This window comes from Zootoca vivipara, chromosome 6 (assembly GCF_963506605.1).
Source record: "Zootoca vivipara chromosome 6, rZooViv1.1, whole genome shotgun sequence".
In the NCBI taxonomy this organism is placed as follows: domain Eukaryota; kingdom Metazoa; phylum Chordata; class Lepidosauria; order Squamata; family Lacertidae; genus Zootoca; species Zootoca vivipara.
In genome coordinates, this window is record NC_083281.1 from 67,617,950 (window position 1) to 67,840,879 (window position 222,930).

At 44.1% G+C, this 222,930-nt stretch overlaps 3 protein-coding genes and 1 non-coding gene across 7 annotated transcripts; 2 read left to right on the forward strand and 2 right to left on the reverse strand.

Annotated features, from left to right (window-relative positions):
- Positions 1 to 400: 400 nt before the first annotated feature.
- TRNAT-UGU (transfer RNA threonine (anticodon UGU)) lies at positions 401 to 471 on the reverse strand. The gene has a single exon. It is a non-coding gene; the product is annotated as a tRNA-Thr (tRNA).
- Positions 472 to 70,703: 70,232 nt separating this feature from the next.
- N4BP1 (NEDD4 binding protein 1) lies at positions 70,704 to 103,744 on the forward strand. The gene is made up of 7 exons (XM_035118789.2): positions 70,704 to 71,190; positions 83,353 to 85,043; positions 93,456 to 93,586; positions 94,118 to 94,214; positions 95,263 to 95,370; positions 96,866 to 96,973; positions 99,551 to 103,744. The coding sequence occupies exons 1-7, from the start codon at positions 70,882 to 70,884 to the stop codon at positions 99,882 to 99,884; spliced, it is 2,778 nt and encodes a 925-aa protein (XP_034974680.1). The 5' UTR covers positions 70,704 to 70,881; the 3' UTR covers positions 99,885 to 103,744.
- Positions 103,745 to 127,645: 23,901 nt separating this feature from the next.
- Positions 127,646 to 153,733, forward strand: SIAH1 (siah E3 ubiquitin protein ligase 1). 4 transcript variants are annotated; one of them, XM_035119777.2, is made up of 2 exons: positions 127,646 to 128,035; positions 150,256 to 153,733. In XM_035119777.2, exon 2 carries the CDS (start codon positions 150,258 to 150,260, stop codon positions 151,104 to 151,106), a length of 849 nt encoding a protein of 282 aa, XP_034975668.1. In that variant the 5' UTR covers positions 127,646 to 128,035; positions 150,256 to 150,257; the 3' UTR covers positions 151,107 to 153,733. The 4 variants fall into 4 exon arrangements, with proteins under 4 accessions (XP_034975668.1, XP_034975666.1, XP_034975667.1 ...); XM_035119775.2 differs by lacking the exon at positions 127,646 to 128,035 and adding an exon at positions 139,885 to 142,964; XM_035119776.2 differs by lacking the exon at positions 127,646 to 128,035 and adding an exon at positions 139,886 to 147,854.
- A 7,742-nt stretch (positions 153,734 to 161,475) lies between these two features.
- LONP2 (lon peptidase 2, peroxisomal) lies at positions 161,476 to 207,738 on the reverse strand. Its single transcript, XM_035117610.2, has 15 exons — positions 207,431 to 207,738; positions 205,719 to 205,953; positions 203,717 to 203,848; positions 201,958 to 202,080; positions 201,305 to 201,468; positions 200,687 to 200,781; positions 200,258 to 200,516; positions 193,577 to 193,718; positions 182,923 to 183,073; positions 182,549 to 182,675; positions 181,696 to 181,829; positions 171,171 to 171,313; positions 167,443 to 167,650; positions 165,184 to 165,374; positions 161,476 to 162,145 (listed from the first exon to the last, which is right to left on the reverse strand). Exons 1-15 carry the CDS (start codon positions 207,676 to 207,678, stop codon positions 161,924 to 161,926), a joined length of 2,574 nt encoding a protein of 857 aa, XP_034973501.1. The 5' UTR covers positions 207,679 to 207,738; the 3' UTR covers positions 161,476 to 161,923.
- Positions 207,739 to 222,930: the final 15,192 nt, after the last annotated feature.

A 222,930-nucleotide genomic window follows, 5' to 3' on the forward strand; every position in this document is an offset into this window, starting at 1 on the left:
AAAGTGGAAATTTCAGGAGGGACTAGAATTAAGAAAGATGGCACCATGCGAATGTTGATGGAGGCAGTGGAGGCACAAAGAGCAGGAAGGGTAGAGTTGCTTGAAGAAGCAGAAGACTCCCATTTTGTGGAATTCCCTCCCAAGAGAGGTTAGACTGGCTCCCTCTTTGCTATCCTTCCACCATCAGGATAAGACCTTCCTAATCAGACAGGTCCTACTCAGACAGCATGTGCTCAGAATGGCTTCAATAACCTAGCATTAATAAACCTGACTTTTCTTACATCCTTTCAACAATGAGTCTTACCAGGCTATTTATTCCTGCACCCTGATTCAATACTTACTAAACTCCAACAAGTTGTAAGTTGGGTCTCAGGCAGAGTTCTCTCTCCCAGTCCTTACCTGGAGATGCCAGGGATTGAACCTGGGACCTTCTGCATACAAAGCAGATGCTCTACCACTGAGCTAAGGGCCTTTCTCCTGAAAAGTCCATCAAAGGCTCTGAAAGTAAGGACAAGGGTTTCCTTAAAGCAGGCAGGAAGCCACTGAATTGATAACTAGGAACACAAATGAAAAGTAACTTCTAAGAGACTGATATGTAAGGTCAGAGACAACCAGGGGGCAGTTGGGGGTGGGGGGAATAATTAGCCCAGTTAAAAGAGAGATGGGGGGAATCACTGAAGTGAAACCAGCTATGACTAAGGGCCATAAAGCAAACTGTGAGATGCAATGGGCTGATTATGCTTTTTTGACCTCTGTGGACCATCAAGACATTTACAATGTCAAGCAAACCAGGATGAACAAGCACAAATTTGCATAAGATGCCCAACTGGCAATTTATCCATGGAAGTTGCTTACCCAGGGAGCAGTGTTGAGAGGGTCAGATCTGCAGGCACTCAACAATATCTTCTTTTCATTTCCTTTACGAAAGGAAAAAAGACCTTTCGGACCTATGAACAGCAGCCTAAGGCTGTGTGCAAATTTGAAACACATTCTTTCCCTCAAAGAATTCTGGGCACTGTAGTTTATCTCTCACAGGGTTACAATTCCCAGTAGCCCTTAACAAACTACAGTGCCCAGAATTCTTTCAGGCAAAGTGTGTGCTTTATACCGTGCCTTCAGCCTCAGTTAGCTCCATCTCCTCCAAAATAGGAAGCTGCTTGAGGCTAGTGTTGAGTCCTTGTTGCTTGGAGTCTACTGGAGAAGATGGCTCCACACAACTGGGAATTCTTATTCTCCTGTTACCTCAAATGACCCTCACCAATGAGCAAGTAAATCAATGGAACCACAAGGGTAGAGAATGTCAACTCTGGACGCCACGAGAAGCCCAGCCAGCAAGCAGAAACAATTCCAAGTGTTACTTCAGGCAGGCATCAGGACAGAAGTCAAGAAGGCAGCGATGGAAGCCAAGGAAAACCTGTAAAAAAAAGTAGCTCAAGACTTAGCACCACCAAGATAGACAGATGAAAATTCTAGCCAGTCAGAAACTGGGGAAGCTCTGTTGACACACAAAGGCACCTGGGATTAAAGAAGGTTTCATGATAAGAGCCAGGAATCTTGATTTCAGCCCAGAGGATGTATTCTGCATGGAGGCAACCTTCTGAGGACTCCAAACCAGTAGTGTGACCAGTCAGAGGCCAAAATGGGCAGATCAATGGGTTTGCCTCTTAACTTTTTTTATTGGGGAACATTTCAGCCATGCAAACATCACCTCCCCCCAATTGCTTACGTCTCTCTATTCTCCATGCAGACAAGCTAGAGACATGGTAACAGTCCAAGGATACATTGCAATCAGACAGAAGCACTCCAGGTGAGGGTGGAGCAATGCTGTTGAGGGATGTGGTGTGGCCTGAGGAGCATTGGGGGGGGGTAGAGAGACTGGGGATACTGCATTCAGCTCCTGTGCTTGAGCTTCCCCAGCCTTGTTCTCCAGCTTCTTCTCTGTCATCCACTTAGCGCTAAATGAGAATCAGCATGGTGTAGTGGTTAGACTGCTGGACTAGGCCCTGGGAGACCAGGGTTCAAATCCCCACTGTGCCATGAAACTCACTGGGTGACCTTGGGCACAGTCACTGCCTCTCAGCCCAACCACCTCACAGGGTTGTTGTGGGGATTGATCGAGGAGCGTGGGAAGCACATATGCCGCCTTGAGCTCCTTGGCCAAAAGAAAAATGGTTCGTTATAAATGCAATGAATCAGTCAATAAGAACAAGATACACTCGTCAACTGACACACACACACACCAGGCGATAGCTTGGACAGACACATAATATATAGGGATTAATCAGGGAATACCAGTACTCCGTATTGGGAGGCAATATGGTGGAATTTATAGTCCAATGCTGTTTCACTTTTAAAAATTTATTTAACTAGGGTCCAAATTCTATGGACATTGTTCGAGTCCTTCTAAAAAAAAATGACTGCTCATCTCTTTTCCACCAGTCATTCAGTTTGGCTGACAAGCATGAAGGATGCTGAATACAGTGATCTCCCGAATATCCAACTGAAGAATTAATCAGCCATGACTTCTTAATAGTCTGCATTTTCTGGGAGGTTCTGCGGATGTGTGTGAAACACACAACAACCAGCTTTACTTCCGTTCCTCTTTGCTGTATGGCTTTGATTGAATAATGGACCCAAGAACCCTCTCTTTTGAGTGCTGCTTGCTAATATTAAAATAACTGGAATAATAATAATAATAATAATAATAATCAGTGTTTATAGACACTTTAGGCTGTATTTCTATGCACACTCACGTTTGAGTAAGTTCCAGATGTTGTCGGACTCCCAACTCCCATCAGCCCCAGGCAGTGTGGCCAATGTCCAAGGATGATGGGAGTTGTAGTTCAGCAGCACCTGCAGAAGCCACTGGTTCTGCATTCTGGCTGTAAAGAGAATGATGAACAGGCCTTTCTATATGCAAGATAGGGATGAGTTAAATTATTGCAAGATCGAAGCATGAGTATGAATCCCACCGTTTTGACAACTCATTCCCAAATGTATGCCTTTTCTTCCTAGGTTTAGGAACATAAGGAGAGCCTAGCTGGATCAGGCCAATGACCCATCTAGTCCAGCATCCTGTTCTCAAGTTTCCCAACAGCTGCTTGTGAGAAACCTGCAAGCAGGGCCCGAGTTCAAGATGTGCTTTCCCCACTTGTGATTCTCAACAAGAATCGAGGTATTCAGATACATACTATCTACAACACTGGAGGTGGAACACTGGAGGTGGAACACAGCCATTGTGGCCTTATCCTCCATAGTGGATGCGCTAGGTGAGTATCTAGGGGGACATATTCAGAGTTGGGGCACCACCACTGAAAAGGCCCTGTTCGTTGTAGCATCCTCCACACCTCATTTGGCAAGGAACCTGCTTTCTTCCTTCTGGAAATTCCGCTTTGGTTAGCTACATCCTGGTTGTAGCCCTCTGCCAAAGGCCACATCCACACCATACATTTAAAAGCACAAATAATCCTGGGAACTGTAGTTAGTTAAGGGTGATAGGAGCTGTAGCTCTGTGAGGGATCCCCTACCAACTCTCTGGAATTCAACTTGAGACTGCCTGCATCCAAAAACAGATGCTTACAGTACTACTCAGCCAGAGCCCTTTCCCATCATTGAATATTTAAATCTTCTGAGACTGTTTTCCATTCTGTGGTGTTGGTTTTGTATTCTTTTCAATGGGTTGTTTTATTCTTGTAAGCTGTACTGAGTGTTGCAAATGCGTTGGAAAGGTGGGATCAGGCACATACAAAATAAAGAAATAAAGAAATACTCAGATTGGAAATGCCAACAGTGAGGACAGGATGAGAATCTAACGAGACCACATAATAAGTGTTCTCTAGCTTAGGGTCGGCCCAACCATTAGGCAGAGCAAGGCCACTGCCTCAGGTGACATATGCTGGGAAGTGCTGGTGACCCTGAGCTTCCTGACCATACCCTTCTGTGGGAAAAGAGAGCTGTGTGTCATGCATCTTGTTCTCTGACCTTACAAGTCCTACCGACCCCCTTCAGGGGCAGTGTGGTGCCCCACTGCTAGCACTGAAGTAGAATTCACTACTGTGTGTTTGTGTGTGTGTGTGTGTGTGTGCCTGTCTCCATGCGCTATTTTGTCTTTTGCCTCAGGCAGGAAAATGTATTGGACTGACCTTGTTTTGGCTCTCAGACTTTTGTTACCATTTTTCCATTCCTCACCGAGGACTAGAAACTTGTTCCCTCTCCTTGCCCTTCTCCTCTGCACTAGCCGCCCTGTGTGAGCAGCTGCAGGATAATGATACAAAGGAGGAAGCCCTTAACACTTTTCATTCTTCCCCTCCGTTTGCGGTTTTTTTGGAGACAGTCCTTGACTTCTGTCCTCTGGGTGTTTTCTCTAATTAGTTATGATGGAGAATTAGGAGGTGCAAGGGCAAGAGATTGCGGGAGGAGAGTGGCTCCTTAATAAGCATGAGTCATTGGCCATCCCTCCCTGCCTCCCATTCCGGCCCTCGCCCAGCCTTCTCCATCACAAGCTGCTTGCTGCTTGTTATGAAATAAGAGGAGGCGGAGGGGGCGAAACCATCCTAAAAAGGAATGAGATAGAAGGGGCTTTGTGCCAGCCTGACACCCGGTGGGCCTTCTGTCTTGCCAAAACCACTCATTAGATCCGCTCGAGCAAAGTGTGAGGAGCATGCTGATTCTGCAGCTGCCGCCGAATTTGTCATGTCCTGCAATGGTGGAACCGCAATCAGGATCCCTTCCCACACGGTGCTGCTTAGCTCACCATGCAAGCACAACAAAACTCCCACTTCAGGACCAGTTTCCAAAAATTGATGGCCATCTCATCGTAAAAACAAACGGGCAGGAACGCTGGGAGCTGCCTTGTACCAAGGTCTCGTTTGCACCGTGCACTGAAAGCACACTACCGCTTTGAATAGTCATGGCTTCCCCCAAAAGAATCTTGGGCACCATAGTCTGTTAAAAGCGCCACTGACTTTGCAGAGCTACAGATCCCAGCATCCTTAATAAACTACAGTTTCCAGGCCTCTCCATAGCCACATTCACACCACATATTTAAAGCACTGTGGTACAACTTTAAACAGTCACACCTCCCTGCACCAAGGATTTGGGGAACTGTAGTTTTTTAGGGGTGCTGAGAGTGGTTAGGAAGAGACCCCTGTTTCAGATATTTACGATCCCCAGAGGTTCCTGAGAAGATAAATTGATGGTTAAATCACTCCGCAGACTGTAGCTTTGTGAAGGCAATAGGGGGGGGTCTTCTAACAACTCTAAGCACCCATAATATACTACAGCTCCCAGAATACTTGGGGGGGGGAGACCATGGCTGTTTAAAGTTTATGTGGCCCTCAAAAGATTGCCTAGATGGGGAAATGGCCCTTGGGCTTAAAGAAGTGTCCTCCCCCACCTCTGGAACAAATTACCACCTATGTAGTCTTATGTGGTTTAGTCAATTTTGTTTAGACAAGAATCCTAAAATTCTATTATCACTTTAGTCACCGACAGAATTACAAGGTGATATTGTAAGAACTTCAGAAGATAAGAAGAGCCCTCCTGGACCAACCAAGCCAACGGCCCATCTAGTTCAGCATCCTGTTCTCACACCCAGATGCCCGTGGGAAACAGGCAAGCACGACCCAAGCACAAGAGCTTTCTGCTTCCCTGTGGTCTCCTGCAAGTGGTATTCAGAAGCAATGCTGCCTCTGACTTTGGAGGGAAAGTGGCTAGTGGCCATTGATAGACTTGTCTGCCACTAATTCGTCCAATCCTCTTTTAAAGGCTTCCAAGTTGGGGGCCATCAATGCCTCCTTTGGGAGTAAGTTCCATAGTTTAACTATGACTGGATCTACTCTGATCTGTAAAAACGCTTTTTAAAAAAACCCATGATATAGCTCTCAATGCAATTTTCCATTAATGATGTATCATTGCTCTATAGCGCCCTCTTGTGTCACATTTTTATAACGTATTTTTAACATTATAACTGACCAGTGTAGATTAGTCCTATGTGCTGTAAAATCTAGCAAGATGTACAAGTGATTGTTACATACTATGGTCCATGGGGTCACGAAGAGTCGGACACGACTAAACGACTAAACAACAACAGCCTAGAGAGCCAATAGGGTGTGGTGGTTAGATTACTGGATTTGGACCTGGGCAACCAGGGTTTGAATCCCCATTCAGCCATGAAGCTCAATGGGTGACCTTGGGCCTGTCACTGTTTCTCAGCCTTACCTACCTACCTACCTACCTACCTACCTACCTACCTACCTACCAGGGTTGTTGTGAGTCTAAAATGGGGGAGGATGAAAACCATTTATACCATGATTCCTGTGATTCCTGCATTGCAGGGGGTTGGGTTAAATGTCTGCTTGGGGCCCTTCCAGCTTCTGCAATTCTACGATTCTACAACCACCTTAAACTCCTTGAGGGAAAATGTGGCATATAAATGTAACAAATAAACAGAACAAAAATAAGTAAACCTGCCAATTGGAACCTTGCTCTGTTCACTGCCTCTGATAAACAAAGATTCATTTCTTAAGAGTTCTCCTCACTTTGGATTTTACAGCTGCAGCACTTTTCTCAGCTCCAGCCCAGACGAGAGTGGGTTTTGCTTTGTGAAATCAAATGAAGCAAAACAGGCAGCTCTTTCTCTAAATTCATTCATGCAGCTGCTGATCCCTGATCTGTGGCGTAGCTTGGAGTTTGGTATGGTAAGAAGAGGGTGTAACTCATTTAGGCTGAATAATTTATGCGTATTTAGAGTGCTCAGAAGCCAGAAATAGGCCCCCCGGCCAAACTACCGGTGGTTAATAAAAATTGCTTTCCTTGTGCAGATCTCCAGTTTGCCAATTAACCATTAACATGTTGGCAGGGGGTAGGGTTAGATGCCGTTTTTTTACACCCCTAAGTTATTGTAGTAGCTGCACAGCGCTCTTAGGTTTACTCTTTTCCTGAGCATTAAAATGGAACAGAGTCAAAAATCGTAACTTGGTGTAGTTGTGGGAGAAGCTTTTTCATGTGAGCCTTTCCCAATTTCTTCTAACACTGTGGGAGAAGGAGACCTTGTAGGGTGTTGCAGGGAACGAATGAATGGAAGATGCTGGTAAAAGCCACATCTATTGCTCTGTCCAGTTTTGCTTCTGGCCCCTCCCACCTCTGGCATGTGGCCCCCAGAAGGAATGTGGCCCTCAGCTGATAAAGCCCACCCCTACCCCTGTTCTGAAGAATTGCAGCGTCCTTAAGCATCTGCAATGAGTGCCATGCATTGGAGTCATCATCTACCAAGAAACAACTGGATGGGGCTGAACCTCCATGTTGGCTTTTTGTAAGCAAATCAGGGCAAATGCTCATAAAAAATGAGTAAGTTGGAGTGGCCCTGAGTTTGCTAGCAGCATATACTAGATTGCATCATCCGGATAGCTCCCACCAGAGGACACAAGTCAGGACATGGAAAGAAGCAGCATAGGACATATCCCGTGGTGCCCAGAATCGGAAGCCTACACAATGGGGGAGAAATTGCAACTCTAACTCACATTCTGGCTCCATCTCACATCATGAAGCCCACCTGAAGGTCCTGTACTGAGGAGTTGCATCCAAGATCTCACTAGCATCCCTTGGCACAAACCCATCTCTGAAAAACAGCCTTTCCTCCCAACCTGGTTCCTTACTTTCTTCCTTTTTCTTTCCCTTTTAAGCAAGCATTACCTCACTCACTTCTGATCCAGGAAACATTTTGTTGTTTAGTCGTTTAGTCGTGTCCGACTCTTCATGACCCCATGGACCATAGCACGCCAGGCACTCCTGTCTTGCACTGCCTCCCGCAGTTTGGTCAAACTCATGTTCGTAGCTTCGAGAACACTGTCCAACCATCTTGTCCTCTGTCGTCCCCTTCACCTAGTGCCCTCAATCTTTCCCAACATCAGGGTCTTTTCCAAGGATTCTTCTCTTCTCATGAGGTGGCCAAAGTATTGGAGCCTCAGCTTCACGATCTGTCCTTCCAGGGAGCACTCAGGGCTGATTTCCACAAGAATGGATAGGTTTGATCTTCTTGCAGTCCATGGGACTCTCAAGAGTCTCCTCCAGCACCATAATTCAAAAGCATCAATTCTTCGGCGATCAGCCTTCTTTATGGTCCAGCTCTCACTTCCATACATCACTACTGGGAAAACCATAGCTTTAACTATACGGACCTTTGTCGGCAAGGTGATGTCTCTGCTTTTTAAGATGCTGTCTAGGTTTGTCATTGCTTTTCTCCCAAGAAGCAGGCGTCTTTTAATTTCGTGACTGCTGTCACCATCTGCAGTGATCAAGGAGCCCAAGAAAGTAAAATCTCTCACTGCCTCCATTTCTTCCCCTTCTATTTGCCAGGAGGTGATGGGACCAGTGGCCATGATCTTGGTTTTTTTGATGTTGAGCTTCAGACAATATTTTGCGCTCTCCTCTTTCACCCTCATTAAAAGGTTCTTTAATTCCTCCTCGCTTTCTGCCATCATGGTTGTGTCATCTGCATATCTGAGGTTGTTGATATTTCTTCCGGTAATCTTAATTCTGGCTTGGGATTCATCTAGTCCAGCTTTTCGCATGATGAATTCTGCATATAAGTTAAATAAGCAGGGAGACAATATACAACCTTGTCGTACTCCTTTCCCAATTTTGAACCAATCAGTTGTTCCATATCCAGTTCTAACTGTAGCTTCTTGTCCCACGTAGAGATTTCTCAGGAGACAGATTAGGTGATCAGGCACTCCCATTTCTTTAAGAACTTGCCAAAGTTTGCTGTGGTCGACACAGTCAAAGATGGATCAATGCCTTGTCGTGGCGAAGGGGCTTGAATAACTCAGAGAAGCTATGAGCTATGCCATGCAGGGCCACCCAAGATGCACAGGTCATAGTGGAGAGTTTTGACTAAACGTGATCCACCTGGAGAAGGAACTGGCAAGCCACTCCAGTATCCCTGCCAAGAAAACTCCATGGACAAAGACAACAGGCATATATAAGTTATGATGCTGGAAGATGAGCCCCCAGGAAACATAGGAAGCTGCCTTTTACCCTCAAGTGTTTGTGTCTGGTTGCAATATGGCCTTGAACTCAGATAATGCCTTTTGTTCTCTGGGTGGATAGAGGGTGGCTATGAGCAGCTATAGAAGCAGGTCTACAAAGGTAGACGTCACACTTGTTGCTCCACCCACTTTTGCCTCTGGCCCCGCCCAGCATTGGCATGCAGCCCCCAGAAGGCTGTCCCAAAGGGAATGTCACCCTGGAGATGAAAAACATTCTCACAGCCATGCAGTTGAAACTCTTCCCCATTATTAATACATACACACCCCAAACCACGCAACCCATTGGTTCCTCCTGATTCTGGACCTCTGACACCTTGGCCTTGCTCCAGGTGCCTCTTCTGATCAGTCAGAACTTCCCTGACTCTTCTAGCTTCCCTATTTGCTCTCAGATGATTCTGCCTGTTCCTCCCTCTGCTGGTATCCAACCCTTCCGGAAAGGCATTGGTTCCCTCTGACCTAGCCCTAGATGTCTCTGGGTCAGTCCAACTTTTTTCCAGGGTAGCATTCAGACTCTGTCCCTGACAACCTTTCTGTGGGCTGGTTAAAAACAATAATTAAAATACATCAAAACACATTGGGAACCAGCAATTAAAATGCAGCTTGCCCTGACAACAGCCCAGCGGGCAGCATTATCTGCACCTTCTTTTTCAAGGGCCTGTTTGAACAGAAAGGTCTCGACTTGCTGGCAGAAGGATAACAAGGAGAGAGCCAGTCTAACCTCCCTTGGGAGGGAATTCCGCAATATGAGAGCAGTCACTGAAAAGGCTCTTTCTTTGTCACTTCCAACCATGCCTCTGATGCTGGTGGGACCAAAAGAAGGTGCTCGCCTGTGGATCTTAGCACCTTAGCGGGTTCATAAATGGAGATATAATCTTTCAAGTATCCTGGGCCCAAGCCATATCATTCTGCCCTTTGATTGCTGACATCTTCATTCCAGCTATACTCTGGATAGATTTCTCAGCTCAGACTCTAGGTGATCTCTCTCTCTCTCTCTCTCTCTCTCTCTCTCTCTCTCTCTCTCTCTCTCTCTCTCGTTCTGTTCATGCCAGGATTCTCACATCAGCCCAGTGCTAACTAGTAGACAGCAGAAAAACCAAAACAAAGTGTCTTCTTAAATCCAGGAGCACCTAAGGTGCTTTAAAAAAAATGCCTCTATTGATCCTCCTGCTGCTGTCCACGGTTCTAATCAGTGCTTCCATCTTATATCTTCTCTCGTTACTCCCTGACAATTAGTGAAGTCTAAGAAAGAAATATGCAAGCACAGTGCCGTTGCAGTAATTGCAAGGTGTAAATTCAGCAGTGAAAACTCACCAAGGATCCTTCTCCAGGTGTGATGTGCATCTTGATCACATGGCTTCATGGTTCATTTTCATGCACCCAATAATTCCAAGGAGGCTGCAACAATGTATTATATACCTTGGGCTCATCCCTGAACAGCATACACAGAAAGGTGCAAGGAGTTTGATGGGGGGACGGACAATCAGGAGGGCCTTGCAGGCATTCGCTACTATATACCGTAGCTAATCTGCCAGGCATACCATCTAATGTTCCCTACAGGTGAGTCCAAGTGTTCCCTTGAAGAGGATTCATATTTGGACAAATGACAGATGACTCCTCTTGGAGGGGCAGGAAAGCCCTCAGCACTCTCTTCTGTACCCTCCCATCGTCCTCACACTACAGGAATTACTCCTTTGTAGCTTCTTCTGCTCCAGAGTCACAAAGCAGCATGGCTTTACATCATCAGCTCTACGCCCTTCAAGGTTTGCAAACACCTCCACTGGAAGGTGGAGGTCACTGTAAAAGGAGGTTCTACCAGCATTTTTAAGCCTCCAGATGACTCTGACCCTTTCCTGAGACAACATTTCTCATAGCTCGCTCAGCAGGATTCACAGAGAGCTGTCCAGGGTCCTGACCTGCATTGTCTGGACCTGCTTGAAAGAGACTACGGTACAGTAAAAGTACAGTAAAAGGGTCACCAAACTAAGGCACAATCACCTCCTAAATCCGGCCCTCGGACGGTCCGGGAATCAGCATGTTTTTACATGAGTAGAATGTGTCCTTTTATTTAAAATGCATCTCTGGGTTATTTGTGGGGCATAGGAATTCGTTCATTATTTTTTTTTCAAAATATAGTCTGGCCCCCCACAAGGTCTGAGGGACAGTGGACCGGCCCCCTGCTGAAAAAGTTTGCTGACCCCTGTTACTTTCCACTTTCCCTGTGAACCCCAAGCCCCAGCAGCCTATGTTTGTATGCAGGCACTCTGTTTCGACACATCGCATTGGGAGCTGTTGTACTACTTGACAGAGTAAGGTAGGGCAAAAGTGAGTGGAAATTTTGGCGCAAAGCTAATCATATATTTCAACTTATAATAAAAGAATCCAACATGCCAATAAATCAAAATACCTGTTTTAAAACCAACAGTGTTTTTTTTATATAAAAGAGTAACATTTCAGATGGAAAACTAAGCTTTCATCTGCAACTCTTACAGCTGCATTTCACTTCTGTATCAAGAGTAACAGTTTGGAAGCTAATGAGTACATGTATTGCATTAGTGTGTCTGCTGTTTACAGCGGGGGCAACTTTCATGTGATGGACAAAGCCTGACAAGTTGAACTGCACGTTCCAATAAAGAAAGGTATTAAGGAGATCCAACTGATGTGCCTTACATGAAGCTTTTCTGGGCTTTTATGTACTTGAGTGGGTGTCACTTTCGGTGTCGGTGGTCTTTTATTTCTCTGTGTGCAGTTAGAATGGAACTTTCCCAATGCAATTTCAGCTGAATGCCTTGAAAGAACATTTAGTCCATAATGGATAGGTGTCCAAAAGAGAGAAAGACATAAAGTATATGATGATGGTTGTTGTTGTTGTTTAGTCGTTTAGTCATGTCCGACTCTTCGTGACCCCATGGACCAGAGCACACCAGGCACTCCTGTCTTCCACTGCCTCTCGCAGCTTGGTCAGACTCATGTTGGTAGCTTCAAGAACACTGTCCAACCAGTATGATGGTACAATTGCACAAAGGCATGTTGAGATGTGTGGGGGATGTCCTTCTCAATGAGATGCATCTGCCTCCCTCATTATTAACTTTCAAGAATTTAAAAAGATTCCTGTTTGCCGAAGCAACCTTGAAATTACAACCTGTGGAGATTTGTGACTTGTTTTACATCCTTTACATGTTATTAGATTATCTTAATGCTTTTAGAACTTTTGATTGTTTTAGATATATTTTAATATATATTTATTGTTTTTAATAATACAATATATCTATTTTATTTTCAATAGTATTATTTCACCTCTTCCATGTTAGAATAATGTTGTTGTTGTTGAACATCATCAGTGGATAAACTAGACAGAGAAAAGTCACACACACACACACTTTTATATCACTAGAACTCATGGACATCCAGTGAAACAGAATGTCGGAAGATTCGGGACCAATAAAAGAAAGTGCATCTTCACACGGCACATAGTTTAAACTATGGAAATCACTCTCACAGGAAACAGTGATGGTCACAGTGATGGCTTTAAAAGAGGATAGCACAAATTATTGGAGATGGGTAAAAAAAAAAAATCATATAGGCCATGATGGCTACACTCTGCCTCCATGGTTGAAGGCAGCAATGCTTCTGAATACCAGTTGCTGAAAACCACAGGAGGGGAGAGGGCTCTTGTGCTCAAATCCTTCTTACCAGGTTCCTCCAGGCATCTGATTGGCCACTGTGAGAAGAGGATGTTGAACTAGTTGGACCATTGGCCTGATCCAGCAGGCCCTTCTTATGTTTGTGTGTTATCATGATCATCATCATCATAGAGGCACCTATAATGTTGGCCAAGCATGGTCTGAAGATAAATGATGCAGCTACTTTGCTGAAGCTAAGCAGGTCCAGGTCTGGTCAGTGCCTAGATGAGAGACCTCATGGGAACATCCCAAAGTGCATGGTGGAAGAGAGGCAAGATATGAATACAGTAAATGAGATGTAGATATACATACACATAAACATGTTGAAGGGGGAGATCAGTTTTGGAATGCCAGAGTGAAGAAATGAATTGCCATTTGAACTCACCAACACAGTCTCCCACAACCTGGTGCCCTCCAGATGTTTTGGACTAAAACTCCCATCAGCCCCAGCCAAGATGACCAAGATTCAGGAACAGTGGGAGTTAACAATGGGGAGGATTCATGATAGATTGAAGATGTCACTGCTGTAAGAGATCACTGCTGCTTCACCACTGCAGTTTTCAGTACTATTAAGTGGCAAGCTCACAACCTCATCAGAGACACTGAGCAATCCGCTCTCCGTCTTAACAAGCTCCGAGGATGCACTGGGTTTTACACAGTGGAACAAAATGATTGGTTTCACTGGGTTAATTCCAGTCTGACAAGCTGAGCTGCAGTTACACACTGGAAGAGGGAGGGAAACTTATCATGTCTTCCAGAATGACACAGTCTATTAACTTTTTGTCTTTCACCATAATGAAAGACTGCAAAGAAATTTAGGAAGAGTTTCTCTGGATTCAAAACACAATCAATGTTAATTTGATCTTGATGATTAATTTGTGCAAAACTCATCATTCTACAAGAGTTAGAGCTGGAAATTAAATAATGTAAGGTGATCAAAACAGCAAAGTGTAATGAGTGCCGAATCAATACAAATTTCTTTATAAGCAATTCTGAATTCCGATCCATTGATTGCCATCATAATTCCACTGCTCGCTGCTATTCATGGCAAGAAAGGGGGGAAAGGAAGGAGATAACTCTTAATCAGTGCCATTTTCCTCTGAAATCTTTTTTTAACTAAGAACATGCTGCTTCTAATGTGACTTTGGTGGAGAATAGGTGTAAATACTAATGCTGGATTGATATTTCAGTCAACTTATTTCTGGCCATTCAGGGAGAAATGAAAAGAAACTGTACCCCAAAATTGTGAAGTGTCATGAAATGCACAACCAGCTTAAGAACTTTAGTTCTGGAAAAATTATGGTTCCCCCCCCCCATAGTGGACGAGGCAGCTGAGCTATGTTCCCCCTTTAAACTTTTTTTAAAAAAACGAAAGTGTCATTCCACTCTCTAGCATCAGCCAGATGCTTTACTTCAGGAGTAGGAAACCTCTGGTCCACAGGCCAAGTTTGGCTCACCAGACCTATTCATTTGGCCGGTGAGGTTGTTTCTCCCAAACCATGTCCACCTGCCTTATAGGACCAGGCAAAGAATAGGTCTCATTCCCGGCACCCTTCCAGCCTTGCTAGGTGGTCCCTACTATCCCTCCTGAATAGCTGCTAAGAGCATTAGCACAGGTTTGGAACTCCCACAAGCTATGGGCTTTGTTCCTCCAGAAGAGAAGGAAATATCCCTGTTCCTTCATGCCCTGTTACTCCTCTTGCCCTATGATCCTCTGATCCCACTGATCCTCCAGGATTCCTTTCTCTTTCCTCTGATCCCACTGATCCTCCAGGATTCCTTCCTCTTTCCAAATGAGTCCGATCTAATAGTGTCCACTGATGATGAATTCACTGCTGGGAATCATGCTCTACCACATAGCTGACCGGGCCAGAACCAGGGGATAGGGCAGGGCAGATACTAGCCCTGGCCTAATAGCTCTTCAACTAACTTTTTGCTTCTTTCTCAACATCCCTGGCCCTAGGGATGCTCCTCTAAACCAGCCTCCTCCCAACCTGCGTCTTCTAGATCAGGTATAGGCAAACTCGGCCCTCCAGATGTTTTGGGACTACAACTCCAATCATCCCTAGCTAACAGGACCAGTGGTCAGGGATGATGGGAATTGTAGTCTCAAAACATCTGGAGGGCTGAGTTTGCCTCTGCCTGCTCTAGACGTTGAACTGCAACTCTCATCCACCTTGACCACTGGCAACGCTGGCTGGAGCTGATGGGAGTTGTTGTCCAGAACCTCTAGAAGGCACTGCAGAGGCAATGGTTTGAAAAAGACCAGAGTGTGTTCTTTCTGCTTAGTCCCTTCTTTACCGTTTACCAAATATCCAGCCCTCCTTGCAGTGCCTTGAGCTTCCACGTCCTTCCAGCACTTCCACTTTTTCTTTCTTCCTGGTAGTTGCAGAAGTTAATGAAGGACAACAAGCAAGACTTATCACATAGCCAAGAAGAAGACACAGTGCATTTAGATGCCCCCCTCCCCAGCCTCTCCCTAGCATACTCATTAGGGCTAAGAATGCACGATCAGACCAGCAACCTGAGCAAAGCTTCTTTAATTGTGCATCCTATTTGCCCCTGATCTGTGCATTCAACCTGCAGAGAAGAAAGACATTTAAAGATTACTGAGGCAAGTTTGTAATGAAGCGGATACCTCTTTGTCTGTCCCTGTGCCAACAGTGGCAGAAGGGATACTAATTAGACGGTGAATTATTAGTTTCCCATGGTGCACTGCAGGGGCATTAAAAAATGAGCATAGTTTGTGGCTTGCCTTTTTTCCGATGGTAGTCCCAGTTTAATATATTCCTGTTTCTAGGTGAGCAGCAGGGGAGAGAGGTTTTTTATGATTATAATTGTTGCATAATTACTGGCCTAAGGTTGCCTATTGTTAAATAAAAATGCTGAGATACTAATGTTTTATTGAACAGTACAAGTAGATAAAACTGTAATTTTTTTAAAAAAAAATTCCTGAACAATATATGCTTGTTATCTGGGAGCTCAGTGACAAGCAAAGTCGTCTTGCAGAGAGAGGCTCATCTTTCTCTTGGCCTTTTTTATTATTATTTTAAAAAGGGAAACAAAAGATATCATTATAATGCAAAATATTGTTCTTGGAATTACAGTAAATACATGTGTTTTTCGGTAAAGGTTAGACATCCGTCTGATCAGGGTGTTGCCGGGTTGTTGTTGTTTTTACTAAGAACATAAGAAATGTCTTGCCGGATCAGGCCAGTAGCCCATCTAATCCAGCATCCTGTTCTCACAGTGGCCAACCAGGTGCCTCAATAGGAAGCTCCCAAGCAGGACACAAGCACAACACCAACTCTCCCAATTAGCATTTAGTGGTTTGCACTGTCTGTATCAGTGGAGGTAAAACATAGCCATCCTGGCCAGCAGCTTTTGATAGCCTTGTCCTCCACAGATTTGTCTAATCTTCTTTTAAAGCCATCCAAGTTGGTGACCATCGCTACATCTCGCAGAAGCAGATTCCATAATTACACTGTGCTATGTGTGGAGTAGTTTCTTTTGTCTCTCTTGAAACACAAAGTGAAAGTCTCTGGTTGTAAGCCGATATTTCTCCTGCTATCCAGTGGAAAGCCAGTGGTGGTTAGCATAATGGGGAGATCAAGGGTTTAAATTCCCCTTGTCCATAAAGCTCACTTGGTAACCTTGGGGGGGGGGGCAATCTCTCTCTCTCTCTCTCTCTCTCTCTCTCTCTCTCTCTCTCTCTCTCTCTCTCTCTCTTTTCAAGCACATTTGAATTCTGGGCAATGTATTTGTCACGGTCCGGTCGGCGGGAGGTAGCAGTCCCGACTGAAGACGTCAGGACTGGGGGCAAGATGGCAGTGTGGAAGCAGGAACGAGAGTCTGGGTGGCGTGGGGGCTGAGGGTCAAGCAGCAGGGAGTCGTGAAGCCGAAGGTCGGGAAGCAGGGTGTCATGAAGGTGAGGGTCCAGAGGTCGAAGAGCAAGGCATCACGAAGGCGAAGGTCTGAGGGTCGTGGAGCAAGGCGTCTCAAAGGCGAAGGTCAGAGGGTCGAGGAGCAAGAGGCCAGACGCAACTAGGCAGGGATCACGTTGCTGTGGGAAAGAGCTGAAGGGAAATGCTGAGCTTATATCCCTCCCCGGCTCCTGCCACCAGGTGCAGTGAGTTACCAAGTGGCCTCACCTGAGTGGCCGCTCCTTGCTTTGCTAGAACAAGCTTAGGAGGGCCCCAGTCCTGCAAAGCCCTACGAGTCCCAGGGCCTGGCTCCTGCCCATACTCCTGACAATAGTTGACCCAGGGCTGTCTTAAGCATATGCGGTTATGGGGTGCAAAAATCCGCCCGGAGGCCCCCCCTCAGGTTGCCCAGTCCCAGGTGCGCAGGAGGGTGGAGCCGGCTGGCCGCCTCAGCCTCTCACTGGCTCAGTCTCCCCTCCCAAACTCACAGCACAGAGCTGCCCGCAGCAGAAGAGCCCACCACAGCGCTCCGACCAATGAGCGGGCTCTTCCCCCAGACTCAACTCTCGGGCCACAGACTCTCGGCCTGGCGCCCCTGAGAGCCCGTGCCTGGGTGCCCCACACCCCTAGCACCTATGGGTAAGTTGGCCCTCATAGAGTTACAATTCCCAGTTGAATGTTGAAAGATTTGGGACGGATAAAAGAAAGTACTTCTTACTGTGGTGCATAAATGATGGAACTGGCTGCTTTATGCAGCAGTAATGGCCACCAGCCTACATGGCTTTAAACAAGGATAAGACAGATTCATGGAGGATAAGGCTATCTCTAAACAGCTACCAGCCATGATGGCTCTGCTCTGCCTCCACAGTTGGAGGCAGCAATGCTTCTGAATGCCATTTGCTGGAAACTGCAGGAGGGGAGAGGGCTCTTGTGCTCGGGTCCTGCCTGCAGGTTTCCCACGAGCTTCTGGTCAGCCACTGTAAGAACAGAGTGGTGGACTAGATGGGCCGTGGGCCTGATCCAGCAACGCTCTTCTTATGTTCTTGTGTAAAACAGCCCAAAGTGAAACAAAGGTGAATTCTTCCCAAGTTGCTTCCATCTGCACCTGGCTTGACAGTCAGTCATCCTCATTGCTTTCTGCTTCCTTCCCCTCCCAAACTCATCAGCATCCTTATCTGCCAAGCTCCTTCCACCTTGACCTGAAAAAGCTAGGTAATAAGATCAGAGTCATTTGCTATTTTTGTAATGAAATGCTGATCTATGCAAGCCGATCCGTCCAGGCTGGCACGTCTTCCCCCCGCCCACGCAAGATGCTGCCAGTTGCCAATCTCAGGAAATCCATGTTATTGTCAGACAATGGGAGACTGCTGACCTTTCCTTCCTTTCCAGTGAATAGGCATTTTCAAGAGGAAGGTGGCCGGAGACAGATGGTGGCAGGTGTCACACATTAAAAAGCGGAGGTGCCACTTTGTGCTTTGAGAGCCCCACTTTGCAAATGACACTAGCACATTTCAACTTATTTGTCTGCTGGGATATTTGGCTGGTGTGTGTCTTTGTGTGCGTGCATGCATGCACGCACACACCACACACACACTTCTTGTTTGTAGTTCTGAATCAGGGATGGGAAAACTCAGGCCTATAGGTCAGATTCAGCCCTTTAGACTTCTCTATCTGCCTTCCTTGGGACTCTTCTGAGGTTACACCCTTCATTGGCCATGATTCACACTGGACATGCGAGAACTGGAAAAGATGTTTAAATATACCTTTCCCAAAAAGCGAGAAGCATTTTTGCTAGGCTTGATGGGAGAGGAAATTGCGAATAGAGACTATTTATGTATGCAACGACTGCAGCGAGGACTTTACTAGCCCAAAATTACAGGAGATACCGACGGTTGAGGAGTGGCAAACGAAGGTGATGGACTATGCTGAACTGGCAAGGCTGACCTGCGGGATCCAAAATCAGGGCGCAAGACAAAGTTCCAGAGAGACTGGAGTAAATTTATTGACTACATCAATAATAACTGTAGAAGTTTGAAAACACTTGCGGGATCGAAATAAATCTTACGATGTGAACTTGATTTATAAGAGGGAACTGTGAGACTCAGATTGAGAAACAAAGCCGAATGGAGGGAGGGAAGTCACAAGCTTGGCAGAGCAAATGGTAACGAGAAGGGTGAATATATGTTGGAATGTAATTTGTTTTGTTTATTTCGAAAAAATTACGATAAGGAGAAAATTATCGTTGTATTTATATCATGCATATGTTCTACTTTGTATTATTTTAAACAATAAAGTCTTTTTTTAAAAAAAAAAGATTCATACACCTCCTTGGGTGTTTTTGCCCGGCTGGAATGTGTCCTGGAACTCTAATCATGCTCCTGGCATACCGGTATCTGGATGGAGGATGAAGAGGAACACATATAGAAACAACCCTACTGTACAAAGGTAAAATTTATTGCCCATGTGGTTCCCTGTGTATCTTATGGTGGGGGAGGGAATATATGCACACCCTCCCGAATTTCTCCGCTGAAAATAGGGACGTCCTATTCCATGATGGTGATGATATTATTATGATTGTGATTATTATTATTACCCCACCCATCTGACTGGGTTGCCCCAACCACTCTGGCTGGTGTCCAACATATATAAAAACATAACAAAACTATACAGGGCTGCCTTCAGATGTCCTCTAAAGGTTATATAGTTCCTTATCTCCTTGGTTCAGGGGTCGCATAACTCCACACCCTCCAACATTTCTCTGATGAAAATAGGGACGTCCTAAGGAAAAGTGGGACATTCTGGGATCAAATCAGAAACCAGGGTGGCTTCTATAAATCCAGGACTGTCCCTGGAAAGTAGGAATGCTTGGAGGGTCTGTACGTGTAAGTACCTGCCTGGATCTGGGTAGGGCTAAGAGCCAGGAATGGGCGGAGACCCAGTCTAAGCTTCTTCACTGCTGCAGCAAGAGCTCCCTTTTGAATTCCATGCTCTTCTAGGCTTTGTGAACTGGTGAAAACAGAGTAGGCCCCATATGCTCCATTCATCCCTGGAACCCCTTTGCAGAAGGCACAAACTCAAACCACAGGTTGCAAAAAGAAATCATTTTGTAGCAAGCAGATGTTCAGAGTGCTTTAATTCAGGCTGTAATGTTTGGTCCTAATGAGCTTAGATTTTCGTAGGAACAATAAGAGGATGCCTTGTACTTACTCAGTATTGCCCACACTGTGTGGCAGCACCGCAGGTCTCTCGGGTTTTAGACTGGGGTTATTTCGCAGTCCTACTTGGAGATGCCAGGGATAAAACCAGGGACTTCTTGCATGCAAAGCAAAGGCTCTACCTCTAGGCATGGAGGAGAAATTGGATTTCGTTCACATTTAAATGCAAACTTACTTAATCTGACTTTCTGAAACTACATGCAAACAATATGCACACATTGCAAAAATGTGTTTATTAGGCAAAATTGCATATCAAAATGTTTATTGCAGGACAAATCCACACAAAAATCCTGACACATTTTCAGCAGAACCTTTAAAAACAAAAATGTAAACCTGATGTGGAAATGTAAAGAACTGAAGATAGGAAAAATGAGGTATTGAAACTGATGAATTTGCCCTTCCCCATCTACCACTGATCCAAGGCCTCTCCTCCAATGTGTTTCAAACATGAGAATCACCCAGAATAGTGTCCCTGATTTATTTTCTGGAATGTACCTATAACAACAGCTGGCAAAGGCTGTGTTAAAAGAGGGATTCCCTTCCATACAAGAGAGATGAAAGAATGTCCCTTCTATGGCGGTGTTTGCTATAGCATATGCAAAATAATCTTAAAAATTTCTAACGCAAGATTTTACTCTTTGAAACAATTGCATATGCAAATATAGTAGGTTTAATCAATTGACTCAAACTCACTTGATTAATCTGCTAAAACTAATTTCTTTTATTGGGTGACAGCCCTAATTTCCACATACAAATACTTCTTCAGGGCACGTCAGTGAGTTCGAGCTGCAGCAATTAAAAACAGCAAAAATAGAAAATCTCTAAGCATCATGATCCCAATCCAAGCTACTTGTTAGGAGACTTTTCCCTGCTGACCACAGAGCTACAATTTTCAAAGTGGATTAACAATCAATCAACCCAAAAGGGAACTCTGGGAGTGGAATAGGGGTCGCCTAACAACTCTCAGGACCCTACAGGTCCCAGAATTCTTTGGAAGAAGCCTGACTGTTTACAGCGGTATGGTATTGCTATAAATGTATAGTGCAGATAGAGCCCAATATATAAACTGAAATGGAGCTCTCTTTTGAAATTGGCATGCCTTCTAATTTTGAGATATTCTCCAAGCAAAACATGTGTACAAAAATGAGTATATCAGTTTTGAAGGCATCACCATATTTGAGGAAGCTGCTTGCAAAAATATGTGCATCAGGTAAAACATACATGGAAATGTCTAAGAACCTTTGTTCAGGCTTTAAAATATAAAGTGCAAACCGATGCAGAAATGAGGGTGAATGAACTGAATATTGCAAAAATGAGATGCAGAGAAAGAAACAGTATCATTCATGTCTACTGCACAACTGCATTTACTTATGAAGAAAATAAGAACATAAGAGCCTGCTGGACCAGGCCAGTGACTCAGCTAGTCCAGCATTTTTTTTCCTTCAAAAATCATAGAATCATAGAGTTGGAAGAGACCACATGGGCCATCCAGTCCAACCCCCTGCCAAGCAGGAAACACCATCAAAGCATTCCTGACATATGGCTGTCAAGCCTCTGCTGAAAGACCTCCAAAGAAGGAGACTCCACCCACACCCCTTGGCAGCAAATTCCACTGTTGAACAGCTCTTACTGTCAGGAACTCCTTCCTAATGTTTAGGTGAAATCTTCTTTCTTATAGCTTGAATCCATTGCTCCATGTCTGCTTCTCTGGAGCAGCAGAAAACAACCTTTCACCCTCTTCTATATGACATCCTTTTATATATTTGAACATAGCTATCGTATCACCCCTTAACCTTCTTTTCTCCAGGCTAAACATACCCAGCTCCCTAAGCCGTTCCTCATAAGGCATTGTTTCCAGGACTTTGACCATTTTGGTTGCCCTCCTCTGGACACGGTCCAGCTTGTCAATATCCTTCTTGAACTGTGGTGCCCAGAACTGGACACAGTACTCCAGGTGAGGTCTGACCAGAGCGGAATACAGTGGTACTATTACTTCCTTTGATCTAGATGCTATACTCCTATTGATGCAGCCCAGAAATGCATTGACTTTTTAGCTGCTGCATCACACTGTTGACTCATGTCAAGTTTGTGGTCTACCAAGACTCCTAGATCCTTTTCCCATGTACTGCTCTCAAGCCAGGTGTCACCCATCCTGTATTTGTGCCTTTCATTTTATTCATTTTGAGTATAAACACAGAACATACACATAAAAACAGAACAATAATAAACAACAAAATGCAACAAAAATGCAACAAAAAGAAAAACACCAAAAAAAATCATACTTGTAATTCTTATTTCTTCACATTCTGGTGACTTCCTCAAGTCCCCCCTATCTGTAAATCATTGTAAATCAGCATTGGGTGTTCTCACAGTGGCCAACCAGATGTGTATGGGAAGAAGCACTCCAGCACTCTCCCATCCTGCAGGTGGTATTCAGAAGCATCACTGCCCTCCAACTGTGGAAGAAGTGCATAACCATCAGGACTAGTAGCCATTGATAGCCTTCTCCTCCATGAATCTGTCTGATCATCATTTAAAGTCATACGTGCTGTTGGTCATCGCTGCTTATTGTGGGAGCAAATTTCACAGTTTACCGGTAACTGTGTGCTATGTGTTGAAGTGCTTTATTTTGTCTGTCCTTCTTGCAGACCCTCCCCCATGCCATCTTTAGTTCAGCCTTGGAGCAGTTTAATATCGCATCTTTTGTTGCCCGTTAATAGGGAAGGTGGGGGGGGGGAATCAATTCCGTTCACATTGAAAGGCAAGCCTCCCCAAGCTGCGCTTTTCTAAACAATATGTGGACCAAAATGCAGCCACTCTTCAAGAGTTGCACTGCTCTTAATTTTTGCAGTGTAGTTCTCCAGTGAATGCCTACCAAAATGCATATACTAGGATAAAGTGTGCAGGTATCTAACTAGCTAGAAATAGGTATACGTATAGGTATAGGTGATATAGATATGGGAATAGATGGATGATAATAGCATACAAATGCATTATATTAGGAAAATTTGCTTTGCAAAATTATGTCAATTAGGGGAAATTGCTTTGCAGAAATGTGCATCATAGCTGCCAAGTTATCCCTTTTTTAAGGGATTTTCCCTTATGCTGAATAGGCTTCCTCGCGAGAAAAGGGAAAACTTGGCAGCTATGATGTGCATATTATGGAAAACTGCATAAAAATGGTGTGTATATTAGGACTACACAGTGTTGTATTTTGGCGCACTAAATTTTGCTGAGTTTCCATGAGGACTTTTTTTTTTTAAGAATTGTAAACTGATGCAGAAGTGTGGAGAACCAAACAGAAAAAATTAGAAAGGAAGAGAAACTGAAATTGACAGATTAACCCATCCTACCCATCATTGCCAGCCTATCTTCAAGGAGATACTTTGCATCTGAGAACAGCACAGCTAAGGTGGAACAATATATCTTTGCCCTCTACCCCTCATGCACTCATACCCACAATCCTGAAAACACAGTCCATTTTCTGCCATAAAGAATGAGAAACCTTTCAGTATCTCACAGCCATGCCTTTTCTATAGCTTAGTAAAAACAAAGCAATCTGAATTGTGCATCAATATGGTTAATCATTCTTTAATGGCATGCAGTCTCTGGCAAATATTATGACAACCCAGGCTGGTGATCATTGCTTCCGCAAAGGGAAAAAACCAATATCTGCCTCAACTAGACTAAGTAAGATTGAGCAGCAGCCTGAAAGGTCTTGTTGTGCAAGCCTGACTGCTTCTGCTTTTCCTCGTACTATCCCAAAGCGATGGGCTTGCCCAGAGCAAGGCTAATCAAGGCCTAAAGAACGATCGCTTAAGCAGAATGACAGATGAAAGCAACCGTTGAGAAGCTGTCCAGTGCTCGAAAATAGCCCATTAAAACAGGGAAGGGAAGGGAACTCCTCAGTTCGTGATTTGTAGTGTCCTTTTCACTACCACCCCATTTCAACAAACAGCCTTATGAAGGCAGCCCATGGAGAGTATATCTGAGAAGTGTATTTGTGGAAAGTGGCGAGGGGAAGCAATTGAAAAAAATGTAGAACAAAACTGTGGAGCTTATTTCCAAGTACCATTCCTCACTTGGGTTATTTCATTGTAACTTTTGAAAGGGTCTTGTTTTCTGCTGCTCCAGAGGGTACAGCCCAAGCCAATAGACTCAAATGACAAGAAAGGAGATTCTGACTTACAATTATGAAGAATTTCCTGGGGGTAGAACAAGTTGACCTCAGAACATGGCGGGCTCTCCTTCATTGGAGGTGTTTAAACAGAGGTTGGGTGGCCATCTGAAGGGGATTCTTTAGCTTTGATTCCAGAATTGCAGGGGGTTGGACCAGATGGCTCTATGGGTCCCATCCGACACAACATTTCTATGATTCTATGCAGAGCCAGAGTAATCCACTAATAGATACTAGGGTTAAGAGATCAATGGAGTTCTAACAGATGCTCAATCGAGAGATCTCTTTGGCATGAAAAGTGTTTTGTTTGTTTTTTTTTACTTTTGCTTTAGCATTAGGTTAATCCAGTCTTTGAAAATAACAAATGCCGTTTACAAACCCACTCAGATTAAGAGTTGAAAAACACACACAAAAATAATAACAAATACCACTTTCCCAAAATGCAATGTAAGTTCAACACTGTCAATAAAGGGGCAGTTGCCAAAAAAAAAGGCCTTGCTGGCAGCTACTGCTCTGGATGTGAGTGGCACTATGGTCTAAACCACTGAGCCTCTTGGGCTTGCCAATCAGAAGGTCGGCGGTTCGAATCCCCGTGATGGGGTGAGCTCCCGTTGCTCTGTCCCAGCTCCTGCCAACCTAGCAGTTCGAAAACACACCAGTGCAAGTAGCTAAATTGGTACTGCTGTGGCAGTAAGGTAAACTGCGTTTCCGTGCACTCTGGTTTCTGTCACGGTGTCCCGTTGCACCAGAAGCGATTTAGTCATGCTGGCTGCATAACCTGGAAAGCTGTCTGTGGACAAATACTGGCTCCCTCAGCCTGAAGCAAGATGAGCGCCACAACCCCATAGTCACCTTTGACAGGCCTTAACCGACCAGGGGTCCTTTACCTTTACATTTTACTGCTCTGTGTTACTAGTGCACCCAAGTCAAACGCTGCAAAAAATCCATGCTAGTGAAGCTTGTTGTTGTTGTTGTTTAGTCGTTTAGTCGTGTCCGACTCTTCGTGATCCCATGGACCAGAGCATGCCAGGCACTCCTGTCTTGCACTGCCTCCCGCAGTTTGGTCAGACTCATGTTGGTAGCTTCGAGAACACTGTCCAACCATCTCGTCCTCTGTCATCCCCTTCTGCTTGTGCCCTCCATCTTTATTTTTCTTTACAGCATTGGACTTTCCTTTGGCTTCCAGGCATATCCGCAACTGAGCGACCTTCCGGCTTTGGCCCAGCCGCTTCATCAGCTCTGAATCTACTTGTACTTGTCCCCTGCTCTTCCTCAGTAGCATGTTGGACGCCTTCCGACCTGAGGGGCTCATCTTCCAGCGTCATAACTTCTATCTGCCTGTTGTCTTTGTCCATGGAGTTTTCTTAGCAAGGGATACTGGAGTGGCTTGCCAGTTCCTGCTCCAGGTGGATCACGTTTAGTCAAAACTCTCCACTATGACCTGTCCATCTTGGGTGGCCCTGCACGGCATAGCTCATAGCTTCTCCGAGTTATTCAAGCCCCTTCGCCGTGGCAAGGCAGTGATCCGTGAAAGGGTAGTGAAGCTTATGTATGATTATTTTCTAGCCATGATGGCTATGCTCTGCCTCCATGTTCAAAAGTAGCAATGGTTCTGAACACCAGTTGCTGAAAACTGCAAGTGAGGAGAGGGATCTTGTGCTCCCACAAGCATCTGGGTGGTCACTGTGATAATAGGATGCTGGATTAGATGGGCCGTTGAGCTGATCAAGCAAGTTATTCTCTGCTTCCGCTTTCACGTTTCTGCTTGTTGAATTATTTTTCTTTTTTTTCTGTTCAATTTTTTTTCTGTTGAACTGAAAACATTTCAGATATTAATAATACTCTTGGCCTCCTTTCCTCTTCTCTCCTGACTCCCAACCCAACTTATGGATCAGTAATGATGGCATTTTCATCAAATGGAAAGGACAAGTCACATTAGCCCATCGCCTTTTGGCAATTTTTTTTTAAAGTGAGTATTAGCTCTGGAAGGAGACAATGCAATTGATAAGAGGGGTATGTCCCAAAGTGGGGGGGGGCATGGGGAATAATAAGCTGTAGAAGAAGGAAATGAGTACTGACTTTGTAAGAAAAAATAAAATCCAAAATACTTTCAATGGAAGCTGCTAAAACATGACAAAGATAAAGAAAAGATGCAGAAATATAAAAGGCAAACAGAAAACAAGCATTTCTCACTACATGCAGAAAATGTCAGGGAGTTTTAATGCTTAATGAGCCCATCACGCTTCAAATGCATCCACTGTAACATTTTCACTAATTGGCTAAAATATTTACCCTATTTGAATTTTCCCCCTCCTCTAAAAGTGGGGAGTGGAAGACTATAGAAGGACACTGAAGATTGCCATTGAATTAGATAGCTACTCTTCAATTTTACTGGTTATCTAGAGCAAGGGAAGGGGTCTTTGACCCTCCCACATGCTGCTGGCCATGACTCCTATCATTCCAGACCATTGGCCATGACAGTTGGGGATGATGGGAGGTGGAAGTCCAAGAACCCCTGAAAAGCCACCAGCTCCCCATCTATGGTCCAGTGTTTTGAAAACTAGCTCCCTTCTCACATTACAGTATATCAGGAGGGCAGGAGCCATGTGAGTGGGGGCACATGGGAAACTGACATGGGGAAAGGACCCCTTAGAAAACAAATGTCAAAAGGTTGTGAAGACAATTGCATTTATATTTACACATGATTTCACTTATTATTAATTATTATTTGTAATAAATGTTGGCTGATCTTCAAGATGGCTTTCAATAAACTGCAATGCCACATCCCTATATATGCACTCAAAACCACACAATCCAACACTGTTAAGGGAGGGGGACACACCATGCTCCTTTTTGGGTAGTTTGTGTCTCCCCCCGCCCACATCCCCGTACTCAGCTCTCACCTGTGGCTCTCAGAAGCTGTCGGCATGCAACAGCGGCCACACGCCAGGAACAGCTTTGACTGGCTGGCTAAACAAGGTGAGGGTAGCCAATGGATCCCTAAGGCAGTTGGATGGTGTCTTGTACGCCTCCTTCCGGCAACTCCTGCAGCCAAGCAAGTGCCAAATGTGTTGCTTTGCTTTCCTTTGGACCACATCAGCAAGGCTGAGAGGAGTTTTTGTCATCTGATCAGCCCAGGACCTCCATACACACTGCCCGGGCTTGATGGTACACTGTCTACACCAGGCATGACCAAACTTGGCCCTCCAGCTGTTTTGGAACTACAACTCCCATCATCCCTAGCTAACAGGACCAGTGGTCAGGGATGGTGGGAACTGTAGTTCCAAAACAGCTGGAGGGCCTAGTTTGGCCATGCCTGGTCTATACCGACCAACAGTGGCTTTCCAGGAATTCAGGGAGGTGCCTTTTCTGGTGATTCAACCTGAGACCTCCTGCATGGAAGGCAGATGTTCCACCACTGAGCTACCCCACTTCCCTGTACAGGCAGAGGCCAGAGTGTGTTGTCTTTTGACTCGGCAGTCAAGGAGTTCAAGGTGGCATACATAGTCCCCCCTTCCTCATTTAATCCCCCACAACAACCCTGTGAGGTAGGTCAGACTGAGCGACCACGCCTGGCCCAAAGTCGCCAAGTGTGCTTCATGACTGAGCAGCGATTTGAGCCCTGGTCTCCCAGGTCCTGTTCTGACATTCTAACCAACTGCATCACAGAGGCTCCCCCATTTAAATGTTAAAGGTGAGGCATAATCACCTGTCTGGCTGGAGCCAGGAATTAAGAGCCAACGCCCAGATTCAGAGCCAAGCAGGAATCAAAACACATCAGGAAGAAAATTATTACTCAGGTCTCGTATTCCTCCTCCTCCTTTCTGCCTCCTAGCTCAGTCCTTTTTGGTCCTGGATTCCTGATTTCTCCCACAGTTCTCAACTTCCTGGATCACTCCAGACTGATGCCTTGCAGCGCAGTCTTGACATCACTCCTCAGTTTGAAATAATACAGCCTAGCTGCCCTGTCTTATTCGGCCTCAGACATTAATATCAGAAAGAATCCCACTTGCCACTTACAAGACTGACGCTCCTTTTGACAGACACCAGCAGAACCAAAGAGAAAAGGGAACAAGCAACGGTACTTTGGGAATGCTTGATTTCTGCCCACAGAACCATTTTGCCACCCTGAAACAAGACAACCAGCCAGTCAGCAAAGATGGCAATACGGTAGAGCTCCAGCCCTCGCCTGAGACGAAAGTCAGATTGGTTATCCCTGACAAACCGCTAGAGCACTATTATAAATAACTACATGAGTACAGTTCAATTGCTTAATGCAACAGAGGCATGACTGCTGTCACAGCGGTTTCCGATTCAGAGGAACCACACGGACCTGTACTGTTTTTCTGCCACATTCTGATATGGCGAGTCTGCCACATGCCATTTCAGGGGTGGGGAAAAGATAGTATGTTCAGTGGGAATATTTGAAGGCTGTCGCATGCGGGACAGAGCAAACCCAATTTCCATTCCTCTAGATCAGGCATGCCCAACCTGCGGCCCTCCAGATGTTTTGGCCTACAACTCCCATGATCCCTAGCTAACAGGACCAGTGGTCAGGGATGGTGAGAATTGTAGTCCAAAACATCTGGAGGGCCGAAGGTTGGGCATGCCTGCTCTAGATGATAGGACCAGAGTCAACAAGGTCAAATTGTGAGGAAAGGGGGTTCAGGTGTTCCCAAGTGTGGCAGGGGACTCTTTTAGGCGGGAAAATGACTGGAAAGAGAAGGCTAACAAGTGGGGAAAGACGCATTTGGTCCTGTTATTGGTTTGGTTTGTTCTTGTTCTGATTGTGTATTTTGTGTTTCTATCTTGTATTTTTAGGTTGTGACACACGCTGAGACCTGCAGGTGAAGGGGCAGTATACAAATTTAATACATACAGTAATAATATTACTTTTATTGAGTATACAAGTCAAAGTCAGAAGGCTAGCTGTATTCTCGGCTTATGCTCACATCTGGTTGGTATGAGTGTAGGAAAATTCTTAGGATGGTAGAAACACATCAAATACTCCACAGGGTTGTTGGTTTGGTTTCAGTAGAAGGGGGACATTTTCCTACTCATGGCAGGAATGCCCTCTGGCACCCAAATATTGAACTGGTGTTTTTGAATAAATAGCAAAAAGTGGTAAATGCCCCCATCCAAACATCCCCACAACTGGCACTTTTGAATTCGTGGGATGGGATGATTAAACAGCAATTTTATGAACTTCTTTTGTGAGTGCTGGATCCAATGAGAACTTCTTTGGCCCAGAAATGGAAATGGACACTACAGGGCTTAAAACCTCTCATTGTGCTACAAGAATGTGAGGACTCTGACTACTGCAAGGAAAATAACTCATAAATTACACATTTCTAAGGGTAAGGAAAACCCAGAGCATTTCAATGTCATTTGGTAGGATTTCATTTCTTATGTGTTAAATTCAGATAAACAAAAACCTTTTCCTCCAGCAAATCATGAAATTTGGCTTCCATGATGTGATTTGCTGGTTTTATTCTATCTGCTTGGAAAATACAACTTCTGTACTGCTCCTATGTTTTGTAACTTTGATTGTGGATGTTTTTGTTTATTTTGTCTGTGCTTTTGATTTTACATTAATAAAAACCATAGAAACACAGGATGAGCCAGAACGAAGTACCATATCACCCAAGGACGCAAATGGCACTGTGGTCTAAACCACTGAGCTCCTTGGGCTTGCCAGTTGTAAGGTTGGCGGTTCGAATGGGGTGAGCTCCCATTGCTCTGTCCCAGCTCCTGCCAACCTAGCAGTTCAAAAACATACCAGCATGAGTAGATAAATAGGTACTGCTGTTGTGGGGAAGTAAATGGTGTTCCCGTGCACTCTTGCATTCTGCATAGCATCCTATTGTTCCAGAAGTGGTTTAGTCATGCTGGCCACATGACTCGGAAAGCTGCGGACAAATGGCAGCTCCCTTGGCCTGAAATGAGATGGGCGGCGTATCCCATAGTCACCTTTGACTGGACTCACCTTTTTACCTTTACCTTGATGGCCACCTATCAGGGATGCTTTGGATTTCCTGCATCAGTAGAGGGGTTGACTAGATGATCGTCGAAATCCCTTCCAACTCTGTCGTTCTACATTAGACTGCATAATTAAAAGAGGCTGCAGCTCATCACATCAATTTGCGCTGCTTTCCAAGGATGGTTCATCTCGCTCCCAAGTCTAAAATCTCCACTGGGGAGACACTGAACCTTCCACTTTTCAGCTTAGTAAAAACACATCCACCAAAGTAAATCCTATAGTAGGAACCTGTGAGTGATATTAAGAATTAGCAGGCTGAAATCCCATTCTTGTTCCCTCTTGAGGCACCTAAGAATTGCAAATGTCTCCTAGGAGTGGCTGATCCAAGTCTCTCTCTCCAGTAATACCTAGCACATTACATACGAGATACTAAGAATGGAATTTCAATTTTTCACTCACATTTGCTGCTTTTGAAGGTCAGACCGTGGCTGTCATTTGAGCACACATGGATCCTATAAAGATTCTGGAATAGCCTTGGAGAGGTCACCACTGGCCTAGGTGGGCTATCCATCTAAAACCTGTAGATCTTGAAAATGCACCTCTTAACCCTGTGGTTTGACATCTGAAATGTGCTCTAAGGAGCCACCCAATCCCTGTGATTGTTTTACTACTCTTTTCAATACTGAGTTTTAAATTGTTATATCCCACCCAGAGACCTGCAGATGAAGGGTGGATAATAATTATTAGCTGCATCTAATGAGGCAGTAGCACCTCCTCCATCACTTAGGTCATTGAGACACCAATGCAGGCTTCAACAACCGGGGTTGGTTCAGCCTTCTTGGAGAAGTACTAGTGTCAGGCTGCTGTAAGCAACTCCCACGGACAGTTGCCAGGAACATTCAAAGACAAGGAAAAGTTTCTTACCACCCGCTTTTTATTCAATATTTACAGAGAGAGGCTTGGAAGACTCTTGGATAGTGGCATTGTCCTGAGTGCATCTCCACCCCTTTCTCTCCCATTTCCTCATTCATCATCATCACCTCCTGTACAGGTGCTGCTTAGTGCTCTGTCTCCAAGCTCTTTGCTCTCCTACTTTCAAGGCTCATCAGGTTCTGGGAAAGGGGGAGGGGTCTGGAATGCTTTCTAGAGACACTGTGTCCATTAGCTGCCACCCCCCTCCCCGGTGCTTCCTTTTCCTCCTTCTCCTCTCCCATTATTTCCCAGCTTTTCCCCTCATCTGCCTCTGAGCTTTGACTTCCCTCAAACCCCTGTTGTAATTCTGAACTGCCTTCCTCTTCTCTGGAAGGGTCAGGCTGGCGAGGTGGTCTCCACCATTCCTCCTCTGCCCAGTCCCTGACAACTAGGTTGTGTGCCCAGTTAGAGGGTCAGAAGCACTTACAGCGCTGAGCTCTGCCTTTTCATTATGACAGTGTTGCAGGGGGCATGTCGTTGCTGGATCACCGCCTTCACTTGAGTAGCCACATCACCTGCCATGTCTGTGTGTAGCTGTGCCTGTGTGTACCTGCGTGCATCACCTGCTGGGCCTTTGAACAGTGGTTTGCATATGTATCACACTGATCTGAGCATTGTTTGGGAGAAACCATCACCTGAGTTTGCGTTGGCTAACAGGCAGGAGCCAGGACAAACTGCAGCTCCCAGAATTCTTTAGAGGAAGCCATGACTGATTCAAGTGATATTATACTGCTTTAAATGTACGTGGCCCAGATCCAATCAGGTGAGTTCGCACTGGAATCGGAGCTGAGCAGACTATACATTCATTAAAACAAGCATGGCCAAAGCCTCTCCGAATTGCGATGGCACACCTTTTTTTCTTGGTGTTTGACACTTGAGAGGTATATATTTTCAGAACCCGCCTTATTTCTGTGAAGGCAAGTTGTTTTAATATTGTATTTTAAAGTTGTAAACTGCCCTGGGAACCTTGTTATGAAGGGAGGAAAAGTAAAAACAAAATCCTAATTATGGTAACGGCTTTCTTCACCCTTCATTACTGCTTTAATAAACGTTCTGGAACATCCTTTTCTTCCACAAGGTTTTTCTTTTAAAGGGCTGCCTCTTTAAAACACACTGAACCTGATTTTATTGGATGGAAGCATTAGATACACACACACACACCTCACACCAAAAAGTCCCACGCTGAGTGATTGATACACATTATTGTAGTTAGAGGCAGCTGATACCAGCTGGCCTCCTCCTTCATCCAACTTCCCCATTAAACCCGCCTCACTGCTCCGAATGTGTTTTATACATACCAGGGTCTTTGGCAGAGACCAAGGAAGGCCATCAAGCGACAGCATCGTAACCGCGCTCGATATATTGTGCATAATTTGATCACCGGGGGTGGGGTGGGGGGTTTGAGGCCAAATATGGTGATCACATTACTTTCTCCCCCCCCCTGCTCCTTCTTTTAATAACTGATTAGCTAAATCAGGCACAGGAGCCTGAGTGTGTTGTTTTTAGTCCTCTGGTTAGATTGAAAGAAAAACTGTGCCTTTCTGAGGCTGGGCAATATTGATCCATCTATCTCCGCAGCTGCTAAATCTCGGCAGATAGCAGAATGACAAGTGTTGAGAGGAAGGTGGGGGAGAACCTGGCGAGAGTGCCACTGCGGAACGTGTGCAATTGATGATTAAGTGGTTGCAGGCTCCATGCGTGTATTATAGATCGATTCTCACACTTGCAATGGCTCCCTCTTCCCCCCTTCCTTTTCCTTTCCGTGTGTGTGTGTGTGTGTGTGTGTTTGATTGACGACAATGGTGTTTCATGTCAGCCGAAGCCGCGATAATATTTTAGAGGCGTGTTTGTGAGGACTTGGTCTAAATGAGAACAATTGGATCGGGAGGCCTTCAGTCACATTTCCTTGATTTAGGGAAGCAGCAGGTCCGCCTTTACTGCAACAGCAGATAAAAGGAGAGGTAATTAACGGAGAGTGTTTAAATCGCCCAAAGTTCATCAAAGACCATGCCCAATGTGCTTGTTTATGGATCAAAGATGTGTTCAGCCAGCCTGGTGAAGACAGTCTTTTGAAGACCGCAGGAGGCGGGTGAGCCTTATTCGGTGACAATAATGCCAAAGAGGAAAGGGGAGACATGCTTTTCCCCTCCTCCCCTACCCCGTTTTAAAATGCTAGCCTTCAAAAGCAATGGGTTTACTGGTGTTTTCCTCCTGGGAAGCGATATCCTGGCTGAAATATCAAGGATATAGAGGGATGCAGGAGAACATGAATTCGGTCCACCTTGAAAGGTGAACCTACCAAATTTGCCATTCCCGAAACCATACCTGAACCAAAAGCCATGGCTGTATTTTTCACAATCTGCTGACTTCGACATTTTGAAATGCGTTTCTCCAGCCTAAGGTGGAAAAAGCAAAGAAATAAACAAATGATTGATAACTTTGTGGAAATGGTATGCAAATAATGCATTACATTAGTTGTTGTTGTTTAGTCATTTAGTCGTGTCCGACTCTTCGTGACCCCATGGACCATAGCACGCCAGGCACTCCTGTCTTGCACTGCCTCCCGCAGTTTGGTCAGACTCATGTTGCTGGCTTCGAGAACACTGTCCAACCATCTCATCCTCTGTTGTCCCCTTCTCCTTGTGCCCTCAATCTTTCCCAACATCAGGGTCTTTTCCAGGGAGTCTTCTCTTCTCATGATGTGGAGCCTCAGCTTCAGGATTTGTCCTTCCAGTGAGCACTCAGGGAGAGGAAATGGCATAAATAATGTGAAAGCTGAAACACAGCCGTCTGTTGAAATTTGCATTTCTCTGCATATTTCAATACAGTCATCCAGCCAAGTCATGTCTACAGCAATGCATGTACTGAGATATAATGTGCATACTGATATATAATGTGCATAAAGGTAAAGGACCCCTGACAGTTAAGTCCAGTCACAAACGACTTTGGGGTTGTGGTGCTCATCTCGCTTTACTGGCCGAGGGAGCCGACGTTTGTCCGCAGACAGTTTTTCCAGGTCATGTGGCCAGCATGACTATGCCGCTTCTGGCGAAACCAGAGCAGCACATGGAAATACCGTTTACCTTCCCGCCAGAGTGGTACCTATTTATCTACTTGCACTTTGACGTGCTTTTGAACTGCTAGGTTGGCAGGAGCTGGAACAGAGCAACAGGAGCTCACCCCGTCACAGGGATTCAAACCGCCAACCTTCCGATCGGCAAGCCCTAGGCTCAGTGGTTTAACCCACAGCGCCACCTGTGTCCCATATAATGTGCATACGGGAGCATATATTTGTGGAAACAGCACATACAGAATAGCATTGCGGAAGGGAAGGCGGCTTTGCAAAAATAAGCATATTAGGCAAAATTGTATACAGAAATGAGTACGGTACATCAGGCAAAATTCCATAGAAACCGGTGTATATTGGCTGAAACCCACAGGTGCACTTCCATGATGAGCACTTTTCTTGGTGGGGCACCATGGGGGGGGGGGGAGGACATGAAATGAGAATGCAGAGAGTTTAATTCAAGATTAGGGGAGCGGAATGAGAAATGGAGGGAAACAGAAATTGACTAAATTCGCCCATCCCTAATAACACTGTGTACGGAGTTCATAGCATGGCAGCATTTGAATCCATTCCTTTCCGGATCACACCCTTAGCCAGCTCGAGATATTTCATGCCTTTTCCCAGGCAACTCTCCGTATTGCCACATAGAAAGAAATCTCCCTGTAGCACGTGATACGGATGGCCAGCAATCGTGCAAAAAAGAAATAAGCTAAAGGTATGGACAGGCTAAAGCTGCAGATGAGCTGCCTTTGTATACAAACAACGCTCCCCAATAACTGCACCGTGCCACAGGGCAGCTGTGCTGGAAGGGAAACAGTATTTTAATAAGTCACTCTTTAAAAAATTATAATTGGATTAACATGAAGTGAACCATCTAAATGGCCACAGTATAATTAACTGTGCGTCTTACAGCTTGAGACAATAAAAACAAGTTTTATCCGCCACATGTTAGTTGAGCATGTTTTCTCTCCCATCCTTTAACCAGACCCAAGTCAGTTGGTTTAAAAAAAAAATTCAATTTTTAGACCAGCTGGTACTTTTCTCGAGTTGGAGGGAGCAGATAATGCAAGGGGTAGAGGGAAGGACTTTGTTCTCCCTCACCTGTCACAGCCTGTGCAAAAAGACAAAGAAACACACTCCTGTAACCGCTGATGGTTAATTCTGACATAAGGATGAATAAGCGGCCACGGAATTTAGATTTTCAAAAGACTACCTACATCTTTCTGTGCAAGGACTTTCTAACAAAGCATTTCGTTTTGCTCTGATATCTCCCCACTCTCCTGATGACCCCGAAGCTTTATCACTACAAATGGCCCCCACAACAGCTTGCAGAAAAGCATCTCAAGGCCAATGATATATAATAGGAGGCACTCTCCTCCTCCCTGCCCCCAATATAAAATGGGGAGCGGGGGAGCGAGACAAGACCATTTGCTGAAGAATTGCCAATATGGCTGCAGCGTTAAGCTCTGCTCCACTCCTTCAAAACGTGTAAATTAACTAACTGAAGATGCAACCACAATGCCTTTTCCGAGGGTTCTTTTCACGCTTTTCCCTACATCATATTGTCACGTCACTGATTTCTTAAGCTTTGCAGGCAAAAAGTGCCTCTCGTTCACCCGTCATTCTTTCCATTTTGCAGATCAGAAAGTGAGGCGGGACGAATCTGAAGACTGACTAGGGATTATTTAAGCATAACAGATGGGACCAGCAACTCAAAGCTGCAGCGTCGAGAAGAATATAAAGTTTACCGCGTGTAATGCTTTAAGAGAAAATATGATGAAAATGATGTATAGATGGTATCTCACACCGGTAAAACTAGCTAAGATATATCATAAACATGATAACAAATGCTGGAAATGTAAGAAAGCAGAAGGAACCTTTAACCATATGTGGTGGACTTGCCCCCAAGTAAAGAACTTATGGGAAAAGATTTACAATGAAATGAAAAAAGTGTTGAAAAACACCTTTGTTAAGAAACCAGAAGCTTTTTTACTTGGGATAGTTAGAGAGGAAATACCTAAAAAAGATACCACGTTTTTTCTGTATGCCACAACAGCAGCGAGAATTTTATTGGCTAAGAATTGGCAGAGTGAAGATCTACCTACAGTGGATGAATGGCAGATGAAGATGATTGAATATATGGAACTGGCCGAGCTGACCGGGAGACTTCGTGACCAGAGGGAAGAGTCGGTAGAAGAAGATTGGAAGAAATTTAAAGTTTATTTAAGAAATAATTGCAATATTGGAAATGTTTAATATAAGATTTGGAAGTACATGGAGGTTGTAGAGGAGGATTTGTAGAGGTATTATAGTATATTAAGATTTAGAGATAAGTGTTAAATAAGAATTGAAATGTTTGTTAAGGAAGTAATAAGAGGTGAAATATGTTAGTCAAAGTAAAAATAAGATGATTTGAAGTATGATATAGAAATTACTAAGGATGATATACAATGAAACGCAGTTAGGAGGGACATGAGGAAGTCAACAATGTCAGAACACATGGAATGATAAATATGGTCTGCTTTTGCTTTTTTTATTTTTGTGTTTTATGTGATCCTTTGTATTTTTGTGTTTTATATGTTTTATAAAATCAATAAATATATTTAAAAAGAAAAAAAAGCTGCAGCGTCGTGTGCTGCTGTTCAATGCGCTTCTCCATCAGCGATCCCTTCTTCTGCAAAACATCCCATGCTGTTCCCCCACCCACCCACCCAGTTTTCTTTTATGGCTTTCACTTTCTCTTCAAGAAGCAACGATCAGTATTCAACAATCCCACCCGACCCACAGAAGCACCAAATGTATGTTGAATTACATTAAACAGTGTTAGTTTTTGAACAAAGGTCTCATTCCATAAGTTGTCATGTGTCAGGGGCCTTTAATCACATTCTATTGAGGTTGCCTGTGTCACAAAAGTATGCCAGTTTGATTGAAAAGTAGTGATTTCCTGTCCATACAGCTCTCTTGGACAAGGATTGTCCGTTTACCCATTAATATTAAGACTCAAAGTTGTGAGATTCAGATCCCAGGAAGGTCTGCTTACCCAGTTTCCTCTATCACTGCTCCCATCACTCAACCAGTATTCTGTGATAACAGAGCAAGCGGGGCTGTTTCGAGGGATCCCACCCACCGCTGCTTTTCCCCCCTAATGGTGGGGCTGTACTTCTGTAAAATGTGAGATTGCATTGGTGCTGAATCAACTATGTTTGAATCGACACTCACTTCTGAACTTCAGGTATAGAAGGGATGCTGGCTGTAACACTATGAAGCCACGTGCAAACCTCCTAATTCATCTAAATTCTCACAGGGATGGAAGATCTCTGGTTTGCGGGAGTCTCATCAGGTATCTGTTTTATTAAAAATAAAAAGTTTTCCTTGCAGGTAGAGGCATGGGCGTAGCCAGGATTTTTGTTGGGGGGCGGGCATCCCAAGTTGCTGAGCCTCTTTTAGGAAATCAAGTTGTTGAGCTTTCCTATGGAAATCACAGGTAAAAATACCCCATAATTAGGACATTGCAGGGAACGGGCTTCTGAGCGGGGTGGGGTGGGGAGGGGAGGGGGTTGCAGAACCTCAGAAAATTGAGTAGTTTGAATGATTTTCAATATGCTTCACTCCAAGTCCTTATCTAGTTTGGAATGAGTGCCACGCCCCCACCTCTGCCAGGGAAGCGATGACGGTATAGGTGTCAGGCATCAAGGAATCCGATTCCCACCCCACCCACCCCCCACGGTAGGCTGCCAGGGATAGACAAGGAAAGCTCTTACCAATGTCTTTTATTCAATATTCACAGAGAGAAGCTTAGAAATGTAGCCTCTTGGAGTAATGGCATTGCTCTGAGTAATCTCCACCCTGCTTCTCTCCTCAATCTTCAACAGCACCACCCACCTTATGGTGGACGCTTAGGGCCATTTGCTCCCAGTCACCAGTCTAGCTGCCACATTCTAGATTAGTTACAGCTTCCTGGTCACCTTCAAAGGTAGTCCCCCGTAGAGCGCATTGCAGTAGTCCAAGCAAGAGATAACCAGAGCATGTACCACTCTGGCGAGACAGTCTGCAGAGGGCTCGGAGGCAAGGAAGAAGCAGAAAGAAGCGTGAGACATCGTAGAGCTAATCTACATATTTATTTACACACTATGTACAGACAAAGAATTATGCACACCACCTTGAACTCCTTGGAAGAAAAGGAGGTATATAAATGTAATAAACAGAATACATGCAAAATACATTCTTCTTCTTCTTCTTTCCATGTAAATCAGGCTGTTGTTTCCTCCCCAATTTTTGTCTTTTTGGGGGAACAAGAGATGTTGACAACATCTTCCCATAGAATCCCCACCCTGCTTTTGGAAATAAACAAATAACTGAAGAACAGACAATTTCATTATTAAGGCTAAAGCTGCAAGTGCGAATGAGAGAGAGAGAAATCCTTTCTCCTTTCTTTTTCCCCTAACAAGTGTATAACAGCTGCTAAATCAAGCATTCCTAATTGGTGATTTAGCTAAAGACTGCTGCAGCAGTTCTCTGACCCTGCATTGTTCCTCCCATTATCACTTCTGGAAAAGGTGTCATTTTCCTTTTATAGCATCTTTGTTTTGCACAGTGTCACAAAACACAAGACGCACCAAATACTTCCATTGCCATAGCAGTGATAAGCTTGGAGCGAATGAGAAAAAAAATCCTTCTCCTCTTGTTCTCTTTGTAACTTTCTGGGGGGGGAGGGGTGCGGGAAGAGACCTAAAGGCTAAATTGGTTTCATTTAAAAAGCATTTCTTCAATTATCCAATTAAAAATTCCCCATGGAATGCCAATATCAAATTAGTCACCATTTTTCTAAGTAACCATAAGTGTTTGTTCCTTCCTTTCTGCAAAAAGCAAGCTTGCATGAGAGTGTGTAGGAGCAGATCAAGTGCTAGATTTTTACCAGCAAGACCTGACTTTGTATCCCTGTTCGGGTACAGACCTTAAATCGTCACTAATTCTCAGCCTAACCAGCCTTGCAGGACTGTTGAGAGCATAAAATAACATAGCTTTTTTGTGTTTATGTGGGTTCTTTTGTTTAAAGGGGGGGACCCAGTTCTGCCATATTTGACATTCAATGGAGCTTAATGGAATATCGAAATCACATCAATATAAACAAACAAGGTCAGAGAGCATGCCTTTATAAAATAAGGACACTAAAGCCACAACTAGATGGCTCAGCAACTGATAGACCACTGTGAGACTAAAGGTAAAAAAAACCCAGCAGAAATATTTGCCCACCTAAAGCTCAGTCCTAAATGGAATATTGTGCTCAGTTACACATTCAGCCCGTGCTCTGGCTGGTGCCCATTGAGATGGATGGGATGGAAGGCAGGGAGACCCACAGAGCTAAGACATTCTAGTTCCACCCCCGTCCTCCTTTGCGTTGAGTTCTACAAGGGCAGCAACACCAAGACTAAGGAGGAGGAAGATGACGGGTCCATGCTGCCTGCCTGCTAGTTACAAGTAAGAAGGGAGGTAGGTGCAGGCTGACTGGGTGGGGTCAGACTGAGGTTGGTGGGGCAGTAATCTGTGCTGGAATGTAAACAGACATATGACATGCAACAATCCCATGTCTGCAGCAAAGGGTGGAATGGAATTCCCAACAGGCTTCTTCTTCTTCTTCTTTGGCGATCACTCGTAGCCGAGCAAGATTGTCTTCCATAAACACGATTTTAACAATGGGTCCGTAAGTGACTGTGGAGGCTAATTCTGGATCCACACGTCCTTCCACAGTGGGGACATTGGTTTCCAGGCGGGAGCTGATCACGGTGTGGATTTGCCAAGCGTGCCTTCCTCTTAGCACGTTTCTCCCTTCTGTCCTGAGATCGAGTTTCTTCAAAGCCCGTGACACCGTTGGTAAAGGCTGTTCTCCAACTGGAGCGCTCACAGGCCAGTGTTTCCCTGTTGTCAGTGTTTATACACTGCATTTTTTAAAGATTTGCCTTGAGACAGTCTTTAAACCTCTTTTGTTGACCACCAGTGTCACGCTTTCCATTTTTAAGTTCGGAATAGAGTACTTGCTTTGGAAGACAATCACCAGGCAGACGATCCCAACAGACAGTACCCCATTTGCCCTAATGGACCAGCCACCATTGCTTCATCAGAACCAAGAGAAATCTTCCCTGCAGGGGCAGTTCCAGGTAACCTCTGGTAGGACCCCTCCTCTCTTGATAGCCCCCGTAAGGCTTACTTGGCAGATAAAGAAAGCCATCATGCCAGGGAGAAGGCTATGCTGATGCCTTCTGCCTGAGATGCTAACTTTCTGCCCCCAGGGAATTTCCTATTACCCTCCTCCAACCTTAGGGGGCACAATTCAGGATAGCTTTCATCAAGTGATTCTGCTGATTGCTTTGGATTAAATACGTACACTATGTGTGCATATCATATGTAACATGTATGACAAAAAAGTGGAAAGACCTGCCGTGTTAGCAGGTTGTCTCACTTTTTTCCACATCTGTTAGCAGATCCAACCATGTTAGGAAAAAGGTAGAATTTCTGGATGTTGACACTGGACATAAACACCACCTGACCTGAAACTGGAGGGCAGTCCCAGCATCACTCTGCTTCAGCAAATGAAGCCATTCTGAACATTCCAGCCTCAAACCTCTAGGATCTGCCACCTTGGAAACAGCACTGGTTTTATCAGAGCAACTGATGAAGGCAGAAGATTAAACGTTTTTCTATAGAAATGTAAAATTTCAGTTTTGTCTGACCCTGTAATAAATATATAACAAAGCACATATATTTCACAGCAAATCTCACAGCTCCTTCTTCTTTCATTTCAGGCTCAACATTCTCTAAAACTAATAAACTGTACAAGCGTTAGGCACGGGATTCACTAATTTTGTTCCCCTGTGCTGCAGCAGCAGCACCGAAATAACTACGCTATCGAATGAAACACTTGCTGCGTTGTAAACTAGCCATGGGAAATAATGATTCCAACCTGCCCTCCTCCTCTCCCCCCACCCCCGGTTTTCTGTGGTTCCTTCACCAGCTCTGCTGAGGTAGCATAATTAAAATTCAGGGCTATAAAAATTCTAATGCAACCACTAAAATTTCAGTGCACTGTTTTCGAGTGAGTTCTTGCTTTGAATTCCAAATGCATCTGGTGTAAATCAATTATGGCGGCGGAGTAGACCTTCAACGCAGGCATGGTGGCTACCTCACCTGCCGCCTGGGCCATAGCAAAAACTGTACCGTTGGAAGGAACTGGTGGAAAACTCCAAAGGCATGTTTACTCAGAAACAAACTACACTGGTGGCCACCACATTCCTCGGTGTGCAAAGAAGTACTTCCTTTTGTCTGTTCTGAACATCTCACTATTCAGTATTATTGCATGACCCCTGGTTCTTGTATTATGATAGAGGAAGTTCTGTATTACCAATACTACCAATTCCAATATCAATACCAATCCAGAATGCAGCAGCTAGACTGGTGATTGGGAGCGGCCGCCAAGACCACGTAACACCGGTCTTGAAAGATCTACATTGGCTCCCAGTACATTTCCGAGCACAAATTCAAAGTGTTGGTGCTGACCTTTAAAGCCCTAAACGGCCTTGGTCTAGTATACCTGAAGGAGCATCTCCACTGAGGTCCAGTGCCGAGGGCCTTCTGACGGTTCCCTCGCTGTGAGAAGCCAAGTTACAGGGAACCAGGCAGAGGGCCTTCTCGGTAGTGGCGCCCGCCCTGTGGAACGTCCTCCCACCAGATGTCAAAGAAAAAACAACTACCAGACTTTTAGGAGACATCTGAAGGCAGCCCTGTTTAGGGAAGCTTTTATTGTTTAATAGATTATTGTATTTTAATGTTCTGTTGGCAGCCACCCAGAGTGCCTGGGGAAACCCAGCCAAATGGGCGGGGGTATAAAAAATAAATTATTATTATTATTTCATTTATATTCCATCTTTACTCCAAGGAGCTTTTCCTCATCTCCATTCTTATCCTCACAACCACCCTGAGAAGGAGGTTAGGCTGAGAATCGGTGACTGGCCCAAGTCACCCACTGAGCTTCATGGCTGAGTGGGGATTTGAACCCTGGTCTCCCAGGTCCTAGTCCATCACTCTAACCACTACACCACACTGGCTCTCATACACCTGATGAGAAGATAGCCTCAAATGGATGTGGAAAGGCTGAATTATTAACAAGGGTTGTAAATTGATTTTAAAATCTAAACGTAACAATAGAATAAATGATGGTCTGTTTATCAATCAAATCCAATATAATATGAGCAGAAGCAGGATTGTTTTTCATCTCATTCAGGCCCTTTTCGGGGGGGGGGGTATAATCTGTTTAGAATTCAGCACCTTTTAGCCCGACATCAAAATTGCATTTTAAAATATGTACATTTGTTCTAGCCATCAAACCACCAAGCAAAGATGCTTTTGTCTTTAGAGACAGGGAAGGAGAGGCTGTGTGCGCGCTCATTTCTAAAAACATGACACAGAAAAATACGAAGACGTGTTTAAAAACAAGTGGAAATCCCTATCCAAGCAAAATCTTTGCTTCAAAGATTCGCACATAAACACAGCTTGGCACAGTAGTGGCTTCACATTAATTTCTTTATGTCGACTGCTATTTTAGGAAGTGTCAGAAGCTTTTGCTACTCTGAAATGAATGTTGGGAGGCCTGTGTAAGTAGAAAAAGATGGGATATCCTGATCTCATTGATATCCCAAGTCATAACAAGTGTACCATGCAGCAAACTGGCAATGGCATTCCCTGAAAGTAACATTGGGGATGTTAGTTTAGATGATTGCAGCAACAACTGACTGAAAAAGAATCATCTCCTTAACTAACAACTACAGAGAGATGGGTCCAGAGTCCAGACTTGTAGAAAGTTCTACCGGTGTTAGAAACTCAGGTATATAAGCTAGGCCCCCAAATAGCTCCTTAAACCAGGGTTACAGTCATCAAAATGGAATGCCTACTTGCCATTTTGGGGACCCAACGGCTCGAAAGTCGGATTTTTCAATGCGACTTTTTGGTTCTTGAAATCCATTCTGATTGTGCAGATAAAGTATAATGATTGGATGAAATTCTACAGGATGTGTTGCTAATGTGCGAAAACAGTCCAGATCCTAGGATCTCCAGGCATGCACCTCCAGATGGTGGAGGCGGCAGGTGCCATCCTGGCGCCCAGGCATCTTCACTTGGTTGCAAGTGGCTGATAGCTGGTGCAAAATGTGCAGGCACCTGGCCAGCACTGAATTCTGCATATGAGGAGCCACCACTGAGAAGGCCGTTTCCCAGGCCTCCACACCATGTGCCTCACACATGGCAATTCTTATGTTCTTAACTTAAGAATCTTAGTAGTGCTATGGTGTCCCCTCTGAGTCTTCCCTTCTCAGGCTATACGTACCCATAAGAGCACAAGAATAAAGCAGGTTCTACCCTTAAAGTAGAACATGGGTTGCGGAAGGGTTAACAAGATATCCCAGGGTTGGAGAGGCGGGTCAGTTTGGATGGCCACATGGTTGATTGGTGGGTTGAGCTGTTGCTGGGGAATTTAGCATGTAGCAAATGATTGATTGACAGCTTCTGCATTTAAATAGGTTGAGCAAGCAGCTTCCCCCCACTTTTGCTGCTTGCATCGAATCTCCTGCCCGCCTTCCTCTTATTTTAGGTGTTTTCGCTTGACCTTGCTGCGCCTGTCATGGGGTCGCCTGTTTTGCCACTTGGCTGATTGGCTTGTGCCAGGTGGTTTTTGCCTACTACGCTGCAACAAGTCACAACTTGTAAGGTTGGCGGTTAGGCTTTGGTTCAAATTAATTGGTGGAGGGGTACGGGTGTTGGCTGGGCCTGCCCCTCATGGTTGCTGCTGCCTTCAGGGGTATTCCGTTAAAGGAATCCTGGGGCTCTACATGTTTGTCCATTTATCCCCGTTAGGGGCCAGGACCGCGCATGAGCCTCGGGGAGCATTGGCTTGGGCCCCTGCCCCGATCTCTCCCAGAGGGTGCTCCCCTACTGGCTCCCCTACTAGGCTAGTGGGAGTCAGATCTGTCCCGGGGGGGGGGCAGATGGCAAGAACCAATGCCTAAGCAACCACGCACATTCAGTTGTATTTAAATAAAGTGGTGGCCAAAATTAATGCCAAAAACCTCAAACTTAAATATCGTGTGATGTGTGAGTTATTGGGGGGGGATATCTTGGTACCTCGGCATGCAACCCTGGGGGGATCCAGCAAATGCCCATCTAGTCAAGCATCCTGCTATCACAGTGGCCGACCAGGAGACTCTTTGGGGAAGCCCACAAGCAGGTCCTGAGCACAACACCAACTTTCCTCACTTTTGAATCCCAGAAACTGGCACTCAGAGGCATGCTACCTCTAACCCTGGAAGTAGAATGCAGCCATGGATAGCCTTCTCTTTCACAAATTGGTTCCTTCAGCATTTCCTCTTTGGAAAGAGATGCGTTCCCCATTCGCTGCTCCTCTGTGAGGTGGCACGAGGCTGATAGGATTCTGATTAGAATGGCCCTCTCTCACTAATACAGATGACTTGTCTCCTACCATTTCCAAAGACCTTGAGGGCACTTCTGCAAAGACTACTCCGTGCTCCAAAGGTCACTCTCCACAGAACTTCCTTTACTGAGAGATGCAGCTATTATTTATATCTGGCATTCAGCATTCCATGCAAACAAAACGATGCCAGATTCTCATGTTAATGCTTTTTTTAAAAAAAACAACTTTGAGAGAGAACTGGAAAGGTTCTTTAAATAAATAAACAAACAGTGCAATCATTCAAGCCATCCTTCCTATTGCTGGGTTCAGATCCTGCATTTACTGCAAGCAGTAAAAGATCTCCCCATGCTTTTCCATTACGATTTGCTGTTCCATTCCAGTTGGACATTCTGCACACAGACCCATTTTGGACATCCGGTGGATGCATGCTAGAGGGGTGCAGCACTGGTCATAGCACACATTTAAGCAGGGGGTGTGGAATCTCAGCCCCAGGGGCAAAATGCAGCCCCCCACAGCTCCCTGGCCCTTGAGCCACTCCCCCAGGCCCCACCCCTCACTGCTTCACATTCTCCTTGAGTGTTTTTGCCCGGCTGGGATTTGTCCTTGAGATTTCATGATGACTTTTTTCTTGCCTGGATGGAGGATAGAAAGGGGTGCATGTGTGTGGAATCTAGAATCATAGAGTTGGACAAGACCCCAAGAGTCATCTAGCCCAACCCCCATACAATGCAGGAATCTCAGCTAAAGCATCCATGACAGATGGCCATCCAACCTCTGCTTTAAAACTTCCAAGGAAGGAGAGTCCACCACCTCCCAAGGGAAGTGGCCAACTGTACAAAGTTTACACACATTGTTCTGCCCACCCATGATTGGCATGTGGCCCCTGGAAGGTTGCCCAGAATCAGGGCTGGCCCAAGATGTTTTGCTGCTTGAGGCAAAACAGAAAATGTTGCCCTGCTGCAGCTACCACCTGCTCCTCTCCAGCCTCCTTCAGTGCCCGCCTCCAGCCACTTCAGGTAGTGGCAGAGAAGGAGGTTGGGGTTGCTCTGAGAAGTCCTGGGGTGCTGATGGAGGCCAGAGTGGAGAGGGTGGCAGTGGAGGGGGAGCAGCGGAGTAAAAGGAGGAGGACAAGTGCAGGAGGTGGCGAGCAGCGTGCTCCTCAGGGTGTGGGTCTGCCACCCTTCCCAGCGTCCACAGCTCTGCTACCTGAGGCAACTGCCTCATTGAGCCACATGGGTGGGGTGGTCCTGTGCAGAAGGGGATGTGACCCTTGACCTGGAAAAAAATCTTTCCTACAGAGGAAATCAGTGTTTGGATCCAACCTAATATCTATCTATCTATCTATCATCATCATTATCTATCTATCTATCTATCTATCTATCTATCTATCTATCTAATATCAAATATTCCTAGGAAGACCAGTGAAATAAAATACACATTAACATTATAAAACAACATTCTTTCCTTTCTTTAAGGGGGAGGGGAACCCTTAAATAGTATGGTCTTAGGCTAGCTCTTTAGCTCCGGGTATTAAACTCCAGCCCTAAAATGTTGTTGCTGACCACATCTACAGATAAACAAGGAAGCCATTGGTTCTATACCAATGGCAATATTAACAGGGATGCGGGAAATGACCTACTTCTCCTTTGTGTTCGAAATGTGAAATATGCTGGAGTGATTTGCTCGGTGTGGGTCCGGAGACAATGAGAAGTTGAGTGTGTAGCTGCTGCCATGCAGGGGTGTGTGCTCCCAGTGGAAAGCAAGAGGAGAGGGGTACCTTGGAAACGTCAAGGATTCGAGGGCAGGAGATCCAAGGCAACAGCTTGTGGTGTTTGACGCGGTACCGATGAACAATAGCACATCAATAAGCAACATCCACAGCATGCGAAGCACTTATCTCATACCAACGACATCTCGCCATGTTCTTCCTCCTTGCACAAAGCTTTTGTTTCGACAAGGACGTTGTCAGGCTCGGCTTCCATGCCCAAGCTCAGCTGCTTAAAGACATGAGGTTCCTTCAAGACTCGTTTGATCCCTTTGAAACTAAGGAAGTGCCCTTCCATTCATTTAAATGAAGAGTTCATGGAAGACGTGTGTGTGTGTTTAATACAGCCAGCAGGTGTGGAGAAATTATTATTAAGGACAAACAACAAAATTCTCCCTCTCTCCTAACACGAGAACTATTGGACATCCGATGAATTTGAGCACTGGAAGGTTCAGGGTGGATTTTTTTAAAAGCTAAACTATAAAACTCACTCCCACGGGAGGCAGATATGGCCACCAACCTAGATGGCTTTAAAAGAGCAGTGGAAATCAATGGCTACTAGGCGTGGTGGCTATCCTGCACCTCCACAATTGGAGGCAGCAATGGCTCTGAATACCAGTTGCTGAAAACTGCAGGAGGGGAGAGGGCTCCTATGCTCAAATCCTGCATGCTGGTTTCTCAGAGGCAACCATTCAGCCACTGTGAGAACAGGATACTGGACTAGATGGGCCACTGGCTTGATCCAGCAGACTCTTCTTAAGTTCTTATGACTTACAGAGGGAGGCACGTGCTCAAAGGCAAGCCAAGATCTTTACATGGGGATCTGAACCTCTCATCTCCAAGCCCAGCATTGTATCTGTATTATACCCCTAAACGCCCCTAATAAATAGTCTGTTCAGTTTCCAATGACAGTATAGAAGAAATGGAGCAGAAGGGATTGAACTTATGAAAAAGAGAGAGAATTTGACGCCCACATAACATGTGGACGAGGTTCAAATAAGACCGGTTGGTTGCCTTTGAAATCATCGCAGAGCAGAGAAGAAAAATGGAATCCTTCTCTAGCTGGCTGGCTAGATGCAAATTAACTTGTTTACTTGTCAAAATGCTATCAAGATTCTAGAGGAAGGAACAGTCTAATTCTTCCCCCCCTCCCCACTTTAAACAAGACAGATAGCTTTGATGCAAAATGTTAAAAAACAGACAGCGAGCACCAAAGGATAGGTTTTCATTAAATGGGGGGACCTTGGTATACTTTGTGGTTCAGTTCATGAATTAATCATGGAGAAACCTTAAGTGCAAAAATAAACAGAGCTCTTTTCGGTGCTGACATGACAAAAAGAGGGTCACAAATGGTTATTAATAGTCAGCATTCTGAAAGGTCTTGCATGTGGATCAGAAAACTGAGATGTTTCATGGCACTGAGGACTAAATGTCTCGCTGTGGTATGAGGTTCCCTTGGACTAAAGAGTCCTTTATCCAATGACTGAAGAGGAGTGCAAAGGTGTGGTTTCTGAACGCACAGAATCTTGCAGTGTGAAGTGCTCCTGTTCAGAGTTCCAGTCAGCCAATCATGCTATCTTAGGAACATAGGAAGATGCCTTGTACGGTGGTACCTCGGGTTAAGAACTTATTTCGTTTTGGAGGTCCGTTCTTAACCTGAAACTGTTCTTTCTTTCTTTCTTTCTTTCTTTCTTTCTTTCTTTCTTTCTTTCTTTCTTTCTTTCTTATTAACCTGAGGTACTACTTTAGCTAATGGGGCCTCCCGCTGCTACTGCATCGCCGCCGCACAATTTCTGTTCTCATCCTGAAGCAAAGTTCTTAACCCGAGGTACTATTTCTGGGTTAGCGGAGTCTGTAACCTGAAGCATCTGTAACCTGAAGCGTCTGTAACCTGAGGTACCACTGTACTTAAACTGATGATTAATCCATCTAGCTCAGCATTGTCCACACTGACAAGCAGAGGCTCTTCAGGATTTCAACCAGGGGTCTCTCCCAGCCGTTCCTGTAGATGCCATGGAGGAGAGGGCTATTGATCTTTATGTTCTTATGCCACTGACGATTGAACCTGGGACCGTCTGCATGTGAAGCAGATGCTCTACTGCTGAGCTACAGCCATTCCCATCTTCCATGGCATTGTTCCATTCTCCTCCCTCCTAGTTTTTCCACCACCATCCTGTTCACACCCAGTCTTGCGACTATTGAGCATCAGCAGTCCTCATTAGTGGGTGGGTCCCCCTCCCCCCAAAAAACTTGGGTTTCTTTTTTTTTGTACTTCTGCAAAACTTGGAGTTCCCTTGAACCTGTTGAGAACCTCCCTTTTTTGCATGTGTGGTGCTTTTTGACAATATAAGTGATGGGACTCACAGCCTGAACATTAGAATTAGAAGGAAATGGGATTGAATGGAGAGGGAGCAGGATTACATGTACTTTCCCCTCTCCTGATAGGTCCATTTACGATCTACATAGATGACTGCATAATTACATGCATGCTGGACAAGGGATGGGATAAAGTAGCAATATCTATTCTGGCCTGCATTCCTCACAATCGGCGCTGCTTCCGCTCTTCTGCAGTTCGGTTTCCACCAAATACTACGCTATTTCTCTCACCGTCTGCAATTAATGTGTAAGTTGTCGAACTATTTATGTAACTTACATTCATGTCAACGAAAATGAAACATCAAAGCAATGCAAAAAAGGAATAATCACACAAAAGTTGCAAACTTACAATAAAAACCCAACAATAATGCCAATTGTTTTCCTTTGACTGATTCCCATTGCTGACATCCACAGACAAACATGCAAACTGCGGCAATTTCCGCTTCCTTTCCCAGTTCCATCAGAATTCTCCGACATCCCTAGGTAGGGCTGCCTTTTGGTCACCTGCAGAAAGAATATGAGAAGATCCCTGTTGGATCAGGTCAGTGGCCCATCTAGTCCATGGGAAGCCTGCAAGTGGAACCTGAATGCAATAGCCCTCTTACTGCTTGCAATTCCCACCCACTGTTTTTTAGGGTTATACTGCCTCTGTCAGTGGAGGTAGAACATAGCCCTCATGGCTGGTAGGCACCACTAGCCCTATTCCCTATGCTGACAGCCTTATCATTCATCTTGCATCGGAGTCTGTGCATAGGGTACAGTGCAGATATGGAAACGAACCCCTGGAGCCCAATCGCACAAGCAGTGCAGGCAATCCTGTTCCTCTGCCCTCCTCACACATTGAGCAATATCGGGTTTTCAACATCACCAGCTAAACATCACAATATATATATATATATATATATATATATATATATATATATATATAGACACTGCGTGCGCAGATGTAACAACCTTGCACCGTAACCGCAGGACTTTAGGGCAGAAGTCCAGGGCGCCACTCAACAAAGCAAGCAGAGCTGACTTAGCACATTGTGGAATAAGTGAGGTCATATGCCATTGGCTGAAGAGAGGGGACCACACACAAAAAACTTTTGGAGTAAGTGAAGTAATGCACATTACTATCTAAAGAGGACGGTTGTACAGAGAGCATTAAGTCTACAGTCTAAAATTACCTAAAGTGCACTATTGCGTATTATAGCTGAGGGAAACGAGAAACAGCTAAATATCCAGAAAACAATACGGCAAATTAAACTGGTCAAGCAGCTCAGCCTAAAAACATGTCCTACACGTGTCTCCTCAGAAGCAAATCCCATTGAGTTCAATGGGGTTTGCGCCCAGGAAAGGAGGGTAAAACTTCTTAGTGGTTTGGTCAATAAAGTGGTATATAGATCCTGTCGAGTAAATACCGGTAAATAAAATGCAGGGCTTTAAAGGTCAAAATCGGCCCTTTGAACTGTGTCCAAAATGCACTGCTGACCTATGTGATAGATATACAGGTAAGAAGCCCTTTGTTGGACTATCTGCGCCCAACCCTTAAGATTTCCTTTGGATGCTTGCCTGGTGTGCCCAACCCCTAGTTCAACAAGGTGGGTGGCCCATTGTTATTAATACCCTGGCATCTGAGGATGGAGTTGAATGGCAAAGATGGAGCGCCATCTACATATTGATGACATTGTCTCCCAAGCTTTCAGATGAATTATTCCATGGGTTTCATGTAAACGCTGAACATCATGAGGAAGAACACAGATCCCTGTGGAACTGCACAGCAGAAGACCATGGAGGAGAGCAAACGTCGTCGTCCCCCCCCCAGCTCCACCTCTGGGTGCAACCCTCCAGGAAGCACCAGAACGACTGCAGCTAGGTGCCTCCAGGGCTGCATTCACACAACATTGTATTCAATTCCCCCATTTCCCTAAGTGTTAGTTTCCACATTTTGTTTGAGCTTTCACATGACATAAAATCCACTTCCAGAAAACTAATGGAATATGGTGCAATGGTGCATGGTTAGCATCCGTTTCCATGTCATTGGATCCCAGGAAGAAATCCGTTTGCAGTTCCCTTAACCTGGGAAATCGTGGGAGTAAAGTAATGAACTTTGGGGCAGTATGCTGGCATATGGTTCTTGCCTGCTGCTTTCATGCGGGAACAGTAGCATCCATGTGCAGAAAGGGAGAGGAAGTAGTAATGCTGTCCAATGACATTGACGCTGTTGTGTCACACCATGCCCACCGGTGTGAATGAAATGTAGCGTGATATGCCAGTATATTGGTCAACGAACCACACTTGCCTTGAGCAACAGGTCCTGCTGTGTGAAAGATTAGAAAATGGGACAGAGGTGCTAGCACTATAATAAGGAAAAAGAACTCAATATCCCCCATGCCCTAACCTGATAAAGTCCCATAGGAGAGGTTACCTAAAGTTATCTTCCCTTGAGCTTTAACTGGAGCACAGGCACCCGGGGAGGCTGCAGAGTTCCAGCAACCATTGTGATAATTTTGTTAATGAAAGGAAGGACACCCACAAACACCCCTCTGTTGCCTCAAAAGCAGACTGGGCACAACAAACTCCCTGAGCCCCAACCCATGTTGTCTCTCTGCTTTGATGATGTTTTACTCCACTTTTGTTCACGTGGCTTGATGTGAGAACAGTTGAGGGAGGAAAGCAGGAATATTCGATATGGCCCTCTCCCGATTTGGTGGCAGTGGTGGTGCTCCTGGGGATGACGAAGGTGGCTAGTTGTGAACAGTACATCACCCCAATACAGGGGCACTTTAGATCCATTAATGAAACGGGAATATGTATAGCAAGCAGCAGGAGCTAGGGATTGATGTGCAGCTTTTAAATCATTTGCGCTAATTAGCCAGATCAACAACAACAAGAAGACGACCAGCAAATGTGTTGTGGAGGAAGCTAACCGCCTTCATAGCTGCGTCTTGCTCAGCATTTCCAAACAACCAATTAATACGGACAACCTTTCAGCCCTTTTCCCCCTCCAGCACACGAGGAGTGGGTGAGCGCCATTTTACACGGCGCCCTAATTAAAACATAAAAGGCTGCCGATCGCTGCATAATTAAACAGTGCATCAGGTGGCTTCATCTGGCCGCCGCAAGAGTTGCTAGTCCTGAGTGTGTTGTTGCCTTCAATGGGGCTTAATTGAGGCCCGAGACAGCAGAACTGCATTCTCTCCAAACGGGGAAAAAGGGCCTTATGGTCATTACAGAGATAATATCCTCCAAAGGGGCTGTTAATGCAGGAAAATATTACAGACCTTCGCTCCCCCCCCTTCACCCTCCCCATCTTGAAATAGCTGCAGATTTCTTTATATTCACTTTTCTTCCTAATTAGCCTGAAAGGAAAAGGCAAGTTAGGATAATTAACTCCTAGCTACTGTAATCTAAATATAAAGCAACAGAAGCAAAAAGAGGAGAGATGAGCTTATTCCCCCTTCCTCTCTGTGGTGATTCTTATTTAATATATATATTTTTAACGAGCCATAAGCTCTGTGTTTGGCGGGGGGGGGGTTTAACTGCCCTTAACGGATGCAAAAACCCTGCAACAGAGCGCATGGTTTGCAAGCATAAAGTTTCTGGTTCAGCCCAAGCACCTCCAGTTAAAAGGATCAGCGGAACTGGGGAAGAGCCACAGCCAGTCAGGCAGTTCTTGGGGACATGGACCAATGGTCTGTTTCAGCAGAAGGCAAGGTGATGTCATAAACATATAACCAAGAAGAATGTATTTAGAATCTCATGCTTATTCAAGCATGGATGCATTCTCACTTGAAATAGTAGATCTCACTCAGGTCTTTAAAAGGTTTTTACTTTCACTTCAGCAGTGTTCTCTCTGTTCTTTATAGAGAGCTTCTACACAGGTTTCTCCCTATTAACGTTTAGGGATCTTCCTCTGTCTGTTTCACTTCAGACAGATCACACTGACACATACTGTCCTCCACAGCTGTATCCTGAGAAGCCTCTCTCAGCAGCCATTCTCTCTCTCTCTCTCTCTCTCTCTCTCACACACACACACACACACACAGAGAGAGAGAGAGAGAGAGAGAGAGAGAGAGAGAGAGAGAGAGAGAACAGAAAGCAGTTAAAAACAACAGTTACTGGAATAACAATCACAACAGAATGAAATGCTTCTCTTATGTGATTCAAAGTCAGCCAATCACATGAGAGCTTCTGCCAAAGGAAAAAACCCCGTGTTAAAAAATACACAGTAATTTAACATAAGTAAAAAGGTAAAGGGACCCCTGACAGTTAAGTCCAGTCGCGAACGACTCTGGGGTTGCAGCGCTCATCTCGCTTTACAGGCCGAGGGAGCCGGCGTTTGTAAGTAAACATTCCCATTTCAGGAAATTAAACCATTATCCTTAACAACAACTTAGCACAGGCCACAGGTCCAATCCTTAGACTGGGCAAGCAACTTGACACTTCTCCGAGAAAGCTAAACCTTTCCCATTTGCTCACACCTGCATTAACATCTCTGTAAACCAGGTTACAGAAGAGGCATTACTGCCTCCTCAGAGACAGCTGGGAAGGGCAGGATAGCAACACACACACACCCCACACCACCATCAACATCACCACCACCACCAAGGCGGGACTGGATATGGGTTCTGACAAAGGGGACTTTTAAGCATGTTTTGCATGTATGACATTCTGTGTTTCCCTCCATTTAATACAGACCATATCCAAAAGCAAGCAGCTGAAATTTCCTGTGAATCCCCGATCTCACACTGTTGACAATTTTTCTCTTCTATTCCTATCATTGGGGGGGGGGGGGAGTTTCCGACTTCAATGAATCCCCAGTTGAAACAGCAAACCTGCGCTTTCCCTCTCCAGTAAGATTTACAGCAAGACTTTCTGCCCACACGCCGCAGAACAAGCCGCGCTCTTCAGCTATTTATGAAAACACAAGTAATATTTAGCAAACCATCCTTTTGAAAAGTCACACCGACGAGAGGCTTCGTGGGATGCCAAGAAGAAGCATCTGTTCAGCATCCAATCAATATCTGACAGCGGCGTCTTGGCACCCCTCCCTCCCCAATATCCCTGGTGAATCTCCTCCATCCCTTCCCTTAATTAGCTAGAGGTGTCAGATCCTGCCTTTTGATCGCTCCTGAGGCTACCACACACCCATGGCCTTTGTCCTTTCGAAAGTAAATAAAGACAGATCTAAGCAAACTTAGAGGAAACCAGCTTGGCAGACAAAAAAGTGTGTGAGAGAGTGAATATATATATATATATATATATATACACACACACACACACACACAGACACACACACACTTAGCATTTGCCAGTTTCGCAATCCAGGGAGAACCTAATTGAGCCAGGGAAAATAAACAAAGATGTGCCATAATAAGTACTTGAAAATGTGGAACTGGCAATAATATGAAGATGGAGAGGTGACATGGGGGAATTTTTGGATCTCTGCTCCAGCATGGTCTATACTGTTCGTGTGTGTGTGTGTGTGTGTGTGTGTGTGTGAACGCTTTATAGTGTTGAAATCTGTTGTTTCAAAGCCTGATCCCTATTTTGAAATTGTTTTTTGTAACATAAGCAAATAATCAGCTTATATGCCTTGAACATAAAAGAAATAAACGTGGGATTTGAACCAATGTGGTCCAAAGTCTACTCCAAGCATCAACATTGTTTGGGCTTGAGAAATCTAGGCCCCATTTGTGCTGTACATTTTAAAAGTGTTATTGTACCACTTCATAGCCAGCAAACAGGATGTGAGAACAAGCTGACCCTTAGCTAAAGATTATTTAGGTCACATCTGCACCTGACATTTAAAACACTCTTATACTGTACCACTTTAATAGTCATGGCTTCCCCCAAAGAATCCTGGGAGCTGTAGTTCATTAAGGATGCTGAGAGTTGTTAGGAGACCCCTTTTCCCCCTCACAGAGCTACAATTCCCAGGGTTCCCTGGGAAGAAGGATTGATTGCTAAACCACTCTGGGAAATGTAGGCCTTTTTTGTGTTAGCTATGGCTTTTCATTGGTGAAGTGGGTGGCATTGAGCACACACACACACATGCATACAAACGCACACAATATATAGTACACACACACAAGTTGTTAGTTGTTGGTAGTTGTGTATAGAACCGGCAAACTGATCAGAAATATAGGTGGCCACAGATATAATTAATATATGGTTGGACAGCAAAAGAAAATGACTACAGCTGCCCCTAACTGTCTTTAATAACCCATTTCTCACCTGGCCACAATTACATGTGGAATTTTGACCACAGATAACAAACAGAGCACCGTGAAGCCCCCAATACCTCCATGAGAACACAAACAGAAAGCATATTGGTGCATCACTTAACACACATGGGAATATTGTGCATGATACAGGTTGCATTTCCTTGAAAGCCAAAAGAAAAAGAAATGCAGATGGAGAAATCTTGGAGAGGCTGTTCTGTGTCAGTCGCTTCTCGTACATTTATAGAACTGGGGAAAGCAGCAGCCAGTTTTCCCACCACCAACATTGCGAGGAGCAAATCACACCTCTGGCAGGCTTTCAGGATCACATGCAGTGTGCCACACTGCCATCCTGACCGGCTCAGGATTCATTTACAGAAGAATCTAAAAAAAAAAGGAGGAGGAGGAGGAGGAGCTGGCCATATTTCATCCCTAAAAGCTTCCTGCAGCAGCTGTGGTTTTGCATTGTTCTTCCGAATGTTCCTGTCCTTGGAATCTTGTGGAGTGGGATATTTTCATCGCTCTAACCACACCCACCCCTTTCAAATGATATGCACTTGACTGTTGGAAATGGAGCACTGTGATTGATGGGTACTTCAAACGCCCAAAAGGTTAGAACACCCCTGCATTTATTTGGGGGGGGGGGTGTATTCTAAAAATAATTTTGCATATTTGGTGGTGGGATGTCATAGCAAGCAAGCCTCTCAAGCCAGCTGTTTGGGGAAGGGCTGTTTTTTATTGAAATAACAGGTTATGGATGGCAAGTACTGTATAGAGATGAACCAATCTGTTATGTAAAAACTGGAAGCCAATGGGAGGGGGTATCAAGACACTTTCTGCAGCCTGAGGGGCAACACAGACATGGAGATGAAAGAAAAAATGGCCCTTAATTAAAGGAGCACTCCAGATAAATTTATTGATGATTAGGATGGTGGTTATTATTTACAGCATGTATTTACTACTTTTTATCAATAATGGCTCTCATAGTTGTATCTAAGGCCACATTCACACTATACATTTAAAACACTCTGATGCCGTTTTAAACAGCAATGGCTCCACTCAAAGTGTTCTGGGAGCTGTAGTTTGTTAAGGGTGCTGAGAGAGTTGTTAGGGGGCACCTATTCCCCTCACAGAGCTACGATTCCCAGAGTTCCCCAGAAAGAGGGATTGACTGTTAAACCGCTCCGTGAACTCTAGCCCTGTGAGGGAATAGGGGGTCTCCTAACAACATAGCTGCCAAGTTTTCCCTTTTCTCGCGAGGAAGCCTATTCAGCATAAGGGAATTTCCCTTTAAAAAAGGGAGAACTTGGCAGCTATGCCTAACAACTCTCAGCACTCTTAACAAACTACAGTTCCCAGAATAATTTTGGGGAAGCTGTGATGGTTTAAAGTGGGATCATGGTATCACAGTAGATCAATGAAATTAATGAAGCTGTAAGTCTGATCTGAATAGGACCATTGCTAGTCAGATACAACCCTTTATTTGAGATGACTAAACAGGCCTCAGTAAACCCTAGGGCTGTACATCGCCTTTGCACTCTTCCCAAATTACATACAGATCTAGGTGTTCACATGCTGGAGTCAGAGCACACCTTTAACTAAGTATCTCAGTTGGCCAAGGGACTTCATGAAGTTCTGAGCCACTCTGTCAACTCACTGCCTCTCAATCCTGCATTTTTTAGGGAACTGCTGCAATAGCTATTTATTTTTAAATATAAAAACACACAGGCTGACTTGGGAAACGCCCTGAACTCAAGTGCAGAGGGGCTAAAGAGGTGCAGAGAAACTTTCAATTTGACGACAAGTCCAGGTTTTAATTGCAGTTCATTATTTTCCTAGGTTACTCCAATCTTCCAGTACTACCAATGATAGATTAGATAGATAGATAGATAGATAGATAGATAGATAGATAGATAGATAGATAGATAGATAGATATCCCTCTGGGAGAAAAAGCTATTATCTTTTAAAAAAAACAGCATAGTGGAGGTAGAAGTCCAGTCCATCCTTGATGCTTGGGATAGCAGGTCCTTGCTGGGTCCTTGACATTTTCTCCACGCCAGTCTTTCCTGGGTATCTGTTGCAGCTTTCCCCACCATTATCCAACCCCTCTATGATTCCTCTTTTACCCACCCTAAAGCAGTATGGCCTCCCTTTGCAAGAGAACTGGCAAAGCTATCATTCTGAAATCTGTCAGGATTTGACCATGCTGGCAAATCACATCCAATTCTGATACGAAATGAAATACACTTTTAAAAAAATCAAAAATCAAATTTTAAATGTTCCTTGCACGAAAACCCCAGGGTGTATCGGCCCACATTTTTGTATGCTTATCCACATCTGCACCTGCAAATTTCATCCACTTCTGTGAAAAAGCAGGGGGGGGAGCTATGGCTATTTTTAGATTCACCATTCTATTGAATCTCATTTGGTCCTGAATGACCAGCTGGGCTGGAGCATCTCCTAAGGAGAGTGGACTGCTTCCCAAAACTACAGATAGATTTATGTTAGATCTTGTGGCTATAGTATGCACTCCCTCCGATGCTATCGTCCCACTAGCCTACCCAGCAATTTCAGGACATCTCAAGAAAGGGTAATCGCTGAGAGTTAATAATTTATTCTGAGCAGTCTGCTTCTTCATGGTGTGCATCAAGGTGATATTAGCCTCAATATAAATGTAAAATGTCAGCTTTAAACACACACACACAACACACACACGAGGCAAAGCTGCTTTTGTTTTAGGTGTGAGCCTCTGAATAATTTATTCACGGCACAGCCGTATGCTGTCAGCTCTATTGACAGCTGAGAAAGAGATGGGCTGTGTTCCTGGCAAATATCAAGATGGGATTTTTTAAATCCATATATATATGGAGGGAGGGAGGGAGGGAGAGAGTCTACTAGGCAATAAAGTAGGAACATCAAAAGCTGCCTTCTCCCAAGCCAGACCATTGGTCCATCGAGCTCAATATTGTTAACACTGACTTACAGATGCTCTCCAGGGTTTGAGGCAGGGGATGTTCCCAATTCTACCTGGAGATGCCACCAGGGATTGAACCATGTACTCTGTCACTGAGCTATGACCCTCCTCCTCTCCTCCAACACACCCTTCCTATGCCTTTTATAGGTGGCTCCACCGTCACACCTATTCTGTAAGCACCTTGCCTTAGGATAGTTATCTCAGGTAGCTAGGCTGTTGTTCCATCTAGTTTGGTATTGTCTCACTGACCAGCAACGTCTTTCCAGGGTTTCAGGAATGGGACATTCCCATCCTTACATGACGGGGATTCCCCATCATTCCTCTACTTCTGTCTTGCTTTTACCACTTTTAAGGGGTCGTTTTGTTTTACTCTTGCAATCCGTCTTGAACTCTGCAAAATGCATCGGAAGGGTGGGGTTTGAGTGTACCATTCCCCAAGAACGGAAAGAGAGACTAGGACAGCGTGATCAGAATCTCCCCGACTCTTGAAGTCATCAGAGTTACCCTCAAATGACGCCAGAGTGGCTTAAAACACCCAGCTGTCATTCGGACACCCACAAATTCTTAAAGGAAGGATACAGGATCTTTGAAAAGAAAGACAGCACGGCTGCAGGGTTGGATTCTGTAAGGACTTAAGAACTGCCATAAGAAGTTGGAATGATGGTTCGTTTAGCTGACGTATCCTTGAAAAACTTAAAGAGCAAATGACCAATGACCACCTACCTTTGAAAAATCCTATTGGTATCATGAAGGAATATCCAAACTTTTGTGATATTTGTTATGGTGTACACTTCCTGGCAGTACACTTCCTAGCAGTTCGAAAGCACGTCAAAGTGCAAGTAGATAAATAGGTAGGTAAATGGCGTTTCTGTGTGTTGCTCTGGTTCGCCAGAAGCGGCTTTGTCGTGCTGGCTACATGACCTGAAAGCTGTATGCTGGCTCCCTCGGCCAATAACGTGAGATGAGCGCCGCAACCCCAGAGTCGGTCACGACTGGACCTAATGGTTAGGGGTCCCTTTACCTTTACCTTTACACTTCCTGGAGCTTGCATTAATCTGCATCTTATGTAATGACTTGGCCGTTTTCATCTGAGCTCCCATTCCTTGTCAACACCCCACCTCCAGGAGACATATTTTCTTCCTCAAAAGAAGAGAGGCTTAAATTTGAAAAACAATTAACACAGAAGAAAATGGCGGGGACGATGACAGGACAGGGTATTATTGAGGTTGAAGGGGGTGGCATCTTCTGTCAGTAAGGGTTAATATCTATTATGGGTTGCAGCCAATTCACATTTACCATGTATGTACACCACTCTGAGCTCCTTGGAGAAAAAGGTGGGATGCAAATGCAATAGACGAAGTGAATAGAGAAGAGATCGGCTGGATCTCTGAAGGCACTTGGGATCCCCAAGGAGGAAAGGTAAGGATCCTCACAGTCACGTTGGTCTCATCTCTTGGCCAGACCGACCTCACAGGGCTGTTGTGAAAACCAAATTGAGGGCAGGGAACTTATGCTGCCTAGAGTTCTTTAGAGGAAAGGTAGGATACAAGTATAAATAAATATTTATCTAAGGTGCACCATCTTTTTTTAAAAAGATAAAAAGACTAAAGTTTTCTTGCTCTTTCCTGCTTTTCTGGTACCTAGCCAAAAATGCTGATCTAGTTGCCTCGTGTTTTTGACAAACTTATCTCTAAACTGAATTCTTATTTTAATATCCATTTGATTGCTGACATCCTAGGAGGAAGGGCTACGTTTCTTACCGAACTAGTGCATTGTATTTTAATCTGTATTTTAATTAATTGTTTTTATGTTTTATTGTAATTCTGTTGGTGTCAGCCGCCCTGAGCCCGGTTTTTGACTGGGGAGGGCAGGGTATAAATAAAAAATTATTATTATTATTATTATTGTTGTTGTTGTTGTTTCATTTTTGTAGCAAAAGCAGAATGTTTGGATATCTTAAAATACGTAGGGATTTTTAAGAGTCTTCTCAATCTAGATTTTGTTTTGCACGCACACACACGAACACACACACACACTGCTCCAAATATCACGTGATCCTGTCCCTTTATTTATCGTAAGTGGAGTTGAGGGTAGCAACACACTTACAAAAGAACCAAGAAATGATAAATTACGTCTTATTGTATTAAGTCAAAGGTTAAACTTATTATTGCCCACCGCAGGCCAACCTTAACCTCAGAATTAATGCCGTAAACAAAAAAAGAAATGCAGGTTGCAGCCACAATACAAAATGTCTCCAAAGGATTACAAAAGTGAAAGGATGCCCCCTAATGGTATTTTTTCTTCTTTACACTCTATCAGTCCGATTGATCTTTTAAAAAACATAAATCCATGCATCAAAACACCCAAACCATTTCCTAATTTGTCCATGTTTATTATTTGTCCCAAAGACGGTCTATTTCTCCATCCCTTTTTCTAAACAAAATGTGATTTTGCAAAGTTATCTGAAGCAGGAATATGTGAAGCAGAGCACGCTTTCCCTCCTTCAATGCTTTGAAAGGTTCTGCACTTTCGCTAATGTGGGATTAAGAGGACTTGTCATTTTGAAAGCAACGCTCGCCTTTTCTAAACCATAGATGTTGTGAACTCCTGCCTTAATTACAGGAACGTCGCTAATCATAGTGTGAACAAAGAGATTATGTCAACCGCTGCGAATCCCAATTAGGGGGGAGGACAGCCGCTCAGTGGTAAAGAATCTGCTTTGCATGCAGAAGGTCCCAGGTTCAATCCCTGGCATCTCCAGTCAGGACAGGGCTGGGAAGGGGGAAAGTCTCTGTCTGAAACACTGGAGAGCTGCTGCCAGTCTGTGCAGACAATACTGAGCTAGATACCGGAACTTCCTCCATTCTGATCAGCACTCTGGGTGATGTCGTCTTAAATGTAAGGAAAGGCTGCAGCTCAGTGGCTGGCAGAGCATCAGTTTTGCATGAGGCAGGTCTCAGGTTCCCCGGCATTTCCAGGTAGGGCTGGGAATGTTCTCTGCCTCAAACCCTAGAAATCGCTGCCAGTCAGTGTATGCAATACTGAGCTAGATTCAGGCATAGGCAAACTCGGCCCTCCAGATGTTTTGGGACTACAACTCCCATGATCCCTAGCTAACAGGACCAGTGGTCAGGAATGATGGGAATTGTAGTCCCAAAACATCTGGAGGGCCGAGTTTGCCTATGCCTGAGCTAGATGGACCAATAATCTGGGTCAGTATAAGACAGCTTTCTGTGGGCTATGCTTGCTGAGTCTTAGAACTTAGCATAGGCCAGAAGAAGACAAGGAAGTGCCTTATTCTAGGTTTTTATTTACTTAATGTTATCCTGTTTTTGAGGTTCCTCATAAAGTCACACAGGAATTTGGAGACACAGGAGTCAGACTGTTGGCCCACTTAGCTCAGTATTGTCTACACTGACCGGTAGTGGCTCTACAGGGTTTCAAACAGGGTTCTCTCCCAGCCCTGCTTTGAGATGCGAGGGACTGAGCCTAGGACCTTCTTCATTCAAAGCAGATGTTCTACCATTGAATTACCTCCCAGCTCTTGCTGAGGGATGACTTCCCCGAAATTACCAGAATTATGGCCCACTACTTGTCCAGAATTTATGTAATTAAAATCAATACATCTAGCCTTCAACAATGATAGCTAAGGATCCCTTGTTTGCCTCTTCCTCCTCCTGCTCACCATTATTTCTGTACGATGTAGAGTTACTATTTATACTAATGACCTATATGTTTTATATGTTTTGTCTTTGTTTTTATATTTTATATATATGCCAATAAAGGTGTTGAATTGAATTGAATTACCTCCCAGTGGTACAGTTCTCCAAGTGCTGTGCAAGTTGTTGACAAAGAAAAGAATAAAACATAGCAGCTATGCAGCAGCTATAAAAGCCAATGCAATTCTGGGCTGCATCAATAGGAATATAGCATCTAGATCAAGGGAAGTAATAGTACCACTGTATTCCGCTCTGGTCAGACCTCATGTGGAATACTGTGTCCAGTTCTGGGCACCACAGTTCAAGAAGGATACTGACAAGCTGGAACGTGTCCAGAAGAGGGCAACCAAAATGGTCAAGGCCTGGAAGCGATGCCTTATGAGGAATGGCTTAGGGAGCTGGGTATGTTTAGCCTGGAGAAGAGAAGGTTAAGGGGTGATATGATAGCCATGTTCAAATATATTAAAGGATGCTATATAGAGGAGGGAGAAAGGTTTGTTTCTACTGCTCCAGAGAAGCAGACATGGAGCAATGGATTCAAACTACAAGAAAGAAGATTCTACCTAAACATTAGGAAGAACTTCCTGACAGTAAGAGCTGTTCGACAGTGGAATTTGCTGCCAAGGAGTGTGGTGGAGTCTCCTTCTTTGGAGGTCTTTAAGCAGAGGCTTGACAGCCATCTGTCAGGAATGCTTTGATGGTGTTTCCTGCTTGGCAGGGGGTTGGACTGGATGGCCCTTGTGGTCTCTTCCAACTCTATGATTCTATGATTATATAGCAATAATGCCACTCTACACAAAAGCCACAATGAGCCTCACAAAAAAGCCAGAGGTTTCTACACACCTACAGTCGTACCTTGGTTGTTGAACGCCTTGAAAATACTTGTCCATTTTGGCTCCCAAATGCCGCAAACCCAGAAGTGAGTGTCCCAGTTTGCAAACATTCTTTGGAAGCCGAATGTCCGACGCAGCTTCCGATTGAGTGCAGGAAGCTCCTACAGCCAATCGGAAGGCGCACCTTGGTTGTCAAACGTTTTCAGAAGTCGAACGGACTTCCTGAACAGATTCCATTCGAGAACCAAGGTACAACTGTATCCCTAACATCCTCCAGCCACACAAGCGAGAGGTCTTATCAACAAGCATACATTCGCCTCTCCGTTTGGCCAGTGGCCAGGGGCAGAGGAAGGGGGCGGTGGGGGCAGTCCGCACCGGGTGTCACCACTGAGGAGGGGTAACAAAATGCCGGGCAGCACTCACCGCGGGGCCTGCAGCGCGCCCGAGCCATGCATCTCTCCTGGGAGTGACGCGGTGGCTTAGGCGCCCGCAGGCTCTGCACTACCCCAAACGGTCTGTCCGCCACCTTCCCCTCAGCTGTAGGGTGGCTGAGTGGGAGGAGGCAAGCAGATTCCTCGGAGGCCCTGCGTAGCATCCTATCCCAGCTGGCCCCGCCCCTGGGAGCAAGGCACGCGTGACGCCCCAGGCACCTGATTGGCTTGCTCCGCTGCTGCCAGTGGCTCCATTTGGGTAATGATGTATGCCAGTGATGGTGAACCTATGACATGCGTGTCAGACGTGACATGCAGAGCCCTCACTGCTGGCACGTGCCCCATCGGCCCATTCGCGCTGTTGTTGTTGTCCCTCCCCCCCATTTGTTCTCCCGCTCTTCCTCACACTACAGCTTGTCTCCGCTGTTAAAACCCGGATCCATTTTTGTTGTTGTTGTTGCTGCTGCTGGTAGCTAGAGATTGGTTTTTTAACCCTTTCTGTGCTGTTTTTTCTGGCGCTTTGGCTGACTATGTCAGTGCTGCATGTTAGTTCCAATGAAGGTATTATTCGTCATTTATTTCTGTTCTCTTTCCCCCCCAAAAAAGTGCAGCAGCTTTGGGGCATCCCCTCCAAAAAAACCTCCAAAACTTTGGTCAACAGCTCCCCCCGAAAGCTCAGCAACTCTGGGCACTTTGTGATAAATAAGGTTTTTGGTTTGGTTAAATAATTAGTTTTTGGTTATATATGTAATATATACAGTTATATATTACAATTATACATTTTTGTTATTTAAACTATAAATATCACGAAATTATGGTTTTTTTCTTGATGTGATACACCACCCAAGTTATGCTCGGTTTTTTGGCAAATTTTGACACACCAAGCTCAAAAGGTTGCCCATCACTGATGTATGCACTGAACCTCTCCCTATATAATCTCCTTTTTTAAAAAAAGTAATGTGACAAGCTTATTATATTATTATTATTATTATTATTATTAAGAAGTTTGGAAACCCATTTGCAATGAATAGGAGAGGGAGCTTAGCTGTTCGAAAGGACAAAAGTAAAAAAATTCTCCCTCAAGTCCCTTGGAGAAGTCTAAACATCTCTTTGGATCCCAGCCAACATTTCCTCCACCATCCACACATCCAAGGCTATTTCCTTTCCTGGCAGAGTTTCTGAACCATGCAACTCTCTTTTCATCTCTGTTTGGAGTGCAGCAATTAAGATCCCGGCACATTTTGCATGCAATGCTTCAGCTGTATTTGGGGCAATGGTTTCTAAATGACATCTGCTTTACAATGGCACCACCAGTTGTCATTCATGCTAGTACTCTATGCTAGTACTCTAACAGTGTTTAACACACACACTCTCTCCTAATGGAAGCAATCCCCTTTCTGTGTCTTCGTTCCATTTGGAAGCAAATATGATCGCCGGGAAATTGAATACAACTCATTATCATACAACAAAATATTGATAAAAAAAATCGCTGCTTGACTCTCTCACAGCCAAACAAACCCATGCCAGTACACCTGCGGGTTTTTTGGAACTAATTAAGGAATTCTAGCAAACACTCAAAACGGGGGCTTCAAAAACAAATGCAAAACCCATTAATTAAAATTCCAAACACCCAGCTTCTGTGGCCACTGAGACTGTAATTGAGAAATGTCTGGCTTCTGTCTTGTTTTGTACTTTTTTTTTTTTAAAGAAGGCTTTATTAGCAATGGGGTAGCAGCAAAGGGAGTCCTGCCAGACGGGATGGGGGTGAAAGATTCTGCCAAGGATCAAGTTCATACCTTGGGAGGATTTCTGGACTCCAACTTGTCCAACTGGAGTCCCAGGTTGCATCTGTGGCTAGGAGTGCTTATGCCTAGCTTAGGCAGGTTCACCAGTTACGACCATTCCTGGAGCAAGTTAGCCTAGCCTCAGTTATCCACAATCTAGTGACCTTCTGCTTGGACTATTCTCTATGTGGGGCTGCCCTTGAAGATGCTCTGGAGGCTGCAGTTAGTGCAGAACATGGCTGCTAGGTTGATAAGTGGGGCAACCCAATGGGACCATGTGACACTGCTCCTGAAAGCACTGCTTTGGCTACCAGTCAGCTACGGGCCCACATTCCAAGTGTTAGTACTAGCATATAAAAGCCAAGTACTAAAAAGAGCACCTTCTTCATTGCCAACCATCTTGATGAGGGCTTGGTGGTGTCTCCACTGGTTGGCACATGGCTTTTCAGTGGTAGGTTCCCCGGTTGTGGAATGCCCTCCCTGGTGAGATGCACCTGCAAAGGAGGAATCTGAAAACATTCCTGGTTACCTAAGCATTTGGTGGCTGGAGAATACCGTTCTCTACTCTCAGTTGTTTGGATAGAGCATAGAGAAGGGTGTCTGTGTGTGCGCAGAAACTAGCCCCAGTGCCAGATTAAACCCTGTGGAGGCCCCTTGGCAGGCAAAATCTCTCCCAAAGTATCTCCCAATATGTTTTTTATTTTACCAACCAACAATTTTAATACTTTATGCTCAGGGCTGCTCTTCTGAGCACATGAAAAAGGTGCATGTCCCACTGGGTTCGGTGGTCTTTTATATATACTGTATATATATTTGTTGTTGTTGTTTAGTCGTTTAGTCGCGTCCGGCTCTTTGTGACCCCATGGACCAGAGCACGCCAGGCACTCCTGTCTTGCACTGCCTCCCACAGTTTGGTCAGACTCACGTTGGTACCTTCGAGAACACTGTCCAACCATCTCGTCCTCTGTCGTCCCCTTCTCCTAGTGCCCTCAATCTTTCCCAACATCAGGGTCTTTTCCAGGGAGTCTTCTCTTCTCATGAGGTGGCCAAAGTATTGGAGCCTCAGCTTCAGGATCTGTCCTTCCAGTGAGCACTCAGGGCTGATTTCCTTCTGAATGGATAGGTTTGATCTTCTTGTAGTCCATGGGACTCTCAAGAGTCTCCTCCAGCACCATAATTCAAAAGCATCAATTCTTCGACGATCAGCCTTCTTTATAGTCCAGCTCTCACTTCCATACATCACTACTGGGAAAGCCATAGCTTTAACTGTACGGACCTTTGTCGGCAAGGTCATGTCTCTGCTTTTTAAGATGCTGTCTAGGTTTGTCATTGCTTTTCTCCCAAGAAGCAGGCATATATTACATATATTATTAAACAAATTTAGTGAAACAAGTTATCAATCAATATAATCAATTACATTTCCCCCCTTTTTTTATTCCCTCCCCTCCCTCCCTCCCTCCCTCTCCCACCCCCTTGGGACTTCCCTCAACTCCCCTTTCTGATTTGTTAATACATATTTTCTGCATGTTATAAATTTGTACATATTTGTACATATTTTATCAGTCATGTGTTCTACCAATAAATTTGTGAATGTTTATTCAAAACCTGCCAAGGAGTCCAAGTCCTTTTGTTGTCGGGTTCGGTGGTCTTAAGCCGCCTTGAGCTCCTCCTTATGAGGAAAATATGGTCTATAAATCTAATAATAAATGAAGCACTGCCACTAAATTTATCGGGGTGTGGGTTCTACTGTTAGGCTGCACTCCATCTCGCCTATTTTAGTCCAGCAAAGTTAGGTGCATCTGTCAGCCATAAGCCAATCATGCTTTTGAGATCTTGTGGATAGGTGAGTGCAGAGGAATGCAGGCATCAAAAGGTTAAAGCACGTTGTCCTTCCCTGCTTCTCCAATCCAAAATTAACCCACCCAGCCCCAAGAAAAAGTTGTTCCTTTTATAAAAAAAATTCTACACCAGCCAATTGCTATAAAATAGTCTTAGGGCAATAAAGCACAATAAAATCGGATAAATGCAGTGTGATAAATTGGAAGTATAATATTGGAAAATCAGAGCATAAAAGTATCTCATCACCCCCCCACACACCCCATTTTTTCACTTAGATCAGCATCAACCCTACTATTAGGCAGTGTGACTCAGCCACCACCCTTTTTATACTTTCTGCACGTGGTATAGCCTGAAGAGGGCTCATGCTGTACTAAGTGAATCAGAGCACAAGCTGAGCAAAGATTCAAACCGCAGGATGAGAAACTACAACCCTGCAAGGTTTTTTAGTTCCATATCGCTTTTAAATTGTACACACAAATGTTACACATATGTGATGCTCCAAAAGAGTTCAGTTTTCTGAAATATCTAAGTATCGGCTTTACTGTACAGCATGAGTCAAGCAGTGAGACTAAAGGTTTAGGGGCTTTCTGTGTGAGGGTTGCCAACTAATCCTTTTGCTGGTGGGGCTCCTCTGCCTTTAACCAATTCACAATGGGCAAAAAAATGGCAGTCAAGCATTTCCCATCAGCATATCTGCCTGCCAGAAAAAAACTTCCCCTGCTGAATTTCGGTTTGATTGGCAGCTGTTAAAGGCACAGGGTGCTTGCCAGGAAAAAAAACCAGTTGGCAACCCAATATAGAGTGGGAGGAGTCCAGAGGCAGCAGGGAGGGCTGGCATCCCAATCTTGTATGTTTTTAGATGTCAGTGGATGTTGTTGATGAAAAAAAAGTTTGCTTTTGCAGCCCAACTCCCCAAGGGACTCTGAGTCGTTTAAGTCCATGACTGGTCAGAGGAGAATGGATGGAGCCAGGGACCAGTACTGTACAGTGGTACCTCTGGTTAAGAACTTAATTCGTTCCGGAGGTCTGTTCTTAACCTGAAACTGTTCTTAACCTGAAGCAATGGGGCCTCCTGCTGCCGCCGCGCTGCCAGAGCACGATTTCTGTTCTCATTCTGAAGCAAAGTTCTTAACCTGAGGTACTATTTCTGGGTTACCAGACTTTGTAACCTGAAGCGTTTGTAACCCGAAGCGTTTGTAACCCGAGGTACCACTGTAGAAGCAAGTAAGATATTTAATTTCCTGTTGCAACAGAGTTCACCTCCCACCTCTGCAAGGAGGTGAGGACCCAGAACAAAGGTGTGCAAGAACTTTAAAAAATTGCCCAGCCGCTTAGCCAAAGACCACCCAAAAACAACATAGAATGACACAGAATGAGGCAGTCTACAACAGAAATTTGAGAGCGTGGATTGTCTCCTGTTTGACAAGATACTGTACCTGACAATGGTCACTGATTGCATTACCTGGTTAATCTAGGCCAGTCTTTTGAGATGGTAAATACCTTAGTTTTTGAACACAGGTCACAGGGCTACCCTATTCATACACAAAATATGTCCTTAAGACAGGATTTGTAAGTGAAAAGTACTACTGGGAAAAGTTTCTCCAAGGTATTTCCTTCTGCAGAGGAAATGTTTAATCATTAGGAGAGCCAATGTGGCTTTTTGGATTGTTCCATGTGCTAAAATGAAGTGCAATTTTCTGAGGGAGTAGTTCCTATTTGAAGGGGGGTGCATTTATAACAGGATTTAAAAGTTTATAACATTGTGATGCTTGGAATTAATATACCATAGAAGAATACATGCACTTATAATGTTCCTAATTTGAGCAAGTATTATTCTCCAGATCACAAACAGTGTGTCTAAACCCCTAAATGTATGGTTTCTGATGCCAGCTCATTTCCTGCCCACTTAATCTGAATTTCTCCTTTCTAGGAAAAATACAATAATTTAACAAAAACCTGTTACTAACGACTCATTGGTGAAATCTGAATGGCCCATTCACCATCTTAAGCTCCCGTCAGGAATCACCCTCGCACTTAAAGCATGCCCAAAGCACATTTAAAGCACATGACTCCCCCCTCCCCCAAGAACCCTGGGGCCTGTGGTTTCCCACTCACAGAGCTACCATTTCCAATACCCTTAACAGACTACTGTACCATCCCCGTGATTCTTTTTGGGGAAGGGAGGGGAGCCATGTGCTTTAAATGTGAATTGAGTATGTTTTAAATGTACTGTACAGTATAGCGTGGATCTGTTTTATTTCTAAAAGTTGCACTGGCTTCATTCAACCAGCTGATGGCACCAATAACCTCAAGATACCCAACAAGGAAAAGTGTGTAGGGTTTTGTTTTTAAAGGCAGATGCACATGGACTGTAAAACAATCAAGAAATACGAGTCGTGCCATTTACCTGCTTATTTACAAACAATTGTGCATTGCTGAGGAAGCAAGAGATTGTGTGTACTAGTGGTCCCCCCCCAAAAAAAGTTTGGACCACCATGGTTGCATAAGCTCATCCCCAGTGCACCTTACCCCACCCTATAAAAAGCACTACTCGGAATAGCAGTTTGCACAACTCACTAAGGAAGATAATAGCACAATATAATTGAAAACAGTAACAATTCATTAATTATCGGATTCAAAATCGAATTAAAACTGGTCAACTTAATTAAGTCAACAAAGCTGATGAACTTGATCCAGTGAAACCAGCTTTGGTATTTTTTGCATCTCCATTCCCCCCTCCCACCGTCCCCTTGCCTCTTAGCGACACCCCCCCCCCCAGGTCATCCCCCTGCCAGGAGCAGCAGTACCATCCACTTTGGGAACCAATGGTGTATGGCAATACAGAACACAACTAACTATTTTGCCCTAGAGAATTGATAATTTATCTAGTCCAGTGCTTCTCAAGCTATCTGATGTCATGGACCAGCAATCCCAGCCCCACAAATGTGTCAGGGCATGGTTCCATATTCAGTCCCCAAATTGTCCGACTCCCACCTAACCTGGGCTGTGGTGGAGTTACTGGGGGCAAGCCCTGACTCACAAACCACCACTGTGAGTAACACAGAGCTAGGTAGCACCCATATTGCATCCATTCCAGACTAAATACATTGACTGTCTATTCATTTCCCGGCTCAGTCCAAAGTGCTGGTGCTTATCTTTACAACCAGAAATTAGTGGCTGGGGAACTGCAGCATTGGGCCCAAACACAGCCCGGCCTTCAGGTCTCTCTACCTAGCCCTCTCCCCAAGATGCCACACTTTTTCTTTGCAGGCCACCAACTCTGGTTTGCCCCCGCCTTGAATGTTTTTGCCTGGATGCAAGGTGCATTGGAATTTTTATAATGTTTCTTGCTTGCCTGGATGGAAGATAGAGAGGGGTGTGTCGAAACTAGCCTACTGTACAAAACTAACGTTTACAACGATGGTTCCGTATCAGATGATGATGATAATGATAATAATAATATCAAACAAATACCTTGGGGGGGGGGTGATAATGAATTGTAGTAGTAGTAGTAATAGAAAATGGGCCTTTTCTGCAGTGGCTGTTTGTAGAACGTTCTCCCCAGAGAGGTTCGGCGGGCGCTTTCATTATACACCTTTAGGTGCCAGACAAAAACGTTCCTCTTTAACCACCCCTTTGGCTGATTGACATCCAGTGCCCTTTTAAAATGTGTTGGGGAAAAGGGGTTCTTGTTTTTGTTTTTATTATGTATTTTGTGGTTTTATGTTGTAACCGCCCGAGACCGCGGGTAGAGGTTGGTATTCAAATTTAATAAATAGTAGTAGGAAGACAGGAGTGCCCGGCGTGCTCTGGTCCATGGGGTCACGAAGAGTCGGACACGACTAAACAACAACGAAGTAGGAATAGAAATAAATAAATAGATAAAAATAACAAAGTAAATATATGGGAAATGGCTGACAGGGGTGTGGAAGCTGTGGAATAGCTGTAACATATTAGATTAATTAAGATTAATCATCGCCACCATTCTCATCCACCCAAATAATATTGCCTGCTTCAAACAGGGCGCCAGTTTGCGGCTCTCCCAAGAGTCACTTCGCCCTCACTTAAAATGGCGGCCGGAGGCTGCGCTTATGGGCAGAGCAACGGAGCCCCGCTGCACCCAGCCAGCCCTTACCCATCACAGAGCAGTAACTGAGAAACGCGCACCGCCGCCTCCGCCCGCCACAGCTCTGTGTGTCGCGCCGGCGCCTCATGGTGACGTCGCCGTTGCATAGCGATGAGGCATTAGCGCTTCCGGGGTGTGGGGCAGGGCGGCGGGGGGAGTTTCCCCGACGGGGTTGTTGTCCTGACTCCCTCGCAAGGCCCGAAGCGATGGGAAGCGGCAGGGGCGGCTGCCGCCAGCAACGCTCCCGCCGCCACCGCTCCTCCGACCGCTCCTCGCCGCTGTAATGGCGGCCTTCACTACGACCAGCAACGAAGCCGCCGCTGCCGCAGGCGCACCGCCGCCCCTGCCGCCGGTGGGTCCCGGAGCCGAGCCGGTGCTGGACGAGTTCACGGCGCCGGCGGAGAAGAGCGGCTGCCTGGAGCGCAGCCGCGCCAGCATCGAGCGCCTGTTCCGGGTCCGCCTGGCCATCCTGGGGTCGCTGAGCAGCGGCGGTTGGGCCGCTCTAGATCTCGGGCAGCAGCAAAACGCCGCCGCCGGGCGCAGGATCTGGCTGAGCCTCCAAGGCCAGCGGGAGGACGTTCGGGCCGCCAAGGTAAGGAGCAGGCAGAGGGAAGTGGGGGGGGGAGTTAATCGCTTATTTGTTTTAATGCATTCATGTCCCAACTCCCATCATCCCTCCAAAGCAGTTCAAGGCAGCTTATCCATTGTTCGTTGGTTTGTTTATTTCCTTTACAGACCACCTTTTTCTACTCCCAAGGAGTTGTCCTTCTCCCCTCCTCCTTTAATCCCCGTAGCAACAACCCCGGGAGGTAGGTTAGGCTGAGAGGGAGTGACTGTGTCCCCAAGTCACCCAGTAAGTTTCATGACCAAGTCGGGGGATTTGAACCCTAGTCTCTTCCAGGCTTCTGCCTGACACACCACTGCACTCCTCCTGCCCTTTGTCCTCGCAACAACCAGGTGAGGTTGTAGAAGCAGAGGACATCCAGTGCAGCTGAATGTCGGAGGGTTCAGGGCAGATGAAATAAAGGGCTTCTTCACCATGCAGCGCATAGTAGTAGGCAGGCAAGGGAGGGTGTATGTGCTTATATATTTAAATTTTACATGACTTCCTGCCCAATAACCCTGTGAGTTAGGTTGGGCTGAGAGTGAGTGACTCGCCCCAGGTCACTTAGTGAGAGCTTCATGGCTGAGTGGGGAAATTGGCCTCCCAGCTCTTAGTCCAACACTGCACCACAACAACTCTGGATGGCTTCTGTTTTAATAGGGCTGTGATATATTTTTGTGTATATAGGAAAATGACTTTGATTCAGTTGCAGAACATTTGCCTTCATGTAAAAGCTCCCATCTTCAAACCCTTGCATCACAAAGCAGGGGTGAGAAAGACCTCCAACTGAAACCGTGGTACTAACAGTCAGTGTTGACAATACAGAACCAAATGGATGAATGATCTGACTCAGTATAAGGCAGCTTCCTGTATTTGTATATAGCTGAGGTAGGGAGGCTGTAGCCTTGAAGATGTTGTTGCACTACAGCTCCCACAACCCCTGGCTGTTGTCCGTGTTGAGTAGGCTGATGGGAGTTGGAGTCCAACAATGTATGGACAGTCACAGGCTCCCCCGTCCTTGGTATATTGTGTGTGAAACATGAGAGAAAGCGCAAGCCATGCTGGGTAAGACCAAATGTCTCTCTAGTCCAGTATTCCCCGCCTTGTCTCTGAGAAGCCTACAGGCAGAACTTGGGACCTTCTGCGTCCAAAGCAGATGGTCTACCACTGGGCTACATCCCTTCTCCTTATTCATGAAGGCAGGAACCCTTTCCTGTTGTTGCTCCCCAGCAATTGATATTGTTATGGCACCTTGTGTGTAAATGGTTCTCTTTTTTAAAAATAGATATGACAGCTTCCTCTCCTGGGGGCTTAAAATCTAAACTACACAGGGAACGGAGGATAGGGAGGAATGAAGGCCGGGGAAGATTGTGATATTTCAACAGCATGTTACATTAAGGCAGGGGTGTCAAACTCAAATTCATCGGGGGCCGCATCAGCAGTTTGGTCACCCTCAAAGGGCCGGTTGTATCTGTAGGACTATGTGTCCACTCTTTATTATCATAAATTATTGTCACTGCATTCAATTATTACTGTTTTTTGTAATAATGTAAGTAATAACTAGCTCTGAAAGCGGAAACATAGTCAGAATAATGGCAAGTAGATATTCAAATGTACAATTATTGTACAATTTATTGAAAAATGATTTTTGGTAACTGCACTGGGTGGTGGAGGCTCGCTAGGGTTTCATGCAGGACCTTTGCAGAGCTACTAGTACCTGGAGATGCTGGGGTCCTTCTGCATGCAGGACAGATGTTCTGCCAGTGAGCCACCACCCTTTACCAAAGGGACTGGCTGAGGTTGACTCACTGGAGCTGCTCTCCTGGTTCCAGGGTTTAAGGGCCAGAAGTATAAAGCAGCATCCTATGTTTCTGAGGAGAGGGAGAGGGAGAGGGAGTAAGGGAGTAAGGGAGGGAGGGAGGGAGGGAGGGAGGGAGGGAGGGAGGGAGGGAGGGAGGGAGGGAGGGAGGGAGGGAGGAAGGAAGGAAGGAAGGAAGGAAGGAAGGAAGGAAGGAAGGAAGGAAGGAAGGAAGGAAGGAAGGAAGGAAGGAAGAAAGAAAGAAAGAAAGAAAGAAAGAAAGAAAGAAAGAAAGAAAGAAAGAAAGAAAGAAAGAAAGAAAGAAAGAAAGAAAGAAAGAAAGAAAAGAGGGAGTGGGAGGGAGATAGGAAGGAAGGAAGGAAAGAGGGGAGAGAAAGAAGAGTTGGAAATGAGGAAGAGAAAAAAGAAGGAAAGAAAAAGAAAGAGGGAGAGAAGACGGAAAGGGAGAAAGAAGGAAGGAAGTAGAGGGAAAGAAAGAATAAGAATGAGGGAGAGGAAGAAAGTTGGGAAGGAAGGAAGGAAGGAAGGAAGAAAGAAAGAAAAGAGGGAGCAGGAGGGAGAGAGGAAGGAAAGAGGTGAGAGAAAGAAGAGTAGGAAAGAAGGAATAAAGAAGGAAAGAAAAAGAAAGAGGGAGAGAAGACAGAGATAAAGAAGGAAGGAAGGAGAGGGAAAGAAAGAATAAGAACGAGAGAGAGGAAGAAAGAAAGGGAAGGGGGGTCGCCGCCTTGATTCAGCACCAGAAAAGAGCGCGAAGGGACCCAGGGGCATAAAGCATTTCCCCGCCCCCAGCTGTTTGTCGGCGCTTTGTTGGCACGGCGCTTCAGCAGCAAGGTCCCACTGCTGGGTCCCGCTGGCTGGGGCGCTCGGCGGGCCACATGACGAGGTCTGGCGGGCCGGATTTGGCCCCCGGGCCTTGTGTTTGACACCCGTGCATTAAGGTATAGTTTAGGGGGATGATCCAAAGGATTCCTGGGGAAAAAATAGAGGCATTATGGTATCTGAACCTGGAGGCTATACATAGCCATTTTGACTAGTTGTTGTTGATAGCCTTACTGTGTGTGTGTGTGTGTGTGTGTGTGTGTGTGTGTGTGTGATGTAACACCTGTTATTATATCATAGCATTAAAGCAACCAAACAGCTCTGCTAACAAGTAGGTTATGATCCTAGTGCAGGTATAGTCAAACTCAGCCCTCCATATGTTTTGGGACTACAATTTCCATCATCCCTGACCACTGGTCCAGTTAGCTAGGGATGATGGGAGTTGTAGTCCCAAAACATGGAGGGCCAAGTTTGCCTATGCCTGTCCTAGTGGGATACTATCTTATACTGGTTTACAGTACTGTATATGAAAGTAAGGTTAACAAGCCAATCTTCATTGGGACATTAATTTCCTTTCATATAGCACCCACATACACATTCAGATTTGTCTGTCTGTGCACACACAAATAATAGAATATTACTCATTTTGAGTTCATGAGATAGGGTGGGGTGTAAATTAGTTTCCTTCTTCCTCATTCAAGTATGTGTGTGCATATGTTCTTGCACATATAGACATGCAGTAAAGGGATTTATAGAACACCCTATCCTAAGTACTCGGGTGAGCTGTATATATTTTACACCTGACAAGGTATTTGCCCATCCTTATCATAAGGGCTCAAGGAGGTTAATAGCTTCAGGTACAATAGAACATGATTATAACTCAGTGGCCTTAAGGCCTTGAGATAGAGTATTTCTCTTGTGTACAATGTGTGTTAACAAAATGCTTGTGCATCTTATTGTGTGTATCTAAAAATGCAGGCAACAACTGTTTTATGCTTATCCAGTATGTGTGTCAACGGGCGGACTGATGCATTCTCTGCTGACACGCAAGGGGGTCAGGAGCATGATCCTCACGCAAAACGAGGCTCTTTAGTTAAGGCGAACTATATGTATTTGGGTGTGTAGAAAATAAGCACAAGAGGGATATATTTGCTTTAGCATGCTGTATTCTGAGGGCTCAGGGTGAGTTAGAGCCACTCAACAAGTGTGAGAAGCCTGCTGTTTCAGGATGAGCTGTTGCTATGTAAAATTTTGTAATGGACAAAGGTCATCCCATCAATTTTAACAATTTTAAAATGTTAACACTCAGTTGGCACCATGTTAACTTATATCTTTTTCTGGGGACCTCAACAGCATGATCTGCAAATTCAGGTGCTGCTGCCACCTGAACTTTAGCTTGCTGTAAAGGGAGTTGCTTTCAGGGGAACTGCCAAGCCTTCTCTATTGCAATCTTCAAAATCATCAAAAGACTGTTTTCTTCTGCTAGACTTTTTGAGATGTATAATGTTGCCCTCAGTCAGGACTGTATCCCCCTGGGCATATGATGTGCTGATACTAGCAAGACGCTGACCATCAATCTGGGGACTCAGTGTACGTTGCTTGATACCTTCTTTGTACTTCTCAGTTACACAAATATTTGAGTATACTGTATAGAGGGAGGAGGAAGAGATTTATTTTTTTTAAATGCAGTGGAACAGGAGCCTGAGTTGGTGACTGGCCAGCATGTACTTAGGGTGCCACTGTCACAAGAAATAAGCATGTGGGTGACAGATGGAAGGAGAGAAACATGTGGCCTTGATGGTGCTGCCCTTCAGCAGTATTGCATAGTCATTTCTAGTTCCACAATTAACTGGCAAATCCTGGCCCATTATGAATTTCCAAAGACATGAGGCCAGCACCTTCCAATTAGTTGTAGAACCTTGTTAGTAGCAATTTGTGGGTTGTGGAAATGGTGCCAACCCAATAAGAAAAGAGAGAACTGCCAACACACAGTGCCCAAAATGAAGGAGCCGAGGGAGACAGGAAAAGCTTTGGAGTGATTGCCAATTGTTAGGTTGGAGGGGCTTGAAATTTGGGCCACCCATCACTTCAGTTTGCAAAATGGTTATTTATATGTTTTTATGCATGGAATGCATAAAAATGGGGGTGCGGGTGGTGCTGTGGGGTAAACCACAGAGCCTAGGGCTTGCCGATCAGAAGGTCGGTGGTTCGAATCTCCGCAACGGGGTGAGCTCCCATTGCTCAGTCCCAGCTTCTGCCAACCTAGCAGTTAGAAAGCACGTCAAAGTGCAAGTAGATAAATAGGTACCGCTCCAGTGGGAAGGTAAACAGCGTTTCCGTGTGCTGCTCTGGTTCGCCAGAAGCGGCTTTGTCATGCTGGCCACATGACCTGGAAGCTGTACGCTGGCTCCCTCGTCCAATAATGCAAGTTGAGCGCCGCAACCCCAGAGTCAGTCACAACTGGACCTAATGGTCAGGGGTCTCTTTACCTTTTATGCATGGAATAAGATTTTTTTTTTTTTGCTTCAACCAAATAAAAAGATTTTCCTTAAATGGTACTGTTTTTGAATGTATGGAAAGAAATATGTTTATATGTCCCTTTAAAAAAAATAAAAGAATTATAGAGAAGCCACTTAGTGCTTTATATAGGGGACAAACTTGGTCATACATCCTTATGAGTGTGTCTTGCTTTCCTATCAGGCAAGTAAATTCCTTTCCCTTCATACAACTTATTCAAGTGTTTGGAAATAACATAATGGGGGGAGTTGCCTTAGGACTTTTAGCAGTGGGGGAAGTGTACATTTTGTGGGTAGGAAGTATACATTCCACTCTTTCCTTCCCCCCCCCAAAAAAACCCTTTAGTGTTTGCCTTTGTGATCAGGTTTTGAGAATTGTTAGACCCCTGGTTTGCCTAAGAGCCTAAGCATTTGGCATCCAAAGCATTATAGAAATAGTTGCATGTACCCTGAAATGGGAATCTGTTTCCCTAGACAGCAGTTTTCTCCATACACACCCCTCTACCACTCAGCATAGGCACAAAGCATAGTCAGTAGTCAAGGGCAGCAGGTGTCTAAATCATCTGGAGGGCTCTAGGTTGCTGAAGGTTGTTCTGCACTGACTCCAGTGGCTTTCTGGGGTTTCAGGCAGGTGATTGAACCTGGGCTTTCTGCATGCAAAATCACTGAACTACAATCCTTCTACCTACCAAAAATAAGGTGAGATGAATATTTCTCCCCTTCCTTGTGTCAAGCGAGGATTAAAAAATTCTTTTTGACATAGAATTGTGTGCTTTATTGTTCAGATGGAAGGACAGGGAGGGAGGGAGGCAGGCAGACTCCATAAGTTTGAATTTATAATCCTCAGGCCTGGCCACATAAATGTCCATTCTTAGTTTGGAAATACTTTTCCAGCCCTGGACCAAAGTATGAGAATTGCTTTGCTTCCACAGGGTTAAGCAATTCTCTTTCAGTGTGAGCTGTTGTAATGTCTCTGGATTGTGGGAAATAGGAAAGGTGATCAGCCCACAAAGTAATGATATGCCTAAAGCACAAAAAAGTTTTACAGAGGATATATTTATAGTCACATGCAACTTCTTTCAAAATCCACAGAATGACACTTGTTTTACTCCTTAAAAATATTCAGTGTGTCTGAGGCTTGTGCATTTTTTGTCAATTCTAGCCGTACCTCCTTGGAAGTCGAACGGAATCCGTTCCAGAAGTCCGTTTGACTTCCAAAACATTTGGAAACCAAAGCGCAGCTTCTGATTGGCTGCAGGAAGCTCCTGCAGCCAATCAGAAGCCCCATCGAGCGTTTGGCTTCCAAAAATAGTTTGCAAACCGGGTTTGTGGTGTTCGGGAGCCAAAACATTCAAGAACTAGTAAGCTGTCGGAAAACCAAGGTACGACTGTATGTAAGTTTGAGTTCAAACCCAGACTCATTCTAGATCAGCAGCAGAGCTGCTCAGATCTTCAGGAAGGGCCCTTTCACACATTAAGGAGAGGCAAACACAGGAATGCCACAGAAATATACCTTAATGTGCTGATAAGCATAGCTGTGTAGTACAAATTTACAAGCATGCTTACACTTTCCATGCTTACGCTTTACATGTTAGTTTGTAAATCAACATAAATGTGTTGCGGGAAATGGCCTTAAGACTGGATTGGGGAGAGATTCCCTGCATGTTCAAAGGAATTTTTGCTCAGGTGTAGGTTGTTCTGTGGTAATATGGAAAATTCTAAAGAGTAAGGTCAGGCACCCCCAAACTTCGGCCCTCCAGATGTTTTGGACTAGAATTCCCATCATCCCCAACCACTGGTCCTGTTAGCTAGGGATGATGGGAGTTGTAGGCCAAAACATCTGGAGGGTCGCAGTTTGGGGATGCCTGAGTTAGGTTATTGGATGGTTTGTTTCAAAATATCTCTACCCTGTCTTTCTGATTTCTGCCACCAAGGTAGCTTACAATACAAATCATTTAGACAATAAAATCCTCATTAGCAATATTAAAACATAAAATGATAACTAAATAGCACCATTAGAAGAGGTAACAATAAAATCAAATGCAATGGAAAATAAGTTGGTTTTAATTATGTTAACCCCACACTCAATCTAATAAGGCACGCAGAACAGCATACATAATGTTTTGGATCACTAATCTTTTGAGACCCATGGGTACGTTTGGCATTTTGAGCAACTGCCGTGATAGCTTCTCCCACCCCCCACTTGAATGAATATATAAATTATTTGTGTTTCCATGGAGGTTGGGTAAAAGATGGATCCAATAGAATTAAAACAGGTTCACTTGAATATACATGATTTTACACAGGGCCCTCATCACCATCAAATTAAAGCTCACATTAGTAGACTACACTGTAAAAAAAACCCCACAGATTCACTGCTTGCTAGCACCACTAAAACATGGATAATTGTGGTTTTTAGATAAGATGACAATAAACCAATGGCAAACTAAAAATGCATATATAAATACAGAGGTGACCTGTGGTTTGAGAGAATTCTTTGTAAAATTATGAGGCCTATCTGAGCCTTGAGAAGCACACAGAGCTAAAAGAGGAAGTGGCAAATAGTATTGCTTACCCTACTTCCTCTGGCACCTTTTTGTGCTTTGAAAGGAAAAAGTAACCACCCTTGCCACCTCATCATAAAGAGGCTGGTGAATGCAGGAGGCACTGAGGTTTTGTGGGCACCAGGAAAGTACTCAAGGATGCATGGTGCCCGCAGGCACCATTTTGCAATCCCAACCTAAGGTGAATTAAGAGCAGTGGCATACCTTTAAGAGCAGTAAAACGTGTGTGGTATTTAAATAGCCCATCTGGAGAGGTGCGGATGCTGACAGTTGCCTTGCTGGCTCCTCCTCATGTTCACAGGGAAGTTGGTTGTAATGGTGTCTGTGACAGAAGGGAGATAATAATAATAACAATATTTATTTATACATACATACATACATACATACATACATACATACATACATACATACATACATACCCGACCCAACCCATCTGGCTGGGTTTCCCCAGCCACTTTGGGCGACTTCCAACAAAAATTAAAAATACATTAAAATGTCACACATTAAAAGCTTCTCTAAACAAGGCTGCCTTCGGGTGTCTTCTAAATGTCAGGTAGTTGTTTATCTCTTTGACAGGGAGGGCGTTCCACAGGGCGGGTGCCACTACCGAGAAGGCCCTCTGCCTGGTTCCCTGTAGCTTTGCTTCTCGCAGTGAGGGAACCGCCAGAAGGCCCTCAGCACTGGACCTCAGTGTCCGGGCAGAAGATGGGGGTGCAGACGAGGCCGTTTAGGGCTTGAAAGATCAGCACCAACACTTTGAATTGTGCTCGGAAACATACTAGGAGCCAATGTAGGTCTTTCAGGACCAGTGTTATATGGTCTCAGCCGCAGCTCCCAGTCACCAGTCTAGCTGTTGCATTCTGGATTAGTTGTAGATGGTGAAGCAGCAGCTGTGAAGATGGCCCTGACAGTCTCCCTGACATATTTTGCTCACAGGGTGATTAGGTTTAGTTGGCACAGTTGAATATAGTTAGGGAGGTTATTTACAGGGTATTCTGAAAATGAGGTATTGTTGCAATAAAAGGGTCCTATTTCTACCCTGTTTCTCATATTTTAAGACATTCCCATAAAATAAGCCATAGCAGGATTTTTAAGCATTCAAGGAATATAAGCCATACCCCAAAAATAAGACATAGTGATAGGCACAGCAGCAATGCCGGCCGCAGCAGGAGGAGGAGGAAAAAAATAAGACATCCCTTGAAAGTAAGCCATAGTGTGTTTTTTTGAGGAAAAATAAATATAAGACATGTCTTATAATATGAGAAACACGGTATCCATATGCACCAACCTAGTACCCAAAGGCAGAGGCACTAGAGCACTCAGACAAATTAAGTTTTAAGCTCTAGCAGATTCATGCAAGAATACTGTCCTTCAGATACCTCAGCCACTGAAAACTTTATACAGTCATACCTTGGAAGTCGAACGGAATCTGTTCCGGAAGTCCGTTCAATTTCCAAAATGTTTGAAAACCAAAGTGTGGCTGCAGCAAATCGGAAGCCGCAGAAACCCCATTGGACGTTTGGCTTCCGAAAGAACATTAAAAAACCGGAACAGTCACTTCTGGGTTTTGATTGTTTGGGAGCCAAAACGTTAGAGAACTAGGCTGTTCGACATACCATACAAGGTACGACTACGTTAAAAAAACAGCTTTCAGAATTGCATCCAGTAATGAATTGGGGGCTTGTGAAAGATCTTGAAATGCCAGCAAATCATGATCATCGTGGCAGGACCTCATTTATGACACCACAGCATTCTGAACCAAACAAAATTTCTGAATAGACAGTTTTCCCTTCTCAGTACTCTCTTGGATGTAGGCACAAGATCAACTAATGCAAAAGTGCACGGGATCTTTTATTTTTGCCTCAAGCAGTTTCCCAATTGTGGGTTTATTACTAAGAAATATGCCATGCTATTTTTTTTTAAGGGGTAAAACCAGAATGTTGCAATTGGTATTGTTTCCGTTGTTTATAAGTAACCTCTTTAAAGCTGTGAAAATTTGTGTTGCGGATATTAGTATGAGAAGTACGTACAACTCTTGTCTGAATGCAATACAATACAATGCAATACAATACAATACATTACAATACTCTCGTGATTTGGATATATGCTGTTGGACCTTATTTATTTCTGGAGTTTATATCAAAACTTTTTGTTCTCATAATCTGAAATGGTACTAGGCCATTCTTGTCTTCTACTCTCTCTTTTCTAGGACCGATAGTTGCAAACTAGGGATAAGTGTGACAAGGAGGAAATGGCATATTTGGTAATGTGTCATTGGACTTCTTTGGGAGAGGGAGGGAGAATGATTCTTACATAGGCTTCTTCCAAACATGTTCATATTTTATATTTAGGAATTCTGTAGAGGCTGAGGGCCTTAGCTCCGTGGCAGAGAACATCTTTTGCCAGGTTCAGTTCCTGGCATCTCTTGATAGGACTGGAAAAGACTCCTGTTGGAAATTTATGGAGAGCCACTACTAGTGAGTTTTAAGTACTAAAATAAACAGGCCTATGGTTTGACTTGATATAAGGCAGCTTCCTATGTTTCTGTTGGGTAGGGTATGTGCTCTTGGAGATTGCATGTGCAGAGAAAGTTCGGTTCCTGAATGGAAATGCCCTTGGGTTTTTTGGTTTGTTTGTTTGTTTTAATAAGTCTCTTGCACCTTCCTCAATAAAGTGGTCACGACAGGGCTGCTTTTTAAAGAAAGAGGAAAAGCTCTCTTGAAATGCGGACATCTACTCAGATCTTCCATGGAATACCTGTTTTCCACCTGCTTTAGGAAGGCCAAAAAGGTCATGGGGATTTCTCAATTAGTAGTTCATATTTTGCAGGTTGTGTAATGTTCTAAAAGAGTAAGTGATTTCAGAGCTGAACAGCTGTAAATTGGGGGGATGAGATAGAGTCTTGGAGGATAAGGCTATCAGTGGCAATGTAAAATTTCCCAGAATTTTGATGGGAATTGGCTTTTTTTTCAGGGGGCATGAAACTTTTGGGGGAAATGGGAAAATATGCAAAACTTTCCTTTTTCAGCACACTTTACAAATGGAAAGTCACTTCGTTACTTTCAGAACTTAAAATGCATAACTTGGTTTGCCATAAAATTAACTTGTTTGTTAACATATAAAAGTATGGTTTATTCAGATGATAAATACGTTCTTAACAAATGCTAAGGGGGGACATGGTTTCAAATCTCAGCTCACCCAGGAAGCTCATTGGTTAGTCACTTTTTCTCTCAGCTTACCCTTTGCTTTGGGGTTTTTTTGGGGGGGGGGATTAGAACAAAGTGCAGGAGTGGACCATGAGAAAACGTTATTAACAGAGATCTGTAATGATATACAAGCTTCATAAATACAACTTGTCTCGCATTATCAGTCTTTCCATGCAGTGTGCAGCCTTGTACAGTTCTCAGAGTGTTCAAGGCCTCGCAAGTTCCCAGTGTGAACAGTGTGAGCAAGATTCCTCTGCAGGGTGTATTGGTGTCTCTGCAGGTGCTTCAGTGTGAGAAGACTTCCACAGCGTCAGGGCACCAAGTTGCTGTGGTGCTGTAGTTCACTATACCCTCCAGGGAGTGTCTTGGAAGATAGTTCATGTTCCTCAGGCCCAGCAGTAGCTCCTGTGCAGAGCAAAAAGATGGGGAAATAGCTGAACACTCAGTGTGCCAGTAACAAATTCTTATTCACAAGACCCCACCTGGCTCATTGTGTAATGTTGCTGTTCTTACATTGGTGGCAGAACTTGGCAGCGTCATTGCTGCTGTTGAGTAGTTTCTGCTTTTCTAGCCCTTTTCTATTTGCTGGTGGCAAATCAGGGTTGACCCAACATAAAGGCCCTTTTAAGGGTTCCAGTGTGGCCTGAGGCATTCCTGCATCATTTTGTAAAAATGTGTAAACCCATCCATCTTCAGGGCCAGGAAGCTGGTGCATAATAATAAGCAAAGGGGAAGGCCCTTGCAAGGCTGCTGTTGCATGTCACAGTCAGGAATTACATGTGTACACATTGGGACCCTGAAAATCACCTGTTGGTGGGTGGTTATAATTAGGTTTGGAGGAAGTCCATCCTTTGAGTTCAATCCTCATCTCTGACAGGCTTGTTCTAACCAATGTGGTGAAGTTAATCTTAGAACAGGAGCTGTTAACCTTTTAGATCCAGGACGCAGATTCAGTTTCTGAATATCTGCTTGCCTACTTTCTTTTTCTCCCTTTCTGATCTTTAAATAACAAATAAAATAAAATGGTGATGCTGCATACGCGTATATAACCAGGAGGTGGCTGCCAGTGATTCCAGTATATTAGGTGACCCTTCAGATCCTTGATTGACAGATTTGCTTTTGAGTGGTGTTCGTTTCATGGAGTGAGGGAAGTGAATTGTGTTGCAACTGGATATCTGAATTAAAAGATGCCAGTTTCTCTAATTTTTCTTTCCTTTTTGTTGTAGGAATATATTAAAGGAATTTGTGAACCTGAACTAGAAGAGAGGGAGCATTATCCCAAAGACATGCACTGTATTTTTGTAGGAGCCCAGAGCCTCTTCTTGAACTGCCTTATTCAGGGGACCTGTGCTGATATTACTGTTGTGGAAATAGGGACCCTGAACATTAAGGGTGCTGCTGAACCTGTGGTCATGGCCAGAAGCCACGTTCAACAGTTTGTGAGTCTCTTCAGAAACAACACAAGTCTGCTGAACAGCAGAGAGCCAGAAGTGAAAAAACAGTTCAAACAACTTGTTGAAGCCCATGCGGATAAATATACAATGGACTTGTTGATCTTACCAAGCTCACTGAAGAGAGAACTACTTAGCCTTGCACAGAGCGAAAGCCAGAAAGCAGAAGGTAAAAGTGTAGACCCTGCCAATTTTGATGGGACTCCAGAACTTCTTCCCAATGAAATACAGAAACTGTCCGCAGTGAACAGCGACTGCAGAACAGGTCACGAGGAAGCAAGAAACAATGCAGGTACCCCAGTCACTGAGTTAGCAAAGCAAATGGACACTCTCTTCCCTGATGCTCCAGAAAGACATTTCTTACCTATAAATGGACTGAATTCCTTAGAGACATCTGCATGCAAAGAGAGGCAGTCATGTAAAAGGAGGTCATCAGATGCTGAGGAAAGGCTACCAAAGAAACAGTTTTCTTTAGAAAACAATGTAGTAGTGGTTGATCTGGTCACTGATGAAAGCAGCGAGATGGATGGTCCGGGTTTGAACACTAAAGAAGGCGATGAGATAAGTGAGGAAATGGAATACAACATTTTGGTGAACTTCTTCAAAAGCATGGGCTACTCACAACAGATTGTGGAGAAGGTGATTGGAGACCTCGGACAGTTGGCTGAGCCTCTACTGCTTTTGGAAGAAATTGAAAGAGAGAGCAGAAAGGTCCCTGAAGAGAAAGACCAGGTTGATCACCTACATTGGACTGCTGGGACTTGGGCAGAGAAAGATAAAGGTAGCTCTAGCAGCAAAGGCCAGCGGGACCGAGGTCTGAAATTACAGCTGCCAAAGAATGCAGAACAAAACATGACCTCTGCTCCACGAGCACAGTGCAAGGTTGAAGGCAAACCGCATATATCAAACAGTGAAAACCAGACTCCTCTTTCTGGAAGCCAAAATCCACAATACAAAGGCTGCAGTAAAGCAGTCTCAAACTATTATTATGAACAGTCTCGTATTTCCCAAACAAATGATATAGAAAGTGACGGTCATGTGAATGCTTGTGATAGTATGCAAAGGGTAGTGAAAGGCAGGAAACCGAAAGAGCCCAGCTTGGTAGCAAGGGGTGGCTTGGAGACTCCACACCCACCAGTTGAGAAAGAAACTATGGTTCTTCAGGCATGTCCAGACCCCTCATCTGCGAAGCATGATCAGCATGGACGGTGTAATCCTTTGCAGCTTGGAGCCAGGCAGTTCCCACCCCCAAAACCAAATCATCTCCTAGAGCCTCTGCCAATGACTGCCCCTTCCTCAGAAAGGAGAAAAGGAGGGTCATACAGTCATCATGCTGACCCTCCAGTCACTGGGGTTCAGAGGTTTAAAGAATCTTTGAAAACACCATACAAGCTGGAATTGAAAAATGAGCCAGGGAGAGACCACTTAAAGTACATAGTAATAGATGGCAGCAATGTTGCAATTGCGTGAGTATTGATGACTGTTGGGTTTCAGTAGCATTTCAGAGTGAAACCAGATGTGGGAGGGGGGCGGAATTACAAAAGGTGTGTGTGTTTAGAGCATGCATCCCCAAACTTCGGCCCTCCAGATGTTTTGGGCTACAATTCCCATCTTCTCCGACCAAACTGGTCCTGTTAGCTAGGGATCATGGGGGTTGTAGGTCAAAACATCTGGAGGGCTGCAGTTTGGGGATGCCTGGTTTAGAGCGAGGGTGGGGTGGGAAAGGAGATTTCACCAGGAATAGCATAGCTTTTCCTGGTGAGAGGTGTGTGCAATTTAGATCAGTCTCTATTCTCTCCTTTTGACATGTTGGACCATTTAAATGTTCTGTACCAATGAATAATATCCAGATATCTAAAGAAAACCTCTTGTTTTGTATGCCAATAGTTACATGAAGCTTGGCCAATGAGATGGCCAGACATTAATTTATTAACTAGAAAAGCATTGGCAATATAACCAAAAGTTCCCTCAGCGTGTGCCAGTCTGGATTATCCTGTTTGATTTCTGAGCAAGCCAGCTGTAGCACTTCAGCTGTCACTCGTGCTTTCTTTATGGTTTCTTTATGGTACCCTGTTTTGGAGTTGCCTCTTTTCACAACCATCAGGCATGCTTAAGCTTCACTGGGGAACATACTGCAGGTTCAAATCATCCCACTTGTGTGAATGAAAGCTACATAATGATTGAGATTGTTCCTTGTGCTTCATATATGTTAGCTTAGTCATCCTTACAACAGCACTATGAGGAAGGTCATAATTTTATTAGTCACAGCTCAGGTGAGGGTGTGAGTAGGTTGCTGAGGCCACCCAGTAAGTTCACCTTTGAAACAAGATTTGCACTGGGGACTTCCAAGCAAACAGCTTACATTCATTGTTGCTATGCTTCATGGGCTCTGTCATATTTGTGATACGTGTTCGTATTTCTGAAGCTTTCTGATTAACCTCTGAAAAGTCACCATCTCTCAGCCTTACCTACATAAAGACTTCCTTGTAGGAGGGGTGGAATCCAGTAGCAGGGTAAATATAAATTGTCAGACTATTTGTCTTTTGTAAAAAGTGTGAAGAGGAAGGGTTATCGGTGGCATTTTAGACAAGGCTGGGAAAACCTGAAATGTTTGTGGCCAGCGTTTTAGAGCTGGATTTCTTTTGGGTTTTTTTTTTTACATGTTACATTTATTTAAGGCCCCATATGATAAGGGCTGTCTTACAATTGAGAGCCCTTCTCCACATTGCTTGCTTCAAGATTTTGGGGGGATTTTGAGCAAGACACCTTCAGTTGCCAACTGTTAAACAAGACGAGGCAGAAAATTCCCCCTCAGTGTTCTCACCTTTCTAGCTGTCCTGTGCAAAGTGAGGATTGCTGTGTGAATGAAAGAGTGGGCACTATTGGTCTTGGGGCTTGACAGATACCCTCTGCTGCTCTTAGGGATCTTCGACCTTGAATTGCTGAGTCTACTGTCATTCGCTTGCCTTTCATGACCTTGAGTTCTAGTCTTACAGGAGAGGAAGAATATACTGTCTCCACCTCAACGCATGCCATCCTATAGCAGCTTCTTTTGTAGTATGGAGCCTTCTTCCTCTTACCCGTAGTATAGAGCCTACACAGGTGCTAGAGTAGTAATGAACTAAAGGCATGAACTAAAACTAAGCACTCCAAGAAATGCCAACAATAGTCTATAATAATAAAATCAAGATCATGTACACACTTGCCCCATGCTCTTAAAACTAGGGTTGTTACCCAGTTAAAGACATATTAATTAGATGGGTTTTAGTTGATAGGTGGATTCAATTTCCGTTCGGCTAGTAAAAATAATAATAATTCTAAAAACAATGCATGTATAGATGATGCATGCATGTGTCATGGACACCGCCTTAGAGGCATTCCATTTTGTTCAATGGAAATTTGGGAATACTTCTTTTGTTTATGGTTGGCAGTTTTTATAAGTACTTGCATTCAATAATATATGTTGTCATTTTTTTAAAGAGTCTTGTAGCGCCCTAAAGACTAGCAAATTGATGGTGGCATAAGCTTCCATATTATCCTGAGTTATATAGATACATGCAGAAGCTGCTGCTTAACAAATTAGGACACATTCCTGGTCTAATTTAATCAAAATATTGCAGCACTGACTTAAAACACTCGTAAGATCTAATTTCCTCTTCTACTGTATCCCTCTTTCTATAACTGACTTTAGAACAGGTTATTGCAGGACAGTTTTGTTTTGTTTGTAAATCATAGCAGTGGGGATTTGCTTGCCTACCAAAACACAGAATGTAAATAATCTTTAGTTAACACTGGAGAGAGCCTCTTTTAGGTTCACTATAACAGTTGCTCCAAATTTGGACCCAAATCATTGGCTATTGAAACAAATAGAAGTTACACAACACCACACTTACACTGTTGGGCAAACCTATTTCTTTTGATTGTGCTGGCACAAGGAAACGATACTGCAGAATTATTATCATTTACTGTGTTGTATTTATATCCCGCCCTACCTCCCCCAAGGGGCTCCTTTTTAACAATAGGATCCCTTTCAGTTTAATTACAGAGTTAAAATTAAAACTAAGCCATGCAGTAACTCCAAAATTAAGAACCTATGAGCAGCTTAACAGAGATCAGATCTAGCTGCTAACTTGCAGCCCAAAAGCTTCCTGAAAGAAAGAGAGGTATTGACTCCTCCTCCAGAAAACCTCACCAGACCTTTTACATCCAGACTAACAGGCAGGTACCGTTTTTCTCATAAAATAAGACGTACCTATAAAATAAGCCATGGCAGGATTTTCATGCGTTGGAAAAATATAAGACGTACCCCGAAAATAAGCCGCAGTGCTAGGCGCAGTTCTGGAGGGCGCCAAGGAAGAGGAAGAGGCCTGTTGGGTTGGGGCCCGGAACTGCTGCTGCCCCGCCAAAACACCCAGCAGCGTGCACCGCGTGGAGCCCCGAGCCAGCGGGACCCAGCTGAAGCGCCAACAAAGCACCCAGCAGCGCCACGCAGAGCGCCCCGAGCCGCAGCAGAAGGAGGAGGATTCAAAGTGCTACAGAGCATTGCTGGGTCCCGCTGGCTCGGGGCGCTCCGCGTGGCGCTACTGGGTGCTTTCTCGGCGCTTCAGCGGGGCGCGCTGCTGGGTCCCGCTGGCTCGGGGCTCCATGCGGCGCGCACTGCGGGCCCCGCTGAAGCACTGACAAAGCTACCCATTGCATGAATATATGTGTAAACCCCCCCCAAAAAAATAACCCCTCTGATTGTTGAATTTCCTTGGGGGAAGGAAGTTTTGAGTAGAGAAATTCTGGGTGTACATGCTTAATCCTGTCTATACCTTCAACTCCAAATTGTTTTCCCAACCCAAGCTGCCTTTCCTCATTCCAGAGAACTTCCAGAGGCTTGTTTCTTCATTCCAGGGATTCATTTGGAAAGAACCAAGCAAATACTTGGAACATGAGAGAGAGGAGAAATTAAGTACCCTATTCCTCCCCCAGTTATTTTTTTCCCCTTTTACAAATCCCTCTCCCATTGAAAGAAAAACATTTTCTGGGAGTTTTCTTCCTCTCTGAGAAGAAATATAAATCATATTCTTCTAAATGAATTTTCAAGTGGCAAAAGCCCTTTTCTGGCATTCCACATCTAAGTAGAATAAATACACATTGGGGACTAGTGTGCGGGCTCGGCCTCGCCATGGCTAGTCAGATTGCCCTTCACAAGGTGGAGGATGAAGTTCAGAAGTTGGGAGTTCTCTGGCCTCTCGTTGAGAAGAGTAGGCTTTGCATTTCAGAGGATCACCCTCCACCTCATGGAAAGCACCTGGAACCGCAATGGGGAGAGCAAAGCTTGCACACTTGTCTCTGCTGCTCTGCTTTTGTAATGAAGATGATGCTGTGGATTTATCCTGCTGTATAGGAGAAGCAATGGTTCGGATTTTGTTACACGTATCATCTGTTGTTAGGCCTTTAGATCAGGGCCTCTCTGGATGATCTCCACCTTAGGAAGAGGACCATAGTATTCCTCAGGTCTGTAGTTAGAAACGTGCTGAGGAAGCCGGATAGTGGAGGTATTGTAGAACAGACGAAACCTAAATACAGGTAGCCCAATATGTTTAAATCTATAATAAATACCAATATAGACTAGAGCAGGCATCCCCAAACTGCGGCCCTCCAGATGTTTTGGCCTACAACTCCCATGATCCCTAGCTAACAGGACTAGTGGTCGGGGAGGATGGGAATTGTAGTCCAAAACATCTGGAGGGCTGAAGTTTGGGGATGCCTGGACTAGAGTTTGTAAAAGGAAACGAAAAGGAAGGAATCAATACTTGTCTGTTATTCCAAGGTCCCTGTAGTAATCGGCTAGAACAAATTTACTTGTTAGTGTGTAATTGGGTAGACTTTTGCCTCCATGTTTTCTGGACTAGAAAAGAGGTTGGAGCCATAGGGCTATATCTGGGGGCAAGGCCAGTGGCTTGGATGGACATGTCCTTCTGTCCAGTCAATCAAACTGTCCACTGCCAATGATGTGGAGCTTCCCTTTCAGCCCACCAAAGTGGCAGACATCCTTTTCTTCTCCCCCTCTACCTCGCCTCCTCCCGCACCCCCCCCCCCGCCCCGCTTGCTGCTGTGCAGGGCTGCAAATGGGGCCATGGCCCTGCCCCTCCACAAAACCCTGCTGGGTAGTAGTGGCCATGGTTTGTATTGCAGGGACAAGACTCAAATGAAATTAGTTGACCTAAGTTCATCGTGATTGAGTAGATTCATTGAGATCAATGGAAATAGTACACCCATAGTTGAAAGACAAGTATTCAGGCAGGGCCTGGGTTAACCCTGAAGGGCCAGGTTTCTCAGGGGTTACATCCATGGTGCTCTCCTTCATTCCCTACAAAGATCAAGACCATCTCCCTGAATTGTGCACAGGAGCATACTGATAAGTGTAAATTTGTCAGGGTGGTGTGGAATAGTTGATGAGATATTAACACCACCAAGTTCACTATCCAAAAAACTAAAGGGCCAAGTTAGGGTAGTCAATATGGGGGTCTCCCAGTGTTGTTGGATTCCAGCTCCCACAATCCTTGGGCATGCTGGCTAGGGCTGATGGGAGTTAGAGTCGGCTGGCCACTCTTGGACTAAATTAGGTAGCCTGTGTGCTGCCTGCACATGTTGCCAAGGCTGTAGTGCCTCACCATACTGCTTTTTAAGCTGAACATGGGAAGCAATTTTCAGTTGTGATACTGCAGGGAGGGGGCAGTCTATAATATGGAGGTGTGGAAAATGCACCATTGTGAAATCACTGGACTCCAGAATAAACTGTTATTACTTGGGGGGGGGAGGGGTGTATTAAAAATCCGCTGATGTGAACAATTTATCAGTTCTTCAGAAAGCTCAGAAAATAGTGACGTGAAATGAAAGTCACAACTATGATTCATCTTAAATTCCAGTTTTTGACCAGACTGGGACTAATGGGGAAGGGTATGCAAATAGTTGACACTGTGTAATAATTCTTTGCATCATGTTTTAACTGTGAACTTATTAAAGGAAGTGTGTGGCCTTCATTGGGTATTTTGAGACTTTTGCAATGATCACTGAAAGGTGGATATCATGCAAAGTGTAAACCAAGCAAAGTTATGGTGTGGTTTTGCCTCTGCCATTAGCTCATGATTTATTTTTTCCAGAATTATATATCTATCTATATATAGTGAGGTGATTATTTGCACCCTAAATTTCTGTTTATTTATCCTTCTCCCATATGCACATAAATAGAATAAACACCCATCTAGTGGACCCCTCCTGTAATTCAGGATATAGAGAAGTCAGTGGCTGGTAGCCAGACAATTAGGATCTGCAACAAAATGTTGCAGTGTAGTGTCAGGGTGTCAGCATGCCATGCTATCTCCCTTATTTTTCCTTTTCACCTCTCAACACCGAGTCCACATTCCATGTCCCCGATCATGCTTGGTTCTTGGTGGACTGTTCTTCAGATTCCTGCTTTAGAAATATAATAATAAAAACTTTATTTGGCTGTATTTCTGCAGACCTTGGTGCTCCCCCACGTCTGCTGAATCTCTTTGCAGGGAGTCATGCTATTTTGGCTACATATGGACCCACGCTTGGTGAATGAGCTTGGTATTAATCCTTGAGATAATTATGGCTAGAAGTTACTTCCAGGTTAAAAGGGCCACTGATTATCACTTGCTGGGGAGCAACATTGCCTCATTCTCCTGTGGACTTCATGGGGCATCTGATTGGCCACTGCATGTCCCGGAAAGCTGAACTAGATTGGACTTGCTTGCCCTTATGGTCTTTGAATGTGGAGGGGTAGGCTTGAGGCTGGTAAAGTGTAGAAAATTCTGTTCCAAAAAGTTATGATTAAAATGTTGGGTGTTGGTATGTCAGTCATGACCCTTCATCCAGTCCTCCTTTCCCGTCATACCTTACCAATCCTCCAACCCACCTAGCATGAGTTGCAACTCCTGCTGAGAAGCAACAGGCAGCCCTGTCTGAAGACAGATATTTTCTGTTGCAACTCTGCATTGATTGGGCTCATTTTGCTACATCCAGGACAGAGATATAGTTAAGTGCTCCTTTGCAGTGGCATGTTGATTTGTAAGGGGTCAGGCCTGAAGTACTGTCTCTTACAGAATTTCTGAAGGCAGCCTCCTCTGTGGATTGATCATTTGGGCTCACATAATTTCTCCCATTGCATGAGTGTGCCCTGGTGCATGGTTTGGAAATTATACCTGAGTGAATCTTCCAGGGTTTTTTCCCAAGGGGGAAAGAGGAAATAAAAGAAATACGTAGGTGGTGGCAGGTGCTCTTCTTTGGGCTGTCTAGCAAGACGCTTCATATATTGCTGCAAAGTGCACATGACAGCGACTTTGAAGTTTCAGTGCACTCTTTTCTTAGACTGCATCCACACTGGACATTTCCAGCACATGACTTCGCCCAATGAGACCTAGGAAGTGGGCATGTGCTTTCAATGGATGGAGTGTATGCAACCTTAGTTTGGCATAATGACCTTCAGCCTTCCCAGTTCCAAAGCCCACATTTAATCCCAAAGTACAACATGGGGCCTGTTTTGCCGTTTCTTTCTCTATATCTTGACCTGGCCTTGGGCAAGCTTCTCTTTCTCTCACCTAATCTGCCCCCTTGTTGTGTGCTGACTGAGCCTCGAGATTGTAACTAGCCTTGAAGCATACCAGGAAGGAAGTCTAAATAAACAGAACTACCAAGAGTGAAGCACGTACAGCTGGTTTATTTTGTTCCTCCCAGTTCCTAAGCTTGCAGTCCCTCTTCTGTTGCAAGGACATGAGTGTGCAATAAACATTTTAACGAAGAGTTATGACAACCCTCTTAGAGATCTTGAAATGTTGTGATTGACTTATAAGGCTAAAACTACAAGATAATAGTCACGTGGGGTTTTTTTTTTCTTGTAAAACTTCCTTTTTAAAAAAAAAAACTGCTGCTCAGGCTGCAATCTCTAATGCAAGGTTGGTGTGTGTAGGGGGTGGTTTTGGACAGTTTTCCACCTCCAGAGCAATTTCTCTGGCTGCTGTTTGGCCCCATGGGAGGGGAAATCTTTTCTCTATGGGGCCAGAAGGAGCAGTGCAGGAGGGAAGGGGGTTGCTGTTGCAAGTAAGTTGTTCAGTTTTGTCCACAAGGAAGTAAATAAGATGGTGGGAATGAGACACCAACGGGCCTGTGGGAACCCTGCTTTAAAAACCTTGAAGTAAGATAATACAGGAGAAAACAACTCTGTTTTTATGTAGCACAGAGCAGCATAACATAGTATTAGCTTTGCCTAGGGAGTATTAGCTTTGCCTAGGGAGCACAAACATGACTGGTTACATAAGCCTAAATGTTTCTCTGTCACAGGTTAGTGGCAGCAGGACAAACAAGGGGAGGAGAAAAAATATTAAGGGACAAGACAAGTAGAAAAGGGGGCAGTTTTCTATGGCTCTTTTGAGCTTTCCCATGTAGCTTCTGCAGCAGGGAGCCTTTTCTACTCATGGAGGTTTCTTGCGTGATCAAGGACCTTGGAAGATGGTTCTCCTTAATCGCATGGGAAGCCTTCATGAAAATGCAGAAGCAAGACGTGGTGATCGGTGGAGGGGCAGGCCCACAGGATTTTTCTACTTATGTTTCCCAACTTTGATATAAATGACTTTGCTATATCGTCCTTCCAGCATCCAAATTCTATAAACCTTTAGATTGGCTACCCCCCAAAAAAAAAAAAAAATGTGAGGAGTACCGTTGGTGGATTGCATCATTTGATTTGTACAAACAGTTCACTTCTTATCTTTACATGCTTTTTCATCTTGTATGTTTAGCTGTTGATTTCTTGTAAAGCAGACTCTGATGATTATCAAACATTACTCTGCTCTTTCCTTTCCTTTCTGCAGCCATGGTCTACAGAAGATCTTCTCATGTCGAGGAATTGCAATTGCTGTTGATCACTTTTGGAAACGTGGCCACAGAAAGATCACTGTGTTTGTCCCACAGTGGCGAACAAGGAGAGATTCTAACATCACAGGTAAAAGATCTAATGGGATTGTGCTTGCTTTGGAGTTTCGAAATTCCCATCTCCTGTGTTGGATTTTTATGTACTGTACAAAATGACACTACTGGGAGTAAGCTGGTACCTAGTAAACAAATTTGGATTTGTTTAATTTTATATATAAGATGGCACATCTTCCTAACATTCTGTCCTATATGAGCATGACTAAGAAACTGGATTCTGGGTAGGTTGTACAAATGAATGAATGGGGCTGTACCATTTTAGTGAGGAGCCCCAAGGGCTTGCTGTTCTTTCAGGCCCCCCCCCTCATTTATTTATTTATCATTTATTTATTTATCCCTCCCCTCCCCCCCATCCCCAGCTCAGGGATAACAAAACAGACCTTTGTAAAAGTTAATATAATGGGCACTCTTTGAATGCTCTGATTCACTTGATATAATAGTACATTGCAATAGTTACTTTTCTGCCAAAATGAAATCCTGCACAAAACATCTGTTCTTTCTAAAGTTTTTTTCAATGTGTTCTTTTTTGTTTTTGTTTTAATAGAACAGCATTTCTTAACCCAGCTCCAGGATGTTGGTATTTTGGCACTCACCCCTGCAAGGGTTGTATTTGGAGCCAGGATTGCATCTCATGATGACAGGTAAAAAGAGTTTGTGTACCTGATGGACAGTTATGCGGCTCCTAGTTCTTCTCAAGAGGAGCCATTTATTGAGTTGGGAAATGGGATACACATCTGTTTTGTCCTGTTAACATATTATTCTGTGTTGCTTTTAAGATAGCATACCTTTGTGAGATGTGTTCCACTTAATACAAGTCTCCAGGTTCTGAATGTGAATGTATGAAGAAGCTATTCTAGGGACTTCTTCATACTAAGAGTGGGTTCTGCCACTGAGCTGCGGGCCTTCACCAATCCACTTGACCATCTCAGTTTTGTTACCTCTTTTTCCTTCATATGCAGATCAAGCTGAAGTGTTGAACAGCCACACGTCATTCATGTACATCCGATTCAGCTCACCGTCAAGGAAAACTGTGTAGTGTAGACTTGCCCTGTTGTTCTGCAGACTAAGCATTGTCCCTGTGTGTGTCCAGTTCTAAGTTGGTGCAAAATGTTGCTGATCACCCTCTTTATTATTTTTTTAAATGTTTGAGTTATTTCATACATGATGCATTTGCATTATTTAGAAACCTTTTCTGGAACACATTCATTGTTATCTTGCCTTAATTCAAGAATTAATAATGAATTTAATTATAAACCTATAGCCCAAGTTTCCTAATGGATATAACGCCTGGAGCAGGATCCAAAGACCTACTTTGCATATCATTTAGTCCCAAGACTTCTGTGAAACAACAGACGCGTGGTTATTTTGTATGCTGGCCAGATTAGGTTTAGGCAACCCCAGAACAATATATGGTCTGCAGCACTCTAATAGTAGTAGTAGTAGTAGTAGTAGTAGTAGTAATACCATCATCCTCATTTCCCATCCAGGCCCTGGCAATACCCAGACCTGTTTAGCTTTAGTAAGGTGGCCAAATCAGCCGCATAGGAAGCACAGCAGCTGCTTTCCTGTGCGACTTCCAGCCAGTCACAAAACCAGGATTACTCAATCCACAGTAGCACATGGCTGCTTTGTTGCCCAGAAACTTATTCAGTGCTAGGATGCTGATTCTCCCAACAAATCTTGTTGTAGGTTTTTGCTACATCTCGCTGAAAAGACTGGAGGAGTTATTGTCACCAATGATAATCTCAGAGAATTTGTGGATGAGTCCACATCCTGGAGGGAGATTATTCAAAAGAGGTAATGTGTTAATTTTGTTTAGTTACAAAAATGTGCAGCGGGCAGGTGGACAAGTGATCGGTTATGTAAGGGGGAGGGCTTACAGAGAACAGCCCCCCCCTCATCCGAAGTAGCTCGTCTCCCAGCAGTCATGAGAGCGAAGGGTCTGATGGAGGGAGTCAGGAAATGGAAAGGGAGTGCCAGGGCTCTGGCAACATCCAAGAGCCCCTGCTCCATAGGCAGGGAGAGAGGGAGGGGGAAAGAGAGGACAGGAATCAGTCAGACCGGAGACCCTTCCCCCCGACGCCGGAATTGAGGAGGAGGAAAGGGAGGCGCTTCTCAGTTCCGAGGCTTTTATGTTGGTCTAGAACGCGGAGGGGGGCAGTGCAGGAATCTGACTCGAGCGAGTAGACATGAAACCAGCAGTTCGTTACACTGTAAATAATGTGCACTAATAAAAGCTTATGAAAGACAAGCATGTGGAAGGTTGTTACTCAAGAGTAGTCACAACAACCCTGACAGGTTACAATATTTTTTTGGGGGGGGGACTGATAAGGTTGCTTTGGCTTAATCACTTAATTTAGATAGTCTTTTGATTTTGCCAGAGATGGGGAACCTTGTAGCCCTATAGTTGTTATTGGGCTCTAGACTTCCAACACCCATTATCCCCAGCAAGCACGATGGGAGTTGTAGTGTGGCAACACCCTGAGAAGCCCTGCTCCTGTTTTATGTTGAGGTGGTTGGTGTTCCCTATCCAATTCTGCATCTTTCTTTCTCAGCTTTGGTTTTGGTTTTGGGGCACAGGGCAATTGAATTTCCAATCATCTCTCTACCATGGCTGGAACATAAATTCCCTGGTGGCAAAAGTACTATCAGCACACATTAACCATCTTTATAACCTGAGAGAGCTCATACTTAGTGAGCCACTTCCAGATAGAGCAGAGGGAAGCTTGGCCAGCGTCTCACAGGCAAACTCCTGAAATCACTCTGAGACTGTGAATTGCACTATTACCATATATCTTTGCAATACAATGTGGAACAGGTGATTGGGAAAGGACCCAATTCAATAAAGCAGGGTTTGAACTAAAGCTCTCCTAGGATTAGAACTGCAGTGGATTTCTGTGAGGGGAAGACCTCTGCTCAAGATCCTGGAGAATTGCTGCCAGTTAGAGTATAGCAGCCTTCCCCAACTTGGTGCCCTCCAGATGTTGTTAGGCTACAACTTCCATCATCCCTATCAGCCATGGTGGCTAGGGCTTATGTGCTTGGATTCCAGTTGTCTGGAGAGCATCAGATTAGGGAAGGGTAAAGAATGGAGGACTAGGTAAACCTATGGTCTTATCAGGTTTAGGACTGTTTCATGATTTGATAGTGTCCTGCCAGAGAGCCCTCCCCCCCAAAGAACACCAGCTGTAAGTTTGTATAGTGTGTGAATGATGAGATTACTTCTGTCTATAACTCTGAATGTTACTTTCCTTCCTACTACTACTCCTCACTGCCTATTTTGGTGTTGCAGGCTGCTGCCGTACACTTTCGTTGGAGACTTCTTCATGGTTCCCGATGATCCTCTGGGACGAAATGGACCAGGAATAGAACGTTTCCTTCAGGAGGAAACCCGTTTCAGGTAGAGTACCTTGTGGGGCTTAAGGGAAAACAGATGCCACCATTGAAGCAAAGTCCTTCGTGCGACTGAGAAGGTCATGAGATGTAAATCACACCACATGAGACCTTAGATCAGAAGAAGCAGTGGTTTTGCAGGGGGAATTGCTTGTCGTCAGTTACCACAGCTATCTCTGTGTGGTGACGCCAAGTACGCTTGTATAGCATTGGATTGTAACACCGAGAAAAGGAAGGCAAGTGTTCTGGTAACATCCTTTGATGTTAGATTGTGGTGGGTCACATGACGACATTGGACACACTGCAGTTGGAGCTGTGAAGCACTTTCATGAATAGCTGGTCTGCTGTGTCAGCTGTTAGAAGATCTGCTGCTTGGTTGTGGTGGGCACATGGAAAGTGCTTTGTTACCTGCGTCCGGTCTGCATCTGGGAGGGGCTCAGTTCTTTGTCCTTTATCATGTAAAGCTTTGTTTGCTTAAAGGTCAGGTAAAAATGACTTGCATAAAATGTTGAATATATCAGCAAAGCAAGGTCTAATCAGAACTGCTGTTTCTATGCTATGGCACTTCAAAGGTTAGAAAGTTCTGTACAGTGGTGCCTTGCTTAATGAATGCCCTGCTTAACTAAATTTCCGCTTAACGAAAGGTTTTTTCTAGCGGAGGTTGCCTCGCTAGACGAATTCGTTTTACGAAAAATTCGTCTAGTGAATCGCGGTTTCCCATAGGAATGCATTGAAATTCAATTAATGCATTCCTATGGGCCAAAAAAAATCCAAAAAAAATCAATGCATTCCTATGGGATTAGCTAGACGAATTTTTCGTTATAAGAAAAGACCCGTGGAACGAATTAAATTCGTCTAGTGAGGCATCACTGTAATTGTATTGGTGACTTGTAAAAGTCCATCAAATGCAGAGGAATATTTTATTATGATTAATGTGTGCATCTTGCCTTATCACCAACCATATCAAGATTTGTCATTTTTTTAAAAAAAAAAAAGACAAATGTTGAAAGAGACAACTTGAAGTGTCAAATCAGTGTTACTTTCTATTGAAAGCAAAATAAATTACTGTGTCGTCCAGAGTTCTTTAACAAATTTAAACCTTAAATCAGGCTTCCTCAACCTCGGCTCTCCAGATGTTTTGAGACTACAATTCCCATCATCCCTGACCACTGGTCCTGCTAGCTAGGGATCACGGGAGTTGTAGACCAAAACATCTGGAGGGCAGAGGTTGAGGAAGCCTGCCTTAAATGGACAACTGTAGCATTTCACTTTCCTGTGAGTGTTCAAAGATTCTTCACATGTGGTTGTAATTCAACTAATTGGTTAAAATACTCATATTTCATACTGTTTTCCCATATGGAAGAGAAAGATGAGGAGATTTAGCTTGGGATGTAAAGATATGGAGAAAGGCAGGATAGAAAGATTCATGCTCTTTATTTCATCTCCGAGTTGCTGGGACTTTAATGCAAGGTCTTTTCTTGCAGCCCACCAACCAAACATATCCTGTACCCAGTCAGCCAAATCAATAGAATGTAATTGGGTGTGTGTATTACCCCCAATTTGAGACCCTGTTCCTTATATGAACAAGGTGAAACAATTTCTGTTGTGTCATAATAAAGAAATTTCACAAAGTATTATTTATTTAATATAAGATTAATAAAATTATTATTAAGCCCTGTATTGAGTTTTAATTCTTTTAATTTAAAATTGTATTGAGTTTTTAATTTTTTATTTTAGATATGTTGGAAGCCACACAGTGGCTGAGGAAACCCAGCCAGATGGGCTGGGTAATAATAATAATTAATTGACTGCTATTCCCCCAAAGCTCCCAGGATGGGTTAAAACATTCAAAACAGTTTTTAAAAACTTACAATCACAAAAATAAGGTGGGCCCTATAAATAAACAATTAAAAGTTTCAAAAGCCCAGGTTATAGAGGTGCACCTGCAGCATTCTCTGGAAGCTATATAATAAATGCCTCTGTGCTTTCTTCTGCACTTGTGTGCAGAAAGAGTTCCACAGATTAGGGACCACCCCAAAGGATGCCCTCGCCTTGGCCGCACACCCTCTGAAGAACTACCGAAAGGGCCTCCTCTGCTGATCTCAGCACCCGAGAGGGTCTATTTATGATCCTGCCGCAGAGGAGACAACCCTTTCCAAATGCATCTCATGAGACTCAGAATAATATGGTTATGGTGACTTCACCAATGAAAAAGAAGCTTGTAGGTTCCAAGGTTTGTTACGTAACGGTAGAACAGGAGGAGGGGATCTCAAGCCCAGGGCTAGAATGCACATCATGAGGGCCGAGAGGGTCTATTTATTAGATACTATGAACTTTTATCAAATGAAAGAGAAAATGCAAAGGTGCTAAATTGTAAATATATGAAACTATACAAGTGAATGTCAAAAGGCTGGCAAGACTATAAAGCCTAGCCAGCTATTTTTAAAGGCTGGATGTGGTGCCCCTCTTTGCAGAGTGTTTTAGAGCATCTTTCTTTTTAGACCCCATGGAAACATGGGAGATGTTGTTCTCTTGCCTTCCTAGTTTGAAGGCTCTGACACCAAATGTTATTTTTGTTCTCCAGAGGAGTTCCACCCCAATATGGCCATGCAAGTGGAGGCCCACCTCCTTTTGGGACATCGCATTTCCTGATGCAAACTAATGGTAGTGGACAGTTGCCAAAGAGCCCGTTACCTGGTGCCGTACCTGCCTTGACTATGTTTCCACCTGCACCTCATGCTAACCCAGCCCTCCCCCCGCATCCAAGATCTACTGCAGAAACAATCCACTTAAGAGAAGCCTTGAGAAAAATCTTCCCTACATCCGAGCAGAGGGAGAAGATAGAGGAGATACTTGCCCAGCATCCCCACATGAGGGACATGAATGCCTTGTCTGCGATGGTGCTTGATTTGGGCTGATACACATAACCGCAACGCTTTGGATTCTGCAGCTTGGATTGTAAAGATAAAGATGCATACGAGCTGGTGTTACGCCATCTGTGAATAGTCAAAACTTAATCCTTTTGTATAAAAAAAATTGTTAATATTTGGATGATTCACTGATACCCCTTTTTTATTCATCTAAGTTATGTTGCTTTTACGAAATTGTATTGATGCATATTTTTTTAAAAAAAGAAATGTCTTTATTTCTGACTGGCTTGAAAATTGTTTACAAAACTTCCAAGTTATTTGGGAAATAAGTAGATCTGACAGCAGATCTAAGTTCTGCTTAAAATTGAATTAATGTTTGCAGGTTTCTTAATGGGCATTATTTCTTCTCTCATTGCCTGATTTAATAGGCAGAGGTGAATTTTCAGTGAGCAAATTATGGCCATTTCGTATATCCTGGTCATGCAAGTGCTGGAGGTCTCCATCTTAAGGCAAAATACTTTCCTGACTACTGCATGCAAGCCCTTGGCTTGCTATTGGCTGAGCTTTTACAATATCACACAGTCCAAATACAGGCTAATGGGGGTAGCTGTGCCAATGGAGCTTTTGGAGAATGCTCAGGAAGAACATGTTAGAATTTTGCCACTTCCTGAAAACCATTGTAGTCCAATTTAGTTTGCTAGCTTTTATTACAGTATGTGTTGTTTCTCAGTTTGGAAAAAAAAACATTGGAGGGAAACATTTCTTCCCAACTTCTTACAGTGGGCAATAAAAACAAATTGTTTTATGGCATTACCACTTGATATCAATGGAGTTGTTGTAGAGCATTTGTACCTGTAGGAAGCTTTTGAAGGTGGCTCTGCTCAAGCCAAGTGCTGCTCCTTCCTTTGTGAGAAGCTACAAGGTGCTTCAATGCTTGGGTTCACATGGTACTATTTGAACACTGATTTAGTGTGTTTGGGGTACAATATGCAACCACATCTTTGGCTTGACCTGAGAGAATATATCTGTGACCTCACGGCTGGAAAGAAAGTCACCTTCCACCTTAGAATGGGCCCTCACTGTAAAAATAGGGCATCTACAGCAGGGTTGGAAAACGTGCCTTTAAAATCCATCTCTGCATCTTTCATAGAATGGATAGTTGTGCACACATGCTTACAGTAGTAGAAGCATGTTTAGGAAGGCAAGGAGCAAAGTAAATTTGGAGTGGCACCAACTTTGCCTTGCACTGTTAAAGAGCACCATCTCTTAACAATTCAACTTAAGGGAGAGGAAGGAAGGAAGATGGCACGAGCAATTGTCAAGGGAACAGTTCCATTGCTCCCCCCCCCCCGCCCCCATTTTAGCACACCAACAGTTGTTGAACAAGCCTCTTGACAAGTGTTCTTAGCTTTGCAGGAATTCCCCTCCGCTTGAAAGAGTGATAAACCAGTCTGTTTAACCACAGCCATGCCTACCAGCTGCTTCTGTTTATTTACCCACCTTCCCTCCACTGAGCAAGAAGAATTTGCAGAAACAGCCATGCTGAATATGTTAAGATAGCACAAATGTTTGTTGGAATTTTCTGGGGGCTGAATGCAAAAGCTTCTGCATGGAGATTCTGTGGAGTGTGTGACAGCTATTGAGTCATTTAATTAAGAAGCTCCAGCTAATGGTGAAATACAAGAGCTGATCTTTAATGGTCCATGAAATAAAGTCATTAAGGGGTGAGCTGTCAACAGAGGCTATTCACAGCAGGAATGGGCTGACTGTTTACTAGAACTGCCACTGATGCTTTAAATTTACAAATAGACTGTATATTCAGCATACCTTAAGGCAGAGATGGGCAGCATGATGCCCTTAGGTTTTTCTTTCTTACATTCATATCCTGCCTTATTTCCATGATGGGACCCAACAGGGTATACATGTGGTCCTCAGGCAGTCACTCATCCAGACACTGACTGGGCCCCAGCAAGGTGGTGGCTGCTGTGCCTTCAGACCCCATGATTAGGCATGATGGGAGTTGTAGTCCAACATACCTTCCACATTTGCTACCCTTGCCTAAGGAATAACATCAGAGCTAAGTGATACTGTGTGCTTTTGCTTAAGACCCTGTGTGTATTGCGTAAGGCCAAGCACCCCAAATCCACCATACTTTGCCACAACCCTAAAAAGTGTTAGTGGTAATCAAGTTCACTAGAAGTGTGCTGGTGAGCTATGGTGCACCCTATGCCCATCTCGCTAACCCACAAATAACACCAGCAAAATAGCCCTTTGAAACATATGCTGCAAGCATGGTGAATTTAGGAAAAGATCAAACAAATGAGAATCTCTGCATGATTTCTCAGTAATGAGGCTTTATTCCTTACCCCATGAAAGGCCTGCACCAGGCTTGGGTGGTCGGCTCTCAACATAAGGATGCTGTGGGGGAAATGCTTCTCGGGGCCCTGGGAGTGCTCCTCCGATTGAGGCAGGTTACTTCCATTTCTCACAATGGCTTGCTGCAATCTTGCAGGGGACATTTCAGTACAACTTCCCCAGAGCTGGTGGCCACAACATAGCAGAGGGGGAAAGAACCCATATTTGCCACTTTTCTGGTAGTTGGCCTGAAAAGACAAGTGAGGAAAGGCCAGCCGTTTTATTTCCTATTTGGCTCATAACCTGACACAGTGAAAACTGCTATACAAGAACTGTATCCATCCTAGAAATGAGATTGTTATCTTTCATTTCCAACTGTGCTGTGCTTACAGAACTGTGTACACACCTCTTCTTGTTAGGGCTTCCAGGTCAGGAGCATCCCAGACCCTGAGATTTCAGTGCCCAACCCTGCGACTTTGGGATGTCCCTTGTGGGTGTTATTGGGAGTGGTAGCTCGTGATCCTTCCCCTGCACTCCAACCACTGAGCCTTGGAGACAGGTTAATTGGGAGAGTGGAGGTAGGGAGACTCAATGCAATAATTTGCAACCAGCTCCTGCCAGGATGATGCTTGCAAGGCACAAGTCCTCTGCTGCCTGGAGGGGACCTGGCAAGCCTAGAGACTTCATGTCAGCCCTGGAGGTCTGGCAACCCTATTCATGCACCCCTGAGCAGCCGGTGAGATGGGGTATGGGAATGGGCATCTTGTCATTGCTACTAGGAAGGAATTTAGACACCTTCCTTCCTCTAACCTCACCTCAACTTTTGTCGAGGGCAACAATACTGGTTTTGACATTCCAGGACTTCATCCGCTCTAGGTCCTCTGAATGAAAAAGGTCAAAATACTCTAGCAGACAAATCAACAGGAAATAACTTATGAAAGAGTTTCAACCATGACTGCTGCAAAAACATAACAAGAAGAGGAAGAAGATGGTAAGCACAATTCTGGGAGGTGCTGTGAGTTCATCTCAAAGATACGCAAGGGAAAGGGAAAAGCTTTAAGGGCTGAGCAAGTAGTGCAGTGAATTCAGGCAGGTCAGCTCAAGGAGAACGTGGGTTCTGCTATGGCTTTCCTCTTTCTTCTTACATGCATTTCACATTCCTGCACTGTTGTGCTTTGGTAATGAACCTCGTCTATTCAAAGCTTGGCCCAGCATCTTGCAACAACAAAGGGGCTGAAATATTTTTTGAAACTTGAAGATGATGATTTACAGAGCACCTTAAGTCCAGGTCTTTGGTTAAGCTAATTGGCTCAGCTGGCTTTGCTCCAAGCACTCTGTCTTAATTGGTTAGCAGCTCAAGCTGCTAGAAACCAGGCCTGCAAAAATAATACTGTAGCCTGGTAATGGTGTCACTTGAGTCTAGTTGTGTTTATTTGGCATCTTCCTCTTTGGACTCCTAGATATGAAGAATCTTGGCATGGTGTTCCGAGTGATACTGCTTATATGCTGCTTACAGGGCCGGCCCTACGGCCAGGCTGGGTGGCACAGGGCGCCACAGCGCTGACCCGCCAGGGGGCGCATCGCAGCTGCGCCCGCCCGCCGCTCTTTCGCGCAGCAGCGCCCTCGGCAGTAGCGCTGAGCCCGCCCGCCCGCCCGCCACGCTGGGAAACGGGGCGGGGGGGGCGCCAAAGGGATCCGTCGCACCAGGGCGCCAGAGGTGCTTAAGACGGCCCTGACTGCTTATATTGCATCATGAGTGCTCTGTCAGTGGTGGACCATCAATCTGAAGCAACAATTTCCACTGATTCCTATATCCCAGAGTCATTTTAGCATGTAATTCAGTTATAGGATGGAGTGATGAAAGAAAGACAGACATCTGCACAATCACAAACAAACGTGACTAAAAGCTTTGCTTAGTGAAGCCTCAGTCCAATAATAGAGCAAAGCAGTGTGTCCCCCAACAAGGATATACTGCAGAACAGGGGAGGCAGAGCAGCCAGAGGTGGCTATTTAAAATGTGAGGACCAAAGGTGGGACTGGATGGAAGGGCCATACTCGGTGGTAGGTGCATGCAGAAGGCCCCAAGTTCAATGCGTGACAGGGTTAGGAAGGACTCACACTTCAAACCCTGGAAAACTGCTGCTGGCGATTACTCGTAAGATTGTCTTCCATGAAACAGTCTTAACAGTGTGTCCGTAAGTGACTGGAGTCCAAATTATGGATCCACACTTCCTTCCACTGTAAGGACATAGGTTTCTGGGCAGGAGTTGATCACGGTGAGCGTTTGCCAAATGTGCCTTCCTCTTGCCACATTTCTCCCTTTCGTCCTGAGTTCGAGCGTCTTCAAAGTGTTGACAAGGCTGAGCTAGAGTGATCAATGATCTGATGGCGTAATAAATAATAATTTATTATTTATACCCCGCCCATCTGGCTGGGTTTTCCCAGCCACTCTGCGCGGCTTCCAACAAAATATTAAAATACAATGGTCTGTTTAAAATACAATGGTCTGGCACAAGCGTCCCCAAACTGCGACCCTCCAGATGTTTTGGCCTACAACTCCCATGATCCATAGCTAATAGGACCAGCGGTCAGGGATGATGGGAATTGTAGGCCAAAACATCTGGAGGGCCGAAGTTTGGGGATGCCTGGTCTGGCGTAAGGCTGTTTTTTGTATTCCTATGGAAAGATCAGCTATAAATGCTTATAGCTCAGCGCTTTGTTCCAGCTGTGAAATACTGAGCCACAGCTGCCTTTACCTTTCCCTCCCACTTCTCTTCCTGTTTGTAAGCCTGTTGATAAGGCTGGTCTCTCTTTCCCTCCGTCTCCTCTTTTTATGTAAACTTATTCTGTCTATAAAGAAAGATAAAAAAAGGCAGCAAGCAAGCAAATAACAGTCATTTCCTTGCACAATGCCAACCCATGACCTAATTCTTCCCATACAATCCATAGCATCTTGGTTCCGGTCTCCACACTCTTTTGCTCTCTTTAGGGAAACTGGAGGTGCGAAGCAAGGCTGGGGAGGGTAGACACCCAGAGGACAGCTCCAAGGGCCAGTTTGACAGACCTGACCCTCTCCATGCCTGTGTGAAATGAAGTGTTTTATCAAGATAGAAGCTGGCCTCAGCCAGTCAAGAAACAAGGCATGCTTTGGAAATCCTACCACAGAGGTTTAGAAAAACAGATGTAACCTTCTACCAGTAGGTGGAGATAAACCCTCGACAATGCTGGTTTCTTAAGCTTTAGGCTCCAGATCGTCAGGCCCTGTTACAGATATTCAGAAGGAGGTAGCCTGGGCAGGCTACCTGTTGCCACTTTGGCACAGGCAAACATTAAGAAAAGGCTATCAATGGCTAATAGCCACAATGGCTATGTTCTACTTCCACTGTTGGAGGTTACATGCCTCTGGGTGCCAATTGCTGGGAATTACAAATAGGGAAAGTGCTCTTGTGCTCGGATCCTGCTTGTGGGTTCCATACAGGCACCCGACTGGTTGCTGTGAAAACCGGATGCTGGAATGGATGAGCCATTGGCCTGATCTAACAGACTCTTCTTAGGTTCTCACACAAGCATTAAGAGGAGGTTGGAAGCTGCAGCAGTGCAGCCTCTGGGAGGGCAAACTAGGCATCAGCCCTGGTGAGCCCTGCTGGGGTGCATAGCTCCCAACAAATGCCCCTGTGTGCTGGGTGCTTGGCCTCCTTTTTGTATTAAAATAGTCCTTATATTAAAACATTGAGTGAACATGAAATGCAGCTGCAGAACCCTAACTCACTCAAATGTCAATTTATCCGTTATCAGTGATGACGCCGGAAAAGTTCTGGGGGAACACACATGATGAGGCAAAGTATATTTCTAGGTGGGCATGTTAAGATCTGTGAAATAAAAATAACATAATATTTTAATGACAGAAGTCCAGCAGTGAGGGGCGAGCTCATTGGTTTGGCAGGTACTTGCCTTCCCCGGTGCCACCCATGCAAGTTATTGATAAACAAAGCCTTCTATATTTTGTTTTAAATGGCTCCCCCATTTTCAAACACTACTGGGTGCAGGGCATGGAGTTGGTGAAAATAAAGAGATGTGATAGAGGGAATTGACTGTTTCTTTTAAGGAAAGGGCTGGTGCTTTGATGCTTTTATTGTAATGATACATGGATAGATGATAGATAGATATCCTACTAATGATTAATTGTTTGTTTTTTGCTGATTGGTGGTTTCCATCCTTAAGGAGGATGGAAAGCAGGGCTGGTGAGAGGTGTGGCCTAGGAGGAGTCCTGAGGGGGCAGACAGTGAGGTCTGGAGGGCCACACTTGGCCCCAAAGTCAGAGATTCTCCACCCCTGTCTTAAGTGCTAAAGCCACAGTGTTACAGACTGTACCCAATACGCCCCAACCACTTCACATTCTCTATCCCCGCCACTTTTTTTGGGGGGGGGATAAGCGTTTGTCTTACTAATTTTTCAATTTAGCCTGTGAAATTGGAAGAGGGAAAGCATCCAGCCGCAATCATCTGGCACGTGTAAACTAACAGGGGGCACTTGAAAGCCTTGTTTACTCCAAAAAGACCAAAGAGAAACGCCAGCGGTGGCTGTCAAAACGCCCAACCAACATTCCACTCCTGCATCAGAGAGAACATTTGGCTTGTTCCCTGAATTTGTTATGCAATCTACGGGATGGGGCCCTGGGCTACTGCTTTGGGAATATCTCCCTTACATAACATGGCATGGAGCCTTTCCTATGCAAGCTCACCAGGATCTTTCCTGGGACAAACCCCCCTTGCTTCTAGATGTTACACACACACACACACGCTTAACCCAAGAATGATACTCAAAAGAGGGTGAGCAAATAAATACTCTTTTGCCTTTGGAACTGTGGTTATTGGAACATGGTGCTCTCATTTTCATTGCAATTGTTTAATTAAAGCCCTTTTGCTGAGTTCAGCGGCAGTGAGAGGGCTGGCCCTACCATTAGGCAGAGTTAGGCGGTTGCCTCAGACTGCACATGCAGAGGCGTAGGGAGTGGGCAGAGGTGAAATGTCCAGCTTGGCCTGGCCTGTGCTCCTTAAGCTAAGCTTAGGAGCTTGTAGGTTCAGTACTCTCAGCTCAATTATTGCCATAGGCTTCCCCCCCCCCCCAGAATTCACTACACAGCTCAAACATGCATCAGGTTGCAAGGTACGCAAGTCAGAGCACTGAGGCATGTGGTTAGGTGTAATATTGCCCCCCAACACTTGACACACACCCTGAGCTCATCTTTTGAAGAGTAGGGTGGGTGCAGTCATTCACGTGGTTGGTGTCCGGAGCCTCAGGCAAGCAAGCAACGAACCCTCCTGTGAGCAGGTTGGGTCTGTTTAAGTCGGTGCAGCCAGCATTGTATACCTGGAAGTGGAGGTGCGTTGATCAGCTCACTGTCCTATCCATCCTCGGGTGCCTCCCTGGGGGTGCAAAATGCTCTGATGATGGGAGGCAGAGGTGGAGCTACACCACCTGATTCCTCCTCCACTCTCAGAATGTCCAACATGACAAAGGCAAGACTTTTCCTTGCCAGATCCCTTGGCCTTTTCCTTAGCATCCGGATCAGTGCCCCCCCCCCAACCACATCAACCCTCCCCAGGATCGAGTTCCTCATCCCATTTCTCCCCCCTATCAGAGGTCCCAAGGTCCCCCACCCCAATCTTGGGAGTGGAGAGTGAAGCAAGAGTTTGAGATCCCGAGATTCAGCTACAAGGCAATTTCAACAAGATTCCAAATTGCTTGCCCAAGCAGATTATCTGCTTATCAGTGGTTAAGCTGCATGGTTTCTTTATTTATAATATTGCTAAAAAGAAAATCAAATAAGCTTCAGAAATAGCCTTAGCTGAGGCCAGATAGCTAGCTCTGCTATTGCATTACTGAGAAGCTAATGTATTATGAACTGATGCCAAGATATTCCTGCGTAGCACAGAAGAAAGTAAATGGAAATTTCTATTTCTGGGATATGCTTTGCCGCATGCCATGCAATCATGGGAAATGTCAAGATCACAAAGAGTGCATAGATAACCCAGTTAATTAGGGATGTTTTTTTTTTGTCCCGTCCCCCCCAAATGGTTAGGATCTGAATATTGCCTTTATTGGATGGGTTAAAAAAACAAGAAAAGAGATCAACAGACAGAGGCAAAAAAAAAAGTATTTTGTAAAGGAACTTGCAGAATGCTGGATAGAGGGAATGTGATTTTGCATTGGCAGTCAATCTATTTTTTTTTATCACCCTGCCAATTTATTTTGCAACCACATTAAGTTCCCAGGCTAACAGAGGACACTGGCAGAGAGGCCTTAAAAGTGATTGCATGAATTGATAGGTTAGTTGCAGAGATAGCAACAAACAATTAGCAAGTGCCTTGATGGTTCTGTGAGTCACATGTATGGAGCTCGCTGACCACCAATGTCCACAGACCAGAGTTTGAGAATCTCTGCTATTGCTGGAAGCTAAGTGTTTGGAACACCTGTCCCTCCAGATGTTGATGAACTACAACTCCCATCATCCCCCAGCCATTGGCCATGCTGTTGGGGCTGGTGGTGGGAGTTGCATTTCAGCAACAGCTGGAATGCTAAAGGTTCACCACACCTGTTATAGGCCATAGAACTCAGCAAAGCTCGCATCCAACAGTTTGCGGAATGCTCTCCATGGGGAGGCTTGCCTGGCACCTTCATTATATATATTTAGGCACCAGGTGGAAAGGTTTCTCTATAACCAGGCTTTTGGCTGATTAACATTCTATGGCCTTTAAAACGTGTTTGTGGAAGGGGTTTTTTCCGCTTGTTTTTGTTTTATTGTGTATTTTGTGTTCTCATTTTATATTTTTATATTGTGAACCACCCTGTGATCTTCAGATGAAGGGTGCTATACTACTACTACTACTACTATGGATGATGATGATGATGATGATGATGAAGAAGAAGAAGAGGCAGCTTTCAGGCAACACTGTTGGTGACTCTAGGAGACCTAAGAAAAGCAATCACTGTCATATCCAGACACTGTCCAAGACTTGATTTGTCCTGGACGGTATCTGGATACGACTGAGATTGCTTTTCTTAGCTCTGCTGCTAGACTTAGGTCTGGTACACTAATAAGTGCACAAATCCTGATTTGATTGCAGCAATAACAACCGTTAATTGGGGCATCATTAAAAGCCAATTTAATATTTCCTCTATTAAGGGGAACCTAATTATTTTTTTCCATAATGACTGTATTTGGTTAATACAATGGCAAATATGATTGTTTTTATTTACATTTCAGTTTTAATAAGGGAATGATGAAATTAATCTCCCACTTTTTGCTTGAAATTGAAAAGCATTTATGTCATAGGTATTTTGGAGAAATTTCTGAATGTGTGAGGATATAGTTATAGCATGCTTCATGTTAGCTGGGTTTGGGGATTTTTTTGTCTAGTGGGGGGAAGTTTTTGGCACCTTTTGGTACACTGATTCTGAAAGCTGGGAACAAGAATTAAAAATACCAAAACAAAGAAAGATCAAGGAAAACCATATATGGAAAAGTTTAATATTCTTATTTATCCTAGGTGGAATCTACACACATAAAAGAAATGCTGTGAGAATGGTGCTTTTAAAAAGTTTTGAAAAATACATTGAATTTGCCATATCTCACTGCCGCCATCTAGTGTCACATTTGTATATTGCAGTTTACAACAGACTTAAAACTTTTTCTTTGCAGCTGTATAGCTGAGTCCCTAGTGTTGTTTAAAATGTGGTGGTTTAAAAATTAATATGTAAATCAGGCCTGCACTGGCTTTTAAAGATAACACTCAGGTCTCAAACTAGCAACACTGAAGCAGTCACCCTCATATTCCTGTATTTCTGTCTTATGAAATGTACAGCAAATGATCCAATGAACCTTGGATTTATCGCCTTCTGATAAGTGTGGTGGAGTGGTAGCCAGTGTGGTGTAGTGGTTAAAAGCGGTGGACTCGTAATCTGGTGAACCAGGTTCGCTTCCCTGCTCCTCCACATGCAGCTGCTGGGTGACCTTGGGCTAGTCACACTTCTTTGAAGTCTCTCAGCCCCACTCACCTCACAGAGTGTTTGTTGTGGGGGAGGAAGGGAAAGGAGAATGTTAGCTGCTTTGAGACTTCATCGGGTAGTGATAAAACAGGATATCAAATCCAAACTCCTCCTCCTCCTCTTCTTCTTCTTCTTCTTCTTCTTCTTCTTCTTCTTCTTCTTCTTCTTCTTCTTCTTCTTCTTCTTCTCCTCCTCCTCCTCCTCCTCCTCCTCCTCCTCCTCCTCCTCCCATCACTGATGTGTGACTTAATGCTGACACACACTTTCTTAAACAAAAACAAAAACAAAACGTGAAGCTCAGTTCACAATAATATCTCACTCTCGTAGTGCAAACTGTATCTTGCATTTTTAAGATGCAGAGTCATGCTGAATCCCAAACTGACTCCCAAATTATTGCAAAAGTGGCAACCAAATGGAACACCTGCCTAAACTGGATGTACCAGTTTGAGGCTAATTACAGATGGAAAAGATCAAGGTTTTTACCCAGGAGGAGAACGAACCACAGCAGCATAGGGTAGCAAAGGACTACAGTGTCTCTATCATGCAGCTATACTCGTTTGTGAGAAAGGCTTTTGGGGGTAAACCCTGAGGGAAAATCTGTACCCTCTCCCTTGTGGTACATCTTTGGGAGAAGGAAAGGATAAGGAGTAAACCCTACATAAATCTGGAGTGGAGTCCCTAAGGCAGGCATCCCCAAACTTGGCCCTCCAGATGTTTTGGGACTACAATCCCCATCATCCCTGACCACTGGTCCTGTTAGCTAGGGATCATGGGAGTTGTAGTCCCAAAACATCTGGAGCGCCGAGTTTGGGAATGCCTGCCCAAAGGCCTCTTCAGGGACCTTGATAACTGGGCAGCCTAAGACCTCCATATACACTGCCCAGGCTTGCACTCTGGAGAGATTCACTCCAGGAGGCATGCTGAATTGTCTCTCGAGATAGACAGATGCCAACAACAACAAGAAATGCAATAGATTTAGCTTGTGTGTGGACTATGTATGAGAAGCAAGTACTGTACTCAGGCTCCATCAATTCTAGAATAAAATGTGTGCATGCAGCCCAAGGCTGACCCTGCCCAGCAACAGTCCTGGCTTGTCATAGAGTCATACCTTGGAAGTCAAACAGCTTAGTTCCCGAACGTTTTGGCTCCCGAACATCGCAAACCCGGAAGTGACTGTTTCGGTTTGTGAATGTTCTTTGGAACTTCCGACAGGGCTTCTGCGGCTTACGATTGGCTGCAGGAGCTTCCTGCAGCCAATCAGAAGCTGCCCTTTGGTTTTTGAACGTTTTGGAAGTCGAACAAACTTCCGAAACATATTCCGTTCAACTTCCAAGATACTGCTGTACTCATGAGCACTTAAAGAAAGATGTGATCTTATAAACGGAGCTGTATATAGCCTCCAGCCAAACTGCTTAGAATTAATAATAATAATAATAATAATAATAATAATAATAATAATAATAATTTATTATTTATACCCCGCCCATCTGGCCGGGTTCCCCCAGCCACTCTGGGCGGCTTCCAACAGAAACATTAAAATACACTAATTTGTTAAACATTAAAAGCCTCCCTAAACAGGGCTGCCTTCAGATGTCTTCTAAAAATCTGGTAGCTGTTTTCCTTTTTGACATCTGATGGGAGGGCGTTCCACAGGGCAGGCGCCACCACCGAGAAGGCCCTCTGCCTGGTTCCCTGCAACTTGGCTTCTCGCAATGAGGGAACCGCCAGAAGGCCCTCGGAGCTGGACCTCAGTGTCCGGGCAGAACGATGGGGGTGGAGATGCTCCTTCAAGTATACGGGACCAAGGCCTTTTAGGGCTTTAAAGGTCAGCACCAACACTTTGAACTGTGCTCGGAAACGTACTGGAAGCCAATGTAGATCTTTCAAGACCGGTGTTATGTGGTCTCGGCGGCCGCTCCCAGTCACCAGTCTAGCTGCCGCATTCTGGATTAGTTGTAGTTTCCGGGTCACCTTCAAAGGTAGCCCCACGTAGAGCGCATTGCAGTAGTCCAAGCGGGAGATAGCTTGCACCACTCTGGCCAGACAATCTGCAGGCAGGTAGGGTCTCAGCCTGTGTACCAGGTGGAGCTGATAGACAGCTGCCCTGGACACAGAATTGACCTGTGCCTCCATGGACAGCTGTGAGTCCAGAATGACTCCCAGGCTGCGCACCTGGTCCTTCAGGGGCTCAGTTACCCCATTCAGGACCAGGGAGTCCTCCACACCTGCCCGCCTCCTGTCCCCCACAAGCAGTACTTCTGTCTTGTCAGGATTCAACCTCAATCTGTTAGCCGCCATCCATCCTCCAACCGCCTCCAGGCACTCACACAAGACCTTCACTGCCTTCACTGGTTCTGATTTCAAAGAGAGGTAGAGCTTTCCCCACAGCCCTCTCCAACTTGGCTGCCACTATATTCTCAGCTTTGCTTCAGAGAATAGGATAGGAACAAGAAGACCATAAGGTCATAAGAAGACTCTGCTGGATCAGGTCAATGACCCATCTAGTCCAATATTCTATGGCCAACCTGATGATGCTGGTGGGAAACCTGCAGGCAGGACTTGAGCACAAGAGTGCTCTCCCCTCCTATGCTTTCTAGCAACTAGTATTCAGAAGTATTACTGCCTCTGAGCCTTGAGGCAGAGCATAGTCATCATGGCTAGTAGCCACCAATATTTTTCTCCATGAGCCTCTACAATCTCTGCTACAGTGACATTCCACCTAACCATGGCAGGAACCACATGAGTTGGGCTCATCTCTGCAGCGTACTCAATATAATTGTTAATTCAGCCCTGTTTCTTCATGAAAGGTGGGGGGTGGGGGGTGGAAACATTTGAGAAAAGAACAAGCAGTACAATTTTAATCACTTACATAAACAGGATAAGGGTTGCTTTTCTAAAACATTATGCTGCATAACCTTTCAATAATAACCTAGGCAAACATTGCTTTTAAATGGCTGTAATTAATTAAATTAGAATAACACATCCTTCTTTTATTAAAATAAATAAACTAAAGTTGATGTTTGGCTAAAGACTTGGTTGCCACCCTAATGATTTTTTTCTTTTCTTGGATTTGTTTATTAATTTACTAGCTCAATAACTATTGGCTGCTCCTGGGAGATGTTTGTTAATATTTTATGTCATGTAAACATCTGGATCCAATTTAGCCAAGGAACATTTGTGAGTCAAAGCTGGCATCTTGCCAAGACAATCTTGTAGGTGCCTGACAATGAGATAGCTCCATTTGCATTATTCTTTGGAGATAAAATTACTATCAGTTAGCTTTGCTGAGATTTATTTAAGACACGCCCCTGTCTCCCACTTGTCTAAGCACTAAGCATCATAGGGAAAATGAAGAAATGAAACCTTTTTAGGATTCTGCTATGGGAAAATAAAGACATTAGACAGGTTATATATGGAATAATAATGATTTGTTTGTTGAGGGAGTATGCTGGCTTTGTTGATAGAGCAAACGAGGATGTCAGGGAAAAAGTCAGGCTATACCTCACTACCTAACACACTATTTTCTAAATTCAGAGAAGGCCCTTTGTTATGGGAATGTCCCCTTCCACATACAGGCCACATTCGCACCATGCATTTAAAGCTGTATGGTATCACTTTAAGCAGCTGTGGCTTCTCCCAAAGAATTCTGGGAGTTGTAGTCTATTATAGGTGCTGGGAATTGCTTGGAGACACCTGTCCCTCTTGCAGAACCGCAATTCTCAGAGTTCCTTGGGGAAAGAGATTGATTGTTAAACCACCCTGACAAATTTGAACTAAAACGCTAATGAATTTTCATGACTTTTTTTTAAAGCAAACTGATGCTGGGAAAATGAACTTAAGAGTGAGGAAATGAGAAACTAAAAGAAACTGAAATTGAGAGATTTTGCACATCCCTCCGTAGCTCAGTGGGAACTAGCTGGAACTATAGGGCTTGATCACACTTTCATTTGTCCTGCCATTTTCCGCTGGGGAAACCCACTGTTTATCGCTAAATCGGAACAAATGGCAATCAGTTTTTCTGCAGATTTACTTTCCTCCCATTTCTGTGGTAAACAGCAGATTTTCCTGGGGAGAATGGTGAGACGAATGAGAAACTGCTCAAACTCATGCCTAGAAAGCATGGGACAAGCAGAAGTGTGGACAAGCTCTTACCCATGTACCAAGTGCTAGCTGCTCTATGCAGATGTTGACCTTTTATTCATTCATAAATACAGCTATTGAAGTTCTTGTGACTCCTGCTGTTTCCAGGTATTAATGCAGACCCACTGTAAGTTACCCTCACACAGTGAGTACCCTTCTGAAACTCATTGAATACTACCAAGTTGTCTATAAGAAATGGTTACAATATTTGGGGCTTTTAAGTTTAGAAAAAGGTGAGTAAGTGGGGACATGATAGATGCACAGTGTGGAGGAAGTTGACAGAGAGAGGTTTCTCTCTCATAATACTAGAATCTGAGGCCATCCAATGAATCTGAAGGTTGGAAGATTTAGGACAGGCAAAATATAGTACTTCTTCACATAGGATATAGTTAAACTATGGAATCTGCTTCCCCAAGATGCAGTGATGGCCACCAACCTGGATGGTTTTAGAAGAGGATTAGCAAGTTCATGGGTAGGGCTGTCAATGTTCTACTTCCAGTATGACCCAATGAAGAGGATGGAAAATGTTTACAGCTCAGTAGTAGAGCATCTGCTTTGCATGCAGAAGGTCCCAAATTCAATCCCCGGAAACATATCCAGGTAAGGCTGGGAGTGTCCCCTATTTGAATTCATGGAGGGCCACTACCAGTCAGAGCAGATGATCCTGAGCTAGATGGACTAATGTTTCTATGATATTGGGAAGGAACTCTGGGTAATTAGCAGGCTCAGAGCAGGACAAGGAAGAACAAAGTAAACTGAGGCTACAGATTATATCTGAGGCCCAGCCAAAGGACTTGAAGCCAAAGCTGTTGAGTTGCTTTCCAACAGCCTCCTTCATCTTCCTTTCATGGAGACAGCCAAGACAGAGTCTGGGCTCAATGAGTCTGGGGCAGGCCAATTAGTCCCAATTGTGCTTATCTGAAAGTCAGTAGAGTGTAGCCATTTCCTTTATTCTGGGATGGGATTCCAAGCATGAGTAAAAGGGTTATACAAGCCAGCACAATAATCTGCCAAACTCTCTTTATCCAGTACCCAATTCATACATTTCAAGGATGGTAGCTGCTCCCCTAGTATCTATGAGCAAACGGGGTCTGCACCATGTTTCCATTGGATGTCCAGGCTTTCAGACTCCACTCTTTTTTCTTTTGCTCTGCTTTAGGAGCACAGGAAGCTCCATTCTAATGAGTAAAACCACTGGTCCATCTACTAGAAGCAGCTTTCCAGGGGTTCAGACAGGATTCCTTACCAGCCTTACCTAGAGATGACAAAGATTAAACCTGGGACCCTCTGCGTGTAAGGCAGATGGCCCTTCCTTCAAAATTATTCTAGATTAATTACACCCTTTATTCAGAACCTTGCGGTTCTGAATAAAGGGTGTAATTAAATATTGACACAGGAAACTGCACTAAGTCAGACCATGTGGCCACCCAGCTCAGTATTGTCCATACTGACTGGTAGGGCTCTCCAGGCAAAGGATGTTACCGGCCCTACCCAGAAATTGTGGGGACTGAACCTGGGACCTTATACATGCAATGTCTGTGCTCTACCATTGAGTTATGACTCATCAGGCTTAGGAGAAAAGACTGCTGCCAACCTCCTTCCCTAGGCAGTGGGACCCAACAGGGCACGGGAAGTGGCAGCAGCTCTGTCATGGATTCTCCACCTGCTTACCATGTAACTTCTGTCAATCAATTTCTCTGTTAATCCATTTATCAAGTGATATTTTTGTTATCAGATGTGGCCAAGCTCAAAATAGGAGATGATGCCAGACAGCTGACAACATAGGACTTACTTGTTCTTTTATTTCATTTTCCTTCCTTCCTTTAAAATATGTACACTAGAGGTTGTGAGCCGTAGGCCTAGGTCCAATTATGGAACTCCAGGCCCCTTCATCTGACCCTCAGGTATCTCATCAGGCAATGCCCACTCCCCAGGCCACACCCTCTCTCTCCAGGCTGCACCCCCTCACTGGCCTAAATGATGTGCTTCTCCTCAGTTTAGATGGATGAATGGCCTGCCTCAGTATATGGCAGCTTCCCTAGGCAGAGCAACGCCTCATTAGTAGAGGAAATGCTTTGTAGAGAGAAAATCCAAAGTTCAATCCCAAATGACTTCTCCAGGTGGGAATTGGAAAGACTCTGTAGGAAGCAAAGGAGAATTATTGCCAGTGACTCAAGATAGTAATTTATTATTATTATTATTATTATTATTATTATTATTATTATTATTATTTTATTTATACCCCGCCCTTCCAGTCAAGACCGGGCTCAGGGCGGCTAACAACAAAAATATCAACTCAAGTATAAAAGAAACAATTCAATTAAAATGCAGATTAATACAATGTTAAAATTCAATTTTAAAATTAAAAATCTACAAGTAAGATAAAACCATTATAAGATAAAACCTTAGGGGGGGGATAACCCCGGGGTCAGAGTGCATCAGTCCAAAGGCCAAGCGGAACAGCTCTGTCTTGCAGGCCCTACGAAAAGATGACAACTCCCGCTGGGCCCTAGTCTCCTGAGACAGAGCGTTCCACCAGGTCGGGGCCATTACTGAGAAGGCCCTGGTCCTGGTCGAGGCCAGCCTAACCACCTTGTGACTCTGGATCTCCAGTATGTTATTATTTGTGGAACTTAATGTCCTCTGCGGGGCATACCGGGAGAGGCGGTCCCATAGGTACGAGGGTTCTAAGCCGCATAAGGCTTTAAAGGTCAAAACCAGCACCTTAAACCTGATCCTGTACTCCACCGGGAGCCAGTGCAGCTGGTAAAGCACTGGATGAATGTGATCCTGCGGCTGGGACCCGTAAGGAGTCTTGCCGCGGCATTCTGCACCCGCTGGAGTTTCTTGTTCAGTTATAAGGGCAGCCCCGCGTAGAGCGAATTACAATAATCAAGCCTAGAGGTGACCATTGCATGGATCACTGTGGCCAGATCAGGTTGAGAAAGGTAAGGGACCAACTGCTTAATGCGGCGGAGATGGGAAAATGCCACCTTGGCTGTGGTTGCAACCTGTGTCTCCATGGAAAGGGAGGCATCCAAGGTTACCCCCAAGCAGAGCAAAAGTAGGAGACTTTAGTAATATGGCGCTCTGAGCAAGGACAAAATTTGGCACCCTTCCCCCCAATACTACTCATTTTCACAGTAATTCCTTTTTTAAAAAAATTGTGCCCCCTTGGCTCAGTGTCCTCTGTGCCCACACCACCCTAAATCCAGTACTGCTCAAGACAATACTGAGCTAAATGGACCAACCCTCTGACTCACTTAAAGGCAGCTTCCTATCTTCCTCAGTCATCGCTGACAATTACTTCTCATCTGCCTTCAAGTACAGAGTCATTTTGTCCACATTATTCTCTGCACTCCCAAAGTGCTGCATTAACTTGCTTGCTATCAGCCACAGACACGAGATGGGCTCTTTTTCTATTAAAAGACTGCTCATAAATGTGAGATATAGCATCATTTAAAATCCATGCAACATCTTCCTACCTGGCAGTTTAAATTTAGAATTTTATGCTGTCAATAAAAAAAACAAACAAAAAACCACATACGGTACAATTGTTTATCATCTGTCTTGCTTCAGGCATTTGTAAGTCAATCTCGGATGTAGCAGTTGCTTGTCTCTTAAATTTGGGAGTATAAAGATATAGTGGATTTTTGCCACTCTCTCTCCACCCTCAACTGCAATCAGCTATCTTGGTAGTTTATCAGATGTGGCACTGTTTTTCACTGTAGCAAATAATAGCAAAGTTTTGTGCAGCAACGGTCTTAGTTCTAAAACTTAATCTACAGTGTGTAGTCTCTCTTTCTGGAACACTAGAGATGGCAAAATAAGCATACTTTCCTACACTCTAGAATTTTGCGGGAAGATCATTTGTACTCATCTGCCCCCCCAAAAAAAACCCCTCAAAATTGATTATAAAATGTACTGTTGCATTACAATTTTTACTCTAGTGGTCTCTAATTTGGCACCACAGTGCCTTTCTTTTTGGTTACCACCTTTTAAGAATTGTGTCTTGGTTTGGTTGGGGAGTGTTGCCTATTGTTTTTGAGGTGGGGGGCTGTTTTTGCCTGGTTTTTTGGCACATATTTCTTGCCTTGTGTAGTTTTGGCCCCTCCCCCTTTTGGGGGTGGGTTTTTTTTTAGCATCTTCTGTGAAGTGCGTATTTTGTGGTGTCCATGAGTTTCTTAAGATTTCCAGATGTGCCCCAAAAGGTTGGGGGGGCTGATCTCTCTCTCTCTCTCTCTCTCTCTCTCTCTCTCTCTCTCTCTCTCTCTCTCTCTCTCTCTCTCTCTCTCTCTCTCTCTCTCTCTCACACACACACACACACACACACACACACACACTCATAGTCTTGTTGCTGAGCAACAATGTGCAGGGCTCAGTGGAGTGGGAAGCCAGCCAACCAGAAGAGACTCTGAGGTGTACTTGCCTGGAGGCAGAAACCACATCCAAAGTCAGGTCCAGTCCTAGGGTTTGGCAAACAATAATCCACGTGGCAGTTGATCCAGGGGTCCAGGAATCCATTGATCATGGGGTCAAGAGTCAAAATGAGCAGGAAGCAGCAAGATAGAACCAGGAACCACAAGCATTGTAACCAGCATCTGACTGCTGCTGGAAGCTCTGCTTAAGAAGGCTGAAGCCTCCTAGTTCTCATCAGCACCTTGTCCTTTGTGTCCTTGAAGGCTGATCAGCTGCAGGTGGACTCACTGTTCAGCAGGTGAAGCTGACTCCTGACCCACAACACTCACACATATACACTCATATATATATACACTCATATACACTCATATATATTGCCAATGTGTGGCCTCCAGGCGTTGTTGGACTACAACTCATAGAACCATATAATTGTAGAGTCGGACGTATGGGGGTGATCGGAGTTGTAGTCCAAGACATCTGGAGGCAACGAGTTTGGAGAATTTATTATTATTATTTGTTTAATTTGTATACTGCCCTGAATCCAAAGATCACAGGGCGGTTCACAAAATAAAAATATAAAGTAGGAACACAAAACACATTTTAAAAAGTAGCAAACCCATAAAACCCTTCCCACAAACACATTTAAAAGGCCATAGGGAACCCAGTCAGAGGGGCAGCATATAAATAATTTATTGTTATTGTTAATAGCCCAAAGCCTGGTTATAAAGTAACATTTTCACCTGGCACCGTAAGATATGTAATGAAGGCTCTAAGTGAGCCCTTCTGGGCCCTGGTGAGCAAGTTACCGGTACTTTATTCAGTAGTTTACTACATGTGTCCCCCTGCCTGCCCCTGCTGCCAACCAGTACAAACTCCTTCTCATACCTCTTTCAATGGGAATTAATTGGCAGAAATTCTCTGTATCAATGGGTAATAGGGTAAAGCCGTGGCCTGATGACATTTTCATTTCCCAGATCCATTTATTCCTCGCCCCTACTAATTCATCAAAAGTGCTCTCTGCTTCCTTTTCCCTTCCCTTCCTTCCTTCTTTTACCCCTGTGGGGCATCCAATTAACATGAGGGCTAGGAGAAGTAAAGAAAAGACAAATCATGCAGTAACAGTGGGACTTTAATTTACAGCCACTTCAGCATTGGGCTTTATTCCCTTTGTTGTCTTACAGTTATTCCAGAGAGAATTTGGAATCCTGCATATAAAATTGAAGACATCTGATTCTGGTTAAGAATCTTTCTTTCTTTCTTTTCTTTCTTGTTGGGAGATTCAGAGTCGGGTATTAATTAAATTTGTCCACTAGGTTCAAAGAGCTCAGGGCAGAAGTGTGGAGATTTCGACATCCATCATCTCCAGGCTTTACTGTTCTGAAGGGTTTCCAAACTGAGCTTCTGTAATAATCAGAAAGGTGATAAAAGGAATGGTGGGTGGACACCAGCTATTTGCAGACTCAACCTGAAGGATCTGCTTGTCAAATGACAGCTGAGGAATTACATTTGAGCAGACAGGCATTAAAACGGTTTGACTTCCTATCATGACTCACAGAGGAAACTAGGGACATACTGGTAATATCCTTGATCTCATTGGAAGCGTTACTGCCCTGGCTGCCTCATGATATATTGCCGAGGGCTCTACTCTCTGTTACTAGCCTGCACTGATAGGTCAAAGATATACTAGAAAAACATAATCAGACCCAGCGTCAGGTAGGGGTGTTGGAGAATTCAGACAAAAATGGAAACAGGAATGAAAATGTTGCTGATGTTCACATATTCATCCCATGCCCAGAACAGAAATGAATCCAGTGAATAAGATTGGTATGTGCTGCTGTTGTCGCTTTCAGTCCACAAATGTTAGTACTGTACTGTAACTGATTCCACACACCCATTTGCATTGCATTTCCTTAGCACTGAAAATAATAGGGTGGAATATCATAAGTTACACTTTGCCAGTGTGGAGAGTGAATCAAATAACACAGTTTTTGGTGAAAGATGAACTGCAGCAGAACAGAAACAGTTCTGTATGTGGCAACTTTGGTGTAGAATGGGAAACGGTGCCTTTTGCATGCATCCCTAGCACCAGGGGCTGGCACAACTGGGAACATACTAAGGCTAAACCACTGGAGCCTCACAGTCTTGCCTTCTGCTGGGCAATGGTGCAGATCATGCCCAGATGAAATGGAGAACTCGGTGAGCAGTGATAACAATCATGACGTGAGCAATAGGGGGCCCACTGAGCATTTTTTAGAGTAGTCTCATGCCCTACTTTATAGAGGACAATCTATTGTTTGAAGAAGCATAGCAGGGCAGTTCTCTGTTTGAAGATGTCCTTGATTTGAAGGGCTGCCCAGTTCATGTCCAGTTTAAAGATAAAATGACCCTTAAGAAGGGAGATCAGGAGTCTTATTGTCAACCAGGAACAGGGAGTAGCTGGACAGCAGACTGAGCAGACACGTGTGCTACCTGGTCAAAGTCTTCCTCACTGTTGTGAGACAGCCTGTATTTCTATTTGAATTGCAGTCATTATTTCTAAATTTGCACATAGACCTTAGCATATGCTGATTTTATGCAAATGCATCCCCTCTTTTCTCTATGGTATGTTTCCTTTGGGTGAGTAGGGGGGAGCTAATGCATAAATGGTTACCCTAAGTCCCTGCACACCTTTGAGCCAGCACTGACTCCAACTGTCCTACAGTCTGCTATCGAGAGTACAAAATGAGCCTCACTGGCACAGGAAAAAGCAGGCTATCTGAGATGTAGCTGGGGCTTTTGGTTCACAGACACGGGCAAGGCGCATTCGTACAGGAGCAACAGTGCCTTGGGCTGCATGCACGGCATAAATTTAAAGCAGGTTCTCTCTTCATGATGCAACCGGTGGTGTCCAGATCTGGCTGGCAGGAAAAGTGCATGCCCCACCCCTTGCTTGTGGATGTGCTGTGTAATGCTTCTGTTTATTCCCTCCAGGCCAGCTCAAGCAGGATTTATTCCATACATTATTGAAATGGATGTTTATTTTACTCTGTGCAGATGTCCGGACAATGCGCCAGCTTTAGCTCGTTTATAGAGAAAATTCACTTTTCAGCAGTATCCACCAAAAGAACTGACAGAGCTTACAAAAGGATTTCAGTTGACTGCCTCCCTGCACACTGTGGTCATGTCATTCCCTCATGTGTATACACGCACACATACAGATCAAAATAGTTTGGCAGAGGGTAACTTTATGAGCTGATGAGTGATACATTTTCTTCGAGGCAGAGCTCTGAATGTATCATCTTCCACAAGACTTTTTTTTGCTTTGGTTTTTTAAGAAGAAGGTGGGGGGGCAGGAGGCTTGAGATTTATTTCAAACAGAAGAGCTTAAGGGATTTTTGAATTTAATTTTGTGTTTACTTTGGGGCATATATTTAACCTTGCATGGATGAAATCTAGAGCGCTTTGGCTCAAAATCAAGAGAGCATATTTCCTATTTTCTAAGGAAGACACTGGTCACAGAACCAACGCTTTGAGGACAAACTAACAGAACACCACAGCCTATAGTGAATGCAGTGCTTTTAATAAATATGGTAGAATTAAGGAGACACTGCTGGCAAAGCTCAATATTACCATACCAAATTGGATAGCTAACATAATCCCGCTGTATTAACTTTCTTTGAATGATCCTGCCGCAGAGGAGACAACCCTTTCCAAATGCATCTCATGAGACTCAGAATAATATGGTTATGGTGACTCCACCAATGAAGCTTGAAGCTTGTAGGTTCCAAGGTTTGTTACACAGGAGGAGGGAATCTCAAGCCCAGGGCTAGAATGCAGTGTTCAAGCCTTTGTTATCTGGCCCTCATGATTCATCATAGGCCCAGGAATGGAATGTGGCTCTCCAAGTTTATGAGGCTCTTGAGACTTTTCCCAGGACACGCCCCCCCCCCCGAGTATTTTGCCTGGCTGGAATACAGTGGTACCTCTACTTACGAATTTAATGTGTTCCGAACACACATTTGCAAGTCGGAAAAAATTGTAAGTCGAATCCCATAGGAATGCATTGGGAGAAAAAATTCGTAACCCTATCTAAAAATTCATAAGTATAAAAAATCCTATCTAAACCGCATCCAAGATGGCAGACGGAGCTCCATTTGTAAGTAGAAAAATTCGTAAGTAGAGTTATTTGTAAGTATAGGTACCACTGTATGTCTTTGAACTGTGATAATGCTTCTTGTTTGCCTGGATGAAGAAGTGTGTGTAGATATAAGTGAGTGCATGCACGCATGGAAAGCTGATTTTTGCATGGTTGAAGCATAGCTTATTGTACAAAATCATATATTTTGCTCAGTTCACTTTTGCCTCTGGCCCCGCCCACCACTAGCGTGGGACCTTTGGGAGGTTGCCAACAAGGAAATGCAACCCTCATATTGAAAAAGGTTCCCTAGCCTAAAAGCAGAAGTTTCACTATAAGGTGGCAGGCTTCTAAAACGAGGTTACCTTCCTTGAATGAACTACATGTATCATCACTGTAGGCATTCATCTCAATGAACATTATGCTTCTTTGGCACTCAGGTGTGCAACATGACACGCCCTGCATTCAGACAGCACCTTATTCCATTTTCCTGATGTTTCCTTATCTGATAATTTACATGTTTTATGTGATCTTTCACATGACTTAAACTCTACTTCTAGAAATCTACAGGAATATGGTGGAGGTTTTGGCTTCATTTCTGTGCTAATTGCTTCCAGAACAAAATCCCCATTATCCAGTAAAATCGTGGGAGGTTTGTAAGATGCAAGATCCCTGAGGTTTTCATGGATCACACACTGGGACGAAATTGGGGGTTGTATTCTGGCATACAGTTCTTTCCTGCCGTTTTCATGGGGAGCCGTAGGGGAAACAGAAGTGCACACCTGCATACACAGCAGCAAAATGACCAATGATGTTGACCACTGTGTCACACCATAGTCACGGGTGTGAACGAAATTCAAAGGGACATGGTGATACATCAATTAAAAAAGGCCAGAGTTCCATAATGAAGCAGGTAGCGACGTGTAAAAGGAACATTAGGAAATGGCATTATAACCAGGAAAACTAATGCAATAATCCTGTCTGAATGCAGCCATTAATGTCTTTTTTACAGTCCCCTCACTGCTCTGTAAAATCAGCCACATTAGGGAAATACACACACACCTGACTTCTTCCCCCCTCTCCTTCTTGCTCCTTAATCACAGGACTGTTCCTCTTATCCTTTGACTCCTAAAGTGTACTCAAGCAGCTTTAGTGTGGGATTTTGTCAAAAGCTTCTTGGAAGTCCAATGCATAATGGACCATCGCTATTACCTTCTCAAAGTAACTCTAAAAGGTTAATGAGAACTGAGTAGCCTTTGCACAAGATTCTTCTTCAGCAAGACTTGCTCTGCATCTGCCCGATACATGTAAATCAGTATCATAATACTTTAAACTGTCATGGCTTCCCCAAAGAATCCTGGGAACTGTAGTTTGTTATGGGTGTTAAGGTTGTTAGGAGAACAATTCCCAGAGTTCCTTGGGAATACGGATTGACTGTTAAATGACTCTGAGAACTGTAGTTCTGTGAGGGGAACCAGGGTATCCTAATAATATTCATAAACTATATTTTCAGTTAGAACCCATTTCCATTTCAATTTTAAGTGGACTGCCTTGAGTTGCCACCCCACCCTACCTCAAAAACACTTCCAGGGTCCTGGGAATGTAGTCTTTCAGAATATGCAGCTCAGGGAAAGGAAATGATTGGGAATCCCAGACACAGTAATTCAACAGCATTGGAAAGATGCTTAGCATGAATGGCAGGGAGCATTAAGAGTATTAATGGCTGTGCAGTCCAAGGTAAGGTATTACTTTCCATAGTGCAGGCTGCATTTCATCAAATATTGGGAGCACTGCCGTCCAGTTTCCCAACAATTCTCAACCTCAGAAAGAGTGAGGAACCTCCAGTCATGTCTGCCAAATCTCAGTCACAGTTGGAAAGAGGCTCATTCATTTGGCCTCTGTTTCTTGCCAATTTCTGAAGTGTTGTACTCTCATGATAAAAGGGTTTGCAATTGGTCTCAAGCAGGGGCATTAAAAAACATTGCCTAATTTTGTAAATATTTTCCCTCGTTTTACACTTGTTGCCCAAAGCCATATTACACTAGGGTGGCTAGTGAGCTATAGCGGAAGGAGAAGACAACAGCATCGCAGGAGGTTTTGGAGGAGTCATAGAGGTTAGGCCAATTATGAATATGCAAATCAGATAGGCTAAATGAACAGGCTATTTGTATTATGGCCAACAGGAAAGCATGGTTTTGTGCATAAAACCCAGATTTCTAACACAATAGTTTGGATAAACTGGTGGGATGAAAGAATGATGGGTTGGATTGTAAGAAGAAAGAGGGTGGAAAAAGAAGGGAAGGAGGGACAAGAGTTGTGATTCTTGTCAATTATAGCTATTGTTTATTGCCAGTTATTTATATCTCACTTTGCCAAATTGGTTCGCAGACCTTCAATGGTCTGAGTTTCATTCAGGTGGTCAGCAGAACATCTGTGGATTTATCGTTGAAGATGCCACATCTACCACATTAAATATTCCTATTGACTTTTAATTCATATTTTTATTGCTTCTTACATTGAGGTTTTTATTGAATTACAATTTGAATTAAAAAAGTAGTAAATACAGTGGTACCTCGACTTCCGAATGCCTCGACTTCCGAAGGTTTCGACTTACGAAGAGCGCCGCGGAACGGATCGCCTTCGTAAGTCGAGGTACCACTGTAAATTACAATATGTAAGAAAAAAGAGTGGCAACACGAGAGCAGGCCTTTTCGGAGAAATGGAATAAATTGCTGGACTAGCCTCTCCTGGACAAGATGACAGCAGATCATGAGTTACTTGTCAGGGGTAGGGAATGTGTGCCTCCATATGTTGTTGGACTATGCATCTCAACACCTCTGGCCGTTGGCCATGCTGGCTTGGGTTGATGGGAGTTGCAGTCCAACAACATTTGGAGGGCCACATGTCCCCATCCCTGCTATTGGGAAAGTGATCTTACAATGCAGTCTGTTAAGTGGGAGCAGAGAAGCAAAATGAAGCCTTGGGGCTATTGCATACCTCCAGAAATGCTGTCAATAGGTAAGAGCATATTTAAGTACATGGAATATCAACATAATAAATGAATTATATAGCTTAGATTGTAGAATTTAATGACAATAAATTCATTAACATGAATACCGATTTAGCAGATAAGCAGATAGCAGATAAGCAGATAAAACAGTTCCTTATTTAATGAATTGGGTCCCAATGTAATTAATGACGGTATCTATTTTACTGCACCTAATTTACTGGAATGCAAAAGTAATTGTCCTCCAATCTCAGGAAATTATAAATCATCAAAGTTGATTTACATTATTTAGTATTACTAAGCTTAAGAGCAGAATTTATCAAACATTTCCCTAATTCAAACCAAATGTCATTTATTACAATAATTAATTGATAATCTAATACTTAAAACAGATAGCTCACTTGAATGTTTCCATTACTTTCATTTTGGTTAAATGATAATTTAAATCAGGAATGGGGAATTTTTTTTAGGCTAAGAACCACACTGGGAAGGCACATTCCATTGGGCGAGGCCAGACCAGCACACATGAATACATGCCCTTAAAACAGTTATTACAGGGATGGGGTTGGACTATAATTCCAGCCAGCATGACCAACAGTCATGGATGATGGGAGTTGGAGTCCCTCAGTGATTATGAGAGTGGAGGGTTCCCTATCCCTGGCATATAATGTGGGTGGGTTCTTTGTTATGGCCTGATTGGGGTGAGAGAGAGAGAAAGAAAGGAAAATAAGGCGGGGTGGAATTCTAACTCAAGAATAGGAAGCACCCAACACAGTATGGAAGCACAGTATGCCAAATCCTGGTTGGTTGTGGTGTATTGTTCAATGTTAGGCACCCAGACCAAGAGGTGAGCCAAACAAAAACATGATAAATGTATACGATGTGTTCTGGAGCCTCATATACCGTAATAACAGTGTGTGTGGATTTATTCACTGGTGCAACTACCTCTTTTTCCGCTGCCCATGTCAAACATTTTGTGCTGTATCTTGTACCAAGATACAAGTACTAGCACATTTTATTTTTAATCAAAAAAGTACTGTATACACACACACACACACACAAAAAAAAATTATGGATCATATCCAATGTTAGTCCTACTCAGAACTACTCAGAGTAGGTTCACTGAATTTAATGGATTTAATGTTAGCCATGTTTATTAATTTCAATAGGTCTACTCTGAGTCAAGCAAAAATGGAATATAACCCAACATAATAATAATTTCAGTCCTCTTTCAACAAGCCTTTCAAAATATTTCTCAGTCACTATACGTCCTTTTAAACTGTTTCTATATTTGCAGCTGTTGTCCCTAAAATTGTTTTTACATATGCAGATGCTTTCAGCAGTTTCTATATATGTAACTTTTACAAACATCATTACATTGCAAATCGCTTCCGGATGCCTCAAGGGAAGCAATTAACAAATCTAATAATAAATAAATAAATAAATAATTTTGAAAGTTTATTGAGATTAGCTTGGAAGTTGGTTTCGTAAACATTTCTGCCTTAAATGGTTAAACATTACTATTATTTCCTGTTATTTAAATATCCATCTAACTCTATCCTCCCTCCACCTAACGCCGCTCATTCCCCGCCAGGCGAGGCCTAGTGCGCGTGCGCACGGAGAGCGAGCCAGCTCTCTCTCTCTCAGCCGCTACCCTTAGCGGGGTTGCGCGCGCACGCGCGAGGAAGAAGGCAGGGTAGGGTGTGAGTGTGTGTGCGCGCGCGCGCGCCGCGCAACCGCTGGAGAAAGAGAGTCGAGCGCGCTCCCCTCCCGGCCTAGCGCTAGTGGTGGCGGTAGAGGGAACGAGCGAGCGAGCGAGCGCGGGGTCGCTCGACCGGCCGCCTATTTAACTCCCCCCCGCCCCCCCATTCTTCCCAAGGCTGGTTCTCCCTCCCGTTTTATTTTCGTGTGTGTCGTTTTCACGGCCATCGTCGAGACAAGCCAGCCCGCCCGCCTCTTCTCCTCCTTTTAACCCCCTTTTTAAATTCCCTCCATCCCCCCCTTCCCCCGGTGCTCGCTTCGCCAGCTCATAGCGCCCTCCTCCCACGGTCCTCTCGCGGCCCGTCCGGGGGTGGGAGCCAGGCCGCGGCTCGCCGCCCAGCCCAGTGCCCACAGGTGAGGAGGCAAAGAGTGAGAGGGAATGTGTGGTGGTGCCGCCGCCGCCTCATGCCGGGCCCGAGCAGGCCTCGCCGCGGCCTAACGGGAGTCTGAGGGGAAGCGGCGGCGGGCCTGAGTGCGAGGGGGTGGGGGTGGGGAATCCGGAGGAGGGGAGGCCCGCGGCTCGCCTCCTCGGAAGGAGGGTGGGTGGGCCAGACTGGCTTGGTCGGTCTCCTAGGCCCCGCCGCGCGCAGGCCCCGCTCCGCCTCCCTCGCTTTCTTCCCTTTGTGGTGGGAGAGGGGCTGGCTGGCCGGCCGGCCGGCGTCGCCTGCTTGGCCTCGGCTGTCCTTTTGTGCTTAGCTCGGAGGGGAGGCAGGCGGCGGCGGCGGCACAAAAAACAACAGCATGGCTTCGGCGGCGGCCTCCTCGCAGCCCTCAGCCTCGTCTTCCATGGTCACCGCTTCAGTGGCGGGGAGGAGGAAGTGTGAAGTGGGGGTGGGGGCGGCCCGTGCAGCGCGGTTTTCTCGGGAGCAAAGCCCCGCAGCCTTCAAGAAGCGGCGCTTACTCGTGAGGAAGCCTGACAGCCACGGCGTAGTCGTCTTGCTTCTTTAGGAGTAAGCCCCGCTGCCTTCAGATGTAGCGCTTGCTCCCGAGGAAGGCCGGCAACCACAGTGTGGTGTTGCTGCTGTTGTTGTTGCTGCTGTTGTTAATATTGCTAATAAGGACTAATAACTAAGTAGGACTGACGCCAAAAGGTAGTGCAAAGCCACGTGCAAAGATTTCAGGTTCTCCAGAGCTCTTCCTCAGTCAAGATGTTAAAAGGAAACAAGTGGTAGTGGGTGAGAAAGGGGGAAAGGTGAGCCCAGTGATGTTTGCTGCCCTAAACTTGTGTGCAATTTGTAACGGTCTTTAAGGTGAAATGCACGTGGTGGCTAGATGTAATGATATTAGCCACACTTGCCACCCTACAAGATGGCAGCATGCGGGGGAGGGCTACTTGGGACAAAAGAAGCAGTGATGATGGTTCCCCATTTTGGGGTGTTTAGAAATACAGTACACATTTCACTTACTGGGTTCTGTCTGTAGCCCTTATTAGAGCACACTGGTTCTTTGGTGTGTGGGGAGAAAACAAGCAAAGAGAATCAGGTTAATTGTGGATTGGAACCTTAAATGATGAGTGTGACACTGGAGGGCTAAGCTGCACTTTCTCTCTTACCTTTCTCTCTAGTTTTCAAAACTTATTGGGAGCTGATCACATCTCTCCACCCCCACTTCCCTGATTCCCAGATGTTTGACATCCCTTATATGGACAATTCCTGACATCAAATAAAATTGGAAGGGATGCTGATCACCTTTCCTTTCTAACAAAAAATGCAAGATCTACTGTGCAAGTGTTTACTTAAAACTGCCATTATATCCTGTATGCCTTACTTTCCAGTAAGTGTGATTAGGATGCAGCCCAATATCATAATCGGCTGTGTTCAAAGTAACTCCCATTGTTTTCAGTAGGACTTAGTCCCAGCTAAGCTTGCATAGGATTGTAGCCCTAGTTGTAATTGCTGCTGAACTTTCTAATCTCCCTACCTCTCATTACCAATTTATTACACCAGAGAGCTTAAAAGGTAGGGACATTCCTCATCTTGTGTCTACATCTCAGTTGATCTGTTTATTGCACACTTATTTTCCCTGTTTAAATTCCTAGTTTGTAATATGTTTCTGCTTGTCTGTCTCCGCCTTTTTTTGTTGTTCTACAATGCAGCATGCATTGTTATATGTACGTAATGATATGTTATTACTTTACCTGTGTAGAGTGAAGGCATTACATAAAATATGGAAAGGGCTGTTTATGTTTAGTGTGCATTTTTTTACTGCAGAAGTGGTTCCTGTTCTTGTGTAGTGTGGGGAAGTTCAAGACTGGTTTTGAACTGTGGAAACTTGATAAATTAGGGTTAATGTGGCCTTAGAGAAACAGTGCAAGATGTAAAGTTAGGACTATAGAAACACATAACACATCTTGCCACTTTCAATTTCATGGGTTTTTTAAAATCTTTAATACATGCATCATGAAAATTGCTTGTGTAGGCTTCTTAGCTGTATACATAGAAATATGGTATTTTCCGGAAGAAAATAATAAAATCATTATTTGCTTTAATCATACATGACAAAAGTATACAATTGGGTAATAACCCACTCTTTAAAAATGCAAGGTTCTATGCTGTTGTGGGTTTGTTTGTTTTTTACATGTTTGAGCCATGACCTAGTTCTTCATGTTCTCCCTATAGATGCTGTATGTATGCTTACTTTTAAGTAAGCTACTTTGAAATCACTGCTTTTTCGAGTACGGAATAGTTGATTTGGCATTGTGACATCAACCTTGCACAATCACTTGGTTCATGAAGTTAAATAACAGTTGGAAAAGCACAAGGCATCGGACCACCTGTGTATAAGCAGACCTTGTGAAATAGCTAAATAATATTAAACATTCATGTAGTGTAATTCATCTGTTCAAAACACATGACACATTATTTGATAATCCTTAATACAGTATAGCATTGCAGGATAGTCCCAATACAGTATTATTATCCCCATGCTGCATATGGGTCTGAAGCTAAGAGATAGTGGCTTGCCTAGGGCCACTTTTTAATCCCATAGCAGAGGTAAGATTTGAACCTGGGTCTCTGACTCTTAGTTATTGCACTAAACTAGTCCTCTATGATTATAGCTTGGATTTGTGAGAGTCATTGTGATGAAAGGGTTGATGATTTCATAAATTTAGTATAAAAGAAAGGTTCTAGAGAAAGATCAGATTGGATGATCACTAAGCAAATATGGACTTTGTGCATACATTACAATAATTTAAATTGCATCTTTTTCTGTGTCTGATTTTTCCCCCATCTCTTAATTGGGTTTAAAGAAGACTGACATATTGTTCCTTTCCTGTGTTGAAATAATCATTATCTAAGGAAATATGAATTTGTTATTGTGTGTGAAATGGTGCTGAGTGTGCCAGAAACAAAAAAAAAGTCTTCCAAATGCCATACTGCAGTTACCTGTGGCAGTATTGGCACATTTGATTTAAAATATTTTCATTGAATACAAAATAGTTCAGAAGCCTAGGGCAAGATAACAGCAGTCCTGTCCTCTCAGTTTTCCTTGTACAGTACTAAAATAGAGAAACTGAACTTTTGGTAGTCCAATAAATTAGTCGTTTCAAGAACTGAACTAGCCTAGCATAAGGTGGTTATGATACTGTAACATAAAAAACCTGTTTTTAATGTGGGTCTTATTACAGGGTTAGTTACAAAACTTTCTTTAACTGGCATCAAAGTGACGAACAGCCTTCACTCAAATCAACACTTTCATGTAGTTCAGAGCAATATGCAGAGATGCTATGATTACTGCTATATTAGGTGAGAGAAGTAAATATGTGGTACATGTTTCCCATGTCCCCTAGTGATGATAAACTCTGGCAGCACCTACCTGGGATCACTGGAGATTTCTGGTGTTTTCTGTAATAATTTGATTTATTGTTCACAGAGACTGTAAACAGAATAGGTGAGTGCAAATGGCATAAACACTTCCAACAAGCAGAAGATGCACTATCCCATTGGTCCCCAGTGAGAAGCACCCCAATATACTTCCAGCTCTTAACAAAGTGCTGTCAGATAGGTTGTAAAGAGCTAATTTAGCAACACATTATTTAATTGTGAAAGGGCACCTAGAAACTCCATTGTGGTGACCATAACCTACGGCAGGGGTAGGCAACCTAAGGCCCATAGGCCGGATGCGGCCCAATCACCTTCTCAATCCGGCCCATGGACGGTCCGGGAATCAGCATGTTTTTACATGAGTAGAATGTGGCCTTTTGTTTAAAATTCATCTCTGGGTTATTTGTGGGGTATAGGAATTCGTTCATCTCCCCCCCCCCCCAAATATAGTCCAGCCCACCACATGGTCTGAGGGACGGTGGGCTGGCCCACGGCTGAAAAAGGTTGCTGACCCCTGACCTACGGTTAAGGTGCCATTTGACTTTTAGCTTACATATCGCGAGTTTCTAACACTGCTGGGAGGGGAAGGGTCTGCTTTGCCACTACAGGAAAGACACTGGTGAAGCAGCACCCAACAGGATTGAACCCTGCTCATCTGATAATAGGTAGATGTGGTTTGAGGCAAGTGGCCTTGCTGGCCAAATTGCTTCCGTGACAGACAAAGATTTGGCCCATGGGCCAGAGGTTCCCTACTTCTCATGTACTTTGAAATATATTCATTTTATGCAAGTCCTTTATAGATCTTTTGGTTCATTTTGCCTCACTAGCCCTGCTTTTTCTTGGGGAGATTATGGCATGAAGTTACACATTTTCTCCTAATTGTGGTTTTTTCTGTTTGTTTGGTGTATGTCGCACTTGCTGCTCATGTAGCTTAAAATGAGAAAAGCCTGAAATCCTAATGGAGCAATCAAACTATGTTAGATGGACAAGGGACCATGCAGGCAGTGGTGGCATAGCTGCCAAGTTTTCGCTTTTCTCACGAGGAAGCCTATTCAGCATAAGGGAAAATCCCTGTAAAAAAGGGATAACTTGGCAGCTATGAGTGGTGGGGATTCAAAATTTCCCAGTCCCTCTGCCAAATTTTTGATGAGCAGCATTAGGTTTCATGGCATAAAAAAATATGTTTCTGATTTTTAGGTACCTGAGGAACCAGACATTCATAATACAGAGATTTTAGTCCTGATTTACGTAAGTTAATTTCTGGTGTTAACCATCATACCTAAGGACAGATAGTTTCAATAATAGATTTATGTAATAGACAGTGATTGCAGAAGTTCAAATACCGTGCATAAGCCATATGGGGATAGTTGTGTGACTGAATTTGAGCACGATTTTCAGTGCTGAAAATGTCATTGAAAATATTTGCTATCCCATGTTAAAATGTATGCACAACTTTAAAAGCAAGTAATCGGGTGCTCTTGGGGGTCTAATATCATGAGAATGTGTATTGCCTGCTGATTTATTCCACAGTTCTAAACAAACTTAACTGGAAGGAAGTTGCAAACAGTAATGGAACTCGCTTTGAAAGAAGTGCAGTTGGGCTGAAAACTTTGGTTGAAGTGAGCACTTACAAAATAGCATTCTAAGCACAAAAACAAAGCCCAACAACCCCACCCCCAAATGATTTAAGAGCCCTGGGAATTGTAGCTTGTCATTGTAGTGAAGTGGATAGACAGGAGCTGGAAGAGCAGGGTTCAAATCCCCACTCAGACATGAGGCTCACTGACCTTAGGCCACTCATTGTCTCTCAGCCTAATGTACCTCAAAGGGTTGTTGTGGGGTTTGTATGAAGAGGGGGACAACAACGTAATCACCTTGAGCTCGTTGGAGAAGAAAAAGTAGCCTTTAAATTTAAAAAACAGGCAAAGCTGCCTGAGGGTTATTTTCAGACCATTGTAGCACTGTTTCTCATGATTTCTTGCTGCTGTAAAAATTAAGTTACAGTTGAGTCTGTGAATCCTGTGCATGTAACACCAGAAACCACTTGGCATCACGTGTCTCTTGAAATCTATCCAGTTGTTTTATTATTATTTTTAGTAGCTAGTCATTTTAATGATCTGTACTGCTTTTAATGGTTTTTAAATTGCTTTTGTTTTACTATTCACAGTCTTAATACCTTATGAGAGGGTGGTATAGAAATTCTTAAATAAATAAAATATGGTGTGGGGAGAATTCTAAACTCTGGGAGAATGCTTTTCTGCTTGCTCTTATGGTTTTGGCTTTGATACATAGATGACATAATTCAGTGTTTCTTGTTGACCTTAAGAGGTTGTGGTTCCTGCTGGGCCCAAGCTGTTTAGGACTTCAGAAGTCCTAACTAGCTTTTTGAATTGGGTCCCTGTGCTCTCTATTATCTGTTAAGTCAGTTTGTTTATCATTCTAGCTGTGATGCAAGGCGAAGTAAATACTTCTTGCATCATGTAAGCCACTAGATTAGACTAATAGCAGCAATGTAAACATTCTTGGCCCAAGTACTGAGAAATTAATGTTGCATTTCAAGCAATTTTCACAGAAAATGTATTTATTTTAGGAAAGGAGCATTCCAGAAAATACATGCAACATTTAAATGGGTTCCCTTATTCATAAATCTAGTTTAATCTTCATCTTTTTTGTTCACTTAGAATACCCATGCACTTGTATAACAATATGGGGCCCTTATTGCATCTTACCGTGTTTCTCATATTATAAGACATGTCTTATATTTATTTTTTCCTCCAAAAAACACACTATGGCTTATTTTCAAGGGATGTCTTATTTTTTTCCTCCTCCTCCTGCCGCGGCCGGCATTGCTGCTGCGCCTATCACTATGTCTTATTTTCGGGGTATGGCTTATATTCCTTGAATGCTTAAAATCTTGCTATGGCTTATTTTATGGGTATGTCTTAAAATATGAGAAACAGGGTAAGTTTTGAAGTGAACCAGAATAGGCTTTTAAGATTCATCTTGGGATTCCTGAAAAGCACCATACCTTTAAATGATGAACTGAAATAAGTATTTTACATTTTTAATTAAGGTGCCTTTGAGAATTTTTAATAACCCAATCACAGTCTTCAGTGCAGAAGTTGGTGAGAGACCTCAGATCAACATGATTGGTGTCAAATCTGGATCTTGATTGATATTGTAAAGATACGTTACCGTATATCCAGTCATGGCTTTTTTCTATAGGTGTCATCTGTGTCATATTCCATACTTTTTCAAAGGTGCAGTAGTTTTTCTAGGTGAGGGTGGGCTTAAGTGGGTAGGACAGATTGGTGAAAATTGGGTGCTCCACTTTGAAGATGTGTTTCCCATGGCTAGGGAATATTGCAATATTTTGAAGAGCAAAAAGAGGACATATTTGCCGACTTCTGCTTTTAACTGTGGGGTGTGTGGGTGGCGCTGTGGTCTAAACCACAAGAGCCTAGGGCTTGCCAATCAGAAGGTTGGCAGTTAGAATCCCCGTGATGGGGTGAGCTCCCGTTGCTTGGTCCCAGCTCCTCCCAACCTATCAGTTTGGAAGCATGTCAAAGTGCAAGTAGATAAATAGGTACCGCTCCAGCGGGAAGGTAAACGGTGTTTCCATGCGCTGCTTTGGTTTGCCAGAAGTGGCTTAGTCATGCTGACCACATGACCTGGAAGCTGTACGCCGGCTCTCTCGGCCAGTAAAGCGAGATGAGCGCCGCAACCCCAGAGTCGGTCACGACTGGACCTAATGGTCAGGGGTCCCTTTACCCTTTACCTTTACTTTTAACTATGGATCACTTTAATGACTCTACCCATGAAAAAGAGGATGTGTCCTGGAAGAAGAGGACATATGGCCACCATTAGATACTATCCAAGATGTATGCAAATAAGATGTGTGCCACTGATAGGCAAGGGAAGAATCCCCACCCGCCTCCCCAGTACTGACTATACTGTATCTAGGCCCAAGCTTCTGCCTGTATTCTGCCTGCATCTGTACAGCTACATGTACCTTTGGCTCAAATAGGCATTGCAGTGTACACTAGAAAAGTATGACTTGTACTCTGAACATGATTTATAGCAAGCTTTCTAAAAAGGTTAGACACTTCTGTGCCATAAATTGCTAGCAGTCTGTTGGAGTTTGAAGATTCTTTGCAATGGCTATAGTCCTGCAAGCACTGCCACAGCCACCATGCAGGTGTAACTCTCACTAAGAGCATCAGGCTTATTTTGTACTTTGTATAGGGCAGGGCTTGAAAATGTTGCCTTTGCAGGCAGAGCATTGTTGCATCCAGAGAAAATGCAGCAACACTACTGTGACATAAGTCACAGAAGGAATAGCATGTCCTGCCCTGGCACTGTTGTTTCATTTCCCCTGGGGTGGGATAATGGTGTCTACATCGCTCTGTTTTCCCACCTTGTCTCGTCTCTTCCACCCAGAGCCTGTCCTCACATGCAGGCAGAGCCATCTTTCCCATAGGGCTTAGTGGTTTGTTGCGCCAGGGCGCCGGCCTCCAAGGAGCGCCCCAGCGAGTGGGGGAGCTGCACGGCTTTGCCGACGGCCTCCCCTTTCCCTACACGCCCACCAGCTGCGTCTCTCCAACCATATGACTTCCCAACCATATGGCCTCCCAAGCCTCCACAGGAGGAGAGGATCCCTGCAGAGGCTTAGGATGGAAGCTGCACCCCGCCAACTATATGGCTGGCGGGGTGCAGCTTCCATCCTAAGCCTCTGCAGGGATCCTCTCCTCCTGTGGAGGCTTGGGAGGCCATATGGTTGGGAAGTCATATGGTTGGAGAGGCTCTCTCCCTCCCACACCCCCAGACTCCCCTGCAGGAAGGCATCATCTCCTTCCCTCACCCCACACCCCCAGTCTTCCTTCCATGAAGGCAGCATCTCCCTCCTTCATCCCACACCCCCATTCTCCCCTGCCTGAAGGTAGGATCCCCCTCCCTCACCCCACACCCCCTGTCTTCCCTCTGTGAAGGCAACATCTCCTGCCTTCACCCCACACCCCCATTCTCCCCTGCCTGATGGTAGGATCCCCGTCTTCACCCCACACCCCCAGTCTTCCCTCCGTGAAAGTAGCATTTATTACTACTCGGGAGGAGGGGGCGGCACCAGCAAGATGAACATTTGGGGGTGCTGGGCGGATCTTTGCACCCTGGCGCCTCATATGCTAAAGACAGCCCTTCATGCAGGGGAAGTACCTAATTGAAACCCATCTGCTAAGTATTGCCCTATATATTTGTATTTGAATATTATAACTTTCCCTTTTTGATCTAATACATGTACTGAAAGCTGGAACTTGATGTGAAGTTTCCTGACTGATAGGAGTTCAAGAAAACCCATAATTATCTCTCCTGAGGCTTTTGTGTTTGTGTAATACAAAAATAACTAAACTACAGTGGTTCATTAACACATTTCATTACTGGGTTAGTGTTTTGAAAGGAAAATTGGTAGGATATATAGTCTTAAATAAGACATGCATTAAAATTTAAGAGTTGCAACAATCCATACCCATTGTAGTCAGATCTGTCTTGGTCTATTATTATAGAGACTTTTAGATAGTAGGCAGATTAAAAAGAAATCATTACTATTTCAGCAAATATTTCTTACTTACTTTCTCCATTTCACTTACAATGTGTTGATAAATAAGTCGAATACATTTGGAGTAGGTTTAAAATATTGGCTTAACTTCTATTTAAGAGTGGGAGAAGCACTTAAGATTGTTTTTATCTAGTAGTATACATGGATGTAGCCTGGGGGAGCAGCCCCCCATCAAATAACACAATAGAAATACTTAACTAATAGTCCAATCATGTTAGTTCTGCCCCCCCCAACAAGTCTTGCCCCCCCCCCCAAATCCTGGCTGTGCCCATGGTGGTATTTTCATTTTGTTAAATAAAACAAAATTTTAAAAGCCTGCACATTAATAATTGTGAGAGTGTGCCAGTGTGTATTAGTGAGTGGATACTTGCATTTCCTAGTTCCATCTTTTTGAACTTACTCGTTTTTGTGTTTTGATACAGAGTTAAGGTAGTTAAATGTAGCTGTTTTTATTTTATTTATTTAACAAAATGTATCTACCACTTGAATATTATGAAACCTCTAAGTGATTTAAAATAACTATTTTTTTCAATAAAAAGAAGCCCTATATAAAGAATGCATTGCAGTAATCCAGTCTTGAAGTCACCAGTGCCTGAACTACTATGGCCAAGCTCTCCCAGCCCAGGAATGATCATAGCTGTAGTACCAAGTGCAGCTAGTTAAAGGCACTTCTAGCCCTTGAGGCCAACCCAGACTTCCAGTGACAAATCTGGATTAAGAAGCCCTCCAGACTGCATACCTGCTCCATCAGGGGGTGTGCAATCCTGCCTAGAACAAGCAGTTGACAAATTTCTTGGACACAGGAACCATGCTTTCAGTTTGTCAAGATTAAAGCCCAGCTTATTGTCCCTCATACTTGATTCACTTGTTAAATACCCAAGAGGTGAAAAAATATACAAATAGACACAATTTTATATTATCCTAAAAGAACAAGATAATCAAAACTCCTAAAATAGAAACATCATGACATAACTATTGAGCTTTTTGATGTAGAAGATTAAATTGAATTATTTATATAATTTTTCATTATTGTGTCTGCAATCCCAATGCCACTTACCTGGGAGTAAGCTGCATTATATTCAGAAGGACTTGCATTTATTATTATTATTAGTAGTAGTAAAATTTGTATACTGCCCTTCATCCGTAGATCTCAAGACAGTTCACAATATAAAAATATGAGATAAAAAACAAAAACAAAATAAATAAGAGCAAAAACAAACCTTGTCTTGTGTGGGGAAAGCCTGCAGGAGGCTTTTGCTCACATTTGCTTGAACACAAGCAGCCTATAAGGCCTTGTGGCAGCAGCAAAAGTGGTGGCAGCCTGCAAGGCCATGTCACAGTGGGAGGCAGATGCAGCAGTGGCCTGCAAGGTCATGTGGCAGCAGAAGTGGTGCCAGCCTGGCACTAGTGGCACAATAACCAGCAGCCTGTGAGGCCTTGCCCAGGAGGAGGAGGAGGTGGCCCGTGAGGCCATGTCGCTGTGATGGCAGAAGCAGCGGCGAGAAGTGGCAGCAGAAGCAGCAGCAGCCTGTGAGACCTTGTGGTAGCAATGGGAGGTGACGACGGTGGTCTGGCGGTGACCGAATCAACACTGCCATGGCAATGCAGTAGTAGTGGTGGCAGCTTGCGAGGCCTCGCGTCTGGCACAAAAGTGGCGGTTTGCAAAGGTTCTCGGTGGTGAGAAACGGCGGTGGCCTTAAAAGCCTCACCGAGGCAGGCCGCTTCTGCCATCACCTCCCGCCTCTGTGACATGGCCTCACAGGCTGCTTCTGATCCCATGACCACTGTGAGGCCTTGCAGGCCAACCCCAACTTCTGCTGCCACATCCTGCTGCCACAACATGGCCTTGCAAGCCGCCTCTATTTCTACTGCTGCCTCCCACCACCATGATATGGCCTTGCAGGCTGCTGCCACTTCTGCCATTGGCTCCCTGCAGGCCACCTCTGCAACAAGTTGTAGTTGCCAGGACGTTCCCCTGTTCCCCTTTGCATGGTTCCATCCTTATTTCAACATCGCAATATACAGTCATACGAGTTACGAACATGATCCATGCAGGAGGCACGTTCGCAACCCGCAGTGCTGGGTCTGTGCCTGGGCGTGGCGCAATTCGCCGCTTCTGTGCATGCGTGTAGTGTCATTTTGCACGCATGTGCGAGTGCCGAAAGCCAGAAGTAACCTGTTCTGGTACTTCCAGGTTCAGCGCGGACCGCAACCCGAAAACGCATAACCTGCAGCGTTTGCAACCCGAGGTATGACTGTTTTGGTACATCACAATTTTTAGCTAGTGATATATCACAATTTTGAAAACCAGGTATCCTCTAGTCCAGGGGGTCAGCAACCTTTTTCAGCCATGGGCCGGTCTAACGTCCCTCAGACCATGTCGTGGGCCGGACTATATATATTTTTTTTGGGGGGGGGGAATGAATGAAATGCTATGCCCCACAAATAACCCAGAGATGCATTTTAAATAAAAGGACATGTTCTAATCATGTAAAAACACACTGATTCCCGGACCGTCCATGGGCCGGATTGAGAAGGTGATTGGGCCGCATCCGGCCCACGGGCCTTAGGTTGCCTACCCCTGCTCTAGTCCATAGGTTGGCAAACTAAGGCCCGGGTGGCCCAATCGCCTTCTAAATCCGGCCTGCGGACGGTCTGGGAATCAGCGTGTTTTTTCATGAGTAGAATGTGCCCTTTTATTTAAAATGCATCTCTGGGTTATTTGTGGGGTATTGGAATTAGTTCATCCCCCCCCCCCAAAATATATAGCCTGGCCCCCCACAAGGTCTGAGGGGCAGTGGACCACCCCCCTGATGGAAAAGTTTGCTGACCCCTGCAATAGTCCTAATCATTAGAAGCAAAGGAGAAAAACATCTCTGCCCACTTTCTCTACACCATGCATCATTTTATACATCTCTAACTTACACCCCATAGGGACCCAGGTGGCGCTGTGGGTTAAACCAGAGTCTAGGGCTTGCTGATCAGAAGGTTGGCGGTTCGAATCCATGCAATGGGGTGAGCTCCCGTTGCTCGGTCCCAGCTCCTGCCCACCTAGCATTTGAAAGCACATCAAAGTGCAAGTAGATAAATAGGGACCACTCTGGCGGGAAGGTAAACGGCGTTTCCGTGCACTGCTCTGGTTCGCCAGAAGCAGCTTTGTCATGCTGGCCACATGACCCGGAAGCTGTCTGTGGACAAACGCCGGCTCCCTCGGCCTATAGAGTGAGATGAGCGCCGCAACCCCAGAGTCGGACACGACTGGACCTGATGGTCAGGGGGCCCTTTACCTTTTTAACATACACCCCACTTTTTTTTCTAAAGCTCAGTATCTCAAAACAAAATTTCTTCGTAAATGAGTTGCTCCAGTCCCCTGATCATTTCAGTTACCATTTTTCACATGCAGAAGTCCTTATAAAAGCTTTTTACCTGACCCCATTATCTTGCCCAGATTCTCAAAATAGGTGATCAGAACAGGAAATGGGAGCACAATTTTGGTGCTAGGTAGACACACTGAGTAGTATGGAGGCCTGAAGGAGGAAATGACACTTAAAGCTTTATTGCCTTAAAAGGAGAGGGAGTGTGGCTATCCTGATCATTAGCTGGTTGCTGGGAGCCCTCAGCCCCCTTTTAAACTATGTAAAGTGCGCTCTAGCAATTTGTAACAAGGCCTGCTAGCCAGAAATGTGCTTCTAGCCCCTCAAATCCTCACCATGCTGCACTTGAGCTTACAAGACAATTAACAAATTCGTTAGCTGTTTGCCAATTTTCTTATTACTTAATTAGTTGATCATATACATTCCTTAAAGTTCTAGTTACAGGTAGGTAGCCGTGTTGGTCTGAGTCGAAACAAAATAAAAAAATTCCTTCAGTAGCACCTTAAAGACCAACTAAGTTTTTATTTTGGTATGAGCTTTCGTGAGATCTCATTATACATGATCAAGCTTTCCTTAGCGCCTCAGCCCTTGCTCCCCCCCCAGACCAATTGCAGTCATTAACAGTCGTTAACAGTCATCAACAGGTTTACCACTCCTATCAGCCCATCACCCATTCCCATCACCCCCACCCCCTGAATATACATAAGGGTCTGGCTACTTAACTGTTTCAGTGTATCTGATGAAGTGTGCATGCACACGAAAGCTCATACCAAAATAAAAACTTAGTTGGTCTTTAAGGTGCTACTGAAGGAATTTTTTTATTCCTTAAAGTGTTTAACTAGGCAGGAGTATAGGCATAAATATTAACTTGTTGAGCTTGGAGTGGTTTCTTCCATGTGTCATTGCTGTGCAGCATTGTAGTCAGTACTATCCCTGGCATTTTGTGCATAGTAATTGTCTTCTGTTGACTGCATGGTCTGTGTCTCCAGGCTGCAGGCATTATCTTCCCCTTCCTTGGTACAGAATTTGGGTTAAGGCCAGACACTGGAATTTTGTCAGCAGAAGTTCCTCAGTTTAGTTTAGGCTCATTCCTCTATTGGTATCTGTAACATCTCTGTGGAGTTTCCTGCTCATGCTATCCCAGTTTTTTTAAAAAAATACTCAGGGTGTATATAAAGAACTTTTATGGAAGGTCCATATAGTTCAGTGATAGAGCACATGCTTTGCATGCAAAATGTCTAGGGTTCAGTTCCTGGCATCTTAGTAGGGCTGGGAAAGATTCCTGCACCAAACTGGAGAGTTCTGCCAAGCAGTGTGTAGACAATACTGAGTTAGGTAGACTAACACTGTACTGTAGTATGATTTGGTAGAAGTCAAGATTCCTTTGTTTCAAAACATCAGCCATGCAAATTACCAACATTCTTAAGAGTTAAAGGGGAAGATCCAAATCAGACAGTAAACTGTTTTACTAGAAGGTCCAAGTCCATTGTTTTGACTGCCTACCAGCCTTTCAAGTTTGACTCATTCACTCGAATTTTGCTCCATATTAATCCTGCTGTGCAGGAAGGACAGTAATTGAACTTTGTCAGCTGCTTTTGGAGACAGCTTAATCGCTGGAGAGGGAGGAGCTGGGGTGGATGGGCCGGCCTCGAGAGCGTCTTCCGGGCGAGCAGTGACCAGGGTCGTCCGTTCGTAGCGAAGGAAGGGGCCAACCCTTATTTTCCCGGCGCGATCTTTGCTGCGCTAAGCAGTCTCCCTTGGCGGATGCTTGCGTTAGCTGGCTGCAAACGGAGTCCGGCTGATCATGTGAAGCAGATCTGCCCGCCCAGCCTCCTTCCCTCCCTGGGCTCAAGCAGGATACCGCCTCCTCGTTCTCCCTGGCGTTAGGAGGAGCTGGCGGAGAGTGAGCTCAGGCTTTCTTCGGCGACCAATAGCTTTGCCACACGAGGCTTCGGACTGAACTCGGGAGTCGCTGCTTCTGCTTTTGGATGTGACCGTGCGCCTCCCTCTTGGGTTTGGGCGCAGTTGTTTCCAGTTCAGATTCGCGGGGGCTCCGGAGAGCGCGCAAGAAAAGGAGTTGGGTGGGGGTCGAAATTCGGGTCTCCATCTTAGGAGGCTCCCTAATCAAATTGGATCTAATTGGTGAGACTTTCTGCAGCTTCTTCACACTAGCACGTCTTTCACTTTGGATTACTTCGGAAACTTTCATTAAAGGAACGCCCTTCCCTTGTTCAGGGAGCTGCTTGCCTCGCATGGATTTGTGCCCCCTTCTGGGTATTGTTTTCGCGCCGGCTGTCTCTAAGCCTTGGCGTTTCCAGGAGGGGCCTCTGTTGTGGATTGTTTTTGTTTCTATGGAGAAACGCAATGAGCTGTTCTACTCCTCATGACGGGGAAATCCGCCTTCAGTTTTTTATACGCATGGAAAGGAGTCCTTGATACATGCCTGCCAGGAAATAAAACCAGCAAAAGAAAAGGTAGCATTTCTTACACTGGCATTGTTAGGCGCTGGGCCTCAGTGAGATTTGTGAAAGCCAGCAGTTGCTTGGGATATTGCAAATGGTCAGTTTTCCTTGTTTGGCATGGTATCAGAAAGATCTTTCGTTTTTCACTTGATGAGTACACTAGCTGATCCTGTATAGGTTTGTTGCCCATGTTTTATTTTTCTTTACATTCACTACATGTTTGGAATGTAGCTCCCCTTCCCCCTCAAAATCCAACTACAGTACTACTGGGGAAAAACATACTGTATGAATGCTCATCATATAATCCATGCAGGTTTGCCCTCTTTTCATTACCAAGGCACCTGTTAAGGAAATCAGATTTGGAGGCTGGATTTGAATGCATTTTCCTTCTTGAACCCCTACCAAGTTTTGATCCAACATTCAAATGCTTCTGTTTACTCAGCATGATCAAAATATTTTTGGGGAAACAAGGTACGGAATTTTAGTTTGTTTGCCTGCACCTGAACTTTTTATAGAATTTTTCCTTTCAGCTGGAGCAGACATTGTAGTAATACTTTGCACGGTGGAATTTGGGGGTGTACTAGTGAGAAGGATAACATAGTTGAGCTCCTCGTGATAATCTGATTCTGACATGGATTTTTGTATTGCGGGTATCAAGACACAATATGAAACTGGTGCAATCAGAGTCACTTAAAATTTATGGATGTTAGAAATTGATACAGAATTGGGCGGGATCTGGCAGGCTCCATGATGGTGGGACAGGATCCAGCACTTACCCACACTTGTATGTGGTGTGCAGAACCTACTTAGTGAGTCACAGGCTACCCTGGAATTCCTTAGAGATCCACTTTCTACGCCCAGCACCCCAGGCTGTTGTATATATTATGCCCACTTCATATTTATCTGTGTTGCTTTGTGTAAAGGTTTATGTGGGTGAAAAAGACCTTGGTTATAACTTCAGCTGTAATTGGTGTGAACACTGCTCACTTAAATTTTTATTCTATGGAATTAATGTAGCAGAACAATTAACATGGCTTTAAAAAATAGACATAATGAGTCAACTTGAAAGTCTTTTTCTCTTGCACTATTTGCCATGTGTTAATAAAGGAGATGGTGACACAGTAAAATAGGGTTTATTTACTTATTTGAATCACAATATAGTGTCCAAGCCTGCAGCCAGAACTTTGTCAAGAGTCAGGGCTATATTTTGTTCCAAGCTGGTGCTGATGGCGTGCAGAAGATGAAAATAGCTATCACTACTACTACTTCCTTTCTTTTTTGAAACGGCAGCCTTGTGCATTGTAGTAGAGTAGCAGAGGTGAATAAAACTCTCAGATGGCTATCAAAAAGTACAACTACCTCCAACATTTGGTTGTGTTCTGTTGGTGACTTCAGGATTGTAACCATTTCACTGCAGAAGCATCTACACACAATTCTGTTGCAGTTTTGTTTATGTTGTTCTTTCCCTCCCTCCTCCATTTTCTTCTGGTTGCTCACTACTTGACGCTGCAAAAATGTTGTTTTTACCATGCAAGCCCTTGTAATGCATAAGGAGGCATATGTACTTAGAAAATACATGACTGTTGGTCAGTAGCTTCAACACTTTAATTCTGGTCTTACAGGGATGCTTACAACTAATTCAGATTGAACACCAAATTATCTACCAGGTGGTAGGAGGGACCCAGGTGGCGCTGTGGGTTAAACCACAGAGCCCTAGGGCTTGCCGATCAGAAGGTCGGCGGTTCGAATCCCTGCGACAGGGTGAGCTCCTGTTGCTTGGTCCCAGCTCCTGCCAACCTAGCAGTTCGAAAGCACATCAAAGTGCAAGTAGATAAATAGGTACCGCTACAGCGGGAAGGTAAACGGCGTTTCCATGTGCTGCTCTGGTTCGCCAGAAGCGTCTTTGTCATGCTGGCCACATGACCTGGAATCTATACGCCGGCTCCCTCGGCCAATAATGCGAGATGAGCGCCGCAACCCCAGAGTCGGTCACGACTGGACCTAATGGTCAGTGGTCCCTTTACCTTTACTATCTGTAGTAAAGTGTGGACACTGTGATGGGCTAACAGCTGTCAAACAGTGATAAGGTATTCTTGAGAGCACAGCTGTAGTTTAAAAATGGGTCATTGGGGGGTGTTTTTTTTAAATAAAGCTTTTAGATATTAACAAGACATAGGTACAGTATACCCAGTAGAAATTGAGAAAGGTGCATCAAAGTCTAATACTTTATGACATAACTGTTAGTTCTTTGGTTCTTGGAGAACAAAGGAGACAGACTATTGATTGAATTGCAGTACAAATAATTTGAATCTTTCAAGGTTCTATTTTTTTAGTGACAAAATTCTTAATATTTGAGTTTTGTTTGGGCTTTACAGATCTCTTATGAAACATATAAGAAGTCAAAACAAATTCTCATATTAACTCACTACTTGGAGGTAAAGTTTGCACAGTACACTTGGTAAACCAGCAGTTTCAGTTAAATCTTGCCTAGTAGTCAGAGCATTATGGTGTTGACTTCAGTGTTCACAGAACAAGGCCACTTCTCTTCTAGCAAAACCCTGCCAAAAAGGAGAGATGAGACATTCTGAACTGGCATAGGGTAAATTTTGATTATTTTTTGAGGTTGTGGGTTTTAAAAATGGGTTGTCCCCATTAATATTATAGGCTCTCTTATTGATTGATTTTATATATCAAATAAACTCAACTAAAATATACTTTTGTCCTAAAACCCAGGATAAGATGCAACAATGAATACATAAAACAATCAACCATGAATGAAAGAAAAAGTCAACTGTACATAAAATAGTATTATGATTATATATTTATACTTGTCACTTTTTTCAAGGCAACTTGCAGTACAAGAACAAACATTAAAACCAAACAGAAGAATAAGACTAAAACAAGCACTTAAAATGCTCATTCATAAAAATATATAAAAAGGACATATCCAACCTACTCCACTAAAAGGATGAGCACAAAAGTAGGCTAAAAACAACAACCACCTTCCAAATTAAGAGTCAAAAGCCTGGGCAAATAAAAACAATGTGATAGTTCCAGGCATAACCCCCTGGGGAGAGCATTTTACAAGTAGAGAGTCTCCACTGAAAAGGCTCATTCTTGTATGTTCACTCTGCATCTCCCTTAGAAGGACACATAGTGAAAGGTGATGGAATGCAGGGTCCAGATTAGTTCATGTGGAGAGAGGTGGTCATTGAGGTATTGGGGTACTGCACCTCCTAAGGCCTTATACATGTGAAACTCGGAAAATTAGAATATCGCCGAAAAGTGCATTGATTTCAGTAATGCAACTAATTATTTTTTATTTTTATTTTTACAAAGGCTTTCTTTTGGAAATTCCACAGTAATAAAACAAATAGTTACAACAATACAAAAAACAAAAATAAACATCGCTATTACATTTCATTAATTACATTCCATTTATAATTGACCTGCCTAACGACAAATAATTACAATTACAACAAACACAGGCTTGACATATCTTGCTTTGCATGTCATGCATCTATCTCATATATTGGTTTCACCTTTTAAGTTGCATTACTGAAATAAATGCACTTTACAACAATATTCTAATTTTCCGAGTTTCACCTTTAGGTCAAAACCAGAGTTAAACTTGGCCACCAGTGCAGTTGTGCCAAAATTGATCTTATATTCTCAAACTGTCCTGCAATATGGCAGCTGAATTTTGCACTAGCTGTGGTTTCCAAACCATTTTCAAGGGAACCCAGCCACACAACAAATTGCACTAATCCAGGGGGCAGCAAACTTTTTCCGCAGAGGGCCGGTCCACTGTCCCTCAGACCTTGTGGGGGGCCGGACTGTATTTTGAAGAAGAAAAGAATCCCCCTCCCTTCTCTACAGCACTGGATGAGCCCCGGTGGCTGCTTACCTATGCCTTGTGAGTGGCAGGGGTGGCAGCGGCGGAGGGACGATGAGTGGCGCAAAAGGGCTGGCTCCGGAGAGGGGCTGCTTAAAATGGTGCTCAGCCAACCGCGGCACAACAAAGCCCAGCCCCCTTCCTCCTCTAGGCAGGGTGGGGGAGAAGCCAGGAGGAGGGAGGGAGGAGGTGCTGTCGCGGTGTGTATGTGTGTGTGTGTGTGTGGGGGAATGGCACAGCCCAAATGATCAGAATCCCCACAGCGATCAACGTGGCGATTCCTGGACTGACTGTGGGCTGGATCCAGAAGGCGATTGGGCCGGATCCGGCCCCCGGGCCTTAGTTTGCCGACCCATGCACTAATCTAACCTAGAAGTTACCATAGTGTATACAAAACAAGTTAGTCTATCTGGCCAGAGAGGGGCGTAGATAGTTTGTACCACTGAGGCCACTTGTGCCTCAAACTACATTACTGGAGCCAGAAATGCCTATGAGCTACATGCCTCCCTCACTGAGAGTGTATCCCTACCCAGATCAGGCCAAGCCCCACCCATGCAATCTGGGAACAGTCTGTCAGCAGGTTCTGGGTCCTTGTTGGATATTGTAATTTTACTCATATTAAAATGTTGTGAGAGTTGGCCCATAGGAAAACTAGTTGATTTCTCTGGTCTTCCAGAAATGAGTTCCATAGATAACTGAAGGTTCTGATTGGGTCTGTAAGATAATTGGGACAACCTGGTATTTGTCAGTGGATATATTTATTGCATTGCAGATTAATTTGGTAAAAAGTGAGGCAATGTGCTTATGTCTAAATGATCATTCAGAGTTGAATGTGACTTGTTCAGTGGCGTATTGAAATGTGTGAGATAGCTGAGCTTGCCTGTTCTGGTGCCCAGCTTCTAAGCATATCCGTAGTGGTAATTACCTTGCAAGGCTTACAAGATGGGAAGATGGGGATGCTGAAATGAACATTTGACTCTTCCCACATTGGATTATCTACATGTCAGGTGATTTAAAGGTTTTTAATGGTTTGGTCATAAGTTGTAATCTGTTGGTTACACCTGTGTACAAATAAATTATTCTGAAGGAAATGGTGTTTTGCTTTTAGATGCTTACACTTGTCACAGGGGGCAGCATATGGAAAGTGACATTCCTTACTGTCTGAGATAGAAGAAATTTTTGTTCCAATATGTTTTTGTAAGCAAAAATAATTAGCTCAGTGTGCCTATATGCATGTGTACATGGAAGTAAGGCTCACTGTGTTAATGGGAATTACTCCCTACAAAGTGTGTTTAGATTCTTGAAAGAATCTGCCTATCAATTAATTGGTGGCATATTTTTATTCAAAATACTTTAATTGCTTGATCCAGACCATTAATTGATTTAAATACTTGCAGTTCTATGTTCACTAAAAATGCATCATAAGCTTCTCACTTCCCAGTGAACCTTTTAGCAGGATATTAAGGTTAGCTATAGTCTAAGGTATGTAATAGCATTGCAACCACATGCAAAAAATGTAGCCAGATGGTTAGAGACTTTGTGAAAATATTTTGACTAATGTGAAAAACCAATTGTAAGCTATTACCATGCTTGAAGTGTGAATAGTACAAAACGTTTCTATTTTAGTCTGCTTATTCTTTTTTTTTTAAAAAAAGATGTTGCTAATCCTATCTTTAAAACAACATTATATGTAAAGTATGTGTCAATACATACACCAGGAATTTTGTCATTATTTTTCCTTGTAATGTTACTGTTTGTCTTTAAGTTAGGTAGAGATTTCTGTGCTGCAAATGGCTGAGCAAAATTGCTAATTGCTGCCCAGAGTATATTGAGTAAGAATTTTGAATGTATCAGGGATAAGGTTTCCTGAATAGCACAGAACTTAACTAGAGAAGCTGTTATGTTTTTAAGAAATCACTAATTAGTCTGATTTTTGAGATGGTGGAAAGAATCACCTCGCCTCTGAGATCATTAGCAGTTGCCCACTGTTGCATGCCTCAGGAATTTTTCTTTGTGGGGTAAATATATGCAGTAAAACAAACCAGCTTACTGGTCACTTACAGGTTTTGCTTGCAGTTGTTATGACGGAAAGATTGTGACTACAGCCCTGTGTTTTTATACATTGTTCAGGGTATGGCTACAATCACAGGTTTGATGTAAAGCTTTCTTGGCATTTGAGTTTCAGGAGCGTTTTAACTCTGAGATACTACTTATTCAAAAAGACTGTGTTACTTACTCCATACAAAATCAGCACCTGAATGTCTGTGCTACTTATTAACTCATATGACTAGTTGCTATATAAGACTTTTTAATACCCTGTTTAAACTTCATTGGTACTTTGGCTGTAGTCCAGACACAGTTAAACACACTTAACTTCCACTGCTTTCACTGAGACCTAGACGCAGACATGAGCATGAACTTGATGGTGGCTTTTATGTTTTAATGCAGATCACATCAGGTTCTGTTTTCAGACATTGTGAAATGTGGTAATATTTAGCATTTATTGGGTCCCCTGGTGAAATTAATTTCAGGGGAGACAAAAGAAAACACTTTTTCACACAACAAATTAATGTATGGCATTCCCAGCCACAAGATTTGGTGTTGACCATGGCTTAGATGGCTTTAAAAAAATAGATTAAAACTCATTTACCCTAAACCACCTTATGAGGTGCTCTAATTAAGCAGTATTCCTTTACAACTATCTCATCCATTTCTTTAGTTACAAATTATTAATAAATATTTGTTGTTAAAATACATATTCCAATATATTATATATTGATTCCAATTCAAGTAACATTTCTTCTTCTTCTTCTTCTTCTTCTTCTTCTTCTTCTTCTTCTTCTTCTTCTTCTTCTTCTTCTTCTTCTTCTTCTTCTTCTTCTTCTTCTTCTTCTTCTTCTTCTTTTTCATATATTGCCCTATACCTGGAGGTCTATCCATCCTCCTAGATGGCTTTGAAAAAGGATTGGACAATTTAATGGAGAATTGGTCTAGCTAAGTGGAGCTTCTATGATCAGAGGCAGTATCACTGGTGAAGTTGGCATATAGGATGGGTTGCTGTCTTCATGCTGTGCTTGTTACCCTTCTGGAAGCTGTGAAAAATAAATGCTGGACTAGGTGGACCTACAAGCTCTGTTGGATTAGACAAAGTTTTCCTAAACTTGGATCTCCAGCAGTTGTTGGACTACAACTTCCATCATCCCTAGCTAGCAGGATCAGTGGTCAGGGATGATGGTCTGTAGTCAAAACTGCTGGAGAGCCAAGTTTGGGAAACCCTGGATTAGATCATTTTTACATTCAGTAAATGTGTCAGATTATCCCCCCCCCCCAAAAAAAAGTAGGCTTGAGTGTTTTCTTTTGAAAGAAGGAGCTTTATAAATGTGCTCATTTTGTTTTGCTTTCTTACAGAAATGAGTCGTCAAACTGCTACAGCGCTTCCCACGGGTACCTCCAAGTGCACACCATCACAGAGGGTGCCTGCATTGACTGGTACCACAGCTTCCAACAATGACTTGGCTAGTCTCTTTGAGTGTCCTGTCTGTTTTGACTATGTACTGCCACCTATTCTGCAGTGCCAAAGTGGCCATCTTGTTTGTAGCAACTGTCGTCCCAAGCTCACATGCTGTCCGACCTGCCGAGGCCCACTGGGTTCAATTCGTAACTTGGCTATGGAAAAGGTTGCCAACTCTGTACTGTTTCCTTGTAAATATGCCTCCTCTGGCTGCGAAATCACTTTGCCCCACACTGAAAAAGCAGACCATGAAGAGCTTTGTGAATTCAGGCCTTATTCGTGCCCATGTCCTGGTGCTTCTTGTAAGTGGCAAGGCTCTCTAGATGCTGTCATGCCTCATCTCATGCACCAGCATAAGTCAATAACGACGCTACAGGGAGAAGATATAGTTTTCCTTGCTACAGACATTAATCTTCCTGGTGCCGTTGACTGGGTTATGATGCAGTCTTGTTTTGGCTTTCACTTCATGCTTGTATTGGAGAAACAGGAGAAATATGATGGTCACCAGCAGTTCTTTGCAATTGTACAGCTGATAGGAACACGGAAACAAGCTGAAAATTTTGCTTATCGACTTGAGCTAAATGGTCATAGGCGACGATTGACTTGGGAAGCAACTCCTCGATCAATTCACGAAGGGATTGCAACTGCCATCATGAACAGTGACTGTCTAGTCTTTGACACCAGCATTGCACAGCTTTTTGCAGAGAACGGCAATTTAGGCATTAATGTGACGATTTCGATGTGTTGAAACCGCGATCTGACGTTTTCAGGCCAGTGTCTAAAAACAACCCACAGCATTCAGTTTCATAACAAAGGTAAACATCTTTGACTGCCAGATGTGAACAGTTTGGTAGGGAGAGGTTAGCATATATGAAGGTAAATTAATAGGAAGGCTGTTAAAGTACAGGAAACAGTTGCATGTAATAACACTAATATATTTAAAATAAGTCAGCAGTAAACCACTGAATGAATATATATATATATATATATATATATATATATATATATATATATATATGCGTGTATGTGTGTGTATATATATATATATATATTCTACCCAAAATGGGCATCTTTTTGTATTAAGAACTGATTCAATGAAATGTGTTGTAAAATAATTCTAAACTTGTTTGTAGATTGATTGTATGTTTGGAACAGATACTGTTTTGTGTTTAATTTGTATTCTTTTCCTTTGACTGACAAGCCATGCAAGGCGGTCCAGTCTCTGGCCGCTACTTCCCCCTATTCTTCCTCCTCTCCCACTGCGTAAGTCACTACATAGTATTGCTGCTGTTCTTGTGTAAATCTTCTGTGTATTTGCTAATTTTTATTAACTTCTAGTTTTTCATTAAATAAATGATTTTTTCTTTTATGTAATTCAGGTTTTTCCTTTTTCCTTTTTTTGACCCTTTGAGATTAATTACAGGTGTCCATTTTCTGATACTTATAATTACTTATGGTAAAGTGTATACTTCTGTATGTTTGGTATCATTTTTAGGGGGGTGCAATCCTGCCACTGGTTATATAGTACAGATAAGTCCTGTGGACCTATATGGAACTTAAACCTGAGTAACTCTGCAAAGGATTGAAGTCCTTAGTCTTTTTCCAGTAGTTCATTCAATGATACTGTTGTTCATTCAGCTATTTTTGTGAACATAACAGTGTCTAAAAAGGGGCAACATTGAACTGATTCCTAAAACGGCTTCTTTTAAATTGTAGATGCCATTGTATTTTGAGTTCAAGCATAACTGCAGATTTGTTTGAGAATGTTCTAATTTAAAAAAGTGGAAGGTCAGGCACATTTTCAAATGACTTTAGAGACCTTTAGACATTTTGAAGTCATTCTTGTATTTATTGGTTGTGCAGTACAAGAAGGCATTGTCTATACAGTATTTGTAACTATAAATTACAGACCATTTGTTTAAATGAGGCAGTTGAAATAAGCTGTTTTTTGGTCTTTTTTAAATTCTGTCATTAAAAGAATTCCTGGCAAACTGAAAACTCTTTTAAGTGATTTTTTTGCCTTAACGGAATAGAAGCTCACTTGAATGCAACATTGCTCAGAATTCCTTGTTCCTTTGTCCAAGGATATGCTGCCTGTTCTTGCACAAGAGGAACACTGATAGTGTTCCTAGCTTCTAGAGGAGTTCCCAGTGGTAGTGGTAGTGGTGGTGGTGGTGGTAGTAGCAGCCATTCTTTGACCTGACCTATTTTCTGGAACATTAATGGTTGGGATTTCTGGGATTCAACATGCAGGGCTTAGTGCTGCATCTACTTTCCAGAAATGTCAACCAATGTGATATTTCTTTTGTGTTTACTTTTGTTTTGCCAATGGGATCCGTGCCAAGGCTCTCTTAATTTTTGTGCAGATTACACAGATGAACACTGTGCATGTCTTAAAAATTTTCCTGAGGGAAGTGCTTGTGAAAGATTAAAAGTAATTTATAAGGATTCCTTTAATAGAAGGGGCAAGCAGGAATCAGTGCAAGAATGGGGAATACTCTGTCTATTCAACAGCTGGAATAGCACTGTGGTGGGAAGGGGGTCTAGGAAGCAGAAGGCTGCTGGATGCAGATAAGTGAGGCACAAAAAAAACCTCATTTTACCAAGACCCACAAGGCATGCTTCAGCACAATGCAGATATGGAACTGGGCGGAGGGTTTGAATACACTGTATGAGGGGTACTTCTCCATGTCTGCTGTGGCTGAATCAGTCTTGTAACTAAGCTCAGGAGAGTTACTAGTCTGTCATAGGCTAGCAGAGGAGGGCTATAGCGCTTTCTGTGCTAGGTGAGGTGGCAGTGGGATTTCCTTTTTCTGGCAGCCCAATGATTTCTATACTTTGTGTAGAGGAAGAATGAAGCACTCTGTCCTCCTGGTAATCAGCCCAGTCACTCTCCTACATGCAATTCCTTGGTTATCGAAGTACTTAAATACAAGGCTGATCTTGCCCATCCCCCCCCCACAAAAGCTGCTATGTTATATGTAAATATTTAGTTGTAATCTAGAATTCAATAGATTGTAATTGCTTTAACAGGTTATTGGCTGTGTTACTAATTAGTTTTGACTTCAAAGCAGGTATGAAATGAGCAGCTGCATTAAGGTAAGTGCCATTCAGCCTGTTGCTTATTAAGCTTGCTTAAAAATACTAGTCACTATTGCTTGGTTCTGTCTCTGATGTTGGAGGCAGTATGTCTGAACACTAGTTGCTGGGAATTTCAAATGGGTAAAGCACTGCTGCATTTTGGTCCTGCTTGTGGGCTTCTTCCCACAAGCATCCGGTTGGCTGCAGTGATAACAAAGTGCTGGACTAGTTGGGGCATTGTCTTGATCCAGCAGGACTTTGCTCACTTGAAGGTGTAATGTACACATAACATAAGCAATCAATGTATTTGCATAAATACTTTGCATAAATATTTTTTCTGATTTTTTTGGGGGGGGGGCATCATTTAACTCTGAAGTTCAGTTCTGAATGTTTGCCCCTCTTTCCTCCTTATATTTAAGGAAGGGCATTGAAACTGAGTAAGAATTATGCAGATATTTTAAGATAACCTTGCTTTTGGACAGCAATATGTTTCAGGCCATCAGTGAAATGGCATGCATCTTGGCAGCTGCATGTTTTCTGAGAATCTGTGCCCTGCTGTTCTTTGTGACATTGCAAATATACTTAGAGGGCACCTTGGACCATTGTTCATACTGCAGCCAGTTATGCTGGATTTGTTTGTTATTTAGAGTATTTCTATTCCACCTTTCTCCCAAGTTGGGATTCAAGGCGGCTTACAACAGTTTTAAAAACATTTTAAAATATGAAGTACTGTAATAAAAACAATATAGTTAAAAACAATACAGTGGTACCTCTACTTATGAATTTAATGCGTTCCGAACGCACATTTGTAAGTTGAAAAAAATTGTAAGTCTAATCCCATAGGAATGCATTGGGAGAAAAAAAATGTAAGTCGAAGCAACCCTATCTAAAAATTCGTAAGTAGAAAAAATCCTATCTAAATGGCGGACGGAGCTCCATTCGTAAGTAGAGTTATTCGTAAGTAGAGTTATTCGTAAGTAGAGGTACCACTGTAGTTAAAATACGGTAAAACACACTTAGAGGCAGTATTAACATACTGATTGCCCTGATAGCAAGCAGCCCAGTAGTGAACATAAACTGCACCTGGTTTTCAAAGCCCTGTCTAAATAGGAAGTTCTTGACCTACTGGTGAACTGATAACAGAGATCTGGTCTAACCTTTTTTGTGAGGGAATCCCACAATATAGGAAAAGGCTTGTTCTCCTGTCACCACCAATTTTGATGTTGATGGGACCAAGAAAAGATGCTTACCCACAGATCTTAGCACCAGGGCAGGTTCAAAAAGAGATCATCTTTCTGGTAACATGGATCCAAGCCATATAGGATTTAGGTGTTGAACTACTGCACTACTGACTTTGGAAAGGTTTTTTCTTTTGCGTTACCTGAATTATCTGGTGTTCTGGGAATGTTTGCGAAACCCACGTGGCAGTATAAATAGGGTGACATGTATTTTTAATATGTATATCTCCCCTGTCCTCTGGGATGGAACTCAAAGCAATGAACATGGAAGCTTTTCGGACACTGCCCAGATTTAAACTTGCTTAGCGTCAGCAAATTAGCTGCACTATGTGCCTTCAAACTATGCGCCAAGTCATAATGAAGCTGCTCAGAGTCTGTCTAAGCTGCTAGTGTATACCTTGATCACCAGCAGCTCTCCCAAGGTCTCAGGTGGATTTTTCTTTTCTTAAAAAAAAAAATCCAGATCACTTGGGGAGCAATTCTAGTTGACATGCACAGACATTTTTATTTTTTTAAGTCTTTTTAAATGGTCCAAGATGAATGCCACACATTTGTTTAATGAAACAGAAAGTAGCTGCTGATTGGTTCTTGTTGCCCTGTGGCTTCTCACTCCCATGCAGCTTGATGTGAGAGCCATTCCTGCAGCATTAGAGGCAAACTACTTTACCAGGTTTATAAAAATGGTTTTGAGGAGTGAGGCAATGTTGTTACTGTCTTTAAAAAAAAGCTGAATGCACTGCAGTCAGATCCTGATTGTCTCCGTGTGCCCTTTTTAATGGAGAAAATAGACTGCCTATGTAACAGTTTTAAAATGTGTGCAGCCCTCTTCTACACATCTTCACCTGTGAGTAAAACCAACTGTTTTTAGTAAGATCTACTTCCTAGTAATGGTATGTTTAGGGTTGAAACCTTCCTGCTTAGAAAGTCAGAGAAGTGAGAGAACAAAAGAGGTAAACAAATCTCAGATCCTTTGTTCATATACTACACTTAACATCCTGGCTTTTGATGTGCAAGTTAGACCGGTTTGAATCTCTTTTGTTACTGGAGACTCCTGTTATACTTGCTGGGTTAAATTCAGAAATGGACTATGGAAATGAAATATTAGCATATGGGTGTGGGGCTTTGTATATGAGTCTATGTTGCTATGACATGTAACGAGAGAATGAAAAAAGTAGGTTTTCCAGAGCATCAATTTTATTCTATGTCACAGTGTTGAGGGCAGTCCCTAGGCCCCGTCCTTGACTGCTTTCAGCTCATGTATACATGCAATAGTTGGAGGGAATTTTTCCCCTCTTTGAAATACCAGTTTCAAAACAGACAGTGATTCAGCCTGGCTGTATTAAAAAGGAGGTGTTTACTTCGTTGCTTTTCATTCTTGAGCCCCCTACAGTGGCTGCCTGCACAGACCTTGGAAAAATAGGGTGGAAACAGTGGCATCAAATACTGCTGAAACAGAATTATGGCCACATATTCATTAACCAATGGGACAGGAGATGTGTATTCATTCTTACATTTTGGAGAAGTATCTTAAAGCCGCCTCCCTGGTTGGAGATGTCTCCCTATGAACATTTGGTTGTAATGTGGAATTTTTGGGTTGGGGGGGGGGGCTAGTGAAGTGTTGATCCCTGTTGCAACCTTCCTTTACTGAAATTCCAGTTTCCTTTCTACAAAGCTTACTCAAGTATAAGACTGTAGCTTGGCATCAGTGACAATTTAACTATAGCTCTGATATTTCAGATTGCCTTTTTTAATGTGCTGTGCTAGATGCTGTACCATTCTTAATCTATTTTTATTGCTGTTTTTATTTCTTACATTGTATTATACTGTACAGTGGTACCTTGGTTTGCATATGTCTTGGTTTGCATACGTTTTGAATTACAAGCACGTCAAGCCCGGAGGTTTGTTTCCCGGTTTGCAACCTTTTTTTGGATTACAACCCTTTTTTATTATTATTATGAACAATTTTTTTTGGAGGCCCCATTGGTGAAAGTACATCTTGGGTTACAACCTGTTTTGGTTTACAAACAGACCTTCGGAACGGATTATGGTTGTAAACCAAGGTACCACTGTATTGCAGTTTGAATCGTAGAATTCAGATTATAATACAGTAAACTGCATTTAGAGTTACAATAAAAGAAGCAACAAAAGTACAATTAAACACATGATATCTAATGGGGCTATAGCATGGACCACCTGAATGTGGCTTATGGACCAGAGTTAGGGAGTTAAGAGTTGCTGCACTAAGGAATACTTCCCTTCTGGTTCAAGATAATTTTTTCATGCCCTGGATTTGGAGTAGATGGCAAGGGTGGTATCATAGCAATCCCCAGCAGCTTGCTCATGACTCTGATGTGTTGGAAGGGGAGAGTACAGAGCTTTTTCAAAAGTGAAGTTCAGTCAGTTCCCCCTCCCAGTTCTCCATTAACATTTCCTGCCTTGGCCAGTGGCTTCCTATAACTTGAGGCGGGGTAGCTTCCCATTCCAGGAGAGGCAAGGGGCGCCTGGAGAATTTTCTCATCAAGTGTCTCCAGACTGGCTAGCAGGAAGACAAAGGGTTGCATTCCTTAGCAGTGAGGGTCTGAGGGCAAAATTTCCCACAAAGCTTGCTCTACAGGAGCAGAGGAGGGAAAAGATTAGCTGAGGAATCTCTCCGCTTCTGAGCCAAGGAAGAATCTCCCACTGACAAATACAAATTGAGCAGGGTTCAAGAACGATAAAAATAAGCTGGTTAACGGGAGCCAAGAGAAAGGAAACTCCAGGAGTGGCGTGTGTGTCTCTTCCCCTTAGGGCTTCAGTTCTCTGTCTGGAGAAAATATATTTAGGAAGAGGAGGGCCTTCATCTGTATATGCATTTGCTGCCTGGTGCCCTAATTGGATACCCTGCTTTCTCCCTTTTAAATAAGGCTTGTCTAAAAAGTTCTAGGGACGCGGGTAGCGCTCTTGTCTAAACCACTGAGCCTAGGGCTTGCTCGGCAGTTCGAATCCCCGTGACAGGGTGAGCTCCTGTTGCTCGGTCCCAGCTCCTGCCAACCTACCGTAGCAGTTCAAAAGCACGTCAAAGTGCAAGTAGATAAATAGGTGCCACTACGGCAGGAAGGTAAACGGCGTTTCCGTGCGCTGCTCTGGTTTCGCCAGAAACGGCTTAGTCATGCTGGCCACAACCCAGAAAAACTGCCTGCGGACAAACGTCGGCTCCCTCGGCCAGTAAAGCGAGATGAGTGCCGCAACCCCAGAGTCCTTCACGACTGGGTTTAACTCTCAGGGGTCCTTTACCTTTACCTTTTTAAAAAGTTCTAGTGAGGGCCTTTTCTGCAGTGGCCCAATACAAATTTAGTCTGATGATAATGGAGCATGGTCAGCTGTCAGTATGTTGACTGTCAGCTGGGAAGGAAAAATAGGGCAAGAAGTGGGGAGTTGAGTACCTAACAGTTACAGTATCCTCACATGGCTGTCTAGGTTTTTAAGCATCTGTTAGAAGGTGAGGATACACTGCATAAGAAGAGCCCCACAGACTTGGTCCAAAAGGTCCATCTAGTTCAGCATCCTGTTCTTACAGTGATCACCATCTAGGCTATGGGAAGCCTGCAAGCAGGGCCTGAGTGCAACAGCACACTCTCCTCCTGCGATTTTCAGAAACTGGTTTTTTTGTTTGCTGCTGACAGAGGAAGTAGAATATCATGGCTTGCCTTGTCTCTTTATCACTACAATAATCAAATGCCATCCTCATTTTTGTTTAGTGTGTATATGAACTAAAGCTTCTAGCATCATGGCACTAGTACTTTGGATAACTGTTCCTATGGAAATTAAACAGGCAATTACAATGTTTTGTTGTCAAGTGTTTTGTAGAGAATTACTTTGATTCAGGGTTGGTCATTTGTTTTGTGTTTTATACGGTAATTTTTAATGATTTTAAAATGATTTTAATCAGCCGCCCAGGGTGGTTGCAGCAACCCAGTCAGATAGACGTGGTACAAATAATAAATTAACAAATTATTATTGTTATTGTTATTATTTTACACCACAATACTGTATATATTTTTTTAGTTGTTCATAAATACTTTTATCAAACACATCTATAAATGAACATGTTGAAAAGCACAGGTTGCAATATGAAACGAAGTGGACTCCACTATCTCACTCTCCATTAGGAGGTCATCTTATCCCATAACTACAAAGCTTACTCGAGTATTTTTGGTGAGGGGTTTTATCAAAAGTTTATCAAAAGTTGTTGCCAGTGTTTTTCCTACTTAGGGCAGATCCATTGAAAGTAATGGATATGCCTAACTTACCCCCCCCCTTTTTATTGGGTCCACTCTTGAATTGGCTACAACCCCATGTACAGAGTGTTGACTGGATCACCTCTGTATGTTGGTTGACACTCAAAGGTAAAATATTTACTAGGAGTTCTAAAACATCTATTGTTCTGTTGCAGGACTCAGTTGTCTTAGGGTGAGGGTTGCTATACTTGACTAGATTGTTTTCAGTTGATGTCATGATAAACCTGCAATCCTACGTTTACCAGCAGAAGCAAGCCCCATTGCAGTCTCTGAGACTTGCTTCTAAGTGAGTGCACAGAATTGTGCAGCCTTAAGTTAATGAAAATTTCCCAGTGGCTTTGAAAACATTATTAAGGAGCAGTACTGAATATATAACCCAAAAGCTGGGCTTGTGTGGGGCAATTATGATGAAAGCTTATTTTGAGAGTGAACAAAAGGAATTGCAGCTGGCCCATTTAAACTCCTACAGTTTGCGACAGGGAGCATATTTCCAAGAGTGTCAAAATAGTGGGTGTGTCAAAAATGGTTTAAGCAAGCTGACCCTACCAGTATCGTTTGCAATCTTGCATTGATCAAATACCTCTGGGTGTGATGAGGTTGTGACTTCAGAAGCCCTGAGCTATTCATGACCAGAATAGATTTGCCCTGCTTGATGTGGGAGAAGATGGGGGAGGGGCAGGAACAGCTGAAAGGGCAATAAATAAAATGCAGTGGAAAGTGATCCATACTGCATATCTGAAGTGCCTGCTTGCAGCCTTGCATGCTTGTAAAACAAAATTCCCATAAATACTAATTGTACCCACAACTTTGTACAATAAAGTAGTGCTGCTCGTGTGTTCAAATCTATCAATCAAACCAAAGTGCCTGTAGCCTGAGGTGGGTTGCAGAACCCCTCGTCCTTTGTGCACTGGGTGTGCTAAGAAAAAACCCCTTCCGTCCCTATGGTATGATTTTGTACTCTAGTCAAGTACAGTGTTGCACATGGAGTTCTTAAAAGCCAAAATTGCAGCCATATATTAAGCCCTGTGAAGGATGCGTCTCTTGCTCACATGCCCAATCTACATTCCATGGAACAAGGCCAGGGCTAGTGCTGTCTTGCGTAGTATCATATGACATTTAAGCACTGTTCTTTATTCATGCCATGCTACATGGATGGATGTTTACAAGAACTTCTTTTATGTGAAACAGAATACTGAAAACGTCTGTGAAACGTAAGGCTATATAACCTTTAAAAAACTTATTTAAAATGTAATTTAAATGGAAGTCATTGTGTGTGGCCTCTGTGTGAAACAGAAGGTTTTTAGAGAAGTAAGAGCTTCAAATAACCCAGGGGTGGGGGACGTGTGGTCCTGTAGATGGTGTAGGACTCCACCTCCCATTAACTCCAGCCAGCATGTTCAGGGATAATGGGAGTTAAGAGTACAGTAACGTCCAAAAGGCCACAAGTTCCTCATCCCTGCAATAATCAATGAGCATTATTTAGGTGACTGGGCTGTGTAAACGACCCATTTTGTATCACATGCAAATGGACTCCTTTGTGGAAATGAATGAATGTGCTCTGAAAACACCCTATGAGGACCATCCACAATATATTTTGGGACAACAACTCCCATTATCTTTAGCCATTGGCCATGCTGGCTGGGGCTGGCTGATGGGAGTTAGAGTCCAACAGCCAGAGGGCTGCTCAGGGGGAACAGTTGCTACTGCTCAGTCTGGGAGACCTCATTCTCTTCTGTGTGTTACATCTCTCACAGCTGTTATGTCACTAACAAGCCTCTGTTCAGAAATGCCCCTGTGAGCCAGCTGGCTTCTTGAGATACTTCAGGCAATCAATAGATAATTATTTTCCCCCTTTTTTTACCAGAATGATCTCTCTCTTTCATATACCGTACTTGTTTCCCTAACTATAACCACTGTAGCTGTGGCTCTTTCTCATTCCATGTAGAAAGTGTTATCTGTGCTAGGAGAACCTTCAGCCTGAAAGGAAAATTGGCTCTTGTGTACCATCAGCTCTTTATTTTGTGTCTGATCTCATTACAACTTTTCAAGGCAATAAAAAGTCTTTTATAATAATCAAAGTTAAGTTTCTGATATTAAACAGTATTTTAACAGCACTATTATTAACAAATCAGCCAGGCCATATATTGTCTAGAAATGCTTTGCTTCTTCCTCTACCATTTCAAATGAATCACTTCATTAATTTAAAGCAGTCAAAGGAGCAGCGGGGCAGCAGACTAAATTTGATGCAGTCACTCTCTAAAGCAGGAGTGGGGGAGCCTTTGGACCTCCAAATGTTGTAGGACTCCTCCCAGCCAGCAAGGCCAATGGTGAAGACACGATTCGCCACCTCTGTTGCAACACTTCCTAGACAGTTCTAAATTAGACTTCTAGTTTCATAGACTCTCCTATGATTCAAAGCTGTAAGTCCCTGGTCTATTGTGAGAATGAGACCTCAGGACAATCCCATGTGCAAGACCACAACTAATTAATTTGCATACCCATTCAGCATAAAAAAAAACACTGAAGTGAACAATACTGTAGCTTGGCATCAGTGACAGTTTAACTACAGCTCTGATATTAAAGCAAGGTAAAATCTCAACATTTGCATCAGGCTCTGGGTGTGTGTGTGGTAGAAAGCAGGCTTTAATAAATTAACAGGCAGATTTCATGAAGGCTCGTGTGATTGGATATTCTGCTGCTGTATCAGTCTACCCCATAATTGCACAGGGGATTAACAATTAAGAGCTTAGCATTCAAATCTATCTCTCTGGCCTCCTGTCCACTAATGCATATGAAGACCAGTAAGAATGGGCAGCAAGTTTGTAATGCCAAATGAAGAAGAGCTCTTTCACACATTCTAATCTCATTCCAGTGTTGGCCACTTTTAAGCACTCTCACATTTTTTTGCAGCCTGCCAGATGAACATCAGCTTTGCATTTTGTTCCTTGAGTGAGCCCAAGTCAATCTGCTTAGAGTTTACTGTTGAAGTGATCAAGTTTTGTCTTGGCTGAAAATCCCCCATCAAAAGCGGCATTAAGAACTTCATCCAGGCAGCTTGTCATCACAAAATTCAGGTCCTGCCGTACGTTGGCGGCAATCTCCTCAAGATCCTTTTCATTTCTTTGAGGAATGATAATTCGCTTTAGTCCAGCTCGGTGTGCTGCTAGAACTTTGTCCTTAATTCCTCCAACCTGTTTAAATAAACAGAATGAAATGGGGAGAGCGGAGAGAGTTTAAGGAGGATGCTACTGGCAGAATTAAGGCATTGTGTTATTACTATGCGATGTACAAATAATTTTCTCAACTAGTTAATGTTTTCACACACCACTGCATCATATCGGGTACTCCAGTGTTTTCTTGCCAACTCCCCTCTTGTCTCCATGTCCATTTGTTCCCTCCAATCCTTCCTTAAAGAATCCAAATTATGTGAATGCTTGTTGAAGAGATAAAATGTATTAAACATATACATAATTTGGGTTTGTCACGTGCAGATTTAAAGGGGGACACAAAAACACATGTAACCCTGGACTATGTGCTATGTGTTATTTAATCAAATTTATATCCCACCTTTTTCCATCATTAAAGACTGCATGAGTTTCCTAGATGGTGTCTCACCTAGGAACTGAACAGAGCTGAAGCTATTTTGCTGCAGAAGGCTTGCTTTGTGATGTGTGTGAGACTTCAGGTCATTCCCTGGGATCATTAACCAACAGGACTGCCTTTAACCTGAATCATTTGTTTGCTGATCTACACAGAACAAAGCAATTGTAACTGCTATGCAGATTCTGGTTTTTGTTTCTTGTGTGCATTGGGGATGAGAGCAGTTAGCCACCCCATTTGGCCCCAGCCTGTGCAATGAGAACACTTAAGACTGTAAATACTGGATTTGCACAAGACCTGAAACCAACCTCAAGGGAGGGAAAGGAGCAGAAAAGCCCCATCATCAGTTTTAGCCCAATGACCAATCCTGAAAAGGTCTCGAATGGAATAAGGGTTGAAACTGGCATAGGACTAATTCCTGAGATTAGTCAGTTTCTAGTCCAGTGCAAACTTGCTCTTTGCAGGCTGAATGGTGCCTTGCAATGTCACATGGAAGAGGGAGTGTTTTCTTGCTTGCTGTTGGTGACGTCAACCAACACTATGCACATTCCAGAAAGCACTTCAGATCACAATGGCCGGGGCTAGTTGAGGCATGAGTCAGTTTTGTACAGTGGAACCTCGGTTTATGAACACCTCGGTTTACGAATTTTCGGTTTACGAACGCCACGGACCCATCTGGAACGGATTAATTCACTTTCCATTACTTTCAATGGGAAAGTTCGCTTCAGCTTATGAACGCTTCAGTTTATGAACAGACTTCTGGAACCAATTACACCCATGCTTCGGGTTAAGTACGCTTCAGGTTGAGTACTCCGTGACCCATCTGGAACGGATTAATCCACTTTCCATTACTTTCAATGGGAAAGTTCGCTTCAGTTTATGAACGCTTCAGTTTAAGTACTCCACGGACCGTCTGGAACAGATTAATCCACTTTCCATTACTTTCAATGGGAAAGTTCGCTTCAGTTTATGAACAGACTTCTGGAACCAATTGTGTTCATAAACCTAGGTACCACTGTATTTATTTTTTGTAGCAAACTATGATAGAAGATTTTGGGCAATTATAATGAAATTCACAAGTAGTGCCTCTTTAAAAGGAAGATGATTATTAAAATTTCTATACCGGCCTTCCATCTCAGGATCACAGAGTGGTTTACAGTTACATAGATTGTTGCATGTCTTTAGGTGCCAGGCAAAATTAAACAAAGGTGCCAGGCGTGCCTCCCTGGGGAGAGCATTCCACAAGCAGGGAGCCACCACAGAAAAGGCCCACTCTCATATTCCTACCCCCTCGTGGAGGAAACACATGAAGAGGGGCTGAAGGTCGGTTCATACGAGGAAAGGCAGTCCTTGAGGTATTGTGGTCCTGAGCCATCTAAGACTTAATAATAATAATAATAATAATAATAATAATAATAATAATAATAATATAATTTATTATTTATACCCCGCCCATCTGGCCGGGTTCCCCCAGCCACTCTGGGCGGCTTCCAAAAAAACAGAAATTCTAAAATACAGAAATCCATCAAACATTAAAAGCTTCCCTAAACAGGGCTGCCTTGAGATGCCTTAATAGGTCAAAACCTATTAGGTAAAACCTTAGTAGGTCAAAACCAGCACTATGAATTGGACCTGGATACTAACCGTCAGCCAGTGGTCGGGCCAGGATTGGCATCATATGCTCAAACCATATTGCCCAGTGAGCAACACTCCCAGTTCTTGGAAGCGGTGTTTAACCAGACACCTAGGGGAGGCATGTCCAACTCCCAAGGGACTGCAATCTACTCCCAGTTTAAAAAATCTGGCAGTGATATGCCCATTGACATTAGAGGGAGGAGGAGCCACAGTTGTTAGGCTTTTGTTGGGGAAGATTGACAAAAGTTGTTGAGCTTTTGGGTGGGAAATGCCATACATCGCTCACCAAAAAAGAAGAAGAAAACAAAACAAATGCACGCACAGATTAAGACAATGATCGTATCCACAATCAACAGAAACAAATGCCAAACGCACAAACACTTTACGCGATGGAGGAACAGAGAGAGGGTGTTGGGGGTCGGAAAAATTCATTCCCTCGTTATTTTAATCCCGAGATCGATAAGGGTCCCGCGATCGACCACGATCTACCAGGAGCACCCAGGGATCTACCTGTCGATTGCGGTCAACCGGTTGAACATGTCTGATCTAGGGGTATTCCTAGCTGTCATCAAGAAGAGAAGTGGGAAGGAAGTAAAACTGGCTGAATCTGGTAAAAGAATTCCTTCTTCAACAGCTCCCCAGAGAACAAAGTATTGATGCGGCCACAGTTTTCAATTAGGCAACATCTGACAGTATTAGCCCCACCCGCTAGAATAAATTACCATTATCTTCTTTGTTGTCTTGCAAATGTTGCCTGTGGCAGATCGCTAATGTAGAGCAGATTTGAAAAAAAAGTATGTGCTAAGTGTTTGTTTTGTAGAACTGTGCTAACTTTACCAGACATCCTTCAGTAGCATGACTAGATTAAAGAATTAGAACTAGTATTGGAATGTGCAGTGTGTTGTTTTTTTTGTTTTGCAGAGGGGTGGGGCAGGGGATGAGATAAGAGAGATAGAAAGCCTCAACAATATCGTTATCTGCAAAGAATACTTACTGGAAGAACAAGGCCTCTTAGTGTAATTTCTCCAGTCATGGCTACATCTGAACGCACGAGCCGCCCACTGAACAAGGAGGCAAGGCAGGTTACTATGGTAACACCAGCAGATGGTCCATCTTTTGTGACAGCTCCAGCTGGGAAGTGCAGATGGATGTCTGTGTTGTCAAGGAGATCAAAACTTCCAGAAGCTTTAAGAAAGAATTGGGGAGGGGAGATGTTCAGTGTGGAAAATTCAAACCTGTGGTGCTTCTGGTCTTTTATTCTTTGGGGGAAAGCAAACAAACAAATAAACAAACCACATCACTGGAGGACTTGCATTCCAGATGCTTGTTCCACTTGGCAGCAGAGCCTTTGAAAGGAGATCTGTGCTGGGTGGTGGTGGTGGAGGAGGAGGAGGAGGGGGAGACGAGACAGAACGATTAAGGAAGAAAACACCTGTGTCAATATACTCTGCTACACTTTGAATCTGGAAACACTTTCCCAGATAAACCAGTTTAACAGCAGTACAAACACTCTTCCGTGGTACTAAAATAAATTGATAGGATTAAAAATGGTGCCCCTACTTAATTGGGCAGCAGATTATATTTTTTAAAGTTACTTTTAATTTTTTTAAAGTGTTTATAAGAACTGTAGCTGAATAAGGGCCATCTCAGCAGCAGCATTGTCTTCTGCACATGTGAGGAGGAATGCTTCTTAGCAGGCAATAAAAGCACTAGTTTCTTTCAGAATTGCTGGTTTTGATCAGGCAAAAATGTATGCTGTTCGAAGTAGTCAGTCAATAGTAAATTCACTTGGATAAATCTTCAAGTGAATGATAAAATTTGTTAGGACTATTACCTGCGGTGGCTTGCACAAGGTGGGGCACCCAATTTTTGCCAATCGTGCCTACCTGCCTAGGCCCCCCTCCCCTCAAACTCCTTGTCGCTGAGGTTGGGGGACACTGAAATAGTATGAGATATGGCACAGAGGGCTGCACTAGGCAGGGGCCCAGTGGTGAAAATCGGCTCCCCAGGTGGATATGCTTTCTGCTAAGCCTAAGGCAAAGTCACCATTGCATAAACACACTGAGCATCGCTAGGAAGTGTCCTGAGTTTTCAAAGCATACTTTGAAAACACACACTACCTTTGGGATCTGTAAAGTGGATCTGGACTGTAACTCATGAGTAGAGTACGTGGTTTCGCATGCATTCAACCCCTGGCATCTCCAAGCAGGACGGACTGTCCCTTGCCTGAATCCCTGGAGAGATGCTGCTAGTCAGAGTAGGCAGTACTGAGCAAGGTGGACCAAAAGGCAGCTTTCAATGTTTTCATGTGCCTAGCATTACCCCCATATTACAGATGAGGGGCTGAGGCTTAGAGCACATCTTAAAAACGCAGCTAGGGGGAAAACAGCATTCTTAGCCTTTTGTAAAAGCAACCTTAAGAAACCAAGGTGCAGAACATTCATACGAAGGCAAGTCGCTCAAAGCCAATACTCTGCTGTTTTTAATAGCTGCACTGTTCTTAAATATGGAATTTCCAGCTGAGGCCATTTACAAATTCTTTGTTTAGTTGGAAACATTTATATCCGCTTTTCAGTTTATGTATGTCCTGAGTATGGGAGTTAAAAAAAAATAGAATTCCCAGACTAATATAACCAGACAGCAGTGTCAAAATATACAGTACTAATTCAATTCCAAGCACTCCTAAAGATCAAACCCTTGCCCAAAAGAGAAATTTAAGAAGAAAAGCTTCTGTTTTACATTGGGTTGCTATAAGGTTCTTTGGGTTAACCAAAGTGGTGGCATAAAGAGATTTAATATAAGATGGAGACATGTCAGCGCTGTTCTTAGCTAACCTACTGTGTTGCTAGCTTGCTAATCATACACCTGATTTTAACTGGTAAAGGGGTGGTAAAGTTGGGACAGACTGTTCTGTTTGTTCTCTGCCCGTTCTTCTTACGGGTAAAAAGTAGGCTAGTAAAAAAACTGAGCAGGCTAGTATTGTTTGGCGGCTAATTTACATGGGCTGTGCTGAGGACCAAACTGGACCTTCTCCATGCAAAGCACTTGCTCCCCCACTATGCAACAGTCTCCTATTGCAACTTGCCCCAAGCTAAAAATGCCTTCCGCCAAAAATGTATGGTGGCTGCCAGAGGCTTGATGGCCTCCACTTCTATAGTCCGAGGCGGGCAGCAAAAGCCAGACATGTTCAAAACCTATTCTATGTATGCATGAAGCATGCACCAGATCTTTCCATTTATGCCTTCTCACATACCATTTGTCAGTAGGTATTTCTTTGCATTGCTGCGCAGCCAGCTGATGGCAAGATGTGCCGACTCCTTCATGACATCGCCCAGCTGCCCAGTCAGAGTCAGCTGGCCTTCCCCATCCATGCGGCTGGCTTCTACAAACATGATCTCCCCTCCTAAAGGAGTCCAAGCCAAACCTATTGCTACGCCGGGTTGATTCAGCCGCTCGGACACCTGAAAGAAAGAAGCACAGTATTTCTATGGAAAAGGACAGCTCGGTGCCAAAAATAAGGCACCCGCTTGAAATAGGTCTTCTGATTTCAGTACTGCAGAAAGGCCAAGATGGGTTTCTCTGAATGACCCTAATACAGGCATCCCCAAACTTCAGCCCTCCAGATGTTTTCGACTACAATTCCCATCATCCCTGACCACTGGTCCTGTTAGCTAGGGGTCATGGGAGTTGTAGGCCAAAACATCTGGAGGGCCGCAGTTTGGGGATGCCTGCCCTAATAAGTGGTTTTATATAGATGTTAAATAGCATAAGCATGGGTGTAGCTGCCCCCCCCAATCAAAAATACATAGCAAACTGAGGTTCTGCTCCCCCTAACAAAAGGTCACCCTTCTGACAAAAATCCTGGCTACACCCATGAGCATAAGGGATAAAATTGAGCCATGAGGAACTCTGCATTGATGGAGCCATAGAGCTGAATAGCATATTGAACTGAGCCCAGAAACAGAGGGAACCAGCAGAGACTGTATGCCCATGCTATTAGAGCATCCTTGATCATTATCAGAAATGGTCCTAGTTCACAGGCATTCTGCTTCTAGGAACATTCCTAAGAGGATTACAGGAGGGAATCTCAGAAATGACTTCTGCTTATTGACTTCTGTTTATTAAAAAGGTAAAGTAAAGGTACCCTTGCCCATTAGGTCCAGTTGCGGATGACTCTGGGGTTGCGGCGCTCATCTTGCTCTATAGGTCAAGGGAGCCGGCATTTGTCCGCAGACAGCTTCCGGGTCATGTGGCCAGCATGTCCAAGCCGCTTCTGGCAAACCAGAGCAGCACATGGAAACACCCTTTACCTTCCCGCCGGAGCGGTACCTATTTATCTACTTGCACTTTTACGTGCTTTCAAACTGCTAGGTGGGCAGGAGCTGCGACCGAACATTGGGAGCTCACCCTGTCGTGGCGATTCGAACTGCCGACACCTATTTTTTCTTCCCTGCATCAGGCCAAGGAAGCTAAAGACTGAAACACCACTGACAACGGCTTTCTGAAAGAGTGGAGCTGCAAACATATACTCTGAGGAAAGTTTCCTAAGGCTAGGGTGCATGTGGGTTGGGGCTTAAAATGGGTGCTTCATAGAGCAGAGAATAGAGTGCTGTTGTTTTTTTGTAACTGCAAAAATGAATTAAAGTTTTTTTGAAGTTGGCAGATGGAACTTTTCATTTATGCAGCAACCCAGAGATCTACCCTGTCTTTCTCCAAGTAAGGAAAGGTCAGCTCTTATACCTTCAACTTTAACTGCTATAAAGGAAGATGCTTTTTAAACAGTGCTCTATCAAACCTTCACACAGGCCATGATCTAGCCAAAGCTAAGTGCCTTTCCTTCTCCCTGATTTAATGGGATTCAGTGGGATTCAGAAGTGTTCCAACTCTGGTAGGTAGTGTCTGCACCCACAGAACATCAACTGGCCCAGGCAGTTGTTATACAGCTGCCAGACTGTTGACTGAGGCTGGTTGAATAGAACACATCTCACTTACAGAGCACCACTGCCTAATAGTTTGTCTCCAAGTACAATCTGAAGTGCTAGCTTCAAACCATTTAAGACCCATATGGTTTAGGATGTAGATATACGAAGGGCAACCTACTCCCAAATATTGAAGCAATATTTAGTGGCTCCCCGCTACACACTTCTGAGACAAAGGGCCTTTTCAGTGGTGGTACCTCAACTGTGGACTTCTCTGTGAAATTCTCTCCCCTATTGCCAAGTCTTGTGTCCTTTTAGCACCAAGTGAAGACTTTCTTATCCACCCAGACAATTCTATCTTAAAACTTTAATGTTAATGCGGTGGACAAACACCCCGCCCAGATTTTTAACCCGTTTTCTGTTTTGCCACAGATATAAGAAGTTCTGCTTCCAAATGGTGGGATGAGCTGCCATTGAATGCTCAGTCCATTATTGTAAACCTAAGGCAGCATATTTCAAGCAAAGTGCTAGGTGAGTCGGCTTTAGCCCCCTAAGTCAGGGATAAAGCCTGTGGCTTTCCAGCTGTTGTTGGGACTCCCATCAGCCCTAACCAGCATGGCTGATGGTTAGGAAGAATGGGACTTGGGGGCTCCAGCAACATCTGGAGGACCACAGGTTTCCAACTCCTGCCCTAGCCTACAGCTTCCAGGTTGTCAACAGTCCTATACACCTGCTGTTTCCAGTGGCCATTAAGCAGCCCAGGATGCATGAACAGTATTGTAAAGAAAACATTACAGTTGGGACCAGGGCAGCAGCAGCCCTATGGAGCAGCAGAGACAGATGTGAGAAGAGGCAGGCCATAGGGTGTTCCTAGGCACACAAAGGGGTTTCGCATTTCAGGAAACCATCATGAGTTAATCATCCTCAGCCAGCACTGAGCCATCTCTCTTGAGAGAGGCAAAAGGGTGCTTTAGATATACACACTCAGACTCTGCCAGGATCAGATTTCGAAATTCCAGCGAGTGACATGTATCCGTCTGGGGTGTGCCATATTCTGATTCCACCAAAAGAGGTTTTGACTCTAAAAGCGAACAGTGACTTTGGAACAGCTGATTGAATTGATTCTTTCCAAAGCACCCTCGCTTATGAGATTATAGGCCTAACTTCTCTCTAATATATACATTCATTTGAAAAGGGCCTTCCCCTTCCGGAAGGGCCAGTCAATTCAATTACGGGAGGTTTTCAATTTCTCTCCGCTGGGCCTCCTCGAGCTGAGCGCTGACATGTGACTGGCCTTTGCAGGGTCTTGATTTCCAGCTAGTTATTGATGGCAGAGCGAAGGTTAGAGGTGAGGCTTTCTGAGCCGGGCGGGGGTGGGGGTGGCGTGGAGGGAGGGAGAGAGGCCCCACTGCAGACTGCAGCAAAGAAAAACAAATGGAACCAATCTGGAATGTTTTTCAGAGAGACGGAAGTTCAGCGCTCCTCGCTGCAGAGAGAAGGGCAACAGCAGCTTAAGAAGAAAGAAACCCCTTCAAGCATGCCAAAGCCTCACTTTTCTTATGAGAATGCCATCCAGTAATCTTGGCTCTTGGATGCGGCCAGATCCTGGTGACAGAATCGCAAGGAAAAACACCCCAATGGTTCAAAGTTGCACATACAGCTACTGGAGGTTTTACATTCCATCCCTAGGTCCTAGTTTTTTCTCTGGCTTTATAAGACCTACAGTTCAGTGGGAGCTACCTGCTACTGCATGTAATAAGAGGGGTTTCACCCTTGCGCCTGAGCAGAGCTCAGAGGCTTCGGATGCAGTCTGGATGTAGCCAAGTAGCTTCTGGAAGAGCTTAGATTTCGTGCCACTAGCATAATGTGGAGAACAGCAGGCCAGGGGCCCAAATTCAGACCCCAGCCCAGCCTTTCTATCTGGCCCATGGGACTCTCCCCAGAAGTCCCTTTCCAATCTGGCTGTTCTGAAGGTGGGGAAGCAAACAAACCACCACCAACAACTAATTTACACAGGCTACAAAATAAAAAAGAGCAAAGATAGAAAATAGTCAATAATTACCTCCAGTTCGTACATTGGTGGCCCAAGAATGTCTTTCAAGGCATCTAAGTCAATTAGAATGGGCATTTCAGGTGGTAGAGCCAGATCGGCAGTGTCGCTGAGAGAATCAGCTTTCGCATCTTCTGCAACATGCTCTCTACACTCTTAAGGTTAGAAAAAAGGTCACTTCACAGATATGATCATAAGAAACATTTGCTGGCAACCTCTAGAGCAGGCATAGGCAAACTCGGCCCTCCAGATGTTTTGGACTACAATTCCCATCAGCCCTGACCACTGGTACTGTTAGCTAGGGATCATGGGAGTTGTAGGCCAAAACATCTGGAGGGCCACAGTTTGGGGGTGCCTGGTCATGACCAATGGAGCAGAAGTCTGACCACATCTTGAGAGCCACAGGTCCTCCACCACTGCAGCACAGCACACACCCCTTGTCTTCAGCAAGGGGTACTGGCAGCAGGAGGCAAGCTTTGCACAGGGATCCTTAGAATGACAGAAAGTATGTTAAAACTGTGTCCCTCATCAGTGCAATGGTGGAAGACACGGGAAGGAAAAGTGTGCAACAAAAGACACCAACGCATAAATAATACTATAGGAATACTCTCCAGCATTTTGCTGGACACTTAAGAAAGAAGCTAGTTAACTTGGAAAACACATACATGCCTACTCAACCACTTAGATCGGAGGAATTAGCACTGTTACAGGTGTTCCATAATAGCCCTTCCACATTTGTAAGAAATCAATCTTTTAGTGTGGCAGCACCTACACTCTGGAACTCCTGGTCTATTGACGTCACACAAGCTTTTTCACTGTACTCTTTTTGGTGCCTGCTAAAATCATTTTTGTTAGGCAAGCCTACACAGACATGTAGAATGTTGACATAAGTCTTAATCTGTTTTTAGTTTATTGCTGGTTTTATCTTTTGAATGTTTAAAAGTCGTTTCTACTGATATTTTCATTATTTTATTCTCTTTGTAAACTGCTTTGACGGTGTGTGTTTTTTTTTATAATCAAGCAGTGTATAAATTTTATGAAATAAAAATAAACAAGAAACTAAAAGCATACAGGAAACTATTCATATTTTAACTGGGACTTAGTCCAGTTTTATTTCAGGCTGCTCACTCTGCAGACAGCAGGAGACAATATGGGGGACTTGTAAATGATCCTCTCCTGAATTTGTGAAGGGCATCTGTCCAATTGAGAAAACCATGCTTCTTTCTTTCTTTTTTTGCTTTATACTCAGATAACCCAATTAGGAAGGCCTGTTTCATAATACGTCGCAGTGACAAACAACAGTGTCCCGTCTTTCAGCAGAAATTTATTCTACTCTGACCCCATCCCCTACTGCCCCAAATCTGATGCAACACAAAATTTGCAACTTCGCATACCAAGTTGTGCAAAAACAGCTAGCGTTGTGGTTTCTGCTTCAAATAATAATAAGCTCTCTTAGCTCATTCTGACTACAAATAGAAGCATCAAATAATCAGATTGGCGTTTGTTACATAAACATACAAACCTCACAAGAGGCTACAGAACCAAGCAGGCTGAAGAATCTGTTTGTTTTTTTAAAAAAATAATTGCCTATAAAACAGGTTGGCTTCTTTTAAATTATAAAGATAACAACTAGATCAAAAAGTATGATGTTAAGATTTCACAAGAGTCCAGTGAGGGCAGGAGGAGACTATCCTAAATTGTCCACTGAAGTAAATTTGGTCCTGAATGGATCTGTCCACGAGGAAGGCTTGGATGGGACATCTTTCAGAGGGATGGGGAGCCTGTGGCCCCTTCCTTCCACATGTTGCTGGACATGAACTCCCATCACCTCTGACCATTGGCCATGCTGGGTGGACCTGATGGGAGCTGGAGTCCCAAGACAACTGGAGGGTCTCAGGTCCCCCATCCTAAACTGTGTGGGGCTTTTGGTCTGAAGGGAGCCTAGAGAATTCTCAGACGATTTGGGCTCAGAGAGTCCTGTCTGTGAGGGTCCCAGTTAGCTGTGGGGACCTGCACTTGGATATGGTACTTGCGCAGCCCGTGTTGCTAGGAAAGAGGGGCAAATACTGTGACCCAGCTTTTTGCAGGAAGCCCCACTGAGCTCTGTGGGACTGACTGCCAAACATGCAAGCACAGGCTTGGGGAGCAAACTGAAGACAGGGTGTATGTATAGCTTGGGGGGGTCGACTGGGTTCCCTCCTTCCAGTCCCAGTTAGCATTCCAGGAGTTGCATTCCACGAACATCTGGAAGGCACCAGGTTTGGGACACAAGCTCTACTCTTACCCAGCTCCTTGCCATTTTAGTGGGCCCTGCACCAGATAATTTTCTGGTGCCAGTAGACTTCGACTTTTGCAACAAGGCAGAGGGAGGATTCTTTTGCCCTCCAGATACTGCCAGACTCCCATCATCTCTGATTGCTGCCCATGCTGGCAGGGTTGATGGGTCTTCTGAGTTCAACAACATCTGGAGGGCCAAAGGTTCCCTTCGCCTGCTTTATAAGCAGTGGGGGGGGGGGGGGAGAGAGAGAAAAGAGAAGGTGCCAGAGACTGGGGCCCCCGTCCAAGTGCTACATTTTTGCTGACATTCCTTTAAGTGCGTTAACCACAGTGCAGCTTTATTCAAAGCTCACAGCTGCCTGCAGCCGTATCACCTTGGGATTTGCTCTCATCAGATTTTCCTTAATGTTTCTGCAGCAAGATTGGCTGAAGTTGAACCCTGTGCTCTTTTGAAGGGGAAGGGGGGGGAAACCCTAAGGCAAATAAGAGAAGACTGGCTACTTTTTGTTAAAAGCCCAGGTGTTTTAAAGCCACATGCTTGCTATGCAAACAAATGAATTAAATTTTAAAAAATTGAGATCCCGGGATTTTATACCCTTCTCATAAAATTCCACATTTCAGCCGAAACAGACCCAACACTGACCGCACTTTAAAATCCTAAGTACAGTATGAGGCAGTGTGGGTTATTAAGAATGGTGCCTAACTCGCAAGAGGATTTTTGCCTGGAATTCATGCTTTTCAGATTTTCCTTTCAAATTAGTCGGGTCAAAAACACGATTGTAGCAAATAATTCAGATCTATATAGTAACTACTTTGTTATATTTCTCTGGCACACCAAACAGGGAATCTCAATGCGTCGACTTTTTGTTTTAGTCATGTAATGCTAGTTTGTGATATGAGGGATCTGGCATTGGGCTGGCTTGGAAATCCTAACTCCCTCATTCATCTGGGGGCAGGGGTGGGGCCTCCAAATATTGCTGGACTACAGCCCCCTCCCCCATCACCCCTAACCACTGGCCATGGTGGCTGGAGCTGACGGGAGTTGCAAGACTACAGATTAGCTACCCCACCCCTGCTTTACACCATCTGATTTTAGGGTAGCTGAACCCACTTCATCCTTGGATTTATCTGGGTAAAATTAAAGTAATGATGATAAATTTCACACCTTACATTCCGATAATGTAGCTTAAATAGTAAAAAAGGATATTTTCAAAAGAAAAGAAAGAGAACATTAGAATCATAGAATTATAGGTTGGAAGGGAACCCCCATGCAATGCAGGAATTCTGCCTACAGCTGTCCCTGGGTGATGCTCTGAATTCTGCGCTACATAAAGTGTGCCATTTGTCCAGTCTCCTGACCTCTCTCTCATTTCCTTTTAGGAGAAGGACAGGCACTGTATGAGAACTCAGGTACCCTCTGTTTGGGCTTGAATACTGCATGATGATATTTTGAGAGCCTCCTACAGAAACCGCAAGCTTAGGCCCCTGAAGGCTTCCTACCAGCTACATAGTACAGACTGTTGGGTGGGCGGGCTTGATAAATCTCCTGGCTTTTGGCTGCGAGGTCAATGAGGACTGAAGAAACTGAAATGTTGCCAAGGACCCAACAAGTCACAATACATGGCGGGTGGCTTGCATTGGGCTAGGTGTTTTGAAGCTGGGCGGGCCTGAGCAACATTTTCCAAGGCGGCTTGATTCATTACAGCTCCTTGCAATTGCAGGGCTTACGTGTTGCAAAGCATTTGCCCTCCTCTCTCTCTCTCTCTTTTACAAAACAACCCACCTCCTTCTGGGGCTAAAGCAGTGCCATTCTACTGCCAGCACAGCCAAACATCAAGCCCTTTCCCAGTTTGTCAGGCTCTCTTTTATTTTGCATTGTTTTGCCTGCTGTCAATTTCAGGCCACACAAAGACAACTGTTCACAGATTAGGATTTCTGGGTTCTCTCCAAACAGCCAAAAAGGAAAAAAAAGAAAGAAAGAAAAAAGAAAACCCTTTACAAACTGGGGTTTTACACCATTTGGAAGCACTCAGCTTGCTATGACTTTCCTAGCTGGCAGCGATTCCCAACTCTAATTTTAACACTGCAAATAACTCCTTCACTGGATTAGCTGGAATGCTGAAGACAGCCTCCCTTTTGTTCTGCGTTTAATAGTAAACAAGTCACTGTATCATGTGAAGGGAAGAGCTTCCAAACTGCTCTGCTAAGAACACAGGAAGCTCCCTGCCTCATAATGCTTCCGACCATTAATCCATGTTGCTCAGTGCTGTTGTCTACAATGTCTAGGAGTGGCTCTCTGGAGTTTCAGGCAAGGAGTCTCTCCAAGCCCTACCTGGAGATGCTGGGGACTGAACCTAGGGCACCTTCTGCAAACAAATAAGATACTCTACCACTGAGCTTTGGCCCTCTCCCTAGTAAAACTAGATAACTAAAATGCTATCCTTCCTCCAGTCACTAAGACTTCAGGGCTCTTAAACTGATTACCAGCACTACACGCGAGCTTTTTTTCTTTATGAAATATCTTAGTTTCTTTATCTTCCCTGGGGCTCCACAATTTAAACTAATTAACTGGATAGATTACTTATATTAAAAAACAACCCACTATAACAAAAATCAGTACATGGGTTACGGTACATAAAACCAAAAAAGTACAAATTCTGTAAAAATCTCCAGAAAGCAGTTAGAAACAGAACAAAACTCTATCACCGATAAAACCAATCAATTACTCCATTTACAATATTTTTAAGTTGACTAAATAATCCCCAACCAAGCAACATACTTAAAAGGCAATGGTTTTAAAAATGGTTAAAGTGCTTTAATATGCATGCTTCATCACAGAAGAGTCACTCTCTCATTCTCACCTAGGAGAAGATGCCTTTTTCTAACATGACATCCATTTGTGACTTACACATCAGAGCAAGCATGCTTCCCCACCTTCAAAACCTTTTTTGGGTTATATGTAGATTTAATTCATTAATTGATCAACACATACCTTTTATTGACTAGGATTTCTTTAGACAAGATGCAGCCCTTGCCTTGCATTATTGGAAAGCATGTGGGGATTCTATGAAATCGGAGATGACTACGAAGATTAAATATACTTGAGGTTTTCCTGCCTCTCTCTTGGGAATGCTGACCACACACACACACACACACACACACACACACACACACACACACACACACACAGGGATCCTCCAATGACAACCTTCTGCAACTTAGTACTAGCCAAATTGTTTGAACTACAACTTCTATCAGCCTCAGCAAACAAGGGGGAAAATGGCATTTTTAGCAGGGATGACGGAGCCAAAAAAGCCACACAAACAACTTTTGATTCGAGCAAGGATGCACTAAAAAGGTTTGACAATAAGAGTTCTGCATAGGTAGTATAGTTGTAGTTGTATCAGTTGAGACTATTTGTGCATCTACTTAGCCTCCAGTATCACCTCTATTCTGACTGTTAGAAGAAGAGTTTGGATTTGATATCCCACTTTATCACTACCCAAAGGAGTCTCAAAGCACCTTTCCCTTCCTCCCCCACAACAAACACTCTGTGAGGTGAGTGAGGCTGAGAGACTTCAAAGAAGTGTGACTCACCCAAGCTGCATTACGAGTCTACCACTCTTAACCACTACACCACACTGGCTCTCTTTTTTTAAGGGATCTCAGGTGGGAGGCCTGTTCCATTACTTGCTGCCAGAAATTTTAAACTACAGATTGAACTTGGGACTTTTTGCATGCAAAGCATGTGCTCTGCCATTGAGCCATGATCCCTTCCAGAGTCCAGGCTGCGAGGGGAGAAATGTGATGGCGAATGCCGCTTACCAGAGCTAGGTCTGTATGTGCAGTTCTGGACTACAAGGCCCAGCTATCAGATTTCAAGTGTGCTCAAGCAGGCACTTTGGTACCTAGGGAAAACCAAGCATCGCCATGAGCTGTGACTTAATGCTCTCCGAGGCTCCAATGCACACAGATAACTCCTAAACTAAACACTAAAGAGAACAGTGTGTGTAGCAGACTCCTGATACAGGAGCTCCAGCGTACAGGACAAAATTTTGAAAATCAGCATCGCTCTCTTGAAGCAGCCCAGAATAGCAACATGGGCTGCCAAATACCAAAAGGTTTTTTACTGTATGCCTTACATAGGTCATCCTGCTGCCATGGATATAATGCCTGCATTCAAAACACACACACACACACACAGAGAGAGAGAGAGAGAGAGAGAGAGAGAGAAAGAGAGAGAGAGAGAAAGAGTGCATATCCATGAGCTTGTTCCCACATGGGGAATTTTCTATTTTTTCCCTACCAGCTCCCACTGCGAACTGTTTTTGTTTTTTTAAACACCCCTTGATTCTAAACAGAGGTTTGCCATGTGGTGGTGACAGATGGAAGTCCAAATGGTTTGGGACCTTCTGGAATTAGTTGCATTGTTCTTTGACTCCTGGTTGAGGTATTCATAGGATTGAAGAGCTGGAAGGGACCCGAAGGGTCATTTAGTCTCTGCAATGTAGGAATCACAGCTAAAGAACTCTGACAGGTGGCCATTCAACCTTGATTTAAAAACCTCCAGTGAAGGAGAGTCCAGCACCTTCCAAGGGAGTCCGCTCCACAGCTCTTACTGCCAGAAAGTTCTTTCAAAAGTTTAGTCAAAATCTCCTTCCTTGAAATTTGAAAACACTGTTTCGGGTCCTACCCTCTGTAGCGGCAGAAAACAAGCTTGCTCCATCCTGCATGTGACAGCCCTTCAGATATTTGAGGGTGACTATCATTGCCAAAATACTTCTTGTTTTACATATCTTGTCTCCAGGCAGCTCCTGGATGTCAGCTACACCTTTTCTTAAATTACAATAGTGCAGGGTGTCAGCATCTGAGTGCACATGCCATGTAAGATATCAGTGGTACATTATCTTTTTAAAAGGTGTATTAACTGTTCAATTTTATTTCTGATGATTAATAACAAAACAGTAAACAGGGGGCTGCTTTTTTTGCGGGGGGAGAGTATGAAAAGATTGTACACAGACATCTGGGTCTCCCCTGTTCTCAGATCTGAAAAAAAAAGAAATTGGCATAAAGCCCTCAGCTGGCAATCACTGTATCAACAACTCAGCTGCCAATGAAGTCCCCTTCACAAGCAGTTAAAGAAACCTGGAAATGAGGTAAAAGTTCAAGGGCGTAAGGCGCTTCTACACTGCACAGATGCCTCGAAAAGCATGCCTTTAAACTGCCATGTGGTAGGCAGAATGGTGACGAGTTCTCCATAATGTCTTTTTGCTATCAGCCAGACAAGAAGCGAGTGCTAGATGGTCCTATTTAAGTCTGCCAACCAACACAGAAGCATCTGACTCATCAGCAAGACTGCAGTCCCTGATTATGTTTGTTGTGTAGGCGGTTTATGACAGGTATGCCCAACTGTAGTACTAATGGCCTCCTCCTTGATAACAGCACGTGGGTGATTTCATGCAAGCTTTTGAAGGATTTCGGAATGGCAGCATCATAACCCACGAGTAAATATCCACTGGAGTCAAAGGAAAATATCTACTGTCGCTGATCACTTCTTGTTGCTTTCATTACTCTATGTCAGGGATAATAATAATAATAATAATAATAATAATAATAATATATTATTTATACCCCACCCATCTTTTCCCCAGCCACTCTGGGCGGCCTCCAACAGAAGTATCAAAATACAATAATGTATCAAACATTAAAAGCTTCCCTAAACAGGGCTGCCTTCAGATGTCCTCTAAAAGTCTGGAAGTTGTTTTTCTCTTTGACATCTGGTGGGAGGGCATTCCACAGGGCGGGTGCCACTACCGAGAAGGCCCTCGGCACTGGACCTCAGAGTCGGGGCAGAACAATGGAGGAAATACCAGGAAAGATTCTAGAGCAGATCATTAAGCAAATGGTCTGTGAGCACCTAGAAAGGAATGCTGTGATCACTAAAAGTCAGCATGGGTTTCTGAAAAATAGGTCATGTCAGACTAATCTGATCTCATTTTTTGACAGAATTACAAGCCTGGTAGAAGAAGGGAATGCTGTGGATATAGCCTATCTTGATTTTAGCAAGGCCTTTGACAAGGTGCCCCATAATATTCTTGTAAAGAAGCTGGTAAAATGCGGGCTAGACAATGCTACCCTTCAGTGGATTTGTAACTGGCTGACTGACTGAACCCAAAGGGTGCTCATCAATGGCTCCTCTTCATCCTGGAGAGAAGTGACTAGTGGGGTGCCACAGGGTTCTGTCTTGGGCCCAGTCTTATTCAACATCTTTATCAATGACTTGGATGATGGGCTTGAGGGCATCCTGAGCAAGTTTGCAGATGACACCAAATTTGGAAGGGGTGGCTAATACTCCAGAGGACAGGATCACACTTCAAAATGACCATAACAGGTTAGACAACTGGGCCAAAGCAAACAAGATGAATTTTAACAGGGAGAAATGTAAAGTACTACACTTGGGCAAAAAAAAATGAAAGGCACAAATACAGGATGGGTGACACCTGGATTGAGAGCAGTACATGTGAAAAGCATCTAGGAGTCTTGGTAGACCACAAACTTGACATAAGTCAACAGTGTGATGCAGCAGCTTAAAAAGCCAATGCAATTCTGGGCTGCATCAATAGGAGCATAGCATCTAGATCAAGGGAAGTAATAGTACCACTGTATTCTGCTCTGGCCAGACCTCACCAGGAGTACTGTGTCCAGTTCTGGGCACCACAGTTCAAGAAGGATACTGACAAGCTGGAACGTGTCCAGAGGAGGGCAACCAAAATGGTCAAAGGCCTGGAAACAATGCCTTATGAGGAACGGCTTAGGGAGCTGGGTATGTTTAGCCTGGAGAAGAGAAGATTAAGGGGTGATATGATAGCCACCTTCAAATATATAAAAGGATGTCATATAGAAGAGGGTGAAAGGTTGTTTTCTGCTGCTTCAGAGAAGCGGACACGGAGCAATGGATTCAAGCTACAAGAAAGAAGATTCCACCTAAACATTAGAAAGAACTTCCTGACAGTAAGAGCTGTTCGACAGTGGAATTTGCTGCCAAGGAGTGTGGTGGAGTCTCCTTCTTTGGAGGTCTTTAAGCGGAGGCTTGACAGCCATCTGTCATGAATGTTTTGATGGTTTTTCCTGCTTGGCAGGGGGTTGGACTGGATGGCCCTTGTGATCTTTTCCAACTCTATGATTCTATGATTCTAGGTGGAGACGCTCCTTCATATATGAGGAACTTCAGATCTGGGACTCAGCTGAAGCCTGCCAGGCCTCTACATGGCCCTCAGGACTCTCCCAAGCCAGACCCCTCATTGCCCTGCTTCGCACCCTCAAGTGTTTTGGCCTGGCTGGAATGCGTCCTTCAGTTCTGATCATGCCTCTTGCTTGTCTACATGGAGGACAGAGAGGGGTGTGTGACTGTGTGTAGGAAACTATCCCACTATACCAAGGTAAAATTCATATTCATTGCTCCGCCCACTTTGGCCTCTGCACCCACCCACCACTGGCATGTGGCCCCCAAAAGGTTGCCCAGAAACAAATCTGGCCCTTGGGCTGAATAATGTTCCCCACCCCTGCTCTATGCAGAAATCCTTTTGGTGCTACTGTTACAGGAAACTATCTGGCCACATTGCTCTGGCAAGAGGACCTCTTTTTCACATTACCGCATCACAGCACAACTGATGCTTCTGTTATTGCTGGAACCTTATTCATCACACTGGAGGGGCCTGGCGATGTTGGTTTATCTGCATCCTTAACTGTCCCTTCCCATGTTATCTCCAAACTCCCAACATCACCCAAGCAGCAAAGGGTGACTGCTCAGGCTCTATAGTGTATCCAGGTGCTCAATAACTGCGGAGAGCTCTCTGGAAACTCCTCTTTTTCTCCCTGCCTTTTTGGATAGCACTTGCTACGGGGGAACATAACAGGATACAGGACAGGAAGAGCTTCTCAAGTATGCTAGCCCTAAATCATTAATGGCTTCACAGCTCAAAACGTGGTCTGGGCAGTCAGTTCTCACTGTGCGCTCATTTCTCAGCCACAAACTTGGCTTGAGTTTTCCTTTCTCCCCAGAGATGCACTGCAAATAATTCTATCGCTCATCATGAGCGATTGAAATGAAAAACACTGCATATTTATTTCAGTCGAGGACAAAACATATGCAAATCTACAAACTCGGAAATGTTGATGGCCCCCCTCCTTGGGCAACCTTCCAAGCCAGAGAGCTGGCAAGGGCTCGCGACTGGCAGAAGGATATAAAAGGCACACAAACCTCCTCCTTCTGTCACTTCAGAGCGATCTGGCTTTGCCTCCTTGTGCTGGCCTTCTGCCACTTTCACGGCAACTGCTCGGCAAATGGCTCCAAATTTGCGATCCAAAGAGCGGACTCCTGCCTCCCGGGTGTATCTAGTACAAAGAAGCAGCCAAGATTGTCCTTTTCAGTGCCTGCTTAAATTGACACAATCCTGGATCTGTCTAAGGGCCCTGTTCCACAACAAGGAAAGTTATCTCTTAGTTTGGGGAACATATATCTACGAATGGTTTTAGTGTGCAAAAAGAAATCGGGGAAAGGCTTCGTTGGACATAATTGAGTCCTAATGAAGGGATGAGGAATCTGCGGCTCTCCATGGGTTGCTGGACTCCAACTCCCATCAGCCCCAGCCAGTTTGCACAATGGCTAGGGGTGATGGGAGTTCAAGTCCAACAACATCTGGAGGGTCACACAGTCCCCATCCTGGCAGGAATGAACCCAGGTGCCATGGAACAACTTTTTAAATGCAAACCTAAACTTATTGATTTTCGTAGGCAGCTGCAAGAACATAGCAGAGCAACTAAATGTATCAAACAGCAAAATAAACACATACAGTCGTACCTTAGATCCCGAACGCCTTGGTACTTGGACGTTTTGGCTCCTGAACGCTGCAAACCCAGAAGTGAGTGTTCTGGTTTGTGAATGTTCTTTGGAATCCGAATGTCCGACAGGGCTTCTGATTGGCTGCAGGAGCTTCCTGCAGCCAATCAGAAGCCGCACTTTGGTTTCCGAACGTTTTGGAAGTGGAACGGACTTCTGGAACAGATTCCGTTCGGGTTCCAAGGTACGACTGTAAATACCTTTTTAAAATTACCGGGTGATGATTGCCAGGGTTGCATCTTGAGGAATCTGAATCTGCTGAGGAGTCAGTCCATGTTGCTCAAGCTGCTTTGGAATCAAGTGGCGGTGTGCGATTTCTATCTTCTCTTCTTGCGTGTATCCTTTGAAACAAGACACATCCTTTAGAAGAACTAGGATACTGAACTCAGATCAGAAGTCACATACAAAGCCAGATTTTTCAAGGAAATGAAGTTTTAGCCTCAGCTGGAATGAGAGCGAGATGGGAGAAGATACTGGCAGTGGCCCTGTCTATGATATACAAGTATGGCAGGCAGTGCCGACAAGCAGCAGGAATCATTGATACATCCTGCCTTAACATCACCCACACCCTGGTCAGTTCTACAACACCTGGAACTTGGATGATTTCCATTCTATCCAGCAAAGCAGGTGGGATGGTGGCAGTCGTGTTGGCTGTGGCGATGAAAAGTACTTGGGACAAGTCAAAGGCAACGTTTAAGTAATGGTCTGTGAAGCTGTGGTTTTGCTCAGGATCCAAGACCTTAAAAAGCAAATGAAAAAGATTTGCAAATTTAATTCCTCTCATAAAGTATGACCGTAGTTACAGCTACATATGCAGTTAAATTCTCTAACAGTTATATTTAGTTATATTTTAGAAGACAGTTGGTGAGAAAATTGTTTTGTTTTGTTTTTTAAAGCTACAATAATAATAATAAAAACTTTGGCCATCAAGGAGTGGACCCACAAGAGGGTCACACTAGCGGCATCACAAGCTTCCTCTTTTATAAGTACATGTCCCACTTTATTATTATTATTATTATTATTATTATTATTATTATTATTATTATTATTATTTAACTGCCATCTACACAACAGTCTGAAGGTGATATACAATAAAAACAGCAAAAACAGCATTTAAAATAAGATAAAAAACAGCCAATACAGTTAAAACAAATCTGAAACAATGCAAAATAGGTGCTCATGGCAAAGATCCATTTCTCCAGCCTGTTGGAACAAAAATGTCCTTCCAATTGTTTTCAGAAAGTGTAGATAGACTGTGACTGTCGTATCTTGACAGGAATGCTGTTCCACAGAACAGAGGAAGGCGCAGCAAATGTTTAAAGTTTCTCCATTCATTTCACTGCCGTTACTCCCTCATGCCACATTCCTCAGAATGTCAGTTTTATGAGGATGGGAAGAATTCTCTGCTAGAGCTCCCTAAGTGCCACCACCTGAACTTCAATTCCCAGAGCTCTCAAGGCAGAAGAATGGTTCAGGGAGAGTCCATAGATCAGTGGTGGATTAGTACTGGAACACATGCTTTTCATGTAGAAGGTATTCCAGCTCGATGTCTAGCATCTCCATTTAAAAGAGCAGACATGCATGATCATAGCTGCCAAGTCTCCCGTTTTCCCTGGGAAACCCCCGTTTTTAAAGCAGTTTCCCGCTGTCATCCCAAATGGTTAAATATCCTGTAATTCCCCCGGATTTCTTCTGGTGCCGCTCTGCCCATGTCTGGGCGCCAGAAATCAGGCAGCGCCGGCACCGGAAGTTGCTTCTACGCATGTCTGGACATGCGTAGAAGCGACTTCCGGTGCTGGCGCTGCTGATCCCGTATTTTTCTAACCGGGACTTGGCATCTATGTGCTGACACCCTGTGAGGTAGGTGGGGCTGAGAGACTTCAGAGAAGTGTGACTAGCCCAAGGTCACCCAGCAGCTGCATGTGGAGGAGCGGAGACGCAAACCCGGTTCCCCAGATTACGAGTCTACCACTCTTAACCACTACACCAGTGTTTTTCAACCTTTTTTGGGCAAAGGCACACTTGTTTCATGAAAAAAAATCACGAGGCACACCACCATTAGAAAATGTTTAAAAAATTAACTCTGTGCCTATATTGACTATATATAAATCGAATTTTTCAATTTTTCCCACGGCACACCAGGCAACATCTCGCGGCACACTAGTGTGCCGTGGAACAGTGGTTGAAAAACACTGCACTACACCACACTGGGTCTCACTTGTGATTGGAAGGTAGAGCTGCCCATATAAAATGTAACCTCGTCCTATTTTCTGAGTGTGGTCAACTGGAGGAAGTGGGGTGGGCTGAAGCCAAATGAGCAGAGTAAAGTGTGAGCACTGCTCCAAAATCCAAGTGTCAATAATCAATTGCTGTTTTTTTTTAAAATGACTTTTAAATGGGTACATGAGAAAATTTAGGGTGAAAAGGGAAAATAGAGTGCATCGGATTCAAGAAGCTACTTTGACTGTACATAGCTAGGAGGGACGCAGTTCAGTCACTAGCTCTTATTCTGGCTGAGTGCTTGCAAGCATGGATCTCTGCTGAGGCTCTCAAGAAGGACACAGCAGGGTAATTTACCACCCATTAAAGGATGAGCTAGTGTCACTGATACAAACACTTACGCTCCAAGCACCTCCCTTTGCTTATTTCTCTGTCAAACAGCCACCAAGCAAAATTGCCACTGTCACTTGAGTAACTGGATGTTAATTAAGGATAAATTAAAATGGGCACTCCACTCTGGTTCCTGCTGCGTTTCAAGGTGAACACTGGAGCTTACAAGCGCTCACAATATGACACTTGTTCCAAGCGGTCACTTGGTGAATTATTTAGGAGTGTGGGGCCATTAGGTGGCTGACGGCACAAGGACTTGCCCGTTTAATTCTAGGCACGTTCTCAGAGCTGACCTTCCCATCACAGGCGATGTTGGGAGTCTAAGACTCCTGCGTGGAAGATACGTTGCACCTTGCTAATTAGCAGATTGCTTTAGAGAGAAGCGCCACTTCCGGAGGGGTAGTTGTGATCATCTGCGGGAGCCCAAACATGAAAAAGTGTTGAGACACCTTAAAGAAATGCAGCATCTGAGAAATTACAAGTTATGTGAGCCTGCTTTTCTGGAAGTCTTTGCACTATAATGTTTGGATCAGTCTCAACGTTGCTGCAAGCCAGTGATTTGGTTCTGTTTTCAACATGCATGTTAGCCAAGTCTCTCCCCTCCACCTTTCCTTCTCTCTCTCTTTTCCCTCTCTCGAATCCTTTCTGCTGGGAGGGATAAGCTTCAGGCTGGGTAGGTAAATGAACATATGCTGGTGAGAGGGCAAGGATCGGGAAATTCTTTTTAAAAAATAGATCCTTTGTTTAAAAACACCGATATAAAATTTAAGTGTGTGTGTATGTATGTGTATATATATATATATATATATATATATATATATATATATATATATATATATATATATATGAAGAATGGGATGGTGGAATTCTGTACCATTCCTGATGGGAGCAGAGTTTTGTTAATGTATAAGGGTTTATTCATGCAGAGAAAAAGGACAAGTTAGGTTTTCGTTGGTTAATTTGGGGTGTGTTTGTCCTGCACCTGCAACTAGTTTAGGGTTGCCATGCACCCGGAATTTCCCAGACATAGCCAGGATTTGGCCGTCGGAAACTGTGCCTGGGTGAGAATCGCTTAAATGTCCGGAAAAATCCGGACATATGGCAACCCATGTTGGTACAGTAGTGTAGATTTTGGCAGATTTCCTTTAAAATAGCTCAAAAACTTACTCTTTTTTTGAGATTTTGCTCAACAACTTTTGTGTCCGGATTTTGACCTTTCGAAATATGGCAAGCCTAAACTAGTTAAGCATGTGAGCATGTGAGAGTGAGTCAGCAAGCATGTGAGAGTGACTCAGCACAATCTAAAGTATAAATATACTTGTGCTTGAAGCAAGCTTGCTCTTGCTCTTGGCCTTTGCCTTTGGCCAGAGCCTAGTCTGTGTTGGAAAACTGCAAGGAGACTGGAAAGACTGCTGTGAAGACTATATACTACACCAGTATGTAACTGCTGAACTGTGGACCTGCATCATACTGTCAGTAACGGAACCGACCCTACCCAAACTGTCTGGTGCTTTTTTCTGTTCCATTGGCACACTCCACTGGCGTGTTGAATCACTCGGTACACGCCTCAACAAGTTTACATTTTCAAAGGCTCTCCCACATTAAACATTCCCTGCACATAGTAAACTCACAAACCAGAGAAGAAGCTTTAGCATAGGTGTAGGGAAACTTTGGCCCTTCAGATGATGCTAAGCTACAACTTCCATCAACTCCAGCAAGCACGCCAGGAGGGCCAAAGATTCCCTGCATAATTCTCTCTCTGGTTAATTACTACTAACCTTGAGGACTGTATCAGTATTCAGTATTAAGAGGTGCCATGGATCTAAATACCAGTTGCTGGGAAACATGGGAGGGAGGGAGACACTGTGCTCATGTTTTGCTTATGAGTTTACCAGAGACGTCTGGCTGGCCACAATGGGAACAGAAGGCTGGACTAGAAAGGCCTTGGGCCGGATCCAGCATGGCTCTTCTTATGTTCTCTTATGATGCAAGTTGACTATGCAGTAAGGAGTTTTTCTCTGTAAAGGAGCATCCCAAATTATTAGCAATCCACACACGCACACAATATACCTGTAATCAGAGTGGATACCACTCAGAATACTACCGCGTCACTTTACAACCTCATGTCAGGTAATGTGCAGAACTGCACTAAGAATCCCAGGCTTTGGGGCACCAAGATAAAACACTACCGTACATGCTTTTGCAACTGCTTATGCCCACCGAAGGGCAGGTGGAACACAAAAACTTGAAATAAAACGTTAAATCTCTTCGTAAGGCACTGCTGCTCTTCACAGAGTTTGCAAAAAGGAACTTCTTAATCATTTCAATTAGTGATGTATGGAAGTGAGAGCTGGACCATAAAGAAGGCTGATCGCCGAAGAATTGATGCTTTTGAATTATGGTGCTGGAGGAGACTCTTGAGAGTCCCATGGACTGCAAGAAGATCAAACCTATCCATTCTGAAGGAAATCAGCCCTGAGTGCTCACTGGAAGGACAGATCCCGAAGCTGAGGCTCCAATACTTTGGCCACCTCATGAGAAGAGAAGAATCCTTGGAAAAGACCCTGATGTTGGGAAAGACTGAGGGCACTAGGAGAAGGGGGCGACAGAGGACGAGATGGTTGGGCAGTGTTCTCGAAGCTACAAACATGAGTCTGACCAAACTGCGGGAGGCAGTGCAAGACAGGAGTGCCTGGTGTGCTATGGTCCATGGGGTCACGAAGAGTCGGACACGACTAAATGACTAAACAACAACAATCATTTCCAAGTTTCCTTTTGCTTTCCTGAGTTGCTGCCAGAAGCATCAGTTGAAGCAGAAGGCAAAAGCCCAACTAATGTAGTGCAGAGGAAGCAGCAGAATGATGCTGAATGAAGGAAACAAACTGACTTTATGGAAACAAAATTTAAAAAATTCCTTCCAGCAGCACCTTAAAGACCAACTAAGTTTTATTCTTCAGAACATCTGAAGAAGTGTGCATGCACACGAAAGCTCATACCAAAATAAAAATGTAGTTGGTCTTTAAGGTGCTGCTGGAAGGATTTTTTATTTATTTTGTTTCGACTACGTCAGACCAACACGGCTACCTACCTGTAACTGACTTTATGGAGGTGCATGGCACCAGTCATCTTTAAAAATGACTCCCGGCGAGATCCGTTTCCTAAAAAGCAGCACAGCTTTCCAGAAAGCACCCTGCAGTATCCATTACATTCCAAAACAACATTCTAACTTGAAGGAGCTGGGCTGGGACTCAAAGTGAACATGCAGTGCATAGAGAAGAAAATCCTGCAATTAATGTAATGAGGGAGGGGGGGTTAATTTGTGGGTGTGGCTGAAGCAGAGTTCCAGCATTTCTGAAGTTAAGCACCCTCCATTTCACCAAAACGACGACTCACTAATTTCTGTATGCCTCGGAGCGGGTTGGACAACCCTTGAGTTGGTCCATGCCGTATACACTGGGCTGTATATTAAGATAAGCGTTCAAAGGAAAACGGATTTTAGTTTCTTGACCTAAAAAAATAAGGAAAGTCGCTTGCGTGTGCAAGCCTAATTCAGTTAGCGAGATACTTGCAGAGTCTAGTTTTACTATACTGATAGTGCATTTGAATGGAAGGCAGTTCTAATCTCCTATAACCAATGCAAGACCAGTGCAGAAAGGGCAATATGATGCTGAGGAAGAGCTACCCAGCAGGGAAGAGGGCTGGGGAAGAAGGAGTGTGTAGTACCTCTGATCCCACCCATGGCCATTTCTGGCCCAGGCTGGCAATTTTCTGAAGTTTAATAACAGTGCGGAAGAGGGCGGAATTTCAATCAGATTTATGGGAGGGGAAGGGAAGGTCAAGCACGTCCATCTCCTTACTATCTACCTTGTGCTGCTCAATTGACTGGGGAGTGGGGGTGAAAAGGGCTCCCCCGCTGCAAAACAAAGTTAATGTTTATCTGGAGGCCTCCCTTCCTGCTGCTTGGCTGATCAGTGACAGGGTAGGTTGGTGGCCATGTAAGATTAAGCAGTGGGCCAGAAGCAGCCCGGGGGGGGGGGGGTGAACGCTGCACAATTTCTGAACCAGAAATGCAGGGTGGGGAAACATGTTTTGTGGAGACTATGCATACTGACTGGAGAATATATGCATGTTACCCAGAGAATGTACAAAATTCAGCTGAGATATGCACATTCCTCAAGGCTATTCCATAGCTGGAAAATGTACAGAATTCAATTGATAGATACACATTTCCCAAGGCCTGCTGGAGATTATGTATACAGATGGGGAAATGTGCATGTTTCCCTCTTCATGGAAGGATTATATGCACATTCTCCATGAGGGCTGGTGAATGTGCACAGTGACTGGTTGTTGTGCACATTAACTAGATAGCCCTTAACATAAGGCTATCTAAAATTAAGGACAGACAGAGGATCATACAATGAAGTTCTTGTTATATAAACCTTGATATTTGTGGTTTCCTAGGCATCGAAAGGCAACACAACTCCCCTTCCTTAGTCACCTTCACTCCATCTACAAAGAATTTTGTGATCCACACCTGTCGGCAACATCACACTCAGCTAGCACCTTTCTTCCACCACCCTTCCCTTGAACTCTAGAGCTCTTGCTTGGCACTTGATAAATTATCAATGTGGCTTTGACATGAAAAGTTCTCACATAACACAAGACAGGACCTCCGTGATGCCCAAGCAATTGCATGCTGCTGTCAAGATAATTGATCCTTTCCATTATGGCTTGAATACATCCCTTTTGCTTAGCGGCTTGACTTATGGACCCAGAAGAGTGCTGCTAATTAAAATTATATATCACACGTACACACAGAGAGTTTGAACATTTGTCAAGAATAGAAAGCCATCTCACTTAGCTTTCATTACTGAAATTTTAAAAAATATATATTGAAGAATGAGGAAAATATGAGTGAGTGAGAGAGAGAGAGAGAGAGAGAAGGGGGAACCTTTAACCCCATGTGAATCTAAAATAGTGTGGAAGATTCTACTAAGGGAGTTTCTTCTTGTGCTGCCCCATTTTGAAATCAGAGATAAAGCTATAAGGAACGTCTACAGCCTGCTTAAAAGAAAAGGTTTGTTACGTTCATCGATGACTGGTGGAGGAGAGGGTGGGGGATTAATTATGAAAATGGTGCTTGGATTTCAACAGGTAAGACTGGGAAGGCTCATCAGTTAAAGCAGGTAGTGCATCTGTTGTAGGAAAGCAATAGGCAGCTCCTTCCTCGACAGACATCTGTTGGCATTGCTTAACCTCTTCATGTCCTCATTTGAAACCAAAGCTTGCACACTTCAGTCCTCAGTGGATGGAAGCCCTGCTTTATATCCCAGTCCTGATGCAAGGGCCTCCACCAATATGGCCCCAAGCTCTGGTATTAACTGCTGCAAGATGCCTGGATGACCCTTCTTTGGTGACAGAGCATCAGCAAACATTATTCCGTCAGGCCTTTGGGGGCATTGTTTATCTTATGTTATTTGGCCAAGGGTGGGGTGTTTGTGGCGGCCTGGATATTGTTTGTACTGAAACAGATTCATTGGAGGGGGTTGGACTAGATGACCTTGGGATTCCTTCCACCCCTATAACTCTATGATTCTGTACAGTGTTGTGAGTTGCCTTGGGGTTTTGGTCAACAGTTTGGTCAATAAACAAAACTTACCATATCTGGTGCAGATTAAAATGTAAAGTGATCAAAAACACCAAAAAGAACACCATACATAGTAAGGGTGAAAGGGAGTTTTTATGTATTCAAAACCTCTTCCGTGTTACATTGTTAGGTGAAGTACATTATGTATGTGCAAAGGAAAAGGATATTTTCCCTGCTGATCGCCTGATTGCGGAATGCTTTCCAGAGGAAGATATGCCTGGCATTGACCCTGTATTATTTTCAGCACCAGGTTTAAATGCTTATATTTGCTTAGGCATTTTGTATTATCTTATCTTTAGCTGGTTGAATGGTTTTGATTTCACTGTCTGTGTTATAATGTTTTTGTAACTTTAAATTTCTTTGTATGCTGCCCTTTTGCACTTTTATGGAAGGGTGGTTTCTAAAGTTTTAAAATGAATTATTATTATTATTTTAATTAAGCTCCTTCATTTCCACAACATACATAAAACCCCCAAGAACACTTAGTGGCCTGCCTACTTGCTTTTTGCTTCATATCTGCCTACCAAGGTTTTCCATCGAGACACACTCCGACCTTCAGTGGGGTCATCCAAATATAGAACAAACGTTCTCTTGTTGATGGACAGGAACTGGAAACAGGAACAAAAGAAAAAAATTCCTTCCAGTAGCACCTTAGAGACCAACTAAGTTTGTTATTCTCTAAGGTGCTACTGGAAGGAATTTTTTTATTTTGTTTATACTACGGAAGACCAACACGGTTACCTACCTGTAACTGGAAATAGGAAGATGTTCTGCTTTGCTCAAGCAACACTGCACCTCGGTCCCACCATCTGAACTACCAACATTACCAAGCAATGGACAAACTGGGTCTTTCTCCCTCCCAGTGTATAGGGCAGGGAATATTTGGGAAGACACCATAAGTCCTCTCAATTTTATCACAGAGGGTTAAAAAAATCAGCCCCAGGCAATGCTGGTGGCCAACATATCCGGGGGATCTTGTTCAATGCTGGTGTCTACAAAACGAAAACATTTCTTGAGCCCTAGAATACAAATTTGTTCCTCAGTGAGAAGTATTTCAGCCCAACTTAAGGAACAGCCCAGCCTGAGGCAGGGAACTTTGAGCTGAAGGTGGACTCCATCTCCCATCAGCACCAGTAAGAGCATTGATGGGAGTTGTAGTCCAGCAAGATCTGGAGGGTCACAAGTTTCCCCAAAGCCAGGAGCAGCCCATCTTAACCTGCCCTGGGAAGCTTTAAGGATAAAAGAAACTCAGGGATGCCTTGAGATTGTAGTCATAAAATCGTTTCATTCGCAATCAAACTAACTGCAGTCATCCATAGCTAGGTAGCAACCCCAGGTTACACAAAGCCAGCCTTCTCTTGTCTTCAGTCACACTAAAAAGCAAGGGCTTTGCCACAGTACTAGTACAATGCAGTCACAGCGCTTGGGGATCCTCCGTACTACATGAAGACAAATTCCTTTGCACAACCTCTGCCGCGGCAAAGCATTTGCCATTCTGCAAACGGATCGCTCTGCCTGACTTCCTTCCTGTTGTTGCATGTTATAAATAAAAATGCCTTTTTGTAAGAATGTCAGCTAGTCCCACGGCAATCAGATGAAGGATCCAGCAGCTGCCCAAGGACTCTCCCTTGTGTTGTTGTTTTCTTATCTCAGTGCTCCAAAATAGCTACCAACCTCAACATGCCAGAAAGTACCTCTGATATCATCATAACATACACACACAAAATATTGAAACAAAGCAGCCACGTTACTTTCAATAGCTCTTCAAACACACAGGGCCCAACATGTGGATGCAACACTGGCTTCATGTTAAACTTGGTTAATGGACTGGAAACCAGCCTCGAGAACACAGTTGAGTCGCCTTATATGTTGGGTTATGTTCCAAGGGTAGCATGCCTATGTGAAAATCGTGGATTGCCAAAATGACCTTTTCATGGCTGGTTGCTGTCTGGCAAGCTCCACTGGGAGACCCTTTCCTGGTGTACCCACTGCCTCTCCTCACTCCTCCACCTGCAAGGGGGAGGACGGAGGAGGGCAGAGAAAGGAAGGCATGGCAGATCAAAAAGGCTGGAATGGATCCTGGAATGGAGATGCAGCCAAGGACATACAGTTGAAATTGTGTATTTTCTTAAAAAAATAATTCACTGAATTTATACACCGCCCCATACCCGGAGGTCTCAGTAAGTTTATGCACATTAAGATGTGACCTGACTATATGCCCCTGCCCCTACAGCCCCCCCACCCTTTACCTGGAGCAAATTTCAACCCCACCACCCCCTTCATGGTAGTTAAGCCACTTACTCCTGATGTTAACAGCAACAAGGCTAACTGAAGTTTCCCTTTGCCCTGGATCTGAAGCCCATGTCAAACATTCAGATTAATATGCTGTCAAAAAGCAAGTCACTAATTTAGTTTTTGATGCAGAGGCACACAAATCCCCAATTGTAAATACAACAGTTTTATGAATACCAGAACCTGGTATTCAATACAAAACAACATGAGATGGTTCTTGTTCTTGAGATGGTTCATGCATCTAGTTCAGGCATCCCCAAACTTCGGCCCTCCAGATGTTCTGGACTACAATTCCCATCTTCCCCGACCACTGGTCCTGTTAGCTAGGGATCATGGGAGTTGTAGGCCAAAACATCTGGAGGGCCGCAGTTTGGGGATGCCCGATCTAGTTGGTCATTGAGGGGGAAACAAGATGTTGAGCAAGACAGACCTTGCTCTGATCCAGGAGGGCTCTTCTTATGCTCTTAATCATCAAATACCACAGTTATTAAGCAACTGATGGCTCCACATACACAAATGGAATTGGCTTTCTTATTTTTATTATTTTTGTCCAGTGTTATTTCCATCTCCAAAAGCCATACATTGTGATCAGGAAAAATGGTATCTCCATTTGTCAAGCTCAGAATTAGACAGCTGATCTGAAGAAAAAGGTGAGCTGCATGCAACAGAGAAAGAGCTCGTTTCACTTCTTACCTCAAGCAAAGCAGCTGCAGGATCCCCCTGCAGGCTCTTTCCAAGCTTGTCAACCTCATCGAGCAGGAACACCGGATTGTTAACCCCAACAGTCTTCAAGCCGTTGATGATCCGCCCAGGCATGCTGCCAACGTAGGTGCGCCTGGTGGGGAGCAAGGGATGAGGTTGAAATACGGAACAGCAAATTGGAAGCAAATTGTTTTATGTTCTCTTTCTAGAGTCACCCAAACCCCCCCCCCCAATCAGCTAATCACCAGCCTTCTGCAACCTGTTGCTCTCCAGATATTTTGGACTACAGCTTCCTTCGTTCCCAACCATTAGCCATACTGGTTGGAGTTGATGGGAGCTGCAGTCTGTCTGGAAGGCTCTAGGTTGCAGAAGGCGGATTTAGATATTGACTGTGTTCTGATGTTTAAATTCAATCAAAGCCAAAATACAAAGAAGCTTTAGACACACACATGCATATGGCTCACTCCACCTTTTGGACAAATGGGGAAACAAGGCAGGAAGTTACAGTGAGCTGCCCTGTTATTTCTGGTTTGAGAAAGGTGTTTAATGGCTTCCCAATGAAACCTGGAAGCCAACTTCAAACTATGGTTTCCCCTTTGGGATCTTTTAGAAGCCATTAACCATATTTCCTGGTCTGGATGTGCGCCAACAGAAGAGTGCAGAAAGTGGAAGCTGTGCATGCAGGGAGAAGCCAACAGGGGGTGTAGAAATCCAAAACAAGGGAGGGGCAGAGTTGAAAGGAGGGACACCCCTGCTACTAGCCCCAGGTGAGCAGGCACATGGCAAGCTCTGCACCTAGTCCTTCTATTTCAAATTCATCGCTGCTAAATTAGCCAGTGTCACACAACCCTCAAGGAGTTTTACATGATGGTGCCTTTGATGATTCTCCTCCTACTACTGCCCAGATACTGCTCAAGGCATCTATGAATCAAAAGTTCTTAAATGGGATTCGTGGAGCATGGTTAGGGAAAGGCCCTTAATCAGCAAAACATTTCGCCTGAATATCAAGTAGTTGGAGAGAAGCTTCAGCCTCCAGCGTTGAAACCATGGGGGCAGAGGCATGATCCCCATGTCTTCTTCATTCACCCTTCCCTCGGGCCCTGGATTCTCAGTGCTCTGCCTCCTCCCTCCTCCCACCACCTCCCTTGCCATGGTGGGCCCTTGGAAAATGTCAAGCAATAAGGAAATAGGTTTCTTTCTGCACTGGCCTGGCTGTTTACAACTGCACACACACCAAAAACCTTTGCTTGGAATCTTTATGTTGGTACTATTCCCAGTGAAAAAATAAACTGTTCACCCACACAGCATCCAAACTCTAATATTTCCACTGTCTCTCCAGAATAAATAGAAGTATTTAATACATTTAGACAATTTAAAGGAACAAACTGTGAGAAAGTTTCTAAGCTCAAAGCAAAATCATTTAGTTTCTGCTTCTGCATGGAGGTGAGAATTCTTTGATCTGGGAAACAATAGTAATCAAAATTACAGTAGACTCAGGTCTCAGTAGCCTGTAACAACACTCTTATTTGCAAGAAATCTCCATAAATGGATGGCATCAGCTCTCTTGCTCTCTCTCTACGCCTGTAATTATCCTAATCTTGAGGACTGCTACTACGCTAGCCGTATTAAAGCACCACGTTGGCCTGAGTCAGATGTTATAAACCAGGGTTTGGTTTGTAGGAATGTGCTGGGGGTTCATTCTCTCCATTTGTCTCCATACCAATTCCCTGCTCCGTTTCCTGGTTAGTGGTAAACACCATTTGCCAGGGCAACCAAATCTGGAAATTCACTTCAAATTACTGTTTTCAGTTTCTGGTTTGTAGAGAAACTCTCTATAGCTTGCTTGATTTGGACATCACTGTGAACTACAAGTAAAAAGGGTTGTGTGTGTGTGTGTGTGTGTGTGTGTGTGTGTGTGTGTGTGTGAGACAAATGAAGCCAGCCTGAGAGTCTGCTCCAGCTGGACTGCTTCCCTCCCCATCACAGGGCAAGTCTACTATCAACCACCCAGTGGGAAGGATCCTGATCACTATTCGTGTGTTGCTGCTGCCTAATGCAGTTTTTAAAAATAACAAATGCCTTGGAAAGATCTGCACCATGAAAAGTGAGAAGGTTGGGTATGCCTAAAGCGGGTGTACAGGGGGTGGGCTGAAGACAGATGAACAGTGGGCCCATTGGCAGTCATTCACACAACAACTTTAGCACACACAAGTTCAAAGGAATTTGCTCCCTTAAGTCAGTTCCACCCCCCCCCCCCCAAAAAAAACCCATAAGAAAAAATCTATGGGACTTCAAAGTGCTTAACATCAATAGAACTGTGTTCCTGGAAAATCAGCAGGATGCAGTGGATACAGGGTTGGACCTTGACCAGGGAAATCTGGGTTAAAGTCCTTGCTAAACCATGGGTTACCTTGGGCCAGACACATTTGCTCTCTGTCTCTCGGTGTAAATTATTTCACAGGATTGTTACAATGATAACCATTTAGGAAGGGGGAATAACATTTTTGTAAGAGGTCTCCTTAGAGGCAGGGTGGGATAAAAATGTATTTCCTACCTTTCTACAAAGCTGATTTGTTGAATCAGAAATTTAAATAAAGAGTCTTAATATATTGGCACAGTGGACTTGATCCGTATCTTAATTAACCTATGCTGATTTCACTTTTACCCAGCCAAATAAGGAGATGCCTGGCTGTGTGGCTTTCTTCCAAAGCCTCTGAATCTGCCCCCAGAGTATTTCTTTTTAAAGAAGGAAGATATATGCTAAGAATGAAGCAGAAATTCTGAAGCTGTTGCCAGTTCTATTTTCCCAAATAAGCTTGGTCTCTAACACGATGGGGCAAACTTTTCACACACAAGCACAGAACAGCTGCCCAGCGAAAGCAAAGGACAGCTGGAAAGTGTCAGTGTGGGTTCTCTATTACGAGACTAACTTTGTTTGCAGAATGGAAAACAGTAGTGAATCCTCAGAGCCCAAATGGAAGGCAGATTCACATGCACGGCAAACTCAAAGCACGTGAGCTGCCCTTACATGGCAAGTTCTGGGTGTTCCCTTTTCCCCATATCTGAATATCACATAAGATGGTACTTAAACACACACACACACACACCCCTGTGCAACACAATGCTATGAAGAGCTCTCATTTCCTTGTTGATACTGCCGTTCACAGTGCAGATTTACGAATAGACCTCATCAAAAATGCTAACTCAGTGAAGATCCAACCTATCTTTTACACAAAAGAGGGAGAGCAAGGAGAAAGCAACAGCATGCAGATATCATGTCTTCATTAGCGGAGGAGGGAATAAACACTTTGATTTTGCTTTATTTATTTTGTTTATATCCCACCTTTCCTCCAAGAAATTTAGGGCAATGTGCATGATTTCATCCCAGCCCCTCCATTTTATCCCCATAATAATCCTGAGAAATAATTTAAGCTGAGAGTAATTTTCCCAAGGTGAGTTTAAAAGCCGAGTACTGTACAGATTTCAACCCAGGTTTGCTCGAGAATTATCCCAACACTTCCAGGAATCTGGCTTATGCTGGTACACATAGCTCAGTACACTGATACACCTAGCTCAGCTCCTAAACATGTAAACTTCTCTCCAGGGTTCCAAACAGGTGAGCTTGCCAGCCCTACCTGAAGACTGAACCTGGATCATCTGCATGCAAAGCATCTCCTCTAACACAAGTCCTTCCTCAAATACAACACACTGGCATGCCTCTGGCAACTCTTCTTTCACTTTTAGCAGAATCAGCTGGGTTTTCCTAGACAGGCTAGCTTTGGCAGGAGTGACACACACAACAAAAACAGGTTGAAGGGTATCGGCTGGCCTTGCTGCTTATCAAACTCAGTTCTAAAGAGGAATTCTGGTGCTTTCAGCACTAGATCACAAGCCAGAGACTGCTGCGAAGAGATAAATGATGCACAGTGAAGCGACAAAATCTTCTCCTGCCATCCCCCAACAGCAGACCCAAAAGGGGCTTGACGAAACCCAAAAGGATGCATGTGGAGGTGGGGATGAGAACTCCCAGAAAGAGCCACAAGTCCTTGGTGGGGACACAAAACTATTTATTGCACTGTGCTCTTTTAAAACTTTGCTAGCAAGTGTTCTGAAACTAGCAGGCTTCAGCTGGAAGCTGCCACTCTCTTCATAAAAATATGTTCCCTTCACACTTCCTAAACATTGGACAACCTCTAGTGGTTTCCATGTGAACAGCAGCATGCTCTTACCACTTTGGGAGAGCACTGTCAAAAGCAGAGAGAGATTGTCAGGTTTGCCTGCTTTAGCCCCACATCAGCCAACATGGGATGAGAACATCATATCACCTAGATTAAGTGCTTGATGTATGTAGCAACAGCAAGTCAGTCCCTTAAAGGGGGGGGGCACGCTTGGCCACTCCCATGTTTAGCATGCTAAGGAATATGCTGTATTTGGACGTCTAGAAATGTCAAAGTATATTCCACAATGCCCAGATTGTGCAGGAGGCCTCCTCAAACACACACAGGAGGCTTCAGGGACTAACTGTGTTGTCTGGCCTTATTGTATTTATTCAATTATAACAGGTGGTAGAAACTGTGAAAGGAGCCTAACAAAGCTAACCTAAAGCGGAGTGATTTGCAATCACCTGGAGGATGTTATGTCTTGGTGCCTTGATTTAGATGCATAGAAATAAGCAGGTGGGCCAGGTCATGAAAACTGCACAAAAATGTATGCAGGACTGCCTACAGTGCCATTTTGAAAGTCTATGTGGGGAAGGACTAAGGACCTTCCATTGCTTGGTAAAATTTACCTTTTCCTGTTGCATAAACACACCATTTCCCAAGAAACTACCCACACTAAATTCAGGAATTTGTCTCCTAACAGGCTCCAGATATATGACAAACAGGAGAATACATTTTGATGTATGCTTTCCCAAATAATTTTCTTGAACATAAATCTCAATGTGCCAGGTAACTTTGGCAAAGCCCTAAATTTTATTTGCTCGTTTGAAGTGTCCCATTCCAACAAAGCACAGAATGGCAGTTGTCACAACTTGTTGCAGTCAGTCAATCACCGCCTTTTAATCTCCTGTAGCAAATATGTTTCCACTACTACCTTTTTGCTTGATGTTTTCTTAATGGCCCATTACCCTCACCAAATACCCTGAGGGTATATTCCTCTACTACGTAGTAGCCACTACAACCTGGTCCTAAAGCTGGTTCCTGCCTAGCTTTCTTCAGGGCTCTCCATAACCCTGGAACCACATTGGTATTTATTTTTGAATGGAAAGGCAATATATAAATCATCATCATTGCCATCAACATTGTTTTTAAAGAAAGGTAGTTCTATAACAGGGGTCAGCAAACTTTTTTCAGCAGGGGGCTGGTCTACTATCCCTCAGACCTTGTGGAAAGCCGGACTATATTTTGAAAATAAATAAATAAAAATGAATGAATTCCTATGCCCCACAAATAACCCAGAGATGCATTTTAAATAAAAGGGCACATTCTACGCATGTAAAAACACACCGATTCCTAGACTGTCTGCAGGCCGGATTTAGAAGGCGACTGGGTTGGATCCAGCCCCCGGGCCTTAGTTTGCCTACCCATGGTCTATAAACTGCAGATGGAAGGGAATCTTAGAAAAGGCACTTCAATGTCACCCACAAAAGGGGATGCCTCTTCAGAGAAGGCCCTCCTACAACATATGCATGCACAATCTTAAACACAAAGTTATGCCCATTTCCTTTTCAGAACTGTTGTTTGAGTCACATGCCTACTGGTATTTAAATTGTTTCAGTCACATGCATATTTAAATTGAATCAAAACCTATTTGACTAGTTGGCTATCATTTGTTTGTTTCAGTGGCAGACCTCCCTTTCAAGTATCTCACCCACCTTTCCATACACTCCTGAATTCAGATTTGTCACAATCCCCAGTCACTTCTGAACACCGACTCTGGACAAGTGCATACCAAAGTCTCCCAGTGAGGGTGGGATACAATATACCAAATGAGGCACAACTTCCAAAGATTAAATAGGATAAACAGATGCTGGCTTTGAATACTGCCTCCGTGTACCTGCATCTATATTTACATGTAAAAAAAAACCACCCAAACCCTCCTGAGACATTAAAGATTCAATTTCAGCCTCCAAATTAAAATTGCTCCCCATTTCTACAAAAGAGAAGGAAATTAACAGCACAATCCTATGTGTATCTACTCAGACGTAAGTCCAGCTGAGTTCAAACAAACCTTACCTAAGGCTGCAGTCTTAAACACACCCACTAGAGGAAAAGTCCCACTGAAAACAGTTGGCTTGCTTCTGAGTAAACTTGCATAGGATTGCACTATAAATTTGTAGCAGAATTTAAGGATGCTGACTGTTAATTTCCCCCTGCTGCAGAAACTGCTTCTCATGTCAGGGAAAAAAATGTAGCAATGCAGAATTCCATAGCCTGAGCCAGAGTGGTGCTGGCTGAGGCTAATGAGAGTTATAGTCCAAAACACCTTGAGGGTACCAGGTTGAAGAAGGCTGTTTGTAATGCAGAAGTTGCAGTGTGCCTTTCGCCATTGGGAAGACGACACTGATGTCAAGGTAAAAAAAGGGTGGGAGGTGGGGAGAGAGCGAGAGCTGGGAACAAGCTGAACATTCATCCATGGTTTGTAAATCACTAAACGGAGCACTAAAGATACCTGTGCCCTCGGATGTCAGACTGGTCACACACTCCGCCGAGGGCGATTCGGTGGAACTCTCGGCCCAAAGTCTTCGCCACGGATCTTCCCACACTAGTTTTTCCAACCCCAGGAGGTCCCACAAAGCAAAGGATCGGGCCCTTCAAGTTGTTCTTAAGCTGCCTGACTGCCAAATACTCCAACACCCTCTTCTTCAACTTCTCCATAGCGTAATGGTCATTGTCCAGAAGAATCCTGGCTGCACGGATATCCAGGCGATCTGTTGACCAAACGTTAATTGTGTTTAAAGGCCAAGCTTAAGCACCTCTGCTGGTCAAATAGCCACAATAATGTATAACCCTAGTAACACCACCAATATTCCCTCCCTTTGCATTTTTCAAACCATTTGTAGTAGTCATAGTGTACGGAAGCACAGAAGGCTCCCTTTACCTTTTGTACTTTTGCTCCATGGCAGTTCCACCATCAGTTCCAAGTAATTTCTGGTTAAGGCATATTCTGGCATTGACTGAGGCATTTTCTTTAATCTAGAAGGACAGATAAAACGCAAAAGTGCAACTTAAGCATATTTGTTCCTAAAGATGTGCGCCCACATCACTCCGGTATTTTAAAACCCTAGCAAGTAATCTGCACATGCTAAGCTTCACTTCCAACTGTGTTGCGCATGTTTAACTGCTTTTAAAGTCACAGTTACAGGGTTCATCCCCTGATTCTACATCCCCAACACTTTGTGTTCCCATGATTTTGCCTCTTCTCTCGAGTATAATTGATCAGCCATATGTGTGGTTCCCTCCAGATGATTTGGACTACAACATCTGTAAACCATGAACACTGGGCCACACTGGCTGGCGTGGATGGAAACCAGTGTCTGAAACAGCTGCAGGGCACTGGCTTCGGAAGGCTGGATTATGAAGTATTAAAATGTGGTATTCAAGAATACAGAAAACATGAGAAGTCAAGTAATTGCTTCAAAGATTTTAAACCAGATTTTAAAATCAGATTTTAAAACGTTACAAACTTAGAGCTTCAGAATCTAAATAAACTACCTACCTCTTTACCTCTTTTACACACACTTTTAGAGCCTGCTCAGGCATACTGGAGGTTCGGATTTTCTTTTCAAGGATAACAATATCATTGTGGTCTTCATCCTCCTCCTCATCTTCAGCAGCGCCTGGAAAGTGGGTGATCCTTCGAATGGGACGTATCGCTACAACCTACAAAGTTTGAAAGGCTCAACGATAGCAGGAACTTTCTCTGTTTGAGCTTGCGGCTACTGCATTAAGCAACCAGTTACCCAATTCATTCATTCATTCACTTTATTAAAAGATTTCTATACCACTTTTCGTTCACAAAAATAAATATTAAAACGGTCCACACAATAATAAAATAAAACAAAAACCATCATTGGGGAAATCAGTAAAAATCATAATAATGACCTGCTAAAAACTAACTGCTAAAATTGTTGCTATTTAAGGATGTTTTAACTGCTGGCTTAGTGATCTGAAAAAAAATCATATGGCTTTATATTCAGGTGTATGTAACCCACCCTGGGACCAGCTGATAAATGCAGATGGAAAATTAATAAATACTTCATAAAATACATTTAACAATGCTTTTGTCCTTATCACCTACTCTAACATTATGTCAGCCTCCATACAAAAGCCTTAAAACACATTATTTAATTATAATAACTAAGAGATTACCCTTTTGTCATCATCCTGTTTGGATTTTCTAGTTTTCTGAAGCAGTTTCAAGCCTTCAATCTGCCTAACAAGCAAGGGTATGGTCATCTTGAACCGTTCCTCCAACCCAACAGCATCTAAAATCTAACAGAAAGGCACAACAAATTATTAGGTGTTTTTCCTCACGTACTACAGTTTCCAGACTCTCTCCCACAAAATACATTTGCTCTATTTGAAATGTGTCTCTGCCGCTGTATGGAAAAATCAACAGGCGGTGAGCTTCAAGGAACGTATCTGAATGCTCGTTAAGGATGTTCTCTTGGGATAAAGGAGCAAGGAAGCCATGTTGTAATACAGAGATGCTGAACTGAAAACCTGTCCTGTCTGCTGATTCTGTTTTTTTAATCTCATGTGTATCTCTCTTGAGTTTAGCCACTGTGTGTCTGCCTAGTGCAGGGCTGGGGGACCTGTGTAGGGTTGCCAGACTCAATAGAGGACAGGACTTCTGTGCCTTTAATTGCCCTGCTCTCTTTTGAGTCTGGAAACCTTGAAGAGAAACCAGCAGACCCTTTTTAAAATTTCCAAGCAAAGGGTCTGCTTGTTTCTCTTTAAGGTTTCCAGACTCAAAAGAGAGCAGGGCAATTAAAGGCACAGAAGTCCTGTCCTCTATTGAGTCTGGCAAGCCTAGACCTGTGGCTCTCCAGAGGTTGCTGGACTCCTCTCATAATCCCTTCCTATTGGCTATACTGGCTGGGGTTGATGGAGTTACTAGTCCAGAGACATCTGGAGGCCCACAGGTTCCCTTCCCCCCAAAGGAATGTGCTATACCAGGGGTCCCCAGACTTACCGCGCAGTGGGCCGGTGCCCGCCGCGCCGACCGCGCGGCGGGCCGGAGGGGAGGGGAGTGCGCGCGCAGCGGGGCGGAGGGCGGGGGAGTGCGCACCCGTGCGCATGCGCACACGCACACGGTCGGGAAAAAATCACCGAAAATCGCTTGTGCGCATGCGTATGGGCCTCCCCCGGCCCGGAAGTGCATCGGAAATGGCATCTTCTGGGTCGGGAGAGGCCCATACGCATGCGCACAAAGGATGTTCGGCAATTTTTTGCTGATTTTTAAGATCGTCGCCGCGCCGCGCGCTGTAAGAGCGGGTGGCGGCAGCGGGCGTCGCGGGCCGGATTGAGAGGCCGATTGGGCCGCATCCGGCCCGGGGGCCGTAGTTTGGGGACCCCTGTGCTATACTTCATGTACTGAACAAATCCACTTTTATTTCTTTATAAACAATGTATTGCTTAACTCCAATCGTCTCTAAATGGTTTACAGCACAAGAATAAAAATCAGTTAAAACTGTAGGATCACACTACAATTTAAAATTTCTGCGGGAATAAGAAAAAAAAACATTCAATAGGCATTGGAAGTTCAGTATGGAGGGAGCCTGTCTGGCCTCAGCCTGGATTTCCATAGAATTGGGCCCATAATACTATGGAGAGGGAGTGTTTGCCAAAGACATAAGATTAGAACGGATGTTCCATGTCAAAATGTATGAGAACAGTGTGGTTTTCAGGATGTAGGCGTATACCACTTTATCACCAAAGCTACACACTGTGATGGTTTATACATTTTTATTTATTTATGGCAAAGGGCTCAAGGCATTTATTTCTGTGCCAGCATACTCTTGCTTCATCCTTTTGATAGATGGAACACTTGGAAATTGAGCAGAGTTGGCTAGAACAGGAGACAATTTTTTCTTTGTTCAGTCTGTGCAAAGGCAGCACACCCTACCTGAAGCTTCTCCTGGTTGCTGGTGCGGATGATGGAGGTTAATATATCTGGTAAAGCTTCCCTAGGCAGGTTGTCTAACAGGCGCCTCAGTTTAGACACTGCAGGGATTGACATATCCAGCATCTCAACCAGCTTCGTCATAGAAAGAAAGAAAGAAACGTTTAGTGAATTTTCAGAACAGATATCATTTTGGAGACGCTGCACAAACCTATACCATTACACAGCTCAGCAAGGAATCTGTCTGAAACTTTCTCAATTGCAGTGGTTTAAAAAACCATCTGTCTTCAGGCAAATTCTACCTGAACAAAGGAGGATGATTGGCATCAAGAAGTCTGTCAGCACTGCTGACTCAAGAAGAGCTTGAGGGGCTTTTTCTGCTGTACAATTTGACTGTCTTTCTGATGCAATTATCCTCAGGAGTTCATTCGCTTTGCGTAACATGCACATCTATTACTCAGGGCAAGCAGTAGCTTGCAGCAAGCCCTGCAGCCCTGCCAGCATGAACCACATCTTAAAACCATGTATGGAAGCACTCAGCTTATGTGCTCCTTTGCCGAGTCCAAAAGGATCAGCAAAACAAAGAGACACAAGCCTCTGTTGCTGATTACCAGGTAGGCAAGACCTTAGGTGTTCAAAAGGATTCCCAGCACTGGAAAAACAAGAACTTTAACAGCATGAGGGATGAGGTAAGTCATCACATACCACACAAGGAATCAGTTGTACTGAATTTTCCTATCACTTCTTAAACTGCCACCACATGAGTCCCTCTTCCTGTTAAGGGCTTTTTTTGTAGAGAACTTTGCAAAAGCAAAAAATGGTGCTTGTTGGGCCCACTAGAGATTTCTGAAGTGGTGGTTTTGAATATCATCAAAAGCAGGCATCCCCAAACTGTGGCCCTCCAGATGTTTTGGCCTACAACTTCCATGATCCCTAGCTAACAGGACCAGTGGTCGGGGAAGATGGGAATTGTAGTCCAAAACATCTGGAGGGCCGAAGTTTGGGGATGCCTGATCAAAAGCATAATTAACAAGGAGTTACTGCCCCTGCTTATTCTACTCATCAACTCAGCCTACGCCCTACGCCCTTCGTCCATCCCCAACAGCTGACCAAGCACCCTCTTTCTATACCTCACCCACTGCCACCCAGCTAACCCAAAGTCTCTCCCCTCTTGTCACAGTTGGTGTGGTCACCTACTGTCAGCCTCATAAACATGATGACACCTTACATTTTTATGTGTATAGGAAGAAATCCAACTATAGTTGGAGAGTAGACACATAATGAATCTCTCTTTTACAGCTTCAGAGCACTGGTTCACCTAGACAAATACTATTCATTCTGGCTGGCAGCAGCTCTCATGGATCTCCTGCTTAGTTCTGTCCTTGCTGCATGAGGCTGAAATGCTGTTAACTAGAGATACCGGGGCCCCAATGCATGTGGTCCACCAGTGAACTACAAGTCCTTCCTCTATCATCAGACAGGCAGGGTACAAATAATAAAATTGTTGCTGCTGTTTATTAAATTTCTATACCACCCTTACACCAAATATCACAGGGTGGTTCACAACATAAAAATAGAAAATGAGAACATAATACGTACAAAGTTTTTATCTTGCCCTCCCTCCCTAAGGAACCCAGGGCGACAAACACACAAATTATGAAACAACTGAAAATCTAAAAGCAATTCCGGTACAGATGCAGACTGGGAAGCGACTCTACCTAAAAGACGAGTTGGAAGAGTAAGGTCTTCAGCAGGAGCCAAAAAACATCAGAGACAGCATCTGTCTAATATTTAACAGGAGGGAATTCCAAAGGGTAGGCACAGATTGTGAAAAATGGACCTTTTGATAACATGGTATCTGCAAGAGGCTCTCTACTGCAGAGTAGAGTAATTGATTGGGTATATAAGGGGGTGAGACAATCCTTCAGCTATCTACATTCAACACCCACGGCCATTTGCTCAACAGCCACTATAGATCAGCATTTCCTACTTCCAAACGCCTAACCTGCACTGCATATTTATAGAATTGCTCCGACAGCTCTCCCAGTTCCTCCTCGGATGTAGGCTTGTTGGTGAACTGTTCCAGCCGATCCAGCTGTTCCACATCAGCAACAGGGTAAGGCTTCTCCTTCACCAGCTGCAAAATCTGGAACCTGCAGAGGCCCGTTATCAGCAAAGTGTAATGTGGCTTTGGCCAGTTGCTGCCAACCACCTGGACTGCCAGTGCTGCCGTGCCGATCCTGGAAGCATTAAGAGGATGAGTTACTTGCTGTGACACAACAGGAAGAGTGTGCTTTGATTGGAGCAATATAGCTCCATCTCACGATTTTGTTGTTATATTGCCATTGTTTTTTTTTTAAAAAAACTATTGTTTTAGCCACTTCATTGTTTGCCACACTGGGATTCTTTGGCAGGACAGAAGACATTTGATAAACAAAGAAAGCAGTATTATTGACTATAAGTGCAGCAAATATTCATTTTTTAAAAATTGAGTCATTAGACCAAGGAGTGCAACACTACCTACCACCTTCTCTTCCCTTATTGTCACTTTTCTTGTGTCATGGGAATGTCCAGACCCTCGTGCCTAAAATCCTGAAGAGCTGCTGCCAGTCCGTGTAGACAATGACTGTGATATATCATTGTTCTACGTGTAACAAAATGCAGCAGAATTATCCGCATGTATTAGGGTAGTGTCTTTGATTGTAAAAGTCAAAGTCAGCCCAGTGATTGAACCAGAGCTGGTGAAAGAGCACAGTAGAGCACATGATTTGCACGCAAAAGATTCAGGTTCAATCCCTGGAGTCTCCCAGTAGGGTTGGGAAAGTCCCTGTGTTTGAAGCCCTGGAGAGCCACTGCCAGTCAGTGTAGGCAACACTAACCTAGATGGCCCATGATTTGGTTCAGTACAAAGCAGCTTCCTCTGTTCCTCTTTGAACCAGCTTTGCACACCAGGTTCAATCCTTGGCATCTCTAGGATCGGCTATACAGGCATTCCCAAACTCGGCCCTCCAGCCGTTTTGGGACTACAATTCCCATCATCCCTGACCACTGGTCCTGTTGTGGTAGTGGCCCTTTGGCTTACAACACTGTTAGCTAGGGATGATGGGAGTTGTAGTCCCAAAACAGCTAGAGGGCCAAGTTTGGGGATGCATGGGCTATGAAATACCCCCTGTTGGAACCCTGGAGAACTGCTGCCAGTCAGTGTAGGCAATACAGAGCTAGATGGGGACAGATAAGCCTGACTCTGTCCAAGGCAGCTTCCTAGGCATGCTCCTATCGTGGCTCAGGGTGGGCAGCTAACAAGGCAAGTGCATGGACGGACGACTCAACATATAATAATAATAATAATAATAATAATAATAATTTATATATTTATTTATTTATTACTTATACCCCGCCCATATGGCTGGGTTTCCCCAGCCACAGGAGAAATAGCTGTGGCAAAGGAGGGGAGGGCAGTCGGAAGGAAGAGGGCGCGGTTGCCATGGCGAGGAAGACCAGGCCCTTAACAGGCAGGGAGAAACAGTTCCCATGGTGACAGGGAGGGTGGGCAGCTACTCTGGTCTCTGGGAGGGTGGGCAGCTACTATGACAACAACAGGGCAGCTACTATGACAACAATAGGAGAGGAAGGTAGCCATGGCGACAGAGGGTGGGGGGGGGGTAAGAGGCTCCCGGCGGTTGCCATGGCGACGGGATGGGTGGGCGGGGCTCCGACCTGTGTAGCGGGGGCAGCGCGTCGAGGTCGCTGGGCGGGTCGCTGGTGTCGGGGATAACGCCGATGATGGTGCTCTTGAGCGACGTGCCCTTCAGCAGCCGACTCCGCACCAGCTGCATGTTCCGCGGCGAGTCCACGCTAGCGCGCATGGTGGAGCCCGGCAGCAGCACCGCCTCCGGAGTCAGCAGCAGCGGCAGCCGGCTCGGGATCTGGATGGCGCTGCCGCCCGACGACGGGGACGACGCCATGGCGAAGCGCTCGGCTCAGCTGGGGCAAAGGCCGCGCGTCAAGCATTTTACAGGCCGCGCTACGGCGGCCGGCGAGGGCCAAGCGCGCCCGCTACTGCCCTCTGCAGGCTGCAGGGAGCGCTGCGCTGCGCCGTTTGTCCCCCGCGCTATGAGAACTAGTTAATCAAAGGAAGCGAATGAAGCGAATAAAAACGGTTAATTGGGGATAAAAATATTCAGCTTAATAGAACCACCTGGCAGTGGATACATAATTTGAAAGTTTCCTAAAAAAACCCCACAAAGCTTTGGTCTACAATGCTTTTTTAAAAAGCCGTTATTATTAATTGTTTTGTCTTGATCCTGAACACACTTAGGAGATAAAAAAAAACATTTGAGACTTGCATCTGCGTAAATTTGCATGGGATGAGAATGCTTAATCTCACTCAATTTAAGTAACAGTAAAAACTCAAACCTCCACGTGTATTAACTAAAAACTTTGCAGCTAAGTTTGATTTTCTAGGAATCTTACCAGAAGAAGGCTAGATCAATGGAGACAAATATTCCTTGCCTTTATCACATGGCAGCTGTCATGAGACCTGCATAGGAAAACTTACTCGTGGATTGTGCCCCTTATTGATTAAGAGGACATGCTTACCAACTGACCGGGGTGGTTGGGATGGCCTGGCCTGATCCTCCACCTTTAAAAGAGTGGCTTGATGTGGAAAAATAAGTTTTGTCACACCGAGAAAGGTGATCACTAGCTAATGTGTGCTGATCAAATTGCTGTTAAAGGAGCAAGAGCCAATTAAAAAGTTAGCAACCCTAGAGAAAGAGATATTTTAATTCACTAGCACTAAAATGTATTGAGCCAGTCCAGAACAACATAGAAATATTCATCACATAGACCCAGCTATAGTATTTCCTACCTGGACATTATTTCTGTCTAGGAAATTTGTCTTGTGTTCACCATTTATATGTTGGAAAGGACTTATTTCAGGCAGCTTATTCTGCAGTTGAAAGCTCTAGAAATATTTGTTCCACTTCGAATACTTAGGTTGTCATCCACTCTGTTGCTGTGTCTACTACAACCACAAGATGTCAGGACAGCACACAAAATTCAATTTCTGGATTTGGTGTTGTAAATAAACTATATTTTGTGAATATATCGTTTACAGCAGCCTTCATATATATATTTACAGAATAAAACATTTCCTTTGCCTAAAAACCCCTCAGATATTTAAAATATATATAGAAAATAAAGCACTGATTGGAAACAAAATAAATTGTGCACAGGTGCATTTGAGCTAGCTGAAATCCTTGAGTCTTAAGGGCTGCTTTGAAGCTGCTATGTCACTGGAAATTTGCCATTCCCCTCTCGGATCATCTACATTCTGAAATGTGTGAAATTATGTTTGGCAAGTCATTTAGTCAGTTTATCTCTCTTGCATTAATGATAGCAAAGTGGCACATCCCAGATTGATAGGTGCTTGTGAATCAAAAAAGCTTTGTAGCCTCACTTCTTGTGAAAAGCCTCTTGGCCTCCTCTGTTCACCTTTTTAAATAAGGACAGTAATGATGAAATGTTGCAAGCTTTGGGAGATTTTATCACAGCTTTGCTCGTTGTTGTGCTTTTGGTGTGAAGTGATGCAATCGACTAATGCCATTCAGCACTTGAAAATTGCATCTGTTTATCGTCTGGAGGGGTAACCTTGTTTCTCAATGGAAGCGAAAACTTCTCTCCCCACCCCCCTCGACCCCACATTGCTTATAACAAGAATGTCTCAAAATGACTGTAACTGACCAATATGAAGGACTCTATGACTTGAAAAGAGATGCTGAATGTACTTTTGTTACCTATGGAAAATATTTTAATAAAAAATAATTTAAAAATGAAGAGTTTTGTGGCACCTTAAAGACTAACATATTTGTTATTCCTGGGATGGGGAACCTCAGGTCGGGGGGGGGGCAGGTCTTTCCAACTAGTCCTTGGAACTGTCCCCAGACTATACACCTCAGCTGTTTTTCACACTCAAAGGGATTATTATTTTTTAACTGTCTAGAATGTGCCCTTGAACCTGATGATACCTTTTGCTTGTCCGGATGCTGAATAGAGGGGGGGGGGTGTTTAGAAATTAGCCTACTATACAAAGGTATCATTTGCACCCATTGCCTTGCCCACTTTTGCTTCTGGCTCCACCAAATACTAACATGTGGCCCCTGAAAGGCTGCCCTAAAGGAAATGTGGCCCTCAGGCTAAAACAAGTTTTCCCAATTCTGATGTATGTGGACTGCAGTGAACATGAGTTACAGGTGATTTGCAGGTAAAGGAATACATAGGAAGCATCCTGACACCAGTGCCCCATCCATACCCGCAGTTCCCCCCAAACTGGCTTATGAGGAAAAGCAGCAGTCGATGGATTACTCTTTAGTTCTGATCCAACAAATCTCGAAAAGTCAGTTGTTGCTTTGCTACTGTATTTGATAGAATGAAGTCCCATTGGGTATCTTTGTTTATCCTTTACTGAAATGAAAAAAAGAGAGAGCAGTGATTCACTGTATCATTAGTGATGTGATCTGAACCTTTTAAATAAGTAATGGTGTCTGGGGATCTTTGATCAACTGGCGTTATGTCTTGTGTTACTCTGCTGTATTCAATATTAGGTCTTAACAGAGTAGAACCTATAAATCCATTAATTTAAATAGCTCTGTTAATTTCACCGGGTCTACTTTTGAGAACCTGAGCGGCTACAACCCAAAGCCTATAGGTTATACCTCTGCACAGCATGATAATTGTGGTAAATACACTCATTGCAAAATCCTTAACTGGCCACAATGATTGTTCTGTGCCAGATAGTACTTTTTCTTCTCCCAACAAGTTTTATATTTTTTGACTAAGGGATTGTTGCTTGTGGAATGTGCACACTCACTCCCTTTCACCTCTGGTTAGCAGAGTTCTATACAAATGGAACCTGCATCAAGCATTCAGGACTCCAGGCAGCCCTTTCCAGGGGAGAAACCTGGCTTTATTTCACACAGGTCAAAGACCCAGTTTGGCACACCCCATGCACATTTCCATGCACACACAGGCTGGGAGCCTCAATGGTGCAAAACCCCCAGGCTAGCCCCCCCCCCCAATAGCTACCACTCTGCCCTTTCCCAGGATACTCCATTCCATAACACACACCTTGCCTGGTTTTCTGTTCCCTGCCCAACAGCATTCTGTGCTCACTGAGCATGCTCATTCTTACTGAAGGGTGGGGTGTCCCCTCTCTATTTTTTTCTTTCTGTTTGCTACCTCTGATTGATTACTATGGGAAATGGATGCCGAACTATATAGGCTTTTGATCTGATCCACCAGGGCTGCTCTTAAGGGTTAACATTTCCAACCCCTTTGCCTTCTCCAAGGTTACCCATTTCCTTCAACCAGAACCCCCATTTTAATCCAGAAATAAATAAATGCAGACATGAGCCAACCATCTCAGCTATCAGAAGTCTGAGAAATCTCAGGGAAATCTTAGGGGAAAGTTGTTTGTTAAAATGACTTCATTCTTTGGCCAAGCAAGTTGACTCAAAGGGAGAAGGAAGTTAGCTGGATCTCCCACGACACGGTAGGTAAGAGGTTTGTCTTTTATTTTATTCTAGCAAGTTGGGTAACCACTTAATTCTAGCACTTCCTCACCCACATCCACATCATCAAAAATTTCTTGTTACTCTGGAGCCTGAAACCTGCAAGAGTGAATTATTGATTCTGGAAATACATACCAAATGAGTGTTTTCATTTGGGAATACCTTTGATGTGTAGCCAACACAAGTAGATTCTAGTTTTCAGTTGTTCAAATCTGGAGTGCCCCATTAGTTATGTCTTAGTCCTTTGAATTACTTTCTCTAGAAATAATTATCATCTGAAAGCGCTGCAGGGAAGTAAGTTAGGAAATAATGTGCTCTTCTCTGTAATTCTAAACTCGTCTAAGATTGTAGTAAATCTGAGTACTGAGTATTCCTTCAAAGAAACACACACTTTCAGATAATTCCTCAGCACCTTTCATTAGACTGCTTGCATTGAAAACATTTGTTTTTGAATGCTTACAAAGGGCCATTGCTTAGTGGCAGAGGAAATGCTTTGCTTCCACAGGGTCCCAGGCTCAACCCCTGACATTTCCAAGCAGGGCAAGGAAAGACTGTTGTCTGCAGCAGGAATTGCAGCCCTCTGGATGCCTAGCTAAAAGGGATGTGCCCAGGTCCAGCCGAAGTGAGGAGAGGATTTGTTCTCACCTGCTTAGGCAGCCTGGGTAGGGAAGGCACTCTCACTCACCTGGAGATACAAGCCCTCTCCAGGTTTGTCCTGTGAGGTCTGACAACCCTGTGATTCACTTCCAAGCAGTGCTGAAATCCTGTAACTTATTATACCACAAATGTTCCAGGTGGGGCTGTTTTTCTGCTCCACTTTTCCTAAGACCATATAACACCAGTCCTGAAAGACCTACATTGGCTCCCAGTACGTTTCCGAGCACAATTCAAAGTGTTGGTGCTGACCTTTAAAGCCCTAAATGGCCTCGGTCCAGTATACCTGAAGGAGCGTCTCCACCCTCATCGTTCTGCCCGGACACTGAGGTCCAGCTCCGAGGGCCTTCTGGCAATTCCCTCACTGAGAAAAGCGAGGTTGCAGGGAACCATAGCTGCCAAGTTATCCCTTTTTTACAGGGATTTTCCCTTATGCTGAATAGGCTTCCTCGTGAGAAAAGGGAAAACTTGGCAGCTATGCAGGGAACCAGGCAGAGGGCCTTCTTGGTGGTGGTGCCCACCCTCCTATCAGATGTCAAGGAACTACCTGACTTTTAGAAGACATCTGAAGGCAGCCCTGTTTAGGGGAGTTTTAAATGTTTGAAGTTTTATTCTGTATAATATTCTGTTGGGAGCCACCCAGAGTGGCTGGGGAAACCCAGCCAGATGGGCGGGATAAAAGTAAACAACAACAACAACAACGAAGTCATAGTGAATGAGTGCCTCTCTGAGAAGCAGTGACTATCCCCAGGTCATTCAGTGAGCTTCATGGCCAATTGGGGATTTGAACCCTGGTCTCCCGGGCCATGGTCCAGAACTTTAACCACTGCATCACACTGGCTCTCTAATATATAAAATCTCACCCATCTGGAGGAGTGCTTAATGACACTTTCCATGCAGGGTGGATCTTGCCCATTGTTTACAAGCAGCCAGTCTCTGGGAACAGCTGCTAACTTCATGTGAGCATTTTTGTTCAATTACGCTTGTCCTGTTCTAACACTCAGTTAACAATGCCCTTTTGCTCACTGAGGTTTTGCTGCTTCTCTCTATCAGGCGTTCTTGCTGCTTGGGGTTTATTTTTGCTTTCTTTCTCCTTTTTTTTTTTTGGCTAATTGTCTTGCAGACATTTCAAATAAATATCCTCCATGTTAATGACCAAAGTGAAAAAGACAAAGTATGTAATTTCCCAAATCAATATGAAGAAAGCAAAGAATGACTAATAACACTAATTTCACACTCATTTGCTAATCGGCACGCTCTGCACCCTGTGCCAAAAAGATTTGCTCCTTGTCAGTCAGAATAAAGTGTGCAATTTAGCCAAATTTGCATCCCCTTTGCATAATTTGTTGTTCCACTTCCAAAATGTGGGTGTTTCAGTCGATTTAGAAAGATTTGTCAAGAAGTGAGGGTGTCAGAATTAAGCACAGAGGTTCAGAGATGCTCGTTGCAAGGATGTTAGAACCCCATGCAGAACCCCCTTTCTGAACCTTCACTCTTATAGTTACCGTAATTAAGAGATCCTATGACGGAATCTGCAAATAAGCAGAGCAAATCTTCTTACATAGGAACATAAGAAGAATTTATATAGGAGCATAAGAAGCCATTCACAACAAAAATACATAAATAGACGCAGTAAAAAGAATGTTTAAAAAGTTAAAAACAGACATCAACGAACCATTGTGGGAGGATGTATTCTTAATTGTCTGCATAGGCCTGGCAGAATAGAAAAGTTTACAGCAGGCATTTCGAAACAGAAACAGAAGGCACCTGCTGAATCTTTATTGGCAGAGTGTTCCACTGAACTGCTCCAATGGCTCTAAGGATTTGGCTTATTGTTGTCATCAAGTGAGCCTCGTGAACTCAGGGAACGACCAGCGATGCTCCTGCATATGATCTCAGTGATCAAGCTGGGATAGAAGGGGTCAAGGCACCCAGAACCTAAGTTGGTCAGGACTTTGTAAATTAATACAAGGACCTTGAACCTGGCTCAGTAGTAGATTGTTGTATCACAATACAGTGATGCCTCGCAAGACAAATTTAATTCGTTCCGCGAGTCAATTCGTTTTGCGAAACATTCGTCTTGCGAATCGCAGTTTCCCATAGGAATGCATTGAAATTTCTTTTTTTGCCCATAGGAACGCATTAATTAAATTTCAATGCATTCCTATGAGAAACCGCGATTCACAAGATGATTTTTTTGCAAAATGAATTCATCTTGCGAGTCACCATCAGATTGCAAGACGCAATTGTCTTGCGAAAAATTCATCTTGCAGGGCATTCGTCTTGCGAGGTACCACTGTATATCCTATATAATAATGTCCATGTTGTCCCTGCGTCCAGTTGTCCCGTGTGTCCCTGGGTCACTGCGCATGTGCCCCAGGGACACAGGGATTGGACGGAGGGACAACGGCCAACCGCCGCTCCGCCAACCGCCGCTCCGAAGCCCAGTCTCATGCTGGAGGTGCGTGGCGAGGCGGCGGGGGAAAGAAGCGCTCCCCCCCCGGCAGCCTTGCCGCGCACCTCCGGCATGGGACGGCGCTTCCTCGGCCGAAGCGGCAGCGGGCGCCGAGGGAAGCCGGCTTTGGCTTGGCGGCGGCGGGAAGAAGAGGAGGAATTCCTCCTCTTTTTCCCGCCGCCGCCAAGCCAGTCCCCAAGCCGAAGTGCGGCGCGGCGGGGGCTTTTCGCTGTTTGACTTCCCGGAGTGAAGGGGGAGGCAAACGGCGAAAAGCACCCGCCGCGCCGCACTTCGGCTCGGGGACTGGCTTGGCAGCGGCGGGAAGAAGGGGAGGAATTCCTCCCCTTCTTCCCGCCGCCGCCAAGCCAGTCCCGGAGCCGAAGTATGGCGTGGCGGGGTTTTTCGCTGTTTGCCTCCCCCTGGGGGGAAGGCAAACGGTGAGAAGCCCCCGCTGCGGGGTTGCGGCTCTGTCGGGTGGGGGGGGGAGGGAGAAGCAGAAGATCTGATCGGTCTTCGGCTTCTCCCTTCCCCTGCCCAACAGAGCCGGCATTTGGCTCTGTCAGGTGGGGGAAGGGAGAAGCAGAGGATCGGATTGCTTCTCCCTCCCCCCACCTGACAGAGCCGGCAACCCCGGGATCTGTGCTTTCTGTCGGCGGTGGTGGGAGGGGAACGAACGGAGAGAAAGGGCTGCTTTCTCTCCGTTCGTTCCTCTCCCCTCACCACCAACAGAAAGGGCTGTCGGCGGCGGAGGGAGAGGAAGGAAGGAGGAGAAAGGGCTGCTTTCTCCTCCTTTGTTCCTGTCCCTCTGCCGCCGACAGCAAGGACAGGTCCGCGGCGAGGCGGGGGGGGGGGTTGAGAAGCGCTCCTCCCCCCCCCGCCGCCTTGGCACGCAGCGCCGGCATGGGACGGAGTTTCGGAGAAGATCTCCCGCCCCCCCTCGCCGCGCACCTCCCGCATGAGACGGGGCTTTGGAGACCTCCGAAGCTCCGTCCCATGCCGGCGCTGCACGAGAGCAGCGTTCTAGCGCCCGTTTCTAAACGGGCTGAATTCCACTAGTACAAGATAATGTAGGAAATGCAAGAAGCAATAAAACATGCAAGAGAAAAGCAAGGCAAATATTTAGTGCAATGGATGTGCCATTTCCCATCCTCAACCACAAATCCACAACCACACCACTGACCACCTAAATGAAGCTGGTGGACCATAGTCTGGGAACCCTTGCCATAGATGAGAATAGGGTCATACTTGAATCATCTCTCTTGTCTTAAAGGATCATTGCCTGAGCTTCCCTTCTTAGCAATTTTTTTTTAAAAAAATCTTTATTAATCAAACATCAGTAACATACATAGCTGCCAAGTTTTCCCTTTTCTCGCGAGGAAGCCTATTCAGCATAAGGGAAAATCCCTTAAAAAAAGGGATAACTTGGCAGCTATGTTAGTAACATATACAACAAACCACTATATAAGGTACATTTTACCATACTTAATCATATACTGCACTTCACAACATTACAATACACATTTCACCTTTTTAAGGTTTAATCTGTATGTACTTTACATGCTAAAAGAAAAAAGAAAAGGAAAAAATAAAAAGAAAGAAGAAGAAAAAGAAGAGAGAAAAAGAAAGAAAGAAGAGAAAATGAATAAAATTAAAATTAAAAATGACTTCCGAATACTCTTGTACTATTTCTTCTTTTGCTATTTAACACACAGTATCAGGTTATGTTATATTTTTCCTTATTCTTATGAAAAGAAAATTATTATTCACAGTCTTTATTTTATAAGAATCATTCAAGTTCTGCCAGGAGATTTTTGTTATTACAGTTATTTTTCAAGTATTCTTTAAATATTTTCCATCCATTATGTACCTTCTGTTTCGAATAGCCTCTGACTCTCCCTGTCATCTTCACCAACTGTAGATATTCTATCATTTGAACCTGCCACTCAGCCACTGTAGGAATTTTTTCGCTTTTCCAATTCCTTGCCACCAGGATCCGGGCTGCAGTTGTCGCATACCTGAAAAGTGGTCTGAAATTTTTCCTAATTTCTGATGACATTATTTATGCCTTAGCATTTGGATGATTTCCCTGGGAAGAAGGGTTGATTGTTAAACCACTCTGAGAATGGTAGCTCTGTGCAGGGAACAGGGGGCTCCCAACAACTGCCAGCACCCTAAACATTCTCCATTTACCCAGATTCTTTGGAAGAAGCCACAACTGTTTAAAGTGGTATGATACCACTTTAAATGTATAGTGCAGATCACATGGCCTGGGGTGTTGACAGTATGGAGGTTAGATGGGCCAGTGGCCTGACTCAGAATAAGGCTGCTTTCTCTATTCCTAGATGCAGCAACCAGTAGTTTGGGCAACTGTTCTATCTGGTAGAATGCTGTTCCTTTACAAGTATGACAAGCACCGACGCCAAGTTACAGCTTATCTGTTTTGAGCAGGCGTTTTAGGTGTTCTTAAGTGGGTGACTGTTTAGCCTACCCCTGCTGTTTTTTAGCAGCCTCCATCTGTGTTTATTCCTATCTATTTTTGACAAGCTCATTCTAGCGTCATGTTGATGTTTATGTATGAATTTGGCTTTGTAATTTATTTTACGTTGTACATCCCCACCCCCCGGTATTAATGTTGAATGTTGTTTTACGAAAGGCTGTAAATCTTCTAAACATAATCATAGGCTTGTAGAGTTGGAAGGGACCCCTAAGGGTCGTCTAATCCAATCACAACTGAAGAATCCCTGATGTGGCCATCTAAATATCTCCAGTGAAGGTGAGTCCAGCACCCTCTGAGGAAGTCCATTCTACTGTCAAACAGCTCTCACCAGAAAGAAAGTTCTTCCTGATACTTATTTGAAATCTCATTTCTGATTTCATTCAGGTCTTACCTTCTGGAGCAGAAGAAAACAAACTTGTTCCATCTTCCATATGGCAGCCCTTCAGATATTTGAAGATGGCTACCCTACCTCTTTCTCAGTCTCCTCTTCTCCAGTCCTCAGCCATTCCTCATAAGGCTTGGTTTCCAACCCCTTTATCATCTTGGTCACCATTCTTTGCATACATTCCAACTTGTCAATATTCTTCTTAAACTGTGGTGCCCAGAACTAGACACAGGACTCTTGGGGAAGTCTGGCCAAGGCAGAATAGAGTGGTACTATTGCTTCCTTTGATCTGGACACTATACTTCTGTTGATGCAGCTTAGGATAGCATTAATTTTTGTTTTGTTTTGTATTTTTGATCTGCTGCTGCTGCTGCATCACACGGTTGACTTCTGTTAAGCTAGGGGTCTACTAAGACACAAAGATCCTTGCATATGTACTGCTGTCCTCCATCCCATATTTGTGCAACTGATTATTCCTGCCTAAGTGTAGAACCTTTGTCTCTAATTAAATTCATGTTGTTAGCTTTGGCCCAGTTCTCCAGTCCGTTAAGGTCATCTTGAATTCTTATTCTATCTTCTGAAGTATTAGCTGCGCTTCCCAGTGTGGTGTCATCTGTACATTTAGTGAGCGCCCCCTAATTCCTACACCCAAGTCATTTATAAAAATGTTGATTAGAGGAGTGCTGAGTAAATGTTCCTACTTTGGCCACCTCATGAGAAGAGAAGAATCATTGGAAAAGACCCTGATGTTGGGAAAGATTGAGGGCACTAGGAGAAGGGGACGACAGAGGACGAGATGGTTGGACAGTGTTCTCGAAGCTACGAACATGAGTTTGACCAAACTGCGGGAGGCAGTGGAAGACAGGAGTGCCTGGCGTGCTCTGGTCCATGGGGTCACGAAGAGTCGGACACGACTAAATGACTAAACAACAACAACAACCTAATCGAAGGGAGGAGTTTCAAATCCATATCAAGCAACCATGCCCACCCTTGTGAATGGCAAGATTTAGAATCAATCTAGAATGAAAAGCAGCACATTGAGGATGAGCGAGAATGATTATGGATTGAGCAAAACTACACCTTTTTTGTTGTTGTTGCTACAAATGGGCTAGTGGGCAGACAGTCTACTCATACCAGCTTCTCCTTCTCGATCTGCCCAGTTCAGTGGTTACTCTAAACCAGGCACATCCAACAGGTAGATTGTGATCTACCGGTACATCACTGGATGTCTGTGGTAGATCACTGGTGGATCACTGGCTCCCCTCAAAGAAGCTCAACAACTTTGACTCCCCTAAAAAAGCTCAACAACTTTGACCTGAACCCCTAAAAAATGGGCTATCCTCCCTAAAAAAAGCTCAACAACTGCCTCTTTTTAACTCTGTGAGTAGATCGCAGTCTCTTGGGAGTTGGCCACCCCTGCAAACCATTTCAGCTCCTTTTCAGTAACAAGAGCAGCAGCAACAACCAATACCTATACTGTGTAGTTGAGCCATCCATGATTCCTTAATCAGTTTTTGTGCCCTGGCATGAAAGAATCTCTGTTCATTCCTCTTCAGACGGATTGGGAATTAGTGCCAGTTGGTTGTTTAAGCTCTGGGCATGGAATTCATGCCAAGACTTGCTGGCAGCTGCGGATACTCATCAACTGGCAAGAATAAACCCTCAGAATGCTCTTTGCAGCTAACACTATGCAACAGAAAGACATCCCCCCCCACCAGCTCTACCCTTTCAAGATCAGTTTCCAAAGCTTTATAGATTCCCTCCTTATCCTGTCTGCATATTTGTTGGTTGAAGGATGATCATTCCACAATAGGTACATGCTAGGGATATTGGTTTACGAACCTCACAAAAAACAAAAAACAAAGACAAAATAGAAATTTAGACAGTGATGTTTTCTCTACCAGGAGAATTGAGATATTGACAGGGAGAGAGTATCCATTGACGATAATTTCTTTTTCTGAATTGTGAATTATTGGTTGTGTTGAAGCATCGGCAAAACAACCTGGAGTTTTTATTTTAGATGCAAAGATTAATCAGATGCAAACCATTCCATGGCAGGGAATCAACTGCATTGATTTATTCTCCCTGGAATTTGCTATTTGAGTGCAAATCTCACCAATTTTCCTGGGCAGTTCCATAAATTGATACAGATGAATATGTATTTCTGATCTTTGGTAAAGCGTTTGCAAATAATGCTTATATTTAATTTTCTCCCTCTGCAGAACCCAGAGCTCTGATTTCATAAGACAATGTCCAGGAAAATTAGTACATGTGTTTCAGAATCCAACAATAACAAGGCTGATGAAGATAAGAACGGGGTCGCTGGTTTGACCTATGTGAGTAAAATTATTGTTAGGGCAGCTATTCCTTTGCTAGTCAGATTATTTGTTAAGTCTGGAATGGTCTGTTAATGTTCCATTAAAGGGAGTTTATGGATCAGAGAATGTCTCCTAATAGCTAGGAATCTCTCTCTCTCTCTCTCTCTCTCTCTCTCTCTCTCTCTCTCTCTCTCTCTCTCCAACTGATCTCAGATGATATGACACCCCTTAACTTGAAAGAAGTAAGCAAATGTGTGCCCCCCAGGCTGGGTGCCCCAGACTCTCACTATATTGTTAAAGGGATTCATGCCAGAAATTTATGCAATTAAATTGGATTAAAGCATTACTAGTACAATAAATCCACTTGGGAGAAAACCTGACTTTCTGAGGTTAGAGGAGTGCTGAGTAAATGTTCCAAAAAGCGTGGGATGAACAAATGATTAACAGGAAGATGCAAACAAAAAACAAAAAAAACCCTGCACTGTCATATAACCTCTCCTCCATAAACCAAACAGAAAAAAAATGTTCAATAAAGGCTGAGCATAGTCTAAACTTTGCATTTTCTTTGTTCAAGCAAATCAGGATGGAGGCTCCACAAACAGCTCAGCTGGAGGAGCCCAAACACAGCAGCCCAAAAAGTCAGAGAGAGAAAAAGCTGAATGTTTTCGGTTGGAGTTAGCTCCACAACTTGCTCTCTGGGGAGGATATCCTGCTTTGGATAACCCCCCCCCTTTCCTCATCTCATGTTCTGCCTGCATATTTGCAAATAAGCGAATGTTAGAAAGACCCCTTAAGTCTCTAGGATATGGGGCCTCAGTGCCTGTCATCCCCCAGGGAGCTGCTTGGGGCCATTGCTGATGTTGACATCCAAGGGGCTCCTTAATTCCAGGTCACCTACAGCTGTGTTTGTGGCCACCTTCTAAGTCCCCCAAAATGTTATGCCCTGGAAGTTCCATGGCCCCATGGCTTTGTGGGTTAAACAATGGTCATTGCCCTAAAAACATGCAGTGTCCCAGAACTTCCTTCATCCAGGGTCTGAGGCAGGTTTCCAGTACTCTTTTACTCAAAGGAAAGTACCGTATATTCTCAGTAGCAGAAGCTTCTGGAAACGTTGGCCACTAGAGGGAGCAGGAAACAATATTTAAGTTAGAAGCAAGAGGCTGTAGCTGCTGAGATTTTCCATTCCGCACACATACAGTATTAACTTGGGCTCCGTCTGGGATCAAAGCCCAAAACTAGGGACAGGGAGTAGAGTGGGGGCGGAACTGGGTTCATTCTTCATATAAAGGGAAACTTGCTTAATTATCACTTTCCGAAGCAATGCATGAACTGAATTGCAGCTGTCCTTCAGAATTTGCACTTCTCTGAATTTTGCTGTGCAGTTCTCCAGCCAAATAGCATGGGCTAAATTGCATTTCGTAGGGTAAGAAGTGTACAAGAATGCATATGTTTTGGTGGAAATAACAAAGCATGCATTATAGCAGGGCACGTATGCTTTGCAAAATGTGTGCAATGGCAAAATTCCACACAAAAATGTCTATATTAGACACTTGCTCGAAAATGCTGATGAATTTTCATGATACCTTTTTTTAAAAAGAAAAAAGAAAAAGCAAGGTGATGTGGAAATATGGAGAACTGAAAGATGAGAATTGGAAAGATGAGAAGCTGAAAGTACTGAAATCATTAGATACATTAGATACAGACACCCCTACTGGCTTTCCCCTGCATATAACTCATTGTAATTTATATATGTGCTAATATATCAGGGGTTTTAGGAAGCAGCTTTTGCCTCTCATGCCAGCCGTGTCCCAGAATAAATGCCTTTCCTTTCTCCTGTAGAAACAAGGGTTCTAACTGGAAACAGAACAGGGACAACTCACTTTAAAACCTTGCAAACATTGGAGGCAGAACTCCCTCCCACAGGAATCAGTGATGGCCACAAACCGGGATGGCTTTAAAAAGAGGGTTAGTCAAATTCACGGAGGAGAGGGTTATAGATGGCTGCTAGCCATGATGACGATGCTCCGCCTCCCTGGTGAGAAGCAACAATGCTTCTGAATACCCGTTGCTGAAAACCACAGGAGGGGAGAGGACTCTTGTGCTCAGATCCTGTTTGCAGGTTTCCCCAGGCACTTGGTTGGCCACTGTGAGAACAGGATGCTGGACTGGATGGGCCCTTGGCCTGATCCAGCAGGTGGTTAGACTAACACAGAACATCTCAGTAGACATTTCTGGCTTTTCATCCACCCCACCCCCCAGACAGAATGTTTGGGTTGGTATTTCTTTAACAGGAATCAGCGCTGGAAGGAACTTTGCATAGATGTTGGAATGTTCTGTGCAGGTTCAGAGTGACCGTTGAGCAGGGCAGTTGGAAAGGGAGAAGCTAGTCTGAGCAGAATGACCGAGACAAAAGCTTCCTTCTAAATGGAAGCGAACTGACATGGCAAGCAAGTCAGAACAGGGGCGGAGGGGAAACCACATTAGTCAGAGCACCAAGAAGAGTCACCATGAAGAGAAGATGGCAGGGCAAGAAAAGAGATAAGTGCTGAAACCACCACATCCAAGGGCAAAGCTAGAGATTACAAGGGTGGAAAATGGGGTCCCTTGCTTTGTGACCTTAATGCAGCAGCTTGAAGCATTTGCAGGAGGGTGGCTTAAGCGGAGAGTAGCCTGACCAATTGTTTTCTGTTTCAAGTCCCTCCAAGTAATTGTATTACCTTCATACAGTTTCTCCTGAATGGACACACTTTTATTTCGGAGTCCACCAGGAGGAAAAATCAGTTCAGGGATGGGAGGGTATTTGCAGGGGAGAATTGACTGCAGAGAATTGACTGCTGGGAACCTAAGAAAAGCCTGCTGGATCAGGCCAATGGCCCATTTAGTCCAGCATCCTGTTCTCACAGTGGCCAACCAGGTGGCTGTGGGAAACCCACAAGCAGGACCTGAGCCCAAGAGCCCTCTCCCCTCCTGTGGTTTTCAGCAACTGGTATTGAGTAGGATACTGCCTCCAAACATGGAGGCCGAGAAATAGCCATCATGGCTGGTAGCCATGGATAGCCCTCCCCTCCATGAGTTGGTCACTGCCTGCTGTCAGAGTGAGTTCCATACTTCAGCTATGCACTACCTCCAGTCCACCTCTCCTAAGCTCCACCCCCTTTGTGAGAAGGACATCCAGAGGGCCACCACAAAGGGGGCCATGGATGGTCCTGCAGCCCAGGATTCAACTATCTGAAATGATAGTTGCTCTACATGAAAGATGGAGCAAGCTTGTTTTCTGCTGCTCCATTGTGGGGGGACCCAAGCTAACAGATTCAAATGGCAAGAAAGGAGATTCCAG

Bases quoted from the DNA above. Each gene is read 5' to 3' on its own strand.
- LONP2 (XM_035117610.2), bottom strand. From the start codon at position 207,678: ATGGCGTCGTCCCCGTCGTCGGGCGGCAGCGCCATCCAGATCCCGAGC. The intron at 205,954-207,430 runs GTCGGAGCCCCG...TAATGCTTCCAG, and splicing joins GCGCTGCCCCCGCTACACAG to GATCGGCACGGCAGCACTGG. The intron at 182,676-182,922 runs GTGTTGTAGAAC...CTTGTTTCAAAG, and splicing joins GGAAATCATCCAAGTTCCAG to GATACACGCAAGAAGAGAAG.
- N4BP1 (XM_035118789.2), top strand. From the start codon at position 70,882: ATGGCGGCCTTCACTACGACCAGCAACGAAGCCGCCGCTGCCGCAGGC. The intron at 71,191-83,352 runs GTAAGGAGCAGG...TTTTTGTTGTAG, and splicing joins AGGACGTTCGGGCCGCCAAG to GAATATATTAAAGGAATTTG. The intron at 95,371-96,865 runs GTAATGTGTTAA...TTGGTGTTGCAG, and splicing joins AGGGAGATTATTCAAAAGAG to GCTGCTGCCGTACACTTTCG.
- SIAH1 (XM_035119774.2), top strand. From the start codon at position 143,141: ATGTTTTATTTTTCTTTACATTCACTACATGTTTGGAATGTAGCTCCC. The intron at 143,424-150,255 runs GTACGGAATTTT...GCTTTCTTACAG, and splicing joins AATATTTTTGGGGAAACAAG to AAATGAGTCGTCAAACTGCT.